General features: G+C 67.2%; 28 protein-coding genes across 38 annotated transcripts; 8 read left to right on the forward strand and 20 right to left on the reverse strand.

Annotated features, from left to right (window-relative positions):
* Window positions 1–8,443: 8,443 nt before the first annotated feature.
* GP6 (glycoprotein VI platelet) lies at window positions 8,444–14,768 on the reverse strand. Its single transcript, XM_037515609.1, has 8 exons — window positions 14,735–14,768; window positions 13,463–13,498; window positions 13,096–13,353; window positions 11,712–11,996; window positions 11,011–11,064; window positions 10,005–10,064; window positions 9,091–9,141; window positions 8,444–8,661 (listed from the first exon to the last, which is right to left on the reverse strand). The coding sequence occupies exons 1-8, from the start codon at window positions 14,766–14,768 to the stop codon at window positions 8,444–8,446; spliced, it is 996 nt and encodes a 331-aa protein (XP_037371506.1).
* Window positions 14,769–22,267: 7,499 nt separating this feature from the next.
* Window positions 22,268–43,566, reverse strand: RDH13 (retinol dehydrogenase 13). 2 transcript variants are annotated; one of them, XM_037517211.2, is made up of 7 exons: window positions 43,553–43,566; window positions 29,291–29,409; window positions 27,759–27,914; window positions 26,849–26,953; window positions 25,523–25,735; window positions 24,477–24,578; window positions 22,268–23,128 (listed from the first exon to the last, which is right to left on the reverse strand). In XM_037517211.2, exons 1-7 carry the CDS (start codon window positions 43,564–43,566, stop codon window positions 22,887–22,889), a joined length of 951 nt encoding a protein of 316 aa, XP_037373108.1. In that variant the 3' UTR covers window positions 22,268–22,886. The 2 variants fall into 2 exon arrangements, with proteins under 2 accessions (XP_037373108.1, XP_037373107.1); XM_037517210.2 differs by lacking the exon at window positions 43,553–43,566 and adding an exon at window positions 31,821–31,885.
* Window positions 41,033–49,506, forward strand: EPS8L1 (EPS8 like 1). Its single transcript, XM_054697386.1, has 20 exons — window positions 41,033–41,086; window positions 41,585–41,654; window positions 42,521–42,561; window positions 42,694–42,752; window positions 43,216–43,377; window positions 43,535–43,684; window positions 44,153–44,235; window positions 44,494–44,746; window positions 44,852–44,978; window positions 45,094–45,182; window positions 45,262–45,336; window positions 45,423–45,571; window positions 46,034–46,175; window positions 46,265–46,293; window positions 48,068–48,200; window positions 48,276–48,407; window positions 48,576–48,657; window positions 48,817–48,991; window positions 49,135–49,267; window positions 49,345–49,506. The coding sequence occupies exons 2-20, from the start codon at window positions 41,620–41,622 to the stop codon at window positions 49,429–49,431; spliced, it is 2,136 nt and encodes a 711-aa protein (XP_054553361.1). The 5' UTR covers window positions 41,033–41,086; window positions 41,585–41,619; the 3' UTR covers window positions 49,432–49,506.
* Window positions 49,507–51,046: 1,540 nt separating this feature from the next.
* On the reverse strand, window positions 51,047–62,986 carry PPP1R12C (protein phosphatase 1 regulatory subunit 12C). 2 transcript variants are annotated; one of them, XM_037517213.2, is made up of 22 exons: window positions 62,660–62,986; window positions 58,919–59,049; window positions 58,730–58,848; window positions 56,546–56,705; window positions 55,690–55,834; window positions 55,536–55,610; window positions 54,879–54,952; window positions 54,671–54,798; window positions 54,492–54,565; window positions 54,221–54,379; window positions 54,079–54,146; window positions 53,601–53,684; window positions 53,342–53,432; window positions 53,045–53,125; window positions 52,906–52,966; window positions 52,683–52,768; window positions 52,556–52,596; window positions 52,384–52,477; window positions 52,180–52,284; window positions 51,938–51,988; window positions 51,744–51,794; window positions 51,047–51,678 (listed from the first exon to the last, which is right to left on the reverse strand). In XM_037517213.2, exons 1-22 carry the CDS (start codon window positions 62,984–62,986, stop codon window positions 51,592–51,594), a joined length of 2,292 nt encoding a protein of 763 aa, XP_037373110.1. In that variant the 3' UTR covers window positions 51,047–51,591. The 2 variants fall into 2 exon arrangements, with proteins under 2 accessions (XP_037373110.1, XP_037373109.1); XM_037517212.2 differs by having other exon boundaries at window positions 52,683–52,771.
* A 906-nt stretch (window positions 62,987–63,892) lies between these two features.
* TNNT1 (troponin T1, slow skeletal type) lies at window positions 63,893–72,180 on the reverse strand. Its single transcript, XM_037518211.2, is given in 14 exon segments — window positions 63,893–63,972; window positions 65,562–65,602; window positions 65,707–65,837; window positions 67,212–67,219; window positions 67,505–67,614; window positions 67,800–67,913; window positions 68,242–68,319; window positions 68,554–68,670; window positions 68,909–68,972; window positions 69,660–69,681; window positions 70,457–70,489; window positions 70,678–70,711; window positions 71,066–71,109; window positions 72,155–72,180. Coding segments are annotated over 13 exon segments (831 nt in total). The 5' UTR covers window positions 71,099–71,109; window positions 72,155–72,180; the 3' UTR covers window positions 63,893–63,926.
* Window positions 72,181–73,152: 972 nt separating this feature from the next.
* On the reverse strand, window positions 73,153–76,344 carry TNNI3 (troponin I3, cardiac type). 3 transcript variants are annotated; one of them, XM_037518212.2, is made up of 7 exons: window positions 75,875–76,344; window positions 75,650–75,662; window positions 74,992–75,033; window positions 74,618–74,749; window positions 74,161–74,250; window positions 73,566–73,742; window positions 73,153–73,350 (listed from the first exon to the last, which is right to left on the reverse strand). In XM_037518212.2, the coding sequence occupies exons 1-7, from the start codon at window positions 75,883–75,885 to the stop codon at window positions 73,255–73,257; spliced, it is 561 nt and encodes a 186-aa protein (XP_037374109.1). In that variant the 5' UTR covers window positions 75,886–76,344; the 3' UTR covers window positions 73,153–73,254. The 3 variants fall into 3 exon arrangements, with proteins under 3 accessions (XP_037374109.1, XP_054553364.1, XP_037374110.1); XM_054697389.1 differs by lacking the exon at window positions 75,650–75,662 and having other exon boundaries at window positions 73,156–73,350; XM_037518213.2 differs by lacking the exons at window positions 75,650–75,662; window positions 75,875–76,344 and adding an exon at window positions 75,109–75,284 and having other exon boundaries at window positions 73,156–73,350.
* Window positions 75,992–80,993, reverse strand: DNAAF3 (dynein axonemal assembly factor 3). The gene is made up of 13 exons (XM_037515610.2): window positions 80,982–80,993; window positions 80,735–80,823; window positions 80,318–80,460; window positions 79,898–79,991; window positions 79,378–79,535; window positions 78,885–79,067; window positions 78,686–78,811; window positions 78,461–78,583; window positions 78,149–78,263; window positions 77,503–77,614; window positions 77,265–77,339; window positions 76,972–77,185; window positions 75,992–76,075 (listed from the first exon to the last, which is right to left on the reverse strand). Exons 2-13 carry the CDS (start codon window positions 80,817–80,819, stop codon window positions 75,992–75,994), a joined length of 1,512 nt encoding a protein of 503 aa, XP_037371507.1. The 5' UTR covers window positions 80,820–80,823; window positions 80,982–80,993.
* A 3,920-nt stretch (window positions 80,994–84,913) lies between these two features.
* On the reverse strand, window positions 84,914–89,776 carry SYT5 (synaptotagmin 5). Its single transcript, XM_037517214.2, has 8 exons — window positions 89,656–89,776; window positions 88,962–89,134; window positions 87,494–87,613; window positions 87,226–87,393; window positions 86,665–86,832; window positions 86,354–86,471; window positions 86,008–86,141; window positions 84,914–85,474 (listed from the first exon to the last, which is right to left on the reverse strand). The coding sequence occupies exons 1-8, from the start codon at window positions 89,732–89,734 to the stop codon at window positions 85,274–85,276; spliced, it is 1,161 nt and encodes a 386-aa protein (XP_037373111.1). The 5' UTR covers window positions 89,735–89,776; the 3' UTR covers window positions 84,914–85,273.
* Window positions 89,777–91,913: 2,137 nt separating this feature from the next.
* On the reverse strand, window positions 91,914–108,668 carry PTPRH (protein tyrosine phosphatase receptor type H). Its single transcript, XM_037515611.2, has 20 exons — window positions 108,577–108,668; window positions 107,732–107,796; window positions 106,957–107,217; window positions 105,331–105,597; window positions 103,923–104,189; window positions 103,041–103,307; window positions 101,633–101,899; window positions 100,750–101,016; window positions 100,198–100,449; window positions 99,674–99,949; window positions 98,738–98,813; window positions 98,599–98,658; window positions 95,089–95,179; window positions 94,719–94,809; window positions 94,457–94,533; window positions 94,245–94,379; window positions 93,886–94,008; window positions 93,579–93,751; window positions 92,116–92,251; window positions 91,914–92,043 (listed from the first exon to the last, which is right to left on the reverse strand). Exons 1-20 carry the CDS (start codon window positions 108,666–108,668, stop codon window positions 91,924–91,926), a joined length of 3,363 nt encoding a protein of 1,120 aa, XP_037371508.2. The 3' UTR covers window positions 91,914–91,923.
* A 3,768-nt stretch (window positions 108,669–112,436) lies between these two features.
* TMEM86B (transmembrane protein 86B) lies at window positions 112,437–114,337 on the reverse strand. Its single transcript, XM_037518215.1, has 3 exons — window positions 113,952–114,337; window positions 113,475–113,715; window positions 112,437–113,038 (listed from the first exon to the last, which is right to left on the reverse strand). Exons 1-3 carry the CDS (start codon window positions 113,994–113,996, stop codon window positions 112,656–112,658), a joined length of 669 nt encoding a protein of 222 aa, XP_037374112.1. The 5' UTR covers window positions 113,997–114,337; the 3' UTR covers window positions 112,437–112,655.
* A 1,701-nt stretch (window positions 114,338–116,038) lies between these two features.
* Window positions 116,039–127,151, reverse strand: PPP6R1 (protein phosphatase 6 regulatory subunit 1). 3 transcript variants are annotated; one of them, XM_037517216.2, is made up of 20 exons: window positions 127,128–127,151; window positions 122,075–122,307; window positions 121,133–121,319; window positions 120,918–121,055; window positions 120,772–120,837; window positions 120,425–120,537; window positions 120,149–120,262; window positions 119,718–119,880; window positions 119,454–119,606; window positions 119,192–119,326; window positions 118,850–118,914; window positions 118,658–118,773; window positions 118,489–118,574; window positions 118,314–118,403; window positions 118,151–118,248; window positions 117,635–117,692; window positions 117,280–117,461; window positions 116,419–116,543; window positions 116,186–116,347; window positions 116,039–116,103 (listed from the first exon to the last, which is right to left on the reverse strand). In XM_037517216.2, exons 2-20 carry the CDS (start codon window positions 122,299–122,301, stop codon window positions 116,078–116,080), a joined length of 2,304 nt encoding a protein of 767 aa, XP_037373113.1. In that variant the 5' UTR covers window positions 122,302–122,307; window positions 127,128–127,151; the 3' UTR covers window positions 116,039–116,077. The 3 variants fall into 3 exon arrangements, with proteins under 3 accessions (XP_037373113.1, XP_037373112.1, XP_037373114.1); XM_037517215.2 differs by lacking the exon at window positions 127,128–127,151 and adding an exon at window positions 126,492–126,657; XM_037517217.1 differs by lacking the exon at window positions 127,128–127,151 and adding an exon at window positions 125,130–125,146.
* Window positions 127,152–130,395: 3,244 nt separating this feature from the next.
* On the reverse strand, window positions 130,396–137,174 carry HSPBP1 (HSPA (Hsp70) binding protein 1). Of its 2 annotated transcripts, none has more exons than XM_037517218.2 (7): window positions 136,807–137,174; window positions 135,319–135,523; window positions 134,665–134,889; window positions 133,274–133,429; window positions 132,996–133,092; window positions 132,787–132,898; window positions 130,396–130,761 (listed from the first exon to the last, which is right to left on the reverse strand). In XM_037517218.2, exons 1-7 carry the CDS (start codon window positions 137,008–137,010, stop codon window positions 130,687–130,689), a joined length of 1,074 nt encoding a protein of 357 aa, XP_037373115.1. In that variant the 5' UTR covers window positions 137,011–137,174; the 3' UTR covers window positions 130,396–130,686. The 2 variants fall into 2 exon arrangements, with proteins under 2 accessions (XP_037373115.1, XP_054553365.1); XM_054697390.1 differs by lacking the exon at window positions 136,807–137,174 and adding an exon at window positions 136,269–136,790.
* A 4,103-nt stretch (window positions 137,175–141,277) lies between these two features.
* Window positions 141,278–155,521, forward strand: BRSK1 (BR serine/threonine kinase 1). 2 transcript variants are annotated; one of them, XM_037517220.2, is made up of 19 exons: window positions 141,278–141,857; window positions 143,196–143,290; window positions 143,386–143,471; window positions 145,258–145,398; window positions 148,403–148,519; window positions 148,599–148,632; window positions 148,717–148,785; window positions 150,616–150,762; window positions 151,068–151,099; window positions 151,402–151,572; window positions 151,779–151,876; window positions 152,046–152,205; window positions 152,314–152,374; window positions 152,727–153,096; window positions 153,446–153,494; window positions 153,579–153,702; window positions 153,871–154,066; window positions 154,193–154,282; window positions 154,626–155,521. In XM_037517220.2, exons 1-19 carry the CDS (start codon window positions 141,722–141,724, stop codon window positions 154,781–154,783), a joined length of 2,334 nt encoding a protein of 777 aa, XP_037373117.1. In that variant the 5' UTR covers window positions 141,278–141,721; the 3' UTR covers window positions 154,784–155,521. The 2 variants fall into 2 exon arrangements, with proteins under 2 accessions (XP_037373117.1, XP_037373116.1); XM_037517219.2 differs by having other exon boundaries at window positions 141,703–141,857; window positions 152,311–152,374; window positions 154,626–154,951.
* Window positions 155,484–159,382, reverse strand: TMEM150B (transmembrane protein 150B). Its single transcript, XM_037515613.1, has 6 exons — window positions 159,227–159,382; window positions 158,859–158,918; window positions 158,715–158,782; window positions 158,443–158,570; window positions 156,325–156,508; window positions 155,484–155,692 (listed from the first exon to the last, which is right to left on the reverse strand). The coding sequence occupies exons 1-6, from the start codon at window positions 159,328–159,330 to the stop codon at window positions 155,484–155,486; spliced, it is 753 nt and encodes a 250-aa protein (XP_037371510.1). The 5' UTR covers window positions 159,331–159,382.
* Window positions 159,383–170,757: 11,375 nt separating this feature from the next.
* Window positions 170,758–174,660, forward strand: KMT5C (lysine methyltransferase 5C). Its single transcript, XM_037518216.2, has 8 exons — window positions 170,758–170,907; window positions 171,047–171,212; window positions 171,466–171,575; window positions 171,856–172,019; window positions 172,122–172,141; window positions 173,117–173,253; window positions 173,334–173,494; window positions 173,580–174,660. The coding sequence occupies exons 1-8, from the start codon at window positions 170,798–170,800 to the stop codon at window positions 174,071–174,073; spliced, it is 1,362 nt and encodes a 453-aa protein (XP_037374113.1). The 5' UTR covers window positions 170,758–170,797; the 3' UTR covers window positions 174,074–174,660.
* A 2,865-nt stretch (window positions 174,661–177,525) lies between these two features.
* Window positions 177,526–178,450, reverse strand: LOC119250479 (cytochrome c oxidase subunit 6B2). 2 transcript variants are annotated; one of them, XM_054697608.1, is made up of 4 exons: window positions 178,355–178,450; window positions 178,134–178,262; window positions 177,763–177,863; window positions 177,526–177,679 (listed from the first exon to the last, which is right to left on the reverse strand). In XM_054697608.1, exons 2-4 carry the CDS (start codon window positions 178,243–178,245, stop codon window positions 177,632–177,634), a joined length of 261 nt encoding a protein of 86 aa, XP_054553583.1. In that variant the 5' UTR covers window positions 178,246–178,262; window positions 178,355–178,450; the 3' UTR covers window positions 177,526–177,631. The 2 variants fall into 2 exon arrangements, with proteins under 2 accessions (XP_054553583.1, XP_037374114.1); XM_037518217.2 differs by having other exon boundaries at window positions 177,527–177,685.
* Window positions 178,451–178,598: 148 nt separating this feature from the next.
* GARIN5B (golgi associated RAB2 interactor family member 5B) lies at window positions 178,599–184,470 on the reverse strand. Its single transcript, XM_054697537.1, has 10 exons — window positions 184,121–184,470; window positions 183,839–183,993; window positions 183,505–183,763; window positions 183,157–183,181; window positions 182,998–183,062; window positions 182,807–182,907; window positions 182,685–182,725; window positions 182,537–182,613; window positions 180,549–182,443; window positions 178,599–178,755 (listed from the first exon to the last, which is right to left on the reverse strand). Exons 1-10 carry the CDS (start codon window positions 184,268–184,270, stop codon window positions 178,677–178,679), a joined length of 2,847 nt encoding a protein of 948 aa, XP_054553512.1. The 5' UTR covers window positions 184,271–184,470; the 3' UTR covers window positions 178,599–178,676.
* A 742-nt stretch (window positions 184,471–185,212) lies between these two features.
* IL11 (interleukin 11) lies at window positions 185,213–192,560 on the reverse strand. The gene is made up of 6 exons (XM_037517221.2): window positions 192,461–192,560; window positions 191,957–192,160; window positions 187,313–187,485; window positions 187,086–187,172; window positions 186,820–186,981; window positions 185,213–186,044 (listed from the first exon to the last, which is right to left on the reverse strand). The coding sequence occupies exons 1-6, from the start codon at window positions 192,558–192,560 to the stop codon at window positions 185,874–185,876; spliced, it is 897 nt and encodes a 298-aa protein (XP_037373118.2). The 3' UTR covers window positions 185,213–185,873.
* Window positions 192,540–193,627, forward strand: TMEM190 (transmembrane protein 190). The gene is made up of 5 exons (XM_037518218.2): window positions 192,540–192,656; window positions 192,748–192,783; window positions 193,019–193,144; window positions 193,218–193,302; window positions 193,368–193,627. The coding sequence occupies exons 1-5, from the start codon at window positions 192,599–192,601 to the stop codon at window positions 193,594–193,596; spliced, it is 534 nt and encodes a 177-aa protein (XP_037374115.1). The 5' UTR covers window positions 192,540–192,598; the 3' UTR covers window positions 193,597–193,627.
* Window positions 193,628–194,392: 765 nt separating this feature from the next.
* On the reverse strand, window positions 194,393–196,726 carry TMEM238 (transmembrane protein 238). Of its 2 annotated transcripts, none has more exons than XR_005126293.2 (2): window positions 194,685–195,432; window positions 194,393–194,583 (listed from the first exon to the last, which is right to left on the reverse strand). XR_005126293.2 is itself a non-coding variant. In XM_037518219.1 (2 exons), exon 1 carries the CDS (start codon window positions 196,724–196,726, stop codon window positions 196,187–196,189), a length of 540 nt encoding a protein of 179 aa, XP_037374116.1. In that variant the 3' UTR covers window positions 194,393–194,583; window positions 196,181–196,186. The 2 variants fall into 2 exon arrangements, 1 of the variants encoding a protein (XP_037374116.1); XM_037518219.1 differs by lacking the exon at window positions 194,685–195,432 and adding an exon at window positions 196,181–196,726.
* Window positions 196,727–197,919: 1,193 nt separating this feature from the next.
* RPL28 (ribosomal protein L28) lies at window positions 197,920–199,476 on the forward strand. Its single transcript, XM_037518220.2, has 5 exons — window positions 197,920–197,949; window positions 198,129–198,217; window positions 198,315–198,438; window positions 199,132–199,250; window positions 199,333–199,476. Exons 2-5 carry the CDS (start codon window positions 198,137–198,139, stop codon window positions 199,420–199,422), a joined length of 414 nt encoding a protein of 137 aa, XP_037374117.1. The 5' UTR covers window positions 197,920–197,949; window positions 198,129–198,136; the 3' UTR covers window positions 199,423–199,476.
* Window positions 199,477–203,814: 4,338 nt separating this feature from the next.
* UBE2S (ubiquitin conjugating enzyme E2 S) lies at window positions 203,815–207,156 on the reverse strand. The gene is made up of 4 exons (XM_037517222.2): window positions 207,077–207,156; window positions 206,428–206,575; window positions 205,539–205,729; window positions 203,815–204,299 (listed from the first exon to the last, which is right to left on the reverse strand). Exons 1-4 carry the CDS (start codon window positions 207,077–207,079, stop codon window positions 203,973–203,975), a joined length of 669 nt encoding a protein of 222 aa, XP_037373119.1. The 5' UTR covers window positions 207,080–207,156; the 3' UTR covers window positions 203,815–203,972.
* Window positions 207,157–211,667: 4,511 nt separating this feature from the next.
* SHISA7 (shisa family member 7) lies at window positions 211,668–216,605 on the reverse strand. The gene is made up of 4 exons (XM_037518221.1): window positions 215,932–216,605; window positions 214,978–215,132; window positions 213,339–213,488; window positions 211,668–212,302 (listed from the first exon to the last, which is right to left on the reverse strand). Exons 1-4 carry the CDS (start codon window positions 216,603–216,605, stop codon window positions 211,668–211,670), a joined length of 1,614 nt encoding a protein of 537 aa, XP_037374118.1.
* Window positions 216,606–220,864: 4,259 nt separating this feature from the next.
* On the reverse strand, window positions 220,865–224,850 carry ISOC2 (isochorismatase domain containing 2). The gene is made up of 6 exons (XM_037518223.2): window positions 224,717–224,850; window positions 222,438–222,578; window positions 222,110–222,319; window positions 221,782–221,852; window positions 221,565–221,682; window positions 220,865–221,128 (listed from the first exon to the last, which is right to left on the reverse strand). The coding sequence occupies exons 2-6, from the start codon at window positions 222,573–222,575 to the stop codon at window positions 221,048–221,050; spliced, it is 618 nt and encodes a 205-aa protein (XP_037374120.2). The 5' UTR covers window positions 222,576–222,578; window positions 224,717–224,850; the 3' UTR covers window positions 220,865–221,047.
* On the reverse strand, window positions 224,173–228,479 carry CUNH19orf85 (chromosome unknown C19orf85 homolog). The gene is made up of 5 exons (XM_037515615.1): window positions 228,252–228,479; window positions 226,300–226,562; window positions 225,139–225,672; window positions 224,717–224,978; window positions 224,173–224,275 (listed from the first exon to the last, which is right to left on the reverse strand). Exons 1-5 carry the CDS (start codon window positions 228,422–228,424, stop codon window positions 224,173–224,175), a joined length of 1,335 nt encoding a protein of 444 aa, XP_037371512.1. The 5' UTR covers window positions 228,425–228,479.
* Window positions 228,480–233,007: 4,528 nt separating this feature from the next.
* ZNF628 (zinc finger protein 628) lies at window positions 233,008–236,906 on the forward strand. Its single transcript, XM_037518224.2, has one exon. The coding sequence runs from the start codon at window positions 233,712–233,714 to the stop codon at window positions 236,802–236,804; it is 3,093 nt and encodes a 1,030-aa protein (XP_037374121.1). The 5' UTR covers window positions 233,008–233,711; the 3' UTR covers window positions 236,805–236,906.
* A 679-nt stretch (window positions 236,907–237,585) lies between these two features.
* Window positions 237,586–238,976, forward strand: NAT14 (N-acetyltransferase 14 (putative)). Its single transcript, XM_037518226.1, has 2 exons — window positions 237,586–237,681; window positions 238,251–238,976. The coding sequence occupies exons 1-2, from the start codon at window positions 237,610–237,612 to the stop codon at window positions 238,797–238,799; spliced, it is 621 nt and encodes a 206-aa protein (XP_037374123.1). The 5' UTR covers window positions 237,586–237,609; the 3' UTR covers window positions 238,800–238,976.
* Window positions 238,977–239,824: 848 nt separating this feature from the next.
* Window positions 239,825–253,998, forward strand: SSC5D (scavenger receptor cysteine rich family member with 5 domains). Its single transcript, XM_037517223.2, has 14 exons — window positions 239,825–239,849; window positions 240,163–240,189; window positions 240,263–240,571; window positions 240,697–240,816; window positions 240,962–241,075; window positions 241,371–241,679; window positions 242,625–242,942; window positions 243,183–243,356; window positions 244,576–244,893; window positions 245,813–246,346; window positions 246,430–246,744; window positions 246,820–246,987; window positions 249,851–250,006; window positions 252,487–253,998. The coding sequence occupies exons 1-14, from the start codon at window positions 239,825–239,827 to the stop codon at window positions 253,845–253,847; spliced, it is 4,248 nt and encodes a 1,415-aa protein (XP_037373120.1). The 3' UTR covers window positions 253,848–253,998.
* The last annotated feature ends 2,933 nt before the right edge of the window (window positions 253,999–256,931 follow it).

Raw genomic sequence — 256,931 nt, forward strand, 5'->3', positions numbered from 1 at the left:
CACCCAAAGAATTGATGTGATATACTATGATTTTTTCAAGGATACTTGATCTGTGAGTCAGAGATTGCTACTATTTTGCAAGACCCCGCAAGAAAAAACTGGTTCCATCTAAGAATTTTTTCTTAGAATCATTTTATAAGAAAGAAATTTTTTATTCTGTTGAACTGTTCCATTTGGATTTAATGATCACCACAATCTTGTGTGGCTTCACTAATCTTTATGATGAATGTACTCTGCTATTGCTTACAAATCTTTAATACTTCCAGCAATCTCAGTCTATGTATCTCCCTAGGAGCTCTGTAACTTCACCTATTTTCATTCAAGTGCACATACCCTGTGGATATTTCATTTGTTATCAACTTCACTAGGGAAGGGAGCAGTTGGTCCTATAGATCAGGACGAAAGGAAATTGTTACTGGAATGATAACCATGAATTAACAACACGTGCAGATAACTAGTGATTTTACTACTTCTTAAAAGTAGAACTACATCCCCTTAAATTTAGCCAATATTATTTGCTGTGCCCATGAACATTCTCTGACAGGTGTGATGAGACCGCACTTCCCGCCTTCATTATTCAGACAGCGAAAGTTGTTTCATGGAATACGTGTTTTAGATGAAAAGGAACAGGTAGGAAATAAAACTATAATGCAAATCTAGACCCATAGCAGGATAGTGGACAGCTGCATGTCTGCAGGAAAAAAATAGTGAATATTTTCTGTGAGGATAGATTGAAATGGGATTGAAGTCCAGCTGGATATTTTTTTTAAGATTGATTTATTTATTTATTTATTTATTTATACAAGAACCAGGGTACAGGCCAGGTTCGCGGGAGGGTGAGAGGATTCACCAGACACAGAGTAGGGAACAGAACAGGCAGACTGACAAAATACACTGCTCAGGGGAGCAGCGGCTGTGACAGGAGAGGTCTGCTGCGCCATGTGGGACCCTTGCCGACCAGCCAGGATCAAACTGGCGCTGCAGAGGCTGTGGACAGCTTCACAGGGCGCTGCTCAACTGCCTGCACCACCAGGCGAGGCCCAAAGTACAGGTGGATTTTACTTGATGCTCCGTAAGTACACATTTCTCTCAAACTGAAAAGAAGTATTTGGATGAGTTTGACAACTTAGACTATTTAGTGATCACAAATTCTATCAATGTTTTGTATATAAATATTGATAATTTTCATATCTCTAATGTGGCATTTCAGAAAAACAAACACCTTGCTAAATACTGTTTGTAACAGATTGAGGTTTGCTCAATGATGACTATGTGATGACTTCTCTAAAACCTTACCAAAATAGGGCCTCCCCTGGTCGCACAGGCGGTTGAGCGCAGTGCTGTGAAACTGTCCACAGCCTCTGCAGGGTCGGTTCGATCCCGGCCGGCCGGCGAGGGTACCACATGGCACTGCAGACCTCTCCTGTCGTGCCTGCTGCTCCCCTCAGCAGTGTATTTAGTCAGTCTGCCTGTTCTGTTCCCCGCTCTGTCTCTGGTGAGTCCTCTCACCCTCCCATGAATCTGGCCTGTACCCCGCTTCTTATATAAATAAAATAAATAAATCTTAAAAAAAAAAAAACCTTACCAAAATGATGTACACAATTCGTGACCTTTTTACTAGACTGAGAAAGATACAACCCTGTGAATCCTAGCGAAAGTTAGGAAGAATAGGCAGCCTCAAGGACAGTGCAGGTGGGGACCTCCGGAGAATTAAGGAAGGCTTCAGAGATAAGGACAACAAGAGGAATGTAACTAATTCCCCTGGAAATAATAAACATCCCAGGACTAAGGTCAACATTGTTACCAAATGCCAGCCTCAGTTTCCCTCAGCCAATAAAGGGAGGCGGAGTTTGGGAAAAGAAGAGTGGTTTAATTTATTGACAAATTAGGAGGGCAACAGACCACCCTTCTGCCCTTTGACAGAGTGCAGGGAAATTCATGCAAGGGGGAGATGAGAAACAGTGGGCGCCTGAGACAGGTGGGCGCCAGCCTGTTTTTCTTCTATAGCTGATGTTTAACCTTCTCTTCCTTAAAATGCAGAGGTGCTCACCTGGGAGACCAAGCCATACAGATAAATATATCTAACAAGGGGAAGATGCAACAAATGGGGAAAGACAAACCTGTTAGATAAGGAATGTAAAGATCCCCTGCTCAGTAGCAGATTAATGAGTGAGACAACCGAGAACTAACCAATCACAAAGAGACTGGTGGAGCTCTAGAATAATGAGGAAAGGAAGGTATATATTCCTTGAGACACGAATGAAGAAATGAAGGTATCACTCTTCTCATTTCCAACTATACTATAAAGCCAGAGTAGTTAAAGCAGCACAGTAATGCAACAAAAACAGAGACACAGACTAATGGAACAGAATTGAGAGCCCAGATAAAAAACCACATGTTCATGGACAAGTAACATACAAGACAGGAGCAAAGTCCATACACTGGAACGAGGAAAGTCTCTCCAATACATGGTGCTGAAAATAGGAACTGCCACAAGTAAAATAAAGAAACTAGACCATTATCTCACACAACACAGGAAAATCAACTCAAAATGGATAACAGACTTGGCTATGAGACCTGAAACCACCCAAAATCAAAACACAAAAAGAATAGGACAGAAAAGAATAAAATTCCTAGGTTCCAAAAACTTGCCCCAAGTTTATAGCGATCCCCAGGGTCAGGCCTGAAGGCACACTGTCATTTTCCATCTCCTCCTAGAGCTCAGATCTTGATGCTGGTAGCAGAGACTCCGAAGTCAACAAGAAAGACAATGGCAGCAACACAGAGAGTTCCACTTTTGTGGAAGTGCAGCCATGGGCTGACTTCTGGGCAGGATCACCAACCCTACGAGGCCAGAAGCATCGTGAATTATTTGGGTGCTAAGACTCCAACGAAGCAACGAGGAAGGAAAACAGCTCTGGGAATAACCAGAGCCATGTCAAGGAGCCGCAGGAACGCCAACATCAGGGTTCTCCATCACGGAGTAGGAGTAACATCTCTACAGTGTCATCATTAATGGCGATCACTCACTTCGGTCACGCATGCACTGCAGGGCCTCAGGTCACCTCCAGCAGGTGCTCAGTAAATGAGATTCCTTTCTCCGTGCCTGAGGAGCCCAACTTCTCGCAACAGGGATTTGCGAGGAAGGAGGTAACATCACTTTAACACATTAGAACAGTCAAGAGCCAACGTGGATAATCTACAAAATGCCGAGTTCCCAGGGGAACGAGTCACTGTGGCTGATGCAGCCCCTAAAATAGGAGGAATCCTCTTGGCACCAAGGGTCATAGAGAAAAGACCTCAAGAGCTCAGGAAAGGGCCCTTCTGGGTCTCAGGTGATCCCCCATGAAGAACTTTGCACCCCCCCGTTGGTGACAGCACCCAGCTACATCTGCTGTGTTTCTCGGGTCAGTCTTTAGTGACACAGAGAGGGTCACTGCTTTCACTACACTGACTGGTAATAATAACCCATTTTGGAAAACCAAAGACTTGCAGCCGGAGTGTGGCAGGCCATGGGGCTCCTGGTCACTCAAGGCTCAGGAAAGCCTGGATTCTACTCGAGAGTCTAAAATTGGCTCATGGGCCTCCCTGGTGGCACAAGGGGTTAAGAAGCAACCTATGAAGCGATCTGCAGCATCTGCAGCCTGTGTTTGATCCCCAGGCGGCCAGGATGCTGCCCACATGGCACAGCAGACCCCTCCTGACTCGCCAGCGGCTCCCCTCAGCAGTGGACTTCAGTCAATCTGCCTGTTCTGTTCCCCGCTCTGTCTCTGGTGAATCGTCACCCCCCATACCACTGGCCTATGGTTCTTCTACGCATAAATAAATCTTTAAAATATAAAAAAATACAAAGTCGCCTCCTAGGCGGGTTACAGGTGTGAAAGCCCCTTCCAGGCTCTGAGCGGCCACCTCGGCTGCGCGACAGGGAAGCGACGCCTCCGCCCTCAGACGTGGGCCCAGGCCCGGCAGGGGCAGCGCCCAGACCCGGGAGGAAAGCAGAGCCCCAGGCCCACGCAGCCCGCTGGTCAGAGCCCGCACCCGGGAGACTGGACGCGGCCCGGCCTCCTGCCGGCTGGGCCCGGGGCGGGCGGGGACGGGCCCCGGGAAAGTGGAAACCCGGGTCCCCAAGCTGCACCGCAGCCCGCGGGGTGGAAACGCACAGGCCCGCGGGGAGGGAGGCCCAGGACGCGCCCGGGCGCCCTCGGGGCCGCAGTCGGGAGCAAACGCCTCGGGCAGCGGCGGGGCCCCGCGCAGGAGGGACCCGGGGCCCTGGTCCCGCCGACCCCAAGATGAACCCCCAAAGCTCCAGTTCTCCACACCCAGCCCGCGCGCTGGGGCCGCCCCGAGCCCTCGCGCCTTCCCTCCCCGGCCTCACCTGCCCGCTCCCCGCCGCCGGCTCCCCAGGTCTAGGGCAGCGGCGCCCCCGCGGGGCTCCTGAGGGACCAGGCTCACCCCAGCCTGAACCTCACCCCGAATAGGGGGCCAGCAGGGCCAGGAGCCGGGCCTGGGCGAGCGCGCGTGCGCGGTAGGGGCGCAGGTGCAGACAGGTGCGCGGGGCGGCGCGGGGCGGGGCGGGGCGGGGCGGGCGGGGCGGGGCGCAAATAAACACTGAGATGCAGGCAAATGTCTCCTCCTACTGTGACCCTACATTATCCTCTAGACATGAAACGGCAAACAAGGTTGCTCGAATTTCTGGGTAAGATTTTTTTTTTTTAAATCATTCTTAAAAATCCCCTTACCTGAAGCTGACATAAAAGCATGACCAGGGGCCATCCTGGGGTGCAGGGGTTCAGCATCGCACTGTGAAGCCATCCGTAGCCTCTGGAGCCCCAGTTCCATCCCCAGCCGGGAAGGCGACCCACAGGACGCCACAGACCTCTCCTGTCTCCCCGCTGCTCCCCTCAGCAGTGGATTTCAGTCAGTCCACCTGTTCTGTTTCCCACTCTGTCTCCGGTGTATCCCCTGACCCCACCCCCGCACCTCTGGCCTGCACCCCAGCTCTTGTATTCATAACTAAATCAATCTGTAAAAAATAAACAAAATAAAATACATCACAACTAAAATGTCATTTACCTGGAGATCCTGAAATGGATCCTATTGCAAACATTAAAAAGCATCTGTTATTGGGCCTCCTTGGTGGCACAGGGGGTTAAGCACCATGCTATGAAGTGATCCGCAGACTGCTGCAAGAGTTCCATCACCTGGCCGGCCAGGGAGCATCCCACACGGTGCAGCAGACCTCTCCTGACTCACCCACTGCTCCCCTCAACAGTGTACTTCAGTCGTTGTGCCTGTTCTGTTCCCCACTCTGTCTCTGGTGAGTCCTCACACTCTCCCGCTGCATCTCTGGCCTGTGCCCCAGCTCTTGTAGGCATAAATAAATCTTTTTTAAAAAGCAGCTGTTATCAAAATACATTATGAGAAAAATGAAGGCTCTCGGCTCTACATATAATGTTTCTCTTTGCACATCATGGTGCAGTACAATACAGTGTGGCCCAGACTTAGACATCCCTGAGTCTGTTCTGTGGTTTAGTGGTTAGGGGTTGGAGTCAGGCCAAGCTGCAGAGACTGAGGGTGCTGTACACCCCTGTTATCGACAGTGAAGAATGAATGAGTAAAAAAAAAAAAAAAAAAACACACCCTACCAAACTGGAATTAAAAACATGTCTCAAATTTAGTTTCCTGCCTTGGAAGAATTGATGGAGGACAAGAGTGAAAAACCTGGAAAGGGGGTGCCCCGAGACCAGAACCTGACTCACACAAGGAGGTGGGGGTAGAGGGAAGTAACATGACCATTAACCCAGTGTAGAAATCGAGGCCCTCAGGTGAGTGCCTTGTCACAAGGCCAAAGGCCCAAGCAGGATGAGATGCTCTAGGGAGTGGAGCACAGGCCTGAGGGGAAAGACAGGGAGATGGGGACTATCCTGGAACCCGAGGACCCTCCTAGTTTTGCCAAGTTCTCCAACATCAGCAACAAACAGGCCATTCCACAAAGGAGGGAGGCCTCCCGAAGAGACTAGGCCCTGGCGAGGGGCAGCCGACCCTCTGCCCACCCCTGACTATTCAGGTGCATAGTCACAGGGGGGTCCTCAGGAAAAGGGGGGGGTTTCCAGGTTTCCTGCCCCACCGAAAAAGGAGGGTGGAGCAGAGCAGGGAGAAGAAGCTGCAGAGGAGACTGAGGGCGGAAGGAAGCAGGACACAGCCAGAAGGAGGCCTGGAGGAGGCACAAGGAGCCGAGAGACACAGGGAGAAACCGCGCCTGCCTTTTGGTCGTGGACTGGGCGACTCAGATGCGGGTGAGACCCGTGGGGAGGGGACCACGGCGGTTTTTGTCTTGATTTTGCTCTTTTCCTCCCAGACTTGTCTGGTTGTTTCTGATGCGTTTCTGTGGGTCCCCGCTGGAAGGTGCTTTAGACTTAGGACAGGCTTTGGGGCCTTGCTCTGGGCCAATCCTGCTTGGATGGACTTTTACCCAAGGAGCAACGGGTGACTTCAGGTGCTGGATTTAGAAACTATGTTCTTTGCCTTCTCTGTATCGTTCACTAACTGTATTAATTAGTTGGATTCTAACTGTATTAAATGTTAATTATTAAATTATTTAATCAATGATTCAATTACTAATAATTATTTAATGGTTAATTATGTAATTATCATTTAATTACTTACTAATTATTATCTAATGATCATTTAATGATCACTTAAATACTTGCTAATTATCATTTAATGATCACTAAATGATCATTTAATTACTTACAAATTATTTAATAATCATGTAATTACTACTATTTAATGATCATTTAATTACTTACTACTTACTATTTACTGATTATTTAATGATAATTTAATTACTTACTAATTATTATTTAATGACCATTAAATGATCATTTAATTACTTACTGAATACTATTTAATGATCATTTAACTACTTACTAATTACTATTTAATGATCATTCAATGATCACTTAATGATGATTTAATTACGTACTAATTGCTATTTAATGACCATTTAATTATTCACTGATTATTATTATTTTTTGAAGATTTATTTATTTATTTACACATGCACTGGGTACAGTCAGAAGCGCGGGAGGGCGAGAGAATTCACCAGAGCCAGAGCGGGGAGCAGAGCAGGCAGAAGGACCGAAGGACACTGCTGAGGGGAGCAGCGGGCGGCAGGAGAGGTCTGCGCGCCATGCGGGACCCTCCTCCGGTGGCCGGGGGCAGCCGGGGATCGAACCGGCGCTGCAGAGGCTGCGGGCAGTTAATCAATATTTAATGATCATTTAATTACTTACTAATCTCTATTTAATGATCATTTAATTACTCCCTAATTACTATTTAATGAGCATTTAATGATCATTTGATTACACGCTAATTACTATTTAATGATGCTTTAATTACTTACTAATTACTCTTTAATGAGCCGAGGGCGGCGGGACGCGCCTGCGTGGCCGTGGAGCGTCAGGGCGCGTGAGCTCAGCCCGGAAACCCACGCCCCGCACTGAAACGCGGGGTCACGCGGACGCTGAGGCCCCGGGGCCGCCGCTCTTGGGAGCCTGGGGGCGCCCCGAAGCCCACGCTGCCGCCCCGCCCCCGCGGAGTCCCCGCGCCCGGCCGGCCGCGCTGGTCAGTCGAGGGCGTGGCCGGCGGGAGCCCCGAGGCCGCCCCGTGCGCGTCGCTCTCGCGCCTGCCCGTCCCCCGCGTCCGGCTCCTCGCCCCGCGCGGCCAGCGCCGTCTCGGACCCGCAGTCTCGCCGGGCGGTCGCTGACTCTGCGCTTTATTGCCCCTCGCCGGGGACCCACGAAGCCACCCCGGGGCGCTGGACGCGCGAGGCCCGCGGGAGCCTGGCGGCGGGCTCGGGGCGGGGGCCGGCCGCGAGCGCCCCGGCCCCGACCGCGGCCTCCCCCAGCCTCCCCGACGCCCCCGACCCGGGCCCTGGCGCCTCCGCTGCGAGGGCTGGACGCGGCCGCGGCGTCGGGGCTGTGCGGGCCTCCCCTGCTCCGGCTCGTCCCCCGGTTCCGTCCAGCCGCGCGGGGCTTAGATGTTCGGCCGAGCGCAGCCCAACCCCGGCCGCGGCCCCCGGCGCCCCCACGGCCCGAGCGCGTCCTTCCCTGGACGCGGGCGCAGGAGGAAGCGCCCGGGGCCGCCTCGGGCGTGGCTGCCCGCGGGTCGCCGCGAGCCGTGCGCCCCCAGCTTTGAGCAGCAAGGAAAGCGTGTCCGACACGGGCCCCCAAGCTCCTATCGCCTGGTGACGCCCCCACCGCGCTGCCCGTCACCAGGGGGCGCTGAGAAGCGTGGGCGCGCGGCTCCTCCTCCAGGGCGCCCTCCTCGATGGCTGCGCCAGCGACGGGCCCTCGCCGAGGATGCCCGAGGCGCGTCCCCAGGGCCGCCGGCGGGCGCGTGCCGCGTGTCCTCGCGGCTGAGGGGCGCCAGGCCCTGAGCCCTAGGGGTGGCCTCCGCGGGGACCCCCGTCCTGGCGGCGGGGGGACTTCTGGGGCTGGGGGAGCGGCGGCAGCGGCCTGTGCACGGCCCGGGCCCGCGCGGGCAGCGTCCTCCGGCTGTACCAGTCCTCGGCCAGCAGCGCCGCCAGGAGCACCAGAAGCGCCGCGCCCAGGCCCATGCGGACCAGGTTGCCCTGCGTGTAGCGCAGCCGGGAGGGACCTGGGGAGGGACCTGGGGAGGATGGAGCCGTGAGGGGAGCCGCGTCTGGCACCGCCCGGCCCATCCGAGCGGCCCCCCTCGTACCCCTGGTCTGCGCCCACCTCCTCTAGGAGGCCCCTCCGCTCCTCGCCAAAGACCCTGGCCAGAGAAACCCAGCTCTGGACGCCTGGTTGGAGCCCTCGAGACTCGGCCCCGCCAAGGGCTGCCCCAGGCTGCTCCGGGCAGTGCCTGTTAACGGGGAATCTCCTTCTCTGACCGCGGAGATCATCTCAGCGCCCCACCGACCTCATCGCCCAGGCCCGAGTCGGGGCTGACCTGCCCCTCCCCTCCTGGCTACACCCCGGGGCCGAGACCACAGAGCTGCAGCTTCTGCAGAGAGGAGTGAGCTCAGGGACCGGAAAGGGGGACCCGCGAGGATCCTTAACTCACCGGTTGGGGCCACGGACCCCTTCGGAGCGACAAGGACACTCCTAGAAGACTCTGGAAATCAGAGAGTGCAAAGGGGTGAGGCCGGCTGCCCCTGTTCCCCCGAAGCAGGGGCCTGGGGTGAATTCTGAGGCCAGGGCGAGTGTGACCCTCCCATCAGGCGTCCAGGCCCTCCCTCCCCCTGCACGGGGCGTGGGCCCCAGGAAAGGACTGACACTCGGGGCGGGGCCGCCGCTGTTGAAGGAGCACAGCGCTCAAGTCACAGGTTGTCGGTGGCCGAGCGTTAGCGTGGGTGCTGAGCTGGGCCCACGGGGCAGCCCCCACGCTGGCGCTTCACCCTCGGCCACAGGGCCCGAGACTCGGGCTGCACGTGGAGACCCAGAGGCTGCAGCACGGAGGGACCCAGACTAGCAAGAGGCCTGCAGACAGGATGAGGCCCCCGGGGGCTGGCAGCACATGGGACACCCCACTGGGGGCCGGACTTTGAAGGGGGGGATGGGGACGAACAGCCCAGGGCCTTAAAGGAAAGCAGAGAAGGTTGGCGAGGGTCCGGGGTCTCCGCCGGGTTGAACTCCCTGAGGGCAGGTGAGGCTTCCTCCAGAGAAAGGGGAACCGCAGCAGGAGGGAGCCCTGGGCGGCCCGTCCGGGCCTGTGCCCACATGGAACACAAGCACCACGCACAGGGAAGCACGGGGCGCACAGCCAAGCCTGAAGACAGGGGCAGTGGCCCCGATGGTCCCCGCCCCACTGTCCTGTGAGGGGCCGCGTTACCCAGAGGGCTCCCCTGGCCCCAGCGCAGGCCACCCCCATCCGCTCTCATCTGCAAGCTACGGGCCTTGCTGGAAAGGGCCAGGCGGCTTTCTTGACCCACGGAAAACTGATCCGGGGTGCCGGGGAGTGCCCAGCCCAATGCGCACCTGTGGCGGAGGCCCTGCTTGTGACAGACATGTTCGGCTTCCTGGAGGCTTCTGGGAGCTCTGAGGAGGAGGAGGAGAAAGTGGATAATGTTGGCCCACCCGGTGGTCTTTGCCCTCCACATCCCTTCTCAGAAACCTGGGCTCCCTGGAGCCTCCACGCCTGTCCAGAAGAGGCAGGTCAGCCCCTTCGTGTGGACGGCTGTCTGTACTGAGGCACACCCAGCGATGCAGCTGCTGGGCCGACGGTGACCCCACCCTGAGGCCTCGGAGCCGCTGGCAGCATCCAGGCAGCAACCACTCTCCGCCCCCACCCGCCCCTGACCTCCTTGAATCCTCACCCACATTGTGGTCGAACTCCCTAAGAGTATGAATCCAGTCACGCTAGAGGGTGTGTTGAATCTCTTGGGATGCGACTCACACCTCAGTTTACACAGCAAGAAGTGAGTCAGCAGATTTCCCTGAGCTGAGAAAGAGCCTCAGCACACAGGAGAGGCCTCCTTGGCCAAGGCCACGACCTTGACCAAGGGCTTCCTAGAGTTTTGATGGGTATGCCAAAGAATTTCCTGAGGCCCTCAGCCTGGAAAATTATGTTGTTGATGGCGGTGGCTGCTTCTGAGGATGTGTTTATGATGGAGCCATATTTGTTCTCTGCCATTTCTCTTCCTGGGAATTCCATTAGAAAAGGGGTAGTACGTGCTGTGTGTGGAATATTATGCAGCCATAAAAAAGGAACAGGCTTGCTGCATGCCGCAACTTGAATGGCGCTTGTGGGCATTATGCTGAGGGCAGGAAGACAATCTCAAAGAGGCCCACACTCGTGGGTCCATTTACAGACAAAATTCCCCAAAATGATAAAATTGACAGGCAGAAATAGGGGATTTTATAAAGCAAGTTTGTGAAAGAGATGGTGAATTAAATGGCGAGATCTAAAGAAAAAAAAGAAATAGGAGGAGGCATCCGTGTATCTTCTACCCCAGATTGGGGGGGGAGCGACTCCAAAACTTACCTGGCACGGAGGCAGGAGAGTCTGTGGGCATCCGGACGGTGGGCACATCAGTAACTGAGGAAGCAGAAAGGAGAGTCTGTGCTGTCCGCTGTGGGCACTGTGGGTTAGCTGAGCAAAGACTATAACATTTCTGTGCCCCAGTTTCCTCATCGGGAAAATGGGTCTGAAGCAGCTCAGTGTCTGGCCCTTGGTGGACGGCAACAGCTCAAGGGCTGATGGGCCGCCTACGGCGATGCCTGCCTGTCCCTTCTCCCGGGTCTCTGTGGCCACACTCTGCCTCTTTCCCGAAGGCAAACCAGCTCTCGTCTTCTAGGAAGTGGGGGAGCCAGGAGCAGCAGGATATGCTTTGGGGAACGAAGTAGACACCCCGTACTGTGGAAGGGGGAGCTGAAGCAGCCAATCCCAGCCCCTCCACCTCCCACCGCCGGCAGCCACCCACCCACGTCCACCCCAGCCCCCACGCTGGCCTTGTCCACACTGGGGGGAGGCAGGCGGCCTCAGAAAGCTGGGGAAGGGCGAGATGGATCCCCCCTGGAGCTTTCAGAAGGAACAGCCCAGGGGACACCCTCACTTTATCCCAAATGCCACCTGTTTGGGCTTCCGGCCTCCAGAACGGAAGGGAGTTGATGGACAAAGCCAGTGAGTTTGTGGGAGCTGAGGCCCACACCAGCCAGCCCCCCCGCCCCGCCCTGCCCCCTCACCTGTGACCACGAGCCGCAGGGGGTCGCTGGGGGCCGACCACAGGTAGGGGCTGGCGCTGGAGAAGCTGTAGCAGCGGTAGGTCCCGCTGTGAGCCGCCGTCACCGTGACGAGGGGGAAGTCGGCCCAGTACCACTTCTCGGGTTTCTGGGCGGCTCTGGGGTCCCCCTCCTTGTACAGAGCAAACCGGTCGAAGCCATATTGGCTGTGACACTGCAGCGTCACGTCCCCTCCGGGGGACACCGCCGGGCTGGGCTTGGCCGAGAGCACAGGCTTGCCATACACGCCTGGGAGAGAGGCTGTCACTGCCAGCGCCCCGGGGGGCCCTTCTCGAGGGCTGGGGCTCTCCGGGGCTCCCCACCCAGGGGACCCACTCTCCGCCACTTGCTCACAGCAGTGGCGGCCGGCCGCACCCTCGCTGCCGCTCAGGGGCTGCATCATCCTGGACACACCCCCATGTCCAGGTCTGGGTCCTCCACTATGAAGCGGGGACAACGGATGGAGATGCTGAGGCAGCTGGAGGCCGGGGTGGGCCCGAGGGAGGGCGGCTCGGGCCCGCAGGGAGGGGCGCTGAGCCGGCGGCGGGGGTGGGGGGCAAGAAGGGAGAGACGGGGAGCAGAGACGGCCTGGGGCGGGGACCCGGGCCCCGGGGATAGGGAAGGGACACTTGAAGAGACAGAGGGGGGCGACCGTGTGGCCTGTGTCTCAACGTGGGTTTTGGTTTCGCTCTCTTCCTCCCTGCCCTGCCCGGCCCGGGCGCCTCCCCTGGGGCCGTAGCCGTGGGCAGGCTTTGGGGCTCAGGAGCACCGCTTTGGGCCGGCCCTGCCCGTCCAGGCAGCCGCCCCCGAGGGGAGGGGTGACCGCGGGTGTCTCCCTGGAAACTACTCTTCTCTCTCTTGCACACTCGCTGCACCCAACTCCTCTTCCACGGAGGCGCTCACGCCCGTGTTTACACGGCGGCCGGCAGGACCCATGTAGAGCAGGCGGATTTGGGGGTCCAGGCCCCCCTCACCCTGCCCACGACCGGCGTAACCTACTTTCAGCTCTCACGCCCCGTGGAGGCAGCCGCTTGGGGGCCTTGCGAGACCACGACAGCGTCAGCTCCATCCCCACAGCCCCACACGTCAGCGGGGGGCCCTGTGTGTGTCGGGAGAGCGAGCGGCCCCCAGCCCGTCAGTGGGGAGGACAGTGCCGGTCAGGGGCGGCTGCCCCCGCGCCTCAGCCCAGGGCCGCGCCCCCCGCTTTTTGGAGGGAGCCTTAACAACCCCCTCCTCACAGGGGAGTGGGGGGTCCACTCAGCCCCGGTGAGGCCGGGGACTTTGGGGGTGCTTCCCGTCTGCAGCCCCCACCGAGCGCCCCGCGGCCACCCCGCCGGCGCCGCGTTACCCGTGGCCACGAGCTCCAGCTGGTCACTGGGCGGGGACCACCGCGAGCCGTCCTGGTAGGAGCAGCGGTAGCGGCCGGCGGCCTCCTGCGTCATGGCGGCCACGGCGAGGACCGCCTGGTCCTTGTAGGTGCTCGAGCGCAGCTTCTCCAGGCGGTACAAGGCCGCGCCCGGGGGGCCCTGGCAGCGGAGCGTCACCGGCTGCCCCAGCGGCACGAGCGGGCTGGGCAGCGCCTGCAGTGAGGGCTTGGGGAGCGCGCCTGCAAGGGACAGGGACGGGCCGGTGGCTTCCCCCTGCGCTGCCCGCGGCCTGCCCAGCCCTCCCTCCACCCTCGGGCGCTGGACAGGGGGAGCCCCACCCCCACTCACCCTCAGGCACCGCGGTCGCCGGCCCCAGACACAGCCCTGGAAAGAAGGAAGGGAGGCGGCTGGCAGCGCGGGGGCCGGGCACGCACCCGCATCCCTCACCCCGGCCCGCGCGGGAGTGAGGGGGACAGGGGGGGCCGCCCGCCCCGCTTCCCCTTCCACCTGAGCTAACTCCTCTCCGGTTAAAAGCCTCTCTCGGGTTGCCAGATAGAGCCCAAAAAGCAGGACTCCCCGTTAAATTTGGATTTCAGAAAAACGGTGACTATTTTTCCGTGCACAGCATGTGCCCGAGAGGGGTGGGTTCAGCTTGTGCGTGCTCTCGCCGCTCACCGGAAATTCAGTTGAAGTGGGCGCCTTGCCTTGTAGCAGGGAACCTCCTTCCTCCACACACACACTCTCTCTCTCGCATGCACACACGCGCGCACGCACACGCACACACGACACGGAGACACGTCCCGCCGGTCAGGAGCGAGCGAGCCAGGGGCACGCCCCATCCCTGCAGCTCAACTGTCCCTCCCGCTGGCCTCCGCGCCCTGCCCCCGAGGGGTCAGCTCCGGAGGAATAACGAAGCACCGCAGATGGGCGGGCAGCCCCCCCTGGGCCCCAGCAGGACAGCCCGAGGCCCCACCGCCGGTCCCTTGGCCGGAGGCCTTCAGCAGGCTCCAGACCTACCAACTGTTTCCACTGTACTGTGCGCAGCGGGCCTCGGCGCGCAGCGGGTGCCTCGCTGCAGCTCGCCGCCGCCGGCCCCCACCACCTCCCCACCGCACGGCCCTGCGCGGGGACAGCCCCGAGACCTGCTCGCCCGGCTGATTGCAAGTCCACGCCGCATGTTGTTGGCAGCACCGGCTCCCAACTCAGCCTGCCCCGTCCCCAGCATCACCCTTCCCCGGCCCGGAGCCTCCTTTGCACCTGTTTCTACACGCACCCCATTCGGTGACACCCCCGAGAGCGCCTGCAGCACCCCTGGGCCCGCATAGCCCGTCCAGCTGTGGCCAGCGGCAGCGGCGCATCTCTGCCCAGAACCACCAGCCATGCCAGCAACTAAGCTAAAATCTGTCCCCATGTCACTGCACCTGCACTTTCCGAAAGGCCGGGGCGGAGGGAGAGCTGAGGGGGGCCCCGCCCGTGACCCAGCCCTAAGCGGGAATCCTCCGAGGAAACCCTGCACCCCCCGGGATTCCGGTTCCCCGCCTCCCTGTCGGGACGCCCTGGCCCCACGGCTCCTGCTGATGTCCGAGGCTACGGTTCTCTGCCCCGTGTGCCAGGACTCACCAAGGCAGAGCAGGGCGGGGAGGGACGGGGACATGGTTCCTCAGCCCGTCCTGAACACTGGGACGAGGAGAAGCACAGGCACTGGGCAGAGACACCGGACATGACAAGCACAAGGCAGGCGCTCACCCCACGCTGCCTCGCAGCCCGGCCTTTCCTGATTGGGGCCCGCTGGGCGGGAACCACATCCCCAGCGGAATGACTTGCACACGAGCTCCGAGGAGCCCCACTATCTCCTGCCACCAGCCCCAAGTCACAGATCTGCCTGCTGGGGGGGGGTGCCCATTCCCAGAGCTCTAAACTCCCTGACAGTCAGCGGGAACACACACATCAAAACTACCAAGTGGGGCCTCCCTGGGGACACAGAGGTTATGTCTCAGCACTATGAAGCTGTTGGCAGCCACTGCAGCCTGAGTTCGATCCTGGCTGACCCACATGGTGCAGCAGACCTCTCCTGTCTCCCCGCTACTCCCCTCAGCAGCATATTCAGTGAATCCACCTGTTCTGCTCCCCACTCTGTCTCTGGTGAGTCCTGTCACCCCCGCACCTTTGGCTTGCACCCCAGTTTTTATATGCATAAATAAATAAAACTAGGGCCTCCCTGGTGGTGCAGGCGGTTGAGCATCACACTGTGAAGCTGTCTGCAGCATATGCAGTGCGGGCTCAATCCCGGCTGGCCAGCAAGAATCCCACATGGCGAAGCAGACCTCTCGCCCGCTGCTCCCCTCAGCAGCATATTTCATCAGTCTGCCCGTTCTGCTCCCCGCTCTGTCTCTGGTGGATCCTCTCACCCTCCCACGCATCTGGCCTGTACTCCAGTTCTTGTATAAAAATAAATCTTTAAAAAATAAATAAACCTAAAAATAACAAAAACTACGGAGATATTTCTTTTCACCTGCAGGATGGCCGGCCCACTGGGACAAACAAGTTCTGGCCCAGCCACACAATGGCGTATTACTGAGCCGTAAAGGGAAGGCCGTTCAGCAGCACTAGTCACACCAGCCAAGGCAGGTGATAACCGGTGCTGTGAGGATGTGGAGAAGTCAGACCCTTCGGGGTTGCTGGTGGCGATGCCATGGCAGCTGTGAGGACAGTATAGTGGTTCCTCAAAAATGAAAGAACCACCTCATGATCAGCAACTCCACCCTGGATACAACCTCAAAAGAATGCAAAGCCGGGACTTCCTCCACCACATGTACATCTGTGCTCACAGCAGCATGACTCAGCATTATTCCAGAGCCCAGACGCACAGACAACTCACTGGCCATTGATGGATGAAACAAACTGAGGTCCAGCCACACAATGGAATATTATACAGCCCTAAAAAGGAATGCCACCCAGGAACACTATTCACAACAGCCAAGGCACATACACAACCCAGATGCGCAGAGGAGTGAATGAAGAAGTGTGGGTGCGCACACTGGATACTACCCAGCTATTAAAGGCCTTGCCGTTTGCAACAGCACAGACGGAACTGGAGATTACGCGCAGCAAAAAAAGTCAGAAAGCCGGACAACTGCTGGCAGTCTCACTCACGTGGAATGTAAATAAAGCAAACAAACTGACCAACATGACAAAATAACCTGTAGACTTTCAGAAAAATATGGTGGTCACCAGAGGGGGCGGGGGATGGGGGGAAGGGGGCCATCCAAGAGGGGTGAACCCTGGTGGTGGGCAGAGCAGTATCGGCACATCCTGAGGTGTGAGGCTGTGCTCCCGAAACTGAGAGAGTGCTGCAAAGTAATGCTAAGTCAATAAAAATTTTGGTTTTTTTTTTTTTTAAAGAGTGAAATTCTAACAGGCCACAACACAGATGGAGCCCGGAAGCAGGACAGCAAGTGCGGAGCCAGGCACAGAAGACCATACGATGCCACTTAGGTGTGCCGGACGGGCGGGGCAGAGACACAAAGCAGAAGGCGGTGCCGGGGCGGGGCGGGGCGGGGGTGAGGAGCTGTCTGATGGGAGAGTTTCTGTCCGGGCGACAAGAACGTCTGGGTACAGGCAGTGGAGACAGCATCCGATATCATGAATTTAATGCCGCTGTGTTGCCCGCTGGTAGGGGGCTCAAATGATTGATGCCACACTGCGCGTTCAGCCAACTCTCTGATGTTCAAATGAAGAACCCCTGGCCTCACCGTCCGTGGCCCCTGGCCCACCGTGGCTGGGAGGAGGCGGCGTCCATGCCTGGGTGCTGAGTGGTCAGTTACCTCAGCCCGGGCACGGCCTCCAAGCTCAACACAGCCAGGAAAGGGCAAAGCTAGTGCAACTGCCTCGGTCACTTTATTATAAAAACAAATTTTTCCCTAGGACCCAGCAGGCAACCACTTGAAACTCACTTCAAAACCAGAGCTGCAGGGAATTCTGCGGTGCTTACTGGCTCAGAACAAAGGGACCTTTGCAGCCCAAGCTTGGGCTTGTGAGGCTGCAGATTGCAAGTGTCTGCAAAGCCTTGTGCCAGATGCGCAGTCACCGGCCATGCCTTGGAGAGCTCACCCGCAGGGCGGATGCAACGAACAAGTCTGTCCCGTTAAAAAAGTGGCCACGTCTCCTCCCTGCAGCCAGGGCTGCCACTGCCCAGCTGGGTCGGCCCATCATGGCCACGGGACCTGTCCTGTGACTGGCCGGACTCGCTCTGTCCCTGCATCAGGAATGTCTTACTTTCTTTTTTTTTTTTTTAAAGATTTATTTATTTATACAAGCACTGGGTACAGTCAGAAGCGCAGGAGGGAGAGAGAATCCACCAGAGCCAGAGCGGGGAGCAGAGCAGGCAGAAGGACCGAAGGACACTGCGGAGGGGAGCAGCGGACGGCAGGCAAGGTCTGTCGCGCCATGTGGGACCCTCGCCCAGCAGCCGGGGATTGAACCGGTGCTGCAGAGGCTGCAGGCAGCTTTGCAACCCAGCACTCAACCGCTGCGCCACCGGGGAGGCCCAGGAATGCCTTACTTTCTTTTTTTTAAAAAAATAATAAATTTTATTTTTATATTCCCCATACAATTGCAACCCCCTTATTTTGACCCCAATCCCTCCCCTCCCCACCCCCCATCATCCATAGAGTGTCTCTGGTTCATAGTTTTTTGTTGATTTTGATTTTCACTTTCTTATAGTTATTCATTTTCCTGGTCCCTTATTTAGGTTTTCTGGATTCCTGCTATGAGTGAGACCCTCCGGTATTTTTCTTTTTCTTTCTGGCTTATTTCGCTGAGCATGATCCCTTCCAGCGCCATCCATGTTGCTGCAAATGGCATGTGCTTATCTTTTTTGAATGCTGAGTAATAAGGAATGCCTTACTTTCAAGGCTGAAACGCACTCCGTGGCATGGGAGGCCTGGCTTGCTCATCCCTTCATCCGCTGATGGACACGTGGGGGGGCTGCACCTCTGGACCTGTGCGATGAATGCTGCCAGAACAGGGTGAGAAACAGCCCGGAAATCCTCTTAGGGTCACCTGCCCGGTTCCCAGGTGACCTGGCAATCCCACTCTGGGGTCCCGACTGAGCCCTCAGCTTCTTACTGCTCTCCGCAGCCGGGCAGGTAAATTCCGTGTCCCCGCGTCCCTGCCTCGGGAGGCCGCGGCTCCTGAGCACCAGGCGCACCTGCTGCTATGAAGATCCTCAGTGCAAGCGCGCCCTCTCCTGGCCACGGACAGGAGCCTCTGGCTAGACGGTGGGTGGGGAGGAGATTGGAGCTAGAGGCTTTTAGTCTTTAGTTTCCTTTTTTCTCGAAATCCCCTCCTTTTTCCCTTCATCACCCAGGGCCCAAGAGGTGCCTCTCGCGACTCTTAACTCTTCTCTCACCAGAAAGCCACTGTCCTGGCTGCAGCGAGGCCTTGCTTTGTCTGGATGGGGATTGTATTTTGTTTTTGGACCACCTGGTGCTGGTTTTAGGGTCGGCGCCTGTCTCCCGTCTTCACAGTTTCTCTCACACTGTCACACCCACGTGGTGAAAGAGTTCCCAGGGGCTGCGGTATGACATGGCCCATCTCCTCCCTGCCCACACTCGAGCCCGAGTGTTCAGGGTGCCGCGGGGGCACTGCCCGGGATGCACCCTCCACTCTGGCGCACCTGGACTTGACTTTACTTCAGTGACAGCCAGCAGGGGTCCCCTGTCGCTTCCATCATTGCCAACTGCTGCCTCGATTTACCCAGAAGCCTCCATTGTTACAGGAGATGGAGCCCATGGGCCCAGAGCCCGTTTCCCAAGCTCAGCCCCTGCACGGCCGCACCCCGGCCTGGTTTCTCCCACCCCAGGGAAGTCTGCGTGTCAGGGGGCAGGCTGCCCTGCTCAGCAGCCCGAAGCTGCTTCACCCCAGCCCAGGCGGATGCTGGGCACCCAGCCCGGTGCGGGAACACCCCCAGGCACACTGCCACCCGCGCTCCCCCGCCCCGACGCGGACCCCGACCACCCACGTCATGGGCGCCTTCCCAGGCAATTTACAGAGCTGAGGAGGAGGTGGAGACCGGAGGACACTCAACACCCCGCAGGGCCCAGGCTGCCCCCGCCCCCACCAAGGGCTCTGGATGCTGGGCTCTCAGTCCCTCGCCTCTGGGCAACCCCGGGGACTGCACCTGAGCCCTGAGGGGCGGTGGCCTTCCCAGGAAACAGCTCCCCTCCTCGCGGCTCAGATGGCGCCTACATGGGCCAAGGGGCCTCAGACCCTAACGTGCAAGAGAATAAAACAAATCTGGATTTTTTTTTTTTTTTTTTTTTTGAGATTTGCTTTAGAGACACTGCAAAGAATGGAGGTTTATGGACAACCTTGAGCTGAGCTCCAAGGTCAGCTGGAGACTAAGAATGCAGAGGAGGGGCTTCCCCAGGAGGCGGGGGTGCACCAACAGATCCAAAGCCCGGCGCCTGAGGCCTCACACCCCCATGAACGAACAATCTCGTGACTCCACAATCTCGTGACTCCGTCAAAGACCTCAGTCAAGTCCATTCTTTGCCCCTAACCCACTTCTCTGACTCTAAAATTTAACTCCCCTATACACAGCCCTGGGCCAAGACCTGTGTGGCCTCATTTCCTTTCTTCACCCGGAGGTATGTTCATCTCCTACCCACCCCCCCAACACGTTTGGGGCCAAGCTGCATCACTGTCGGGGCACGGGGCACGGCCGCTGCGGGGGCTCCTCTGCCTGCAGGGCGTAGCAACCATCCCCGCGGCCTGTGGTGGCCCCCACCCCGAGGGCAGCAGGAAGCACAGGTGCCCCAGCACCCTTCGCGCTCAGCTTGTCGGCCTGCGGCTCCTTCCCAACCTGGGCTTCGTGGCTTTGGGGTTTTCATCTCTTGAGAAACTGGGCTTCCACAGCCACTTCAAAGCCTCGAGGCAGTCAGCGGGGGTGATGTCGACGTGGGGGTTGGGGTTTCTCGGTTTTGTCAGGGAAGCAGATGTTGGGGTGAGCGTCGGTTCCTAGAACCAGCCCCAAGCCACAGGCCCACGTCCACAAAACACACATCCTGTGTGGCCACCCGCCGGGGCTGGGCCCCCACTCCTTTCGATAAACCTCTAGACCCCAAAATGGGCAGGCTCCAGAATGAGACTTTGGATTCTAATTCTTCTTCCTAAGATACCCCCAGTAAAAAAAACAAAAAGTGTGCTGGGGTGTTAGCGACTGAACCCCTCATTTCTGTGACTGCCCCAGCGAGGGAGGGAGGGGGAAGAGACGTGCTAACAGCCGAGGAGTCAGGCTCCGAAATGAGACAGCGGGGAAGGCAGACTGGTGTCCCGCCCCCCCAAAACGCCCACATCCTCATCCCTGACACCACGAATGTGCGACTGTCCGGCCTGGGGATCAGGTGAGCAGACGGGACAGCTGCTATGGGCCGGCGCCCCGGGCGGAGCTGATCCCGGACGCTCAGGGTGGGCTGACGGAACCCGGGGGTCCTGAAACATGACAGGCTCGAGAGAAGTCTCGCGCATTCCAGCCACGCGGTGCCCGCAGGGAGCGGCTTCTCCCCGGAACCTCCAGAGGGAACAGCCGGCTACACCTCGAGTTCAGCCCGCGGAGACCCTACCTGGGGCTGATCTCCAGAGCACTGCGGCAGCAAATCCACCGACGCACCCGAGCGCACAGCCAGGGCTGGGGCCGGCAGCGGGGACACGCCGGGCCCAGCGACGCGGTGACCCGGATGCCAGCCCTGAAGCCAAGTCAAGGAGGGAGTGGCAGGTCTTGTGTCACACTCACCTGCCCACTCCTCAGAGTGGGAAGACGAGGCACCCACAAACCAGAGAAGGCGGGGCACAGACAGTGGGCGCAAAGGCCTCTACCAGGAGGGCGGGCAGAGATGCGTGGAGGAGGGAAGCTCCGTGCCCCTCCCCGGCCAGCTGTGTCCTGATCGTCTCCACCAGAGGGCTGAGTGACGGCCACAGCTACGGGGAGGACAAGACGCTCTCGCGGCCTGCTGGGCGGCCCTGTGGTGCCCTCAGCAAGCGCCTGACCTGGACGCAACCACGAGGACGGGACCACCCAGTGGGGGCAAGATAGGGGCGCTCCCCGAGGAGCCCACTTCACCACACACTCTGCTCCCTTTGCAGGAGACTGGGGAGGGGGCACGATGAGACCCAGGATGAGTCCTGGGTCAGGAAAAAGGGGGTCGCCTTTTGCTGTAAGGACACCGTGGAGGGCAGACAGGAAGCACCTGAAGCGGCTGTGTGACCCCATGTTACTTCCATTTGTAAAAACGTCTCATTTGAAAAGAAAGGTGGTCACTACTGACGAGTGTGTCTGCAGAGATCAGGCCTCGGCCAGTGATGTTTCTTGCCTTGATGGCCGCGCTGTGGCCATGGGAGCCACCCTGGGAGATCCACACACGCCCCAGAGAACCACGGCTCGGAGGGAAGCCCAGACACCACACTGGCACAGCTGCCCCCGACTTGTTTCCCTGCGCCCCACCACGTGAGCACATCCACACGCGCAAGCGGCCATGCGGCGTGGCAGCCGTCTGGCCAGAAGCGGCGGCCTCCACCTCCCCATGGCCTGGTGACGGGTGACCGGCCCGAAGCCAGCATTTCCCACCAGCCGCGGCCTCATAACACCGGACGTCCACACTGCGGCATCACGCCAGAAGCACTGCTCAGAACACACGCCCGCGGACACACGCGTGACGGGATGACGGACAGATGGATGGACGGAAGGACAGACAGGTGGAAGGATGGCTGACAGGATGGACAGATGGAAGGGTAGACAGGAGGACAGACAGATGGACGGACAGACAGACAGGTGGACGGGTGGATGTGGGCAGGACAGACAGACGGGCTGCTGATAAGCACAGGACACCCTGAAGGCAGACAGATCTGTACAGGCAGGACAGAGCCCGGAGAGCGATGCCGTGGCGGGTGGAGGGGAGGCTAGAGGCCCACAGACACAGCACCCAGTGAGGTATGGCAGTCCCTGCGGAGCACAGGTGCGTAGGGCACCCTGACCCGGCCTCCTGGGGGGTGGGCAGGGCTACCCCTTATTTCTAAGAGCAGCTCCCTCACGTCCGGGCACTGCACGCCCCCCCCCACCCAGGGCACCTGCTACCCCCTCCCCCTCTGGGAGCCTCAGTTCTGCCGTGAGATTTCTAGGGTTTCTTACAAATATTAATATTTTTTCACGTTAAAACACTCTTTATCTTGATTACTGAGCTTCCTGGCGCCTGGGCTGAGTGCCGAGCCTGGCGGGAGCACACAGTCCCCATTCATCCAGTGTTCCCTGGAAAGGCGGCAGCCCCCTCCACCTTGGGGCGGCAGCAGAGGACACTCACACCCAGGGCTTCCTAGCAGGACAAGATGCGGTGTTCTGGGGGCTCCCTGCATCTCCTGCCCTGCCAGAGGGGAGCCTGGGAGCTCTGACTAGGCTGCAGGGCCGGTTTCCAGTCTCTGATTTCAGTCCCACAGGGCCTGGAGGAGTCTACCCGCGGCAGGGGTGAGTCAGTCTCTCCCCAGTGACCCTCCCCTACAGGGCAGGCCAGTTCACAAGCCACCGTCCCCAAACCCAGGGAGCATCTCCACTTCTCGAGGTTCCGGGGCAGATTCCGCCGCGGCGTCCGAGCACAGGCTGGCGCAGTGCACCTGCTGCCCATGCCACCTGGAGCCCCAGCCACGGGGCGGCGCCATCAGCACCCCTGGGAGACAGGCCCTGTGCTGCAGGTTCGCTTCGGCCTCCACATCTGCCCCTGGGTCACTTGCGGGCCAGCCGTGCCTCCACAGAGGACGCCCCAGACTCCAAGCCCACCAGGCGGGCGCTTTCAGCCCAAAGCCTCCGGGCTACCTCTTCGTCCTCGGCCTCAGGAGCAGGAGACTTCTCTTTGAATCCATCGAAGTACTTCCCCGAAACACCCTCTAGTTCCTCTGCCACGGCCAGGTATGTGCTAGGCTGGGCGGCCAGCTCGGGGCTCTTGACCAGCAGCCAGAAGATGGGGCCTGCAAGCAGCCCAGAGCATTCAGTGCACACACATTCAGAGAGGAGGGCAGGGGGCGCTCACTGGGACAGGAGGTGCCCCAGAGTCCCACAGAGCACCCCCCAGGCTGAGCCCCCGGGTTCCCTCCACCCAGAGTTCCCTTCCCTGGTCCTGCCCAGCCAAACCCCTCAGGACACTGGGACCAGCCACGAAGCCACCTCCACCAGGAAGTCCCCCCCAGCTTTTCCCAGGTAAATGGAAGCTCTCCCTCCTCCCCATCATGGCTGAGTCCTCACCCTGACCCATCCTGCTTTGAAAAATCCTTTTATTTACTACTTATATCCTGGACACCTAGCACCCACCCACCGTTTTCCAGGATTTAAATACCAGTCACCTATCCATCCTCCTTAAATCTGGACAAGGCCCTTTTTTTTTTTTTTTTTTTTTTTATAATTATTTTTTTTTTTTTAATTTCTTTTTTAACTTCAGGAAGTTCAGTACAATGGACAAGGCCCTTTTAAAGGCAGTCACATCGCATCCTCCCAGGGACTGTGAGGTGTGGACTACCAGCCTCTTTTGTAGATGAGGCGGCCAAGGCTCAGAAAGGAAGAGGTTGTTCCCACTAGCCCAGCCAGCTGGGAGGAAGCTGGTTTGACTTTGAGCACGGCCAGCTCTGTGGCCGCCCCCCAAGCCCCCAGGCACAGGTGCTCATCACTCAAAGCCTGGGCTCTGGTATTGTTTCCTGGAGCTATTCTGAGGCTGCAGGGCCAGGTGAACTGGAGAGGGGCTCCCCCTCAGCCCCAGGACAGCCGGGAGGGGCAAAGCAGAGCCCCAGGCAGTCCCTCATTATGGTGTCAGTTTTAAGAGGGCGGAAGGTGGCCCAGAGAGCAACCCAAACCGGCTGCAATAAAACATGATTTCTGGGTGTAGCTGTGAGGGTGCGACCCAAACAGACTGAGCGGAGGAGATCTGCTCTCCCATGTGCTGGGCCCGGCAATCAGGTGCCGGCGGCGGGAGGAAGCAGGAGCAGGAGGGGCACGCTCACTCCACCTGAGGGGACACCGTCTCCTCCCACCCACCGTCTTAGGTCTTAGGGCCGGAGCAGGGGCGCCAGCATCAGCTCCGCTGGTTCTCGGGCTTTGGGGTTTGGGCTCGAACTACACCACCTGCTTCCCTGGGCCGCCAGCATGCAGAAGCGTCCTAGTCTCCATGAATGCGGGAGCCATTGCTTGGAACCCCCTCTCTGGACACACGCACACTCACACACTGTTGGCTCTGCTCCTCAAGCCCTAATGCCCAAGGGAGGGCCCCAGGCTCCCGGCAGGGAGGGCAGGGGTTTGGCCGAGGTGCTCTGGGCCAGGAGGACTCACCGAGAGTGAAGCTGGAGAAGGCAGAGCTGTGCATGCCGGTGTGCCTGCCCAGCTCTGTCCGGGCCACGCCGGGATGCAGGGCATTCACGGTCACACCTGTGCCTGGGCAGACAATGGGGGTGGGGGGCACCATGCTCATGTCTCACCCAAGCTCCAGGGCACCACGTCCTGTGCTATTTCCCATTCTGAATCCACATGGTGCCCCTGCTCAGAACCTCCGTGTCAGAGCTCCCGTCTGGCGAGGCGGCCGAGTGCAAACCCCTGGAGGACTGGAGAAGCCAGGCCCTGGGCTGCCCTACCCAGGCCCATGGCAGTGGTCAGGGTCTAGACAGGCTCAGTGTCAGCCCAAGGACAGGGAGGCGGGCCCACGCTTATCCTGGCCCTGGAGGACGCCGGGCACAGCCCTGACTGCCCGCTAGAGGCCAGACCAGCCGCCGGGATGAAGCTGACACCAGGGGCCATCGGACACGGTGCTGGGAGCTGCTGGGGGAACCACATCGCCCACCTCCTATGAAGGGGGCCGGAGACCCAGGGACCCGCCAGAAGCAGCCGGTCTAAGAAGCCACAGGCACCGGTTATCCGAGAACTGAGAGAACTGATGACGGGTTTTCAGCCCGAGACAGAGCCAGTTTCCTCGCACTTTCCAGTGCCTCGGGGACCAGTCACGTAGCCAAGAACAGCTCGGCTCTGTGAGCACTAGTCCACTCTCCAACCACTGACCTCACCTTCCTCTTCCGCCCATAAAAAAATTCTGGTTTCTTTGTCCCTCCTGGGGGGCACAATTTAAGTTTCCCACTTGAATCTGTGAACCCCAAGTTACATTCTTCCAGCCCATATAAGAGCACTTGGCGTTTGAAATGGCCCCCTGAATTATTAGGTGAACACCCCCACCCCCACTCGCTGGAAACATAGCCCCAATGTCTCCAGTGGGGCCAAAGGCCCCCTGGGGGTGAGAAGCAGCCGCCATGACAGCCCTGGCGCAGGGCATCAAAGTGCACCCCCGAGGAGGCAGAGTGGGGCATCGGAGTAGGCGGAGGGGGGGTCACCTTGCAGCCGCCGGCTCAGCTCCCTGGTGAACAGCACGACGGCCAGCTTGCTCTGGCAGTAGGCGGCCTTGGTGTCGTACTTGCGCTTCTCCCAGTTCAAGTCCTCAAAGTCCATGTGGCCGGCCACGTGGGCCAGGGAGGAGACATTGATGATCCGCGCCGGGGCCGAGCCTTTCAGCTTGCCCAGGAGCAGGTTGGTCAGAAGGAAGTGACCTGGATGGAGAGAGACAGAGGGGGCCTCTACTCAACCCCGCCCCGCTCCTACGGCCCTGCTGAGGACGCGGCTCCCGCTACCCTCCAGCAGCCGTTCTCCACAGGGGCCGGCGCTGCCCCAGGGGGTGCTGGGCACGGTTTGGGGGCTACGCTGGGCATCACAACTAGAGGGACAAGAGGGGCTACCTCCACCTGTGGGTGAAGGTCAGGGACGCTGCTCGAGGTCCCACAATGCCCGGGCCGGCCCTAACCACCAGCCCCAAACGTCACCCCCGCAATAACCCTGTGACGTCACTTGTCGCCACAAATGCTTTCTTATTTCTTCTTCAGCAGTGGAACAGCTATGCACAAGACCGCCCAGGGAAACACCCCATGCAGCTGCAAATGGCCACATGACCGAGCCCCAGCTAGTGGACACAAGTGACAGCAACGTGCATGACAGGTGGATTTCTACTCAACCCACAAGATCCGCGGGCCCGGCCTCACCATCCCCCCAGAACATGTTAGAGTCCACCCTCCCGTCTCTCAGATGGTGGCCTTATTTGAAGAGAGGGTGCCTTTCTAACCGACTGAAATAGGCTTTATTTACAATCATCTCCCCAGTGTAGCATTATCATTTAGAAATGCATAATGATCGTGTCTCGGGGTCTGTTAAGAGAAAAACAGTAAGTGAACATTTTTTCATGGTAGAGATCACTGAGTGTTATGAAGTTCTTCGGGTCCCACTGGAGACAGGCCCTCAGGGAGGTGAGCGAGGAAATAAGGTCCTTGGGGTGGGCCTTACCCAGCGCCCACTGCCCCGGCACACGATAACAGAGCGCCAGCGTCTTTAAGGGGACAGCTGGCCGGGACACGGAAAGACAGAGACTGAAGGGCAGAGGGGCGGGACTGCAGGGCCGACACAAGACGGCGTCAGAGGGCTCCGTGCGGCCGAAGACCCGTAGACTAAGACTAAGGGTGGACGACAAGACAGAAGGCCAGAAGCTGACGCAGGACCTGTGGGGCCGACGGAGCCTTCCTGCGGTGAATAGGCAATCCCGGTTCCCTGCGTGGGGAGCAGAGAGGTCTCCCCTCCTCCCCAGGCCAACACCACACCCGCGCCCGTGGCCTCACCCAGATAGTTGACACCAAACTGCATCTCGAAGCCGTCCTCGGTGGTCCAGTGAGGGCAGCGCATGACGGCCGCGTTGTTGACCAGGATGTGCACCTGCTCCTCCTCTGGAAGACGGGGACAGACACAGCCGGGCTGAGCGACCAGCGCCACAGGCAGGGTCCACACCTGCACTGGCCACACAGTCACGTCCACACTTCATGCACCGTGTGTACAAAGTGCGAATGCACGCACACATCTTGTGTGATGTGCAGTCCACAGAGCGTTCCAGACAGTACACAGACAACACAGCGGGCGGAACAGCACAGTGAACGCATGGGGACACACACATCATTGGTGCATGGCTGACAGGAGTTTAGATACTGTGTGTAACGTGACTACATCACAGGATACGCATCATGCATGATTGTGCAGTATGTGTAGCACACAGCGTGAACATATGTGTACGGTCTGACCGTACAGTGCATGGAGGTTACACAGAGTACACACACAGTACGCCCCTCCAGCATGCACACTGTGTGTGTTAGAAAGCACAGACAGTATAAACAGAGTCCTGTGGCCGCAGTACAGGTGGAGGCACAGTAGTATCCATACAGAATACTGATTGTGCTGCACAGTCCGTAGTTTATACCAGCCGTGGAAGACCTCACAGTACACCGAACGTGTAGAACAGCAGTGTGCATATCGCATATGGCCACAATATCGTGTGTGTACAGCGTGACTATACCCTGGGGCGTGCACAGTGCAATGTGTGCGGGGTGTGACTGCCCAGTACCCACAGTAGAGACTGCACAGCACAGCTCCCCGCGGGCCACGGCTGGGCCTGAGGGCCACCCGCCAGCCATGCCCCGGCTCCCGGCCTCACCCACCGGTCCTCAGACCCTGCGCCCAGAGCCCCGCCCGAGCGCCCACCTTCGATGATCCTCCTTGCAAACTCTCGGATGGACTTGAGCGAGGCCAGGTCCAGGTGCCTGGCGTTGACGCGGTGATTCAGGGTCTCCCCGCGGATGTGCCTCGCCGCCGCCTCACACTTCTCCAGGTCTCGGCAGGCCAGGATGATGTTGCCCCCTGGAAGCCCGGGCAGCAGGCGTGTAAGAACGTGAACACAAATGAGATCCAGCCCTCAGTGGGCAGATCTCAACATCTCAGGCACGTGGAGGGCAGTGTGCTGCCCACGGGGCCCTGCCTCGATGGCCCTCGGTATGGGGAAGCCTGACCCGTCATCACGCTCTGTGACGGCTACGCCACGACAAGGCCGCCAAGCAGTGCCATCGCCTTTCTCAGGACACGTGCCACCCCTCTGCACTGCGTGAGGACACGCGCCCACGGACACGAACGCGCACGGCAGCGCCACTCACAGCCCAGGGGCGGAAGGGACCCAACCGCCATCGGCGGATGAATGCATAAACCAGACACGGAAAACATGGTCTGCCCACATGGTGGAGTATTACTCGGCCATGAAAAGGAAGGCGGCACTGACCGGGCGTGTCATGGATGAAGCTCTACGACAGTGAAAGAACCCGACACAGACCGTGTCCTGTGTGACCCTAGTTATACAGAATGCCCAGCACAGGCAAATGCACAGAAGGCAAATTACTGGTTCCCTGGGGGAGCTGGGATGTTGGGGGTGATGGCCACACAAAAAATAGGCAGCATTGCAGGGTGAGGAAAATTCTCCGAAACTGAGAGGGGCGATGATTACCAACCCGGCGGGAATCCTGAGCATCGCGAAGGGGACGCCTTAGGTGCTGTGTGACTCTGCTTAATACAGGTGTTGACAAGAGAAACTCAGACAAGTAAGAACAGGGAACAGGACTGCAGGAGGGCGGGAGGGAACAAGGCTGACGGTGGATCCGAGGCTTACCCCACCCACCTCTGGTCCCAGCTGCCTCATATATCGCACCCCTAGGTCGGTCCAAATCAGACTCCCCGGACCCCTGAATGTGTCCATCCTGCCCCGGCAGCCCGGCCTGCAGGATGGGGGGGTCTGCCCAACTTCGTTCTTATCTGGGAAAAGACCGGGGCCCCCTCCCAGAAGGAAATGCCGTGGGTTGTAGGGGCCAGGGACTGGCGTCACAGCCCCCCATGGCCCTGGCCCCAGGGCAGACGGGCAGCTCAGGCCCACACCAGCAGGGACCCTGCCTCCTGGCCCCCAGCCCGACAGGCACACAGAAACTGTCTCCCGCAGCCTTCGCTCCGGCCCACTGACAGCTGCTCTGGGCGCCCAGGGCCCAACCCAGAAGCCTGGCCCCGCGTTCTCCTGCCTCACCCCCCAGACAAAACCCCCCCACACCTCCAAAAGCTCTGTCTGCCCCGGGAGCCCCGGGCTTTGCTCCAGGGCTGGTCCATCCCTGAGGAGCAGACCCAAATCAGACACGCCACAAAAGCCTGACCCAGGCCCAGGGCAGGTTCGGCCCAGCCTCCAACCCACCCACCGGCCTCACCTCTCCTGGCCAGCTCCAGGGCCGTGTGCTTCCCGATGCCCGTGTTGGCGCCCGTCACGATGACCGTCTTCCCGGGGATGGTGGCCTTGCTGGGGCAGGCCCCGCCGGCCACGTAGTCCCTGCAAGGCATAAGGCACCGTCAGCCCCACCTGCCCCGCAGACAACAAAGACCACACCAGGTGTGGCTCCACAGGCGCAGTCCTCGCAGCTGGCGGGGGCACCGGACGTGACCGCGGGCATCTCGCCAGGCCCCACCACACCTCTCCGGGTCTGCTGTGACCACACCACCGGGCTCCACCGCAAGCGTGACTCCGCTCCACAGCTTGGCCTGGCGCGGCCTCTAGGAGACACCGAGGCCAGTGTGTCAGCCACCGGGTCTAGGCAAGGCACCCTTTGCAGCCACACCTGGCTGGTGGCTCCTTCCTCCACTTCCCAAGCCAGCGGCTGGCCCCCAATCTGTCACCCCCGCCCGCGGCCTCCCTCTTCTCCAGAGCCCTGTGATGACACCTCTCGGCTGGAACATGCAGGCCATCGCCCACCCAAGGTCCAGACATCTACCAAGACATGTCATGGCTGAGGACTGGGCCAGCACAGCTGTGGCACCACCGTGCTCCCACAGCACCCACATCCTCGATGCGACATCAGGACAGCCACCCAGTCCATGGGGGACGATGGACACAGGCACCCCCACTCGAGAGAAGGGCAGCGCGGCCATCCAGGCTAATTTTAGCTAAATTATCAAAGAAGAACCTCCCCTCCCCACCGCCCCCAGGGTGTCAGGTATCTTTGGAGCCTCCGGTTTTATCCTGCCAGCTGCCGCACGTTATTTATTTGGGTTCGCTTTGTCAGACCGGAAAGGCAACCACATGAATAAAAATGAAAACGGTCAAAATAAAAACCATGGCCACCTAGGACAAGAATTGTTGATTTCTAGAGCTTTCCCCAAAAGCGAGTTACTATTTAGAGAGCAGGGAAACCGAACAGTAACGAGTCAGAGATTTACAGTCTTGTCTTCCTTCCCTTAACAAATAATAAAAGTACGTGAACACTTGCTGGAACTCTAGCCCACCCGCTAACGAGCTGCTGTGCGAACAGCACTCAGCCCGGTGTCAGTAACCACACACAGAAAAAGAACATCACCACACATCAGGTACTTGGGTACGGGGACCCGAAAGGACAGTGAAAAGGGAAAACATCTCCATTTTTGCAAGAAGTTTTACTGGGCAGGGCTGTTATAGACTATTTGGTGGCTGGGTGTTTGTTTGTTTGTTTTTTTCTTTTTTAAATTGAATTTGAACTAGCCTAGGAGTCAGCAAACTTTTTCGTAAAGGGCCTGGTGGTGAGCCTTTCCAAGCTGGGGTGTTCTCTGTCCCAGCAAATCAACTCTGCCAATAAGGCAGTGAAGCAGCCACAGGAAATTGGACGGGGTTGTGTCTCAATACAATTTCATTTACAAAAGCAGGAAGCCAACCAGATGGGGCCTCCACAGCCACAGTTTGCAGATCCACCAGGATTTCGCTGAGAATTCTGAGCATACCCAGCCTAGGTGAGCTTCCTCCGTGTAAGTCAGGAAGATAATACATGCGAAGATCCAGAATCAAGACAGAGGAAGTGCCTGGGACAGCCCAGCGCATAGTAGGTGCTCAAGAATCACTACTGCCCACCCCCCACCACCCTCCAAGAAGCGCACAGAGGAAGTCAGGGACAGGCCCGCTAAGCCTATGAAAGATAGGACCGGCTTTACCATGACCAAAGACAGGCAAATTTAAAGGAAATAGTGTTCTTTCCCTTTTGATCAAATTTGGAAAGTGGTTCTTTTGTTGTTTTTTTTTTAAGGGGCGGGGCGGGCAGAGTGGGGGGTGATGCTAGAGATGTAAAGACATGAGCAGTTTATTCAGGGACTAACGGGAGAGTCAGGTCCATCTTTCAGGTTGGTGATTTCACCTCAGGCCCCAAACCACAAGCATGTGCATGCCTCCGGGGCCACCTCCAGGCAGTTACCCTAAAGGGCCCGTAGGGTCACTAGGTGCTACCCCTAACTGCAGAAAGAAGCAAACCCACAAGCTGGGCGAGAAGGGCCAGCCTGTAGCCACAACCAGCAGGATGCAGCGGCCTTTCTGTGCATTCGGTATCCTGCCCAGGTTCTCCGCAAAGGGGGCAGGACAAGCGGAGGGAGAGACACAGAAAGACAAACGTCTACGCAGACACCACGGCAGCTCCCACCTTCCACCCACCGGGCTGCACAGTCATTCCCGCGCAGCTCCCAGCGCGTGGGGCGGGATCAACGGGATCTGAATTAATTCAAAGTCCAAAATGCTCACACAGGCCGGAGCCAGGCTCTTCCCGGGGTGACCTTGGCCGTGACCTGCCCTCCCCGAGCCCGGGTGCGCGCCCCGCAGTCCCGCGGCGCGGCTGGCGCGCGAGCGGGGGACCCGGCCGGCGGGTGGGGGGGGGCGCCCCGACTGCCCGCGCCCCCGGGCCGCGGCCCTCCGACCCCCCCACCGCGGCCGCGGGGCCGGCGCCTACTCACTTGAGGAGCACGCCGCCGCCCAGCGCCGTGCCCAGCACGGACAGCGGCAGGAGGTAGCGGCTCATGGCCGGCCCGGCTGCCCGCAGACCCGCCGCCCGCGGCGCCCGGAGCTGGGGGCCCGACCCACGTGCGGGCAGCGCGGAGCCGGGCGCCCGCGGGGCTTCCGGGAATGGGCGGGGCCGGCCGCCGGGGGCGGGGCTGGCCGGGACGGAGCCTATGGGGACGCGCCGCAGCGCTGAGGCGGCTGGGAATGGTAGTTCGCGCCGCGGGGCGGGGCCTTGGCGCGGGGCGGGGCGGGGCCTGCGCGCCCCTGGGTGACGTCACTCCGCTTGGCTCTATAAACCGCCGCGCGCCGAGGGCTCCGCGCTGCAGTGCAGCCTCCCGGCCGCGGCGCTCTCGCCCTCCGGGGCGCCCCCGGCACTGCCTTCTCGTAGACCTTACGGGGGAATCTGAGAATTTCTGTGATCAGAAACAAGGGCCTACTAGCCTGGGGTTCCCAACTCCTTGGGGTCCCCAGGGGGGAGGTCGGGGCCCGGACCCGGGCCCGAGGGAGGAGCTGGCTTGGCCTCTCCGGCCCTGCCCCCGGTAACTCGGCGCGGCAGCGGCCCAGCGAGCCAGCGCCCCTGCCCAGCTCCTTGCTTCTCTCCGGCCGGCCGCGGGAGAGAAGCGGCTCCCTCGACGTGGAGCGGCCCGCCCCGCGCAGCCTCTCTCAGAGTCCCTCAGGCTCGCTGCGCCTCCTTGGGCTCCCGGCCCCCGCGGCGAAGCGGGCTCCTTCGAGCCCCAGCCTGGTCCGCACACCTGCCCCCAGAGACCCGCCTAGTCCACACCCCAAGGCTGCAGGAGTGGGCGGCCCATCTCGGGGCCTGCGCTGCGGCGGAGGGCGCTGGGCAGGGAGGGCGGCTGGCGCCCGGGAAGCCCTCACCATCTCACGTGCCCAAACGACCCACCTCCCCGTTAAATAAACAGCCTCTGTCTTGTGCATCAAAAAATAAAACTCAGTGAGCTGGCGATCCTAGTCCTAGGTGGCCACCAAAAGAAATCCAAGTGCGTTTCCAGAGAAAGGCAAGTTCTGGAGTGATGGAGACCTCTGAGGCAGCTGTAAGGAGGTGCCACACACCCGGGCGGCGTACAGCAATAGAAACGTCTGGCCTCCCAGTCTCAGAGGCTGGGGTCCCCGGTCAGGTGTCCTCAGAGGTGGGGCCCTTCCGAAGCCACCAGGGAGAATCTGTCCCTGCCTCTCCCCTCGCTCCTGGTGGTTTGCTGGCAACCTTTGGGGTTCCTGGGCATGTGGATGCATCACCCTGATCTCTGCCTTCATCTTCACCTGGTGTTCCAGGGTGTGCGGCTCACTACTCCAGCACGACCCCATCCTAACTAATTCCATCCACTCTGCCTTTGTCAAATTCATCAACATGTTCACTTGAAAACAGTGGATTTTATCACACGTAAATGATACTATAACAAAGTTTACTAGACAGAAAAAAAGACCTGGAAAGACTTCTATCATTTCCTTTTGGAGATTATTGGATGCAAATAACTCATCTGACTCGGTGACAAACTCCAGTTTGTCAGCAATGGACACACATACTTGAGAATTCTTATGGAGTGAAGAATGTCTGACTAATCGTTTCCAAATGTCCCAAGAGGCTTTTGAACACTGATTTGACAAAAAATCTGATGTCATGCTTTGTAAACATAGAAAGAAATGTGTTCCCTTTGGTTTCGCAGACTTGCAAAATTTAATGATTGAGATTCTTTTCTTGGAAGGTGCAAGTCTTGTCTCTGCAGTACCCTCAAAACTGAGCTCTGTGTGTCCTCCTGGCCACAGGGCACCCAACGGGAGCCCCACAGCCCAAGGACCAGGGTCTATGATTGGAGACTCTGCCCAGGGCTGAGGGAGACTTCCCACTTGAACGAGGCAGCTGGCAAGAGATGTGGTTGAAAAGAAAATACCCAACCCAAACATTACTACCAGCTACTGTTTACTGAGGACTTGGCATGTGCCAAGTATTTAATCTACACAACAAACCAAAGGGTTTGTTGGGGGAGGTGTAGCTAGTGTGGCTGGGTCTGGGAGACACGTCTCCTTCCTGCGATTCTGGGAGCTCAGGGCTCCAGGTCCACAGCAGGGGCAGAGCGTTGGGCAGGAGAAGGCACACTGGAGGCTGTAGATAGAGAAGTCCAGGCACGGACAGTGCAGATCTTGTTGGGAATCCTGCTCCACCGCTTCTTAAAGGTGTGCTGAGCAGGGACTTCCCCTCTCCCCACTCATAGCAGAAAAGCAGGCATGGGCAATATGCAGACCCACGCGCGTAGCTGTGTCCTGGTAGGACTTTATTTACAAAAACAAGCAGGAGGTCACAGCAGCTAGCAGCCCCTGTCGCTGGGTTTGGGAGGATGACCTGAACTGATTCACCACAAGGACTTACCCCACCCCAAGGTAAAGTGCCAGAACACAGCAGACTGCTCTGGTTGTTGCAGGATGATGCATGCAGCTTCCTCTCTCTGAGCACCTCCCACTTGGTTCCCAGACACACCTGCGGTGCTTAGAATAGCTCTTTGGACTCCAGGCAGACAAAGCATCCTTTAGCACAGTGATGTGCTTAGGAAGCGCTGGTAGGCACTGGGTGCTGTCCCAGGTGCTGAGGCAACACTCGCACAGAGCCCTGGCTTGCAGACCCATCTCTCTCCTCACCCCTGTACGCTGACAGATGAGAACAGGTAAACAGTCTGAAACCCTCCTCTCTGGTCTAGCCACGAGAGTGAAGCCACCTGCATAGGTTTAAAGTCAGAGCGTTTTTATCCTTTTCTGTGAAGGAGTCACCCAGGAACCTGATGTCTGTGGGTAGAACAGTCTTTCAGCCCCCACTGATGACCAAAGAGCCCCTAAAGAAGACTGTAACAGGGGACTCCCCAGTGGTGCAAGGGGTTAAGGCACAGCACTATGAAGCTATCTTCGGCCACTGCAGCACAAGTTTAATCCCCTGGCCAGGGAGCTGACCCACATGGTGCAGCAGACCTCTCCTGACAACCTGCTGCTCCCCTCAGCAGTGGATTTCAGTGGATCCACCTGTTCTGTTCCCCACTCTGCCTCTGGTGAATCAACTCACCTACCCACCCACCCCCGCACCTCTGGCCTACACCCCAGTCCTTGTATGCATAAATAAATAAATCCTTTTTTTAAAGATTTCTTTTTACTTATTAATGCATTCAGGAACTAGGGTATAGGGGGTGAGAGGATTTGCCAGAGACAGGGTGGGGAACAGAACAGGTGGATCCCCTGAAATACACTGCTGAGGGGAGCAATGGGGAGACAGGAGAGGTCTCTGCGCCATGTGACGCACCTCCCTGGCCAGGGACTGAACTCAGGCCATGGGGGTGACAGCGCTGAGCCTAACCCCTGAGCCACCAGGGAGGTCCCAATAAATAAGTCTTTAAAAAGAAGAAGACTTTAGCAACAGGTACCCAGCCTCTGCAGCTCCACAGTGCATTCCTCAGAAGACAGGGAAAAATACCCCCAGGCTTTGCCTTCCTTTGCACATAAACAGCATCAAGCCACCTTTAGGCCAAGATAACTTAGGATATGGAAAGATCTAAACTTGTAAAGGAAAACAAGAAGCCCCTGACCTGAACAATTTCTTCTTAAAAATCAGTGGCTCAAGATTCAGGCGAATCTTGTCAGCGAAACACAAGTGGTCCTCACTTAAGCCGCTAGACTTTGTGACACGGCTATAGTGACTGGAGCAACTGGGTTTTGCTGTTGTTTAAGGACTTGCACTTGGTGAGAGAACCAGGGGGAAAAGAGGAGAAGCAGGAAGGGGCAGAGAGTGAGAAGGAAAGGTGGGTGGCAGGAAGGAAGGAAGAGAGGAAGGAGCTAGAGATTTGCCTGCAGGCACAGGGGAGGCTGGAGGAATGCGTGGGTCTGTTTTAGGGATGTTGCCTGCAGGACATCCCCCGGAGGGAGGAACAGGCATGTGGGGAGAGCAAGTCCAGAGCGAGGGACCCCACTAGAAGAAGGGGGCTTCTGCTTTCCCAGGCCGCCCACCCCCCGCCCACTCTGCTCCAGAGTCTCCGGCCTTCCTGTGTACACACGCCAGGCGCTCCCCCCGGGGCCCTGCGCTGGCCACCACCCCGCAGGTCATCCTCCCCCAAGATCCCCACACCCCACTCCCGCCCTCCTGCAGTCCCCCATCAGTTACGCCCGTCTGCCTGGGTGCCCTCCACCACCCAAACACCCACTGAGTCCCCTGCTTCCTTGTCCTCCACGGCAGTATCCCCACCAGCTGTCTATACAGTGTCCTTCTTAATTTTGTTTTTTTTTTTAAATTTACTTATTTATGCATTCAAGAACTGGGGTACAGGGGTCTCCCCTGTGGCGCAAGGGATTAAGAGGCAACCTACGAAGCTATCCGCAGCCACTGCAGCACGAGTTCGATCCCCGGCCAGGGAGCTCCCCACAGGGCGCAGCAGACCTCTCCTGTCTCCCCGCTGCTCCTCTTAGCAGTGGATTTCAGTCAGTCTGCCTGTTCTGCTCCCCACTCTGTCTCTGGTGACTCCTCTCCCCCACATGCACACCTCTGGCCTGTACCCCAGCTCCTGTATGCATTAAATAAATAAATCTTTTGGAAACTGAACTAAATGTCTTGACCAGATGGAAGGTTGAGGGGAGCCAGGAGCTGGGGCTGGAGGCGGGCGTGTGTCTATGATGTCAGGGCTGCCGCGCCCTCCACCCTCACCCCTCGGCCTTCCCGGCTGGTCCTCCCCCGTCCTGTCTGCTTTCCTCTGGGCTGAGCGCAGAGTCCCGTTTGGAGCCCTGAGGTCTTCTCACACCTCAGTGCCCGCCTTCTCTGCCTCCAGGGCAGATGCCCAGACGCCAGCTAGCAGCTGGGCAAAATGAGAAAAAGCTCCAGTCACTTGCTCCAACCTGGGATCCAGACCTGAATCTGAGTCCCTGCCAGTCACTGCCCCCACGGCCTTGGTGCCAGACTCCTCCAGTTTCAAGAGTCTGACTGCCCTAGATCCCTCCCAGAGAATAAACAGGCTCCCTCCTCCTCCACCGGCCCCAGCCAGGCCGGTTCTTAGGCCCTCCCTCCGCAGCCAGTCCCCACCCCCTCTCCAGGCTGCAGCAGAAACACCCAGGAATGACCTACCGGAAGCCCTGGGCATCAGGTCGCACTACTGGGAGCTTCCATCCTGCCCGCACAACCTCTGCGAGGGCAGCCTGTGTGGAGCTGCCTCTCAGGCTTGGGGCAAGTCCCAGGGATTGGTGTTGTGCTCCCTCTCATTTGTGATTGGCCTGGTCAGCCCCATCACCAGCAGCCTCACCCTTAGGCCCTCCCAGTCAGCCTCTCCGAGACCGGAAACCCGCTCTGCATTCCAGGCTCCTTCGTGGAATTCAGGTCAGGACACAGAAACCACCTCCTCAGGGAGGCCTTCAGGGATGGCACCACCCGCCCCCAGCAGCCACACCTGCAGGCCCCATGTCGTGTCGCTCCATCTCCTCTCCTTTGTTTTATTTCCTCCACCACACTTGCCACCATCTGAAAGTCTTATTCATGCATGTGTGTTACCTGTTTATCTCCACTGTCTCCCCACCACACCCAGTGACACTGACACAAAGGCGAGGGCTTCCTCCAACCAGCGCTTGGAGCCCAGGTGTGCACAAGCATTTGCATAACTTCATGACTACTGGACTTTGCAAATGCCACGCCCACTGCTTAGTGTGTCAGTTCCTGTCCCGGCTTCCTCAACAAACTCCTCTTCATCCTTCAAAACCCCGTCCAGTATCACTTCACCAGGGAAGAACACTTGGCCTCACATACCCACCACAAAGCTGGAATAAGGGCATCCCTTAGAGGCACACATGTCCTGTACAACCTCCATCAGCGTCCCTGTCACCATGACCTGCGAGGGCCAGGAAGCCCATAACCCCAATTAGTCTCTTCCTGAGACCAAACAGCAAAGCACAAAACAGGTCGCTGGAGCTATTTCTTGTATGAATTGTCAAATATGTCAGAAAATATATCTGGCTGAGACCCAGTCTCTCCAACAACCTGCATGCCCCTCATTTCTGGGTGAATCTGACCCCCCCTTGTCTGAGGAATTGAGCACAGATCCTGCAGTTGGGTGGGGTATGCACGGTGAGGAGACCGAGCATAGGGAAGGGGGTGGAGGTGGTTTCACACAAGACGCACCGGGTGTAGGGTCTTAGCCCCACTCGAGCCCCACTGGCGAATTCTGTCTCCTTCAGGGAAAGCCCCCAACCCCGAAAACAGTCACTGCCCCAACAACAAAGCTGTCCCAACTGGACGGAGGCAAGCAGCCCACAGGCCCCAGAGCTCAGCAAGGGGGGCAGGCACCCGGGTGGCGTTTCCTAGGAGACCGGTCTCACACCCCACACCACACCCGCCAGCCCCCGGAGTTTCTAAGACCAGGGTTCCAGCCTCTGCCAGCCTGGAGCCAGGCCAGCAAGGGTGGGGGCCTCTGCTGGAATTTGGGAACCACTTCAATGAAGTGGAGAGAGGGAGGGGCCTCTTTTGCCTCAGGAAGGAGGAAGGAGGCCCTGGGCTCAGAACCAGGGCGGAGGCTCAGGTTTCGGTCAAGTTTCCCAGCGGCCAGAGGGTGGGGTCTGAGGAGCCTGCTCTGGGCCCCTGGCTCCTCCCTAAGGCCTGGGGTTCATAGCAGGCCTCCTCCCGCTGACCCGGGGGTCCAGGCCCTGGCCCCTCTCCCAGACCCGCCCCTCTGACCCCTCCCTGACCTGGCCCCTGCGCACTCAGGCTTGACTGCCCTTCACACAGACGCTGCGTTGTCACGGGCCGCTCCAGCAGCGGAGACGCGGGCTGGCTGGAGGCCCCGAGCGGTCGGCACTGCCCAGCAATACAGAGCTTCTACCTCAGGCGCGAGCATTGCTTTTAGTGGCAAGCGGCTCTTGCCCACTAGCGGACGTGGGAGTAACACGCACAACTGTAGCGCAGGGGCCGGCGCTCACTGTCCCGCGGGTGTTGCACCGTCTTCCCTTGCTTCCGCGCCGCGGCCTGGGACAGAACCGCGACAGGCCCGCGCAGGACTTGGCCCTCGGTCTCTCTGTTCTCTGGCGCTGGGGTGCCAGCCCCTGTCGGTCGCCTCCCAGGGGCTAAGGGGTCTGCCCGTTCCCGCAGACCCCGCCCAGGCCGGGCTGAGCTGGGAGAACACTCGGGCCCTCTCCGGCTGCAGCCCCAGAGCCGGCCAGCCCCAGACGCCCGCTGGCCTGGGCCGTCCCGCAGGCCGGGCTTCGTGGCTCTGTGGCCTGGAAAGACTCCTCCCTTGTCCTCTGGGCCACCTTGGGCGCCAAACTAGTCCTTCAGGTTCCACTTGGCCTCCCCTCCTCCTCCAGGAAGGCGGCCCTGACCCTCTTAGCAGCCGCCCTGCCCACTGCCACGTGAAGGAGAGACCGTCATGCGTGCGGCCGCTGACGCCACCTGCCTCCCCTCCGCCAGGCACACCCGAGAGCGCCCCCCGCCCCTTCCCAGAGTCGAGGCCCTCCAAGCATGTAACAGCCGCGCTGGGGCCAGAGGGACTGAGCCACCGCCAGGGGCACAGCTAGAAGGGGCAGGGCACGCGGTGGCACTCAGCACGCGGGGGCTCAACCCCTCCACCGGCACTCTCTGTGTGGTTGCAGGGGGATCACTGAGCTGTCTGCACCTCCATTTCCTCAGCGGCTGTGGGGATGCTCATGGGAAACACATACACACACACACACCCCAGCATGCGGCCGCACTGAGAGGCAAGGCCGGAACTCACACCGGCCTCCGCCAGCCTGCCGAGCACCAGCGTCTCGTCTTTCCCCCATCCCTGCGTCCCTGTGCTCCGGACAAGCTGCCCTATCTGGGTTCCAGCCTCACTCAGCACCAGGTGCAGCCACCGCGCGTTGCACCAGACAACGAAGCCAAAATGCATGGCGGCACCCATGCTGGGGGCTTGCTAACCCCGCGGTGCCCCTGTGGGCCGTGGACAGAGCCGGGCTGAGCACACGCAGGAGCTGACACTCCGATGGGGGAGCCATGAAACAAGCAAAATGTGCTAGAGGTAGGACCACAGGGAGGCGAGGGAGACGTGAGGATGCCTGTGAGAACAGCAGGTGCAAAGGCCCTGAGGCAGGACAGGTCCAGGAGGTCAGACCAGAAAGGAGGCCCGTGTGCCCTGTGGTCAGAGTGGGGGTGATGGGGGGGGATGCAGGGGTGAGGTCGGAGCGTGCAGTCCTCTGCCTTCTCCAGGAAAGTGGGAGCCACGGAAGGCTCTGGAGTAGCGGAGCGACACGAGCTGACTTAGGTTGCTGTGGACTCACTCCACTGGGCCAAGACTGCGGGGAGGGAGTAAGGGAGCGGGGAGACTAGGTGGGGCCCAGGTGAGGGCCACATGGGAGTAGCGGGGTCACCGACCCTGAGGGGAGGCATGCCCAGTGACTCCCTCTGAGTTCTGAGCTCTGGAGCTGACTCAGCCACTCACTGCATGCAGAATCAGGGGCTTTCTCAAGTCTAGGGGCTCCCCACCTGCGAAACGGAGACTCCAGTGCTGGGCCTGGCTGGGTCTGGGGGCAAATGACATGTCTCGCTGGCTTAGCAAGGGCCTCGAAACGGAAGTTCTCAGAAGGAGAGCTCATGCCTGAAGAGTCTGCTAATTTGGGGTGTTCCTGGAGCCATGCCAGGCCCTGTTCCTGGAGCCATGCCAGGCCCTGGGTGTCTCAGCCAGCATCCTAACAGGGGGCACAGAGAAGAGGGGCCGGGAGGCCTGGGGTTGAGGACATCTGTGTGGACGGCACGCCCGGAGGCAGGAGCACCGTGATACCCCTCTGCAAGGCCCCGACTCCACAGCTCCTGTCCCTTCACAGCTCGTGTCCAACACCGCTCGCCCCACCATGGCTCTCTCTGACCTGAACAGTGGAAACAGACTCCAGTCCCCGGAGGCGTCTGGGGAACCGGAAGGGGCATTTCAGACAGAGCCTTCAAGGCTCTGACATGTCAACAGTGTGACATCAAATCACTGTTATTGTTATTCTCCAATTGCTGGATGGTTCTGGGCTCCCCCACCCCACCCCTGGGTCTCTCAGACAACCCCGCCCAGGGTGCTCCACCCAGGCCGGGCAGTGCCAGGTGAGTGCTCAGGTATGCGGAGGCGGGACAGCCCTGGGAGGGAGGAAGCTGGAAGGAGGCCTCAGTCTGCCAGGGGCAGGGGAGCCGGGAGCAGGGAGCCTGGAGCAGGGCCTCTCACCTGAAGCCTGAGGCGGGCAGGTGAGGAGGGGGGCAGGTGAGGAGAGGGCGAGCCAGGGGGCCTGGCCTGGAGGGGCTGGGGGTGGGACCCTCGTCTGGGAGAGAAGAAGCAGGAGGCTAGACCCCAAGCCACGCACAGGAGAGCTGGGCCCCGAAGCGCTCCGTGCTGGGGTGGTAAGGCTGGCAGACTGCACCCCGAGAGCTAACGGATAAGAGTCTCGGGGCTGAGCCGCAATCAAGACTTCAGTTCTTAGGACAGTCCTGAGCTAACTCCCGCTCCCGGGAAGAGACCGGAGGCTGGATTCCTGGGGACAGGAAGGGAAATGGGGTGCACTCAAGCTAGACACCTTAGTGCTCCCTGAGGGATGTGGGGGGCCAGCATACCAGGAAAGGAGGGGGCTGGACCCTGCTCTGGGGGAGGTGGGGTCGGGGCCTGGGCTCCGGGCCTGGGGGAGGAGGCAGCTCTCCTAAGTCCTGGGCCGGCCCAGTCACCCCTCAGTCAAGGTCTCCCGGCCCCAGGGCATCTTCAGGCGCAGGACACCCCACTGGGCACCATGAGCACCACCACCACCACCACCACCACCGCCGGGTAAGTGCCCCTGCCCCCACAGCCCCTTCCCCACTTGCAGGTGGGTGCTGGGGGCAAGCCTGGGCGGCCGTGCCTGCGGGCCTGAGGTCGGGGCTCAGCCCGGGGCACAGAGCCTCGCTGGCCGCTGGCCACGGGGCTGCGGGTGACCCTGCATGGGAGGTCGGTCCCTCGGTCCTGCTCTGGGAGGCGGGACATCTTGAGGAGCCGGCCGGGGTGCTGCAAGCTCAGGCTTCAGCAAAGAATCTGACGGTCCCGGAAGGGCCGCAGCAGAGCCGGTGCTGACGAGCTGCGGTCAGGCCCGAGGAGCAGGGCCGGCTCCGGGCAGTGGGAGAGGCGCGCAGAGCTGCGCGGGAGGCGGGGGCGAGCTCAGAGGAAACCCAGGGGCAGCAGCGGGAGGCGAGAGCAGGGCTGAGGGGTGCTCCGTGCGAGCCAGAGCTGGTTATCCCCGGGCCCCGGGGACTGGAGACTCCTGAGGGGTGGGGCTGGCGGCCGGGAGAGCCAGAGGGTGGTCTGCAGCAGCCGGCCAGCAGGGGCAGCGGCTGCCCTGGTGACAGTGTGGGGGCCCTCCGCGGGGGCCGCCCCAGCCCCCGGCCAGCGCGCTGGCCCAGAGCCCTGGAGCGGACGCCGCGGGTAACAACTCCCGCCATATAGACGGGGAGTACGGCCCCCACCCAGGGCCTTCGGGGAAGGCAGGCTGTCAGGGCTCCATCCCGGCCTGGGTGACAGTGGGGAGCATCCTCCGCCGCCCGCCGCCTGCCCCCCCCAGGCCCCCGGGGCTCTCCATCACCTCCACCAAAGCGGCTGTGCTGCCGCACCAGAGCTGCCCCCAGTTCTCAGAGCCACTCACCCCTCTTTTCCCTCCATAGCCCAGAAGCCGCCCCCAAACCAAGTGCCAAGTCTATCTATGGTAAGTTTGGGGGGCAAGGGAACCCCAAGCTGAGAAAACTAGGTCTGAGGGACGGGGGGCTGGTCTCCCGGAGCCTGGCCTGAGGCGGGAGGCAGGCCGGGTCACCGGGGTCCACTGCCCTTCCGCCCACAGAGCAGAGAAAACGCTACTCCACGGTGGTGATGGCCGACGTCTCCCAGTACCCGGTCAACGTGAGTGGCCGCTGTCCCCAGGAGAGTGGGGGGCGGGAGGGGGGAGCAGGCAGCAGGACAGGGGGCTGCTGAAAGCAGAACTGGGGAGCTCAGCTTCCTCATCTGCAAGATGGACTCGCCCGGTGGGCCGGGACCTGGGGGCTCTGCCAAGGAGCTTCATTCCTTTCCTTCAGACCCACCCGGGTCTGCACGGCCTGGCCACGGGACAAGCCAGGGGACCAGGTCCAGAGGGACCAGTGAGGGGTGCCAGGTGCCCAGATAAAGACAGAGGCCCTTGGAGAGGCCTCGATGCTATCAGACCTTTCCCTGCCTCGGGAGCCCCCAGTCTCCCCGAGGCGGCCCGCGTGCCAAGAGCGCTACCCACAGAGACGGGGCGCAGGGAAGGCCCCGGAGGCGGCGGCCGAGGGCCTGCACCGCTCGGGGCTCCGGGCGCAGCGGGGACTCACGGCTCGGCCGCCCGCAGCACCTGGTGACCTTCTGCCTGGGCGACGAGGACGGCGTGCACACGCTGGAGGACGCCTCGCGCAAGCTGGCCGTCATGGACCGCCAGGGCCGCGTCTGGGCCCAGGAGATGCTGCTGCGCGTGTCCCCCGGCCACGTCGCGCTGCTGGACCCGCTGTCCAAGGTGCGCACGGCGGGCGGGCGGCGAGGCGCGGGGCGGCCCCAGGGCGCGGGGAGCGGGGGCCCCGCCGGGAAGCAGGAGCCTCCCCTCCCCCGAGCCTGGCCGGGCCCGCGGGCGCCTCTGAGCGGGCGCGGCCGGCCTCAGCCTACCCCGCCCGCAGGAGGAGCTGGAGTCGTACCCGCTGGGCGCCATCGTGCGCTGCGACGCGGTCACGCCGCCCGGCCGGAGCCGCTCGCTGCTGCTGCTCGTGTGCCAGGAGCCCGAGCGCGCGCAGCCCGACGTGCACTTCTTCCAGGGCCTGCGCCTCGGGGTGAGCGCCCGGCTCGCCGGCACCGCGGCCCGGACCCGGGGTCGGGCGGGGCCTGGGCGGGCGGGGCGGGGCCTGCGGCGGGGCGGGGCCAGGGCGGGAGGGGCCTGGGTTACGGGGCTGCTGGAGGGGCGGGGCCCGGGCGGGGGCGGGAGGGGCGGGGCCAGGGCGGGGGCGGGAGGGGCGGGGCCTGGGGTGAAGGGGCTGCTGGAGGGGCGGGGCCGGGGCGGGAGGGGCGGGGGCAGGGCGGGGGGGGGGGAGGGGGGCCTGGGTGACGGGGCTGCTGGAGGGGCGGGGCCGGGCGGGGGCGGGAGGGGCGGGGCCAGGGCGGGGGCGGGAGGGGCGGGGCCTGGGGTGACGGGGCTGCTGGAGGGGCGGGGCCAGGGCGGGAGGGGCGGGGCGGGCTAAGGGCGGGGAGGACCCCCGGCCTCCGCGGGCGCGTGGGGCGTGGCCTGACGGCGTGATTGGCAGGCGGAGCTGATCCGCGAGGACGTCCAGGGGGCCCTGCACAACCACCGCTTCGGCCGCGGGGAGCGCAGGGAGGCGGCGCTCAGGTGAGGCGCCCGGCAGGGCCGGGGCGGGGAGCGGAGCGCGCGGCGGGGCCCCGGCCAGGACCCCTCCGAGCGGAGGCTGAGCCCACGGGCCTGGGGCGGAGCGTCTCTCCGCGCCTCCCAGGGCCCCGCCCGGACCCTCCGGCTCCTGGCGGGCCTCGGCCCCGCTCCGCCCGCGTCCCGTGTGTCGGGTTTAAGCTCCGAGCTTCTCCCGGCCCGGGCTCCGCGGAGGACCAGCCTCAGTTTACCCCCTCGCCCCAGGGCCACGCAGGAGGAGCTGCAGCGCCGCCCCTCGCCCGCCGCCGAGACCCCGCCGCTGCAGCGCCGGCCGTCGGTGCGCGCGGCGATCGGCCCGGCGGACAGGGGCGCGGGCCCCGGGCGGCCGCAGGCGGCGCCCATCCCCGAGGAGCCGCAGAAGCCCCCCGCGGAGGCCGCTGGCGGCGCCGGCCCCGCGTCCCCCGACCTGGGCCCGCGCGGCCCGGACCTGGCCAGTCTGCAGGCGGAGCGGGACGTGGTGAGCCGGGCGGCCGGGGCGCGCGGCCGGGCCGAGGGGCGGGCTCCGGCGGCGGTGCTGGGCGAGGGGGGCCCCGGGCCCACGCGCGCCTCCTCTGCTCCCCAGGACATCCTGAACCACGTGTTCGACGACGTGGAGGACTTCGTGTCGCGGCTGCAGAAGTCGGCAGAGGCGGCCCGCGTGCTGGAGCACCGGGAGCGCGGCCGCAGGCCCCGGCGCCGCGCGTCCGGGGGTGAGGGGCGCCCGAGCGGGGTCCTGAGCGCCCCCTCCCACCCGGGGCACCCCCCACCGGGTGTCCCGCGGCCCTGCCTCACGCCGGTCTGTGTGCCCGCCCCTCCCCTCCACAGAGGGCCTCCTGACGCTGCGGGCCAAGCCGCCCTCCGAGGCCGAGTTCGTCGACGTGCTGCGGAAGATCAAGTACGCCTTCAGCCTGCTGGTGAGGCCGGCGCCGGGGCCGCGGGCGGGCGCCCCACCCGCGCCGCCGGCCGCGCGCCCAGCCTCTCCTCCCCCCGCAGGCCCGGCTGCGCGGCAACATCGCCAACCCCTCCTCGCCCGAGCTGCTGCACTTCCTCTTCGGCCCCCTGCAAATGGTGAGCCGCGCCCCGCCCGCGCGCCGCGCCCCGGCCCGGCCCGGCGCGCGGGACCCGGGTCTGACCGCGGCCGCCCGCCCCGGCAGGTCGTGGACACGTCGGGCGGCCCCGCGCTGGCGAGCGGCGTGCGGCGGCCGCACCTGACGTCCGAGGCCGTGGCGCTGCTCCGCGAGCACGTCACCCCGCGGGAGAGAGCGCTCTGGACCTCGCTGGGGGACTCGTGGACGCGCCCGGGGTGAGCGGGGGCGGGGCGCGGCCGCGGGCGCTGCGGGCCGGCGAGCCGGGACGAGGTCGAGGACGCGCGCGCGGAGAGCGCAGACGGGGCGGGCAGACCCCCGAGCAGGGCGCGCCCCGCGCCAGGCCAGGCGCAGGGCCGGGGCTGGGGAGGGCGCGACCCGGGGCCGGGGAGGCCCCGCGCCCGCGGGGCGGCTGCTTGGAGCGCTGGGGCGCGGCGGGGCCGGGGGCGCGGGCGGGGAGCGAGGCGCCGGCGTGGGGCACGGGGCAGGCGGCGTGGAGCTCCGCGGGGAGGCCGCGCTGGGGGACGCCCGGACGCGGCGGGGCGGGCGGGCTTGGCTGCGGGGCGCGGCTGCAGCGCTGGGGACCGAGGGGTTTAGGCACAGTGAAGACTCGCGAGCCGGCGCCCGCGCTACGTCCGGGCAGACCCGGGTCCCAGCCCCCGCCCGGTTCCCGCGCGCAGGCTGGAGCTGCCCCCCGAGGAGGGAGCCCCGTACAGCCCCGAGTTCTACAGCGGCTGGGCGCCCCCCGCCGCCGACCCGCAGGGCCGCGCCTGGGAGGACCCGGTGGAGAAGCAGCTGCAGCACGAGCGGAGGCGCCGGCAGGTGAGGGGGGCTGAGGTCCGGGGGAGCCGCAGGGTTGTCCCGGACGCGGCCAGCAGCCGGGCCTGACTGGGTGCTCTTACCTCCCGCAGCAAAGCGCCCCCCAGGTCGCTGTCAATGGGTGAGTGTCGGCTGTAGGGCTGGGTAGGTGGGCTACCCGAGGGGCTGTCCCGGGGTCCCCAGCACTGATCTTATCCTCCGTTTTCCTGTCTTTTTCCTGTCTCCGCGGCGCCCCACAGGTGGGTGAGGTGGTGAGGCGCCGGGCCGGGCCGGGAGGGTGGGGAGGAGCAGGGAGGGGGGCGGGGCCCAGACTTCAGGGAGGGCGGAGGGAGCTGCAGGCCCAATTTCCAGGGCCTGCGGGAGGAGAGGGCTGGGGGTGGGTAAAATCTGCGAGGCTGGGTCCCCAAGGGCTGGAAGAAGGCAGCTTGGCTGCCCGGGACCTGGGCAGCTCCCTGCCTGGGCCCCCATGGCAAGAACAGAGCCCTGAGTGTGGGAGGGAAGAGGCTGGGGAGCTGGGCACTTAGGTTTGAGGAAATAACTGGGGCGTGGTGCCCGGCCGGAGACCCAAAGAAGCAGGCCTGGGACTACCAGGGCTGCGGGGAAGTCTTGGGGAGTCAGGTTTCCCCAGCCACTCCCCTTGCTGCCTCTGGGCTCAGTCCCTGCGGGGAGTGTGTAAGGGTCCAAAGGGCTGGGTCTGGGGGCGGCCAAGACTGGGGTCCAAGCTCACAGTTCCACCAAGCAATGGGGGTGCACACTTAGGCGGGGGGAGGAAGGATGAGGGGCCAGGACCCCAAGGTGCTTGCACAAGCAGAGGCAGCCACTGGGGGAAGAAGTAAGCCGAGCAGCAAGACTGACTGGAAGAGAAGGGGGTCTGGTGAGGGCGTGGGCAGAGGGTCTCAGCAGGGACAGCGCACTGGGAGCTGCCGGCCCCACACAGGGGGTGCCGCGGCCCTGAAGACCCCCCCTCTCCCTTGCACAGGTAGGCCTGATCTGGGCTGAGGCCTCTCTTTCTGGGGACAGCGCTCCCTCATCCTCTCCCTCAGCTGCCTGGCCTTGCAGAGCACCCCTCCCTCACTGCTTCTGAACTTTGGGCTTGACACCGCAGCTTCTAACTCCCCTTCTCTGAGCCTGAAGTACTTTGTGGGGAAGATAGGCATGCATATAATCTCCTCCTGGGGGAATGTGCAGTCCGTGAGGTTGCACAGGCCAGTTAAGCACTCGAGGCCACGGCCAAGCTCGCCTCCCACCCAGCGAGCAGTTGCTGGACTGCGGGTCGTGGGGTCGGCCTGCCTGGGGCCAGGCCCACCGTGCCTCCTCTCCGCCCTGTGACCTTGCCATCGCCATGTCACTTGCCATCGCGCCCTCGCAATGTGAATTCCTCACCTGTGAATGGAGACGATCCCCTCGTCTCGGGGGGAAGGGAACAGGGCTCTGGAATCAGTCATGCAATGGACTGTCCCGAGAATCCCACCAGCGACTACATAACAGACCTTGAACGGCGCCTGACACCTAGTAGGTGCTCTCCGTAGGGGCTGGTTTCCCCTGACGGTGGGTTATCGTTATGCACGAGCCCGCACACAGTAGGTGGTCAGTAAACACCAAGCAGGTCTCCAGCCGTGGGATCTTGGGCAAGCGATTTTTACCTCTCCGGGCCCAAAAGTTCTCATCCGCAAAGTGCCGGTGATGCTGGCGTCCTCACCCCGTGCTGCCGCGGGCCAGGCGCCGGGGCGCTCGGTGCGCAGGCGGCTGTGTGGGCTTCTGGTCGCTGTTAACGGTATTAACTGGGGGCCCTCCCTTCACCCCTGCTTGGCTCTAATCCTGCTCACACCATCACCCCGCAAGCCAGAGCACTGGGCCGGCCGCCTTTTTATGGCCAACCCCCCACCTCCCCACAGTCACGATGACCCGGAGTCAGAGGCCGAGGCCCCCGCGGAGCCGGCGCCGGCCGGGAAGTGGGTCCTGTGTAACTACGACTTCCAGGCCCGCAACAGCAGCGAGCTGTCGGTCAAGCATCGGGACGTGCTGGAGGTGAGAGGGGCGGGGGCCGCGGGGCTGGGAGCCGCCTCAGCTGCAGCATGCTGACCCCTTCCTTGCACCTCCCAGGTCCTGGATGACAAACGCAAGTGGTGGAAGGTCCGGGACCAGCAGGGGCAGGAGGGATACGTGCCCTATAACATCCTGGCACCCCACCCGGGGCCCCAGGCAGGCCGCAGCCAAAGCCCTGCCCGCAGCCTGGTGCGTGGGCCCCTCGGCCTGGATGGGGGAGGGTGGGGGCCAGACCCCGCGGGGAGCAGGCGTCCAGGGCAAGGGCGCTGGCAGAGTGGCTAGGGGCTCGGCAGTTTCTGCCCAGAAGGGCGTGGGGCACCTCCCCTCTGACCCAGGGCTGCGCTGCCCCTCCAGGAGAGCAGCACGCCCCCGCCCGCCCCCGCCCGGCCCCACTGGGACAGCTGTGACAGCCTCAACAGCTTGGATCCCGGCGAGAAGGGTGAGCGGTGAGGGCCCCCCACCCCGGGAGCGGCCTGTGTGCCCCATTTCCAGGCAGGGAAGCCGAGGCTCGGCGGCTCGGCGAGAGGACGTGGACTCCGACTCGCGGTGCGCTGCTCTGGGCCTCCCGACCAGCTTCCCTCCGCTTTCCCGCCCGCAGAGAAGTTCTGCCAGATGCTCAGCGTCAACGAGGAGCTGCAGGCGCGCCTGGCCCAGGGCCGCTCGGGGCCCAGCAGGGCCACCCCGGGGCCGCGGGGCCCGGAGCCGCAGCTCAGCCCGCGCTCGGAGGCCTCGGAGGTCCGCGCCTGGCTGCAGGCCAAGGGCTTTAGTTCCGGGTGAGTGGGGGCCCCGCGGCAGCGCCCGCCCCCTTGAGCCGCAGCCGCGGGTGGGGTGGACGCGAGGGCGCGAGGCGTCGGGGGGGGCCGGGAGGACGCGCGGGGACCGGCCGCGAGCCTGACCGCGCCCCCGTGGCCCGCAGCACCGTGGACGCGCTGGGCGTGCTGACCGGCGCGCAGCTCTTCTCGCTGCAGAAGGAGGAGTTTCGGACCGTGAGCCCCGAGGAGGGGGCGCGCGTCTACAGCCAGGTCACCGTGCAGCGCGCGCTGCTGGAGGTGAGCCGGGGGCGCCCCGCGCGGGCGGAGGGGCGGGGGCGCCGGGCCAGGCTGCCGACTGCCGCCCCTCCCTCCAGGACCGAGAGAAGGTGTCAGAGCTGCAGGCCGTGATGGAGAAGCAAAAGAAGAAGGTGGAAGGCGACACGGACATGGAGGTCATCTGAGCCTGCCCCCCCCCAAGGCCGAAGCCCCCGCAGCGCCGCGCGAGCTCGGGTTCTGCGCCTGCCGGCACCCGTGGAAGCGGATCCCTCCCGGGATCGCAGGCCGGTTCAGGCCCTGGTCTTCCCCGCCCGGCGGGTAAACCGGCCCGTCCACGCCAGAGTCTCCCAAGCAAGCGCTCTCGGACGGGCCGGGAGCGGGCCGGGGAGCGGGCCCAGGAGCCCCGTGCGTTGGGACACTGCCCGCCTGTAAACAGCCTCTTCTCAGACCGTCCGCTGCTGTCCTTTGTCCACCCGGCCGGCCCGGGCCCGGGAGCCCCCGCGGCCACAGCCTCTCAGGAGGAAAGGCACCAGCCCTCTCTCCCTCGCCTTTCTCTCTCAATGCTCTCGGCCTCCAGGGCCCCCAGCCGGGCTTCCTTCTGGTCTCCCGGTTACTCCAAAGGGAGCCTCCCCGCGACCCCAAGCCAGTTCCTTGTCCAGAGCCCTCCCCCGCCTCCCCATAAAAGCCTGCATTGGAGGCCAGGTGATTTGGTCCCCAGCGCCTGCCCACCTCACACCCCAGGCCTGCTAGCTCTGCCCTGCTCCAGACATGCCCCAGCCCTTTAACCACCACGATTCTGCTTTTGCCTCTTCTTCTGCCCCAGTGAGTCTCTGCTTGGTGAGCTCCTGCCCCACCTTCCTGCAGACAGCAGGCCAGCATGTCCGCCGGAGCCCGGGCGAGCCAGCCGCGCCTGCGCCCCTTCCCCTCAGCCCCACGCACGGGACACTGCGGCTAAGCCCTCCACGCTCCCCGAATCTGACCCTTTCTCACCATTTTTCACAACCACCCTGGCCCCAGCCACTGGCACCTCCGGCTGGGGTCATGGCCACAGCCCCATTCCTGCCTCTCCTACCCCCTCTGCCCCCCCAAGCCAGCAGGTCGTCAGACCCCGGGTCCCACCACCAGCTGTGCCCTCTCCACCTCAGCCCCCTGCTTCCGCCAGTGGCTGGTGGGCGTCTGCTGCCTCCTCGCGTGGGACACACATCTACCCGGGGGGCCTCTGCACACACTATCACGCAGAAGCTTCTTCCCCCAAATTCCTGTGCTTTCTCCGAGATACCTTCGGGTATCTGGGCCAGCTTTGCACCGGGGACTGTCCCCATCTCCAGCGCAATAACGCACACCCGCCTGCACTCCCGTGCACAACAGCGCGTGTGCACACACACACACCAACACTCCAACTGCTGCTCCGCAGCACCGCCATCTGCTCTCGCGTTATATGCACCTCCTAGCACAGGCCTCGGTCTGGCTCCCCCACTGCTGTCTCACCGGCGGGTGGGCCAGGCCTGCCGGGTCAGGCCATGACCAAGCCCGCGGTCAGTGTCTCAGAACCCGCCCGCCCGCTGCTGTGTGCAGGACGCGCTCACACCGCCGGTGCCGTGCCCCAGTCACAACCGAGCTTGTCGCATGTAGGTCACCCCACGTCTGGCAACTGACCTGAATGTCTCAAAATCACTGATGAGGCCCGAGCTCCTGGGCGTGACAGTCCAGCCCCATTCCCAGGCGGGGTGCCGGCCCAGCCTTCGCTCCCAGCCCCCCTTCCCGCAGCCCCTCCCCGCACAGCGAGCACCACCCCCGGGATGCGGACGCCCGGCTGAGTGGCAACTTCACGACTTTATTTGTGATGCCTGTGCTTTGTCTCGAAAATACTTCTCCCCCTGCCCGGACAGCGGGCGGGAGGGGGCAGCAAAAATAGAAGACATCCTCGCTATTGCACATGGACTATACACAGCCCACCTGGCCAGGCCGGGGGGCTCTTGGCACATTCTCGGATCCCTGTTGGGGAAGGGGGTGACGGTGGCATCACACGTGAGCAGGGACCTCCGGGCGGCCACTCTGGTCCTGGCTACTGGTCCTGGCACTTCTGGTCCTCTGTTCCTTCCTGGTCCGCCTCCAGCCCTGGGCCCCTCGGCGACGTCCCCCTACCTGGCTTGGCCTCCCCACCTCCATCCTGGCCCTAGACGGCCCCGTGGGCGCTGGGGCTCTGCGCCCACCCAGTCTGGAGGTCCCTGGGGAGGTGATGGCTTCTCAGACGCCCGGGAGCCCTGTCACTCGTTGCGCACGCGGGGAGGGGTGCGTGTGGCAGAAGCAGCTGTATAAATACGGTGCGGGGACTGGCTTCGGCGTCACTTGGAGAGCTTGCTGATGACGCGGATCAGCGCCGCGTTCTCATCCTTGAGCCTCTGGTTGTCGGCTCGCAGGTCGGACAGGGCCTGCGGGGGGCAGGGTCAGCACTGGCCCGGAGCGGCATCCGCGGCCCACAGCCCCCGGTGCTTACCTTCAGCTCCTCCTCCAGCTCGGCTGCCTTGCGCTCCAGGGCCCTCCGCTCCTGGAAAACACGGTGTCAGAGGAGGTCAAAGATCAAGTAAGGCTGAGAGGGGTGGGCAAAGGTCAGAGGGCACAGGTCAGTGCAGCCACCTGGGCCTACAGGGCTGGGGACACACCTGCCCCCAGCCAGCAGCCCCTACTCACAAATCGCTCCAGCTCCAGCAGGGCCGGCCTCTCGGCAAAGCGCTCCTGCCTCTGGCCAGGAAAGCAGAAGCACAGGATCAGAGGCTGAGGAGCCCGCCTGGCCCACAGGCCCTGCCCCAGGCCCGGGCCTGGGCACTCAAGCCCCGCCCATGCTCGGGCAGAGCCTGGCAAGACCCGTCCTCCTCCCCACCTGGGGCCGGAGTGGCCATGCCAGACTAGCACCACCGGGGCCCGGGCCTCACCTGCGTGGCCCGTTCCAGCTCCACCTTGAGCTGGGCCAGCTGCAGCGTGGTCTCCGTCAGGGCCTCACGAAGGCGATCATTCTCCACGCGCAGCTCTGCATACAGCTGGGGCACAGGGGGGGGCAGGTCAGCACTGGGCACTGAGGCAGGAAGGGGCAGGCACCAGCCGCGGGACACACCCCGCTATCAGCTGGGGTCACTGACCTCTCTGAAGCCTCCGTCCAGCTCATCCGACTCGGGCTCAGGCTCCGGGTGCAGGTTCCGCTGCTTGCGGGAGGAGGGGCCAGCCTCAGGGGTGCTGGGTGGGGACAGGGCAGAACATCAGGGGCCAGCCCTGTCCCCCAGACAGGCCAAGCCCATCCCTGCTCCACCTTACCTGGATTGCGAGCTGCCGCCGGCCAGCTCCGCCTCTTCCCCCTGTGGGCAGAGCTGGGGTCAGTCGCATGTCAGCAGGGTCTGGGCCACCCACCCCACCTCCACAGCCACCTGCACCCACCCCTCACCTCTGCCAGCCCCCTCCGCTCCTTGCCAGCCTGGCGGTGCTCCCTGGCCTGCAGGCCCGGGCCCTGGCCCTGCCCCTCAGGCATCTCTGCTGGGGGAGAAGCAGGAATCAGCCCCAACACTGGGGAGGTGACCCCATGGCGCTCTCAGGGTCCCCGAGAAAGCAGGAGGAATGCAGTAGGAGGGCAGGGAGGCACAAGGAAGGCCCTCGGGACCAGACCTCACCTCTCTGGGGGGGGCCATCAGAGTTCTCCACCCCAGGGACGTGGGGCCGCTGGGAAGGGTCCTGTGGGAGAGGGAGGGCAGGGCTGTCAGGACCCGGGCGTCAGGAACCCCCACTGCCTGTTCACCTAGCCCCTCTCACCAGGCTTTGCAGGCACTTCTCCGGCTCTGGGGCCTTTCCTGCGACCTTCTCTGCTTCCTTCAGGTCCGTCAGAGTCACACCCTGGCCGGCAGAGGGCGCAGTAAGACGCACAGGCTCAGGGGCAGTCCCCCTCAGACCCAGGGTCCAGGTCCCCCGGCCTCCGCCCTCAGACCCAGAGTCCAGGCCCCCGGCCTCCCCACTCAGACCCGGGGTCCAGGTCCCCGGCCCCCAACTCAGACCCGGGGTCCAGGCCCCCGGCCTCCCCACTCAGACCCGGGGTCTAGGCCTGGCCCACACCTGAGTGGACCTCCGAGACTGGCGCATGAGGCGAGAGCGAGCTTTCCGCTGGGATTCAGACTCCTCATCCCGCACAGGCATCTGGTAGGACCTGGAAGGATCACGGGTCTCGGGCAGGGACCTTGGGCCCCGTCCCCTGCCCGACACCCAGGGGTTGGAGGGTGTGCTGGGACCTTCCGCCGCAGGGGAGCCCGGGCACTTGGGAACGCAGTCTGGGACAGCCAGGGAGAACAGCTGCCCGCCCGGCCGGCCTGCTCACCTCCGCCGATCGCGGGAGTCTGCCGGGGGCGCTGTGGAGGCCGCAGGGACATTTGGCTTCACTGGGGACCCGGGCTCTGGAGTCCTGGAGGGGAGATGGTGACCAACGCCTGTGTGACTCCTTACTGGGCAGCCCTGCCCAAGCTGGCCTTGGGGCAGGCGTGGGGGGCCCGGGTCAAGTGCGCGCAGTGAGGACAGACATGCGCCCTCGAAGCACCCCCTCCCCCTCCCCCCGCCCTTCAGGGCACACAGGCCCGGAGGACTAGTGTATGGACAACAGGAGGTGACGGGAGGGGGAACGTGTGTGGCGGGGTGCAGGGTGCAGGCTGAGAGGGGTGCAGGCTGAGAGGCCGAGGCCGTCTCCTGTGAACTGTAGTTGATGCACCAGCAGGGAAGCTGAAGCAAAGAGCGTGGGGGCAGGGAGCAGACCCCAAGGGCAGGTAGGCCAGGCAGGTCATGCCCAGGCCCTGGGTACTCACAGGGCAGAGGGTTCTGGCACCTTCCGGGAGGGGGTGGGGGTAATTCTGGCAAGACGGGGCTCCCTGGCCTGTGGAAACAGGAGGCGAGGGGAGCGGGCGTGCTCCTGGCGCAGGCAGGACTGGCCCGCCCCACCCCACTCACCTGAGCAGACGTCCCTTCCAGCAGGGAGGAGGAGGCGGAGCGCTGCAGCCCGGCCCCCAGGGCATCCTCGGCCCCGGGCCTGTGTGAGGGGCCCAGGGCACCGGAGCTCCCCGTCTTCCGGAGGCCAAATCGCTGGGATAAGGGGGCCTCTTTGGAAGGCTGCAGGACAAGGGAGCAGGTCTGTGACAAAGGTTCCCTCACGCAGAGGGCAGGGCCCCCCAGAGTGCCCCAGACCATCGCGTCGGCACCGCCTCCCGGGCACCGCACTCACCACTGGGCTCTGAGGACTCGGGGGGGACGGGGAGGAGACTCCGTTGAGGGTTCTGGGTTCCGCAGGGGGCGGCTCTGTGTGTAGGAAGCCGGGGACGGAATAAGCCAGCTGCCTCTGGGGACCAGCCCTCCTCCCCCAGCCCTCCTCTCCAGGTTCAGGAGCTCCAAGCCTGCCCTCACCTGCAGGGCCTTCTTCTCCCTCTTCTTCGTCGCGGATGGGGGGCCCTCCTGCCCCCCCGGGGCGGCGCTCCTTGGACAAGTCCTGGAGGGAGATCTTCTCTCGGCTGCTCAGTCGACACACAGAACTCCTGGGGGAGAGAGGGTATGGGCACAAGCCCGGGCCACGGGCCGCCGCCCACCGCGCCGCCCCGCACCGCACCACCCCTACCTTCGGTGTCTGCTGCTGGGTGGCAGCTGGGGCTCCTGACCCCGGCTCTGGGAGGCTTCCTTCTGGTTCCGCAGCTGCAAGGGGAAGGGGGCTGCTAGGAGAGGCAGGTCCGGGGGGTGCAGGCCCTCCCTTCTGCCCGGCAGAGGCCCTCGGGTAAGCTGCTCTCTCAGCCCTCTTTACACAGAGGTGCCTGCCCTGGCACTCCCGAAGCTCCGGGCAAGGCCCGGCCCCGGGGCCTGTGGAGAAGCTTCCCGACTGCGGGCACTCGCCGCTCACAGTCCACCACGGCATTCCCATGCCCACACAACAGTACCCCCTTCAGATGAGGGAACTGAGCCCAGAGGGGTGAGCGACCTGACACGCCCGCCAGGCAAGGCCAGGGCAGGGCCAGGACGTGGGCCGGGGCCTGAGCCAGGTCTGACCCACCCCCAGCCTCTCCAGCAGCAGGCCCGGCCGGTGGGAGGCCGCCCTGGGGTGACAAGGCCAGGCTGGGACCACTGGACCCTGTCAGTGGCTGGAGCCCCCAGGGGGCCCGTCTCCTCGGCGGCCCAGCTGCAGCCCCCACCACTCTCCGGGAGCCCGGGCCTGGGCTGGCAGCGGGGAGGCGCAGGCGCTGCGGGGGTGGGCGCTAGGGACCTCCGAGGGGCCTGGACTCACGTCCTCCTGCTTCCGGGCCAGCTCCTCCAGCAGGCTCAGCACCTCCTCGTCAGCCAGGTCGCAGGGACGCTGGCCCTGGGGGAGCAGGGAGGACGGACGGTGAGGGGCGTGGGCCTGCCCGGCCCCTCCACCTCTCGGGATGCCCCGGCCCTACCGCGTGCGTCAGCGAGTCCATGCCCCCGCCGTGCTCGGCCAGCAGGCGGCAGGCGTCCTCCACGCCCCAGTGGGCCGCCGCGTGCAAGGGCGTCCAGCCATCCCCGTCCCGGAGCTCGGGGTCGTAGCCGGCCTGCAGGAGCAGCCTGCGCAGGGAGGCTCGGGGTCAAGGGCCAGGCCGGGGTGCGGGCCGAGGGTGGATGTCCGCCAGCCTTGCCGGGTGCTGCCGCAGACGCAGCCCCTGGGCACCGGCGACCCATGGGACCTGGCCAGTAACTACCCCGCCAGCCCCGCCGGGGAAAGGACGACACCGCAGAGGGGCCACCCCGAGAGGGAAAGCGAGTGTCCCAGAGACGACACTGCAGCTCAGCACAGAGCTTCTCATGGGTGGCCATGCGCCCGCAGGGGACACACCAGCGCCCCGGGGCAGGGGCAGCCGGTGCCCCGGGGTCCTGTCTCCTCAGGTGCACGCCCCCCGCCCACCCCCCAGGGCCCAGATCCGGGCGGGGGTGTTGTGCCAGCACCGCAGGCTTCTGCCGTCTGCTCTCGCAACCCCCGGCTTCCGGCTGCCACTCTGGGCTGTTCTCTTAAAAGGGATGGACGGCCGGGCCCCTGCCCTCTCCCAGTGCGGGCCAGCAAGCCCCGCGTGCGGGCATCAGGGGCGTGTGCTGACCAGGCCCCAGGTCAGAAGAGAAAGGCGGCCAGGTCGGGAGCAACCTCACGTCGAGCGGGATGCACCGGGCTGTATCTCGAGGAAGCACACGGCCTCAGCGACAGGTCGGGAGGGACAGGCTGGGTGGTGGGCAGGGCTCAGGGGGCACAAAGAGGGGAGGGGGGCAGGCAGCGAGGCCGCTCACCTCATCACTTCAATGTAGCCCTTGGCGGCGGCCACGTGCAGGGCGGAGGCCCCTGTGCGGGGGTGCCGGGCCTCGGGCATGGCGCCCCCATTCAGCCAGCACTGCGTGTCGTGAAGCAGCAGCTCCTCCTCGGCCCGCTTGGCTGCCTCGACGTCCACGCCTGTGAGGACGGAGGGGTGGGTGGGCCACAGCCCGCGGCCGGAAGTACAGAGCTGGACTGGCCCCCGCGCTCACCCCGGGACTGGAGGACCCAGACTGGCTTGGGGGGTGAGGGGACCCCAGCTGAGCGCCAGGCACCCAGGTTCCAGCGGAGTTTCCCAGGCTCGCCCGGAGCCTCACGTCTGTCGCTAAGCACAAAACCTGCTGGTGGGCAGCCAGTGTGCGCCGACCCCCCGCTACCCGGTGCTCGGCCCCGCGTCTCCCTGCCTGTACTGCCCTCGTGACGCATCACAGCGGAGGCAACTAGCCGAGAGCGGCCCGGCCCTGAGCCCTGGGCACCGGCTTCCTCCCACCCCAGGGCCGCGCGGTGCCGCCACCTGGAGCAAGCGGCTCCCCGAGGCCCACGTCTCCGTCCGCTGGACCCCGCGCTGCACGGGTGGACGCCAGAGGCGAGCCAAGTGCAAGTCCACTCCCGACACAGCCGGCGCCGCGGCCCAGGCTGACCGCGACCTGGCACGTGCCCTGCGTCCCTGGGTGAGCCTGGGACAGGCCCAGAGGTTCTTTTTGTCCTTGTGGCAGATAACGCACGCTTGCCCTTCTGGGCCATTTTCCAGCGTGCAACCCGGTGGCGTGAAGCACGACGCTCGCCCCATCCCCACCGGCAAGGCCAGAAGGGCCCGCACCTCGCAAAGCAGCAGCTCCGCGCCTGACAGCCCCCAAGGCGGGCACCCATCCTCAGGCCGTCAGGTTCCTGCACCGGCTGGCTTCACGCCTAACACCGTCCCCAAGGCCCGGCGCACTGCTGCCCATGAAGACATCCTTCCTCCCCAAGGCCGGCGCCCACCGCCCACCGCACACGGGCCCCGCTGGCCTCCGCCCCCCGCCGCTGAGACCGGGCAGTGAGCCCGGGTGTGCCGGTGCACGGTCAGGGCTGAATGCCGGGCTGGGGGCACAGCCCGCGAGGCGAGGCAGGAAGAGCAGCGAGGCCCCTTGGCCCGTGGCTCCCACAGGCTCCTTGCAGGGCGCGACTCCACCCCATAGGATCGCCCCCGCGCCGCTCTCCAACGGTCCCGGTCGCTGAGCGGCAGTGACCCCGCACCTCCACATCTTGCTCCGGAGGGGCCCCAGCCTTCACCGCGCCCCGCGGAAGGGGACCCGGGCCGTCGGAGAAGCAGCCGGAACGCCCGGCTCCGGGGCGCCTGGTGGCCATTCTCACGCCCAGGGGCTGGGGACTCCAGGTGGACACCCCCAGGCAAGGCCCGCACGCGGCCTTTTAACTACAAAGGGGGAGATGCCCCCACACGGCACCGGCTGGCGACACCCGCCGAGCTCGAGACGGACAGCGGCACAGGCAGACGCACAGACGGCCCGTCCCCGCTGCCGGCCCCCACGACCTCCGACCAAAACCCGAGGGCGCAGACCTGACCCGGAGGGAGCGGTGGGGCGGGGGACACTCCCAGGCAGGGCCGGTGTGGGCGAGGCGAGGGGGCGGGCGGCGGCTGGCGCAGGGGACAGGCGCAGCCAGGCCGGGCGGTGCCAGCAGCAGGGTCACGCCCCACCCAGTTCCGGGACAGCCCGGGCCCCCCAAGCCTGGGGTGTCACCCGGGACCCCCACAGCCCCCAGATCCACAGGCCCCGGCTCACACCCGACCTCCCCACCACAGCCCCAGAGGCGGCGCTGCCCTCGCCTCACTACAGGCGAGGCCGGTCACCCCGCCGCGGGGCTGCACCCTGGAGGCCAGCCTGAGGAGCCCGCCTGTGAGCAGGACACTCGCGCCAAGACCCACGTGGCCCGCCCTCCGCAGGCGCTCCCGCTCTGGGCCCGGCGCCACTCCCGAGCTCTGCCCGGCTGCTGCCGCGCCCCAGCCACCCGGGGGGAGGGGCAGCGCCAACGCCCCATTTCACAGGGGTAAACACCGAGGTACAGAGGGCCGGGGAGCGAGGACGGGAGGGGCTGGCGGCCTGGGCCCCCGCACTGGGCCCCGACTTGGGGAGGCAGCACCCCGCAGCCCTCCCAAGGCCCACCTCGGCGGGCGATCTCCGCCCTCAGCAGCCCCTCCATGGCGTCTGCCTCAGCCAGGTCCAGGGGCAGGTCCCCATCGCTGTTGACCGCGGCGATGTTGGCCCCGTGGCTCAGGAGGTACCTGGGGGCGGGGGAAGGTCAGGGCGGCCGATCCAGCCCCTTCCTCGAGGCGCGCCCCCTCCCCGCCTCACCTGGCGATGTCCAGGTAGCCGCAGGAGGCGGCCACGTGCAGGGGCGTCCAGCCCTCGTTGTCGGCCTGGTTCACGGTGGCGCCCTGCTCCACCAGGAAGCGCACCACCTCCAGGTTCTCGTCGATGCAGGCCTGGGGGGACACGGCCGTCAGCCCCCGCGCCCGGGCACGGTGGGCACGGTGGGCACAGAGCACATGGCGCGCCGGCCGGACGGCAGCCCCAGGGCAAGCGGCCATGACATTCCAGGAAGAAACCCGCGGCCCTGCGACTGGCCCTGCGACAGGCCCTGGACAGCACCGGCCGTCCCGAAGGCCCCTCCAGCCACTGGCCGCTCAAGACACCCTGGCTCGCCAAGGCCCAGGTCAGCCGGTATCGCGGCTCGAAGCCCCGACGGAGAGCCCCTGAGCCCTGCGGGCGCTGGCCACCAAGCACCCCGCAGCGCCGGCAGACACGGGTGGCCCAGGCACCACCGCCAGGGCTTCCAGGGGAGAGGCAGGAGAGACCCAGGCTCCCCTCAGGCTCAGGGGTGCAGGCCCAGCCCCGCCTCTCTCAGACCCAGCAGACACTCCAGGAGCTGACGGTGACTGGCCTGGAGGCCTGAGGGGAGACGGCCGGGCCCCGGCCTGTCCAGGCCTGGCAAAATGAAGGCGGGTGAGGGTCCAGGGCAGGGCAGGACCCTGTGGGGGCAGGGGGCCATGCTGGTGTGACCCAGAGGCCGGCGCGAGGCACAGACCAGGCCCTCCCATGCGCAGGCCCGGCGGAGGCGGCGGCTCCGGGACACGGCCCTCCAGTCGGGGCGCGTGCAAACGCTGAGGGGGCCGAGCAGGCTCTGGAGCGGGGGTCAGGGAGCCCCCAACTCCTTCACCTCTCCAAGCCGCCCATCTGGAGGGGGGAGGAAGCGACGAGGGCCAAGAGCATGAAGTCATGGAAACTCGGGCTGCGAGGGGCCGCACGTGCCCTGGGAACGGGATGAACTCTGGGCTCGTTTATTTCCATCCGGTTGTCCTGGCGACGGGGGAGGGGGGCACGCAGGCAGCAGGCCTTTCCCTTTCAAGGACCTGGCCCGGCACAGGCACCCCTGTGAACGATGCCTGCGGCCTGGGCACCAGGGACCCGCGGAGCCAGGCCCCACCCCTCCTTCAGGCCGGACTCCAGGCCCAGCTCCCTAAGGACCCAGGAGGGCCCCGCCGCCGCTTCAGACCCAGGAGGCGGCCCAGCCCCTCCCGCTCCAGGCCCGGGTCACTGACTCATGGGGCAATTTCAGGCGGGAGGCGGGGGGTACCTGCTGCGAGCACTGCCGCCCGGCCCGAGATCACCGGGGCGGACACCGACGCCCAGGCTCCGGGAAGGCTCAGGGGGAAACCACAGCCCAGGAGTCACCACACCTGGGTGGAGCCACCTGGGGGTGCCCGGGTCTGGCACTTCCTGGGCCCTCGCAGCTGAAACCAGCCAGTCTCAGCAAACTGGCAGGAGCTGGTCACCCACACCTGACACAAGCCCAGCCGCCCCCCCCAACCCCCCCCCCCGCGGGCCTGCACCTCGAGACAGGAGCTCCCCCTCGGAACCACAGGCGCCCTAACCCTTCTGCACCCTGCACAACCCTGCGAAGTGAATTTCTGCCCTAGAGGGCGTCCCCGCCTGCCCCCTCCCCCGCCCCAACACACGTCTGGCAGCCTGACAGCAGGGCAAGGGCCTCACCAGGGGTCCAGGTCAGGCTTGTGCAGAAGAGGCTTGGCCTGGGGAGCAGGACAAGGAACCCCGCAGGCAGCTCCAGAGAGCCAAGAGCACAGCCAGGCTGGGGAGACACCGAGGCCTGAGCCCCTCTCCCGGGGTTGCCAATGACGCTGAGACCCTGTGGGACACAGGCAGTGGGGCCTCCCCTGGGCAGGAGGCAAGTCCCGGGCAGCAGGAGGGCGCCTGCAGGGGACAGGCCTGTGGTGTGGCAACGGACAGGGGTAGAGGAAACCCTGGGACCGGCGAGCAGCCAACTCCCCAAAGGAACACCTGCGCCTCAGGGAGGTCCCACACGCAGCTGAGCCCTGCTGAGGAGGGACCCGCTCATCCTGTGGGTGAGGAAACTGAGGCACAGTGAGCAAAGACTAACTTAACTGGCAGACACAAAGCTCACGCTGACATCAGAACTCAGGACGGACTGTTTTCCCTAAACCGCTCCACTTCCTGAAACCTGAAAAGGGGGTGTTCCCCATAGTACCTCCAAGATGTCCTTTCCAGGGAGCTCTCTAGCTCCATCAGTAACCAAACCCCAGGGGGTCTGGACCAGTATGGGGAGACCTGCCAGGCAGGGAGAGGGGATAGAGCCTTCTGTGGCTGTCCCCTCCTTGGTGGCACTACTGAGGGGAGAGACAAAAGCCAGAGAGACCTCAGGGGCACAGCAGCACTGGAGGCAGCAATCAAAGTGTCCTGGAAGGGCACAGGGTCAACGCTGCAGAGGGAGAGCACCGGCATGTTCTAGAAACCATGAGAAGGGGCAGAAGAGAGTACACAGTCTATAGGAGGAAGCCACACAGGAGGCAGTGTGGGCAACCCAAATCCACACAAGAGGGTATCCAGGCAGAGGGAGTAAGATGGGCTGGAGAGGTGGCCCAGGAAGAGGTGGGTGCTTTGAGAAGGCCCAGAAAAAGGAAGGTGGTACAGGCCCAACCAAGGGACAGGGACAGAGGAGCTGCCCAGAGACCAAAGCGGCCACAAATGAAGGACTCCAGAGGGAGGCAAGAGGTGGTACAGGCCTTAGGGAAGGAAGAGGGGACCAACTGAATTATGAAGGCATGGGGTTGGGCGGGACATGGCCTGAGGTGACCCAGACTCAGAGAGCATCTGCTTCAAAGGAACGAGGTGGACAGAACCTAGAAAGATGTGGCTGGGGAAGGAGACGCATCCTTAGACAGCAACAGATGGCACAGGCCGAGGAGGAGGAGTGAGGAAAGCAAAGGGTGGAACCTGGAAGTCGCGGCATGGAAGGGTCTGGGCCTAGCCAGAGAGGTGGCCCAGGCAGCGACCAGGGAAAAGGAGGCACAGACCCGGGTGAGGAGGCTGCCACTCAGAGCGAGCAGTGCCTGCCTGCAAGGGGAGAAGTGTCACCGGGGGTGAGAAAATAACTGCCGGAAATGGAGGCAGCTTCTGGGCTGGGGAAAGCGGCCCAGGTAAGCGGCGGCCCCTCAGATGGCAGAGAAGAGGTGGCGCCGGCACAGAGAAGGCTGAGGCTGCCTCTCAGCACCAGCAGTGCCTGCCTGCAAGGGGAGAAGTGTCACCAGGGGAGAGAAAGAACTGCCGGAAGTGGAGGCAGCTTCTGGGCTGGGGAAGCGGCCCAGGTAAGCGGCGGCCCCTCAGAGGGCAGAGAAGAGGTGGCGCCGGCACAGAGAAGGCTGAGGCTGCCTCTCAGCACCAGCAGTGCCTGCCTGCAAGGGGAGAAGTGTCACCAGGGGAGAGAAAGAACTGCCGGAAGTGGAGGCACCTTCTGGGCTGGGGAAGCGGCCCAGGTAAGCGGCGGCCCCTCAGAGGGCAGAGAAGGGGTGGCGCCGGCTCAGAGGAGGCTGAGGGCGCCCCGGGCTGGGAAGAGGGCAGGGCGCGGAGGGGCAGCGCCGGGCGACGCCGTCCGAGGGATGGCTGGGGTCGGGGCGCGCGCAGGGGGCGCGGCGGTGCCTGAGGTGGGCGAGGATGCTCGCGGGCCGGGCCGGGCCGGGCCGGGCGGGCGGGCCGGGCCGGGCCGGGCGGGGCGCTGACCTGGTGCAGGGCGCTGATGCCGTCGGCGTTGGTGGAGTCGAGCACCGCGCGGGCGGGCGGCGGGGCGGCGGGGTCGGGGTCGGGCTCGGCGCCGGGGCCCGGCTCGGCCGCGCGCAGCATCAGGCGCGCCTCGTCCAGGTCGCCGCCCGCGCAGGCCGCCAGGAACTCGGCGGCGCGCTCGAAGCGCACGGTGCGGGCGCGGCGCTCCCCGGGGCCCGGCTCGGCGCCCGCCCGCGCCCCCCACTGCCGCAGCTGCTCCCGCCGCCGCTCGCGGGCCGCCGCCGCCGCGGCGCCCGGGCCCGCCCCCGGGCCGTCCTCGCCGGACATCGCGCCGCCCGCCGCCCGCTGAGGCGCGAGCCCCGAGCCGCCGCCCGCCCGCCCGCCCCGGGGGCCGCCGGGAACTGCCGCTCGCCCGGCGCCGCGCCGCCCCGGGCTCTCCCGGCCCCGCCCGGCGCGCACGTCAGCACGTCGCCCCGGGGCGCGCCGGGAAATGGAGTCCGCGGCCCGGAAGGGCGCCCGCCGGGCCGCGGGGCGCGCTGGGAAGTGGAGTCCCTGAGCGGGCGTTGCCATGGCAACGGTCGGCCCTCTCGGGAATCCGGGCACCTCCACGGTCTGCGGCCGGGGCGTCGGAGGAAAACCTCCACAGGAAGGGGAGCCCGGGCCGCGCCCCAGGCCGGAGCTGTGCGGCAGGGCCTGCCTGCCCACCGTCAAGGGGCCTCCGAGCCCTGGAGCTAAACTCAGCCTTCCCCGGCGCCACAGTTTTCTTGTTTTGATTCCGCTGCCTGCTGCCTTCAGCGGGAAGCGACCCCCACGGAGGCGGGGACGGTCCGGTGCTCACCGCCCTGCCCTGTGCCCAGCACTCGGCCGAGCGGACGCGGCCAGGGCCGCCTGGCCACTCTCGCCAGCATCGGCCGCGTTTTGTGCGCGGAGCGCCTGCGGTGGCGCGTGACTGGGGTGGCTCGTGTCTGGGGTTCTCTGGGGCGGGCACCTCGGATGCAGGTCCCGAGCGCTCGTGGCAGCTCCGTGCTCAACTTCGCAGGAGCCGCCAGCTCTCCCCGGAGCGTCTGCCCGGTTCACGCGCCACCGCAAACGCTGGGGCGCCCACCTTGGGGACCCAACCTTGGGCGCCTGGAGCCGGCCGCGCTTTATTAGGAAGGATCAGAGATCGCTGCGGCTGCCTGCGGGGGAACATTTATTTCAAGCCACAAACAGGACAGACGCTCCAGCATCCGCGGCGCCTGGGCGTGAGCCTCGAGACCCCACGTCCTCACTTCCAGCGGCCTCCAACGCGGCCCTTCCCAGCCCCCTTCCGGCTGCAGAAGAAGAGGGGGCTGTAACGGGGGCCCCCAGGGAAAGGGGAGGTTCCAGGGTCCCTGTGCCACCCAGGGAGGGTGTAGCTGAGCAGGGAAGAGAAGTGGGGGGGAGCTGGAGAGAAGCCTGGAGAAGGAAGCAGGATGGGGAACAGGAGGAGCCTGGAGGAGGCACATGGAGCAGAGACGCGTGAAGAAGCTGCACTTGTTTCTTGGCCCCGCACTGGGTGACACAGACGTGGGTGAGACTGCGGGAAGGTGACACTGGCAGCGTTGATCTTGATTTTGAACTTGCTCCTGTTGTCCCAGATGTGCTGGGCCTCCCGCCCCTCTCCTCCCACCTGGAGGGACCTTAGACCTGAGGCAGCTTTCCGGCCTCAGGGGCCTTGCTTTGGGCCAGCCCTGTGTGGCTGGACATTTACCCAACAGGGGACGGGGAACGTCAGGTGTTTGATTTGGAAACTCCACTCTTGCCCTTGTCTGTGTTGTGCCCTAATTGTATTAAATTTCTTTTCCATTAAAGGTCTTACACACTAGAGTATGTTTTGTCTTGATGCAGCAGATAGCAGAACCTATTTAGACTGGGCAGGTTTGGGGGTTCTGGGGTACCCCTCTCCCTGCCCTGTAACAGGAGGGGTCCCCTGACTTCTGAGAAAGGCGGGGCCTCAAGTCAGGAATTCCATCCCCCAAAATAACGCCTTCCTCACCCAGAGGTTGCTATTTAGAGGCCTCACTGGCAGACGGAAGTGGCAGTTTGGGGGTGAGTTCAGATGCTCTTGTGGGTGTTATCAATGTTTAGAGCCCCAGGGTTGGGGGAAGGGAAGAGTGATTGAGAGGGTAACAGGCAAGAAAGGCCACAGTGGGGTGAAAGGCAGACCCTAGATAAAACGGAGCGGTGGGCGGGGAAGAGGGAAGGGGATGCAGAGCAAAAGAACAGAAACCACAGCTGGCCCGAGCAGCTCGGTTCGGGAGTCTCGTCTGCTCTGCAGATCTTTGCTGCCCCAGGCTTGGCGTTCGCGGACGCCTCAGATGCAAAAGTCGAGCCGCAGTGCAGAATCCCCAAATCCGCAGAGCCGACTTTGAGGGATGGAGCACCCCTCATAGGGTAAGTTTGGGGAAATCAAAAGTTCCACGAGGGTTTTCTCCTGCATGGGGCTCGGGTGCCCCAACCCACATGGGTTCAAAGGGCAGGTGCATTCAGAGCTGGCGGCACTGCTGACATCGGCCAGACCCGGCCTCGCTGCGGGGCCTGGGCACTGCAGGGGACCGGCGTCCTTGCAGGGGCTGTTGGCACCTGCCTCATGGGTGGTGTGTGTGTGTGGTGCCCTAACTGTATCTCCTGGGGGCAAATCACCCACCCCCTTTGAGTACAACTGTAGAGGGTCGCAGACACAGACATGGAGACCCCAGGGAAGAGACAGAGAAAAATGGTCAGAGAATGAGGGACAAAGATGGATAAAGAGACAGGTCCCAAGAAAGGGCGAGGGCCTGAGACCGAGAAAGGGTGGGGGGGGGTGGGGAGGGAGCAAGGGAGGGAGAGACCGGGGGCTGCCCAGGAGTGGGGTGCAATGCTGTGGGTCTGGTTCACTTACAACTTCTGGGCATGGCTGATGCGGTTGTATAGCACATTGATCTGTGGAGATGGGAGGACACGCTGGGACATCCTGGGGAACAAGCCAGTACCCCGGCCTGCTCTGTCCCCACTGGGCCTGGGCCTCCAGTGGAGACAAGGCTCACCTCATATTTCTGCTGCTTCATCTTCTCCATCAGGTCAAACTTCTCTGACTCCAGCTGATGGATCCAGTCCAACAGCTCCTGGGCCTTCTCCCTGACAGGGCGCAAGGACTGATATGAAGGGAAGGCAGGCCCTGCCCGTGGCCCAGAGAGGTTGAGGAAACTGCCTGCAGCCACACAGCAAGTCTCTGATTTGGGTGTGATTTCATGATGGCTGCCATTTGGTTAATATCTGAGGGCAAAATACCCTAAATGGGTCCAAGAGAAGGGTTTTTTAATCTCTGCCTATTTCGTCCATGTCCCATATGGAGACTTCACATTTCCTTAAGAGAGATCATGGTTAAGACCAAAGCTTTGGTTCAAACCCCAGCTTCTCTAGTCTCTGGTTTGAGCGTATGGTCGAGCCACTTCCCCTGGGATCCCGATCCCTCTCCAAAAGAAACCTGGAAAATAAAACTGAAAGAGATGGCTGGTGCCCTGCTCAATATCCCTCCTGCCTTTCTTCCTTAGAAGAAACAGAAATGGGGCCTCCCTGGTGGCTCAGGCGGTTGAGCGCAATGCTGTGAAGCTGTCCGCAGCCTCTGCAGCGCCAGTTTGTTCCCCGCAGGCCGCGGAGCAACCCACATGGCGCAGCAGACCTCTCCTGTCTCCCCGCTGCTCCCCTCAGCAGTGTATTTCTTCAGTCTGCCTGTTCTGTTCCCCGCTCTGTCTCTGGTGAATCCTCTCACCCTCCCGTACATCTGGCCTGTACCCCGGTTCTTGTCTAAATAAATCTTAAATAAATAAATAGCATTTAGGTACCTGGAGAGCCTCAAAAAATACCACTGGGTCCAAATCATGAGTGGTATGTGAAGCAGGGGACAGGGACAGAAGAAATGGGGAAGATGAACAGCCACTGCCTGTTATTTTGTGCCAAGTCCTGCAATTGTGTGCCCTGAGGGAGGGCGAGCAGTGACCTCATGCTGGTGGTATGAATGCGGAAGGATTCCTGCCCTGGAAGTGGGCACATGTGAGAACCTGGCCATTTTGCCCCGGAGAGGCAGCCATTAAACAATTACCATCGCCGCTCACCAGACTCCCAGGGACTTTGCTCAAATCCCAGCTCCTCCACGCGCAGGCTGTACAGCCTTGGGAAGCTTACTGAACCTCTCTGAGCCTCACCTCGAATGTGAGGAAGATAATGTGTCTGTCTCACAGGGCTGTTCATTCTCCAAGGGGAGACCACTCTATCGTGGTCTCAGGCGCCTCTCAGAATGTGGGCGTGATTGTCTCATCACTTGCTCGCTTTACCAATGAGGAAAGCGGGGCCCGGAAAGATGAATCAACCCTAAGACCACACAGCTAGTAAGAGGTGAAGTGGCCCCGAGCCCCGAGCACGTGACCTCAGAATTTGAGTTCCACTTCCTATCACTGTCCCGGCATGAGGGGGGAAGGGGGCAGGGAGTCCTACCAGGGAAAGGCTCGCTGGAAAATTCCCTCTAGCCTGTTTGGTGTTGGTTCAGGTGAACAACGGGCCCTTCCCGAGCTCCCTCCGGAATCACTCAGCCTCCGACAGTCCCTGAGGCCTGGGGCTGCCCGCCCAGAGCACCGCCTCTCAGAGTCACAGGTCTCTGCCCCCCCCCCCCCACCAAAGGCCAGCCTGCCTCAGGGACGCATTTCCCAGAGGAGCCACAGGGGTCCGGAGAGGGAGAGACGCTGACCCAGAGTCACACAGCACGGGGTGCACATGGGCTCCTGCCCGCCTAGTCGATCGGGGTGAGGGTCCCCTTAGCTCAGCCCCAGCCCCTCCAGCCCCACCTACCGGAGCTGATCCTCCCCCATGTAGTCGATGTTGAGAGGCTTCTTGCGATCGGACAGGATGCGCAGTTTCATTTCCCGCCCTGTCTGGCGCTTGCCCCGCTTTTGTTCGGCCTAAGGGAGGGAAGGAGCACCCTGACTGGGTGACTGGTCCTCCAGGACTCCCCTGTCAGCCCAGAGCGCTCTGCAGCCCCCTCAGGCCCTCCTGCCCCGCACCTCCTCCCTCAGACTCAGGGGTCCAGGCTCCCAGCTGTGCCCGCCCTGGGAGCCAGACCTCGGGCCTCAGAGACAGAGCTCACCTTGACCAGGTAGCCCCCGAAGTGGGCCCCCATGTTAGACAGAACCTTCTTCTTTTTGGCTTCGTCCTCAGCCCGCTTCTTGGCCTCCTCCTCCTCCTTCCGCATTTTCTCCTCCTGTGGAAGGAAGGGGCTGACTCAGAGGCCTTCCCCACCCCCTCCAGGGCCTGAGAGAGGGGCTGCAATGCGTGACGCAAGGCTACATCCGAGCCCCTTGATCCAGCCGTGCCTGAAGCAGCCTGTGCCCGAGGCTTGTTAGGTATGTGAGCCAACAGAGCTCTCTTTCTGCTGAGCCCGGTTAGTGGGAGTTTTGGACCCGCCCAACAGAAAGCGCCTCGAGTAATCCAGCGCGAGGACTTTGCTGGGACCACAGAGAACGTCGCCCCGCAGGAGAGAGACGTCCATCTGGGAAGCAGCAGGGGGACCCAGGGGAGGGTGCAGTCACCGCTAGCTTAGCCTGGCGCTCCCGCTCCTTCTCTGTTCTGAAGCGCTGCTGCTCGGCTCTCTCCGCTCGGCGCCGCTCCTGGGCAAGGAAGGCAAGTGAGGGGGTGCGGGACCACCACCCCTGCCCTGCACGCTCCCCAAAGTCCATCCACAAGCAGATGAGCCCTTTTGAGTGTGGCCACAGACTGGGCTCCATCGTTCCCCAGAGTCTCAGCCTCGGATCCGCCCGGAGGGGAACCAGCCCCCCACGGCCCAGGGCCCACGCAGGAGCGAGGGGAAGGGCAGAATGCGGGGAGCCACCCCGCACACGCACGATGCGCTCTTTCAGCGCGATCAGCTCCTCCTCCTCCCTCTTCCGCTGCTCGAAGTGCACGTCAATGAGCGTCTGCAGCTCCAGCAGGTCCTTCTCCATGCGCTTGCGGTGGATGTCCTGCCGGACAGAGGGCGCGAGGTACCCGCCTGCCCACCGCCCTGCGCCGGGACGACCGTCAGCGGGGGGCGCCCTTGCAGGCGCGCGGCCTTGGCCCGGGGCAGAGGCGGGCTGTGGTCCAGGGCGCAGCCAGCAGTGGGTGGACAAGCACGGCGGGAGCCTCGGGTGGGCTCTGCACACGCGCTCCCTATGCCATGGGGCTCCTCTTCCCACGAGGGGAGGGAGGTCTGTTACTCACGTCGAAGTCCACGCGCTCCCCTTCTGGGATCTTGGGGGGGATCAGCGGGGCTACCAGGGAGCGGCTGCTTGGAAAGAGAAGAGAGACCGTGCGTGGACCCCGGGGCCACGTCGGGGCCCAGTCACCAGCTGCAGGACTGACAGGCGGGGCGTGAGGTGGGCACTGTCCCCCGCCCTGTACTGGTGCCCGGGAGTGAAGGGGCTCCGCATGTAATGGCGGCATAACATGCTTACGATCTTGTCTGTTTCGCTTTCTAAGATGCAGCTAGAGAAAAATTTAGTTGCACCTGCGAGTCGCCTTTGATTTGTATGCCCGGCCCCTCCTAGCTTGGGGGGGGAACTCCCCAGGAATTCTCCCTGTCTTTGGTTTCAAAGACAGCGTCTTCTCTTGACTTGCCTCCCGCTTCTCTGACTGTGCCAGCTCTGTCCCCTCCGTCTCCCCTGCCCTCAGGAGCCCCTTCCAGTTTGCCCTCAGCTCACGGGACACTCATGACCAACGTCCACGCTGCCCCTCCTGTGCCCCTCAGCCAGCCAAGGCCTCCTCCTCAGGGTGCAGGCACCGCCTCCCCTGGGAAGCCTTCCTTGGCTGCCGGGGGCTGCATCCCTGTTCCCGGTGCTCCCCACGCGGTGAGGAGTTCCCGGGGAATCTTTGCAGCCAGGAGGACTCTGTCCTTGCTCTGCCTCAACCTCCCCTCTCCCTCTCGCCTTTCTGTGCCCACCTCCGGGGGCAGGAGACACACTTAGGATCTCACCTTGGCTTGGGGCGCTCCTCTTCTAGTGGGGGGGACACAAAGAGAAAATTAGTGAGAGTTGGTGGGGTGGGCCTGACACCCCCAGACCTCTGCCCCCAGGAACCCAGTTTCCCCTCCTGTTGCTGTCAGGGAGGGGCTGGGGGAGTTACGGGAAGACTGGAAGTCAGGAGAAGGAGGGTGACACGTGAGATACACATTCAGAGCGGGTGTGGGCACCCCTCCCACTTTTCCAGGAACCCCGGAGTCCAGAGCCTCTGACTCTCCTCCTTCTCTGCACCCAGAAGCCTGCCCTCGTCCATCAACACCTCGCAGTGCAGGGGGTCCCCAAGGCCTCTCTTCATCCAGGCCCCCAGGAGCTGCGTCCCCAGCCTGCGCTCCTTTGGGGACCCGCAAATCCAGACTCCCAGCACAGCCCCTCCTGCAACCCAGGCCCCAACCTTTGAATGTATGGGGGGGTGGATAACAGAGTCGGGGGCGACGAAGGAGGGGCGCGGAGCCTCTCCGCGAACAAGCGACCCTTCCCCGGCCCGGGGGAGGTGCGGGGGGCGGCCCGGGGGAGGTGCGGGGGGCGGCCGGGGGGGGGGGGGGGGGTCGGCCCTTTTGAGGAGGAAGGGATCGGGTTGAGCCGCCGCGGGCGATTCCCTTCGCGGCCACCAGAGGGCGCGCGGGCGCGCGGGGCTTAAAGGACCGGGGGGGGGGGGGCGTGGCCCGAATCCTCGAGGAATGGGCGCCCCGAGGATGCCCGGGTCTTCCCCGCCCGCGAAATCCATCTCGGGAAGCGAAGCAGCCGCGGTTACCTCGCTCTGCCACCGGCTTCGGCTCCTCGGGGGCTGGGAAGGGGGCGGAGGAGAAGCCAGGACGGGGGTTGGGAGGAGAGAGGGGGGCGCGGTGAAAGCAGCTGCGGGGGGGCCTGCGAGCCCCGCCCGGCCCCGCCCGCCCCGGCCCCGGCCCCCACCGCCGCCGGGCCGGGCCCTCGGCCTGCGGGGTCCAGCTCCAGACCTGCGCGGCCCGCACGCACCTTCCTCCTCATACTCCTCCTCCTCCTCCTCCTCCTCGGCAGCCTCCGCCTCTGCAGGGGGAGGAGAAGAGAGAGCGGGCAGGGCGTCTTCGCGGGGGGCGTGGGGACGCGGCGCAGGGTTCAGGCCGGGCGCCCCTCTGGGCCTCAGCTGCCCTGGGGCGCGGGGAGAGGGTCCTGGAGAGGTACTTATGGCTCCACCGGCTCCCGCACCGGGAAGGTCCCGCAACGGCTCCCTTGGCAAAGATCCGCGGGGGTCCCTCGGCCCCTAAGGCCAGCGCGCTGTCCACTCACCTGCCAGCTGCTCCCTGGGGGCGGGGTGGGAAGGAGAGGGCTCTAGGCGCGGGAGGACGCGCGGCCCAGGCCCAGGCCCGGCCCTCCTGGGGGTCACTCACTCATAGTCCTGGTCTTCCGAGTCCGACATCCTGGTGGGGCCTGAGGACCAGGGACAAGGGAGTGGGGAGGGGTGCAGGAGAAGGGGCTGGAGCCCTAAAGGAACCTGGGCACAGGCCGCACCCCACCCCCACCCCCACCCCCAGCTGTCTTCTCGTCTGGCCCCAGCTTTGTGGGAAGCTGACCGGAGCTGGGATTAGGAGGTGTTGGACGGGACAGCAGCCGAGGACAATAGCTGCCCCACTCCCAGGGGCTATTTTGGGGGGATGTCGCAGACAGTGAAAGAGAGAACATCTAAGGAGGGATTTGGGGGGGTGGAGAATTAGCCACACCTGCCACCACCCCCACCCAGCCCAAGCCCTCCCCTCCTCTGTGTGTGGAATCCGTCCACCTGTCTCCCCCCATCGCCTTCTGGCAGCCATGGGCGGGGCGGGGCGGGGGTGGGGCAGGACTTCTCTAGAGCGCTTTTGTCCCCTGACCTCATCCTGACCCCCAAATACTTAGGTCCCCAGTTTCTGAGATTCCCCACATCCCACGGTGCCCAGGTTAAAAGCCCCCCCAAATCCCGGGACCCCAAGTTATGATACCCCGGTTTCAAGGTCCAGCCAGTCCTCACAGATCCTGATTCTAAGCCCCCCCCCCCATTCTGAAATCCAGACCGTGGGCCAGGACAGCCTAGGGTCTTGATACCCAAACTCGGAGGCCCAATTCATTACACCCCGAATGTGAACTGCAAGTTCTAATACCACCCAGGAGACCTAGAGGCTGAGACCTCGGTTCTAAGCACGTGAGCACCCGCGCCCCATCCCGGGTCCTGTTAACCCGAGCCCAGGTTGCCCCCCATTTCTGAGATTCCCACAGACGCGGCCCCCCGAGGTCCTAAGGTGCTACATTCTGAAACTTCCAAATCCTAGCACCCCAGATCCTGTGGACCCCCCATCCTAATACTTTCCCTTCCTTCCGCCACCCTCCAGCCGCAGCGTCCCGACTCGCCTCCCAAACGCACAGACCGTCACTCCCCAGAGTCCCCCTCAGCCTGGCCCCTCCGGCCTCCCCAAGGGCGCCGTCCCGGGAGGGCGGCCGCTACCTGCGGTCGGGTCTGCAGAGGGGCGGCGCGGCGCGGGCGGCGGGGGTCGGAGCCCCGCGCTTATAGCCCCGGGCTCGGCGCCGCCCCCGAGAGGGGAGGGGATCCCCGCTCCCGAGCCCGACCCCGGCGGCGGGGCTGCTCGGCCACGCCCTCCCCACCCCACCGCCTCGGGCCCCGCCTTCGCCGCCGCCCCGGGGGCTCGGGGTGGAGTCCCGGGCTCCGCACACAGTAGGTCTCTAGACAACGCCCGTTGAGCGGAGGGAAGAGGGACCCTCGCCCCCCTTTTCTGGGTGTCCGTCCCTCCCACCTGTCTCATCTCTTGCCATCTGTGGGTGTCGGTCCTGCTGCTCAGACGCCCCGTCTGTCTCTGTCCATCTCCCTGTCTCCCCCTCCCCGCCCCACCCCTTTGTCTGCCGCCAGATTCCGCTCTGGTGACAACAGGCCCTAAAGCTGGGGAGCAGGTGTGCTTGTGGGGGAGACCGCACACCCCCACCTCCAAAGGACAGGGATCCTTCATTGTGCGCCTCCCCCCTCCCATCCAAGCACGACCTGTCCTCTGGGGCGCCAAGGGGACCCCGCTCCTCCGCCCAGCGTCTCCCCCTCCTCCCCCCCACCCTGCTCCGTTTCTGCCCATGTCGGTGGGGCAGGGCGTCTCCGTGCCCCCCCCTTAGTCCCTGCATTCCGTGGGTGTCTCCCTGCAACCCTAACCCTGATCCTCACCCTCTGGCAGGATCCTAGCCTTTGTGTTCCTGTCTCCCTTGGGTCTGACTCTCTCTAGCTCTTTCTGGGGCCCTCTGTGCTTCCCCCTCCTGGGGTCTTGGGGCCTCCGTTTGCGTTTCTCTGCCCTCCGCTTCCCCTTTCTTCGCACCACGGCCCCTCTCTCGGGGCCTCTGGCTCTCCCTGTCTGTGTTCATGGGCCGTGCTGCGGCACCCCTGTGCGCCCCCACCTGGGGCAGGGGAGTGGGGAACATCCCCCGAAGTCTGTGGCTTTGGGGGTGCCGTGCCCTTGACTCTCCTGGTTCTTGTGTACCCAAGTCACCCCCCCTGCCCGCCAAGGAGCAGACGCACACCCGCTCCAGCTCAGAGAGAAGCTTTATTCCTCAGGCCTGGCCGGACCCCTCGAACTTCTTCTTGCGGCCCTCCATGCCGCTCAGCGCGTCGATGTTCTTGCGCCAGTCTCCCACCTCCCGGTTCTCCTGGGGAGCGAGGCCGGGGTCAGGGGCCCCCTGCTCTCCCCTGCCCGGCCCGCCTGCCAGGAGCCTATCAGGTGTGGCTCTGGAAGAGGTCCTGGGCCCCAGCCCTCTCCTCCCGTTTGCCCCAGGCATCTGCGTCCCTCCAGCGCTTCCGCCCTGGGGCTGGCTCCACCGGGCCGGCCCCACCCGAGCACCCCCTCCCGGCCCGCCGCACTCACCTTCTCCGTGTCCTCCTTCTTCACCTGCTTGAGGTTGGCGCGCAGGTCCAGGGACTCCTTGGCCCGGGTCCCCAGCAGCGCCTGCATCATGGCGTCCGCGGAGATGCGCACCCTCCGCAGCGTGGGCCGCTTAAACTTGCCGCGGAGATCCAAGATCTTCTGGGTCAGATCTGCGATCTGGGGTGCCATGGGGGAGGTGGGGACCCCGCCCGCCGCTGCCCCCCTCTCCTGCTCTCCCCTCCGCCCTGCCCTCCTAGCTCTCCCCCGGCCCCTCCAAGACCCTCCTTCGCGAGGGCGCCCACCACCTCGGGACAAACTCCAAACTCCTCATCCCCTAACCGGAACCCTCAGACCTCCCCCACCTCACCTGTGAAGACCACTGCCCCGTGGCGGTTCCTGCCCACACCTGAGCTCGATGGCCACCACCCCAAACACGCTCTGCCAGCCCAGCTCTGGGTTTTGCACTTGCTGCTGGTTCTGCCTGGAACAGCGTTCCTTGGCCAGATCCACCCCCCCCCCAGGTGGCCCTAGAGCCTCAGGACCCTGCCCCCCACCCCAAGTTGCTGCAAGGGGCGCCAGCTGCCGGTTCCCCCACCTCCGAGACGTTCTTGGTGACTTTCGCCTCCACGTCGTATCTCTCCTCGTCCACCTTGTCCACGCGGGCGTGCAGCTGCCGGCACAAGTCCTGGAGAAGGGGTGCCGTGGTGTGGTGGGGAAGACCAGGGACCCAGGCTCCTGGGTCTGAGGGAGGAGGGACGGGGTCTGGGCACTGATCCCAGGGGAGCACATTGGAGCTGGACTCTGGACAAATGCAAAGAAAGGGGTCCAGGAGCCGGGGTGCTAAGAGTCTGAGGAATCAGGGCTGGGGAGCTGGCCTCTGGGTTTGGAGAGGGCAGGGAGGTGTCTGAGCACCTGAGGATAAGGACCGGGATCTTGGGCCGCAAGGTCCTTGGGGGAGGGCGCAGTCGGTGACGACGCCTGAGTCCCAAAGACGCACGACCGCACAGTCGGAGCCCCGGACGGCAGGCCGGGCAGGAGTAGGAGTCCGATACCTGCAGCTCGGCGACGCCCAGCCCGGCCAGCTCCAGAGGCTCGCACCGCGCGCTCAGAGCGCGCCCTTTCTCCCCGCGCCGCTCCTCCGCCTCCCGCTCCAGCTCCTGCTTCGCCACCTGCAGCATCAGGCTCTGCGGAGGGCGCAGTTCATGGGGGGGTGAAGACCGCGGGGCGCCAGGGACACGCGACGCCAGCCGCCTGCGCCTTTCCAGACGGGGTCCCGGGGCTCCCAGAGACGCCCCCCACCCCGGCGGGCGCCCAGAATTCCAAAGCCCCGCCCCCACCCCCGACTGTCCCAGCCCCGCCCACTCGCAGCCAGCGGTCCCGCCCCAGCCTCGAAACCCCGCCCCCCGGGCGCCCGGCCGCCTCTGACCTTCAGCTGCAGCTTCCTTGAGGCGGAGATCTTGGACTTTTTCTGCCGGTGAGAGGGAGCGAGGAGGAGTCAAGGAGGTGGTGGCTCCGGAGGAGCGCGGGAGGCTTTGGAACCCACCCGGTCGGGTCAGGTTCGGCCTGGGCGCCGCTCCAACTCCCGCGCCGCGTCTCCGTGAAGCCACGCCCCTCAGCGCCACCTGCCAATCTGGGCCTCCGGTTCTGACCAGGTTCCGCCCACCCCATCAATCACAGGTCCTGCGGGCAACGAAACTCCGCCCAGAGGCAGCTCTCACCAATCAGAGCCCGGCCCCGTGAGAACCCCGCCCCCGAGGGCCCAGCGGCTGGCCCCGCCCACCACAGAGCCCCGCCCCTTCGAGGGCTCTGGCCCCGCCCTCCTCGCGGGCGCTGGTCCCCCTGCGACCCGACTCCGGACCTGGAGGCCGCGTCCGGGTCGCGCCGTCGGGCGGCCGCGCCCCCGCCTTGGCGAGCGGCTCCGTGGCGCGGCGCGGTGGTCGGCCGACGCACCGGAGCCGGCGCGGGGGAGCGCGGCCTCATCACCACCGGCACCCACCCAGCCCCTCTCCTGGGCGGGCAGCTCCCGCCCCGGGGCCGCCGCGGAGCCCCCCGGCCCCGCCGGTCCGGCCGGCGCCTGCGCTCACCGCTTCTCTGCTCCTGCGGGGAGAGACCGGGAAGGGGTCACTGCGGACGCAGGGCCCCGGCCCCAGCTGCCCCTGCCGCGGGCGCGGGAAGCTGGCCCCTCGCGCTCTCCCCTGACGCCCGCAGCCGGGACCTGTCCCCGCCTCCCATCCCTTCTCAGGCGCGGAGATGGCCCGCCCGCCTCCCGCCGCCCCAGCCTCGGGAGCCCCGTTCCCGGCTGCGCTCACTCGTCCGCCATGCTGGGCCTCGCGCCGGAGAGCTGGGCGGCAGCGAAGGGGGCCGGGGCTCTAGGACCCTCCGCGGGGGGCGTCCTCCGTGACCTTGAAGGTCCTGGGACTCCGGTCTCACCCGGGCTCCTCGAACCTCCCTGGGGACACTGAGATCAAGGGCGAGGACGAGACTAAATATACAGCCGCTGCCTCCTCCCCCTGCCACGAGGGGAGATAAGGGGCGCGTGAGCCAGGACAGGCGCTGCTCCAGCTGGATCACCCCTGCACGCTGGGGACCTGGACATCCGGCCCTGCCCGGCACTGGAGCCCCGGCACCCCGAGTCCTCCCTCCCTCGGAGGGGATGTGGCCGGATCCTCTCACTGACTAGCATCTCAGACGACCGGGCCTTGTCTTCCCCGTCCCATGCCCGCCCCTGGCAGCCGCTGAGCTGTGCGCGTTCTCGGGGGTCCGGACGGGGGGCCCCGCGCCGCCACAGGCAGAAGGGCACTAGCCCGCCTGGGACGCAGAAACCTGGTGTCCGGCGCCTCTCGGCCGCTCCTGCCCCTGCCCCCCGCAGCAGGAGCCCGCCGAGGGCAGGAAAGACACAAGGACGCGCGGAGGAGAACCCAAGCTCTTTACTGCGCGCGGGGTGGCGGCCCCGGGGGACCGCAAGGGGCGCCGGGGGCAGGGGCCACGCAGAGGCCGGGGAGGGGGCTCGGCCGGGTCCGGCGTCTCAGGAGCGGAATTCAGAGCTCCGAGGGGCGGAGTACGGACTCCCAGGGCCGAGTCTGAAACGCTAGCTGCCCCTCTGGGTCTGAGCGAGAATGCGGGGCGCACAGCTGGGGATCGGAGGGGCGGGCTCAGGCCCGGGGACCTGCGTTTAGAAGTCAGATGCGGGGGACTCAGTCCCTGCGGGTCCCTGCAGACTCGCTGGTTTTGGGGCCTGATGCTCTGCAGGCGGGGCCAAAGCCTCGGGGAGCGGAGCCAGAACCTCGCAGGGTGAGGACCGCGGCGTGGGCTGGAGCGGCTCAGGGGGCGGGGCCCGGCCCTCGGGAGGAGGGGCCTCGTGGGCCTCCGGGGGCGGGGCCGAGGCTTCGGGGGGCGGGGCCAGGGCGTCTGGGGGCGGGGCCAGGCCTTCACCGGGCGCAGCGCAGGACTCCGCAGCTGGCACAACTGGGCCCGGAGCGGAGCCCCCAGACTTGCAGAAGCGCAAGAAGGTCTCCGAGGACTTGGCTCCGGGCAGTGGGGCAAACCCAGCTGCCTGCGCGAGCTCCGCCGCCCGGGCGGAGAACTCCTGCAGCTGCTCGGGCCGCAGGTCCACCAGGTACCTGGAACGCAGCGCGGTCGGCGTTAGCGGCCCGGCTCGGCGCCTGCCCGAGGTCCCCGCTCTGCGCGCCGCAGACTCACCGCGCCAACTCCACGACCAGGCGTCCTCCCGGGGCCACGCAGGCCCCGAGCTCGGGGCTCAGAAGATGGACCATCCTGCCAGGAGAGACAGGCGCCTGGGGGCCGCACCCGCTTGCAGCCGAGTCTCAGGGAGGAAGCGGGGGTCTGGGATCTGGGCCTGGGGAGGAGGCCCGGGCCTGGCCCCCGGGGCTGGGGGAGGAGGCCTCGGACGGCCAGTAACTCCTCCGGATCCTCTTACCCACAGGCCACATAAAGAAGCTGGAACCGCCCCTTGTAGCAGCGCTTGTGGTGCAGAGTCTGGGCAGAGCCGAGGGGCAGGAAGCGCACAGCGAAGAGTTCGGGGGCGGCGGCTGCAGGAGAAGACGGCGGAATTAGGCAGACGCAGACCTGGGGCCAGCACTCCTGCCCTGACACCCTCTCCCGCTCTCTCTTGGGCAGATTCCCGGACAAGCGAGGGGCCGTCGGCCTGGCTGACAGACGCCCGTTCACAAACCGGCAGCCGTGACCGGGAGAGGGGAAGGGAGTGAGGGCCCAGGCCGCAGAGGGCGCCCGGAGGGCCGGCAGGCCTGCAGGGTCGCGGGGACCAGGGCGCCGGGTCTCGCCAATGGTGAGCCGGCCCGCACCACGTGGGGAAGTTCTCAGCCACCCGCCTCCCGCGGAATGGATTCCTACCCCGCCACCGCAGTCCCCCGTGCTGGCGGTTTCAGGGTGCGGGAAAGGGAGGGGAACACGGGGGGGGGAGCGCAGGAGAGGGAGGTGTGGCAGCTGTCAGTCCCCACTGGACCTGCAATCCCGGGGCCTGCGCCCAGCGGGGACCGGCCCACCCTCCAGTGGAGGACGAGGTATAATTCACCCTGTCTTGGGGGAGGGCTTGGTCCGCCTACCAGGCTCCGGGCTTCCGTCCAGGGGCGCGGGCACCTGCTGGGGATTGCCCCGGGGGCGGGCGGCCACCTCCTGGAGCAGCCGCGTCACGTTGTGCTGTGTGATCTCGCCTGCAGTCTGGCGGGAGGGGGGCACGTGGCAGGCGCATAGCAGCCCCCACCGGCCGGCTCTCCCACCCAGCGCAGGCGTCCGGAGGCCGGTAGGAGCTGGAGGGTTGGGGAAGCGGGGGGCGGGGCCTCCTGGGTGAGGCGGGGCCGGGGGCGGGGCCTCGCCTACCTGCCCCCTCCCCGCGCCCCGGGGGTCCCCCCTCGCACCTTGACAGGCTGCCCGTTGCTGGTCCGCAGGAGGCTCTCATCATCCGCTTCGATGCCGAAGGCCACGAAGGGCCCCGTGGCGATGTCCCCCCAGTACCCTCGCGCTGCCACGCGCTCCCCTCGCTGGGCAGTCAGGGAGAGAGGCGGCGGGTGAGGACGACGTGGGGACCCCAATTCCTGAACCCCAGGAGAGGAGCGGGGGCCCGGGCAGGGGTGGATACGCACGTGGCTCAGGAGGCGGCCCGACGCCAGGGTGCGGTTGGGCACGTGGTAGGCGCCCGCGTCCCTGAGCTCGAAGGCGACGCCGGTGTCCCTCCAGCGCCGAAACTCGCGCGTGTGGATGACTCGGGCCTGCGGGCGGGAGCCCCTGAAGCTGGCGCGTGGCCCGCGCCCACCCCCGCCCGGCCCGCGCCCGGCGGCTCACCCCGCGCTCGTGCAGCTTCATGTGCAGGTCCCAGTCGCTGACGCCGCGCCGGGCGTCGTAGCGCGAGCCCAGGTAGTGGCGCAGCCGCGAGTCCCAGAGGCGGCTCACGGGGAAGGCCGCGGGGCCCTTCTCCCCGGAGGCCCAGAAGCGGAACACGGCCTCCAGGGCGTCGCGCTCGCGGAACTGCGGCGGCAGAGCCGCGGGGAGAGGCCCGCGCGGGCGGTGAGGGGCGCGTGGCTCCTGCTGCCCCTCCCCGCGCCCCGGGCACCGGCGCAAGGCTCGCGTTTCCCGCTCGAGGAAATCGAGGCGCAAAGAGCAGAAGCCGCCCCCGCCCCGGGCAAACCCCACCGTGGGAGCTGGGGAGCCGGGGTCCCAACCCTCGAGCCCCCACCCCTTTCGTGGCGCCATCGACGCAAACTCTGGCACCGCCTGCTTCCCCCCTTCCCGCCGCCACCCGACCCCAGACGGCGACGGACGGGGCGGGCGGCGGCACCTTGAGGGCACCCAGGCTGAGCCAGGGCAGCTGCTCCGCCAGGCGGTCGGGCTCGGGGACCAGGCGCGCCAGGGCGACGGCCTGGGCGCTCACGAAGGCGGCCACCGCGGGGCGCAGCAGCGCGTTCCCCCACACCTCCAGGAGGGTCTCGCTCCTCTCTGCGGCGCGGGTGGGGTGGGGAGCAGAGAGGTGAGCCCGGAGACGGCCCCGCAAGCTCCCCTCCCATCCCGGTAGCTGGCACATGAAAAATCACAGCCCTCCGAGGCCTCCACTCCCACATTCCCCGCCCTAAAAAAACAAGTCACATACACACGCGTGACAGAGAGAGCGAGGCAGACGGACAGATGGCGGGGACAGCTGAGGTTCTAAAGCTACCAGACAAGTAAGCAAGTGATACATTGGGCACGACGACCCAAAAGCTGAACTGTCCCCTTGCGATGCCAGAACCCCTGGGGCGGGCAGGGAGGTGCCTGGGGGAGATGCCTGGCTGGGGCCAGATGCCTGGGTGCCTGCAACTGACCTTGCAGCCCCATTTTCTCAGGTTCTTCCAGCGCCAGGCTGAAAATTAGCATGTGTCGGGCCACAGCTTCCAGATTATTCTCCAGCACATAGAACTGGAGGGACAGACAGGGCCCAGGCTGAGGACTGTGCCCTGGGGAGACCCAGGAGCAGGAGACTTCACCCCCCTTCCACAGGAGTGCACGGGCCTTCCCCTTCAAAGCCCTGAACCCTCCTCCCCACCGTCACTCAGGACCTGGTTCCGAGGCTCTTTCTCCCATTGGAACCCAAGGGTCCCCAAACCCAGCCTCCTCCTCCCCAGGGCCCAGGAGTCTGGGTGCCCAGCTCCAGACCTAAGAGTCCGGGCCTCCAGGCTCCCTCCTCCTCCAAGGACTCAGGGACCTGGGCTGTCCTCCTCCTGTGACCCCAAACCCCAGCTCACGTTGACCCTCCTGCGGGGCCAGAGGGCCGCCCGGGCCAGGGTCCGCAGCAGGTGCCGCCCATCCACGGAGCCCAGCAGCAGCACGTCTAGCTCGGGGGTCCCGCGCTCGCTGTCCGCCTGAGAGCCTGGGTCCGCAGGAGGACCTGGCAGAGGACAGCCGCCACCTGGTGACCTGCAGGGCCTCTGCGGCCGGCCCAGCGCCAGGGCCGCGACCCGCCAAGGGCTCCAGTCCGGCTGCACTTCCAAAGGGAGCTGCGCCTCTCGGCACCCGGGGCCCGTGGTGCAGGGGGGCCGCCTGGGCTGCCCGCGCGGGGCAGCGCCCCCGCCGTTGGGCCTCAGAGAACGTGAGCGCGCGGCCGGCCGGGCCGTGTGGGCAGCCCCGCGTCGGATGACCGTGGTCCGGAGCGGGGGACTCACTCTCGGCCTGCAGGTCCAGCGCCGGGGACAGGCCCCACCACGACACGGAGCCGAAGCCCGTGCCCGAGCCCGCCGGGGTGGTCATCGCCCTGCGGGACACACATCCTGGGGGTCCCCAAGCCTCGCGTGCGCCGCGCCCGCCCCACTCCCCTCTCACGCCCCGGACTCCACGCCCCCTCCCTCCACCGACACCCCCCGCCCCTCAGCCCCAACTTCATCCTTCCAAGTCTCCCGGGGCGTCCGCTACCTGCCAGTGGGGTGGGTGCTGCGCGGCGGTCCGCACCCCCCCGCGCAACTGCTGCCCAAAGCCCCCGCCCTTTTCGATCGATCAGCCAATGGGAGCACAGGGGCTGGCGCCGCCGAGACCAGCTGACCAATGAGAGCGAGCGCGACCCTGCCACCGGCAACTTTTGGCCAATGGGACTCCGAGGGGACGCACGGGAGGCGGGCTTGTGGACGCGGTTGTCATGCCGACCAAGCGGGGAAGGGGCGGGGCCGGCCGGTCCAAATCTCTGAGGTGGGGGAGACCTGGGCCGACTCAAACGTGGCCGAAGTGGACGGAAATCTCGTGAATCCACATCAGAGGCGGCTGGACTCTGTCGGCCTCCCTGTCCCCTGCCCCGACACCGTGGCCCTGCGACACAGAACTCCCGCCAGGTGGGACCAGCCCCGCATCGGAGGCGGCAGCCCCTGCCCCGGCTTGTTAAAATTCCAAGGAATTTTGTGACCTGGTTGGTACAGCCGTGACTTAAAATTCGAGCTTTTACTAAAATACTAAAATTGCAACCAATTGCTTGGCGTGAAAGAATAACACATGCTCAGAACTCACCGCTTCATGGCTGTGCTCTCATCCATGTCCTTGAGGTTATTTATATTCGTTTTATTTGTCTGAAAGAATTATGATTTTAATGCAATAATTAAAAAATAAAATAAAACGGACAGACTAGGACCAAGGGCCACCTGCCTGTTTTTTGTTAATAAAGTTTTATTGGATCCAAGACCTGGATTAGGGTGAGGCCCAGTTGTCCGAGAGCAGGGTCAAATTTTGTCTTTAATCTTTCAATATTTTGTTCATTGTGGGGTTTGTTTGTTTTAAATTTTTGTTTATTTATGCATATAGGAACTGGGGTGTAGGTCAGAGGTGCAGGTGAGTGACAGGATTCCCCAGAGACAGGGTGGGGAACAGAACAGGCAGACTGACTGAAATCCACTGCTGAGAGGAGCAGCGGGGAGACAGGAGAGGTCTGCTGCACCCTGTGGGTCAGCTCCCTGCCCCGGGATGGAACTCGCGCTGCAGTGGCTTCACTGCCCATAGCTTGATAGCACTGTGTCTTTAACCCTTTGCCACCAGGGAGGCTCTGTTGTTGTTGTTTTTGTTTTCATTAATATATATTTTTAAACTATTGCATTGAAATCGTATTTATCTCGATTACTGGGGTTTGTTTTGCTTGCTTTGCCTTAAATGTTGGGGCCTTTGTGCTGGCCCTAGGATTTCACAATGCTGTGCCAGGATGCCCCTCTTCTCACCTCTGTATTCACTTTGGTAGTTAGAACTCAGGCATGGTGGGGAGGTTTCACCACAGACTTGGGCACACGACACAGCAGGGCCCCAGAAAGTTGGCGAGAGCCAGGGCGGGTAACACGCCAACCCCTCTCTTGCCTCCGTGTCTGTATCTTTTTGTTCCCTCCCTTGAACATCATCCTCATCCTCCCCCCGGAGACGTCCAGTCCATCCTCCCGGCCCCAGATTCCTCTGCATTCTGCTGCTGTCTTCCCGGCAGAGCAGCCACACATGCTGGCCACAGTCCATGCTGTGTCTCCCACTACTCCCACTATTTGGGAGGGCTTCTGGGTGTGACCTTTGGTGTGGACTACATCCTTTCTGACTGGGTAGCCCAAGTCAGGTGACTTAACCTACCTGTGCATTCCACAAGGGCAGACACTCAGGTGAGATGCATCTTGGGGTCACCCCAGCACCATCCCAGAGTATCCAGGAACCTGGGGCCCCTGCCTCCCCTACCCACCATGCTATATGACCTTAGACAATCAGTGGCTTTTCTACACCTTGGTTATCTGCTCTGTAGAATGGGATGGCAGCTAGTGGCTGGCAGGGGTGTGGCAGGTTGCAAGGAGACATATCTGCCCCCGGGGACTGTCCTGGGCCCTGGGAAAGAAGTGAAGGCTGAGGTCAGCAGTCCCTGCAGAACAGGGTGGCCAATCATAGTTCCTCCCCAGCCAGCCCTGTATCTGCAGGATCCCCAAGCCTGGCTTCCTGCCGTGAGGTCAATACCTCTCATCCCTATAACCACCACTGTAGTGGTAGTTCCAGATCTTTCTAGCCAACCCATTAACCAGTCATTCTCCATTTCCCCTTCTCAGGTCTCTGGAAACCATGACTCTTAATGTTCCATCTGAATGGACTTGTCGCTTCTGGACACCTCACAAAAGGCAGTCCCATGTGTGTTGCCTCTGTGTCTGACTTTGCACTCACAGTTATGTCTTCAAAGTCCATCCATGAGGGCCTCCCCGGTGGCGCAGCGGTAGAGCGCTGGGTTGCGAAGCTGCCCGCGGCCTCTGCGGTGCCGGTTCAATCCCCGGCTGCTCCCCGGCCACCAGAGGAGGGTCCCACATGGCGCGCAGACCTCTCCTGCCGCCCGCTGCTCCCCTCAGCAGTGTACTTCGGTCCTTCTGCCTGCTCTGCCCCTCGCTCTGGCTCTGGTGAATTCTCTCACCCTCCCGCGCTTCTGACTATACCCAGTGCATGTATAAACAAAACAAACAAGCAAACAAATAAATAAAGAAAAACATGCCTCTATTAAAAAAAAAAAAAACAAAAAACAAAGTCCATCCATGAATCAGGACTCCATGCTTTTGATGACCGAGTAATATTCCATCGAATTTCCCCTCATCTTTGCAAGGCTTGTTCCTTCTCATCATTCAAATCACAGCCCAAACATATGTCTTCAGGGACCTGTCCCTGACCACCCTTCCTAAATTACCTCAGCCCTTGCTGGTGCTTTCCCAGCACAGGCGCCATTGCCATTTGTAATGGTAGTTACCCCTCAGCAGTCTGCTTTCTTGTGGAGACACTAACTAGGAGCCAAATATTATCCTCTGATTCAGAACAGATCCAATCCCAGGATTTAGAGACATTTCCTGTCTAGGTGCTCCTGAGCAGGCCTCATTAATTCCCTAATGCACAATTTCCTTCGGTGTTAACTGGGACGAATAATCACGTCTGTTTCACGGGGTTACTGTGAGGGTCACCACCAGCAGCTGTAGCAGCAACAGCAATACCACATAGTGCTCTCTTCATAAACACGCCCTCCATTCACTCACCCTTGGAAATCACTGAATTCCATGGGAGTCTTTTTTTCAATCTCATGGATGTGATACTCTGTGCAACTTTTCTGATTCCCCTTTAGCTGCCAGGAAGCTCACAGGCAAGCTTGTGCTCTGCTATTTTCCTTCTCACGTGGGAGTGCGTTTTGCATTTTTACTCACCCTGCTGCTTTAGAGAGCTGTCCTGCCAAGTTTCATGAACTTTTTTCTGCCACCTGAAATGTCGCCTGGGAGGAGATGAGGGAGAAGCTACTGAGGTGACCGCCGTTGGGAGGGCCCGCCGGGGAGGCAGAATTTGCTCAGAGGGAGGTTACACCTGCCTAGCTCTTGTTCTCTCTTCCTGTCTCTGGAAATTTTGTTCCCAGACTTTGCCTAACTACTCTCTTTCCTGGATGAGAATAAGTTCCTTGGAGGCCACGTCTGCGTCATTATTTGGGGGCTGCCAGCACTCAGTAAAAGCTGATGTGGAGATGACCTGGAGGACTGCTGAGTGCTGGAAGGTAGGCAGAGAGGGAGGGAGGGAGGGAGGAAGAGGCAGAGGGTGCGACACATGGGTATGAAAATCTATGTAAACCATGGGCGAGGGAGCTGGCAAGTTCAGGAGTAAGTGGGTGACCCCTCTTGGCCGCGCTGCGAAGTTGCGTAGCCTTCTCGCTCCCTGTTGTTTCAGGGGAGGAAAGGCGTGGGTGAGTGGGGAGAGTGTGGATGAGGAGTGCGTGGGCAGGTGAGTGTCCCTCCATGTGTTTGCGGAAGGCAGCCCTGCCGCGCCCAGGAGATGAGGCTGCCCCCTCCCTCCTTCCCACTCCCCCTAGGAGCACCTGGTCCAGGCCACCAGAGTTGCTGAGTATTTATTTGGTCCCAGGAGCAGTGCGGGAATGACACCGGGCACAGGGGTGGGTGATCCTGGGTAGGAAGAGGGGCGCTGGGTGTCAAGGGGACAGGCCGGGGTCATTGATTGTCAAAGCAGAGGGCGGGACCCAGGCTGGGGGGAGTCTGCTCCCCTGCCCCCAGGGGCCCCTAGGACTTGTGGGCGAGTGTGGTAGGGGAGTTGGCAAATGACCGTGATTGGCATAACAGATGACGGAGGGAGTTGCCAAGTGACCATGATTGGCATGGTGGGGTGAGAAGGCAGGCGTAGAGAGGGGTGAGTGGGGGCGAAGGCTTAAGGAGGGGCAGGGCTTGGCCAGGGGTTGGGGGTCAGGGTGCAGGCGGTGGTCTCACCCGGTCAGGGGGCCGCAGGGAGTGCCACTGGGCGATGGGCCTCCGGGGGTTGGCAAGCATGTCTGCCCAGTGCCGCAGGCCAGCCCCACCGGCCGCCGTGCCCACCGCCACCCGCCCAATGGCCTCGTTCTTGCCCAGCTTGTCGTAGTCCAGCACGGTCAGCTCCACCTGGACCTTCTGGGGTGGGCAGAGGAAGGAAGCAGCAGAGGGGTCCGTGTCACTGCTCAGGAGACTATCTCTCGCTACTAGAGCTTAGGCCCGGCGAGGCCCCTTAAGCCACCTGAGGCCTCAGCCTAGGGGTGGTAGGGGTGGCGGGGTGGGAGGGTGGGGGGGGGGGAAGGACTCGGGTGTCCTCCTAAGCAGGCTGGGCCACCCTTGGAGACCCTGCAGTGGGGGGACGGGCCAGGCTTGGCTAGGCCCTGCTCACAGACAGTTTGGGGGTCTCTGTTTGTAAGCATGGTTACCGGCGGGTGGGGGGGGTGCCCTGATTTCACTTGTGGGCTGTGCAACCTGAACTCCTTTGGGGTGGGGCTGTCCTGGCCTTCCAAGAGGAAACAGACTGAGAACACACCTCAGACCCCAGGACTGGGCTTCTAGGGGCTGCTGAGGCTCGGGAATCTCCCTTTTCCAGCAGCTGGGCTTTCTAGGGGCCAGGCCCGGAGGCTGCTGGGACAGAGGCCAACCTGGCATCGCGGGCGGCCCCAGCTCACCTGGACCTGGTCGCAGGGCACCTCGAAGCTGAAGGCCTCGTTGTAATAGGGGTTCAGAGTGTTCTTCTTGATGGTCGTTTTCTTTTTCCTCATCTTTTTACCGCCCTGCAGCAGGTGAACCTTGACGTACGGGTCTGGGGAGAGGGACGGGGAGTCTTGCCGCGGCCCCCACAGAGCACACGGGGATCCCGTGGGGGACCCCGCGGGTCCTCCTCGCTCCACACCCGAATTGAACCTCTACCCTCCCAAGGGGGCTGCACCGCCCTCTCCGTCAAGCGACACTGGGGGGAAACCCCCGACCTTAGCCGGAGGAACCCCGCCCCCCTTTTCCGTGCTTCCCACACACCCGACAGCCCTGCCACGTCCATCTTCTTGAGGTTCTTCGCCTCCAGGACGATGACGGTGAGCTTCCCGGCCGTGGGGACGTAGCGGAGGGAGAAGCAGATGTCCCCCAGCTTCTCCTGCTGAGGTGGGAGGGGACGGTCACCGCCCGCCCCAGCGCACCCTCCTGCCTCCCTCCCCCGCCCGCCGAGGACTGGCCCGATGGGGCCCCGCCCCCGCACGTGCTGCGCAGGGGCGGGGCTGAGGGCAGGCCTGGGCGCTGATTGGCCGGGGCTGGGGGCGGGCCCAGCCGTGGGCGGGGCCTCGCGTGCTCACCTCCTCCCGCGGGGCCGCCTGCAGCTCCCGCCAGGCCTGCACCGGGCGACCCAGGTCCACGGAGCACATGGGGACCCGCACCTCCCCGATGGCGTCGTTGCGGGAGAAGCGGTCGAAGTCGTACACAGCCATGACGAGCACTCTCCCCCCCAACTCCACGTAAGGGACCTTGGGGTGCGGGGAGAGCGCACAGGTGGAAACCCGAGAGGAAGTGGGACCCAGCGCGTCCAGGCAGAAGGCATCGAGGGGGACGGCGAGGGTCCAAAGGGACAGCTGGGGTCGGGGGAGTCTATGTAACCCAAATAGGGAAGTCCTGGAATCAACGGGAACCCCAACAATTGCCCAAGGACCAAGAGAACAGCCCAAGGGTCATGGTGCCCCAGCTGGACAACCCAGGGGCCAGTGGGACAGTCCCCAGAGCTGGCAACTGCCAGCTGAACTGTGGCAGCCTCCAGGAGAAGCGGAAAGGGGTTGGCCCTCCACGCCCCCCCTCCGCCCCCGCCGTGTTCCAAGGCATAAGTGTTGATGGCGCAGCACAGGGCACGGAGGACAGCAACTCACCTTGAATGCAAAGGTCTCCCCAAAGTGTGGGTTCAGCGTCTGCCTGTGCACCTTGGTCTCGTGCCGCCTCCGCTTGTCTGGCAGCAGGTAGACTCGCACATAGGGGTCAGAGGAGCCACCCAGGTCCAAGGCCACCAGCCCCTCAGCTTTTAAGATGCCCACCATCAGCTGTACAGAAATGGGAGGGTCAGCCCTAGTCTTAGTTTCCCTGTGGAGTCACCTCTAAAAGAGGCTAGACTCCCTGGGATCCCTTCTTCCCCACACCTACCTGGCCACTCTGGAAGTCATAATCCAGTGAGTACTGCAGACGTCCTAGCTCATGCTTCTCTGCCATCGGCTGTCCTAGCCCAGATGGCACCGGCTCCAGCTCCTCCACTTCTGGCTGCACCTTAACAAACCAGGAGCAAGGACAGGTGAGTTTTTCCCCTGATAGTGGAATCCTCCAGACCCAGAAGCCCAGGGAGACTCACAGGTCCCTCAGTTATTCCTGAGCACTTGCGGGTTAAGCAAAGTCTATGTTTGATTACTGATGTCTGCCACAGGCAGGACATAACCATGGCAACACAATGGTGTAGGATAATTGTTGGTGTTTGATTAGTGATGTCTGTGATGGAGGAGGGTAGAGGTGTAATGTACAGGTATTGCTTGTCCAGCCTAGACTAGGAAAACAAGTGCTGGTAGTGTCCCATTGCCTACCGGAAGGAGGCAGGAAATTTCATTTCACAAGCTAATGGATGTATTGGGGTTGTTGACCAAATCTCCATGTTGATTAGTGATCTTGCCACAGCAAAACATGGAGAAATGCCATGTTTATTGCATATGTGACATTCTTACCCAGAACAACAATGTAAGATTTTTTACCCTAAGCCGCCAATTTTCAAAATTTAGTGTGAATGAGAATTCCCCTGAGCAGTGTAGTAAACTGCATTCTCTTAAGAGGTTCTGATTCAGTAGGTCTGCACAGATCCAGAATTTGCTCTTTCACTGCTACTGGCTTAAGGGATGGAAATGGGGGCTGGGATCCCTGGACCCTAAAGAGCATCCCTTATGGGTAATAATTATAAGAGCAATTTGTTGAGAAGGGAGGAGGGGGGAATACTGTTGATAGTTCGAGTATGAACCCGAGGCTCAGAATGGGATAGTGAATTTCTTAGGGTCACACAGCTGGGAAATGTCTTCTCTGAGTTGGAAGCCTAAGATTTCCTGGCTCCCAGATGAATGGCCTCTTTCAACCACGTTTCTTTCACGCTTTCACACTAGCTTCCTCCCTCATCTCCTCGCCCCAAATCTGTTCTCCGCATCCTGACATCCATCTGCCCCTGCTCCTCTGCTACTCCAAACTCTGATGGGGCTCCCCGTTGCCCCAGTTACTGCTGAGCTCCTGATGCAGTTAATTGTGCCTTGGGTACCAGCTCAGAGGCCACCTCCTCTGGGAATCCTTGGATCCACCAGGCAGTCAGATGGCCTCTCTGTGTCCCAAATGTCCACACTGCCTCTGTGTGGCCCAGGCACCCCGCACTGCAAATATCTGTGTGTCTGATTTTCCCACCAGGGAGGAGGGAATTAAGTCTGGTCCACCTTCAGGTCCCCAGGCTCAGTTCAGGGCTGGGCACAGAGGGGAGACTAGTGATTAGGGTGGGTGTAGGAGGCCAGGAAGCCAGGACTGATGTTGCCAGGCCATGGGGAGGAGCAGAGAGGCAGGAAGGGGCAGGGCTGGGGGCTAGGCCGGGTCACACCTTGTCTATGTAATGCCGGCCCAGCTCCTTCACTTCCTGCAGGTGGACCTGGGCTTGGGCTTGGCTCTTCTTGCCCAAACGCCTTCCACAACGCTTCCGGTAGAGGCAGAAGCAGCAGCTCAAGACAAGGAAACTTGAGGCCAGCACGATGGTGGCCAGGGCCCAGGGCGGCACTGCGGAGGGTGAGGAGACAACAGCCATTGAAGCCCTGGGAAGCAATCTGGCAGATTCCATCAGGAGGGCACGTGCAAGCTGGCCTTGTTTCCCCTCCAGCCACTTCCATTTTATTTCTTACCAGTGTTTTTCTTACCACTGATCTCGCCTATAAAGCGATTTGATTGCCTAATCTGGGCTCACACCATCCGGATGTTCTTGTCTACGAGTCCCTGCCTCCCACCTCCACTCTAATTTCTGTTCAGCCCCTAATGCTTTGAGAAGCCCTGCCTCCCCCGAGCCTCAGTTTCCCTATCTTTAAGAGACAGGAGGCCCTTCCATTCCCCAGTCCTGGATCCCATTCTGCTCTACACCCCTGGTATGGTTCTGGGGGGGAGAGGGTGTATTCTTGCAAGCAAGTTTGCATTTCTTGTAGATTTCAGTCCAGGATTCCGAAGATGATCCCAACCGGTTGCAGCACACCAACCCGAGGACACCCGTCTGAACCCCGCCCTGGGACTGGCCAGGGGGTCTTGCTCACCAGGACTGTGGTTGATACGACTTGAGTCAGGAGGCGTGTCGGGCGCTGGAGGCCCCGGGGTTGGAGGCTCCGGAAACATGGCGGCGGGATCTTAGGGTCCTTTCTGTGGAGGCACCCAAGCGCCCTGGCCCCCCGACACCCACCCGGTGTCTCCATTGGAGCCGCCGAACAACAAAGAACTCCAACTCCCATCGGCCCCCTGGGCGTCCGGCCGCCCACGGGTTGGCCAGCCGCCGCGAGGCACGCTGGGGGTTGTAGTTTCAGGCTCCTCGCCACGGAGGGCGGGTCCGGGGTGGACGCGAGGTGGACACCCTCCCTCCGAGGCCCCCGCGGGAATCCCGTGGACGTCTGCTCCCCCGGGGCCGGAGCCGGAAGTGGGCCCGGGCTGGCGTGGGAACCCGCGCACCGGGTTGCCCAGAGCAACGGCTGGCTCCGCTCGGGCGGGGTGGGAGCTACACTGGTTACCCCGGCAACGGCCGGTTGCCACGGCAACGGGCGGGGCTGGCGCACGGAAACCCAGTCCCCACAGAGCAAGCTCGCGCCACCCGGGGGGCCCGAAGCCCAGACCCTGGGCTCCCCCGACCAGCCAGGGTGGGGCGGGGGCGGCCCTCCGTGGGCGCACGGCCGCTCCTGCCCTCTGGCCCGCGGAGCCGAGACTCGGTCCCCTCCCGCTCACCGGGGGGGCCGGCGGGGGGCTCGGCCTGGCGTCTCTCCCGCGCCCCCCGAGCGCGGCCTGACCACCTGCCCCGCGGCGCGCTCGACTCCGAACCCGGGTCTGCCCGGTTTGCGTCCGCCCTCGCCCCTCCGGGGCCTGCCTGCGCTGCCCCCGCGCCTCCCTCCGCCCGGCCCCTCGTCTGGGCGCCGTCTCCTGGGATCCCGCACTCCCTCCCCCTGCCGCCCCCCCTTTGTCGCCACACCTGTCTCTAAAGCCCAGTCTCCCCGCCTCGGGCTCCAGCCTCCCGCTCCCTTTGTTGCTCCCTCCCAGCTTCTCCCGCTGCCAAGACCCCCCAAACCCGGTACCCCCGGGGATGGAAATGCGGGCGAGGCTTAGGGAGGGGGTCCCGGCAGTTCCTACCTGCTCGGTAGCCAGACCGGACCCTCCCCGAGACGCGGTGGAGCCGGCCCCGCCCGGACCCCGCCCCCGCACGCGGGCGGGCGGCGCTGTCCCGGGTGCTGCCCGGGAGCTCGCGGGGCGGGGGCGAGGTGTGTGCGCGCCGGTGTGCGAGCGCGCGCGTGTGCGAGTGTGTCCTGTGCGCGCGCGAGTGTGTGCGAGTGTGAACGTGAGTGCGCCCGTGTGGGCGCGCGCGGGTGTCGGTTCTTTCTGGGTAGGTGGGGGGACCCGCTCCGCGCCTCGTCTGCCCCCAGCCAGGAGCCCCCTGAGCTCCTACCAATACTGATCCCGGCCCCCGCACTGCCAGCCTCGCGGCCCAGCCATCTGGCATCCAGGCCCCCAGCTGGCTACTTCCCACGCTGCCCAAAGGACAGGTGCCAGGATACCGCGCCCCTTTTGGAGACCCAGCTCTCGGCTATCCAAAAGTCAGGCCCGGCATGAAAGTCCCGCATGTCAGCCCTGACACACCCTCCCTTAAGTTCCCTTGCCACCAGCCCAGGGGCCAGCTCCCGGAGCCACGGCCAGTGGCCAGGCCCTCTACCCAGACACCTTCTCGGAGACACTCCAGGGTCCAAACCTACACGTTTCAGGAGCAAAATTGTGGGTCCCTCTAACCTCCCCGGTCAGCTTCATTACCTAAACATTGGGAATCCACCCGGACCCCAATTATTTCCAGATTCAGAATTCCACCGGGGTAAGCATTCCAGCAATTCAAGACAGTGATTTAATAAATTATGGGGTAAAGGAAAAACTATGTACAGGCACTGGGGTGCAGGAAAACCTGGGATTCTAGAAGACTGATTTGGTTTCTGAAGGAAGAGAGAGGCAGAGTCCCGCCTGCCGTGGCTTCTGGGACAGCCAGAATTCCGGAGCCCGGGCGCAATGCAGCCTGTTCCCGGGGCGCCTGAGGTCGGGCCTCCAGCCCCTACTTCAGAGAGCTAGGAAAGCCAAGCTCCGTCCCTTTCCTCCAAGGAAGCCGAGTCTGGGATCCCAGGTCCCCCCCGACGCTGGATGACAGCCCCCTGCCCTTTCCCGAGGAACAGGAAAAGACTGCAGCCTCCTCTTCCCGCAGGCCCGGGCCAGGACCCCGCCCTCAGCTCCGGCAGCCCCCAGAATGCGGGCCTAAGCAGGGGCTGCTGGGGCTGGGCCTCGGGGGCCTAGATGGCGGTTATGTTCTCGTACAGCAGGTTCTCGTAGGTGATCTCCTTCTCGGCCGCGTGCGCGGCTGAGTCTTGCAGAAACTGCAGGATGCACTGGTGCAGGAAGACGTACTGGGCCTGGGGGGAGCCGGTGTGAGGGCCTCCCACCACCCTGCCCCGCCCCACCCCCGTGCCCAGGGAAGCCCTCACCTCTGTCTGCACCATCAGCGGTCGGCTCCCCCTCATTTTCTTCACAAAGTTAAAGGGCCCCACGAGGCCCTCGCCCTCCAGCTGCCGCAGAAGGACGTCCAGGGCGATGAGGGTGCCCGTGCGCCCCACACCAGCACTAGGCGGGAACAGACAGGGTCAGGCGTGGGAGGACCTGGGGGCGCCGGGAATCAGGGTGTCCGGCCGGGTCCGTGGCATCACGTGGAGAGCCCGGCTGAGCCCCGAGAAGCACAGGCCCCAGCACCCGGCTGTCACACAGATCTTGCAACCAGAGCCAGGGCGCGAGACGCGACCGTAGGGCCCAGTCCCGCAGGGCCTCAGCCTCCCTGTCAGTCCCAATAGCGTCTTCTCAAGTGGTCGCAGCCGCAGACACAGCCGCCCGTCACGGAACTCACGGCGGCCTCTCAGGCTGCCAGTAGTTGGGGGTGAGGTTCCACCCAGGGTTTTCACCCCCCAGGCCCCACACTTCTCGAGAGGGAACTGTGAGGACGAGCACCCAGGCCCGCGATCCCCCTCTGCCGGCTGTGGCTTGGATCCCCTCCACCTGCAGCCCCAGGGCAAGTTCCTGGGGCACCGGCCTTTCGGGACAGGACGCCCAGGCAGCTAGGTCCTGGCTTCCCGGTGGCTTCCTGTTGGCCTGATGCACGTCCTAAGGCGACGGCACCAAGGGACGAGAAGGAGCTGACATCACTTGCCCGCAGGGCGGGTGGGAGACGGGCCAGGCAGGTCCCTGGCCAGGCCGGGCGGTGACAGAGGCGGCCCAGCAGCACTTGGAGAGACACCATGTCAGCCTAAAGCTTCCGGCCCGTCCCCGGGGTCCCGCAGCAGCCTCTGTCCTGCCCCAGAGCGTATCCCCCCGCAGTCACGCCCACCCTCCCCTGCCCAGCACAGGTGCTGCTCCGGCGGCGGGGCGGGGCGGGGGGAGCTCCCCCACTCTGGGTGCTCCGGCTGTCTCCCGGGGGCAGACGCTGAGTGGCCGTGGTGTCTGGCTCCCCTCCAGGTTTGGCCCTGTGCTGGGGACACCCTGAGGGGATGGGGCAGGGGCTCAGCAGAGAGCTTCAGGGCACACCCCTCCCGGACATCAGCCAGAAAGGAGCATGGGTTTGACCCAGACTGAGGCTTCCCGGGATCCTCCTCGGGTCTGCATTGGGGGGACATCTTTGTGGAGCCGGAGGGAGCGTCGGAACCCAGCGAGACCGTGGGGGAGGCTCCCCACAGAGCCCCAGTGTCTGCTGCCACGGAGCCCCATTTCCGAGCATGCTGGCATTTCAGGGACACCTCAGGGGAAGCAGCCCGGCGGCCTCTCCCCCCCACACACCCCAGTGCTCCTGGGGCCTCGCCCCTTTCCTGTCCTCCCTCTCACCCCTCGCCCAGCCTCCCCTCAGCTGCTGCGGGGCCCCCTGGGGAGGTGGGACCCAGACACCGCCCAGCCCCGGGGCGCTCACCTGCAGTGCACAATGGGCGGGCCTCCCCCCATGGCCTCCTTCTCATTCTGGTTCAGCCACTCCCGGAGCACCTTCCAGAAGGCCAGCACAGTGTCGGGGGCGTGGGGCACGCCGTGGTCTGGCCAGGTCAGGTAATGGAACTGGCGCACGAACAGCTCCTTCTCCTCCCGCACCTGGGGGGGCGGGCTGGGCTGTCTCCAGCTATTGGGGCACCCCATGGCACATCTCCATGCTGGGGGGGCGGGCGGGACTGGGGGCTCTGGGAGGGGCTTCCTGGAGCGGGGCGGGCAGGGCGGGCGGGGCTTACATGGCGGAGCTGCAGGCTGCGCACTGCCCAGTTGTCCGTCACCTCCTCGCCGGTCAGGGTCACCCGCAGGTCTCCGTGGGTACAGGGCTTGGTGTCGAGGGGCCAGTAGTGCTCGCACTTCACCTGGAGGAGGATGGGTCAGGGAATGGCAGGCCCTGAGCGGCCGCCCCCTCTGCCAGGGGCGCAGGAGGGGATCCCCCATCCGGGGCCGGGCAGAACTGCCGGGCAGCCACGCAGACCCCTTCCCAAGGCCGTGGGCCTCAGCGTCACCCCGCATGTGGATGAGGGGCCCTTGGGGCGGGGAGAGCTGGGGTCCTGCGGGAGGCCAGCCCCTCTGGGTGGGCACCCGGCGTCCTCACCCGCCCGGACTCGATGCAGTTGGTCAGCATAACCAGCGTGCGGCTCTGCTGCTCCCACACCAGGCGCCAGAAGTCACCCACCGTCTGGGGCAGGGGCCCCTGGGTGGCAATGAACTCCTGGGAGCTAGAGAGACCCTGGGGAGGCGACAGATGAAGGGTGACCCCACGGCCAGCTCCTCCTGCCCGCCCCCCAGGGCCCCGCCCCGCCTCACCGGGATGAAGCTGGCGTTGATGTAGTCGGAGCCCGGCTCCCCGGAGACGGGCTTCAGGGCCACCCGCGACCAGTCGTCTAGGGAGAGGGCAGACCGTGAGGACAGGGCCCAGGAGCAGCCTGGGGCGCGGCGGGGACCCAGGACAACAGCCGGGGCATGTGGACTCGAGGGAGGGGGCCTGGGCAGGAGGCCTGTCCTCTGCGGGGCCGGGGCCGGGGCCGGGGCCGGGCGCTGGGACACAGCCGCGGGACTGAGCTCTCACAGGGCAGGACGTTCCTGTAGCGGTTCTTGGCGCTGTTTTCCGGGGCCGAGGCCACCGTCTGCGGCTGGTCCCGCACTACCAGGGCCAATTGCTGCGGTGGAGACAGAGGGGGGCTGAGCTTTCCCCACCGCCCCCTGAGAAACCTCGATGTCCCCTGGCCTTCCCTGGGACGCCCATCTACAGCTCTGGCACCCCAGAATTCTGCAGCACCGGGGGCATCTGGGGAGATTTGGGGGGCAGCAGGGACTGGAGAGGTAGGCCAGAGAGGTGTGTGGGCAGGCGCCTGCTTGGGGCTGACTTCGGGGAGTCACAGGCCAGTGTGCCCGGGCCCCGCAGCAGCTGCTCTGGAGCTCCCGGGCGGCTGCCCCACCTGGTACTCCTCCGCGAAGCCGCAGTTGCTGTCCTTCTCGTTCTCCTTGACGTGGCCCGCGAAGTCGGCGGCGGAGATGTTGGTGAGGAAGCTGGGGGACGGGTAAGGCCTTCAAGCGCCTTGCATCCTGAGCCCACAGGAGGCGAAGGGTCTGGCCTTTGTTTTTACACCCCCAAGACCTATTTACCTCGTGACTGGCTGTTTGGAGCTTTGGACCCCTGCCCCACCAGCCCCTCTCCTGCTCACACGGCCTCTGTCTGCTCCCCAGACTCTCGCTCAGCGCACGCCTGACAGCCCACCCTGGCTGCCACAGATGGCAGCATCCCCTTTCTCGGGGCTGAGTAATACTCCATTGCAGACACGCGGTGCTTCCTTTGTCCACCCATCTGCTGCGGGGCGCAGAGGCTGTTCCTAGGGCGCGGCTATTTGAACTCTGCCGAGGTGAATCTGAGGGCGCGGGGATCTTGTCCAGACACTGATTTCATTTCCTCCGGAGAAAAACCCGGAATGGGCGGCTGGATCCAAAAAGGTGGTTTTGGTTTTTCAATCCACCTCTGGGTATGTACCCGAAAGAACCGAAAGCGGATCTCGGAGAGACATCCGTTCCTCATGGCCATAGCGGTGTTACCCGTGCTGGACAAGATGGCAGCTGCCACGTGTCCACCGGTGGACGGGGGACGAGCAGGCAGCCTGGCCCCAAAAGGAGTATTACTCAGCCTTGAAAACTAGGACACCCCTGGGGAGAAGCTGCCATCCGAGGGTGATGACCCAGCTCCTGGAAGACAGGGCCCCAGCCACGTGGGTGAGCAGGAGGCACAGGAGCCAGCTGGTCCCCCTGTCCTGGCCAGTGCTGGCCCAGGGCGGCGGCAGCCCCAGACAACCTGCTTCCGGGCCAGGATCTGTTTCTCTGTAGTGAAAGTGGATACTGCCTGCTGGGGCCCAGTGACAGGAAGCCCTGCCTGCAGGAGGGGGGGAGGAGAGGAGCAGACAGGGCCACTGCACCGAAGGCCGCTGGGCCGCACCCGCTGGAGCAGTGAGGTGGCGAACGCATGTCGTGTGCATCTTACACAACTGAGCTTTCTTCACCTCGGCGCCCTCCCGCCCCGCGACCGCACAGCTGCCCCCCTTTAGCTTTCTCCTTTTCCTAACAAGCCTGTCCTTTAAAATGCAAAAAATATTAACTCAGAAGAGAAGAAGGTGCTTCTTGTCCGCGGAGCTTCTCCCCTCCTGGGCTCCCTCCCACCCCCCGGCCCCCAGGAACTCGCTGCTCCCTCTTCATGTTCAGGAGTCTCCCGCCCTCGCTCCAGCCCGGAACCGTCTCTGAAGCCCCTCGACTCAGCCCCGGCGTCCACCCAGCCAGCGCCGCGCTCCAGCGGCTGCCTAAACCCACCTGCCCGCCTTCGAGGGCTGTCACAGCCCGGGAGCCCCTCGAGCCCACTCAAGCCGCGCACACCAGTCGGTCCTCGAGCCGCGCGCCCAGCCGGGCCCGTCCACGCCCGAGGAAAGCGCCAGAACAGCGCCCCAGCGGCCAGAGGCCCCGTCCATCCCGGGCCGCCCCGCAGCGCTGGACCCTGCCCTGCGGGCCCCGCCTTCCCGGCAGAGCTGCGGGCTGAGCCTTGACCCGCAGGCTGCTCATGCAAAGCAGCGGCCGCCCTCGCCGCCTTCCGCTGGGCAGTGGCGGATCCACGCTTCCCTTTCCAAAGTCCCGCTGTCTCCCTGGCGTCTTATCTCCCGTTCCAAAGGCCGCCCAGTCCACCCGCACGTGACCGCTCGGCCGCCGGTCCTGCCCACGGCCGCCGCACGCACACCCTCTCCCGGGCTGGCCGCCGTCCCGAGTCTGCCCATCTCGGCACCCACACTTCTCACGGCTCGCCCTGGCCACGGGCCACCCGGCCCCGCGCCTCTGGTGTCCGAGCCCGCGGGCAGCCCATGTCCTCGCGGGCACCGCACGCCCCCCGGGTGCTGGAGGGCCGCCCGCCACCGCACACGCGCAGAGGGCAGCGTCGTGGGAGCAGGCCCCACGCGCCCCACGCGGGGACAGGGCTGGTCAGCGCCGCCGGGAGGGTCCGGACAGGGTGGCGGCAGCGGGAAGCTGGCCGTCGCCTTCCCTCCGGTGGCGCCTGCTCCAGGCCCGCTCAGCGCTTTCCTGGTCCCGCCCCGCCCCGCCCCGGCCCCGGCCCTGGGCCGCGGTGACTGCTGACCCAGACCAGCGGGTGCTGGGCACTGGCCAAGCCCTCCTGACGGCCGGTGGGCCCGCCGAATGCCCCTTCCGCGTCTGGAGCATCTCAAGCATCCAACAGGCATCAACAAGCACCCAAGACGCGCCCCCCGGGATGCCACCCCAGCCCCTCCCCGCGCCCAGCCTTCCCACTCGGCCTCTCAGGGGTCGGGACCCTCCCAGGCGCCAGCCCGTCTCCAGCCGCACGTGTGGACACTCAGACGCCAGCCAGGCTGCCCCGCTGCCCACTCCCTGCCACGCCGCAGGCCGTCTCCTCTCGCGGGCTCTGCTGCCCACGACTCCGCAGGCTGCCGAGGGGGACGCTGCGGGCGGCAAGAGCTGCCCTTTCGGTTCTCCACGACGCTTCCTCCGCCCCTTCCTGCCCGCCTGACTGTCTCGGTCTCTTCCAACCCTCCAACTCCCATCTCGGTCTAAAGCCGAAGCCCAACTCACAACTCCGAGGCCTGGCCGACGGGGCGGCCCCCACCCCCGAGCTCGGCCCCTGCTCCCCGCGGCCCAGGCTCAGCCTCGGACGCCGAGCTCTGCGCGCCTGCTGCCCCGCTGGCCAGGCAGAGGCGTCCTCCCGGGCTCAGCCAGAGCCTCCCAGGAGGGACACCGCGCCCGGCTCCGTGGGGCCGCCGTCCCCAAGACGCTGTCCGCGCCTCCTGCTCGCTGGCCTCACAGCCCTGCTGCCCGTCCACTCCCCGCGGTGGAGGACGCCCCTCGGGGCCAGGCTCTGCCGGCTCACGTCCCTGACCTGCCAGCGCCGGGCTGGGAAAGGCGCTCAGCTGTGATTATGCTGAAGGGGTCCGTGGGTCAGCAGAAGCCCCAGGGCTGAGGGATGAGGCTGAGGCCGTGCCAAGGCCACTTAGGGCGTGGGGACCCCGCAGCGCGGCCTTTGAGCCCTTCTCAAAAGTACTCAGAGAGCGCCTCCCCCGGTGGGGCAGCGGTTGAGCGCGGGGCTGTGAAGCTGCCCACAGCCTCTGCAGCGCTGCCTGTTTGACCCCCGGCCGCCAGGCGAGGTTCCCACATGGCGTGCAGACCTCTCCTGCCGCCCGCTGCTCCCCTCAGCAGTGTGCTTCGGTCCTTCTGCCTGCTCTGCTCCCCGCTCTGGCTCTGGTGAATTCTCTCACCCTCCGCGCTTCTGACTGTGCCCAGTGCTTGTATGAATAAAAAAAAAAATCTTTAAAAAAAAAAAAAAAGTACGCAGAGGGATAGTGGCCTGACCCCGGCCCTCCAGGAGGCAGCACCCACCTGATTCCGTGGATACCCCCCGCGAATCTTGTGCTCACCTGAAGGCCGGGGTCCTGGGAGCCGACCTCGCACTCTTCATGCGCCAGGGAAGGAAGCTCCTGGGAGGGTCAGGGAGAGGCTGGAACCAGGGTCCCATCCTGCCTGCCCACCCCCCAGGATCAGCCGGCCGAGCCTCACCTCCTCTTCAGGAAGAAAACCAGCAGGAACACCAGGAGGAGCAGCAGGACCCCGCAAATGGAGCCCACGATGACCCCTGGGTGGGGGGGGGGTGGTGGCAGAGCCGTGAGCCAAGAAGCCAAGCCCAGCCGGCCTGTCCCCAGCCTGTCCCCGCCTGACCAGCGGCCTGAGGTCTAGGGAGAGCGGGGGGGGGGGGGGAGGGGCATGCGCCCCCAGCTTGGCACCAGCGTTCAGCTCCCAGAGCCCATGGTCCTTGGGTGACATGCCCTGGTCCTCCCCTGTGTGGCCAATCCCGGGGTCCACAGTGAGGGCAGCCCAGGGGGGTCCACACATAGGTCCCTGCGCTCCAGGGCGGGGCCCTGGCACATGGTGGGGGGCCGAGGCCACGCCACACCCTAGGGCTGGCCACACAGCCCAACCCCATCCTCTGCTGGGCGGGAGCTGGCGTTCCTGCGCCCAGCGGCTCTTCCTCTGGGGGTCCTGGCCCAGGGGCCTCCCTACGGGGCTGCTGGGGCTGGCGGCGCTGAGCACTTGGGGCTGGGCCACCGCTCAGGCCCGTCCCGCCCCCGGCCATGGATGGCCTCCAGCATGTCAGCCATGGGCTGGCGGAAGCACCTGGGGCTGGCGTCTGGGGTGGCTCCGATGAGGCCCGGCCCGAGCTGCAACCTGCGTGAGCCCGCGGACTGCGCCGGGACAGGATGGAGCCGCGGAGGCCCAGAGCAGGCGGGACGGGGCCGAGCGCAGACAAGGGGCCGCCGGGGCTGGCCGGAGACCTGGGGCTCAGAGGTGCCAGCGCATGGGGCAGCTGCTTCCACGGGCCAGCGCAGCGGCGCAGCCGGCAGGGCCGCGGCTCCCACAGGCAGCTGGCGCGAGGGCCCTGACGCCTGGGGCGGCCGCGGCGAGTCCGGCGCCGAGAAGACCCGCCCGGCCGCTCACCTGTGCTGTCCGTGTGGCAGGTCACGGCGGCGGACCAGGCCAGCTCCCCGTCCCACACGGTGGCCACGCGGGCCTGGTAGGGGCGCGCGGGCTGCAGCCCCGACACGTCCACGCCTCTCCCGCCGCAGGAGGAGTTGTCCTGGTCCGGGGGCAGGTGCCGCCCGTCCACCTCCAGGCGGAAGGCCTCGAAGCCGCCCAGGGGGCAGGACAAGACCAGCACCACGCCGGAGCCCCAGGGGGTGCTGTCGCAGGAGATGATGTTGGCCGGGGCCGGCGCTGGGGGAACAGGAGGCGTCGGCAGGGCTGGCGGGGTTGGCTGCCGCCCCCACCCCACCAGGGGCCCAGCTCCCGGAGACCAGACACCCATACTCCCTCTTCCAGGCGCCGCGGGGCCAGCAAACTACAACTCCCAGGAGCCCCGGGAGGCTGTGCCCCGCAGCGTGTGGAGCAGGGCCCCGCGGCCTGCTGGAACTTGTAGTCCACTCACGGTCCCCGACCCTGCGAGCAAGCCCTGGCTGGCTCACCCGTGGACGCCTGCAGGATGTGGGGGGCGCCCAGCACGTCGTAGCTCTCAGCGCGCACACTGAAGGCATACGGTGTCCCGGGGGTCAGGCCCTCCACCCTGTACGACAGCTCAGTCGTGTTGTGGTAGTCGAGGGCCCACTGGACAATGTAGTTGTAGCGTGGCCCCGGGGGGCCCTCCGGAGCCTCCCACTGCAGCGTGACCCAGTAGTTGCTCCGAGTCTCGTTCCTCAGCCCTGTGACCTGGTTGGGAGCTGACAAGGGAGGACAGAGGCGCCCTAAGGGACTCACACATGGCCTGCCGCCCGCCAGCGGAGCTCGGGCACAGGGGTGGGCAATAGGAGGCCTGGGCTGCTGACTCAGTTCGGCGGGGGTGGGGGCATGGAGGCTCCGTGGACATGTCCAGTCTCTCCTGGGGTCACCCTGAAGGTCCAGTCCAAGAGGCCTAAGGAGTCACACCCAGACTCCTTCCCTGAGGGGCGTCGGCCATGTGCACCGCCCCCCTAGCCAGGAGACAGGAGGGGAGAGGAGCAGGTGTGGGCTGGGGTCCTCACCTGTGTAATGGGTGATATTCGCTTCGCTGCCGTTCACCCCGTTCTTCTCAGCCCACACGGAAAACTCATACCGGGACACGGGGGCCAGGCCCCCCACTGTGTGATTGGGGTGTGATGTGTTTTGGGTCCCGGCTTTGCCATCCTCTCCAGTCCACTGGACCCAGTAGGTGTAGTTCTGCAGGCCCCGGCCATCGGGGCTGGTCCAGCTGAGGTTGATGGAGGTGGGGGTCTGGGTCACCACACTCAGGTCCCCAACTATGTTGGGGGCTAGAAGTTGGGAAGAAAGACCAGAGTGAGAGGGAGCAGACCGGGAGGCATGCTCCGTGGCCATCTCTGGCCCTGAAATTGCAGCCCGGCCCCACCACCGGTCCAGGAGATGGGGTGAGTGGCCTGGGCCGGGCTCCTGGGCTCTGAGGGACCCTGGCCACAAGGGTCTTGTAAGTGCCGGTTCAGGCTGAGTCGGGGGGCCTGAACGTGGCCCCGTCACCGGCTCTGGGTGCTGACCCTCCCTCTACGCGCTGCATCTGGGCCGCAAGAGTCCAGGACAAGACAAGTCAGGGCTGGGGAGAGTCGGGGGTCCAAGGGGCCACATACTAAGGACCGCATCCCCCAGAGCTCAGTGACTTGCCTTTGCCCAGACTCAGCCCAGGATGCTCAGCCTAGTTATGGTCCAGACACCCGCCCCCAGCTCAGGGGGCCATGGACGAGCCTGGACGTGGGCAGTCTCCCCGGGGTCTCCCTGAAGGTCAGTCCAATGAGGCTGAGGCCCTACTGTGTGCAGATCGAAGAGGACTTAGAAAACCTTCCCCTGATGGGTCTCTGCCATTGCAACCCCCCCAGGGGAGTGAAGAGGAGAGGAGCAGGTGTGGGCTGGGGTCCTCACCTGTGTAATGGGTGATATTCGCTTCGCTGCCGTTCACCCCGTTCTTCTCAGCCCACACGGAAATCTCATACCGGGACGCGGGGCCCAGGCCCTCCACTGTGTGATTGGGGTGTGATGTGTTTTGGGTCCCGGCTTTGCCATCCTCTCCAGCCCACCGGACCCAGTAGGTGTAGTTCTGCCGGCCCTGGTCATCGGGGCTGGTCCAGCTGAGGGTGATGGTGGTGGAGGTCTGGGTCACCACCTTCAGGTCCCCAACTATGTTGGGGGCTAGAAGTTGGGAAGAAAGACCAGAGTCAGAGGGAGCAGGTCAGGAGGACATTCAGTGGCCAGTTTTGGTTCTGAGCCTTCAGCCCAGCCCCAGCACTGCTCCAGGCGATGGGGTGAGTGGGCTGGACCTGAACTCTAATGTGCAGCTGATCACGTGGATTTGCAAAATTCAGGTTCTTCTTTTTTCCCCCCTAAGATTTATTTATTTTTGCTAGAAGAACTGGGGTGCAGGCCAGAGTTGTGGGGGTGAGAGGATTCACCAGAGACAGAGTGGGGAGCAGAACAGGTGGATCCACTGAGATACACTGCTGAGGGGAGCCGCAGGGAGACAGGAGAGGTCTGCTGTGCCAAGTGGGTAGCTCCCTGGCCGGGGATCGAACTCAGGCCACAGTGGCTGGCGACTGCTAAGTGGAGCTGAGACTAACCCCTGCACCACCAGGGAGGCCCAAAATGCAGGTTCTGACAGAGAGCGGCCCTATGACCCGCTCTCGGGATGTGACCCTCCTCCACGCCCCTCACTGTAGTAGCAAGAGTCCAGACTAGCACTTTTCTACGAGGTTCAGCCATGAAGGACACCCTCCCCCAGGTCCAGCTACAGCACCAGCTCTGGGGGTGACGGGTCAGGGAGCCTCAACCCAGCTCCTGGGTTGAGCGCGTGAGCTTAGACCTGATTTACCACCACGGCCCTAACGGTCAGGGCCACAGTCACTGGCGGCGGCCATGGTGGGCTGTGGGGTCTGGGGCAGGGAGCTGGGCGCAGGCGCTGGGCTGTGGTCTGGACATCCCTCAAGGACCAGACAACTCAGGGACTGGGGAGACTTGGGGGCCCAGGGACCACATTCCACAGGACCGCGTCCCACAGAGCTCAGCGACTTGCCTTTGCCCTGTCTCAGCCCAGGATGCTGAGCGTCATCCCCGAATATCACGCTCTAGAACGTTCTCCCCACAAGGTCCTAAGTCAGAGGTGGGTGGCAGGGGCCGTGGACGAGCCTAGACACGGCCAGTCTCTCCTGGGGTCACCCTGAAGGTCAGTCCAAGGGCCCAAAGGAGTCCCACGAGGACACCTTCCCTGTGGGGCGTCTGCCCTGTGCTCCCCCCAGGAGAGAAGAGGAGAGGAGCAGGTGTGGGCTGGGGTCCTCACCTGTGTAATGGGTGATATTCGCTTCGCTGCCGTTCACCCCGTTCTTCTCAGCCCACACGGAAAACTCATACCGGGACACGGGGGCCAGGCCCTCCACTGTGTGACTGGGGTGTGATGTGTTTTGGGTCCCGGCTTTGCCATCCTCTCCAGCCCACCGGACCCAGTAGGTGTAGTTCTGCAGGCCCCGGCCATCGGGGCTGGTCCAGCTGAGGGTGATGGTGGTGGGGGTCTGGGTCACCACACTCAGGTCCCCAACTTTGTTGGGAGCTAGAAGTTGGGAAGAAAGACCAGAGTAGAAGGAGCAGAGCAGGAGGCATGCTCCGTGGCCATCTCTGGCCCTGAACCTTGCAGCCCAGCCCCACCACCGGTCCAGGAGATGGGGTGAGTGGCCTGGGCTGGGCTCCTGGGCTCTGAGGGACCCTGGCCACGAGGGTCTTGTAGGTGCCGGTTCAGGCTGAGTTGGGGAGCCTGAGCTGGCCCTGTCACCGGCTCTGGGTGCTGTCCCTCCCTCTACGCACTGCACCTGGGCAGCAAGAGTCCAGGACAAGACAAGTCAGGGCTGGGGAGAGTCGGGGGTCCAAGGGGCCACATACTAAGGACCGCATCCCCCAGAGCTCAGTGACTTGCCTTTGCCCAGACTCAGCCCAGGATGCTCAGCCTAGTTATGGTCCAGACACCCGCCCCCAGCTCAGGGGGCCATGGACGAGCCTGGACGTGGGCAGTCTCCCCGGGGTCTCCCTGAAGGTCAGTCCAATGAGGCTGAGGCCCTACTGTGTGCAGATCGAAGAGGACTTAGAAAACCTTCCCCTGATGGGTCTCTGCCATTGCAACCCCCCCAGGGGAGTGAAGAGGAGAGGAGCAGGTGTGGGCTGGGGTCCTCACCTGTGTAATGGGTGATATTCGCTTCGCTGCCGTTCACCCCGTTCTTCTCAGCCCACACGGAAATCTCATACCGGGACGCGGGGCCCAGGCCCTCCACTGTGTGATTGGGGTGTGATGTGTTTTGGGTCCCGGCTTTGCCATCCTCTCCAGCCCACCGGACCCAGTAGGTGTAGTTCTGCCGGCCCTGGTCATCGGGGCTGGTCCAGCTGAGGGTGATGGTGGTGGAGGTCTGGGTCACCACCTTCAGGTCCCCAACTATGTTGGGGGCTAGAAGTTGGGAAGAAAGACCAGAGTCAGAGGGAGCAGGTCAGGAGGACATTCAGTGGCCAGTTTTGGTTCTGAGCCTTCAGCCCAGCCCCAGCACTGCTCCAGGCGATGGGGTGAGTGGGCTGGACCTGAACTCTAATGTGCAGCTGATCACGTGGATTTGCAAAATTCAGGTTCTTCTTTTTTCCCCCCTAAGATTTATTTATTTTTGCTAGAAGAACTGGGGTGCAGGCCAGAGTTGTGGGGGTGAGAGGATTCACCAGAGACAGAGTGGGGAGCAGAACAGGTGGATCCACTGAGATACACTGCTGAGGGGAGCCGCAGGGAGACAGGAGAGGTCTGCTGTGCCAAGTGGGTAGCTCCCTGGCCGGGGATCGAACTCAGGCCACAGTGGCTGGCGACTGCTAAGTGGAGCTGAGACTAACCCCTGCACCACCAGGGAGGCCCAAAATGCAGGTTCTGACAGAGAGCGGCCCTATGACCCGCTCTCGGGATGTGACCCTCCTCCACGCCCCTCACTGTAGTAGCAAGAGTCCAGACTAGCACTTTTCTACGAGGTTCAGCCATGAAGGACACCCTCCCCCAGGTCCAGCTACAGCACCAGCTCTGGGGGTGACGGGTCAGGGAGCCTCAACCCAGCTCCTGGGTTGAGCGCGTGAGCTTAGACCTGATTTACCACCACGGCCCTAACGGTCAGGGCCACAGTCACTGGCGGCGGCCATGGTGGGCTGTGGGGTCTGGGGCAGGGAGCTGGGCGCAGGCGCTGGGCTGTGGTCTGGACATCCCTCAAGGACCAGACAACTCAGGGACTGGGGAGACTTGGGGGCCCAGGGACCACATTCCACAGGACCGCGTCCCACAGAGCTCAGCGACTTGCCTTTGCCCTGTCTCAGCCCAGGATGCTGAGCGTCATCCCCGAATATCACGCTCTAGAACGTTCTCCCCACAAGGTCCTAAGTCAGAGGTGGGTGGCAGGGGCCGTGGACGAGCCTAGACACGGCCAGTCTCTCCTGGGGTCACCCTGAAGGTCAGTCCAAGGGCCCAAAGGAGTCCCACGAGGACACCTTCCCTGTGGGGCGTCTGCCCTGTGCTCCCCCCAGGAGAGAAGAGGAGAGGAGCAGGTGTGGGCTGGGGTCCTCACCTGTGTAATGGGTGATATTCGCTTCGCTGCCGTTCACCCCGTTCTTCTCAGCCCACACGGAAAACTCATACCGGGACGCGGGGGCCAGGCCCTCCACTGTGTGACTGGGGTGTGATGTGTTTTGGGTCCCGGCTTTGCCATCCTCTCCAGCCCACCGGACCCAGTAGGTGTAGTTCTGCAGGCCCCGGCCATCGGGGCTGGTCCAGCTGAGGGTGATGGTGGTGGGGGTCTGGGTCACCACACTCAGGTCCCCTACTTTGTTGGGGGCTAGAAATTGGGAAGAAAGACCAGAGTCGGGGGCAGCAGACAGTGGGGACTGTCCTGCCATTTTGGCCCTGACGCCCCCAGTCCCGCCCTCACCCCTGAACCAGGAGATCGGGTGAGAGGGCTGGACCCAAACTCTTATGTGCCACTCTGCCGCGGACCAGCACAGCAGTAGACGGTGAGGCCACCTCAGGGTTGAGAGAAGCGTGCAGGGTGGTCAGGGCGTCGGCGAAAGAAATGACACACAGACACACTTCAAGAGTGAAAATCTGAGTGTCATTTTCTTTGAGTTTGTGACCAGTATATATATGTTTTCCAAAAGCACAGGAATGAATATCAAAGAAATTAGCTTGCTCATGGGCTCAGTCTATCACCATCAGGGAGGTGATCTACCTCCATCAGGGAGGTGATCTACCTCCATCAGGGAGGTGATCTACCTCCATCAGGGAGGTGATCTACCTCCATCAGGGAGGTGATCTACCTCCATCAGGGAGGTGATCTACCTCCCTGATGGTGATAGACTGAGCCCATGAGCAAGCTAATTTCATTGATATTCATTCCTGTGCTTTTGGAAAACATATATATACTGGTCACAAACTCAAAGAAAATTACACTCAGATTTTCACTCTTGAAGTGTGTCTGTGTGTCATTTCTTTCGCCGACACCCTGACCACCCTGCACGCTTCTCTCAACCCTGAGGTGGCCTCACCGTCTACTGCTGTGCTGGTCCGCGGCACCACTCACCACGGGGGACCTTATGCAAGGACAGGCTCCCCCCTGAGGAATGAGGGGGCGCTGAGTGCGCGCTGTCACCAGCTCTGGGTGCTGACCCTCCCTCTACGCACCGCACTGGAGCAGCAAGAGTCCGGCACTTTCCAGCAGAGCTGGAGGACACCCTCCCCCGGGTCCAGCTACAGGCCAGCCCTGCGGGCGACGCGTCGGGGAGCCTCAACCCAGCTCCGGAGCACGTGCGCTGAGACCTGATTTGCCACCGCGGCCGTAACGGGCAGGGCCACAGGCGCTGGCGGCGGCCATGGTGGGCTGTGGGGTCTGGGGCAGGGAGCTGGACGCAGGCGCTGGGCTGTGGTCTGGACGTCCCTCAAGGACCAGACAACTCGGGGCCTAGGGGTGCAGTCGGGAGTCTGAGGAGCCACATTCCAGGCAAGCTAACCCCAGGGGTTTGGCCTCTAATCATCCCTAGTTTCCTACAAGAGCCACCCCTAGCATTAGTGGCATTCTAGCACGTTCTGCACTGACCCTGCCGGTCAGAGCCTAGGGCCCACGGGTGTTCTCCATCATTCCTCGAGTTTGGGTGTCCCTGGGGGGACAGGAGGGGGACACCTGCTGCTGGCGGTGTCTCACCTGTGCTGGCTTCGATGGGTGTCTCCTGGGACCTGTTTTCACCCTGTTCCACCCACACATGAAACTGGTACATGGTCCCAGGCTGCAGCTGGTCGGCGGTGCAGCTGGTGTCCGTCGTGTTCCGCACCTGATCTGTGATGCCCGGTCCACTCCACCGTACCCCGTAGGAGTAGTTCCCGCCCTGGCCGGCGGGGGGGTCCCACCCGAGTGTGATGGACGTGGGGGTCTGCTCCTCCACCCTCAGGTTAGCGGGTTGGAGGTCTGAGCAAGGAAGACGTGCTGGTCAGCTCCCGCCGTCCCCCGCTGCCCCTGGCTGGGGCCCGGAGGACCCCATCAGCCCCTACCCTGGACCACCCAGCCCTCTGGGAACCCCGGAGGCCCCGGGGAGAGAGGACCCGCAGCGCCCTGAGCTCAGGAGAGGTCACTCACCCTGGGCGCAGGTCCAGCAGCACAGGCCCTGGGAGAGGAGCTGGCATGAGAACAGGCCCGGGGAGGGGCCGCGCCCAGGCCAGCTGGCGTCTGCAGCCCCAGTCCGGCTGTGGGGTGGGAGGGTCGGGCATGGCCTCCCCCGGGGCCACCCTCCCTCGGAGGTCTTTCCCCTGTGTGTTGGGGGTGGGGGGCTGGGTGGGGCGGGGATCGCGGGGAGGGAGCTGGGCCTGGAGCCACGGACAAGGCCGAGATAGGACAAGGCCGAGATCAACCAAGAGCTTTCACTTCCTGAAAAACACGCCTGGGAGACTCACCAGGGCGGCAGCACCCAGACTTGGGCGCTCACCCCCTCGTCTGAGGCGGGCTGGGGGGCTGGACTCCAGGGTACGTGGGGGGTCTGGTGGCTGGACCCTGGGGTCCAAGGGAGGAGGCGGGGGTCTGGATGCACAAGTCCGATGGAGGCGTCTGGGGCCTGGACCCCCGCGTTTGAGGAAGGAAGGGTCTGGGGGCCTCTGGGGAGGAGTCTGGGGCTGCATCTTGGCTTTCCCAGCACCCTGTCCTGCTGAGACCGGAGTTTACTCTCTGCTGACCTGGCCGCGCTGAGTCCAGGCGTCAGGCTCCCCAACAGTCCCCGCAGCCCTGAAAGCAGCTCCCTCTTCAGGAATCCTCCCCCCCCAGGCCCAGAGACACCCCCCACCGCCCTCCACCCCCAGTCCCCCTGCTCTGTACCCAGGCCCAGGGGCGGGGCCTCCAGAGCCCTCCCTGAGCCCTGCTGGCCAGGACTGGGCACTCACCAGCAGCACCAGGCTCCCCCAGGCCCTGCGGCCCCCGCCGGCCCCTGTCATGTCTCCAGGCTCTGAGGAGGAACCAGGAGTCCCAGCCCCGGACCTTCCACCTGCTGGACTTTAAACGCAGGCATTTCCCCTTCCAGCCCCATGTGAGGCGCAGGCGGGCGGGGCAGGAGGAGGAAGTGCTGCTCTGGAGAGCTTGCCCCACCCCTCACCTGGGGATCCTGTCCCCAGGCAGGTCCCCTCTCCAACCCCAACTTGACCATGAGGCGCCCCCAGCCAGTGGCCTCTGCCCTGCTGCTGTGGGCTGCAGCTCCAGGCAGAGCCAGGTCACACTGCCTAGCTCTCGGGCCACTGGGCCCGATCAGGCCGGGGTGGACACTGGCCCTCAGCCAGCTCTCACCTGCTCGGCCCCTTGGCCTCCCCCACCTCCCAGTAGTGGGGGGCCGGGGGCGCCTCCTGGTCACTGCCCAGCCAGCTCCTCTGCTCCCCCATCACCACGTAGATCAGAGGTGGCCCGGGTCAGGCAAGGCTGACACCCGCCGGTGGGTGGTGTTTCATCCACACCCGGACATCGCTCCCTGCGGCCTTGACCGGGAAGCTGGGCGTGGTCACGGTCTAGCACAAGGGCAGAGGCCCCGACTGCATGAGAGGACCCAAGAGCTGAGTGGGTGAGCCGGCTCAGCCCCCGCAGCCCCTTCACCCTGGTCAGCCCCAGGCCCCGGCTTGGGCGTCTCACTTGTGAGCCAGGCTGATCTGAAGTATTCTCCCTCACGTTTGATGGGAAAGGCGGGCACCTCTGGGTCGGGCTACACAGTGCGGGTTGGAGGACACTGGCTAGTGTCCCCGAGTGTGGACACAGCCTAGTCAGGCTCAGCGGGCAGGTGGTGCGGGCGCGCCAGATGCCATGCTGAGCAACACACCTGCACGGGCTATCAACACCCCCACCGTTCCGCCCCTTAGATGAACCGCCACGGGCACAAGACCGCAAATCCATACTTTGTCCTTTTTCACGGCTGAGTAATACTCTACGGCAGGATGGCCCTGGTGTGTCGCTTAGGGCCGGGTACAGGCCGACCAGCGCGGCGGCATTCTGCTGGGGTGCAACACCGAGGCCGTTCCACAGGCCCACCTGGGGCAGCCCCGCAACCCGGATGGTGCATCCACTGGGAAGGACCACCTGTATGGCCCATCGCTGACCAGAATGTGCCGACGTGACACGCGACACACAACTGGGTGCAAGTGTTTATGCGATCACGGTTGCCGGGCAGGACGTGTCCACTGTTGGCCGCCACGAGCAGCGCTGCGCAGCAGTCATCGTCCGTCTGGCCGTGCGGTCTCCGTGTCCGTGCGAGCCCGGCACAGGGAGGCACCAATGTCTCCCGGCCTCCGGGGCCTTCCCTGCTTGGGCACTCAGACCCCAGCCCTCGCCCCCGGGCCGGTCAGGACCCCTGCCCCGGCCTAGCGGCCTGTCAGCCCCACACTCCCGCCCCCCTCTCCCCCCGCACCGTCTGCTCCAAGGTGGGCTTTGTCCCACAGGAGGCAGGAACGGGATGTCTGGGGTCTTCAGGAGACACTCAGGCGTCCTCGGAGGCAGAGGGGCCTGGCCTTGGAGAGAGGGAGGACATCGGGACCCGCAGGAGTCTCCGGGTGGAGACGGCGCCGAGCGCTCCGGACCAGGGTGAGGCCCGCCGGTCTCCACAGCTTGGGGTCAGGACACACCTGGGGGCTGCCCACCCGGTCCCCCCGTCCGGCCCGCCGTGCCCTCCACCTCCAGCCGTGGCTGCGATCAGGGCCTGAGCCCAGAGCAGGCAGCACAGGATCCGGCCGAGGGCCGGGGCGAGGCAGAGGGCGGCTGGCCAGGGGCCTGGCCCTCCCGGGGGTCCTCGCCAGCCCGGGGTCGCACCAGGACTGAGTTGACTGAGGATGCCCAGCTGGGCTCAGGGCACTGGGGTGCGGCAGGGACCGCACGGCAGGACGGCGTGTAGGGCTGCAACACTGAGGAACCCCGGCAGTACCCCAGGACTGACAGACGGAGACTGAGGAGGTTATGGGGCCACCCGGGCCGGGGCTCCCTGGGCTGTGGTCTCTGGGGCCGGGTGGGGATGCGGAGATGACAGTGAAGAGGCAGGGGCTCTGGGGCAACAGGAAGTGAGAACCCCAAGTCCCAGGTAGCCTTGACGGGTCCGTGGAGGCGCCGAGGCTCTCACAGCCACACGCACATCCTCAGGGGCCGGGACCCTCGTCAGACCCGGAGACTGCTGGACGCCAGTGCCCAGGACTAGAGGCCAGCAGGCTGGGGTGGGGACACACACCACACCCCACACACCTACACACACCACACCCCACACACATACCACACTCATACACCCCACACACACTGCACACCCCCCTCACATCACACACACCATACATACCACACCCCCCACACACCCCGCACGCCACACACATAGCACACCACACGCACACACCTACACATACCACACACCCCACCCCACACTCACACCCCCACACACCACACACACACACTACACGATTGTGTGACCTGATGAAAGCCAAGGAATTGATCATATTGCAACACACTGCACGTTGTCAGATGATGGAGTTGTAGACCCCAAGCCTGCACCCCAGTTAACTCTGGCTGGGTTGGTTCTGAGGGCCCTCTAGGAGGGAAAAGAGGGATCTCACTTCTTGGAGGAATGTACGGGATAGTGGGGGTCCAGGCGCCCAGCCACCCCCAGACCAGGAGTTCCTAGCATCCCTCCTAAAGTCAGCCCCTCCTGAGTGTCCTGCACAGCTCCTCCATGTCCCCGGGGGGCTCTGGCCACTCACTGGTGCCCCAGGCCCAGTCCCGGGGCCTGGACTCCAGCCCAGTGTCACCCCGTGGCCCCTGGCTGTGTGGGTGTCCTGCTGCCCGTCCTCGGCTTGGGTGAGAGGAGGAAGGGGTGGAGGTTTCAGGGAGAACCTCCCGCTCCGGTGGCCCTGAAGCACGTCATGACACAGAAGTCCCCCCACTGCTCTAGCAGTATCTAAAGCACACCATGGGGCCTCCCTGGTGGCGCAAGGGTTAAGATGCAACCTATGAAGCAATCCGCAACCACTGCAACACCGCAGCATGAGTTCGATTCCTGGCGGGCCACGGAGAAACCCACATGGTGGGACAGACCTCTCCTGCCTCGCCCGCTGCTCCCCTCAGTGGTGTATTTCGTCAGGCTGCCTGTTCTGTCCCCCGCTCTGTCTCTGGTGAATCCTCTCACCTCCTCGCATCTCCGGCCTGTACCCCAGGTCTTGTATAAAAATAAATAAATCATAGGGCCTCCCCAGTTGGCACAGCGGTTGAGCGCTGGGCTGTGAAGCTGCCCACAGCCTCTGCAGCGCCGGTTTGATCCCCGGCTGCTCCCCGGCCACCTGAGGGAGGGTCCCACATGGCGCGCAGACCTCTCCTGCCGCCCGCTGCTCCCCTTAGCAGTGGACTTCGGTCCTTCTGCCTGCTCTGCTCCCCGCTCTGGCTCTGGTGAATTCTCTCACCCACTCGCGCTTCTGATTATACCCAGTGCTTGTATAAATAAATAAATAAAATAAAAAATTTTAAAAATAAATAAATAAATAAATCATTAAAAAAAAAAGAGCCTCTAAAGGCGCATCTTGATGCACGGGTGGGCCAGGGCTTCGACACTGACGGCCTCATGTCCTCGGAGGCAGAACCCGCAGCCCAGAGAAGGAAAGGGCCGCCGCGGCCATGCCACGTCCTCCTCCTCAGAAGCGGCCCCCACCCTTAGCTGCCGCCCCTCCCGGCGCCCGCCGCCCCTCGTGTGCTGGCTTGGGCGTGTCCCAGAGCACGACGCCCGGCCTCGGCCTCAGCCCGTGCGGGCCGCCGTCCACGTTCTCGGCAGATGCCGTCTCCGAGCGGGCGGGCTTCGGCGGGCCGGCGTCCTCAGCAGGCACACACCACGAAGGGGCGGGCTGTGGAGGCGAGGGCAGGGACGCCCGTGGCCCCAGCGCTCCGGGGCCGGAGGGCAGGCAGGCCCCTGCGCGGGCTGGCGAGGGATGGCCCTGCGACACCTGCTCTGGCCTCCGGAGCTGACCCATCTGCCGCCACAGGGCGCGGCCGCCTCTGCTCGGCTGTGAAATGGACACTGCCCCCACGAAGGCCCGGGCAGGACGGCGCTCTCCGGGGCCTGCCGGGCCGGCGGCTGGGGGGCGGGCACACGCGCATCCTCACAGCAGTGCCCCAACCACGAGACGGCGCCTCCACGCCGCCGGCTGTGGGCCCAGACGTGGCGAACCTGCCGAGTGCCGCTGGGAAGACAGCGGGGACACGGACAGTGGGCGGCCCCCAGCCCACTCGCGGAGACGCGTCCTCCCAATGCCCACTTTACTCTTAAACACATGGAGGCAGGGGAGGGGTCACAGAGGCCGGGGGAGGCAGGGGCCCCGTGGAAGGGCCCGAGTCTGGCCGGAAGTGAGGCGTCCAGCCCCCAGTCAGCTGGCCTTGAGCCGGGAGCCCTGGGTGGCGGTCAGGGCGAGGAGGGCCTGGGCGGCATAGTAGGTGCTCATGACCACCAGGCGGGAGTGGGGCAGCGGCCGGACGAAGGTGCTCCAGGCCAGCACGCAGTCTGAGAACGTGAAGAGCAGTGCGCCCCAGCCGGCAATGCCACCCAGGGCCAGGCCACGCCACAGTAGGGTGGCCAGGATCAGCCCGTAGCCGGCCAGGGGCAGCACCATGTCGGGCGACAGCTGCAGCAGCAGCAGGCTGAAGTAGAGCACAGTCACCAGAGCGATGGGCAGCAGCAGGCACAGCTTCAGTGGCGTGAAGCCAAAGTTCCAGATGTAGAACAGGTGGGCCACGGCGAAAGCACCCACACCTGAGGACATGGGGGTGCCCAGTGAGCCCCAAGGTTGCCCCCTTACCTGAGGGCAGCCCTGAGTGCCAGCCCCTGCCATGGCCACCCTCCCCTGCTGTGGGGACTCAGCCGGGACCCCCGCCCCATCCTGGACACTGCCTCGTGAGACCATCTCCCCAGGAGCCTGGGTGATGCCCACCTCAGCTCCTTTTTCCCCTGCCATGGCCACCCTCCCCTGGTGCAGGGTCTCAGCCGAGACACCTGCCCCATCCCACTGCCTTGTGGGGCCACGCCCGTCCCCCTCTCCCCAGGAGCCTGGGCGGCGCCCATCTCGGAGCCTTTGCACCTGCTGGCCCCGCGCCCACGACCGCGCTTCCCCACAGGGCCTGTGTGGGGCCTCCGAAGGCTGCCCGCAGGGGCAGGTGCCTGTGAGGGGGCCCTAAGCCCGGGCCCTCACCGTAGAGGAAGGCGTCAGGCCAGATGAGGCAGGCGTCCCCCACGGCCGAGCACAGGAGGGCCCCCTGCAGGAGTGAGGTGGAGCCGAGGCTGGAGGGCAGGGACCGCAGGAACAGCACCAGGCTCAGCACCGGCAGGCACTTGACCACGGCACTGAAGCAGGACGGCTGGCTCTCGGGGATCCAGAGCAGGAAGTAGATGGCGCAGGACACGACAAAGAGGCTCAGCCACTTGCACGCGGGCTAGGCAGGACAGAGCCTCAGCCTTGGGGTTCCCCCTGCCCCCCTCCACCCCCGCGTCCCAGCGGTTGACCAGCCAGGGCTCGGAGCGGGACTGCAACACCCCCGCCCGGGGACCCCGCCAAGCTGTCCGGTGGGGCCTGCTTGGCCCAGGGCCGGCCTGCAGCCCGCACCCGGCCTCAGGGGACAGGGCAGCTGGGGTTCCCTGGAGCAGGCCCCCGCCCACCCGCAGCCCTCACCTGTGCTGGGAAGCCAGGCTTCCGGAGCTCTCTCCTGGAGTCCATGCTGGCCTGCGACGCCTGGGTGGCCGTCTGTGGGCGCCGCAGCTTTGGGGTGAGGGCAGCGTGTGGTTACACGTTAACCCGAGCAGCGTCCTGTGGACTCTGGGCTGATAACAGGCTGGGGATGCTGCCCCGGCCCTGGGGCGGCCCCGCCTGGCACCAGCTGATAAGGTGCCCATCGGACCCGGGGTCCCACTCCCCAAGCCCTCTACCATGCCTGGGGCCTTGGCTGCAGGGAGGAGGCGAGCCTCAGTGCCCGCCCACTGCCCTGTGCAGCTCCGGGCGCCGGACCCCGTGGGGAGGCCAGTCAGTGGCGGTGGCCCTGCAGAGGCACAGAGAGCCGCCTCCTCCAGGGGCAGAGTCCCTCCCTGGGCTGGGTCAGGAGCGCCACAGGACAGGGACACGGAGGCGTCTGCCCAGCCGCAGCCGGAGAGCAGTGGCGGCTCCTGCCGGCCTGGCACCTCCTCCTCCAGGGCGCGGCTGCCGGGTCATGGCCGGCCACCTACCGCTCCGGGCCGTGGACACAGGGTCCCGTGCACGGCCGGGGAGCAGCCCGTCTGCTTCCCGCTTGTCTGGAAAGCAGGGCCCCGTGGAGCCCAGCGGCTCGTCCGCCGAGGCGGCCCTGGAGGCCTCAGGCCCCCCTGCCCCCGCCCCACCCCCACCCGTGTGTGTGCAGCGAGACACACGGGCTGGAGGACGGGACCCGGAGCTAGACGAGGCCATGCTCCCTCCTCCTGGGCCGCTCCCAGCACCCGCCGGCGTCCAGAAAGCAAGGTCTGAGCCACGGAGTGTCCAACTGTCCCCTTTATTGGTGTTTGTGAGAGACGCTCGCAGACGCTCACGCCGGCGGGGGGCTGGACAAGGGCACTTGGCGGCCGGGCTGGGCCCAGCCCCGGCCCAGGAGGGCCTGTCAGACCCCAGGCCCTGGGAGCTGGGGTCGGCGAGTGCGTGGACCTGGGGTTGTCACGGGGGCCCTGGGAGGGGGACCCCCGGTTCCCAAGGCCGTGCGCAGGGGTGGGGCCTGCAGCCCGGCAGGAGGAGAGTGCAGGGCCGGGCGACGGCTGGGCAAAGGCACGGCCTTGCTGGGCCCAGGGGACGGGAGCCGCGGCCGGGCGCGAGGTGGGCATCCGGCCAAGGGTGGAGCAGGAAGGGGAGTCTGGGGACCCAAAGCAGCCCCCATGGGCGCACCTGCCCACCGCGGCCCGAGTGGCCCAGCTGCCGGCCCCGCGCGCGGATGACACACTTGGGCTGCGCCGCCCCCTCGCGGCCTGTCTTTATTCCCGGAAACACGCTCTGCGTTTCCTCCTCAGTGCAAACGGGGGGCCTGGCTCCCGGGACCAGCCTCCTGGGGACCCAGGGAGGCGTGGACGAGGGATCGGGGCGGCGGGCTCAGGGCCGTGGCAGGATGGCCCTGCCCCCGGGCGGTCCGCGCGCAGCACGAGGCCGGCCACGCCGCCGGGGCCAGGCGATTACCTGGGGACGGGAGAGACCGGGTGAGGGCGGGAGACGGGCGCCGGCATGGCCGCTGGCCTGGGCAGCGAGGGCTAGGGCGGGGTGATGGCCACGTGGCAGCCCCGAGGCCACGCCTGCTCACCTCTGGCTTTGGGGAGGCCCTGGGGGCTCTGGGCTCTTCTCCCCCTCTGTGGCCTGGGGGGGCTGGGGGGCCCCAGAGGCTGGGACAGAGGTAGCAGGAGCTCCGGTTGCACTGTGGGGCAGGGCATGTCAGCAGGCTGGAGCAGAGAGCAGGTGCACCCCAGGGGATCCACCGCCATCCCCACCCCCCACAGGGGCTCCCAGGGAGACCGGCCCCGAAACCTGCCCTCGGGAAGCCCCTCGCCCGACAACGGCCCCTGCCAGCCCCACCGCCTGTCACCTGTCCAAGGAGCTGGGGGTGGAGCCCATCCCTCTGAGGGCAGCTGGGAGGCCCCCAGTGCTGACCGAGGCCTGGCGGGGGGCTGCAGGGAGGAGGTGGGTGAGACGCGGGCATGGCATGGCAGGGCGGGGCGAGTGGGGACGGGGCAGGCGCGCAGGCGGCTCACCAGAGGGCTCCGCTACTTTGCTGCCGTCTGTGGCTTCCTGAGGTGCTAACGGGGGTGCAGGGTCTTGAGGCCTGGGGTTGAGGGGAGGGCGTGCTCAGTGCCGGAGCCAGAGGCCGCTGTCTGAGAGGCCGGGTCGGCCCGCCTGCCCCTCACCTGAGCTGCGGCGCGCCTGCGGCCAGCGGGGGGCAGGGCTCTGAGCAGGGGGTTCCTGGGGCGCAGCCCGGGGCCCAGTGCGGGGGTCCTCCTCCCTGGTGTCTCGGGGGCCAGCTGGGATGTCCACAGGCACGGGCTCAAAGGTGGCTGTCCAGCTGGGGCCTGGGGGGCGGCGGGGTCAGCACACGGGCCGGCAGACAAGCTGGCCAGGCCCCCCGCTCAAGTGCACCCACCGGGAGGCTGAGGGCTGGGGAGAGAGGGGGGCCCGGCCCCTCCAAGGGCTGCTCCAGCGTCGCCGTCCTCTTCGTCCTCCTCGTCCTCCTCGTCCTCCTCCTCGCTGTCGGTGCTGCCCCGGCTCCTGCCCGGAAGCCCCATCAGCCGCAAGGACGGGGTCCCCGCCGCGCCTGGGCGGCCGGGTGCCATGGGCCACCAGGACACGGGAGAGGCTCCCCCACGCCAGGCTGGGGTGCTCTTGCAACCATAGCTGGACAAGGGGGTGCCCAGCGCAACGGGGGGGCCAGACCCCGCCTCCCCGCACACCAGGACCAGCTCAAAGGAGCCAGAGGCCTCACGGAGGCGCTGACGCCCACTCTCGAGGGCAGCTCGTGGGTCGGCGCCACTGCCGCCACTCCGCCGGGCCGGGCCGGGCCGAGCAGCCACGGCTGACCGGGCCACGCCAGGAGGATGGGGCGCCTGTGCCTACCGTGGCGGGGGGCTCCCATCTTTATGCCCGTCCCGTGGGCAGTGAGGGGCTCGCAGGCGGTCAGCCCATCCCTGCGGCCTACGCCACGCCGCCCGCTGCGCCCGGCACAGGCTCCGCCGCGGCGACAGGGACGAGGAAACGTCTGCGGGGCACGGGGCGAGCTCACGCCCCGGACTCGGGAGGGCTGCGCACAGGGCCACCCCACCGCCTTTTCTGAGGACCCTGCGGGCCCCCTGACGAGGGAAATGGGCAGGGGGGGAGGATCCGGGCTCACCTGCCAGGCCGCACCGAAGGCCCCGCCACCCTGGGGGGCACGCACACCCCCGGCCCCGGGGCAGGCTGAGGGCACCCGCCTGCCCTCCCGCCGGGGACAGCACCCGGGGACACTCACCGCGTGCCTGGCGGGCCCAGGCGGGTGCCCCTGGCCAGCGAGCTGCCGTGCCAAGCGCCGTCGTCCCCGTCAGAGTCCCCGGAGCCCGGGCCCCCCTCCTCCTCCTCCTCCTCCTCCTCGTCGTCGTCGTCAAACTGCTGGATGCGGTCCTTGTAGCAGATCTCCAGGAGGCTGGCGTTGGGCTGCGGGTGCGGGCAGGGGGCACTGGGAGGCGGGCGGCGGGCAGGGGGCACAGGGCGGCGGGCAGGGGCAGGCAGGGGGCGCCGGGTGGTGGGTGTGGGCAGGGGGATGCCACATGCGCACAGGGGTGGGCCACGCGCCGGGTGCGGGCAGGGGGGCGCCGGCTGGCACTCACGTTCTCGTCGTCTGCGTTGAGGGAGAAGGTGATGCTGGCCGTCTTGTCGAAGGGCGCGCTGGGAGAGCAGCACAGGGGTGAGGCCCCCTGGCCCGCTGCCCCGTCCCCAGGGCCCCTGGCCATTCCGGGGCCGTGCTTCCAAGCCCACCCACGGGCTCATCCGCGCCCTGGCCGAGGCCGGGCTGGGGAGGGGCTGGTGGGACAGAGCCGGCTGCGGAGCTGTGGACACCCGCCAGGCCCGGGAACGACAGAGGCCGCCTGCCCCTGCCGTCTGGGGGAAGACCCGGGAGGGCAGCTCGCGACCACGATGGTAGCGGGGCTGACGCCGACACGTAGACGACCGCCCGCGAGCAGAGCTCACAGCTCGGACTCCACGGCCTGCACCCGGGGCCCGCCGAGGTGCGCAGCAGCCCCACGTACCTGGCCTGGCCTCGCTCAGCGCCCCTGCTCTGAACACCGCCTGCCCCCCAGAAGAGAAGGCGGGGCTGGGGGAGGGAAGCCGGGCGGGACACTCACTTCACACTCTCCTCCTGCTCTCCAAACTCCTCGTCGTTGAAACCAAAGTGGTCGATGAAAGCTGAGGTCATGCGTTGCATCTGGAAGTCCATGAAGGCCTGCGGGGGACAGCGGTCAGGGGCCAGCGGGCGGGGGTGGCCCCCCAGGTGGCCCGGCACCCCACCTGCTGCAGCACGGCCTCCTCAGGGAAGCTGAACTCCTTGAGCCGGTCGTCCTCGTCGTCGCTGGAGGAGTGCAGGTGGTGGGTGTTCACCTGGCAGGCGGGAGGTGTCAGGGCGCGGGGAGGGGGAAGGGAGATGGGGGGAGGGGGGAGAGGGAGGGAGGGGGACGCCCCTTACCAGGTCCACCATGTTCTTCTTGTTGGTCTCAGCCAGGGGTCCCGACACGAAGGCCTCCCACTGCTCCTGCTGCTCGGCAGGCAGCTCTGCGCACAGAGAGGGGCGGGGTGGGATCGCGCCCAAGAATGCCCGCCCGCCTGCCCGCCCGCCCGCCCGGGGCCCGGCTCACCCTTCAGCAGCTGCGCCAGCTGCTGGGCGTTGGGCCCCTTCTCAGCGCTCTGCGCCAGGGCATTGGCCACGCGCGTCAGGTGGCCCATATAGCCTTTCCGCGGGCCCCCTCCAGACCTGCGGGGCAGAGGCTGAGCTGGACGCCGGCAGTGGCCCGCCTGGCCCGCCCCACCCAGCAGGAAGGGGTGCTCACTGCACGCGCTCATTCTCCTGCCAGGACGTCAGGATGCGCTCCACCAGGCGGCAGTGCTGCAGCAGCTGTGGGCATGGGCAGGGTCTCAGCGGCCAGCCCCCCGGCCCTCCTCCCGCCCTCAGCCAGCCCCCCACCCAGCCCGCGTCCAGGCCTGGGCCCTGCCAGAGGCTCCTCCAGAAGCGTCCTTGTGGGGGCGGCCATCACCCCCCCAGAGCTCTTCCCTGGCCTCCCATTGGGACGCCACTGCTTCCTGGGGTCAGCGTGTCCCACCAGCCCCTGCTTGTCCCCACACTGCTCCCACAGCAACGACCAGCCTCAGGGCCCGTGCCCAGCTGCACTCACATGTTTTATCACGGGGTTCGGAGTGGGCGTCTCCGGGCTGCTGTCGGGAGGGGGCGCCGAGTTCAGCATGGCACTCACACACACCTCCACTTGGGCATGCAAGAAGTTGTTGAACACGTAGTGGAAGAAGAGGTCCTGGGGGACGAGCAGGCTGGCACCAGGAAACCGTGCGCACACCCACGACTCTGGCCACTCCCGCCCTCCCAGCCACGCCATGCCAGCCATGCCCTCCCTGCGGTGCCCCATACCCCACCCCCCGCACCAGCAACGTGTTGGGCACGTCGAGAGCCAGGAGCTCCTGGGTCAGGGCTGCGTCGTTGGCACTCAGGGCGCTGGCCAGCAGTCGGACCACGTGCAGCCGCATGTTGCCCAGTGGGGGGGCCAGGCTGCCCCACGTCGTGTGCAGGGGCTCCAGCTGCAGGCATAGGGGAGGCTCAGTCTGCCCAGGGCTGGCTGCCCCCCCGCCCACCACCCACCCACCTGCCCGCCCCGCCCCACCCGCCCGCCCGCCCGCCCACCCACCCACCTCAGGCGGCTCCAGGAGCAGCTGGTGGAAATGGCTGAGCCGAGGCCGCAGGGCATGCAGGGTGCCCGGGCTGGACACAACACTGTCCAGGGTGGCCTGGGCCAGGAGCTCCAGCTGCCCGTCCACACTGCTGAAGAAGTTGTTCACGGTCACAGACTCGGACCTGCCACGGGGACAAGGCGGTAAGTGAGCCTGTGGCCATGATGTGTGGCTATGGGAGGCAGAGACAGGGTGTCCTTTCGTGGGCCCGAGCAGGCAAGGCTAAGTGAGGTGGTGCAGGCAGAAGCCCCAAGGGGTGAGCAGAGGCCGGCCAGGAAGCACCAGGCAGCCCCTGCCCTCGGCCTCTTCCTGCAGCTGCCAGACAGAACACGCCTCCCCTCCAGGACCACCGGTGTCAGCCCCCAAGGCCTGCGCCCACGCCCCGGTGGCACCTGGGCCTCCTGGGCTCCAGCAGGGTCAGCAGCACCTGCACCCCGCTCACGATGACGGACTGGCTCTGTGTGCCCTCCAGCATGTTGCTCAGCAGCTGCTCCATGGTCTCCTGTCTGGGGGTGGTCAGGCAGGCACGCAGGGGTCAGGGGGAGGCAGGGACAGGGTGGGGCCAGCAGTGGTCAGGCAGCAAGGCGGGGCAAGGCAGTGGGGGGGGGGGCTCGCAGGGCAGGGCCAGGGCTCAGGGAAACGGGTCTGGGCACTGCCCACAAACCCACTTCTCCAGAGTGGCCAGCAGCTGGTCGGGCTCCGGGCTGTCCTGGACCTGGATCATCTGCTCCCGGCTCAGGCGGATGATGTCGCAGAGGGACTGGGAGGCGTTGGAATGTTGCTGGGGGCGGAGAAGGAGCTAAGGACGCCCGTGTGGCTACTGGGCCCTCAGGTCCCCTAAGGGCTGGCAATCTGCCCTGGTCCCTGGAGGCTTCCCAGCTCAGAAGCCCACACCGCCCACCCAGCCCCAGCGGCAAAGCTCAGCCCGCCTGTCAGGCTCTGGGCGGGGCAGGGCGGGGCCTTGGAGGGGAGGGGCTGGGGCGGGGCTCGGGAGGGCCGGGTGGCACCGACTCACAGCCTCGTCTCGGGAAGGGTGGATCTGCTCGATGAGCCGCTGCACGATCTTCTCCTCGTTGAGCCACTGCAGGTGCAAAGGCAGCTCAGCACACGGCCCCGCCCCGGCCTTTCCGTGCCCCGCCCACCCCCCCACCCCGTCCTCACATTGACCACGTCCTGCCTCAGCTGGGGCCGCTCCACGCATGTCAGCAGGCGCAGCAGCAGGTCCATGATGGCTGAGGTGCCGATGTGCTGCAGCAGCAGGTCCACGAAGTCATCCTTCTTCCGCAAGAAGGACACGAGCTGGGGACACGGGGCGTCAGCGGCCCGGGCCAGGTGCCTGCCAGCCCCACCTGCCCACCCGCTTGGATGCCAGGCACCTGGTCGGTCTTGCGGTTGATGAGGATGCCCATGACCTTGCTGAAGAAGCTGGCCAGCAGCGGGTTGAGGCTGCCGCTGCTCTGCAGGAAGCCATAGAGCCGGTTCAGGAGGGCCTCGTCGGCGCCCAGCGCGTCGTTGATCTGGGGCACGTCTGAGGTCAGGATCTCACAGGCCACGCTGGGGTACCTGGGGCCAGGCAGTCACGTCTGGGGGCAGCCAGGGAGGGCGGCGCGGGCTGGCTCAGACCCCCCCACGGCCCCCCTAGGCAGAGCCAGCCACCTGCGGCCCCTCCACTCCCCCACCCTCCCAGACAGCCCACAGCCCTGCCCCGGGCCAGGCGTCCCCAGGGCACAGGCGTCTGGCCACGCTCAGCGGGGAGGGTGAGGCCAGGGACAGCAGTCACGGGGTGGCACGAGGACAGGTGGGCCCGTGCTCGCCCCATGCGGACCTCAGGAGGCGCTGGGACACTGCGGGCCCGAGCGCGTGCAAAGGGCAGACCGGGGGTCCATCCTTCCTACACTCTGTCGGGCCCAAGGTCTCAGGGAAGTACAGCAGGGCACCAGGAGACAGGGGCAGACTGCCGGTCAGCTGCTGGGCCCCCGAATGGCAGGGCAGAGGAGGGGGACACCCGTCCCTGGAGCAGGCCACAGAGGGGAGGGCAGGGACAGAGGCCGCCCAGGACAGACCTGCCCCCGACGGCAGCAACCCAGGCCGAGCAGGGCACTCCCAGAGAACAGGCCAAGGCCAGTGCCCATGTCGTGCTGCAGGGCCCTGGCTGGAGGGTGTGGCGGTCGCGCCTATGGAGACCCCGCAGAGCACCGCGGCGCTCCCTGCGCGGGCTGCACGGGCCCCCTGGTCATCTCAGCCAGAGTCAGCTGGAAAGTGCCAGGAGGCAGCTGCGGGTGCGGCCAGCGTAGGTGGGGGGGCAGGGCGGGGCTCACTTGTAGCGCAGCCTCTCCTCCCCACTGGCCGGGGGCTCCTGCGTGACCCAGGCCACCATGGCCTGCAGGTGTGGCGGCTGCAGCAGGAAGTCCAGCAGCTTGCGGTTGACGACCTTGCACTCCTGCAGCACGTCCTCCTCGTCCAGCAGCTCGGGCAGGCTCAGGTCCTCCCGCTCCAGCAGCGTGTCCAGGTGCGAGCTCGTGTGCAGGTCGAACTTCCAAAACATGGCGCCCTGTGGGCAGGGCCGTCAGCCCAGCCGCCCGCCCCTCCCGGCCCACCCACCCTCCACCAAGACCCGCGGCCGGAGCGGCCCCGGCGACCTACAGAGGGGCCAGCCCGCCCGCCCCTGGCTGGTCCATGGAGGAGCAGTGCGGCAAGCCCCCGGGCCATCCCACAGCCCCATGTCCACCGCCCAGCAGAGACCCTGGCCTGGCCGCCCCGATGTCAGGTCTGTGCCCCCTGCATCCGCCAAGCAGCAGCGCTGCCACGTGCGGCCGGCAGGCGGGCGGGGAAGTGGCTGTGTCTCAGGCTGTGGCCGTTGCCTGGACGCCACAAACACACAACCAAACACACCCGGCCCCTCTCTACGCCCAGCACCGGGACAGGGAAGGGGAAAACCAGGGGGCGGGGGGGGGGGGGGGCGGTGTTCCGGAACAACCTCCCACGAGGGCCCCGAAGGAGCCAGGCGGCTCTGCCCAGCAGGACCGAGACAGCAGCAGGCCCCAGGGAGAGGCAGGCAGGGGACAGGAGACCCTCTCCACCGGCCCCCCCCCCCGTCGAGCCCCTCCCACTGCCAGCTGCTTCCCTGGAGGTGCAGCTGATGCCCTGGACCCCAGGACGCTTTGCACCTGCCACTCCTGCCCCCACCTGCCACCTGGGCGACCACGCGGCTCCGCACAGTCATGGACGCGGCGGTGCCCGCTGGGGATCACTGGGGTGACGCTGCGCTCCAGCCTGCTCCCCCCGGCTCTCACCCGCAATGTGCCCCATCCGCAGGGGCACTGAGGCCACAGGAAACCCAAGGCACCCGCCCCAGGAGACCCAGACCCCAGCAGTGTCCCCGGGGCCAGCCTCGGAGGAGGTCCTGCTGCAAGGAGGCCGAGGAGACCACGGGCCCTGGCCGCCGAGGCCACGGCCACGTGACTGCATTTTGCAGAGGCACCGGAGAGGCGAGCCACAGGGGCGGGGGCCCTCGGGCGGACAGTGGGGGGCGCTGGGGGACCACGGCGGCCGGCCAGCCCGCATATGGGGAAGGGACGCTCTCAGAGCCAAGAGCGCTAAATTCGGCCGCACGCAAGCTTGTCAGCGTCACCTCCGTTGAGAAAGTCCGTTGTGACCAACAGCCCAACGGCCTGCAGGGCTGGGCCCACGCCGGCCACACCGCGCCAGACATGCCGCTGGGCCCCGCGGCCGCCCAGTCCCCCCGCCTGCGCCGCCGAGAACAGGCCCCGGAGCCCCCGCGCCTGCGCGCCCCGCGCTTCCGGCCCGGCCACCCGCGAGGAGGCGCCCGGCCTGCGCGGAAACCGGCCGGCACCCCACACAGGCACCCGGGCGGAGGCCACAGGCCCCCCACCTGCCCAGGTGCGGGCCGGCCGACTTCCCTCCCAGGGCTGGCTTTCCGGAGAAGGGGGTGGGGGTGCCACAGACTGGGGGGTGCTGGGAGGGGGGTGGCTCCCCTACAAGTAAGCGGAAGCTGCGAAGATCCAACTGCACCGAGTGGCGGCAGGGACCGGACAAACATCAGTTCTCAAAGCTCTATGTGCCCCGATGCAGACGCGGGAGAACCGGGGAGAAAGCAGACGGGAAGCTGCCCGCCGCCCCACCCCCGCGCCTCCAGCCCTGCCCGCCGTCCCCACCCCTGCGCCTCCAGCCTCCAGCCCTGCCCGCCATCCCTACTTGGTGGGGGTCACCAGAAGCTCCAGGAACCGGCAGGCGAGGGGGCCTGGTTCGCACTGTGGAACGGGGGACCCGGCCAGGCAGGTGGCCTCCAGCGCCCGGCCCCGAGTGCGCAATGGCACATGGCGGGAGGAGAAGCCGGGCAGGGCAGGGGCGGGCCCGGCAGACTCGCTGACAGGGGGGCAGGCGCCGGCGGAGCTGCCTGCCCGCAGGACGGGCCGGGGCTCAGCCCCTTCGGGCACCGGAGCCTCGCACCCGCGGCCCCCCTTGGCGAGTTTCAGCAAACTCCAAGAAAACGGAAGTGACTGCCACTGGTGCAGCGACCGTTTGAAAGCGTGGCTGGCTGCAAACGGAAGAAGGGGAAACGGGAGGCGAGAAAGGAAGCCATTAAAATGAAAACTACCCCTGGCCGGGCCGGCTCTGCACCACGGCCTCGGGTTTCTGGCTTCGCGCTCTCCCCAGACCAGACACCGGCCACCCCACAGCCACCACCCCTGCCCGGCTCAGACAGGGCCCGGCTGCACCGCCCCGGCCGGCCGCCCTCACCGCTCTGCCCGCCGTCAACGCACGGCCCTCCTGGCCGGCCTGCCCTGGCCCCGAAGCACCAGGAAGCGGAGGCCAAGGGCGCAGAGGCTTCCGGGAGACAAGGCCCCTCGGGCCTGCTGACCACTGCCACTGCAGCCATCTGCGGCCGTAGGCCTAGGCGAGATGGTGGCTGGCAAGTCCCGGGAGGAGAACCTGCCCCCAGCCTCACCCCACCCTCGCAGGGCCCAGTAGGTCGGAGAGCAAGAGACCACCGCCCCGGCCGCCAAGCCAGGTGGGCTCCGCCAAACCTGGAAAGCATAAGCAGCAGCCCCCTGACGGCAGGCCCACGCGGGCCCGCTACACGCCCAGCAGGGCGGACACAGACACCCACTTCGGGAAAAGGGGCCGCTGAAGCAGAGAAGAGGAGGGTCCTGGCACAGGCCACGCGGGAGGGCCTACCAGGATCTTCCCACGCTCAGGAAGGCCTGCGGGTGCCCATCAGGGAACAGAGCCTCCCCTCCAGTCCAGAACCACACTCCCTGGGGGCGCGGCCCGTCTGGCCTGGGGGAAGGGTGGCCAGGAGCAGATCAGACGGGGACAGGCCAAGGATTCCTGAAGGGGCTCAGAACTCACACTTCAGGACCGCGTCCCCGGACCGGTCACGAGGCTAAAGGAAAAGCAGCAGCCGATTTTGAAACAGCCCTTGGCAAAGAGGGAAGGGTGTCTCGGACGACCCCTGTCAAAAGCCTGGGCTCATCTCCCGCCCTGTCCAGACTCCAAGGCCCTTCGAGGGGCACCGCCGAGTCCCTCAAGGCTGTCCCAGCACAGCACTCCCAGCCGATCCATGAAGCCCAGGTTCTGTTTGGGCCCGGAATAAGGACGGGCTCCCCTCCCCCCAGGCGCTGGCCCGGTCACGAGGGGCCGCAGGGAGGCGACTCCACTCAGGAAGTCTCCCGGCTTCTCTCACCTCATCTCCCGCGGCTACCCGCATGGCGCTCCTCCCGCCACACCTGACCTCGCCTCTGCCCTGGCCCGCCGCTCCCTCGAGCTCTCTCCTGCTCCCCAGGCCTGATTAGCTCCCTGGGTCCTTCAGGCTTTGATGCAGACACCACTTCCTCCAGGAAGCCCCCCTGATTGCCTTGGGCCTACTCCCTGCTCCCACAGCTTCTGCCACCAGCTCTGATGCACCTGAGGCTCTGGGTCAGGTCTGGCCTTAGGCCACCTGCCTTCCCCTGGGAACTGACGGCTTCCCAGGGCCCAAGATAAGGCCAGAGAAACTTGTTGAATTAGTGAGAACTGAAGTCCCAAGGAGGAAGGGCGACAGCCGAGATCCTGGCCGCAGAGCCGCGGGGGGACAGCAGGGCCTCCTCTAGAGGGCAGACAGCACACAGCCCACAGGCTCTGCACACCAACAGGGCAGAGCAAACCCAAGTCACAGCCACCCAGCAGCCAGTTGGTCTCTGTGGCCGATGGGTAGATGCTCAGAGCCACAACTGACGCCCGCCCCAGGGCCCACCGGCACGACTGACCAGGCTGGAACGTGCTCTGGCGAGGCCCCTGCACTCCCCACACCAGATGCCAGTAGCATCTCCCCATGACGGCCAAGAATGTCCCTGCTCACGGACAGAAAGTCCAGGCACACAGCGGCCTGGGCTGAGGCCGCAGCCGTCAGCACCCGGGCCCAACGCCACTCCTCAGAGCCTGTCCTGGCGCAGTACCAGCCGCAGGTGGCTGCCAAGCCCGGCCCAGCTACACCCACCCGGGTCTCCTCGCAAGGCCAGGCCCAGGCTGGGCCTGACAGCACAACTTCCTGTCCGGAAAGACCCTGGGCTGCCGGCACAGCCAACGTCTGTGACCTGGGCACAACAGCACAGGCGAGAGCGGAGCGCGCGAGAGGGACCCTCACCCCCGTCAGGCTCCGTGCCTGCACACCAGCCACCCAGCCACCCCAACCGCCCACCGCAGCACACCGCAGTGCAGGAGCCCGCCGGCCACCTTCACGTATCTGCACATGCCGCTCCTGCCGCCAGGAAGGCCCTTCTTCCCACTCTCCATCTGTCAGCGCCCACTCCTCCGCCCCAGCCAGCAGAGCCACCCGCCCAGCCAGTCTCTCCGGTCCTGCCCGAGCACCCTGACTTAGTGCCATCACCACGCCAGCAATTGTGACTGCCTAGCTGGCCTCTGTCACCCCGGGCGGGCCCGCCAGCCCATCTGCCCTCAGCAGGCCGCGCGACGCCGCCTCACAGCAGCAGCTGGGAAGGCCGGGGCACCAGGGCCAGGCCCAGGGGCCCGGGGAGCACGGGGCGCCGCAGGGGAGGAGGGGTGCGGAGTGTTGAGGGGGAAGGAAGGGCCCAGGGAGGCACGAGAGGACGACCCGGGAAGAAGGCTCTTGGGGGCGGTCAGAAGAGTCGGAGCGGGGCAGGGCCCGGGCCGCGGAGGAGCGGGGCGCGGGGAGCCGGAGCTGGAGAAGTTGGTGGGGGCGGCGGGCAGGGGGCAGAGGCGCCCTGGCGGGCAGGGGGCGGGCGGGAGGGCCGGGCGTGAAGGACGGGCGGGCAGGAGGGGCGGACGCGCGGGCCGGCCGCGGGGAGGAGACGAGCCCAGGCCCGCTGGCGGGGCCGGCGGGGCGCTCACCTGCGCGGGGGGGCGGCGGCTCGGCGCACTCGGGGCTCATCGGGGCGCCCCCGCCCCGCCGCCGGCGGCTCCGGCCCGCTCGGGCCCGTCCGTGGGGCGGGGCGGCGGGCGCCCGGGCCGGGGCCGGGGCCGGGCCGGCGGGGCGCGGGGGGCTGGCCGCGGCGGCGGGGCGGGGGGCGGCGCGGCCGCGCGGCGCTCGGCGGGGACGTCGCCGGTGTCCGCGGGGAAGCCGAGGCCGGGGCGCGTCGCCCTCCGCTGGCCGGACACGCGCAGCGGCCGCGCCGCCGAGGACACTCGCTCCGCCGCGCCCTGCGCCAAAGCGGCCGGGCGTCGCGCTGGGCCGTCCGCTCCAGGCCTCGACTCCCGGCTCCGGCCGCCACTATCCCACAATCCCCCGAGCGCAGGGCCGCGGGCGGCCCCGCCCCCTCGCCGCCGTCTCGGGGCGCCTGGGCCCCGCCTGCGCCTGCGCCTGCGCGGCGGCCCGCCGCTCCCCACCCCGCCCGCCGGGAGCTCCGCCGCCGCGGAGGCGCCTGCGCGGCTCGGTGCCAACGGGCTCTCCCCGAATAAACCCGGGCCGCTCACTGCGCAGGCGCGCAGGCGCCCAGGCACCGCGGGCGCGCCTCTCTGCGGCTCCGTTCCGAGACGGCGGAAAGTCTGCTCCGGGATTTCCCCGTCCCGCTCGCTGCCCGCTCGCTGCCCCGAGGACGGCGCTTCCGCCTCCTCCAATCAGACTCCGGCTCCAGGCGCGCCCTCCTGCGCGGTCCAGCTCGCGTTTTCCCTCCCGCCACGGCCAGGCGCCCGGTCCCGCCGCCCGGGTCCCCCCGCCCGCCGGGCGCCACCCCTGCCGCCTGGCGCTGCCCGGAGTGTAGACGGGAGGCTGCGCCGGCCCGCGTCGGTGTCCGCGAGCGTCCCGTCTGGCCCCGAGCCTCAGTTTCCCCAGCTCTCGCGGCCCCTCCCTGGCCCGTGTCGGGAGTGTGTGCACGTCCGGGCCCCACTTTTTCTTGCACCTTTTTGGTGTCGGGGACATTGCAGTGCGCCCCGAGCACGCGTGCTGTGCCTGCTTGGGGCGCAGGGCCGCGGCTGCCCCCGCCCGGGTTAGCTCACGGCAGGAACAGGCGCGCCCCGCCGGGAGGCCTGGTCCCCGCAGCCCCTGTGTGCTCCGTGAGGCCTGGGGTGCTGGTGCCGGTCCAGCTACTGCTGGGAGCCCACAGCTCCCGGGCGGGCCACAGCTGGGGGCTCGCAGGCGGCCAGGGCGCCCGTGTCAGCACAGGGCAAGTGTCAGGGCGCCTGGTTTGCTGCCCCCTTGGGTGGAAGCAGGTCCAGCCACACAGCCGGGCCGGCCGCGGGAAAAGGTACTTGTCTCTTGGCAGTGAGATGGGTAGGGATGAATATTTACCCGACAATTATTTTATTTTACATTTTTAAAAATATTTATGCCACAAGAACTGGGGAACAGGCCAGAGGTGCAGGGGTGAGAGGAGTCCCCAGAGACAGAGTGGGGAGCAGAGCAGGCGGATCCACTGAAATGCACTGCGGAGGGGAGCAGCGGGGAGACAGGAGAGGTCTGCTGCGCCCTGTGGGTCAGCTCCCTGGCCGGGGATTGAACTCACGCTGCAGTGGCTGCGGATAGTTTCATACTGCTGAGACTGAACCCCTGTGCCACCAGGAAGGCCCCTATTTTTTTAATTTTGCATTTTCAAAGGACGGTTTTATTAGGAAGGGGAAAGAAGACGTTTGCGCAGACACAAGCGGGCAGGGGCAAGCTCTTGCAGGACAGTGTAGCACAGGCCTGCTCGTTTCCTGGGGTGTGCGGCCTCACCTTCCCTCCTCAAAGTCTTGTTAGGGGAAAAGAATGTCCTAAAGTAAAGCTAATTCCATACAGGCTTTGTGGACTCCACCCCCACCCCAGGCCAAAGCCAAAGACACTGGGAACTCCACATCCCGTCACCACCCAAGGGAAGGTGGCTGGGACCTGAGGGTGGGGTTCAGCAGCCAGGTTGGTGATATAAAGCCAGACACTGGGCTTTGGGGGGGGTCCCCCATTTTGGCTCTCTACCAGCTCGCAGCGTCCGGCCAGCTCGGAGAGTGCCTTTGGGTTTCCAGGCCGGCGGATCGGGTAGGACGCATGAAAGACTTTATTTCCCTATTTTCTCCCTGAGTTGTACATTTTCCTTATTTCCTTTTCCCTTGTAAATAAACCTTTTATGAACCTTTTGTGTGTCCTGCAGTGGAGTATTAACAAGTCTCTTTTAAGCGCGGGTGAGGACCCACAGCCAGGCAACCCGGCCAATATCGGGGCTGCCCTATAACAGTCTCATTTTAAAACAGCCCCGGGTTCCGGCCGTCCTACAGCTTGGAGCGGTCACTCACTCTGCCTCTGTCCCTGGAGCCCTCTCTCCCTCCACACCAGGATGCACAGCACTTGGCTTGCTCAGCCTCTGCGCAGTAGCTCTTTGAACACTGACGCTCAGAAATTGAGGGGGGGGAGGCTGAAGGGGGTGCAGATTCCGCCACCCGGGACATTCACAAACGTCAGTCTGCAAGAACCTGGGCAGCTGCAGAGCCCCAGCCTGGGTCTGGCCCTGTCCGACCCCCGTCGGTGACGCTCTTGCTGGAGCCCAGCGGCTTCTCAGGGTAGGAAGGGGCCCGTTCCGCGGGCTCTGGGCTTCTCCCCGCTTCCAGGGAGCAGGGGAGGCTCTACTAGACTGGAGGGGCGCCCTGGGCAGCCTCCAGCACCCCCTCGTGGAGCCCTGCCCTCTGCGCCCAGGAGGGGCACGGAGCGCCGCGACACCCCGCGCTCGGAGTCAGCCGGGGGTTCCTGGCCGACCCCGAGCGCGCCACCCCTGCGCTTCTCCTGAGGCTGGGCGGAGGGGAGGGGGCAACCGCGCCGTCTAAACCCCGAGATCCCCGGGGAACCCCACACCGGCGGGGAGGGGCCGGGACACAGGGCGGGGGCCGGCTGGGGAGTCCGCGGGGTGCCCCTGGCCGCGCGCTTGGCCGCGGACGCGCGCGGGCTCGGCTCCGGGTCCGCGCAGGGCGCCGGCAGCGCGGGAGACGCCCCGCAGCCGAGCCCGCGGGGAGCCGGGGACGCGGGCGCCGCCAGGGCGGGCCCTGAATGGCCGGGCCGGCCACGTGACAGCCCGGCCCGCCGGCTCCCGCCCGGGGCGGGCACGTGGGCGCGCGGGGGCCCGGCTGGGGCGCGCAGGCCGGGTGGGGGGTCTGGCCGCCCCGGGGGACGCGCGCGCAGAGGAGACGCAGGGTCCCGGGGAGGCGCAGTCACACTTTATTGTTCCCGGTTCCGCCCCCGCCCGACCCTCCCCAGGAGGCGACAGGGCAGCCGGGAGGGGCGGGGCACCTATCCTGGGAGTGTAGGCAGGGGGCGCGGGGTGCGAGCGCGAGCGCGCGAGAAGTGGGGTCGCGGAGCCTAAGCCTTGGCCAGCCCCTCCAGGGGGCCGGCGGAGGCCAGAGAGGCGTCTGGGCCCGCCGGCCCTCCGGGAGGGGACCTCGGGGTGGGGCTGGCACGGGCCTGGGGTTCCCACAGGGCGGAGGCGCACCGGTTTCACCGGTCCATGCTGTCGTCCGTCGGGCTGGAGAAGCAGGTCTGCAGGAGCTTCTCGCAGAACTCCAGCTCCTCCTGCAAGGGCAGGGGGTGAGCTGAGAGGGCGGAGGCGGCCGTGCCCCTCTCCCAGCAAGCCATGCTCCTCCCTCCCCAAGGCCGCTCCGCCTGCTCACCTTTGGGCCTCCTGTGGCTGGATTCGCCCCTGACCCTGACCCTGACCCTGAGGTCTGCGGTCTTGGGTCTGAACCCACTTGTCTGTCTTCCCGGCAGTCCCCTGGGGCTCTTTCTAACTCCCACACACTCCACCCCACCCCTGACCTAGCTCTGCTTGAAGATCCCCCCTTGGATACAATCTCCTGGGACCCAAGCAGCGCTGGCAGGAAGGCCTGCGTGGGGGCTGCACGGCGCCAAGAGGCCAGAAACCAAAATGACAGAAGGCACAGCAGCGGGAGGACGCAGGGGTATTCCCGCTGGTCCCAGAGATCCAGCTCTTCAGCAGCTTTGAGAAACCAGGCGCTAAACCACCACCTGACAAACAGGCCAAGGGTACAGGGAGCACTGGCGACAGGAGCGGGTGCCAGGGCAGAGCGGGGGCCACAGCAGCTCAGGCCGCCGTGGCAGGGACAGGGTCCGAGCCCGGTGGCAGGCACGGGCACTAGTTCGCGCTGGACAGCAACTGGGGACAGTTGATGCAATGACCCTCCAGTCCTAGCCTTCACCCTTGGCCACCTTCACCCAGCCCGCCCCTCTGGACGCCTGCACGGCAGACACCCACACTTGGGGGCACGTGTAAAGGTGAGTCCTTGGCAGAGCCGGCAGCAGGGAGACACTGACGCCCGTCGAGGGGCAGTCAGTGGGGGGCTGTCCGGCAGCCGCGCACCCTGGGGACAGGAGGGAGAGCAAGGTAAGGAGAGGTGGTGGGGAGAGGCTGACTTTGCACAAAAGGGGGTTCGAATCTTTACGCAAGTTTGCTCGTCTGTCTCCGCGAGGGACCGGGAGAGGTGCTGGGAGACAGGAGCAGGATGGGGGGAGATCACCTCCCCGTTCACCTTCCCGTGCCCCTCACCTCACCACAGACTATTCAGAAACGCTAGAAATTCAACTCTCTGGTGCCCACAGAAAGTCCTGCCAAAGGGGACTGGCAGATACGAGACCAGTCACCTGGCAGGACGCCGTCCGGCTGACAAGCCTGGAAGATTCCCAGGACAGCGCAGAGCCCCGTGGGGAGGCCAGGCGAGAATAGAGGCAGAGGTTAGGGGTGCAAGCACTGGGCAGGGGGCGCCAGGACTGCCAGCCGCTACCCAAAGCCAGAGGGGGACGGCTCTGTCCGGCCGCTTGCACGTGTGCGCACGCCCACCCCGCAGCTGCGTGCCCGTCACCCCGCGAGCCCCAGGCTGCCCCCTCTGCTCCCCCCAAGTCTCCAGCACCCACGGGCCTGGCACGTGACTGACCCCTGAGGGGTGTGTGCGTGGCCGACGGCGCCCGCCGGGCAGAGGGCAGCAGGTGAGTGAGAGATTCGCCGAACCTGACCGGGTGGCGGCATCACTTAGCGCTCAGTAAGCGTCTGAGTGGCTCGTTAGTCGTTTCTCACTCAGCTGTTGCTTGTCTGAGTTACTTGTGCTCTGACAGCCACGCCATCAAGCATCTGAGCATCTGAGGTGCTGCCTGTTGAAACAGCCAGCGCGCCCTCCTCTGGAGGCGGCACTTCTCTGGCCACTTGGTGGCTCTTTCCCATTTGCTATATATCAATCTAGAAATGTTTATTAAGTGAGTGATACGATGAAATAATCACATTAAATAACTTTGATAATTAAATAACTTTGATAATTAAGGCCGCGGCCCAGGGGGCGCTCACACCAGGCCAGGGCTGGGCAGGTGCCCACACTCCGGGGAGACACACCTGCATGGCAGAGGAGGCCACACCCCCACAGCAGCTGCTGCACACCGGGCTGCGACCGCCCACACCAAGTCTCTAGTCTCTCTCGAGTCTAAGGGAGTATCTGGCAGTCTCCCCGCCCCTCAAATGCCACAACCCCTGACCATGGGTGCTTGCCAAGGGGGCGGGGCAGGCCCCGCCATAGGACTCCTGCCCTCCCCTACCTGGTACTCCTCGTGCTGCTGCAGGAGCTGGCAGCGGTGGCGGAGCAGCTCCTCCAGGCCCAGCTCGGGCTCCCGGCACTCCCGCACGCCCTGGGGGAAGTCTGTCACCAGGCTGCGGGGACAGGGGAGCAGGGCCTTTCATCTCCTAGGCTGCACACCTGCACTGCCCTCTCCCCCCAGCAGCGCACTGCACAGACCCGCCCCCGCACCTGCACAGGGCTCCCAGCACGTGCTCGTGGAAGGGGCTATGTTCTGTCCGCACGAGGGCCACCAGCTGCTGCACCATCCCCATGGAGCACAGTGTCCCTGCAGGAAGGGCTCGGGGGTCACAGGAGAGGCCCCTCCCCACCCGGGGTGGCCGATCCACTCCCTCCACTCCCCTCTGCCCCCCTAGAGGAATAATACCCTGGCCCCCTTCCCCCTGGGGGACCATCCCTGGCCCACTCCCTCTTGGGGACCACCTTGGCCCTCAGCCCCACAGCCCTACCTTTGTGTTCGGGGTGGCCCAGCAACAGGTTCTGCAGCAGGAAGGCCGACTTGACCTGGAGCTTCTGCACCTGCTGCTGCATGGCCCGCATCAGCACCGAGAAGCCGTCCAGGCGGAGGAACTGCAGCAGCCCCGCCTCCTGCTCCCGGACCAGGCCTGCGGCAGGGAGGGGCGCACAAGGCTTGAGGCGGGTCGTTGTGACCATCACTATCATCATCGTCGTCACCACCTCCATCACCTCCATGACCACGTCCATCATCCCCATCACCTCCAACACCTCCATCACCATCACCTCCATCATCATCACCTCCATCACCTCCACCACCACCGTCACCTCCACCACCACCCTCACCCCCTCCAGCACCATAGATCTGGGGCCTGCGCTTCCAAGCATAACCTTTCCCGGCGCCTCTCTGCCAGGACGTAACTGACGTGAGCAACTGGGACGTCTCTGCTATGCCTGGCCCCATTCCAACTCGTGGCGCCCCTGGGGACCCAGACCCTGCCTGCTTTTGTGGCCCATGGCCAGGCCTTTCGCTTACCGGTTTTGTATGTGCCTTCCAGATGCTACCTCCTCCGACACGCCTGCCCTCGGTCCTGCCGTTCCCCCCCACCCGTCTCCTCCTAGCAAGCCCCCCGCAAGGTCCCTCCCGTGGCCACCCTGACATGGTCTGTGCCCATTGGGTCAGTCCTCTGCTCCCACTGCAAGCTCCTAAAGCCCATGGTAACGGGAAGGCTTTTGTCCTCATGAGGAGCCTCGGCTGGGCTCCTGGGTGGCGGCTGTGGCCAGCAAGACCACCAGCTGCTAAGCCTGGTGCTTCCAGCCCCCCCACCACTCCTCAGAGGAGGGGGAGGGGCTGGAGGCGGGGTCAGTGATCAACTGTGACCCTTAAGCCCCTCCTGTCAGGGAGCTTCCAAGGTTCTGAAGCAGCACAGGCCGGGAGGGCACCCTGGCTCCGCGGGGATGGAAACACTGTGACCGGGGCCCCCTGCCCTGTGACCCACCCCAGTGCTCCCCTGCACATCCAGCATGGGCTTTGCGATCAGCCTCGAGACCTGGGCAGGCATTTCTGACTCTGTGGGTCACTCAAGGAGGGTCCTGGGGGCCCCAGCTTGTAACCACACCCTCCGAGGTAGGGAAGAGCCAGCCCCGGGAGCGGGCACTGAAGTGGGACTCAGCCCCCAGCATATGGGCCGGCGCCGACTCAGTGAGCATCCCTGTGGGGCTGCAGGACAGTTGGGACTCCTGGGCCCCCCACCTGGCCTGTCGCTGACCGGGACCGTCACTCAGCCATCAAGGGGCTCCGGTTCGGTACCCAGAGGCCCCGCTCTGCACGCAGACCAGCCGGGTCCCCACACCCCTGCCCCCTCCCTGCCGCCCTGGCACTCACAGGAGATGGCGAAGAGGGCCTTGACGCGCACCAAGTCACAGGCGTCCCGGTCCAGCAGCCGTAGCAGCTTGCGCAGGGCGCCGAGGCCCAGCACCTGCTCCTGGATGGCGGCCACGTTCTGGCTGCACGTGCCGATCAGCTGTGCTGCGCGCCACCGCAGCCCTGCTGGTCCCGCCTCCAGGTAGCGGCCCACCAGCAGGTGCATGCCCGACAGCTGGCAGAAGTCTGCACGGGAGGGGCTGTGTCCCGAGCCACTCATGCCATCCCCCACCTGCGGGGAAGCCCATGGCCTGCCCCAGCCCTTCCGCCTCAGGGTCCTGGCACTGCCATTTCCCCTGTCTGGAAGGAACCACCCGCGCCCTCGCTTCCCGTCTCCAGCCAAACGTCACCCCTCAGGGAGCCCTTTCCTGCCACCAGCCCTCATCCACACTTGGGGGACAGTGGACCCGGGCACAACAGCCAGCTTCGGGAGCATGGAGGCGGGCGGCTATGTGGGGCGAGAGAGGGCACCGTCGTGGCTCCTCAGGGCTGGGGGCACAGCAGAAGGGACCCGAGCCAGACTGGGTGGGGAGAGGCCGGAGGCAGGGAGGCCAGGAAGGAGGCCGACTTCTTCCAGAGGCAGGAGGGGAGCCAGCAGGGATGGGGGCCGGGTACCTGCAGCATTGTCCATGTTTTCACACAGGTCCGCCAGCAGCTCCAGGGCGCCCTCGCGCTCCTGCTGGTCGGAGGCCAGCTCGGCCTCGTTGGCAGAGGGGGGCGTGGGCTGGGACAGCACCCGGAGGCAGTGCTTCATCTGCTCGACCTCTTCCCGCTGACCTCGGAAGGCGGCCGACATGGCCTCCTGCAGCCACTGGCGCCTCTGGGGGGGCACAGCGGGTGGGGGAGAAGCAGACCTCCATCAGTTAGGCAACCAGGCGTCACAGTTGTCGATAACGCCATCCGCCCTAACAGCTGACCGCCTTCGATCACGGCAAGTATGGGATATTTTCTGGACACTTAGGGATACAGCCCTGAGCCTGACAGACGCTCCTGCCGGGAGGGGCTCCAGTTCTGGTGGGGGCACACCAACAAAACAGCGTGCTATGGCAGGTGCCTGGGAAAGGTCACAGGGATGGGGTCGGGAGAGCGAGGTGGCACCAGGAGGGTAGGGAGTGAGCTGGGCAGACCCTGGGGCTGCTGGGCAGCCTCCCTGATCTGCACCCGCCAGACACTAGCAGCAAAACCCCCCTCCCCCAGCTGTCACTTGGGTGCGGATGAGTAAGGATGAAAACCAGCAGACTGTTGTTCCCGAGGCCCAGGGGGTGGGGTCATAAGGCCACATGCGAGGGAGCGGAGAATTGGTGACTGGTTTGTTTTTTCTGTGCCAAGCTCTGAGCCAAGCACTCACACGAAGGTGCCGATACCACAGAGCTGGGTAAATCTGGGCGGGAAGCTTCCTCTGTGCCTGTCTCCCACCTTTCTCACTGGAAAGGTCCCGCGACCGACATCAGGGGTACGGGCTAGCACCGCGTGCAGTCTACAGCCACCACCAACTCAACATCAAATAGTAATAAAAACCGCTATTAATCTTCAAAACAAGCCTAGGAGGAATGTGTGATCTTAACTTCACAGATGGGAATCCTCATGTGGCTGAACTGAGGCACTGAAAGGTAAGACCCGGCCAAGGTCACGCGGTCAGCAACCTGCACGACCCGAAGCCGCCTGAGCTCAAGGCCCGTGCTGTCCCCGAGAACCCCGGAGCACTGTGTGGAGGCTGCAGAGCCCTCAATAAGCTGGACCCCCAGAACTACTCTGTGAAGAGCGTTGTCATTATTATCTCATAAAGGAAGAACTTGCGGCTCAGAGTGATGCCGTGGTCAGCCCCGGGTCACACAGCTGGATGACGCTGAATCCAGGTGTGTCAGGCTCTGGAAAGTGCTGCCTTTCATGTGACACGGACGTGTTCTGCCTCCCAGCACAGTGCTGGATGCGGGGACGTGACCTTCGTCTACCTGAACCCCCTCTCGCACCATGGAGCCTCTATGCCTGCCCACCTGGACTCACGCCCCACCCAGAAAAACCCCTGCTCCGATTGCCCAAGTCCCCTGCCGAAGCTACCCTGTCCCACGCACCTCACCGCAGTTTCTGGGGTCCCACGCTTACCTCCTCGCTCATCGGTTCTGGAGGGGGGTCTGGCTCCTCAGAGCCCGCGGTGATGGCCATCTGCAGCAGCCCTTGGAGGTTGCGCGGGGGCGGGGGATTGTCGGAGCCCCCAGTCGAGGAGCCGCCGCCCCCCGACGAGGACCCCTGGGAGGCTGCGGGCAGCGCCAGGGGGAGGCGGCTGCCCCCGGGGCCTTGGTCCGCCATGGGTCGTTTGTGCGGAGGGGAAGGGCGACTGGGAGAAGGTCGCGCGCTGAGGGAGCTCTGCGTCCTGACGGGCCGACTCCAGGGGGTCTGCGAGGAGCGCCTGCTGCTGCTTTGCTCGACCTCGGCGTCCCCCCATGACCCCGAGCCACGCTGCCCACACCCTCCGTAACCCCGGCCCCCTTCCCAAGCTCGGTGCCAGCAGGACCCTTCCCAAAGTCCTAAGCCCCTCCTCCCTCCCTAGCAACAGGCCCCACCCACTTTCCCTAGCAACCGAGCAAACCCCCTCCCTCGTCGCAGCGCCTCGCGTTCCCGTCTCTTGGCAACCCCACACCCTGCTTCCACAGCAACGAGCCCGCCCCTTGGGCTCCTCGAGAACCAGTCTCCTCCTCTCCGAAGACGGCAACCAGAGCGCGACGGGTCTCACCTCCGCGGGCCTCGCGTCGCCGCCGCTAGTAGACACAGAGTCGCCCGCACCTGACGCTACTGGGCGCCGCCATATTGCCAGGAAATGCGCACGGGCTCGCCAGGAAGTTCCCGGCGCGCCCCCCCACGCCTCAGGGCGCTGGTCCGGCACTTAATTCCTTCCCGCCCAGCCCGACGCGGCGCTCGGCCCCGCCTCGCGGGGGGCCTCCGCCCCGGCGCTCGCGCCCTGGGCCCCGCCCCTCGGGTGACGCCCCCCGAGAGCCCCACCCCTGCGCGGAGGCCCCGCCCCCAGGCCTGGCCCCGCCTCGGTTGGATGCCGCCGACATCCATCATCCAGGCCCCTCCACTCCGCCTCGGGCCTCTGAGCCAGGCCCCGCCCACCCCCCCTCAGGCTCCGCCCCTGCCCCGGCCTTTGAGCCGCACTCCGCCAGGCCCCGCCCCCCGCGCCGGCCCCCGCCCCCGCCCCATCGGGTGCGTCGGCCGCTCCCCGTTAGGCCCCGCCCACCCCGCAGCCTCGCCCCCCTGGTGTTTGCTAGTGGTTGGGGTCCCCCACTGTCAGGCTCCTCCCCCTGCTCCTGGACGGCTCTCAGGTGGAGCCCCCGACTCACCTGTGCCTCCTCAAGGCCCACCCTCTGTGGGCCGCCCGCTTGCCCTTTGTCCCTTCCCGGAGCTGCGGGCCTGCCGGGCCTGCCTGCCGGGCACCAACTGTGCTGCCCCTCAGTCAGCAGGATGGCCTGCAGCGGAGGGCCCGGCAGGTGGTGGGGCGTGGAGGGGGCCTTTTTGGGGACGATTTTGCTTTAGGCTGGGCCTAAAGAGACCTGATTCTAATCTTCATAAATGGCCCCCTCCAGGAGACGGCTGTATGCAGCTGGGGTGCACAGGGCTCGGCCTGGGTGTGCAAGCGATATTTGGGGTCAAGATGGATGGCAGAGTGTGTGTGCACGCGCATGCACCGCCGAGGAACCCTGGACCAGTGGTGCCTCATTTTCCCTGTTGCTGCCTTTAGCAAATTGTCAAAAACTTGGTAGCTTAAAACAACACAGATCTATTATCTCATAGTTCTGGATGTTGGGAGCCCAACATGTTCTGTTGGAGCGAAAATCGAAGAGTCACTAGGGCTGTGATGCTCGGGAGCACCAGGGCAGAGCCCACCTCTGCCTGCTTTAGCCCCCAGAGGTGCCCGCATCCCTCGGTCACAAGGTTGCAGCCTCTACTTTTGTCTCCCCTTCTCCTCTCACAGTGACCTCCTTTCTCCCTCCAAAGGACCCTTGGGGTTACATTTCACGTCCAAGGGCCAACCTAGAATTATCTCCCCATCTCAGTCCCTTTAACTGCACCTCCAAAGTCCTTTTTGCCAAATGAGGTAACAAGCAGATGCTGGGAATTGAGAAGTGGATCCCTTCAGGGCCCAAGATTCACCTGCCATACTATGTACCCCTACGTACAAGTCTACCCCTAATACGTGTGTGTGGTTATATGCTACACCAGACGGATACATGCAGTTGACCCTGGACAACGCCAGGGGTAGGGGTGGCCAAAAATCCAGGAGTAAAAACTTAACTACAGCCATCACTTGGTAATCACAGGGGTGTGGTTCTAGACACCCCCAACCTGGGGGTACCGTAATCCACAGATGCTCAAGTCCCTTAGAGTTGGCCCCACAATGTTCAAGAGTCTGTATTTGAGGATTCAGCCAACATCCAAGGATGGCTGAACATGTGAAGGCAGAAGCTACAGATAGAAACAAATCTACATAAAGTGGACCCGTGCAGTTCAAGCCAGTGTTGTCCCAGGGACACCGTATACACTCGGTGTGTTGTTGGATAAGAGAAACGTGAGTAGGGTAAAATATGAAGGTGCCCTAGATGAAAACTGCGGAGTACCCTGTAAAAGCCAGGGCCTTTGCAATGACCTCTACGTCAGCCGATCACCTTATTTCCCGTCCATACGGAGACACTTGAGTGTGCAGGCACACCCTGTAAGTAACTGCAGAGTACCAGGCGTGGACCAGGCATGGGATCACCAGCCTTCTGAGCCCAGTTGGATCTGCCTCCTCCCTCTCGCTCTCACTCCTGCCCAGCCACCCTGGCCCCTTCAATGGTCCTGCCACATGGTAGCCACACTCCTGCCACAGGGCCTTTGCACTTACGCTGCCTCTGCCTGGAAGGCTCTTTGAATTTTATCCATAGGTCAGGCCATCACTTTCCATCAATGGCCTCTGGTTGGTGAAGTTGCTTTTGCACACTGTCTAAAATCATGCCCTGGGCCTCCCCTGGTGGCGCAGAGGTTGAGCGCTGGGTTGCAAAGCTGCCCGCAGCCTCTGCAGCGCCGGTTCGATCCCCGGCTGCTCCCCGGCCACCGGAGGAGGGTCCCACATGGCGCGCAGACCTCTCCTGCCGCCCGCTGCTCCCCTCAGCAGTGTCCTTCGGTCCTTCTGCCTGCTCTGCTCCCCGCTCTGGCTCTGGTGGATTCTCTCACCCTCCCGCGCTTCTGACTGTACCCAGTGCTTGTATAAATAAATAAATCAATCTTAAAAAAAAAAAATCATGCCCCGCCCAAAGAAACATGTCCTGTGTCCTTCCCTGCGACTGTCTCCTCTTTAGCCACAATCATGACTACCTAACACACCATCCATGGGGTCTGTTAATCTATCATCGCCCATGAGCGGGACCTCTGCTGGGCTGGGCTAGGGCTGGACCCTCAACACTCACAACAGAGCCTGGCTCCAGCCGGGCGTTCAGGAAAGCTTCATGGAGTGAAGAAAAGATGTCTTCCTAAACAGGAGACTAAAGGCGACATGTACAGTTCATAGGGGGCTCCAAGATTTAATGCGGGGGGGGGGGGGTGTTGCCAAGCACTTCTGGACGTCTAATACAGGGGAGTCCTGGATTACACCGAGATAACGTGGACACCCAGTGGAGGCTCGCGGGCTCCCCGGGGCTGGACACAAATCCATGGATCACTGTAGTGGGGATGTATGGGGCCCACAGGAAGAGCTGGGGGACCCTATGGTGGACACAGAGAATATGCAGGGGCCAGAAAGAATACACAGCAACCTCAGGGAGTTCTGGAAGGTTCTCTCTAGGAGCATCGAGTGCCCTAGATGGAGATTAGGTTGAAGATGTGCTGCAAATCTGCTCCGGGGAGGCTGTGCATGGCTAGGGGACAGGGTGGTGGGGGCAGGTAAGGAGACCTGGGTGGGCTGGGAGGGTGGGGGTCCTGGGTTGGCAGCTCCAAAAGTTCCTTCCTTCTCTGTGCTTCTGCCTCTCTGTGCCCTTCCTACCTGTCTCCATCTCCCCGGGGCCGCACCTGGCAGCCCACCTGCGTGGGCCCCCCAGCTCTGTCCTCTCCGCAGCTGTCTCCCCGTCTCTCCCCATCTCCCCCCGCCGCCCGCCTCCTCCTCACCTGGTCCCCGCCACCTGTGCCGCGTCCCTCCTGCCCTCCGACCTCCGCCCCCCCCCGCCTCCCCGGGCCCCACTTTCTCGTCTCCCCCCTCCGCCCGTCCCTCTGCTCCTCTCTCTGCCGCCAGCCTCGCGTCTCCCCGGCAGCTCCGGCCGCCCCGTCCTCGCTTCCCAGCTGCGGCTCCCGCGGACGCCGGGCCCGGCCGCGCATCCCGGCCCCGCGGCGGCATCGCGCTCCGGCCCGGGCCCCGCGCCCCTCTCCCCGCGCCCGTGCCCGCAGCCACCCCTGCGCGGCCCCCCGTCTGCCCCCCGCCCCCGCCCCGCCCGCAGCCCTCCCGCCGCGCCCCTCCCGCCCTCCTCCCGCCCCGTCCCCGGCTCGAGGCCCGCCCCTGCCCCCCGCCCCCCTCCGAAAGGGTTAACTTTGGGGAAGGGCCGGAGTCCCCGGATGGTGATGTCAGCGTGCCGGAGAGAAAGGACGAGGTGGCGGGGGGAGGCGGAGAGGAGGAGGAGGCGGAGGAGAGAGGGCGCGTGGGGGGGCGGGGGGGACCTCGGCCTGCAGCATCCGCCGGCCCGCACCTCAGACCCCCCCGGCGGGGGAGGCGCAGGAAGGGGGGGGCCGGCCGGAGACGGGCTGGGGAGGGGGGGCCGCAGCCCCCCCCGGCCAGGCTGACTCCCGGGGCCTGACCCCCCCGGGCCAGCCCCCCCTCCCCCAGCTCCGCGGCCCGCCGACTGGGGGGGCCCAGCCCAGCCCCCTGGGGACCCCCGGAGAGGTGGGGGGCAGCCGGGGGGGCCGGGACGGAGCGGTCGCCGGCCCCCACCGGAGGGACGGGGCGGCCGGCCGCAGGGGGGGCGGCCGGGGGGCCGGTCGTGCCGGGACCAAGGGCACCATGTCGTCCGGGGCCAAGGAGGGGGGTGGGGGCTCTCCCGCCTACCACCTCCCGCACCCACACCCACACCCACCCCAGCACGCCCAATATGTGGGCCCCTATCGGCTGGAGAAGACGCTGGGCAAAGGACAGACAGGTGAGCCGGGCGGGGACGCGGGGCTGAGGGAGGCTCCGACCTCGGAGTCCTGGTCCCTCACAGAGAAGGGACTCGGGGTCCAGATGGCCAGGTCCCCAGGATGGAGCCGCAGGGCTCAGACTCGGGTTGGGGCAGGAGGGGTGGGGCCTGGACGCCAGAGATGCTGGGACTGGGGCCCCGGCCCGAGGCTGGGTGGCCGGGGCGAGGAGGGTGCCGGCCTGCGGCCTCAGCGCCAAGGCCAGGTGGGGAGCCAGGTCCTTGCTGCAGTGCAGCCGCAGGCCGGGGCGAGGTGCCGGGATGGGGGCGCGCCTGCCAGCCGCTCCCTCCGCACTGCCCTCGGGCCTAGGAGGGCTCTGCTGGCGGGTGGGGGGTGTCGGGTCTGCACCACTCCCCGCTCCACCCGCGTGCGGGCTCGGTGCCCCGGCCGTGGAAGGGGGTCGGTCTCCACTGCTGAACAGCCACCAGCGGTGGCATCCTTCCTGCCGGGGGTGCGTGCGGGGCTGGAACGGCACACCGCACCTCCGCGGGGGGTCCGGGAGTGGAGCCGGGTCTCTGGGAAGCTGAGGGCCGGGGTCTGAGGTGGGAGGGGGACAGGTCGGCCCCTAGATCCGCCTGCTGAGCGTGAAGGTGCTGCTGACCCAAATTCCTGACTTAGGGGAAAGGGAGGGCGCGGGCAGAACTCGCGGGTGCAGAGGAGGGCTGGGGGCCTGGAGGCCGGGGTCTGGGGGAGGAGGGGCTGGGGCCTGGAGCCCTGGCCGGTCTGAGGAGGGGGCACAGACCCCCGGTCTGGGGGAGGGGCTGGGCCTGCCTCCTGTGTCTTCTGGGGCTTCCCCGAGCAGCCGTCAGCCACTGTTCTCTCAAAGGGGGACCGAGGGGTCAGGGGTTGGAAGGAGGCGGAGGAGGGTCCGGGAAGGGAGCAAATGTGGGCCGATACTTGCCGGGAGGCCTGGGTCTCCAGAAGACTGAAGCACTAACAATGTAAGAAGCGACGGGCCCAGTCGGGTTTGAAGGAGGCAGACTGGGGCAGACAAAGTATGGAGACGTGAACTTAAGCAGACACACCAGGACCGACAACGGGGTGAGGGGGGTGGGGGGCGTCCAGGGGAGGGCGTGTGGATGGTCGGTCAGGAGCAGGAGCAGGCTCCGCGAGTGGGGAGAGGGCTGTGTCTGGGAGGGAAGGCTGAGGCCTGCAGTTCAGGTCAGGGGGATTCGGGCCCCTGTTCATCAGCCAGCAGGGGAAGGAGGTCGTGAGGTGTGGCAAGGTGGGCATCGCAGCCAGAAGAGGAAGTGTGCTCGGGCACACGCCCCCCCCCCAACTGTTAATCCTACTCCCCCCAGGGCTGGTTAAACTCGGGGTCCACTGCATCACGGGCCAGAAGGTCGCCATCAAGATCGTGAACCGGGAGAAGTTGTCTGAGTCGGTGCTGATGAAGGTAGGGGTGGGGGCCTGCTGGGGTTGGGGGGCGATGGTGGGTGGGGCCACCTGGGGTGGGGCAGGCCATGCTGATGTCGGGCGGCGCACCCCCAGGTGGAGCGGGAGATCGCCATCCTGAAGCTCATCGAACACCCGCACGTCCTCAAGCTCCACGACGTCTACGAGAACAAGAAATATTTGTAGGTATTTATAGACACCCGCCCGCATGCTCCCTCCCCGACTTCCCAGGGCGAGACCTTTCTGGAAACAGGAAATCGAGCTCTCCGGGCTGCAGCACTGCCAGCCCAAGCCCTTCCCCACTGCCGAGGGCCACCCCACAGCGCCCGCGCCGACGGGCCTGATGCTAAGGGTCGGGGCCACCTCGGCATCTGGCAGCCGGGCCTGCCCCGTGAGGGGCACAGAGGCCAAGCCCGCCCCGGCAGGTCCTCGCCCAGGCCCGCTCGCTAAGGGCAGAGCTGAAGCAATGGCCCCGGCAAAGCCAGGCCCAGCAAGGCCTCCCTCTTCCCAGCCCCCCACTCCGGGGCACTGGCAGCCGCCCAACTTAGCCGTGACTGGGTACCCCAACAATGGGCCTCCTTAGGCGTCCTGAGACCGGATCTCAAAGTCGGTTACCCCGGGAAGGGTGGGGGTGGCGGCCAGCTGTCCAGCTCCAGACAATAGGCCTTTGTCCGGACTCTGGTGACCAAGGCACAGCTGGGCTGCGCGGCGGGAGAGGGGACAACCCCCCCACCCCGCCATTCCCGGCCGTGCCCACACCCTCGGTTGCCCGGGCGGGTTCCCCGCGGCCGCGGCCGCGGCCGGCCCGGCGCTCATGGCAGCAGGAGCGCTCTGGTTCCCGGTGCGGCCGGAGGCCCGGGCCCAGCACCCCCGCGGCGGCCCTGGGGTCGCGCCGTCGGGCGCTCAGGAGAGCACGTGCCCCCGGGCCTGCGGGGATGGGCGCGAGGGTCCCGGCGGCGGACGAGCCAGGCGGCCTCGGGCCCCGGGGGCTGATGCAGCGGTTTCTGCAGACTGGTCCCTGCGCTAACGGGCGCCGCCCCCGAGCTAACGGGGACTCCGGTGCCCACCCCGGAGGCTTGTGGGGCTCGACGGCTGGGCCGCGGACCCAGCGTGGCCCTGCACTGCCCGCGACGCCGTAAAAATGGGCGTCTCCGTTCGCCAGCGCTCGTGGCGTTGGCTTGCCCCGACGCTGGCAGAGGGCAGCCGCCAGGCTGGTGGGGTCGGCCGTGCGCTTCCCCACGCTGAGGGGACGCTCTTCCTCCACAGGACGGACGGGAGTTGGATTAGCCCCTCCCAGGGGCTGATGGGACTTGTAGTCCTTACCACCCTGGGGGCTAATGGGGATTTGGGTTTTTCCCCCGCTGTGGCTGGTGGGAATTGTAGTCTTTGCCGCGCCAAGTGCTAATGGGATTTGTAGTTTTCCCATCGCAGCAGTTGCCTGTTTAAGGTTGCACACTGCAAATGGCATGGCCGCAGAATAGGTGGATTTCCATGATCTTCACCCCAGGTCCTAATGGCATTGAAGACTTTGGCTGCCCGGAGGCTGATGGAAAGGGGTCTCTAGTTGCCAGGTCCTATGAGGATCGGCTTGGCTAGCCTCCAGGGGCTGTGGGGACGCCCAAGATGCAGTCTCGAGCCCCGAGTTGTGGCTGGGAGTCTGCTGTGAGGGCTGGGATTCCCGGGCTTTTCTTTCCGGAGACTCGTGCAATTGGAGTCTCCTCCCAGGACTGATGGGAACCGGACCCTCCTCCCCGTTTCCTGGCAGTTGGGGTCCCTGCCAGAGTTCGATGGGGGTCCGTGTCTCCTCCTTCCAGGGACACACGAGCATGGAGATTCTCAGCTTCCACAGGCCAATGGGACCGAGGTCCAGTGTGGGAGTGAGGGTGTTTATGGGGGAGGGAGACCAGACTCTGGCCATCTGCATGCCCCTTCTAGCCCTCTGCCCCCCCCCAACCCCGTGGCCCCCAGGTACCTGGTCCTGGAGCATGTCTCCGGAGGTGAGCTGTTCGACTACCTGGTGAAGAAGGGGAGACTGACCCCCAAGGAGGCCCGGAAGTTCTTCCGCCAGATCGTGTCAGCACTGGACTTCTGCCATAGCTACTCCATCTGGTGAGGGGGCTGGGAGGGCCCACGGGGGCTGTGGGGAGTCAGCCAGGCACAGCCCCCGAGCGAACTCTTTATCCTTTTTTAAAAACGGATGTACCTATAACTCCCTTGCTGCGCCTTGCTCTTCAGAGCGTAAGGTTCAGTAGGCCTCTCCTCTGTGCGCGCATCACTATTGTGGAATTTCAGGGCATTTTCATCACCCAGAATGTCATCCTGCACCCATGAAGTGGTCACTCCCCTTCCTGCCTGCCTGGCGCCTGACGCCCACTGACCTGTTTTCTGTCTCTGGATGTGCCTGTTCTGGCCACATCATGGCGACGGCATCACACGCTCCATGGGCTTTTGTTTTGTTTGCTTGTTTGTTTTTTTAAGATTTATTTATTTATGCATACAAGAACTAGGGTGCAGGCCAGAGGTCTGGGGGGTGAGAGAATTCACCAGAGACAGAGGGGAGGGGGCAGATCTACTGAGATACACTGCTGAGGGAAGCAGCGGGAAGACAGGAAAGGTCTGCTGCACCACGTGGGTCAGCATCCTGGCTGGGAATTGAACTCGTGCAGCACTGTCTGGCTTGATAGTGCTGTGCTTAACCCCTGCGCCACCAGGGAGGCCCTTATCTGACTTTCTGATTCTAGTCACCCAGGTGGGTGCAAAGTGACATCTCGCTGTGGTTTGGACATGCATTTCCCGGATGGCTAATCATGCCAAGCATCTTCCTGTACTTCTCATTCGTTTGTCCATCTTTTTGTAGAAATGTATGTTCACATCCTTTGCCTTTTTTGTCTTTTAAAGGTTCATTCATTTATGCATACAAAAGCTGGGATGTAGGCCAGAGGGGCCAGGGGTGGTGGTGAGAGGACTCACCAGAGACAGAGTGGGGAGCAGAACCGGTGGATCCACTGAAATGCACTGCTGAGGGGAGCAGCGGGGAGACAGGAGAGGTCTGCTGTGCCCTGTGGGTCAGCTCCCTGGCTGGGGATAGAACTCTTACTGCAGTGGCTGCGGACAGCTTCATAGTGCTGAGACTTAACCCCTTGCGCTACCAGGGTGGCCATCCTTTGCCTATTTTTAATTGAATTCTTTGTCTTTTATTATTGAATTCTAAGAATGCTGTATTCTAGGAACAGGAGCTAATTCTAGGAATAACTTCTGAGCGTTACTATTCGGGGAATGAGTCTTATCATAGCCATGTTTTCCAAGTATTTTCTCCCAGTGGGTGACACGCTTCTGCATCTTTATGACATGTCTCTGAAAAGCAAGAGTTTCAAACTTTGATGAACCCATTTCTTGTTTTTTTCTTTTACAGTTCATACTTCTGTCCAACTCAAAGTCACTAAGACTTTCTCCTATGTTTGTGTTTTTAAAAATACTTTTAATTTATTTATGCATATAAGAACTGGGGTCAGGCCAGAGGTCCGGGGGTGGGGGGGAGAGGATTCACCAGAGACAGAGCGGGGAACAGAACAGGCAGACTGAAGAAATACACTGCTGAGGGGAACAGCGGGCGGCAGGAGAGGTCTGCTGTGCCATGTGGGTAGCTCCCTGGCCGGTCGGTGATCAAACTTGTGCTGCAGAGGCTGCTGATAGCTTCAAGTTCGTTTTTGTATATGGCTTGAGGTAAAGGCCAAGGGGCAGTTTGCATTTGATCTTCCCTGTGGAAAGACGATCCTTTCCTGACTTGGTGCTTGCAGTCCTCAAATCAAGATATTAAATGCACTTTTTATGATGAATGAAGGTGCAAAATGGATGCCTTCAGCTCACCTTTCCATCCCTGGGATGGGGCTGGAGGTGGGGTGGAATCAGACTGAGGGGCTCAGCCTTGGGGTAAAGCCTGGTGATAAAAAGGGAGCCCATTAAATCCTCGACACCTCCCGGTTGAGCAGAGGGAGTCAAAATGCTGACGTTGACAACACTGGCCTCCAGGGGGCGATAGTGAATAAACGGAGCCGCGCGTTTGACCCAGTTAAGGCCCCTCCCGCGGAGACGAGGACCCTGGGCACCACCTGCCCTCCACCCGGCCTTAACCCCTAATCTTGAGTACTTTGGGCCCAAGCGTGGGGGTTCTGAGGGCGTGGGGTAGTCGAATTTATTTTTTTTAAGTTCTGGGTTTTTTTTGTTTGTTTGTTTGTTTTTGTTTTTTTTTTGGTGGGACCTTCACTGGAGGCCGGGGAACAATCCGGCGCTGCAGAGGCTGCAGGCAGCCTCGCAGCCCAGCGCTCAACCTCTGCGCCACCAGGGGAGGCCCTAAGTTCAGGGTTTTTTTTTTAAGATTTATGTATTTATGCATAGAAGAGCTGGGGTGCAGGCCAGAGATGTGGGGGGTGAGAGGACTCCCTAGAGACAGAGTGGGGAGCAACAGGCAGACTGACCGAAATCCACTGCCGAGGGGAGCGGGGGGAGACAGGAGAGGTCTGCTGCGCCCTGTGGGTCACTCCCTGGCCGGGGATCAAAGTTGTGCTGCGGTGGCTGTGGACAGCTTTATAGCACTGAGACTAACTCCTGCGCCCCCAGGGAGCCACTGTGTTATTTTTGTTGCAGCAACACTGGTTGACTGTGTGATAGGGGTCCCCTTTCACCCTGCTTCACCTGTATGTGGCCGCAGCACGCGCCCTGAAGCCCCGTGGCCCGCCATCACAGCCCACCGGCCCTGCTTCTGTGAACCCCTCCGCCCTCCCCCGCCTCAGTTCCCCGCGGGGCGCGGAGGGGCCTCGCCTCAGTGTCCCTGTCCCTGGCATCGCGGCCCCTCTGGTGTTCTTACGCGCGTCTGGGAATACCCACTGGCCTGCTCCCCTCCAAAGGCCATGTCCTCTCTGTGGAAATACCTGCGGAGCAGGCACTGCCAGGTCTCCCCCCAGGCCGGCAGGGGAGGGGTGGGGGGGGCTGAAGACAACCCGCTGACCATGGTGCTCGCCCGCGTCCCTTCCGCGCGTCTCTCTACGGTGGGCAGCTTGCTGAGACGGGCAGCCACCAGGAGCAAGGCGAGGCTGAGCCGCCCCTGCCTGTCCAGCCACAGGGACCTGAAGCCCGAGAACCTGCTGCTGGACGAGAAGAACAACATCCGCATCGCCGACTTCGGCATGGCGTCGCTGCAGGTGGGGGACAGCCTGCTGGAGACCAGCTGCGGGTGAGCGGGCCTCCCGCGTGGGGGGGCGCAGGGGGGAGGGCCCGGCAGCGGCCCAGCCTCACCCGCCTCTCTCCCTCAGGTCCCCCCACTACGCGTGTCCAGAGGTGATCAAGGTGAGTGACCCGCACGCGGAGGGCAGGGCAGGGCACGGGGCACATCGCCAGCCAGCGGTGGTCAGGGGCCCTCCTCTCTTCCAGGGAGAGAAGTACGACGGCCGCCGGGCTGACATGTGGAGCTGTGGGGTGATCCTCTTCGCCCTGCTTGTGGTGAGTGCCCCCAGCTCTCCTGCCCTCAGGGACCAGGAAGGTGGGCCCGTTAACCTGCAGACCAAGATCCTGGAGCCTCCTGTGTGCCTGGACTCTCACCCTGTCAGTCACAGACATGAGCTGGTCAGCAGGCCACGGGCAGCCAGGGGCTCTGGAGGGCCTGTCGCAGGGTGTGTCACCAGCCGACTCTGGGGTTCCGCAGCACTGTGGTAGGGAGTGGAAGCAGAGCTGGAGCTGTCAGCGGGTGTCAACCACGGGGCCCCCGAACTTGCCTGCCCCTTGCGGCCTAGGCTCTCCGTCCCTGCAGCTCTGTCACTTGCCTAGATACTCTCCAGCCTTCCTCTCCAGCTCACCAGTCGCCTGTCCAGAGGCCGCCCTGTGGGGGCGCCTCCCCCGGGGAAGCTCCCCTCCCCTTCCCAGTACCACCCACGGTGCCACTGTGTGAGTAGCCAGGCAATTCCTTGAGTGGCACCCCCAACCCTCTATTTCACCAGCTCCTGAGGGCGGGCCTGTGCCCCAAGGCCTGTGTCCTTGCTCTGCGGCTTGTCCAGAGCCCGCACCCAGCAAGCAACCCAGAAGCACCCTGAGCCCCAGGAAACTAGAGGGACTCTGTGCTGCATGCTGCGCACACTAACTCCCGGCAGCTCAGAGGGGCAGCGACTAGCCCCTGGGCACAGCTGCTAAGAAGCAGGCCCTGGACCAGCCTTTGTCCCCGTAACCACGAGGCTCGCGTGACCAGGCGGGATTTGACATCGGGGGAAACAAGGCCAGCCCCTGTAACCTTCATGGCACCCAAGTCACTGGGGAGAACAGCCCTTGAGAGGCTGGCTTGGAAGGTTCCAGACTGAGCTCCTCTGCCGTGGGGATTGAAAACACGGGGCTGGAGCCCACAGGCTCTGCGCCAGCCCCCTCCACCCCCCAAGAGGCGGGCCGTTCCCGCCGGGCCTCAGGCCTTCTCTGCACAGGGGGTGTCCTGCAGACTGGGGTCCCTCAGAACACCTCGCGCCTGCCCGGGCACGAATGGGGTTTACCACTCAAACCACAATCCAGCACACGCTTGGCCGTGTTTGCGACTCTGCTCGCCAGGGGGGACCTGAGTCCCCAGCCTGCTTCTGGGCACCCGAGGACAGGCACAGAGCACGGAGGCCGCTGCCCAGAGTGCCCGGGCCTGCTGAGCTGGGAGACATCAGCCTTTTTTCCCCTTCAGCTTTTTTCCCTTCGGCTTTACCTGCCGCCTCGTAAGCAAGTTTCCTTCCAGCGGCCTGTAAAGCGTCCCCTGTTGTGGGCCCTTCTGTGGGTGGCTTTGCTCTTTGCACGGGGGTGGTGCTGAGGTGCGTGTGGTCCGGGCGGACGCCTGTTTGTGCCTGGAGGAGGAAAATGCAGGCGAGCCCCGCTTGGTGACCTTCCCCGGCTCGGCCCGGGTCCCGGGGCGCCCGCGCAGGGGGGTGCGGGGCTGCCCCTCCAGGCCTGTCCGGCGCTCTGCGGCGCCCAGCAACGAGTTTCCCAGAACTGGCCGGGGCTAAGCGGCCGCGGCGGGCTGGCCTTAGGCCAGCTCCTTCCCCGAGTTGGGGCGCTGCTGGGCACGCGAGTGGGGGAGCCGCGGACGGGGGGCCTGGCAGCCGCACTAGGGCCAGGCGTGTGGGGCGGGGAGGGTCGGGGCTGCGCGGACGCTGGGTCCGGCGAGAGTCGCGTCCTGGAGGCGGCAGCTGCTGGGGACACGGTGCCGGCCGCGGGGGTGGCCAGGCGGCCGCCGGTGAACTGCGGGCGGGGAGGAGCCGTCGGGGGCGCGGCGTCGAGCCCGGGTAAGGCGTCCGGTCTCTTCCCGCCCAGGGGGCGCTGCCCTTCGACGACGACAACCTGCGCCAGCTGCTGGAGAAGGTGAAACGGGGCGTCTTCCACATGCCCCACTTCATCCCTCCAGACTGCCAGAGCCTCCTGAGGGGGATGATCGAAGTGGAGCCCGAGAAGAGGCTGAGCGTGAGTGGCGGGCGCCGGCGGCCCGCGAGGACCCGGGGGCGCGAGCGCGGGGCGGCCGCGAGGACCCGGGCATGGCCAACCTGCCACTGCGCAGGCGCCAGGCGGCCGCGGCCCAGGGGTCGCACTGCGCGTGCGCGGGCTGCGCCTGCACGCCCAGCCACCGCTAGGGGGAGACACCACCCGCCCCGGAGGGGGGAAACGGCGCCTGGGGCTTGGGGACCCCCGTGCCACCCCATCACTTCCACTGCGAGCCCACTGTCTTCATACGGCCTCACTTCTGCTTCTCTATGACCCACTCTTCACAGCTGGAGCAAATTCAGAAACACCCCTGGTACCTGTGAGTGTGGGTGAACTGCACGCGGGGTCCCCAGGGAGGGTCAGGGCCCCCAGGGAGGAAGAGACAGGGCCCCAAATGTCAGTGGTCCCCAAAGCAGGAGACCGGGCTTGGGGGTGGGATGCCGGGGGCCTGGACTTCTGGGTCCTAGGGGAAGAGGAGGGTCCTGTTCTGCTGGAGGAGGGCGGTGGCCTGGACCCTCGGGTCCGAGGTGGGAGGCTGGGGGCCAGACCCCCTGGGCCTCAGAGGGAGGTTCGTTTCGAGTCCAGAAGCCTATTCCCCATAACGTTCCTCGCCCTCCCAAGGGGCGGGAAACACGAGCCAGACCCCTGCCTGGAGCCAGCCCCAGGCCGCCGGGTGGCCATGCGGAGCCTGCCGTCAAATGGGGAGCTGGACCCCGACGTCCTGGAAAGCATGGCTTCCCTGGGCTGCTTCAGGGACCGCGAGCGGCTGCACCGCGAGCTGCGCAGCGAGGAGTGAGTCGTCCCCCGCCCTTGCCCCCCAACGCCCCCCACCCGCCCCCCAAGGCCCGGCCCTGTGCGCGAGCATCCGCAGAACCGCGGGCAGCCGGCAGGGGGCGCACCAGGTGGCCTGAGCCCCAGAGCCCAGCGCCAGGGGAGCCCCGACTGGGGCCCCATCTCTGACTTGGGTCCTGTCCCCCCGACTCGCCCCCCCCACGCAGGGAGAACCAGGAGAAGATGATCTATTACCTGCTTCTGGATCGCAAGGAGCGGTACCCCAGCTGTGAGGACCAGGACCTGCCGCCCCGGAATGACGTCGGTGAGGGGGGCTGGGGCCCCGCGCGACGCCCCCGGGAAGGAAGGGGCGGCCACCCCTTCAGCCCCGCCTCGCGGCGTGACCGCTGTCAGCGCCCTCGGAGCGCCGGGCCCCAGTCCGTCTGGGTGGCCCGCGGCCTCGGCGCGGGTCTGACTGGGGGGCTCTGTCGCAGACCCGCCCCGGAAGCGCGTGGACTCCCCCATGCTGAGCCGGCACGGGAAGCGGCGGCCGGAGCGCAAGTCCATGGAGGTCCTGAGCATCACGGACGCAGGGGGCGGCGGCTCCCCGGTGCCCACGCGCCGGGCCCTGGAGATGGCCCAGCACAGCCAGAGGTGGGCGCCGGCCCCGCCCTCCGGGCGGCTCGGCCAGGGTGACCCGGAAGGGAGTGGACGCGGAAGCCTCGCACCTGATGTTCTTCTTTCCCCTCTTCCTGGAAGCAGGTCCCGCAGTGTCAGTGGGGCCTCCACGGGCCTGTCCTCCAGCCCCCTGAGCAGCCCGCGGGTACGGCCGCCCCGCCCCCGGGGGCCCTGGCGGGGGGGAAGGGGTGATGACTGTGGCCCCGAGGCGGAGCAGTGGCCGCATGGCCTCCTTGTCCCGGGGGCCAGAGACCTAGTCCGCTGGCCAGCTCCGTCCCTTGGGGTTGGCTTTCACAGAGGCCAGCTGAGCACCTTCTGGCGCGGGCCCCGCTGGGCTGACCGCAGTGAGCAGGCGGGAGCCCCGTCCAACAGTGGGCCGGGGCGACGCTCAGACTACAAGTTCCGGCATGCTCGGGGCCAGCCTCCTTGGGGGTGTGCATGTCGGGCTCCCAGAGCCTCCTGGGAGTTGTAGTCCACCCTTTCCCTGTTTTCCGCAGAGTCCGGTCTTTTCCTTCTCACCGGAGCCAGGGACTGGAGACGAGGCTCGGGGCGGGGGCTCCCCAACTTCCAAAACGCAGACGCTGCCTTCTCGGGGCCCCAGGGGTGGGGGCACCTGCGAGCAGCCCCCACCCCCCAGTGCCCGCTCCACGCCTCTGCCCGGTCCTCCAGGCTCCCCACGCTCCTCAGGGGGAACCCCCTTGCACTCGCCCCTGCACACACCCCGGGCTAGCCCTACGGGGACCCCGGGGACAACACCACCCCCCAGCCCCGGCGGCGGCGTCGGGGGAGCCGCCTGGAGGAGTCGTCTCAATTCCATCCGCAACAGCTTCCTGGGTTCCCCGCGCTTTCACCGGCGCAAGATGCAGGGTACGGGGTCTCTGGGACGCGGGTGCGGGGGGACGGGCCGGCCTCTGAACGTGAGCGTGGGAGGGGAGCTAAGGACCTAAGATGTGGGTCCCGAGCTGGGAGAAGAGGCGGGGGTCGTGGGGCGAGGAGGTGGAGCCTGCGGCCCGGGGGAGGAGCCCCTCCGAGCTCCGCCGGCTCGCGCCCCATTGGCTCCTGGCCAGCGGGCCCCACCCCAGGGGGTGTTGCCTGCGGGGGGCGGGGCACCTCCAGAAGGACCGTCCAGGGCCTGCCCCTGGGGCCTGGCTGCTGGGACTGTCCGGCCGCCTGGACGATGGAGGCGCTGACCGGCTCGCTCCTCGCCCCCACCCAGTCCCCACCGCCGAAGAGATGTCCAGTTTGACACCAGAGTCCTCTCCAGAGTGAGTAGCAGGCAGGGTGGGTGGCGGTGGAGGGGGGCCTGCGGCTCCCTTCACCCCTGACCGCGCCACCTCCCTCCCACTCAGGCTGGCCAAACGCTCCTGGTTCGGGAACTTCATCTCCTTGGACAAAGAAGAGCAAATATTCCTCGTGCTAAAGGACAAACCTCTCAGCAGCATCAAAGCGGACATCGTCCACGCCTTCCTGTCGGTGAGGGGCCTGGCCACCCCGCGGCCAGCGCGCGCTCCCTCGCCGGGCCTGCCCTCCTCCGGGGCTCGCGGTGCTGTGGTTTCTGTGGAGAGTTCGCTTGGGTCACGGTGGGGCAGGGAGTGGCCTGAGGCCCTTCCCGGGCCTCACCCGGCCGCTGTCCCCTCTCAGATCCCCAGCCTGAGTCACAGCGTGCTGTCCCAGACCAGCTTCAGGGCCGAGTACAAGGCCAGCGGCGGCCCTTCCGTCTTCCAGAAGCCCGTCCGCTTCCAGGTGGACATCAGCTCCTCCGAGGGCCCGGAGCCCTCCCCCCGGCGGGACGGCGGCGGGGGCGGCATCTACTCCGTCACCTTCACTCTCATCTCGGGTGAGTCTGGCTGCCCCGCAGGGATGTGGGCCCTCAGGCCCCCGAGGGGGTGTGGGAGGCAGGCCTGGGGGCCAGCTGGGCAGGGCCCCGTTCCCGCCTCCCCAGCCGGTCTGTCCGCCCCTCCAGGTCCCAGCCGGCGGTTCAAGCGCGTGGTGGAGACCATCCAGGCGCAGCTGCTGAGCACCCACGACCAGCCATCCGTGCAGGCCCTGGCAGGTGGGGGCTGGCCCTGGAGGACGCACGGGTAGAGGGGGCAGCGCAGGGGCCAGCTGCTGCGGGAGGCGGGGTGCTGGGGGCCGGCCCCTGTTGTCAGCGCCGTGAGCAGGCCCAGGAGGCCTGGCCGCTGGGGGGCATTCTCCATCGCGGGGTTGAGGATAGCGGCACTGGCCCATCGAGGGAGCTGGTGTCCCAGGTCCACCTGCTGGTGCTGGGCTGCCCAGCCTGGCCGAGGGGTGGCCCCAACAACTGCCTCTCCAGGCCTCCAGCCCAGGGATGGGCGCCCCGGCCACCCAGTGTGCGTCCCAGGGGACACTGAGGCCAAACCTCTCCTCCCTCGCAGATGAGAAAAACGGGGCCCAGACCCGGCCTACCGGCACCCCGCCCCGCAGCCTGCAGCCCCCTCCGGGCCGCCCAGACCCCGAGCTGACCAGCTCTCCCCGCCGAGGCCCCCCCAAGGACAAGAAACTCCTGGCCACCAACGGGACCCCTTTGCCCTGACCCCAGGGGGCCAGGGAAGGAGGGGAGCCCCCTCCACCCCCCTTCCCTGCCCCCCCAACTGTGAATCTGTAAATAGGGCCCAAGGAGTATGTAGGGAGGGGGAGACACAAAAAAACCCGGCCTGGCCCTGCAGGGATGGGGCTGGGACCGTGCCCAATGGGGGGTGGTTCTAGGGGATCTGGGGGCGGGGGAGCTGTTTCTATTTTATTTATTGATTAATTTATTATTTTATTTATTGATCACTCTCTGCGGGCGGGGTGGGGGAGGGACGGGGCTGGCTGGGGTGGCTTAGCAGATCCGGACAGACAGGGCGTCTGTCCTCGTGTCGTCCCAAGTCCCCTTCCTGGCCCTCCCCCGGCCCCGCCCCCCACGACCTTCTGTACGGATTTGCTCTCCGGAAGGAATTCTGGTTTCGCGTGATCCTGCCTGCGTCCGTGTCTCTGATTCCGCCGGCGGCAAAAAAATTAATAATAATAATAATAAATAGCCTTGATCAGGGATGCCTGGCTGGCCTTAGCCTCTCCATTCTGGGCGGCCCAGGTTGCAGGGGTGCGGCTGAAGGGCAGGGGCTGGACATCCGCCCCACCAGCACCCCCTGCATTCCGAGTGGGGGCAGACAGCACCCCTAGCTCACCCTGGGGCCATGGGGAGTGCAGCATCGCCCCATCTTCCTTCCTCACCAGCCAGGGCACGGCCCAGGTCAGAGCCCCTCGGACTGCTGGGCCTGCAGGGAGACTGGGGAGGCTGGCGGGGGCCCGAGGCTGGGGGCCGGCTGTAGGATTAGGGCGCAGCCGCCCAGGCCAGTGAAGTCCACGGAGCAGAGGCCGAAGAGGCTGAACAGCAGCGTGGCGACGGCCCACTCGCAGGCGGCAGAGGCGGAGCGCAGCTGGCAGAGGCGCAGGACGACCACTGTGCCAGGTCAAGGGCCACCGCGCAGTCTGAGCCCAGGTGCGCGCCTCATGCTGCCCCCAGCCTAGGGCCTGCCCGCCGCCCGAAGGCACCCCCAGCGGCCCACTCGCCAGCCAGCCACCTTGGCTGTTCCCTCCAAACAGGCGCGGGGTTTCCCAGGGACACCACCTGACTGACGGCTCCCAGACACACAGCTGCCTCCCAGCCAGCCCCGCCCGCCCACTCGGCGCCTGCTCTTCCCCCAGACTGCCTTCTTCCTGGGGACCCACCTCCAGGGCAGCCCCAGCTCGGCCCAGCAGCTCCTGTCTGAGCAGATTTCCAGTCTTAGCCAGCCGGGAACAGAGGGGGCCCCAAAGAACCCCCGTCCTCCCACTGTTTGCAGGCCGCCCACAGGCACGGGTCAGCTCCGTTCCTTACAGCCAGGAACTCACCTGCGCCTGGCAGGTGTGTAAACTGAGGCACGGACACTCGCACCCAGCACCACCCCACCCCCACCGCTGGTAGGAGGCTCCGGAGCCCAGGCACTGGGACCCCAGGGCCAGCACTCACCCACCACCAGCCCTCATCTGGCAGGGAGGCCCAAAGGAAGGGGCGTCCCGTGGCCGCCTGTCCCCAGCCCCGAGGAAGGATACTGGCTACCTCGAGCACTGTGCAGAGGCTGCAGAGGCCCAGGCGGAGCGGCCCGATCCAAGGGGCGCCAGGCTGGGGGGCGCTCCTCGCCCCCCGCAGGATAGCCAGCTGCAGCCAGAAGTAGAGCAAGCCCACAAAGAAGGTCAGGAAGGCCCCGGTCAGGTGGATGGGCCGCTGGTGCTTGTGCTGGGTCAGAAGGGACAGGTGACGGGAGGGTGCCCCACAGACTGGCAGGGCAGGCTGCCACTGCCGCCCCGGCCCGCCCCCACCCTGACTGCCCCCCAGCCCGTCCGGCCACCAGCTCCCATCGCATGCACAGGCGGGCATTTAAACCTCACTGCTGTGGCCTGGCCCCTGGCGGTGCCTGGACATGGGGGTGCAGGGAAGTAGCCGAGTGCCATTCACGACAGCACGGCCGCGGCCCTGGGGCCAGCTGTGTGGAAGCCACCCGTCTGGGCTCCGGTGCCTGCGCCATGACATCCTCACTGCCAGTCACTGCCAGTCGCCCTCGGAGCAAGTGACTCGGCGCGTTATAAACCGCTGCTCGCCAGCCGGGCGCCAGCCGGGCGAGGCGGTGGGCATTTTCCACCGGGGGTAAACACTGGCTCTTGGCAGTTAAGGAAGTCCAAAATAGGGACCTCCCTGGTGGCACAACGAGTTAAGACGCAAGCTATGAAACTATCCACAGCCACTGCAGCATGAGTTAGATCCCTGGCTGGCCAGAGAGAAATCCACATGGCACCGCAGACCTCTCCTGTCTCCCCGCTGCTCCCCTCAGCAGTGGATTTCAGTCAATCTGCCTGTTCTGTCCCCCGCTCTGTCTCTAGTGAATCTTCTCATCCTCCCCCGGACCTCCGGTCTATACACTAGTTCTTGCATGCATAAATAAATAAATCTTTAAAAAAAAAAAAAAGTCCAAAATAGGACAATAGTGGCGACTCACAGATGGACCATGCGCATTCTGTTGCGATTTTAAACTATGCAACTTTGGTGGGGAGAAGGGATGTTGGCGGGGCAAATGCAAGGAAAGGAAGGTCGAGGGCTGTGGGGTAGGGGGGAGTGAGCAGGTCATCTGCACCGGCCAAAGTCTGTACTGACCCCTTGGAGGCGGCCTCTTGTCTGAGCTCTGTGGCCTCCCCGGCCTCTGCCCCTTCTGTGGGAAAGGTGTGGCATCACAGACGTGGCAGTAAGTGAAGGGATAAGAGATAAGAGGACTTCTGCCTCTGTCCGGGTATTCTGCTGCCATGTGCGGCACCTCCCACCTAAAAAGGTGGGATCTGGGCCTCCCTGGGGGTGCAGGGGTTAGGTTTCAGCACTGTGAAGCTGTCCACAGCCTGCGTTGCCTGAGTTGGACCCCACCAGGGAGCTGCAGACCCCTCCTGTCTTGCCCGCTGCTCCCCTCAGCAGTGGATTTCAAACCATCTGCCTGTTCTGCTCCCCACTCTGTCTCTTGGGGATGCCCTCAGCCCCCGCACCTCTGGCCTGCACCCCAGTTCTTGTACGCATAAATAAATCTAAAAAAAAAAGAGAAGGTGGGGTCTAGAGTCTGTGCCTCTGGGGGCCTTTCTCACACCGTGGACTCGGCCAGTCCCACTTGGTCTGACCATGGAGGACCCACCCCGGGTCCGGTGGAGATGGAGGAGCTACTGTTCACAGCGCGACGCTGGGTGCCTCCAGCCCAGCCCCCACCATGCCGCAGACATAGGGCTGTGTGAACCCCACGGTTTCATCATGAAGGGGAGGGGCCCCGTCTCCAGCCCTACAAACAATGACAATTCCATTTACAGCCAAACGGGAAGAATTGGGGCAGGCTGCGCAGCAACCGAGAGAGAGTGACAAGGCAAGGTGGATGCGTAACACCCAATACACTGAGCGACAGAGACTTATGAAAACTAATAAACCAAGGGAGTCTGCAGGGAGAAAGCACCAAAGGGGCGGGAAAGGAGGGCTCAACCTAATTACACAAAGAACAGCCTCCGTGCAGACGGGCCGCCTCAGGAGAAATACAAGTCCCAGTAAGCCTTGCGGGGGCCAGCCCCCAGAACGAGAAGCCTGCGTGCCCGGGGCATGCTGGGAGTTGTAGTTCTGGGCTCTGGCCGCCGGCCCCACCTCCGGCTCACCTGGAAATTGCCGACCACAGAGGTGCCCAGGGCACAGAGAAGCCCCGCACTCAGGGTCACCTGGTTGTGCCACCTTTTCACACCCCAGGCCTGAAGCTGGTGGTAACGGAGAACGCAGACGCAGGCAGCTGGAAGGAGAGGGAAGTGGGGGAACCCGCCCAGCAGGAAGGAGGGGAGGCCGGTGGGTTGGGAGGCCGGGAGGTGCAGGCCGAGCCCCAAGGGGTCTGGGGCCTGGTCTCGGGGTGTTGGGGAGCCGGGCCCGGGATTCTTACCCATGGCGGCTCCGAAGTTGAGCACCTGGCTGAAGAGGCAGCTCTGAGGGGGGTTGTCCCCACATACACTGCAGAAATAAAGGGGTCACCCCCTGGCTTCCCAGCCAGCCGTCACCACCCGCCGCGCCCCTGCGCCATAGCTACCTGATGTAGGGGAAGCCTTCCTCCAGATTCACCGCCCCGCTGCGCACCGCAAGCCCGAAACTGCGGCGGAGACACGGAGCAGCGGGCAGCGTCAGCTTCCCTGTGCCCACTGCGAGCTGGCGTCCACCCTCACATCCCGGGTCCTTCCCCGTCCCTCAGGCCCGGGGTCCAGACCCCAGCCCCAGCCCCTCAGACCCTCACACCAGGGGGCCTAGGGCCCAGCTCACACCTTCCCTTACACCAAGGGGTCCAGGCCCCAGCCCCGGCTCCCCAGACCCAGGGGTCTAAGCCCCCAGCCTCCTCCCTCATACCAGGGTCCAGGCCCCATCCTCCTCCCTTGGGCCGGGGATCTTGCCTGTAATACTCACACGGTCCAAATGCCAGCCATCACCAGGAGGGCCAGGAAGGCGGGCATCAGGGCCAGGTAGGGCCACATGCTGGGTGACTGGGGTGGGAGTGGGACAGGAAGCATTCCCTCTTTCAGGTGAGACCCAGAGAGGCCAGGTGTACCGTGTTGCCTGCTGGGAGACCCTCAATCGGCTCCAGGCAGCAGCGGTGGGTGTGGGCGGAGGGTGGGGATCAGCTCCAGGCAGTTTCCTATCTGTCCTGATCTTCCCGGTCGTGACTGACCTCTGGTCTTTCTGCTGCCTTCCCTCTCCTAGCTGGGCGCGTCCCCACGTCCCCTTCCCTTTCCCTCCACCAGCCTGTCTCTGGGTTCCCAGGCGTGGAGGTGGGGCCACAGTCGAGGCCCAGCCCGGCCTGCCCACCCGTGGTCAGGGCGTCCAGAGTCTGCGGCCCAGTGAGTCTTCCTTATGCTGAGGATTCCGGGGCCCTCTCAGCCGGGGGACAGGCCCCAGCAACTTTTCAAGAAAGATGTGAAAACGTCAGACAAACATTTCTTAGGCCAGAGACCCCACGCTGGCCCTGCCGGAGTGGCTGTGCAAGCTGGAGGGCCAGGCACTGTGATGCAGCCACAAGCACGCAAGGCAGCCAGGGATGGGGCCCCCCGGAAGAGGAAGCCCTCAGGAGGGCCAGTGCTAGCGGTGGGGAAGGCAGGCCTCACGCAGCAGCAGCCGGAAGGAGGGTGTGAGGTTTGCAAGCTGCAGGGAGGCTTCCCTGGGGCCCTGGCCCCCGAAGGTCCAGTGCCCTTGTTACTGGGGTACAGAGGGTGGGATCGTAGGAGAAATGAGCCCAGACTCCAGGCCTGCTCCCCATCCAGGGCTAGAAGTTATTCCGAGGGCGCTGGGAGCCCTGGGAGGTTCTTGAGCAGGGCAGGCTGAGGGGTCCTGGCAGCACAGAGACAGCACAGGGGTCCGCACTGCTCTCAGAATTACGTCCTAGGCCTTGCCAGGGAGTGGGCTCAGGGCACCGCCGCTGGCCAGCACTCGAGGTCCCCTGGGCCAAGCACCTCCCACAGCCCTACAGCCCAGCTCTGCAGGCTGAGCCCCCCTCAGCCCAGCACCCAGGACAAAGCCCTGGCGAGACTGGAACCAGAGGACGGGGTGCCTGAACACTCGGGGCAGGAGGAACCCCCACAGGCTGGGGGCTTCAGACACTCAGGCTGAGGCTCCTGAGGGGCTGGGACACTGCGGTCAGCAAGTGGTCAGGCGCCCTCCGGACGCGGCAGGGGACAAGCCCTAGCATCACCTCGAGCTGGTGGCCCCAGCCTGGGTGCAAGCACCCCGCATTCCGCCACCCCGGCTCTGACAGTGGCCCCCTCGCCGACCTCGGCAATCCACAGCCTCTGCAGCACGAGTTTCATCCCCGGCAGGCCAGGGAGCTACCCACACGGCACAGCAGACCTCTCCCTGACTGGCCCGCCGCTCCCCTCAACAGAGCCCAGAGGAGGGGCGTTCCCGCTCTGTACAGTGGGGTGCGGATAGCGCCTCCCCACGTGCCCAGGCTCCGGAGTCGGCTTCCGGTGGGGATCCCCACCTCTGCGCCTGGAGGGGGGCGCGGGACGTGGCCTTGGCTAGGGACACCTGGTCCCCACTGTGCCGGCCCGGAGCCGCCCCAGGACGCCGCGGCACAGCCCCGGCCCGGCCCAGAAGAGCCCGGCGGAGCAGCCTCGGCCCTCGCTGCCCCGTGGGGACTGCAGGCCCCAGGAGGCGCGGCCAGACGGGCTGGGGCTCCGCGGTTTTGTTCCCCTTCTGCTTTTTAGCAAATCTTGACGGAGGTTCCGCCCCAGCTCCGCAGCCCCCACAGCAGCCCTGCCCCCCCAACCCCCCCCCCACATCCACAGTCCCCCACGCCCCCAGCGCCCCCTCACTGAGCTCCACCCGCAGCCGCAGCCCCCACTCCACGCCCACACTCCCCGCCCCCACCCCCAACACCCCGCCCCGTGCTGCGCCCCAACCCCCAAGGCCTCTCCTCCAGTGCCTCAAGTCTGGTGGGGGCCTGTCAACTGGGGGTTAGAGCCCGCCCACTTGCCGGCGGCCCCCACTCTCCTGAGCCGCACACTCTCCTGGGCACCGGCGGGGCTGGGCGGCGAGGCCCGGCTGTCCCTGGCGAGGTGGTTTTGCGCCCCCGCGCGAGAAGCCCCTTCTGGGCAGCGGCTCCAGCGGGGAGGGCAGCTGCCTGGGAGGCGGACACCTGGGCCTCTGGGCGCTCCCGCCTGTCCGTGGGGCGTGGGCGCGGGTCAGGGGCCTCCAGGGAGCCGCACAAGGACAGGAGAAGTTAGGGGCCTCCCTGGTGGCGCAAGGGGTTAAGCACAGCACTATGAAGCAATCCGCAGCCTCTGCAGCACGAGTTCTATTCTCAGCCGGCCAGGGAGCTACCCACATGGCGCGGCAGACCTCTCCTGACTGGCCCGCTGCTCCCCTCAGCAGCGTGTTTCGTCAGTCTGCCTGTTCTGCTCCCCGCTCTGTCTCTGTTGAGTCCTCTCAACCCCTGCATCTCTGGCCTGTACCCCAGCTCTTGGATGCATAAATAAATACATCTTTTTAAAAAAATGACAGAAGTTAATTGTTCCCATGGTTGGGTCCCCAAGTTTTGTGGATTTCTGGGGAGCCCCGCAGCCCTGAGAGGTTGGCTGCTGCTTGTAGGGCAGACAGCTGGGGCTGGAGAGGGCCTGGTTGTGTCCTGAGCTGGCCAAGGAAGCCAGTGGCATTACAAATGCAGGGGTGCGCTGGGCAGTGATGCCGCAAGAGGTCACAGGACCCGGCCAGGCACAGGTGTGACTCTGCGGGCGGGTGGAGAGCGAAGGGCGCCTCACTGCTGTGCCTGGGGGTGGCGAGGCTCCACCGCTGTGACCTCAGGTGATGTTCTGCAGAGGTTCCCCTTCAACAATGCCATTGAATCAGAAAGTGGGGTACTGGGGCCTCCCTGGTGGTGCAAGTCATACCACTATGAAGCCACTATGGGCCACTATGAAGCTATCAGCAGCCTCTGCAGCACGAGTTCCACTCCCGGCCAGGGAGGTGACCCACATGGCGCAGCAGACCTCTCCTGTCTCCCCGCTGCTCCCCTCAGCAGTGGATTTCACTAGCTCCACCTGTTCTGCTTCCCACTCTGTCTCTAGTGAATCTTCTCACCCCTGCGCCTCTGGCCTGTACCCCAGTTCTTGTATGCATAAATAAATCTTAAAAAAAAGAAAGTGACGTGCTGGTTGGCTGGGCTGAGGGTGGGGGGCAGCAGTGATGATGTTATCACCTCCTTTTGGGAAGTGAAAATGTTGTGGAATAGACAGAGATGCCCGCGGCCAAGGCGCTTGCTGCAGTAAGTGCCGCTGAACGCTACACCCTAACACGGTTCAGGCGGTGAGTTTTACCTCATTTAAAAAAACAAGACACCTGCCCCGCCGTGCCAGGCGCTCCGGGCTTGGTGAGAAGAGCTGCTGCGGCTGTTTGTCTTTGGGTTTTGTGCCCAGTGGCGTGCGAGGCTTCCAGTAATTCTGGCACTTTCCCCAGAGCTTCCCAGGGTGCCCCAGGTCCATGATCGCATCTGTGAACAGCTATGGCTTGGGTCTTTCTGTTGGATTTTTATCTTTATCTTTTTTTTTTAAGATTTATTTATTTATGCATGCAAGAGCTGGGGTGCAGGCCAGAGGTGAGGGGGTGAGAGAATGCAACAGAGGCAGAGCGGGGAGCACAACAGGTGAATCCACTGAAATCCACTGCTGCCGGGAGAAGTGGGGAGACAGGAGGGGTCTGTTGCGCCATGTGGGTGGCTCCCTGGCCGGGGAATGGAACTCACGCTGCAGAGGCTGCGGACAGCTTCAAAGTGCTGTGATTAACCCCTTGCGCCACCAGGGAGGCCCTATTTTTATTTTTCTTGCCTGGCTACACTGGCCGTGTCTCCAGAATGGCGCTGATACACGGGTGAGGACTCGTTCTTTGTTTTATTTATTTATTTTTTCAGAAGAGATCCTCTTGAGGAGACCGGGCTGGGCCAGCAGGGTCGTCCGGGTGCTGGCTGTCTGGGTGCCAGCCCCGCCCTGTCCAGGGAGCTTGGAGGTGCTGGGTCCGTTGTGTAGGTTCCTAGGCAGGTGACGGTTCTGTGGACTGACTCAGGGAAGGTGGGTGCCTGGCTTGCCAGGAGAGGGGGACAGAGGGTTGCAGGATGAAGGGGCACACGGGTGTGTGAGTGGACAGCGGGAGCGGCCCAGACAGACACACAGACGGAGGGACAAGGGCTCTGAGCTCCGTGGGTGAGGTCCAGCCTCAGCAGCCGCCTCTGGCTTCAGAGCCAGCTCCGCCGGCCCTGGAAGAGGCGCAGGGAGGGCGAGGCCTGGGCACTTGAGGGACCCCTCTAATCCTTCCCTGCCCACCCTCCCCTGCAAGCTGGAACCTTCTGCAGCCAGGATTTCTGGGCAGGGGATGGCTGGGCGGGCCGAGGGTTGAGGCTCTCGCAGGCCCCCTGGGAGGTGGCGGCCTGGGTGGTGTGGGTCAGCAGCAGCACTGGGGGTGGGGCACCCCTCTGCAGGCCCCCCACCCCACCCACCACACCCACACCAGTGGTGAGTCAGTGCCGGGTGGGGAGCTGCCAGCGGAGGGCAGCGCTCAGGGAGCGCACAGGACGGGACCGCCCGACGCCCACGTGGGCTCTCCCTGCAACCTCAGCCCCCCCCAGCCAGCTTGGGGGAACAGAAGACACCCCAGCGTCCAGTGCCGCAGGGCCCGTGGAGGGTCTGGCCTGGGGCGCTGGGGTCGGGCCCGAGGCCACGGGGGCCGGCTTAGGGAGCGAGGGCTCGTCTGCAGCGGTCACAGGGCCCCAGGAGGCTGTGCCTGGAGCGGGCGGCGGCCAGCGTGGGCAGAGCCTCCCTGAGAAACTGCACAGGGATGGAAGGACGGACCCAATGAGGACCAGCGCCCTGGAAGGAAGGAACAGCAAACGTTAGCGACTAAACGAGACATGCTGCGCCTGCCGCAGAAACCCCAGTCCTGGGGATGCCCAGGAAAGGCCCAGGGCCGTTGGGGGGTGTGAGTGAGCCCATTCTCCAAATCCTGTTCTGCGGGCTGCACCTCAGCCACCCCACCTCACCTCCGCACGGCCCGGCACCTGGAGCGGGAAGGTGACCTCCCGGGACACGAGCCTCGCCCAGGGCTCCAGGCCCAGCCCACCCGTGAGTGTGGCCCTCAGGGGCACGTGGCTGCTGCAGTCAGTTGGCAGTGGCTCTGGCCTGGGGCTGCAGAGAGCTGTCCCTGGGGTATAATCAGTGGGGTGGGGCGGGGGTGGGGGGGGGGCTGGCTGCTGAATGGCCCCGGAAGGTGACTGTCCCCTTGCCCGAGGCCTCGGTCACCTGTCCAGGGACCTCCCCCGAGGGAGGTCTCATCTCCACCGCCTTAGACACTGACGCTCCCAGGGAGGCATCCAGGCGGCAGCGCCAGGCCTTGGGGAACAGCCGGGGCGGCCACGGCTCTGCGGTAGCCCTGTTCCTCGGCGCTGAGGGGCCTGCGTCCCCCAGGGCCGGCTCATCTTGCAGGCCGGTGGCCCAGGCTGGGTCTGGCATGGGGCCTGGGGCCGGGGACTGGCTGAGGACGACTTGACGAGGTAAGTGTGAGAAGCACGTGTGTCCCTACAGATCTGGTCAGTTAGTGACAGAGGATAGGGAATATCGCCATGTTTTGTCATTGTGATATGATAAATTTTGTCATATCATCCTATTTCTTCATGATATTGTTACATGCTTTTTATCACTGCTGCTTGTGTTTTTGTCATATCGTTATCATGCTTATTTATATTCCCATATTGACAGATTTTCCTTTAAGATTTATTTTTTATTTATACAATAGCTGGGGTACAGGCCAGAGGTGCGGGGGCGGGGGGTGAGAGGATTCACCAGAGACAGAGTGGGGAGCAGAACAGGTAGACAGACCGAAAGCACTGCTGAGGGGAGCAGCGGGCGAGACAAGAGAGGTCTGCTGCACCATGTAGGTATCTCCATGGCTGGTGGGGATTGAACCCACGCTGCAGAGGCTGCAGACAGCTTCACAGCGCTGCGTTCAACCGCCTGTGCCACCAGGGAAGCCACCTTTTCTTTTTTTAATGATTGCTTTTTGTGTAAGATTTTATTTGTGTAAGCATACAAGAGCTGGGGTGTAGGCCAGAGGTGTGGGGGGGGGGTGAGAGGGCTCACCAGAGACAGAGTTGGGAACAGAACAGGCAGATCCACTAAATTCACTGCTGAGGGGAGCAGCGGGGAGACAAGAGAGGTCTGCTGTGCCCTTTGGGTCAGCTCCCTGGCCGGGGATCGAACTCAGGCCACAGTGGCTGCGGCTAGCTTCATAGAGCTGACACCTAACCCCTGCGCCACCAAGGAGGCCGCAGACACAGTCTTAATACACTTGTCCAATTACTTCCTTAGACAAAAACCCTGGAAGTGGAATTGGTGGACCACAGTTATTTGTATGATGAGATCTTTCTGACATCTGAAAAAGAATGCAGTCAGTACAGGCAACTCATGGTTTCCACCCCTGGACTTAACAAATAATCCCAAGCACAACATTGGGGCGGCTTTCCTTACTCCCTCCACCTCCATCCCCACGTACATCCCCTGCCCTCTGTCCTTCCTCTCTCCCTGTCTTCTCTCGAGCCCACACGGGGTTGTTCACTATTACGCCGTGCATCCAATGTGTGTATTTAAACTTCCAGCAGGTGGGCCTCCCTGGTGGCACAGGGGATTGAGCGCCGCGCTGTGGGGCAATCCGCAGCCTCTGCTGCTGCACCTCCCCCTGCAGTGACCTTTAGGGCTAATGGCTTTCGCCACCGTCCCTAGGTCCAGCTGGGCAAGGAACCAGCGCGCAGGGGGAGAACAGCAAACTCCCTGAAGACATAGATAAGACAGAAGCCTGTGGAAAGATAACGACCACCAGGAGCCACTACAGGAATGCTGTCCGCACGGAAACTTATCTCGCCTTCTCAAGACCCACAAACTTCATTCTAATACAACTGTCTCTCTAAAATCTTTTCTCTTTCTCTGTCTAAAAAGGTCATTGGTTTGCCAATTAAAAAAGAACTTACGAAATCTAACAACTAGGCTGATTCAAATGAAATGTTACTAAACTCTGTGTATTAATAGAACTGTTAGCTTAATAATTTCTCTGTTGTATGCTTAGCCTTGTTAGTATTCATCTTAATGATAAAAATATTACATTGTGAAAAGTAAAACTCACCCGTGCTAATTAATAGTAATTTAGTGGTAGTGAGTAGTTTAAACAAAAAGTAATCACATAAAATAAAAAGAAAAATGAATAGCCTAACTACTTAGGACTGCGCCTGGGTCCAGATGTAAATCACCGCCCTGTCAATGATAAGCTAAACCTATAAGCAAGCGGATTTCTTCACTGATGTTCGCCTTTCCTATGCCTTTAGAGAACATATATATACTGGTCACCAACTCAAAGAAAATTACACTCAGATTTTCACTCTCTTGAAGTGTGTCTGTTTGTCATTTCTTTCACCGACGCCCTGACCACCCTGCACGCTTCTCTCAACCCTGAGGCGGCCTCCTCGTCTCCTGCTGTGCTGGTCCTCGGCACTCTGCGGCTCGGGTTCAGTCCCCAGCTGGCCAAGGAGAAACCCACATGGCGGGCCTCCCCAGTGGCGCAGCGGTTGAGCGCTGGGTTCCGAAGCTGCCCGCGGCCTCTGCAGCGCCGGTTCGATCCCGGCTGCTCCCCGCCCACCGGAGGAGGGTCCCACATAGCGCGCAGACCTCTCCTGCTGCCCGCTGCTCCCCTCAGCAGTGTACTTCGGTCCTTCTGCCTGCTCTGCTCCCCGCTCTGGCTCTGGTGAATTCTCTCACCCTCCCGCGTTTCTGACTGTACCCAGTGCTTGTATAAATAAACAAAAATAAATCTTTAAAAAAAAAAAAAAAAAAAAAAAAAAAGAAACCCACATGGCGCGGCCGACCTCTCCTGTCTCACCCGCTGCTCCCCTCAGCAGTGGATTTCAGTAGATCTGCCTGTTCTGTTCCCCGCTCTGTCTCTGGTGAGTCCTCTCACCCCCACACCTCTGGCCTAGACCCCAGCTCTTGTATAAATAAATAAATAAATCTTAAAAAAAGATAATAAACTTCTGGCAGGGCCTCCCTGGTGGCACAGGGGTTGAGTCTCGGCACTGTGAACTACCCCCAACCACTCTGTCTCTGGTGAATCCTCTCACCCCCTGCAGACCTCTCACCCGCACCCTAGCTCTTGTATGCATAAATAAATTTTTAAAATAAATACAAAGAAACAAACTTCCTGCGTTTGACAGTGTAGGTTTCTGGAACTGGTGACACCGCTTGGGGTTCCCGTTTGATGCCCGACGTGCGGGCTGTTCATCCTCTTCACTGTGGGGAGTCCCCACTGGACACGTGGTGCTTCAGGACCCGGCTGGCTTGTGGGAGTGTCAGAGCTGCCACGGCAGCCTGGATGGTAGGGCAGCCCGTCCCGGCTGAGCGGCACCTCCCAGAGCCACTGCCCTGGAGACCAGGCTGAGCCGCACTGGCCTGAGCCCGGGACCGCCGCCTGAGCCCTGGCGCGACGTTCCTCCCATGACAGCCCGGTCCATCTGGGCTTTTCTCATTGAAAGCGTTGCTACCGAGCTCCCTCCTGCTCCGTCCTGCTTATCTCTCTGCTCACATGCAGACAGCTTAGGGACCCTTTGGGGTGTCCTTTCAAGATTCAGGCACACTGATGGGCCCCCCACAGTGAGGCTTTCTGTGGATGCCTCCTGTCTCCCCCGCTGTGGGGACTGCTGCTCTTCCCTCAGGCCCTGTGGTCACTCCCACCAGGGTAGGGGTGTGTGTGTGTGTGTGGAGTGTGTGTGTGGTGTGTGTGGAGTGTGTGTGTGTGGTGTGTGTGTGTGTGTGGAGTGTGTGTGTGTGTGGAGTGTGTGTGTGGGGTGTGTGTGTGTGTGTGTGTCTGTGTTCAGAGCTGGGGTAGTCCCAGTTATGGGGGACCCACATGAACAGGGATGGAGGCGCCCTGGGGGGGGTTAAGGAGGATCCCTCAGAGCAGCACCAGGGTGGTCCTTGCGTGCTGGGCCCAGAGCCGCCAGCCACAGCCCAGGTCCACGGAGCGACTCCGAGCGCCCGCGCATGCCCGGCTCAGGTGCGCCCGGGGTCCCTGTGGTCCCAGGCCATCCAGGACGCCTCCAGGGAGCACCTGCCCCAGCCACCCATTGTCCCCGGCACAGAGGACACAGGACGCCCGGCAGCGGCAAAACAAAGACCGCGGGGCGGGGACTGGGGCGTGATCGCGGCGACTTGCTAATTACATGTGTCTCCAGGCTCCGCGCCGAGGGGGACTCCTCCGGGTGGGGGTGCCCGGGGGAGCGCCCCGCGTGTCCGCGCTGTCCCCGAGGCCCCACTCCCCCCGCCCTGGTTCTTATCGCGGGTGCGCCCCGAATGGAACCGGAGAGTCGGGGGCGAGAAGGGGGTCTGGGAGCGCTGGAGAGTCCTTTGTAGCCCGGCAGGGCAGTCAATAAAGTCCCGTCGCCTTGGCAACCGCAGGCCTCGCGGAGTGGGACCCCGGAGGTGCGCGCGCACCCCGCGCCCGCCCCCGCGGGCTCCCCCGGGGCTGAAGAAAGACGAGAGGGAGGCGAGGCCCCGCGCTGACGGGCGGAGACCTTGGCCAATGGAGGCGCGCGCCGTTCCAGGGCCAGCCAATCACGTGCGGCTTCTGAAGCCCGCGGAGCCCGCTCTTTTCCGCCGGGACCCGCATAACCTGACCCAAACCCGAGCTTCGCCAGGAGCGACGGCGCTTTCCGCCAATGAGGGCTTCGCCTTCGGGCTGTGGGCGGGGCTGCGTCTCCATGGCAGCGGCGGAAGGGCAGCAGTGTGAGCCAATGGCTGCAATCGGCAGCGCTTGACGGCGGGGCGGGCGTGGCGGGGTTCCGCGGGGGCACCGAAGGAGGGGCGGGCGGGGCGGAGGGGCGGGGCGGGGCGGGGCTCGGCCAATGCGAGCGGAGCCAGCTCCGTAGCAACCGGAGAGTGGCGGGAGCTTTGGCCAATGGAAGGCCGCGGTGGCCGTGGCCGGGCGGCCCTGCTGGACAGCCGGGCGGCGCGGCGCCCGCGTCTGACGAGAGCTGGAGGAGGCGGTGGGAGGTGGTGGCGGCGGCGGCGCGGGCGCCGGAGGAGGAGGCGGAGGAGGAGAAGCGGGTGAGGGGCGGCGCGGGGCCCGACCTGAGCCCCCTCTGGCCCCCGCCCCGCGCCGCCTTGCTCCCAGTCGCCCCAGCCCCGACGACCCCGCCCCGGCCAGCCCTCCTCGTGTGCGGCGCCCACGTCTCCCGGCCCTGCCGCGGCCGCGGGCTCCCCGTGCGCCCCGCGCCCCGGGCCCTGCGCGGACCCTCGGGCCGCCCGACCGCTCCGCCCGCGGCCTCAGGCCCTTCGCCTGCACCCTGCGCCCTCGTGGCCTCCGGGCCCTGCACCCCGCGCCCGCCGCCTCCCCTCCCCCCCCGCAGGCCGTCCGGCCCCCCCCCGCCTCCCAGGCCCCCGTGCACCCCACTTCCTCTCCCCCTCGCTGCGCGCGCCTGCCGGATTCCCATGCTCCGCCCGCCCAGCCGCCGCGCCTCGCCGTGGGGACCCTCCCGCCCCCGCGCCCTGCTCGCCGGGCCCCAGTCTCTGGCCTGCCCGCCGCCTCCCGGCCCCGCCCTCTGTCCACCCCGGGCCTCGGCCCTCCCCCGGCCCCTGCTGCGCCCGCCCGCCCGCCCCCGCTCCTGCGGCCCCCCGGGCCTCTTGTTTACCCCACCCCGGCTTGGGGGACCCCTCTCCAGCCGCTCGGGCTCCGATGGCGCTCCAGCTCCCCCTTCCTCGCCGCCCCCCATGCTCTCCCTGAGGACCCTGGTGTGGGCGCCCCAGGCAAGGGCTCGGGCTCTGGTTTTCTCAGTCCCTTCTCCCTGCCCTTTTGTGGCCGGCCCTGCCCTCCCGCGCCGCCCCCGCGTTCCCCGCGCCGCTTTGTCCCCGCCGCCCCCTCGGGATCCTTGGCGAGGGAGCAGGTGCTGGGATCCCTCCCCCAGCCCTCCGACTCCCCGGGGCTGTGGAGAGTGGGGACAGGGAGGGTAGGGAGGGACAGCCCCTCCCTGCTGGGCGCTGGGTCCCTCGACTCCCACCTACGGCTCAGCTGAGCCTTTAGGGTCACCCCAGGCTGCCGACCGACCGGCCTCCCCCGCCAGCGGGGCCAGCAGGGGCGCGTGCGCTGGGCTGGTGCGGGGCGAGGACCTGCGCCTGCCCGCGGCTGGGTGTGCGGCGCGTGCCTGGGCGCCCGTGTGCCCGCAAGCCCGGGCGAGACGCACGCCGCTCCCGGCCCCGGCTTCCCTGCGCGCGGGACCTGTTGCATCCACCTTCCCGCGTGACGCCGCTCTCCCCGGCTCAGGGCCCAGGCGACCTCCTGCTCGACCCCCCACGGGCGGCCCGCGGCTCCCCGCCTGGAGCGAGCCCAGCGGGCACCCCCGCGGGCGCCGGCCCCTGGCCCGCTCGGCGCGCACCCGGCGGGAGACAGCATGGTGCGCGCGGCACCATGGGGCCCGACAGAGTGACCGCCCGGGAGCTGTGCGAGAACGACGACCTGGCCACCAGCCTGGTCCTGGACCCCTACCTTGGCTTCCGCACCCATAAGATGAACGTTAGGTGAGGCGGCGGGCAGGGCGGGACAGGGCCCTGCTTCCAGCCCCCGCGCCTCCCTCAGCTCCGCGGGGTCGGGGGCGGGGCCGGGCAGGCCCAGGGACTAGGCCGAGGCCCCGGGACCCAGGCGTGCCCTCTCCCCCAGCCCCGTGCCCCCCCTGCGGCGACAGCACCACCTGCGCTCAGCGCTGGAAGCCTTCCTGAGGCAGCGGGACCTGGAGGCTGCGTACCGGGCCCTGACGCTGGGAGGCTGGATGGCCCACTACTTCCAGAGCCGGGGCCCGCGGCAGGAGGCTGCCCTCAAGACCCACGTGAGGGAGCCCGCCCTTCCCCTCCCCCGCGTGTCCTCCGTCGGCGCCCTGGGCCGCCTGCGCTCCTGGCCACCGGGACGCAGGAGCGCTGGGGGCCTCCGAGGGGGGCCGGCCTCCACTGGCAGAGGAGGAAGCGGAGGCCCCAGGGGAAGTGCGTTCCCCCAGGCCAGCGGCCGCTGTGCAGAGCAGTGGAGCCCCGGACAGGGGCACTGCCGCCCTGCCCCGACTCCTCACCCGCCCCCTCGCCCCCCAGATCTACCGCTACCTCCGCGCCTTCCTGCCTGAGAGCGGCTTCACCATCCTGCCCTGCACCCGCTACTCCATGGAGACCAACGGCGCCAAGATCGTGTCCACCCGAGCTTGGTATGCGCAGCTGGCCGGGAGGCTCCCTGCGGGGGGACAGGCCCCCTCCCCAGGCCTGGCCGAGACCTGAGGATGAGCCGCAGGGGTGCGGGCGAATGGGGTGGGGTGGGTCGGGCCTCCACGCACCCCGGAGCCCCCTGCCTGCGGCAGGAGGGCTGGGCACTGTGGGGGAGGCCCCGCGGTGTGCTGGAGGCCTTGGGGGGCAGCGCGGGAGGCCGGCGCTGCGGTCCACCTGTGGCGGGTGGGAGGCGGCCTTGCTCAGCGCGGCGCCACCCGGCAGGAAGAAGAACGAGAAGCTGGAGCTGCTGGTGGGCTGCATCGCCGAGCTGCGGGAGGCAGACGAGGGGCTGCTGAGGGCGGGCGAGAACGACTTCAGCATCATGTACTCCACCCGCAAGCGCAGCGCGCAGCTGTGGCTCGGGCCCGCGGCCTTCATCAACCACGGTGGGCGGCGGTGCACGGCGGGCGGGCAGGGCGGGGCGGGCTCCCCCCAGCCTGCGCCCTCACACCAGTCTCTTCTTTCCCCACCCCTCGGCCCGGCTGCAGACTGCAAACCCAACTGCAAGGTGAGCTGGGAACCCCCAGGAGCGGGCAGGGGAGCAGGCGGCGGGGGCATGGGGGGGGCGCTCCTGCCCAACACTCTAAGCAGGGAGGGGGTCTGTGCCCCGGCTGGGGGGAGCGGGACCTTGGCGGTTACAGTCAGCCTGAGCCTGGCTGCCCTCTGCTGGCAACTCCTTCCTCTGGGAACTGAAGTGGGGGGCCAGCGCCAATTTGGGGGCACATGGGGGTGAGCAGCCAGGAGGGCGCCAGCGGGGCAGGTGCACAGCTGGGAGAGCCCATTCTGGCAGCCTCCGGGAGCGCCACAGAGGGTTGGGCTGACAGGCGGGGAAGCTGGGTGCTGCTTCTGTGGGGTGGCCTGGAGCTCCCGAGGGGACATGGCCCCAGGGCCTGGCTGATACCCTGCTGGCAGGGGCCTTGGCTGCCCCCTGCAGGAGCCTGGAGGTGGCCATCCCTGGGCCTCCTGTCGGGTCCGGGCACAGCGCCAAGGGTACTCGCCCCTGTCACTGAGGGGCTGTGTGGGCCAGGGCGATAGCATGCCCCTGTCTGATCCCCTGGGCAGCTTCTGAGGCCCTGTGCCAGCCCCACGGGGGTCCTGCCCCTCCATGGGGAGTGCAGAGGCTGGCCTGGGGCTGGGAGTGGACCCAGGGCCTGGGGGCGGTGTGGGCTTGGCCAGGCAGGGCTGGGCCTCGGTGCCAGGGAGCAAATTGGCAGGGGCTGAGGGGCTGGCTCAGGGTGTTGGGGGGTGGAAGGTGACTGGGGAGCAGTCACTCTGCCCCAGGAGGCAGGGGAGGGTGGTCCTCGGGGAGGCTGGCCTGCAGGGTGGCGCCACCGCCCGGTGCTCCCTGTGTCTCAGCCAGAGCCCCCCCGGCACCGCCTGCCTGCGTCCCTGAGGTGGTTCTGAGTTTCCCCGGAGCAGGGACCAAGCCCTCCCGGGACGGGCCGCGCCTCCCCTCAGGGGTGCTGAGGGGCGCGGCCCCCAGTTTGTGCCCGCAGACGGGAACGCGGCCTGCGTGAAGGTGCTGCGGGACATCGAGCCCGGGGACGAGGTGACGTGCTTCTACGGCGACGGCTTCTTCGGGGAGAAGAACGAGCTCTGCGAGTGCTACACCTGCGAGAGGTGGGCGGGGCAGCGGGCGCGGGGCCTGGGCGCACCGGGGCCCGCCCCTCACCCCCTCACCCCTTCCTGCCTCTCTCCAGGAGAGGGGAGGGCGCCTTCCGGCAGCGCCCCCGGGAGCCCCTGCCGCCGCGGCCCCTGGACAAGTACGAGCTCCGGGAGACCAAGCGGCGGCTGCAGCAGGGCCCGCCGGGCGCCCGGGCCTGCGCCCACCTGGCCGCGCCGCGCTGGGACCCCTTCTGCGGTGAGCTCTGCCCTCAGCCTCTGCCCGCCAGGCCCCTCACAGGCCCCCGGCAGAAGCCCCGCTGACCCGCCCCTTGCCTCCGCAGCCTCCTGCCAGCCCCTGTGCCCGCTGCCCTGCGGCACCCGCCCCGCCGCCTCACCCCTCTGGCTCCAGTGGCGGCCGCAGCCCCAGCTCCGGGGCCGACCCCGGAGGCGCAGACGCCCCCCGCCCAGGCGGGCCCCGCCGCTGCCCGTGCTCCCCGCCGCCCGCGTCTCCCTGCATCGGTGGGGAGGCTGCAGCCCCCACTGCTGCCTGCGGGCGGAAGCCCTGGTGGTCCTGGGCCGGGCCCCCCGCGCCCGCTGGGCCCCCCAGCAGGACTGGCACTGGGCCCGGCGCTACGGGCTGCCCTACGTGGTGCGCGTGGACCTAAGCCGGGTGGCCCCCGCCCCGCCTGCCGCCCCCCCGCCCCTGGGGACCCCGGGCCCACTCCCCCTCCCCAAGCAGGCCCTCGCCTTTGCCCCCTTCTCCCCGCCCAAGCGCCTGCGGCTGGTGGTCAGCCACGGCTCCATAGACCTGGACGTCGGCAGCGACGGGCCCTGACGGCTGCCTGCGGCCTGGGCCCCCCGGAGCAGGGGTCCCTCCGAGACCCCGGCCTGGCTGCCCGGGACGCAGGACCCCAGCAGGAGCGCAGAACTCTGGGAGGGAGCGGACCCCGACCCCAGCACAGCCCTGACCTGGCAGGGGCTTGGTTGGGCCCCCCCAGGGCTCTGACCCCTGACCCTTGTGACTGCTGACCCCTGAGCCATTGCGGCCCTCCCAGCCCCGCCTCAGGACCGGAGACCTCCCCCTCCCCTCCCCCCAGGGAGCAAAGCCATAAGGGGTGGGGGCCGGCACCTCCCCGAAGTCCAGGCCCCAGGATGGGGCGCCCCCGGGGTGCGTTTGCTCTGTCCGAGTGTGGTGGGGGCAAGGTGGGGGTGTCGGGGCCAGTCCCCACCGCCCAGAGCTTGGTGGGTCTCAGGGAGGCCGGTGCAACCTCGTCTTTCTCATGGTGCTATCCCTGGTGCTACTGGGGTGTGGGGGCTCCCTCCCTCTCCCGCACCGGAGTGTGGTGTGTTGGGGGGTCGGAAGCACTTGAACTTTTTATTTTATTAAAACCTTGTCATAAGCAACACCCTGCGAGCTTTTCATTCGGGTTTTGAGGGCTGTCCTTCAGCGGGGTGAGCCCCAGAGCCTCGCCGGGGAGACCAGCCGTGAGGGGAGGGGCGTGGAGGCCAGTCCACCACCCCGCCTCCAGTCGAGCGCCTTTGCTGGGGGCCGCCTGCCTCCCAGTTGGGATAACAGGTCCCGCGGCCTGCCAGGGCCTCGCACAGGGGGACGGGAGTCAGGTGCTGGGGCGGGTCTGCCTGGCCAGGCTCCTGGACCCGCGGTTCCTGGCTCCAGCTCAGCGGCCGCCCTGTCTGAGCCTCCCGGCTGACTGCGGGTGGGGCACCCCATCCAGCGCCACCACACGCCGGACGCTCCCGGTTCGCTGGGCCTGGCCAGCTTTGGGGGGCGCTTGAGGGCAGCGGCCTCCGAGCCCTCCTGCCAACACCAGCCCCGGAAGAGGTGGCCCTGGTGGAGGTGGCCTGGCTGGGCCACCCTGGAGCCCTCAGGAGGGAGGTGCCCGCAGGAGCCGAGTCTCGAGCAGGTGATGCTGCCACCTGAAAGTCCTTTTCCGTTTACATCCGGGGACTGCAGGGTCTAGCTGCTCTGCCAGGGGTCTCCCGCGCGCCCCAAGGCTGACACTGGGGTCCTAGTGCGCGTCCGAGGCCAGGGTGGCCGTGTCTGAAGTCAGGGTGTCTAGACAGACGAGAGCAGCGCCGGGCCTGCGCACTGGCCAGGGCTGCCCCGCGCGTCTCTTGCACGAGCAGCTGTGCCCTGGGCGGAGGTTCTGGTGCTGGTGCCCCTGCTCAGGCTGTGGGCTCTGCCCGCAGGCACCAGCAGGGCCACTGGGCTGTGACACCAAGGCCAGGCACGTGCCCCTGGGGCCAGGCCAGAGCAGCAGGAGCCGCAGGGCTGGAGGGACAGTCCCAGGAGGAGGCCTGGCCGGGCTCCCCTGTGTGGGTCTCTGCTCGGCTGGCCCTGCCTCCCCCGGCAGATAGAGGGCGTCCCAGCCCCGCAGCGTGCGGAAGAGGCAGGGCCTGGGTGGGGCCAGTGGTTGGCGGCCGGCTCAGGCTTGGTAGTGCAGGTGCCCTGGAGGCGCAGCCCAAGGAGGCCTAGTGTCTCCCAGCTCCCGTCACACCAGGGGGCCACGGCCAGAGGGGCAGGCAGCCCGGGGCGAACAGGCAGTTGGAAGCAGGGAACTGCTCAGCCTTCTCAGCCCGCCTAAAAGCCAGGACAGCAGCTCCTGCCCCGCACCCCACTCCCTTGGGGTGCTGATGCTTTCACACCACGCAGGCAGCCCTGGTGTGGATGGGCTCTCCCACTCAGACACCTCACGCCTGGGGAGCAGCCGGGCCAGACCCTGCTCTGCACAGCGCTCCGCCCAGCTCTGGGAGCGCATGCTTCGCGCCTGAAAGGGGTGCAGTACAGTACTGAGGTACAGCACAGAACCAAGCATGCCTGGGGGTGGGGGCTGGCTGGTAAACTCCGGGGATGGGGGGAGACTAGAACATTTCTCAGGCTCAGCCTGATTAGGGATGGCCTGGGCCAAAATGCTGGGGGTGAGGGGAAGAGGAATAGGCAGGAAACGGGGGGAGGAGAGAGGGGCCAGGCAGGCAGAGGTGGCAGTGGGCGGTGGTGTAGGTCTGGTGGGCGGAGGCAGCGGCCGGCTTTCCCTGCTCAGGCATCTGAGGGCAGGAGTGTCAGAAGTCCTGGAAGTGATGGCGGGGAGGATCCCGGCCCAGCAGGGGGAGGAGGGAGGTTGGGAGGGCCTCCTGGTGGTGGCCGGGTGGGGGTGCCTGGTGGGCCCAGCAGGTGGCCCAGCAGCTCAAGTTGCAGGCCAGCCTCCTACTTCAGCCCTCTATGGAGGCACCCCCTGGGGCACCCCAACGGGGACCTGGGCCAGTGTCAGGGCAGAGTCACCCGGGGAGGGCATGTCTGGGGTGACCAGGGCTTGGTGGACGGGTCATGGCAGGTGATGGGAGTGGCGGTAGGCTCAGCCACCCTCCCGCCCCATCTGACGACAGGACTCCGCCCTCCTCATTGACAGCTGGGAAACCTGCAAACTCAGGTCCACACGCCTGTTCAGGGTCACCCAGCACGCTGTAGCCGTTGATATTGCCACCCTTGAACCCCAGCACTGAACAGGGTCTTGCGAGGCTGCTGCAGGTGGAATCTGGGGTGCAGGCAGCTGCATGGGGGCCGCTCTTCCCATGGAGAGCCAGCCTACCTGGATCCGCCCCCGCCGAGGCAGCCCCACTGGGTACTGCCCTCTCCCTCCAGGTCATTCCTCGCCCTTTCCTTGCAGGGAGGCAGTGGGTGGCGTCTAGCCTGGTGACCTGGCAGCTCAGTGAGGGTGGGGCTGGCATGTGGGCAGGGGGCAGCAAAGATGGGCACTCCGGAGTCCAAGAGTCCCATGTGAGGGATGGTCCGGGGAGGAACCAAGAACACCGCCTGGTAGCCAGCAGACGTGCGGGGTCTGGGCGGCCCGTATCATTGAGGGAGGGAGGAGTGTAGAGGGCCCCAGTGGAGGGGCTCACGTGATGGGGACAGTGCAGCCTGGAGAGAGATGGAGTCAGAGGGGGGAGCAAAGTGACCTCAGGGTGGTCAAGTCAACTGGATGGTCTAACAGGGCCCCCCAGGACTGGCGACAAGATGGGCTGGGGCAGCACAGGCAGCCCGGAGGAGCCTGGAGGTGGTCCGGCCCAGGGGAGAAGAGGGGTCTTGGGGGTGGGAGTGGAAAGGCAGAGCACTCCGGAGCCCTCTTGGTGGGCGAGTGTTGGCAACTGGCGAGCCTAGGGTCCCGGGGAGGCGGCGGGGCAGCAGTGAAGGCCCAAGGGGCGCGCTGGTCCCTCCCCATCCCAGTCCCAACGGAGGCGGCCCCAGAATGTAAGCCAGGGACGCGTCTAGGGCGCGGAGGCCTCGCGCGCCAGGCAGCACGCGGGGAAGCCGCTCAGACAGGCTGTATTCGAGGTTCCCCACCGGGGCGGGCCCTGGGCCTTCGAGGACGCGCGCGAGTCAGATTTTGCCCGCGAAGGTCCCTTCCTCGATCTGCTCGGTCCATCGCTGCACCTGGCGGAGGAGGGAGGCCCGGCTCAGCCGGCCGGCCCGCGCCCCGCGCCCCTCGCCCCGCCCGGCCGCGCGCTCACCCAGCTCCGGGGGCACAGCGAGCGGAACACGCGGAAGTAGTACTCGCAGGGCTGCGCGCTCTTCCCGCGCCGGCGCATGTTCTTCACGCAGCGGTGGTAGTCTGCGGGGGCGGGGTCACGCTCGCCCCGCCCCGCCCGCCGGCCCCGCCCCGCCCGGACAGACCCCGCCCACCCGCCCGCCTGGCCCCGCCCCTGCTCGGCCCCCCTCCCCGGAAGACCCCGCCCGCCCGCCTGGCCCCGCCCCTCCGGGTGGCCCCGCCCGTTCTGGCAGGCCCCGCCCCCAGCAACGGTCTGCGCCCCACGAGGCTCCCGGGCACTCCCCCCCCCTCCGGCCTCGCCCAACGGCCCGACCCGCGCCGGCACCGTCTCACCCAGGAAGTTCTGGTAGCAATTGCGGGTCTGGTTCTGGTTGGGGAAGCGGGGGTCGAAGGGCGGCGTTGGAAATCTCCCCTGCGGGGAGTTCTGGGCGTCGCTGTCCAACATCCACGGAGGGGCTGCTCCTGCAGGTGAGCCGAACCCCGTGACACCCGGGGGCGCCCCGGCCCCGGCCGGCACCCCCGAGCCCCACCCTGACCCACCGCCCTGGCCTCACCAGCCGGCTGTCGACTTGTCACCGGGTCGGCTGCTCCAGGGGCTCGGTGGGGGCGCTGCCGGGGTCAGGGGTCCGCGCCCGCGGGAGCCCGCGGAAGACGCGACCCCCCGCCGGATTGGCTGGGACCCCGGGGGCCCAGCCAATGGAAGCGCAGGGCCGCAGGGAACCTTCTGGAACGCGCGCGGGGTGGTGTGGGCCCTCCCTCCGCCTCCAGCCCGAAGCCCCTTCTCGGGGCGCGCACGCAGCACCCAGGCGTCTCGACTCAGGCTTTTAATCTGCGCAGCTGGCCCGCCCCGCCCCCAACATTTAGCCCGTACGTAGCTTAGTCTCCGCCCGAGGCCGCCGCCCCCGGCCTTTCAGCGCCCGTTTCTCGCAGTCCGAGCACGCGGCGCCCTGGGGGCCTGTGGGGACAGGAAAGAGCCAGGGGGTCTGGGCCCGCCCCCTCTGGGGCGGGTCTGGGTCCCCTGCAGGTCTGGAGGGTACCTGGCCGCGCCCCGCTCCTCTGACACTGACACTTGGCGACTGAGGTCGAGACCCGCGTCCTGCTATTCAAGGTCCAGGGTGCCAAGGCTGCAGAGAGAGCCAGAAAAGGCTGGGGGGCTGCCAGCGCAGGAGCCTCAGTGGTCACTAAGCACACCCCAGTGGGGGAGGCTGGCTGTAGGGGGCGCAGCCTGGGCTGGAATCTGGGGCCACGCCTTCCCCAGTCCTGGGGCTTAGGAACTCCAGGAGGCAGGACCAAGAGCCTGAAGCCAAGGGTCCCCTGGACGCCGCCGAAGCAGGGCAGGGGCCGGACCCCGGGTCTGAGGGGGACGAGGATCAAGCCTGAATCTGGGTCCCTCTCAAGCCCCCCTACCCCCCATCTGGACATCTGCGAGCTCTCCGCAGTTCCCGGGAAAGCCCTCACCCCCCCATGTGTGCACATGTGTACACGTGCGTGCGCGTGCAGTGGGGAATCCACACCACAGCGTTGCACGTGGTGACAGCGGAACACATCCAAGCCAGAGACTCACCCCAGGCATTTCCATCATCACCCCGGACAGAGACCCCAGGCCATGAGGCCGTTGCTGCCCCTTCCCCCTCCCCGCCCAGCTCTGCCCGCAGGCCTGCGCGTCCCCCTTCCCTTAGTGCCGTGCGCAGCACGGCGACTCCCTGACTCCCCGCTTTCTCTGCTCCCCGAAGCGTGCTCCACGCGGGCTTGATCCCCCACCACAGGCACCTGCTGATGATCCCAAGGTCCCATCTCTGTCCGGCCCCTTCACCCGCTGCCTCGTCCTCCTCTTTACCTGGCATTCTGGGGGCCGTCTCCCCCACGCCCTCTCCCTCCACCTCTGCCTCTTTGTGCCTTTGGTCCCCCTTTTTCTAGACACTTTGGACTTTGCCTTGGGCTGGAATCTTTGCACCTGCTGGCTGGTGGCCTCCAGTCTCCCAAGTCACCGCAGACTCATCCTGGCCTCCCACCCCATGTCTCAGAATCAGGAAGTCCACAGTGGACTTCCCGGCCCGCTGCTGGCTTCCCGAGGCCACGTCTGCCCAGCGTCCCAGGCCGCAAGCCACGCGGTCACGCTCGAGGACACATCAACAGCCCAGCCCAGAGCCAGCCCGTGGGCTCCGCTGCCAAAGCACCCCCATCCGCCCCTGGCTTCTCCGCACCGCTGTCCACTCTCCTTGGACATCTGGTCCCCCGCCGCACCTCCACTCGCAGTCGTCACCCCCGCAGCGTGCCCGGCCCTTCCGGCTGGGCCCCACCACGCCCCTCCCGCCAAGCCCCAGGCGCAGCCGCTCTGCTCCGCACCCAGCTCGCTCTCAGGCCCGGGCCCCTCCCGGCACCTGCCTCAGGGCCCCTGCGGGGCTGTGCCTCCCCCAGGGAGCTCGCCCCCAGAGGTCCGCACCCATTCCTCCCTCCCCAGTCTCCCCAAGACCCTCCTGCCCCCACCCCTTGCCTGCTAACTGTTCCCCGCAGGACCGCCCTCCGCTGTCCCCCCTGCCTGCAGCACAGCCCCCCACGAACACAGCCACAGTTCTGTGCCAGGTCATCCTTTGCGGCTGGGGGCCCCGCCGAGCCCTGCAGAGCGTGGAGCAGGCTCCCATTGGCCCCCCCTGCCCTAGGTGCGGCCCCAAGGCCCAGAACTCCCAGGGGTGTGGAGGGGGACCCGTGACGCCACCAGGCGGAGCGCAGGCCCCACAGTCTCAGTACCTGGGTGAGAGCAAGCGCGAGAAGGTGTTCAGCTCCTCCACCTGGCCAGTGTCATCCCCCACGTCGCTGATGTCCAAGAGTGATGGCAAGAGAATCTCTGAGGTGGACCCCACTGTGGCTAGGGGGCGCTGGTTCTGTGCCCCCTCCGATTCTGGGGGGGCTCCCTTGTGCTGGGGGGACATCCTCGTCTCCATTTGTGGGGTGGGGCTCAGCACGGTGGGGAACGGGGACACCATGTCCTCCCACCTCAGTGCGGGCAGGGGGATGGGGGCCTCGGAGACCCCGGTCTTGGGGTTGCTGGAGGCCAGCTTGGAGGGGGAGGCCTCTGCAGTCGGCTCCCTCGGCCCCCCAGGTGGGGCATCTGCCGCCTCCGCCGAGGTCCTCCGGGGCCCCCCGGGCCGGGCCTCCGCCTCCGCCGAGGTCCTCCGGGGCCCCCCGGGCCGGTCCACCGCCTCCGCCGAGGTCCTCCGGGGTCCCCCGGGCCGGTCCACCGCCTCCGCCGAGGTCCTCCGGGGCGGGTCAGGCCGGGCCTCCGCCTCCGCCGAGGTCCTCGGGGGCGCCCCGGGCGGGGCCTCCGCCTCCGCAGGCGCCGGTGTGCTCCCCTTCGCCCCGGGGCCCGCGTGCAGGGGCCCCTCGGGCGCCCCTGAAGGCCGGCCCAGCCGGGGGTCCGTCACGTCCAGGGAGGGCGCCAGGGGCACGGTGAGCCAGGAGGGCAGGGCCCCCGGCGGGGGCCTCAGGGCCGCCTCGGCGGAGTTGGCCAGGATCATGAGCTTGGCCAGCGCGAGCCCCTCCGCCGAGAAGGGCCGGCTGTGCGCCTGCACCGGGCCGCCCGCCGCCAGCTCGCGGGTCCGGACCCACTTGTGCTGCTGCCCCAGCCGCGTGGTCCTGAGCCCCGGCGCGTCCAGCACCGTCTCCTCCGTCTTCCTGAGGGTCACGTCCTGCAGCCTCTCCGCGCCCGTCCAGCCGCCCAGGGAGAGCTCGTGGGCCCTGCTGACCACCAGCCTCGTCGAGTCCACCTTGGTCGTGCCGCCGGGCAGCTGCCGGGACGTCTGCTGGGCCCTCACCTCCACCACCTCCGTCTCCTGGGTGCCCACGCGCGCCAGCGGCCCCGGCTGCCCTTCAGCCGCGCGGGGCCCGGGCAGGGCCTCCCCCGAGCCGCTGGGGAGCAGCACCCCCTCGGCGGGGTCCCACGCCACGGGCCGGGCGGCGGCGCCCGCAGCCCTCGGGGGCGGGGCCGGTGGGACCTGAGACTTCCGGCGGCGGGCGGCGGGGGACGCGGCCTTCGGGGGGGCGCCGGGCGCGGGCGGGGCCCTCTGAGACGGGGTGCGCCCGCCGGGGCCCTTGGGGGAGACGGGGCGGGTCTTCCGGGCGGAGGCCGGGGTGGACGGGGCCCCATGGGGGGTGGCCGAGGCCTGGGGCCCCTTCCGGGCTGGGCCGGCTGGGGCCGGGGCCTTCTGGGGGGGCTCCGGGGCCTTGCGGGGTGCCCCCCCGGACAGCTTCCTGGATGGCGCGCGCACGGCCGGGATCTTGTGCGACCGGTCGAGGAGGAAGGGGGCTTTCCGCGAGGAGGGGGGGGCCGGGGGCGCCCTCGGGGGGGGCGGCGGCTTGGGCCTGCGCTGGGCCCCCACAGGCCTGCCCTTCTCCTTGGGTCTGCGGAGGGGGCAGGGCGCGGGCGGGCGCGGGGCGGGCGCGCAGGGGGCCGGGCCCAGGGAGGAGGAGGACAGGGTGCTGGACTCGGGGTCCATGAGGTCTTGGATGTCCTGCTGCCACAGGCGCCGCTCCAGGTGGTCGTAGGAGCCCAGCGGGGAGGCGCTGCGGGTGTCCGGCCGGACGCAGCGCGTGGCCGGCTCCAGCAAGCCCCGCAGGGCGGCCCCGTCGGAGTCGGACGAGCAGGCCTGCGGGCGGGCAGAGGGCTCGGCTAGCCGCGGGGCCTCCCGGGCCGGGCCCGCGCCCGTGCCCGCCCGGGGCGCCGCCCCGCCCCTAGCTGCCTTGGCGGAGGACGGCGAGTTGCTGACGGTGTTGGAGATGATGCTGAAGATGGTCCGGATGGTGATGCTGGGCTTCTCTGCGGAGACAGCGGGTGAGCCCCGGGAGGGGAGGCCGCGCCTGCGAGCGGGCGGAGGGGGCGCCTCTTACCGGAAACGGGGTGCTGAGATTTGTGCAGGTCGGGGTGGGACCTGTGGGCGCGAGAGGGCGGGGCTGTGAGGGCGGCTGCCACCTGCCTCCTGCCCGCCCCCGGGGCCGGGTCCGCCGCCTGCCTCTTGGAGGGCGTCTCCTTGGCGCCGGCCTGCTCCAGCTTGGACCAGAGGAGGGGCTCGGAGTCGCCCACCGCCTGGGACTTGAACCTGCGCTTGAGGGCCTGGCGGTAGGGGCGGGGCGGCAGCGCGGTCAGCGGGTCAGCCCCGAGCCACGCGCCCCAACCCGCGCGGCACATGCCGGCTGGGCTCACCTTGGCCTTCTTCTGCTTCTGAGAGGTCAGCACCGCGTAGGGAAAGGTGGGCTGGACAATCATGACTGAAAGAGAAGCGGCCTGAGACCCAGGGACCCACGCCCCACCCGGAGAGGAGGCCCCCCCCCAGACCCAGGGGGCCTCATGGCCCTAGCTCACCTGAGCGCCTGGTGTGGGCCGGACCCTGTGGACAGGGGAGGGGTGGTCAGCAGGGGCCACTTCCCCCTGTTCCACATGTCCATGGCCCCACTCCAGAGGGGCCCAGCCCCTCCCCCCTCAGGCCCAGGGCTGGCCCAGGCCCCGCCTGCCCCCCCTTCAGGCCTTGGAGTGGGACCCGGCCTCCTCCTCCCCCAGCCTCGGAATCCAGGCCCCCAGCCCCTCCTCCCAAACCCCAAGGAGCCCAGGCCCCAGCCTCTCCAGAGGCCCCTGGACTCGAGGCGCTTGGACCTGGCCTCCTCCGGGTCTGGAGCCAGAGCTGCTCCCACACCACTCTGGGTCAGGCCCCACCTGGAGGCGCCAGGTGGAGGCAGGAGCCTCAGTGCTGGCCAGGCCCAGTGGGGGGGTGTGGGCGGTCCTGGGGACCCAGGTGTTGCTGGGCTGCTGCAGCAGGTCGATGAGACGGATCCAGCGGTTGAACAAGAAGGCCCCCTCGCTGTAGGGGGCGTCCAGCTCCAGGTAGTAGTAGCGGCCGGTGACTAGCCGCAGCTTCAGGCGCCAGGCGGCCAGGTCGTGCACATACAGGCGGGCCAGGTCCAATGGGATCATCCTGGGAGGCGGGAGACGGAGCTGGTAGCAGGAGCTGGGGGAGGGGGGAGGGGCGGAGGTCCGGGGGTGCAGGCACCTGGTGAGGACAACGTTGGGGCCATCCCGGCCCTCGGGGGGCCGCGCAATCAGCAGGATGTCGGGCAGCACCAGGCCTGGCAGGGAGGCGGCCACGCCCATGGTCAGCCGGTTGGCGCCGTGGTGCACATACACGGGGCTCCCTCCATTGGTCACCTGGGGGCCAGGGAGAGGGGCTGGGACCACCCCTTCCTCCTCGGAGCCCAGCGCCCGCTGGGCCCACAGCCCCTCCCCTGCCCAGGACGTGGCCCCCCAGGCCCCCGGGGCGCAGGGCGCTGGGAACCTGCACAAAGTTACTCTCGAACATGGGCAGCGGGCGGAGGGGCAGGTGCTCGCCCTTCTGGAGGGTCTTCTGCAGCTCACCCAGCGTGGGGACCCACTTCGGGGAGCCCTGCTGGGGGTCCACGCGCCTGATGTTCCAGAGCCAATTCATGGCGGAGGCGGGCAGGGTGGGCCGCCCGGGCCTGGAGTCAGGGACCTGGCCCCCCAGAGCCTGCACCCCACCCTGCCCCCCACCGACCCTCAGGCTTCTTGATGTGGCCCCAGGAGTGCAAGGCTTCCTGAGGGTGGAGCCTCGGGCTTGGCCAGGCCCTGCAGGGGACAGCCCTGGCCTGGGGGAGGAGTCTTCAGGGGGGGCTTTGTGACCTCATCGGATACACAGGATGCTTCCTGGGGGCTCTCCCGGGCCCCCTTCTCCACGGGGACGTGCCTGGAGGTCCCGGGTCCAGCTGGGGGGGTGCCCAATGCTGTGACTGGATAGTTCTGACTCATAAGGGGGCCCAACACAGCCCCAAACGGCCGCTGCTGCTTCTCTGGACTCTGAGTGAGACCCTTCCCCCTCCCCTCCCCCCAGAGCTCCCTTGTCCCCCAGAGCCCTGCCTGCAGGCTGCCCCCTTGAGCTGTGAAGAGGGGCCATGCTCTGGGCCAGCTGGGCCAGTGGCAGGACCCCATACTGTGTGCCCCCCCACCGCCGTGTGGCCTTGACCCACAGGCGCCCCCCCAGCCTCAGTCCCCCACCTGTAATGTGGGGGTGTATTGGAGGATCGGGGTGGGAGTCACGCAAGGAAAACCCCACGACGAGGGCACAGTGGGAGCGGGGGACTGGTATTCTGACGTTCTAAAAATAGTGTTTATTATTTTTTTAAAAAGTGTCATGCAAAATACACGGTCACTGTAGAAATTCTGGAAAATACAAGTACAAATAATAAAAACCGCCCACGCTCCCATCCCACCTGCCACCCTGAGGTGGCCCGTGTCTACGTTCTGAGCGTTTTCTTCTGGAGTTACTACTTTAAACACCGGCAGGGCGGGCGGGCAGCCTGCTCTCTCCAGCCAGTGCCCCGGGGCGCTGCGACCTGGCCCAGGGCCCCCCCCTCCCCCCCCGCAGTGCTGGGCTTCCCGTCGCTTCCTGTCTGCGGGTTCAAACCGCCTGGAGCCCGCCGGGAGCTCTGTCCTGTTGTTCGTGGTGGTCCTTCTTCCATGGACTCTTTCTTGGTGCCTGCCAAGTGCTGGGCAGCAGCAGGCTCAGACTCAGCCCGTCAGAGCCGTGTTCTCCCCTCCGCTGCCCTGGGGACCCCAACTGGCAGCCCCCAGGCCCCAGAGAAATCGCCTGAGGTGGCTGAGGAGGACACGTGTAAGCCACCCTCTCCCACCCGGGCTTCTCACTCTGTTTTGTACAAAAAGCCAGGCCTCCTTTTCCCATCCCGCCCCACCCCAACAGAAAGTCGTCATTTAATAAATAATATATATGTTCCTTCGGCTGAGGGGCGCAGGCCAGGGAGACGCTGTGGCTACAGCTCTCAGAGCCCCAAGAGCCCGGGACTCCAGTTCCCGCCCGCTTGGGGCGCCGTGTCCACCTGCCTCCTGCCACCCTTTAAATAAATAAGTATAAATAAGGCACATGCCCCGCCAGGGACTCCTGGAGGGCAGTCACTAGCTAGGGGAAGCTCGCAGGGGTGCTTTCTGGCTGCTGCACCCCCAGTCCCGCAATAAATAAATAAATAAGGTCTGGCTTTGGAGGGGCCGCGGCCAGGTGCTCACAGCCGGGCCCTCAGCAGCAGCAGGCCCCGCACCGCCCAGTCGAGAGTCAGGTGCAGCCCCCCCAGGATGGCGTGGGCCGCCCTGACGCCCCCCCAGGCCGAGGCGGGGGGCGCCAGGGGGGGCGTCGGCGGGTCCGGGGGCGCCTGGGGCAAGGCGAGGCGGGCTGCCTGTCGGGAGAGTGTGGAGGTTAGCAGGAAGGCAAGGCGCACTCGGGGCTGGGGCGGGGTGTTGGGAACTTCAGCTGAAAATGGGTTGGGGGTCCGGGCTACATTCCCAGTGACCCTGGCCCGTGGGACGATAGGGTGTCTGGATAGGGAGTCCTTCGGGATGTGGGGTTCAGGAAATTCAGGCAGGACTTCCGGGTTCAGGGGTCTGGGGATAGGTCTGTAGAACCAGGCGAGATCCTGGGGCCGGGTGAGGGGTGAGGGGTCAGGCCCAGGAGTTCAGGACTGAGGTCTTAGATATGGGGTCTCTAACCACCAAGCTCAGGGACTCAGGAAAAGGCTTGAGGCTCAAGTCTGGGGGGGGTCTCAGACCAGAAGCTGGAATTTGAGGGGCACGTTCTTTGGGGTCAGGCCCAGGAACTGGGGTCTAAAGTCATCTGGTCTCAGGGGCTTGGGTATGGGGTTTGGGGAAGCATCAGGGTCTGGGAACCTCAGACTCTGGAGGTTCAGAGGTTTGGGGTTCAGCATCTAGCATCCCCAAATCTGGGGCCAGAGTCTTCAAGTCCCTTGGAGGTGAGGATTTGTACTCTCCACCGAGGGCTCCCCAGGGAGTCTTGGCAAACAGAGATGGGGTCTGTGAGCCCCAGGGCGAGGGGTTGGACTTTCTGGGCTGGGGCTTGCTGCAGGGGTGGGGGGGTCTCGGGGGCGGAGTCGGGTGGGCTGGGGCTGGGGCTGGGGGCCCGGCAGGCGGGCTGGGCGGCGGGACGGAGATGCATACCAGGAGCTGCAGCCGGCGCAGCAGCCGGTCCAGCCGGGTCTGCAGGGCGCCCAGCTCCGGCTCCAGGGTCCGCAGCGAGGGGCCACCCGCCCGGCGGAGCCACTGCACGTGCCGCAGGTAGGAGAGCAGGTCGGACCGCAGCCGCGTCAGCACCCCGGGGAGCTGGGGGCAGGGCAGTGGGGGCCTGGGCAGTCAGGGACACCCGCACCTGCCCGCCCGCCTGCCGCCTCCCACCCCGCCCCCGGGCTGCCCCCCACCCGCCTCACCTGCAGCGCTCCCAGCGCCCCCGCGCTCATGGCCAAGATGGGCAGGGAGTCCAGGTTGTGGTCTCCGTCAGCCGGGAACTTTTCTCTCTGGGGGGGAGGAGGCCATGAAGGGGACCCTGCCCAGCTGTGGGCGGCGGGGGCGCCCCAACTCCTCCCGCCCTGGCCGCTGTCCCCCGAGCCCAGAAGCCCCGGTCCGCGGTGTCGGCCGGCGCGCCCCGCTCTCCTACCAGCTGGGCAGCCAGCTGCCGCGTGTCCGCCAGGAGCGAGCGGGTCAGGAGCACGGCGCTGTCCAGCTCAGCCCGAGGGTCTGGAGAGGCCCGAGGGGGGCCCGGCGGTGGCCCCGGGGCCGCAGCTCTCTCCGGCCACAGGCTCAGCGCGACCAGGACCAGGCAGCAAACACCTGGGGCGGGGGAAGCCGGGGCTCAGGCAGACGCCCGGGGCCCGAGGCGCGGCGGGGGCTCGCGGGCGGGCGCGGGAAGGCAGCCGGGCTCCGGGGGCGGCCGCGGAGGGCCCGGGGTCGGCCGCGGAGGGCCCGGGGTCGTGGGGGCCGGGGCGGAGCGGCGGGTCGCCGGGCCGGGCGGCCTCCCTCTCCCTCTCCGGCTCTGTCTGCCCCGCCCGTCGGAGCAGACGCGGCCCGGGGCGGGTAGACGGGCCGGGCGTCTCCCGTCCGCCCCCGGACGCCGGAATCTGGGCCCCGGGGCGGGGCAAGAGGGGCGAGGCGCAGGCCAGAACCTGCCCCCTCCCCGGGCCCCGGAGCCCGAGCCGGCCTGGGAGCCGGCGGGGGAGCCGGGGACGGAGCCCGGGCGCGGCCCCTCCCGGGGAGCCCTGCGCTCCGGGGGCGCGGGCCGGCGGGGGCGCGGAGCCGGGGGCGGCGGCGCACCTGGGCAGAGCCGGCCGCCGAGGGGCCCGCGCCGAGCCGCGGCCCGCGCCCATCCCCCCGCCCGCCCCGCCCCCCCGGGCGGCAGCCAATCAGCGCCCCCGGCCGCCCCGCTCCGCCTCACACCCCCGGCCCGCCCCCTGGCCGGCCGGCCGCGGCTGTCGGTCCGTCCGTCCGCGGCTCTGCGGGGTCTGCCCGCGCCCGGGGCGCGCGCCGCCTCCCGCCGCCCGCGGGCCTGGCCCGGCGCCCGGCGCCCTCCGCCCGGCCTCCCTCCGCGCCGCCCGGCCCGCGCCCGCCGGGTCCCGGGCGCCCCGGGCCGCCGCCCGCGGCTCGGCCCCGTCGGGGCGGGCGCTCGGCTGGCGCCGGGCCGGGCGCGCACCTCCTGCCGCCGAGCCGCCGCCCCGCGCCGCGCTCCCGTGTCCCGCCGCTGCCCCGGCGCGGCCGCCCGGTCGGCTCCCACCCCCCGCGGGGTCCCGCGGGGTCCCCGGGCCGGCCACTCACTGTTCATGGCCCCGGCGGGCGGGGGCTCGCGGCGCCGAGGGCGGGGGCCGGGCCCGCAGCCTTCCCTTCGCCGCCCGCGGGGTCAGCCGGGCCGGGCCGCGGGCGGGGAGCATGTGCGTGCGCGCGCCGGGCCGCGCAGTGAGGGCGCGGGGACGCCCGGGGGTTATATAGGGGGCCGGGGCGCGGGCGGGGGGCAGGGGAGCCTGACACATCCTGACTCACCCTCCCTGCCTGCCTTTTCCATTCAGACGGGCCGGCTGCCTCGCCGGGCCCCGCCGCCCGCTCGGAGGAGGGCACGGAAGGAAAAGTTGGAAAAGTTGAAAAGGGAAAGGGGGGTGGTCGGAGAGGGGCCGGTGAGGTCATCGCGTCCCCTCCCTCCACCGCCTCTGCCAGCCACCCGGGCAGCCGCGCTGGCGGGGCTGGGGCCGCGGGCGGGGGTCGGGGAGGGCGGGCGGCGGCGGCCGAGCGGTGGCACCGGGCGGCGCGCGGCGGGCCTGGGGCGCGCGGAGCCCGCGGGGACCCCGGCGGGCAGCGGGCGGGCGGAGGCGGGCAGAGCGAGGTGCCCGCGCGCCCCGCAGAGGCAGAGGCCGGGCGGAGGGTCAGGTGGCACCCGGGAGGCGACGGACCCCCAAGCAGAGCAGGGACAGGTGCAGCGCACGGAGGGGGGCGGCGGCCGAGACACACCCCGTCTCCCGGAGGGGGACCCCGAGGCAGGGTGGCAAGGATGGGCGGCCGAGAGACACTGGCGGCCTCCCTCCCCCCTGCACCCCAGTGCTTGTTCGCAGAAGTAAATACATCTTTAAAAAAACACAAGAACAGAGACAAAGCCAGAGGCAGCCGGGAGCCCCAGCCGGGGATGGGGGGTCTTGGAGCAGGGGGCTGGGGGTGACGGTGGGCGAGAGAGAAGCAGGGGCAAGGAGGGGCCTCGCGCCTGGCTTTGCCCCCTGTGCTGCCTCGGGGGAGCCCTCATCTGCGAAATGGGGTGCTGGTCTCCGAGCCCTCGGGGCACAGGTCAGCACGCGGTCAGCACGGGTCCCGCCGGCCAGGGCTGTCCCGGCTGCTCTCATTGACATGGAGAGAACAAGATGTGGCCCTGGGCGAGACGGGGAGCAGGGGCGGGTGCGGGCACACTTGAGGGGCTCGGCCGGGAGCCCGGGACCCCAGGCTGGGGTGGGGGAGTGCAGACGTGGCAGTGCAAGGGGGGGAGGCACAGGCACGGTCTTGCAGATGGCCCCTGGCTGGGGGGGGGCTGACCCCCCCCGGGGGGCCACGGTAAGCACCTAGGTCCCTGGAGCGCCCCACAGAGGGCTTGGACAAGACGGGGTGCCAATGAGAAGACGAGGGGCCAGCCTTGCAGTGTCTGTCTGCAGACCCGCTCCTGGCCCCCCTGCTGCACGGGAGGGGGCTCTGGGGATGACTGGTGGCCGCTCGGCCCCTCCCCCACCGTGGGGGGCAACAGCCCAGGTTCCCAGGGAGGTGAGGTCACAGCCCCCCTTCATGGTGGGAAATGACCTCATCGCCTCAGGTGAGGGCTCCGCTCCCTCTGGCCTGTCATGGCCACCCCTTGCAGGCCCCCCAGGGGCCTCCCCAGTCCCCGGCCCGCTGGGACCCAGGCCTCTGACCACTGGGTCTCCACCCCTCAGGGGGCCTGTTTCCGGCTGAGTCAGCCTGGGGGGCCCGAGGCTGCGTCAGTGAGGGGAGAACTGACGTAGCCCCCCCACACCGGCCGGGCCAGCCAAGGTGACTCAGGCCACCAGCTTGGGGGATGGACTGGCCTGAGGGGATGGGGGACTGGGCCTGGGGCCAGCCTGAGGGCAACAATAGCCATGGGGGATGGCAGCCCCTTCCACCCATCAGGAACTGGGGGTGTCACCCCCACTCCCTGCTGCAACCGGAGTCCAGACCCCCACCCCTCCGACCCAGGGATCCAGGCCCCCACCCCTCCCCTGACCTGTGGGTCCAGCGCCCCAGTCCCTCCCCCCTCAGACCCGGGATCCAGGCCCCCAGCCCCCTCCCCTCTCACACCCAGGGGTCCAGGCCCCCCTTCTCCTCCCTTGGGCCCTGGCCTCCTCCCCTGACCTGGGGGTCCAGACCTGCAGCCCCTCCCCTCTCAAACCTGGGGGTCCAGGACCCCCACCCCCTCCCCTGAACAGGGGTTCCAGACCCCCAGTCCCCCCCCTTAGACCTGGGGGTCCAGGCCCACGGCTTCCTCCCCTGACCTGTGGGTCCAGTGCCCCAGTCTCTACCCCCTCAGACCCAGGGGTCCAGTCCCCAGCCCCTTCCCTGACCTGGGGGTCCAGGCCCCCACCCTCTCTCCTGACCCTGGAGTCCAGTCCCCAGTACCTCCCCCCTCAGACCCCGAGGTCCAGGCCCCCCACCCCCTCCCCTGACCTGTGGGTCCAGCGCCCCAGTCCCTCCCCCCTCAGACCCAGCTGTGAGGTGTCCAGTCCCTAAACCCTGGTTTCTAGAAAGCAGAGAGCACCAGAATGGAACACGTTTCCACTGTGCAGTTTGCGGAGTGCCACGTGGGGAAGGCCAGGTGCCGGGGTGTGCCCCCTGGGACTGGCAGCGGCAGGTGAGGGAGGCGGGTGGGTGGCGGTCAGGACTAGGGGTGGCTCAGGTCCCGGGGTGTCCCCTGCAGTGGAGAGCCGGACACGGGAGATGAGGGGCCGGGGAGCCAGCACGTCGGAGCCGAGAGGCTGCAGCTCACCGGCGCCGGCGGTGGCCGGGGAGAGGGCTCCGGGCGCCCCCGGGCACGGGGGCGGGCGCCCCGCTCGCAGAGTAGTCACTGGCCTGGGGCGCCGCCGCTGGCATGGGGACCCCAGGGGGTCCTTGCTCATGTGCTGTCCCCCCCGCGAGGTGTGACTGGCCGGGTGTGAGGTCAGCAGGTCCTAGACTGTGTGTGTCCGTCTGTCTGTCCCTGGGGGGTCCTGTCTGGCCTCTGGGGGGTGACGGAGCAGGCAGGCCGCAGAGGCTGCCCAAACCTGTCATTAGCGGTGAGGGCCATGACGGGCCCCCCCAGTGCCCGCCGCCGTCAAGTCCGGGCGGCCCCGCCCCCCACCCCCTCCTTGATCCCGGAGGAATCCCCGGAATTGGGAAGTGGGTCCAGATGATGTTGACACAGGAAACAGTCAGCAGCTGCCTGGCCTCAGCCCCGCGCCCCGCTGACCCCACCTCTGGCCCCCCGCCGAGCCCCTCTGACCCGTGTCATCTCTGACGGAGGCGGCCGCCGGCCGGGCGCTCGGCCCCAGCACATGTTTACGGGAGCCGGGTGGGGCCCGCGGCTGCCCCGCTTCCCGGGGACCGGGGTCTGGACTCCTGGGCAGCCGGGGCCCCGGCCCCCCATCCTGGGACCGGCAGTCCAGGCCCCGGCCCCCCTTGGACCTGGGGTCCTCTTCCCCGGCCCCCTGCCTCTGTGGGGGTGTTGAGGCCCCGCTCCCCGGCCCTCAGATTGGGCGAGGGGACAGACGCCGCCGGAGCGGAGGCTCCTCACCTGCGCGAGGCCAGGGGGGCCCACGGTGCAGCGGCGCCTTCGCCCAGCCTACGCCTGCTGGGCCTCTCGGGCCCCAGCCCGGGGTCCTTCCCCACGTGGGGAAACTGAGGCAGCAGACGTCGCTCCCTTCCCGGGAGTTGCTGTTGCCACCCTGGGCTTCTCCCTGTCGCGGGGCCTCGGGTCCCCAGTCGGGGTCCCGGGGTCCTGGCAGGGGAGGAGGGGACCATGAGCGAGCGGCCTGGGTGTGGCCCCCGGGCCGGCTGGTTGCTAGGGGCCTCCCCAACAATGGCGCTCAGTGAGCCCTCTGTGCCTCGCCCCAGCCTGGTCCTTGGGGGAAGACTCCCCAGCAACTGGGTCTCAGGGCCGCTCCTCAGGCCCCAGGCTGTCCGGGGTGCCCAGCCCTGGGGTTCTCCTGCCGGGAGGAGTCCCCAAGGCCCTTTCCACCTGTCGCTCGGGAAGCATGTTCCAAGCAACCAGGCATGGCCATAACCCCTGCTCCTTCACGGTGGCTCAGGGGCTCCCTAGCAATGGAACTTAGAATCTTGGGGGGCCGGGGGCTGGCGGGCGGGGCCAGACTGGTTGCTGGGGTGATGGCCCTCCCCATCCCTCCCCATAGAGGGCCCTGGGCTCTGGGGAGGCAGCATGGTGGGCTCTGGGGTCCCAGCTTTGGGCCTCTTCCTGCTGATGCAGGGCTCAGTAGGTGAGGGGGCCTGCGGGGGAGTCACGGAGCCGAGGAAGGGGCCTCCTTGGCCTCCATGGAGCTCCCCAACATCACCCGTTTTCTTTCACAGATGGGAATGGGATCCAGGGATTCTTCTATCCATGGAGTGAGCAGTGGACAAAACCCTGGGTCCACGGGACAGGCACTCCAGATTAGACCCTTGGGACCCGGGACAGGGGCGGGGCCTGGACCCTGGGGCTGAGGGAGGGGGTGGGGGCCTGGACTCTGGGTCCCCAGGAGCCAGCACTGGGCGGATGCCCAGGGCCTGCCCCCGGGTCCTGGCACCCCGTGGCCCTGGGCTGGGCCCTGTGAGGAAGTGACCCCCCCCCTGCTGCCTCCAGGCTGCGAGGGAGACGTCTGGGACCGGGAGAGCTGCGGGGGTCAGGCTGCCATTGAGAACCCCAACCTGTGCCTGCGTCTGCGGTGCTGCTACCGGGATGGAGTGTGCTACCACCAGCGGCCGGACGGTGAGCGGCGAGGCGGGCCAGGGGAGGGGGGCCGGGGCCTGGGGTGGCCGGCTGAATCTCGCCCTCCGCGCAGAGAACATGCGGCGGAAGCATATGTGGGCGCTGGGCTGGACGTGCGGCGGCCTCCTCTTCCTGATCTGCAGCATCTGCCTGTTCTGGTGAGTGGGGTCGGCTGGGGCGGCGGGGGCGGGCGGGGGCACGGGCTGACGTGTCTGCCCCCCAGGTGGGCCAAGCGCCGGGACCTGCTGCGCCTGCCCCGGTTCCTGCGGGGCAGGTGCGACCTCTCCAAGACGGTCTCTCTGCTGTCCAAGGACCGGACGCCGAGCGAGAAGAAGACGTCCCTGGGCAGCATGCCCACCTCGCTGACCACGGACGCGCCCCTGGATGCCTCGGGGACCACCGAAGGGGAGGGGACAGAAGGGGGCGAGGAAACGGAGGGGGAGGAGGACTAGGGGCACCCCTGGCGGGCCCCCTCAATACAGATGTAGCATGTAGACGCTTGGCCCCTTTCTGAGACCCTGGGTGGGCGTATGTGGGCATCGGAGGAGCTGGTGGGCCCTGGGGAGGGGGAGGCTGGACTGGGATGAAGGTGGGGTGTGAACTGAGGAGGGGGTCTGGGATGGGGGGGTGGGGAGCGGGAGGACCTGAGCCAGTGGGGCCAGGCTGATGGGGGTGGGGCCGAGAGGGTCCGGATGGGGGGGTTTAGGGTTAAGTGGGTGGTGGTCTGGGCCCCGGGCCTGAGGAGCAGCGGGCTGTGGGGGTCCGGACATGCCCCAGCCCTGGGAGACACCCACCCAGCAGGCCCTGGGCAGGCAGCCCTGGGCCTGAGAGTCCCTGCAGGCTGCCAGTGGGGTCTCCCCCCAGTGCATTTGGCACGCTCCCCATGGCACGCTCCCCCAAGCAACGTGGGTCCCTGCAGCAGCAGGCCTCCCCCAGCAGGCGACTGTTAGGCTCCCCAATGGCCAGGCAGCATCTTCCTGGACATTGTCAGCGCGGCAGACCCACTGCCTGGCCTCTGACCTCCCCACTCCTCCGGGACCTCGGTCTCCGCTGCCCGAGTGCGCGCCCCGGGAAACACCTTGGCAGTCCAGTCTGTCTGTCTGCCTCTCGGAAGACTCCAGGCTCACAGAGAGGCCTGGGTTGATGGGGCTGGAGGCTGGGGCAGCCATCCCCATCTGCGAGGGGCCAGCAGGATGCGGTCCCCGAGAGCAGGGGATGCCTCGCCGGGTGCTGGCCTGGCCCATGGTGCCCGGCACCCCACCCCCGCTGCCCAGCACCAGCCCTCTGCAGACAGACACAACACGAGTGGAGGGGTTGTGAGCAGAGCCATTTATGGGGGGAGGAGGGAGGTGTGGCCAGGTGAGACCAGGTACGGCCAGGTGAGGTTGCGGCAGCTGCACATCTGGGTCCGGTCCTGACAGATGGGGCTTTGGGTCCGTCTGCGGGAGAGAGGGAGGGTCAGCAAGGCTCAGGACCCCTCCCTGACTTGGGGGGGGGGCAGGGGAATGGGGCTCTTTCTCCGGCCCCAGCCCCAACACACCCGCTTGCACACGCGTTCCCTTGACCTCCATCTCCCCATTGGCAGGGCTGCACAGGGGGCTTGCCCTCGCTGGAATCAGGGGTGCAAGAGGGGGGAGAGGCGCAGAAAGAGCGACTGGGGGCACAGGGACCCTGAGACAGACACGCGGAGTGAGGAGCCGGTGAGGAAAGCCCCAGCACAGGACGGGCGTGCTCTGCCTGGCGCTGCCGCCAGCCCACCCGCTCAGCTGTCCGCCCCGCACGTCCCCAAGTCGTCCATCGGGCAGCCGTGGTCACCGACGGAGAGGGGAGCCAGAGCCGGGACCACGGGTCCTTGTGTTAAAGGTCAAGTCCTCTGTCCTCCTGGTGTGTCCCTCCCCATCACGGGCGAGCCCCACGCCGGGGAGGCCTAGCCGAGGCAGGTTTCGGCGACACGTGAGGGCGTCCCGGGGGACTGTCACTGTAGGCGGTCACTTCTGCGTGGCCTGCCCACGCGCCCGGCTGCGGCTGCTCTCCCGAGCACAGAGCGGGGCACCCACGCGCTCACCCTGACGGGGGGCAGTGGTAGCTGGTGGTGGTCCCGCCACGTGGCAGGAAAGCCCCTTCGTCACGGAGACCAGTGTCTCCGGACAGCTGAGTTTAAGGGGAACCCCACGTGAGATGCGGAGCCTGTCTCACGCCCCTCCACGGCGCCTGTTCATGCTCCCAACAGCCAGCCCGTCCTCTCATCCCGTCAGCCCCCAGACCACGCGTCCGTCCAGACACCGCCCCTCACCTGTCCACTACCCTCCCTCCCAACACCCCCTACACTGGCCCGAAACTACCCAGCCAGCAGCCCAGGCACATGCACCCTGTTTGTCCCTCTGGCCACCCAGTACTTCTTCCATCATCTATTCACCCATCTGTTTACCCACCATCGGCCAACAAATCCGCCCCACCTTCCAACCACTCACCTGTCCCCCCATCCATCTATCCACAGCTCCCCTGTCCATCCGTCCACCCACCCACTCACTCCCCTGTCAGTCAGTCCACCCACCCACTCACCTCCCCCCCAGCCACCTTTGGCCACCCGAGCCCACTCTCTGCTAAGCGCACAGGCCCCAGCCCAAGGGCTCCCGGGGGTGCAAGAGACGCTAGCAGCACGCACAGAGCCACAGATGGAGACACCAGCAGTGGCCGGGGAACTCAGACAAGGGGGAGACCCAGAAAAAGCAGCGGGGTCAGAGGTAGGACACCCCAGAAGTTTCCTGGGGGCAGGACAGCCCGCAAGGGCACTGCCCTTGCCGGGCCAGCTGACTCAGCTCCCGCTTCAGGGCTCCTCTCCAGGGGCAGAGTCTAGCCTCTCCCCAGCGGCCGCTGCCCCCGCGGGGCCCGCGGCTCCCCTCCCTGGGCCACCTGGTCCCGCGTCTGTCCCCATTGTGTGTCTCCGTCCAGCGTCCCCGCCTCCCCACTCCCATCTCTCGGGTCTCCTCTCTTCCCTGCCTCGTCCCCCAGGCCGCCTCCCGCCCCGGCCCTCACCGGCGCTCACTCGGGGCCCGCGGCCGCCCCGGTCCCGGCCTCGAGGGTGGCGAGCTGCAGGCGCACGCGGCGGGAGCCGGCGGCCGGCGGCGGGGACACGCGGACGGCGCGGCGCGCCCCGCGGGAGCCGGGCGGGGCGCGCGGGCCGGCGGCCGGGGCGGGCGCGGACCAGCGGCGGGACAGCTTGCGCGCCAGGCGGGCGAGCGCCGAGGGCCGCAGGCCGTAGTCGCGCTCCAGCTCCTGGCGCGAGATCTCGATGTTGCCGGTGTACCAGAGGACCCAGCCCAGCAGGCTCAGGAAGACGAGCAGCGCGCCCGAGTAGATGAGCAGGTCGCCGAAGTCGCGGCCGCGCACCTGCAGCTGCGCGAAGACCCCGGTCAGCAGCGCCGCCATGCCCGCCACGTCCAGCGCCACGGCCAGCAGCAGCGCCACCCGGCAGCGCCCCAGCCCCGACGCCGGCCCCGGCGCGCCCGCGGGCGGGGACGGGGCGCCCGGCGCGGGCCCCTGCGCGGCGCACACCACGGGCAGCACCGGCGCCGCCGCCATGGCCCTGCTCCGCGGCCGCCGGCTGAGGGCGCGTTCCGGGGTGCGGCCGCCGGGGCGGGGTCAGGGGACGGCGCCAGGTACGCCGGGCCCACTGCCTGGGCCCAGCCCGGCTCGAGGGCGCCCCGGGCACGGTGTCCCCGCCGGGATGGCCCCCAGAGGCCGCGCTGGGGGCGGCGGTCGGCTCCCGGAGAAGAGGGGCCCGGACCCCCGCCTTCCGCAGCCTCTCTGGGGGCAGCACGGCGGGCACGCTGGGGCGCTCAGGCGCTGCCTCGCCGGGCCTCACGAGCCCCGCGGGTGGCGCCGGGCCCAGGGCGCCAGGACAGCTCTGCGCGCAGACCCCGGCAGCCGGGGCGCGGGTCCTGCTGGGGTCCCGCCCGGCCTCCGCCCCGCCCCGAAGGGGCCCTCCCTCCAGCTCGGCAGCTTAGACCCGGGGGCAGCGGGGGAAGCGCCCCCCCAGCTCCCGGGACTTAGGGGGGAGCCAGGGGCGCAGCCACGACCCAGACCAGGCCTCCGCCCCGGGAGTTCCCACGCCCAGCCCCAGTCCGGGCGCCTGGGAGGGGCAGGGCCAGGCCGGACGCGAGCCGGGGAGGCCGGCCACGCGGGGGGCGCGCAGGCCGGGCGCGGCCCCCAGGTGGCCCCGACAGCAGAGGGGCAGCGCGCGCGAAGTCCAGCCGGCGGGACTCGGGCGCCGAGGGCGGCGCCCCGGAGGGAACTCGGCGCTTTCCAGGCAACTCTCCTCCGCCGCAGCCCGGCCTGGGCGCGCGTCCGGGGCCCCGCCGCCCTCCCCGAGTCCGAACAGTCCCGTTCACGCTTCCCGGACCTGCCGCGGGTCTCGGGGCCGGGGGGGGGCGGGCGGGGGCGGCGGGGGCGCGGCCCCCCGACGAGCGCGTCCGGAGCTCTCCGAGGACGCGCGAGGGCGCTCCTGGGACGGCCGGGGGGGGCCGGGGGTTCGGGGGGGCCGGGAGGGGGCGCGCAAGTGCCGGGGACACGGGGCGGCGGTCGGAGCCGCGGGCGCCCCCGCGCTCAAGCGCCCCGCGAGCGCTCGCGGGCGGCCGCCGGCGCCCAGGGCCGGCCGCTCGGGGCCCCGGGGGGGCCGCTGCCGGCGGCGGCGGAAGTGCCGGGCGCCCCAGACGCCGCGGCGGGCGGAAGCGGAAGCGCGCGCGGGCATTAAAGGCGGCGCCCCGCCCCCCCGGCCCTTTCCGCCTCCGGCCGCGCGAGAGGAGGTGAGCTCGCCGCGTGGCCCCGGCCCCGGCCCCCGCCGGCCCCCGCCGGCCCCCGCCGGCCCTCCCCCCGCCCCCCCGGCGCCCGCGCGCCCCCCCGGCGCCGCCCCCCGGCGCCCGCGCCCCCGCCCCGGCGCCCCCCCCCGGCGCCCGCCGCGCGTGACAGCCCGCGTGTCCCGCAGCCGCCGCCATGTCCGCGCACCTGCAGTGGATGGTCGTCCGCAACTGCTCCAGCTTCCTCATCAAGAGGAACAAGCAGACCTACAGCACCGTAAGGGGCGCCCCGGCGGGGGGGCGTCGCGGGCGGGGGGGCGCCCCGGGCGGGGGGGGCCCCGGGGGCCCCGGCCTCACCGGCCTCCCCTGCCCAGGAGCCCAACAACCTCAAGGCCCGCAACTCCTTCCGCTACAACGGGCTGATCCACCGCAAGACGGTGGGCGTGGAGCCGGCGGCCGACGGCAAGGGCGTGGTGGTCGTCATGAAGCGCCGAGCCGGTGAGCGCCGCGGCTGGGGGCACCGCCGCCGGCCCGGGAGAGGCTGGGGAGGCCCCCGTCTTCGTGCCAGGCTGCAGAGCTGGGGCCGCTGACCCCCCCTCCCCGTGGACAGCCAGGCCCTGGCCGGCGGGCTCTGAGGCCCCGCGGTGGGGGGCGGCCTTTCCCCCGGGCGGGCAGCCGGGGATGTGAGCAGGACGCCGAGCTGGGGTGGGGGCTTCTGGGGACCTCTCGGGTGCGAGCACTCAGGCTTGACCAGCAGCTTCCTGCAGGAGAAAGGGGTGCCTGGCTTGTAGTCCAGAACACGGTGCGCCCCTCCCTTCCCTCCCCAGTTCCCCCCACAGCTCCTTCCAGCCTCCCTGTTGCCCGGTGTCAGCACTGGAGGCGTGGCTTGGCCATCGGTGACTCTCAGTGACTGCTCACCTGAGGGTCACACTGGAGGGGCAGCCTAGGGGCGCGGGGCTCTCACCCACGGTGGGTGACCCGGCTTCCGGACCCCACTGCCGGGAACCCCCGCCCTGCCAGGCCCGACCCTCACCCCCTTCTGCTGTGAGCGTGGGAAGCCCTCACCACCTTGGGGCAGGGCTGGCCGTCTTGGCCTCGCCCCTGCAGGGCAGGAGGCCGTGCCCTTGTGTCTCGGACCCCCACTGCAGTCCCGACTCCCCCTGACCCCGGGGACCACCCGCCTCCCACCAGGCCAGCGGAAGCCGGCCACCTCCTACGTGCGCACCACCATCAATAAGAACGCGCGGGCCACGCTCAGCAGCATCCGCCACATGATCCGCAAGAACAAGTACCGGCCTGACCTGCGCATGGTGTGTAGGGGGGCGCAGGAGGGGTGGGGCGCGGGGCAGGGCGAGTCCACATGGGGGAGACTGAGCTGCCTCGCCCCCCTAGGCCGCCATCCGCAGGGCCAGCGCCATCCTGCGCAGCCAGAAGCCGGTGATGGTGAAGAGGAAGAGGACCCGCCCCACCAAGAGCTCCTGAGCAGCCCCCCAGCAATAAAGGTGTCCCCTGACTCCACCACCTCGCCTGCGCGCCTCTGTGGTGGCCAGTCGGCCTGACCGGGCTCCCGGCCACTGGGCCGCCCAGGCTGGAGCTCCAGGGTGGGGGGCAGTTCCTAGACTTACCCCCCAGACTGCAACCGGACCCACAGATGAACGGTTCAGAACCCCTGCCGACAGCTGGAGGGGGGCGGAGGGCTGAAGCAAGCCTTACCCAACCCAGGCTGTGTATCCCGGGTCTGCACCCTGGCCTGCGACCCAGGCCCTGTCCTGTCGGGGAGCTTCCAGGTGCACCCCGGCCCCATTCAGGGGGTGGCGTGAAGGAGTCCGCGCAGGCGTGTAGTCTGTCTCCTTGCTCCTGCCCTGGGCGCCCCTCATCCTCGGGGGCTGGGCCACGGATCCAGGGGGCTCCCCTCACCTACATCAGTGCGGGCAGAGTCCTCAGAGCCCTCTGGCGGCTCAGGCCCGCGTCGCCCTTCCCTTCTGCTCCCCTGGCTGGTGGCAGTGCTGCTGCCCCACACCATCCCCTGCCCGTCGCTGTTCTCAGCCCTCTGGAGTCTCCGTGGCCCTGGCCCGCGACAGCCTGTCGGCTCCTTGTGGGAATGGGGTGGATGGACAGTGTCGTATGCACGTTGTCGGCGTGTGTGGGTGAGCGGTGGCCCCAGCCATCATACACTGCTGTGTCACACAACGGGGTGCCCCACGCCCCAGCTGAAGCAGGACGCGCCACTGGGGAGGGCACCACGTCACAGCCCCCGGAGCCTTCTGCAGCTCCCTGGGTGCTTGTCACCTCTCTGGGCTCTGCCCTGTATCCCTCCATGCTGGGGTAAGGGGGGGGTGTCCCAGCGGAACTAAGCTCGGGCCTTGGCGCTAGGCTGGGAGCCATGGCTGGTGTCCTCTCCCCTGTGGGGTCCTATCCCCTCAGGACTGCCCCACCCACCTCGGTTTGCTGCACCCACTGACATCCTCCAGTGTCCCCACATCTGTGCTCAGTCTGCTCATCCTGGAGCCGCAGGGCTGGGGGGTTTGGGGAGCAGCCTAGAGCCTGGCTGCCTGCCTATAGGGGCCCCAGCTGAGCCTCTGAAGCACCTGGCTTGGGGGGGTGTTGGGGGGCTGGCACCTGGGGTGGGAGGAGGCGCTGGCGGGTGTATCCTGGGGAGGTGACTGCGCGGTCAGCCTTCTGAGCTGTGGCCTGTTGGCGAGGACCATGGAAATTGCATAAACCAGGAAAATAACATTGTGGTTTACAAACAAAGGGACCGCAGACTTCCAGACGTCACAGCAGCACCCCCAGGGAGGGGTGGCAGCAGCTCGGCCTGGCAGGGTCCCGGGGGCCACGGCTGCACACCCTGCCTCCCCATGCCTCAGTTTCCCCATAGTCCCACCGTCTGCACCGTGGAGGGTGTTTGGAGGGCGAGTATAGGGCCCGACTACAGCTTGGCCAGGAGCGGTCGCTGAGCCGAGCTCAGGGACTCGGGCACTGGTGGCCGGGCTGCTCACTCGGGGCTGAAGGGGCTCCCACCCGGTCGTCAGGCTCCCTGCCGGCCGGCCCTGTGTCTCCTGGGCGGCTCCCTGGTTAGTGAATGTTGGCTCATGAGCCATCTTGACCGTGTGGGCCCCAGGCATGGCAGCTGCTTCCTGGCGGAGGCTGCATCTGCACCACCCAGAGCTCTTGACAGCACCCCAGGGGAGGGAGTCTGGGGGCGCTGAGGCGCCTTTGTCCAGCCCCACTGCCCCCTCGTGTGGAGTGAAGCCAGCTTCTTGCAAGGCCTGTCCTGGGAAGCGATTGGGGCCTGCAGCGGGGCCACGCACCTCCAAGGCTGCTGGCGCCCTGGGCAAGGGCCCAGGTCGTCTCCTGAGGGTGGGCTCCACGGGACCTCCAACCCGCACTGGCCGTGGCTCTGGGCCTTGGCGCCCCAGCACCTGTAGGTGGGGAAGGGCCTGCCTTGGCTGGTGCCTCTGCACTTGCTGTGGTACCCGTGCCGCCCAACCACCAGGTGCAGGCCAGTGCTCCTGGGGAGCCAAGTGGCCCAGGGGTGCTGGCAGCAGGAGCCCCCCGACCTGGGTGTGTTCACGAGGTCCCATGGCCACAGTCCATAGCAAAGCAGTAGCCATGGGGGAGGGTGTGTACAGCCTGGCCAGGCAGGACCGGGAGTGGCCGGATCCACGGAAGCAAGGTGCCGCTAACAGGCAGGCCGTGTGGGCTCGCCGCTGCGTGGAGTTTTCCAGAAGGGTACGCGGGAGCTTGGTCACTCGGCCCCTGGCAGAGGCTGGGTGTTGGGGAGCCGTTCACGGTGGGCTCTGTCACCTTTGGAAAGAAGACTGGTGAGGTCTGCGCCTTGGGAAGGGGCCCCTGCCAGGGGCCTATCCCTAACCCTTCCTGGTGCCGGTCTACCGGCCCTACTGGCCTTCCAGGCGCATTGCTGTCAGCGCGACCGCCTGCGCAAGGCAGGTTCTACGAGCGGTAGGGCCCAGAGCCGTACGCCTGGCGTCGGAGGTTGGTCTGTGCCAGTCCCTGGCGAGCGGCTTCCTGTTTTTAAAATCCTGAAACAGGGCCTCCCCAGTGGCGCAGGGGGTTGAGCGCCACGCTGTGAAGCTGTCCACAGCCTCTGCAACGCGGGTTCGAGTCCCTGCCGGCCAGGGAGATTACCATGGCGCGGCAGACCTCTCCGTTGCGCCCGCTACTCCCCTCCGCAGTGTTTCTGCCCTGCCCGTTCTGCTCCCTGCTCTGTCTCTGGTGAGTCCTCTTGCCCTCCCGTGCCCCCGGCCTCTCCCCACCCAAGTCTTGTATTAAAAAAAAAAACAAACCCTGCAATAGGGCCAGCAGCAGAGAGGTGCACGAAACGCGCTCATGCTCTGAAAGCAGCAGGCAACCAAGCAGCGTCCCTGGGACCCATGGCCAAGTGGGGGTACAGGGCAGCCCCGCCTGGGCCCCAGGTGCCGACCCCCAGCTCTTGGAAACAGTTGCTTTCAGTTCAGCACCGGTGTGTGCCCTTAGCAGTGCGTCGTTCCTGGTCTGACGGCGTGCGGAGGCGGCTGCCCAGTGAATCCCTCCCGGGGGCCGGGGCGCCTGGCCTTGGTGGTGAACAGCGTCTCTCCCTGGCCGTACAGTGCTCGCTGTGCAGACACGTCACCTCCAATCTCAATTGTGTCTTGTTCATCATTTGCATATGAAAAACGCTGTGAATTTTTGTGATTTTGTAACTCACCACTTGGCTGTTTCTTTACTGCTGCTAATAATTTTTTTTTAATGTGATTTAAAATTTTTTTTTTATGTATACAGGAGCTGGAGTGTAGGCCAGAGGTATGGAGGGTGAGAGGACTCCCCAGAGACAGAGTGGGGAGCAGGACGGCGGTTCCACTGAAACACACTGCTGACGGGAGCAGCGGGGAGACAGGAAAGGCCTGCTGCGCCATGTGGGTAGCATATGGGGGATCAAACTCATGCTGCAGTTGCTGGCAATAGCTTGACAGCGCTGAGGCTCAACACCTGCCCCACCAGGGAAGGCCCTGTACATAAAATTATTTTGGGGTGCAGTCACTGCACGAGACTAGGCAGCAGTGGGCAGAGCAGGTCAGCAGCAGTGTTGGCAGCTGTGGATTGAGATGTGCCCGAGGTGGTCAGGGGTCAACTTAAAATTGCAGGACCTGAAGGTCCCTCCTGGCTGGCCCCTGTCCCCTCCCCCACCTGAGCCTGGTCATCCCACAGGCTTGCCAAGGCCTGCCCGAGCCCAGAGGGTGGGCCGGGGGCACAGGCACCTCTGGGGCGGGGAGCCCACCTGCCAGGTGCCTGCCTTCCAGCCTGGGGCGGGCTGGTCATGGGCACTAAGCTGTCCAGGCCACACACCTACCAGGGCATTGGGGCAGCAGGCTCTGGTTGGCACACCTGGCTGGCACTGCCATCACGGGCCTTCAGCTTGCTTCAAGTCCACTATGTGCACTGACCACACCCCTCACCCACGTCCAACACTGTGTCCCGGCAACCACCAGGTGAGGAGTCAGGCTGCCCACACTTTGGGGCCAAGGGCGAGAAGCCAAGCCGACCCCCTTCTCTAGCTGCCCCTCCCCTCCCCCAGCACATGGCGGGGAGCCCCAGTGACTTCATCACCCCTCAGGCTGGCCTCACTGGCCAGCCAGCGGGTGGAGGGAGCCGCCCCTGCACCCAGTCAAGGGCCCATGAACTGCAGGTAGGGTGCAGGGTTGCGGCACAGGCAGCGACCCCATCCCCACTGTCCAGGGAGCCAGCCGCTGCCCAGCCCAGCCCAGCAGTCGGGAGGTGGGCGTGCCCTGGGGTGACTGGCCTCCCTCCAGGAGCAGGCTCTGCAGGGGTGTGGGGGAACTGCCATGGGGCAGACCGCAGGGTGGAGCACAGGCAGGGGCTCTGGACTGGGGGCCAGTGGGCAAAGGCACAGCAGCTGCTTTTCGACTTTATTTAGAAAAACACATCCAGGCCCCAGTGCCCAAGCCCTCCCCCCAGCCATAATTTAAATAACTTAGAGACAGCGGGGCGGGTGGGCGCAGGATACAGCACCCCTACAGCCGCCGCAGCGCCCGCTTCTTGTCTGTCTTTTTCTTGGCCGCCAGCTTCTTGTCGCGCTCGCCCGCGTGCTTCTTGGCCATGGGGCCCTCGGCCCCTGCCAAGCCGCCGAGGGCCGTGGGGTCGGCGGAGGCGGCGGCCCCGCCGGCTGGGGCCCGGCTGGCCTCTGCTCTGGCACCGCTGGGCCCGCCGGCGCCGCCGTGGATCTCGGTGAGCAGGCGGGCGCGGGCCGCATACTCCTCATAGTTCTCCAGGAGCAAGCGGCCGGCCTCCTCGTTGAGGGCGGACTCGGGGTTCGGGTGGATCAGCAGGCACTTGATGGTCTGCGGGGAGAGTGGATCAGGCTGGGCGCCCACCAAGGGCCCACCAGCCTCGACGCCCTCCCCCCACGCCCAAGGCCCCACAGGCCTGGACGGTGCAGGAGGGACTTGCCCAGGTCACTCGGGAGCCAGGGGACAGCTTAGGAAGCCCCACTCGGGCCTGCTGGGCACCCGTGCTGAGGTGCAACTGGACTCGAGATGTGGTCACAGCTCTGGCCTGCTAGGCCAGGCGTAACTACGAGGCTGGGGCCTGAGGATGCCCAGTGCTCCTCCCCAGCCACTGTTGCTGACCAGCCAACCACAGCTGAGGACATGGGCTGCCCCGGGAAGCGGCCCGACCTCTGGAATGACGCACCCACCTCGGGCGTTTACCTGCAGCCTCACCTCCCCGCGCCTCAATCCCCAGTCCTGCCTGCTACCTGCCCCAAGGGCTTTTTAATGCTATCTTTTTTTTTTTTTTTAAATATAGGCATGTTTCTTCTTCATTTATTTATTTGTTTGTTTGTTTTTTTGTTTATACATGCACTGGGTACAGCCAGAAGCGCGGGAGGGTGAGAGAATTCACCAGAGCCAGAGCAGGGAGCAGAGCAGGCAGAAGGACCGAAGCACACTGCTGAGGGGAGCAGCGGGCGGCAGGAGAGGTCTGCGCGCCATGCGGGACCCTCCTCTGGTGGCCGGGGAGCAGCCGGGGATCGAACCAGCGCCGTCGAGGCCGCTGGCGGCTTCGCAACCCAGCGCTCAACCACTGCGCCACCGGGGAGGCCCCCAAGGGCTTTTTAAACAATCGCTCTTGGAATTTTTTCCCTTAGGCTACGAGAGAAGCAGACATTCCACAGGCCGGGGCGCAGCTGAACCCCAGAGGAACAAGGCTGAGGGCAGTTTCGGCCTCCCCAAGCCAATGGGCAATTAACAACGTGTCCCAGCGACACCAGTGTCCTGACACCCGGGCTGGCAAAGAGTCGATGGAACCATCCTGCAAGCACAGCAGCGCCAGGATCACCATAAGCCAACAAGCGGTGTGCTTCAGAGCAGCGACTTCAACCGTCTCGGAAAACAGTACCTGCCTGAGCAGCCTCAAGCACCCCCACCCGTCAGAGGACCGTCCACTGCCTGACCTCCACCTGCAGCCTGGGTGCATGGCCCAGGCAGGCTAAAAACGTGGGAAGCTGTACTGCTGCCTGGCAGCCCCAGCCACTGCACAGGTTGTCAGGCCCCGGGCGGTGGAGGGGAGGGCCCACTCACCAGCAGCACGTGCCGGATGCCCAGCTCCGCAGTCCAGTCCCTCTTGAGCACATTGACGCAGATCTCACCGTTGGCGCCCACGTTCGGATGGAAGATTTTGGTCAGGAAGTAGCCCTTAGGCGGGGAGGCTGGGAAGTCCTTCCCCAGCAGGAGCTTCATGCGGAACAGGCCCCCAGCATAGGGGGTGCCCTCTGTGGGGAGAGGAGGGTCGGAGGGCTGACTCTGGGGGCTGTCACGGGATGCCCCATCCCTGCCTGCCATGTGGGCTGTGTCACTGAGCACCCACTGGCACCTGCCCTTCTCACCGAGGAACCCAGAAACTATGAGGGCAAAACGATGGTATGCAGCCCACCTCACACCCCTCTCCACTGCCCGCGCAGACCCCGCTGACCTCACGTCAGCTCCTGTGTCCACTCCACCGGGACCAGCTGAAGTCCAACGGGGCTATCTCCCTGCTCTGCTGATGCCAGGAACCAGTGGCCTCACACCCTCCACCCCCACCTCTCCCCGCGCCACAGCAGGCCCTGTCTCCCCACCAGCACACTGACGGCCTCCGGGCTGACCCCAAAGAGCAGGGGCCCATCACCTCAAGGGTCACCCAGCCCCCCAGCCCAGCTCCTGGCTAGCTCCCTCGCCAGCTGGCAGACTGCAGGGTCCCCAATGGGGAACGGGACGGCTGTGCACCGGGCCCAAGGGCGGTCATGCTGCCCCCACCCTGCTAGCCAACATGAAAGTGTCGCAGTCGCCTGGGGCGTCCTGCCCGCAAGCCTGGGGAGGGGGCGTGTCTGGCCTGCCCTCCGCGGGGCACCCCCACCACCCCGCTTGGGCATGGCACTTCCCCTTCCAGCAGGAAGGATGCGGGCACCCAGGGCCCTGCTCGAACACTCACCAGGGCCCTCGATGGTGACCTGCAGATCGGTGAGATCCTCCTCGTTGGGGAAGACCTTGATGCCGTCGGGCGGGTCGGCCGTCAGCGTCGTCACCTCCTTGTACACCAGGCGGATGATGTGGGGGGGCAGGTTCTCCACGTTGGAGTTCTGGGCACAGACAGGGATGGGCGATGAGCAGAGAGGGGGGCCGCCCCAGGCCGAGAGGTGCCCTGGCCGGGGGACACCTGACGCTGCGGCCCCTGCTCGCCCCCACCCCGGTCCCGGCTGCCCCCGGCTCATCTCCCACTGGAAAGGCGGAGACCGCGGGTGCGTGTGGAGGTACCGACGGCTCCGGAGCCTCAGGGACGCCGGCGGGCGCGCAGCCCACCCCGGCCCCCTGCCCGCGTACCCGGGGAAGGCCCCCTCGAGAGCCGGGTCGGCGCGGGGATGGCGGCGGGAAGTTCCTGCCCCGGGAACACCCCCGGGCGGGTCCCGAAGGCCGGCGCCTCGCAGGACCGCCCGCGCCCGCCGCCCGCCCCCAGGGAGGCCGCCGAGCCCACCGGAGCCGCCCCCGGGCGCTCAGGCCGCGGAGCGCGGCTGCCGAGACCCCGCCTCCTCCGCCGCCGGGCCGCCCCCGGCCGCTCCTCCTGGCCAGGCCGCCGCGCTCACCATGACTGCGGCCGGCCGGGGGCGGGCCCCCCGGACCCCTTCCCGCGCTCCTCGGGCCGCCGACCCCTGCCGCCGCGGCCCTGGCGAGGCCCGGGCGACCTCGCTCCGCTCCCCGCAGCTCCGACGCCCGCCGCGCAACCGCGCCCTCCGCTCCGCCCGCCCCGGGTGTCCGGCCGCACTGAGCCGGCGGCGCGCGCATCGCGCCGCTTTTATATGGGCCTGTAGGCCCCGCCTCCCGCCGCCCCGGAGCGCTGCGGCTCGACCCGTGACGTCAGCGCGCACGTTCCTCGGCGTTCGACGCGCCCGTCCCCCCGCCCGGGAGCCGGGGCCGAAGCGGAAAATGGTGAGGAGAAGTACGCGCGGTGGCTCACCCGACGGGGGCGCGCGGGGAGGGAAGACTCCCTCCGGGGAACCCAGGGGCTGAGGACGGGCCGTAGAAAGGAGGAAGCCGCGAGAAGCAACACGACCGCTGATTGGGCCGTTTGAATCCGACGCCGCCACGGCCTGGCGTACGCGCGCGCTCCCTGACGCACAGGAAACCGCGCACGCGACTAACGGTTGGCCCCGCAGCCCGGGCGGGGCGACGGGAGGCGGGACTCGGGGGTGGGGGGGGTAAACGGATGATGGAAGGTGCTCCGGCCAATAGCGACGCGCCGTGGTAGGCTGGGGTCACGAGACTCTCACCGGCCAATCCCTGCTGGGAGGGAGCGCGGGCGGGCGGGATGAAGGGGCGGGAAGGGATTGCCGGGGGGCCAATGGGCGCCCCGTGCAGCGTGAAAGACGCCGCTGGCTGCCAACAAAATGCGTTTGCTTTTGTGTATGCAGATGAGGTGCCGCCAGCGCCCCTTCCTCAGCCGGCGGAGGGGGTGGGCGCCGGGCTCGCTCGAGGCGCCATTTTGTGCCGGGAATGGCCTCTGCCGTGTTCGTCGAGGTTCGAAGACCCCCGAGCGTGACGAAGACTCGGCCGTCTGGCCCCGGCCGGCCTCTGACACTGTAGCCCCGTCCCCGCACGTGGGGGTGACGCCCTGCCCCCCGCCGGCCCCGCCCCCCGCGGAAGCGCCCGGCCCGTGGCCAGCTCCGGCCCGCCTGTGACTGCCCGCCGCCCCCGGCGGCCGCGCCTCCCCCGGGCAGGGAGTCCGGGTCGGGCCGGGCCCGCCCGCCCCGCGGCCTCGTCGTGCGCGTTGCCCCTGAAGCCCCGACGGTGCCGCGCCCGGCCCGATCCGCGCCCTGGACGGCCGCTCTGGCCCGCTGGCCCCGGCCCTTCCCGCCCGCCTCGCGGCGCCGCGCGTGCGGCCTCGGCTTCGGGAACGTGCCGGGAGGGCGAGGGTGGGCCCGGGGAGCCCCGACCCGAGCTGCCGCCCTCCCTGCGGCGCAGGGCGCCCGGAACAGCGTGGGGGCGTCGCGTCGCCCGGCGGGGCAGGTTGTCGTGTCAGCTGCCCGCCCCGCCGTCCCTGCCGTCGGGAAAGTCGGACCCGCTTTCCCGAGGGAGGAGCCCGAGGCCATCTGCCTCCCGCGCGCTCCCGCTGTGGAGGACCCTGGCCCGCATGGCCTGAGACCCGCCCTTTGGGGCGCACACCCGGCAGTGCCCCGGGGACGGGATTTCCTTGGCTTTGCCCCTGTCCTCGCCCAGCCCCGTGCCCCGGCCATGTCCAGTCCACCTAAGTGCTGCCGTCACCGGATCGTCCTCTGCGAGCGCCCAGTACTTGGCCTCTGACTTGCTTCACTGCTTGTTCTTGCAAACTCCCCGTTTTGCTGAAAGGGGGAGGGGTTTCCTTGGCGACGCTGAGTGGCACATCCCCCTTCCCGCTGGGGCACAGGGTCTGCCAGGCAGCCTGCCCTCTCGCAGGGCCCAGGGTGGCCCCTGAAGTGCTACTTCCCCCAGGCGTGAACACGCCTGGGGGCGGGAGTAGTGGGGGCCCGGAGGTTGCTGGGTTGGGCGTGCTTCCTGCTGCCCTGAGGGCAATGCCTGAATGGAGGGACCCCTGCTGCAGCTCCTGCCAACTGTGATCCCCCCGAAACACGCCGAGGACCTAACCTCCAGGAGCTGGGACGTAGCCCTAACTGGAAACAGGGTCTTTGCAGGTGGAGTCCTGGGGTGGGCCCCAATCCCAGTCGCGTGTCCTTGGGAGCAAAGGAGAGAGCCGCCGACAGCTCTAGGCCAGGAGCCGGGGTTGTCACCCCCAGCCAGGCCTCGGGAGCAGCGAGCTCTGGCTGTCCCAGACGCCACCTCTAGGCCGTGGCCACCACAGCCCCACTGCTGGCTCGTAGGGTTTGCCCGGTGTGCGTCCTCAGATGCCGGCTGGACATGCTCCCCTGCCCAAGCCCAGGGCAGGCTTTAGGAGGAAGAACAGGTCATAGGGCCTCACCCCAGCCCAGCTCCTCGCTTGGGGCAGGTGGCTGGGATTGGGGCCTCTGTGCAGCCCCTCAGATGTCCCTCTTGGCCCAGGGGCGCCCCAGGGACACGGAGGGGGGTGCAGAGACCCGTCCCTTCCCCACTGTCACCTTGAGGCCGAGCCAGGAAAACATCTGTTTATTCCAAAAAATACCACAGGCAGCTGGCCTGCTGGCCTCCCAGGGCCTGGCAGCCGGGGGGACGGGTCTCTGCTGGGGCTGCCCGGCTCCCGCACTGCCCTCCCGCGCCAGAGGGCCGTCTCTCGCGCGCTTAAGGGGCAGGAGGACTCGCGTGAGGCCCAGCTCCAGGAGCGGGCGGCCTGGGCCTGGTCTCGCCCTCAGACCTCTCCCCTCTATGGCTTATTTGAGATAAGAGGTCAGGCCCCGGCCAGGCAGCCTGCGCCTAAGTGAGTGGGGAGGGCGTGAGCCTGGAGCCCAGGCCAGGGCAGGGCAGGGGGCGTACAAAAGCTGCAAGGCCCCAGCGCCCCGGGTCGGGGTGGAGGGAGTCGAGTGCCCCAGTGGGGCAGGGTGCAGGGGAGAGGGGTCTGGGGCAGGCGGGTGCTCAAGGGGACCCTGTCGTGGGGAGCCACACTCCACCTGAAGGGCCCCTGGCGGGGTGTCCTGGAGGGCCGGGAGCCCCGAGGCTACAAGCATGGAGGTGAAAGGCCAGCGCTGGGGCCCGGACAGTAGTGGCGCGTCCCCTCGTGTGGTGGGGCGGAGGGGCAGCTGCCTGCCCCAGGCCCCTGACGAGAAGGGGTGAGCAGGTGTGCAATGTGGGGGAAAAAGGGGGGACGGCCCAAAGGGGGGGAGAAGAGGCCCCCCACCCCGCCCTGGAGGCAGGGAGGAGAGCGCGTAGCCCTTTAAGAGTGAGGGGGTGGCCGCCCCCCCGCGACATGGCTATGTACAGAGGGCTTGGGGTCGCGTAGTGCGGTGGTGATGGGGAGCCCCGAGAGGGGCGCCCGGCCGGGCTGTGGCGCTGTGTCCAAGCCAGCGGGGGTTCTGCTCTGTGGCGGGGCAGCGGGTGACCGTGTGGAGCGGCCTCCGGCCTCCGGTCCCCGGGGGCGAGCAGAGGGCAGCGAGCTGCCGGGCCCGGAGGCCGCGCCTGGGGGGCTGGTGCAGGTGCAGGCGGTGGCGTCATCAAGCAGGGCCGGAGCTGGGGTGCACAGCCCCGCTCTACTCCACGGGAGGGGCCTGGCGGGCATGTGCTGGCCTCGGAACAGCTGCAGGTGCGCGGCCTGCGACAGCGACCACCCAGCCTGGCCGGGTCCGGGAGGGCGGGTCGTCCGGGTGAGGTGGGCCGGGAGGCGGTGCCCCCTGGCTCTCGGGACGCGGGAGGGCGGGCTGGAGACATCGTGGCTGAGGTGGGCCTGGCACGCGTGGCTGTGCGTGGGGCGACACCGCGCGGGGGGCTCTGGGCAGTGGTGGCGTCCGGGGTGCTCGTGGATCCCGGTGGGGTGTCCCCGTTGGCCACAGTGGATTCTGGAAGGGGAGGTGCCGCCGGCGGGAGCCCGGACACATGGCAGCGTGGCGGGGCCTGGAAGACGGCGGCGCCGCTGGTCATGGGCGCCCTGGCGCCGCGGAGTCGGGAGGAGGCGACCGCGGGGGCACGGGCTCTGGGGAGGGCCGGGCAGCGGTGCCTCTGCAGGCGGGGGCGCGGGGCCGCAGGCGCAGTGTGGTCACCAGCGGGGACACCCCAGATTCCCCCAGCAGAGGGGACTCTTGACAGGCGGTGACGTCTCCATCAGGGCCACGTGGGGCTCTGCCCACTCAGGAGGCCCGGGGCTGCGGGGGCGGGGGCTGGCCAGGGCACTCCCCAGTCACTTTCCCTGCAGGCCCCGCCGCGGCCAGGGAGATGGCTTCGTGGCAGGCGTCTTCTCGGGTGAGGAGGCGGGAAGGGAGTTCTTTCCGGGGGACCCTGAGGAGGCCCTCGGGGCGAGGTGGCGTCGCGAGCGAGACTGCGGCGTGACGTGGGGAGGGGTCTGTCGCGGGACAGCCCAGGACAGGTGCGGTCACCGTGGCGGGCCACAGGCACCGGGTCCGCGCGGCACGCGCCGGGAGCCCCTTCCTCTGCGGTGACGTCATGGGAAGGAGGCCGCGGGGGAGGGGCGGGGAGGGCGCCCGCCCGCGCCCGCCGGAGGCTCTGTCTGACGGCGACGAGCGCTCGCCCCAGTGGGGCCCTGGGGGCCGCCGGGGGCCGGCCTCAGACAGTCACCTCGTTCTTGCTGGCGGTGCGCAGGTGCTGGGGCAGGTGGTGGCCGGGGATGAACTGCAGCTGCTCCAGCGTGCCCTGGCGCTGGAAGGGCGGCCTGCGGGCCAGCGTGCCCCCGCCACCGGCGTCGGCCATCCAGGCGGGCTGCGGGGAGCCGTGCAGGCCGTGGTGGTGGTGCGCGTGCAGGCCGGGCGGTGGCGGCAGCCCGTGCAGCGGCGTGGGGGGCCCCCCGGGCCCCAGCAGCAGGTTGGAGTGGGAGGCGGCCAGGCCGGCACGCCCGGCGGGCTCGGGGGGCAGCGCAGGGCTGCGCGGGGGCGACAGCAGGTGCTCGCGGCTCTGGCGCAGGGCCTCGGGCGAGGACAGCAGCAGGTGCTCCTGGGACACCAGGCGCGCGCGCGGCAGCGTGAACTCGTAGCGCCCGCGGCCCCCGTCGCCCAGCAGGTGCTCCTGGGACATGACCCGCCGCGGGTTGGGTGCAGGCGCCAGGCCCAGCTCCTCGGGCCCCCCCCAGCCCTCCAGGCGGTAGCCGCCGGTGCCGGGGCGCCGCAGCGCGTGCAGGGGCAGCGTCCCGCGGGGCAGCTCCAGGTGCCGGCGCTTCAGGTACGCCTCGTCCAGGTCCTTCTCCGCTGTGGGAGGGGAGGGCGGAGGGTCACGCGGGCCAGCTGGCCGCCCCTGCCTCCCCCACAGCCCACCCGCCATGCTGCGCCGGAGCGCGTCAGCAGCCTGGGTGAGGACGGCCCATCACAGGTCCCCGGGCCCTGCCCGAGGCGGCGGTGGGCTCCCTGCTGAGGGAAGCGCGGCCCAGCCTGGCTGGGGAGCAGAGCCGCTGCTCTGGGAGGCGCTGTCTCTGCCTTCACGCCAGGCCGGTCTCTGGGCCTGGGGAGAGCCAGCGGCCATGACGCAGGTGAGGGCCCCGCCGGGCCTGGACGGCGGGCAGCAGCAGGGGCCAGCCTGCCGGCTCTTGTCTCAGTGTGTGTTGTCGGAGCAGCCCCAGCAGGGAGACCCGACCCCAGGTGTGTCTAGGTCCCCACCCAAAGGCCTGCGGGGGCCCGGGGCTTGCCCTGCTCTCGGGGTGTGTGGAGAGTCCCCAGCAAGGCGTCTGCGAGCCTGCCTGTAGCTTCACGTCTCCTGGCGAGGGCGTGAAAGCGTCTCTTACTCAGCGGCTCGGTTCAAGCGTCTGAGTGTGGCCCGGCGGCTGGGGAGGGACGTGTCCAGCCAGGGTCACCGGCATGGTTAGGGGGGGCTGTCGCTGCTTGGAGCCCGCGGGAGTCTGTCTGGGCCTCTGCTGGGGTCGGGGGGCACATCCTTTCCTGCTGGGAGTCCCCAGGCCAGGCCGGGCCTCGTGGGGGTCTGTGAGCCCAGGTCCCGGGTCCGCACCCCTGCTCCGTGCCGCGCAGTTGTTCTGTCTGCCCGCGCTGTGGCTCTGCCGCTGTCGCCGCGAGTGCCGCTGACAGCCGGGCCGGGGGCCTGCCCTTGCACTTAAGAGGCAAACTCCAGGTCAGCCCGGGCCAACTCCGTGACCGCGGGACTCTGGGACTTGTTGGACACAGCCCGGGGGAGGAGCGAAGCCTCCGGCCGCCGCTGGGCCACTGTCCACGGTCCTGAACCGAGGCCCTGCCCGGCCCCACCGCCCGCCCGCCCGCTCTCCCTCCGGGGACTCACCCAGCCTCTTGAGCGAGGAGTAGCGGTTGAGCTCAGACTTCACGGCGGCCTCGTAGGACGGCGGCAGGTGTGAGAGGTTGTGGAAGGACCGCGAGCAGGACAGCGTGGAGTAGTGCAGCGAGGGGCTGGGGGGCGGCACGGCCCGCCAGTCTGGGCAGGGACAGGACTGAGGTCAGCCAGCTCCCCCGACCTGGGGGTCCAGCCCCCTGAACCCAGAGGTTCAGGCCGCCGGCCTCCTCCCTTGGAACCGGGGGTCCAGCCCCCAGCCCCCGTGAGGCGTTAGAGACACGTGGCCCCAGCCGGGCAGCGGGGCTCCCTGGTGGGGAGCAGGCAGGGCGGGGCTGCACTCGTGCCCTCTCGCGACCCACGGCAGACGCAGCCGCTTTCCACTTCCGGTGTCCGAATGCGGACACCCCGGCCCTGGGGCGGCTCGCTCAGCCATGAGGACCAGGCTGGCCGGCCTCACCCACCGACCCCCAGGCCCTGGCGCAGGCTCCCGGTGGGGGCCCGTCGTCCACCGGCGCCCGGCCTTCCCCAGCGTGGCGGCGCGGCGCGGTGCTGGGGGCTGCTGACATCCGGGCGCAGGTAGTGGTGCGGGTGGTCTGTGGGAGCGGCAAGGGAGGCGCCTCACCGCCCTGGCCCTCCCGCTGGCCCCGAGGCCTGGTCTCGAGGAGCCCCGGCGCATCTCTGGGCCCCCGTGCTTGGCCCTGCCCGGCCCTGCCCCAGTCCCGCGTCGTCAAAGCAGGCCCGCCGTGCCACCCCTAGCGGGACAGCGTCTGAGCAGAGTGGGCGCTGGAGGCCTGGTGACCTGACGCCTGCTGTCGCCTCCCCCTCCCGCGCCACCGGCCGTCTGGCACCTGGATGAGCAGCCCCGCCCCGCCCCAGGCCCCCTGCTCTTGCTGTGGGGCTCTGCTCATTGCCCTGGTGTTTCCCCCTTTTTTTGCCTGAAGAACTGCTCATCCCTCCAGGACCAGGTTAGTCTGTCTTCCTCACGCTACCCCAGCCCACCTCTGCTGCTCCGCTCCTGACCTCAGCTCAGGCCTTGCACTGTCCCGGACCATCCACCCCCCCCTTCCACCCCCTTGCTGTCTGCTCCCACCCTTCTCTGAACTCCTCCTCGGCTCTGCCTTGCCCTCAGGATGAGCCCTGGGCTCAGCCTCCAGAGGCTTCTGCCGCCCCACCCTCTCCCAGCCCCGGCACGGTCTGCGCCAGCACCCGAGCTCCCCTGCCCTAAGGAAGCCCCCCTCCCGCACCCGGCCCCCCAGCTCTGTGGCTCCCCGTGACCCCCGGGCACCCTCCTCTGCCACGTGCCCGGAGTGCTGCCTCTGTGTCAGCGCTGCCCTCTGAGCGTGGGCGCAGGCTGCGGAGCCCTGGGGCGGGTGCTGCTGCGCTGCCGTCGCGGATGAGGAAACAGGCCACCCATGGGGGGGGGCCTGACGCCCGCGGCACACCAGGGTCATAGGTCTCGGCGTGTCTCTCATGGGCCCCAAATTCTCTAGTCGGGGACTGGGAAGGGCCCCCTGGGTAGCCGCGGCCTCAGAGGCTCACCTGTGTCCACTGGAGGGGGGGAGGTCTGAGTCCCCAGGAGTGCCCCGGGGGGGGGGCTGCAGGGGGGGAGGTCGCCCCGCGATGCACTCACCGAGGTTGGAGGGCTTCACGGTGTTGTAGAGGCTCTTGGGTGTCCTGGGCGGCATGCTGTCCGAGCCCCCGAGCCCTGGGGTCAGGGAGCTGCTCCGCGTCCTGTCGGGCCGGGCCCCAGGCCCTGTCTGATGCCGCAGGATGTCCACCAGAGCCCTGGGGGAGGGGGGTGGGGAACGGTCGGGAGCGGCCGGCTGGGGCGGGGCGGGAACGGGGAGAAGCCAAGACTCTCACTAAGGCTCCCTGTCGGGCGCTGGGCTCTGGCATTTGGCTGCACCCCTTTCTCTCCGCCTGGCTGCTAACAGTGGCCACACGAGTGCGGCTTCCTGAGGGCCCCATCTGCCTTCCTGCGAAGCGCCTTCCCTGAGCAGCGGAGCCCCCGGGGTGCACCCCGCACTTCAGAATCACCCTGATTCCTCTCCCTCTCCCCTTCGTGCCCGAGCGATCTTGCGGTCTCAGGCTCCAAAATAGAGCCCCAACCAGACGGCATCCCGCGCCCCCCTGCAGCCGGCCTCCTGCCCGGCCGGCCCCGCAGCGGCTGCACACAAGGCTCCCGCCCCTGCCGCCTGTCCCTGCGCCCCTGTGCCTGGGCTGCGGCTCCGGGAGCTCAGCTGCCCCCTCCCGGCCTCTGCTGGCGGCCCTGCCCCTCCCAGCCTGGTCTCTGCCTCCCAGCCGCGAGGCTCTGGGGCCTGCGGAGGGAGACCCCGGCGGGCGGCACACAGGGGTGGGGAGGGCCCGGGGGCTCCGGCAGCCGTCCTGGCAGGCGGGGAAGAGCCCTGGCCCAGGGCCCGGCCGGCCGGCTGGGGAGGCAGGTTCATGGGGCGGGGCCAGGCCGCGCGCCAGGCCCTCCCTGCCTCTGCCTCTCCCTCGCCCCGCGCCCGCCCCAGGGCCCGCCCCCCGCCCCGGCCCGGCCCCGCCCCGGGCTCCCTACCCGTCCGCCGGCGCGCTCACACACCTGGGCACGCTGATCTCCCGGGGCGCCCGGGGCGCCCGGGACGCCTTGCTGAAGGCCACCTTGGCGCCGACGCCCACAGCAAGGGCGAAGCTGATGACCCCGCACACCACGTAGGCCGTGCTGCCCCCGGGGCCCTCGCCCCCGCGCCCCCCGGCGCCCCCCGCCCGGCCGCCCTCCAGCCACCCGGCCTGGCCGGGCCCGAGCCCCCCGCCCGCGCCCCCGGCGCCCGCGGCGCCCCCGGCCAGCGGCGGCGGCGTGGTGGCCCAGCGGGGCGTGTCGTAGTTGGAGCAGGAGGCCTGCGCCAGGCGCATGTGGCGGTGCTCGCAGCAGAAGCGGTAGTGGCACGTGCCGCAGCAGAAGCGGTAGGAGCCGGTGCTGCAGTTGAAGGTGGCGTCGTACTGGCCCATCACGTCGTAGTAGCCGTGGCACAGCTCGGCCGGCGGCGGCGCCCGGGCCGCGGCGCCCGCCCCGCCCGCGCCGCCGCTCCGCGTGCCGTTGGCGCCCCCGCCCGCGGCGCCCCCGCCGCCCGCCAGCGCCCCGGTCAGGCGCCGCAGGTGCGCCAGCAGGGCGGGCAGCGGGCCGGGCGCGGCGCCCGTGGCGTTGGACGGGCGCGCCCCGGCCCGGTCGGCGGGGGCCAGGAGCAGGAGGGTCCCGAGCAGCAGGAGGGCCGGCATGGGGCGCGCTGGAGGCCGGCCGGGGCCGCCAGGCTGCGGGAGAGACGAGGCTGCAGCGGGTGGGGGAGGCCGGGCGGGGAAGGCAGGCGGGAGAGGGGGGGAGAGGGGGCGGGAGGGGGGCGGGAGGGGGGGAGCACAGGGAACGGTGGTGGGCGGACCAGGGGCCGGAGGGGGGCCGCGAGGCGGGTGGCACAGCAGCAGCAGGGCATGGGCGGGACGGGGCAGAGGAGACCTCAGGGAGGGGCAGGGTGCAGGGGGAGCGCAGACACGGGTTGGGGGGGCCGTGGGGGCAGGGAGGCCATGACGGAGGACAGGGGTGGGGTGGGGGAGGGGGGAGGGGAGAGAAGCGTGGGGGCGAGAGAGAAACCGGGTTAGGCTTGAGAGCTGGAGCACCAGACCGAGCAGTGGGAGCACCTGGAGCCCCTGACTTTGGGGGTGCGCTCTGCCAGGGCACTCCTGTGCTCTGAGGGGGTCAGGGGCTTTCACACCCCAGGAGGCACACGTCAGGCGCCCAGCTGAGCAGCAGTGCTCAGCCCCCCCCCGGCCGGGATTCCCTGAGCGCTCACACCTCCCCAGTATTTAGGGCCCGCTCCCAGCACACACCCTGGTCTGCAGCGTCTCCATTGCCCGCTGGGCGCGGCGTGGGGGGTGGCCTCCTAGTCTCCCCGCACACACTGGGCCGGCTCTGAGCCCCGTGTGCCTCAGTTTCCCCAGCTGTCAGGTGGGATGGGGTGGCCACCCCTGCTGGTGGGCAGGAGGAACCGGTGGGGGTGGAGAGAGCATGGCAGCGCGGGGTTCCCTGAGATCCCACCCTGCCCAGGGAGGGGTGACTGCCGCAGTTCTGAGCCCAGGGGGCAGGGCTTCCCCCTTTTTCTTCAGAACAGGCCAGCCATGTTTGGGTCAGCTGACCTGCCAGGCCGCCCCACAGAGCAACGGGGCAGTGGGGGGTGGGCTCCCCAGAACCTGCCAGGTGTGACGGGCCTGTACACCGCGCAGCTGGGGTCCCAGTGGCCACCCACGCCTGCCCCCGCCGGAATGGGCATCCAGTGGCGGTGACTGCCCCCCACGTTTGCGGGTGCCCGGGGCCTGTCTCCGGGCTCACTCCAGGGCAGAGGCTGTGTGGAGGCCGGGCCGCCCCACAGAGCCCTCGGGTGCGGCTCAGAGCCAGATGGGGGGAGGGTAAGCGAAGTCCCCGCGGCTGGGGGAGAAAGGGCCGCGGGACACACAGGCCTGCTCCGGGGCCGGCCAGCGGAGGCCAGTCCACGTCCTCCCTCCTTCCCCCTGCCCTAAGAGCCGCGGGGGCCAAGCTGTGACTGTCGAAGCAGGAGACGGGGGACGGTCAGTGGGGCCTCCCGCCTCCGCAGGGGCCGACTCCCCCTCCATTCCAGCTGGGCCCCTGCCCTGGGCCTGGCTCCCCCAGGCCCCCGGGGTGGGTAACGGCCGCTGAATGTGGCCTCCCTGCCCTGGATGCTGGGCCGCTGGGGGCTCCCCGGAAGTCAGCTGGAAACCCTGCCAGCCCCAAGTGGCACACACGTCCCATCCATCAGGGGCCCCAAAAAGAGCCGGTCGAGCGTCCATCCCGATTGGCGACGGTGGGGTCCAGCCCCGGGGAAGACGAGGCTTCGAGCCAGCCTCCGTGGGGAGCGCGGACACGGCAGGGAGGCAGCCATTCCTGCGTGTCCCCGGGGCCAGCCGGGGCAGGGAGCACGGACCCAGGGAGGGCCGCGAGGGGTGGGGTGTCCTTTTGGGGTGATGGCGATGGCCGGCGACATTCTAAATATAACCAGTACCGCTGAGCTGCAGCTTCCAGGCGGTCAAGTGGGCGTTTTTGCGCGTGTTTTACCGCAATGAGAAGCAGGAGCCAGGGGCGAGAGGGCCCAGCCGCCCCCGGCTCAGGACCCCCAGCTGCTGGCCCTGGACAGGCCCCGCGCCCTCCCGCCCCCTCCCTGCTCGACCCCCGCCCGCGAGGCCACGGGTGGCCTCCGTCCCCGGCGCCCAGGGCTCTGCCCGCGCTGGGTCGGGGGCATCCCCGCGCTCCCGGGTTGAGGGGGGCTGGCCAGGGTACTGGCCGCCATTTGCCCAAGTCCCACTCTGGCCCCAGGAGGTGCCGGCAGGAAATCCGGTGCCTTGAACCCTGCCCGCCCCCCAGCAGCGTGGGCTGACGCAGCGCACCCCCTCCCGCCAGTCGCTGGCGTTCAGGAGGGAGCCCCCGCCCCCCCAGACGGGCCCTGCCCTCGGACACCCCCACCCTCCCGACTCCTGGGGGGAGGCCCCGTGACCCTCCGGGGCTCGCGCGTGGCCCTCGGGCCGCACACCGCGTGCTCCCAGCGTGCCCCGCGGCCACAAGCCGCGCCCCGCACCCCCTCGCCCGGGAACGGACTCCCCTCCTCCCGGAGAGGGGTCCCCCCGCCGCCCCCCAGGCCCCAGCTCAGGTGGGCACAGACGCTGGAGGAGGCCCTCGTGGAGGGTCGTGAGCGGCCCTGGTGGTGCCTGGGCTCCTGGGGAGCCCCCAGCCCCCCTGTGCCCCCTCACCCCCAGCTGGGCAGGGCGCGGGCTGGCTGGGCTGAGGGGGTTGTCTCCTGCCAGGGCAGGGGTGACGGCGGAGGGGGGACTCAGGGAGGGGGACATTCTCAGCTGGGGCGCGGCGCGGAGGGGCGCAGTGGCCAGAGGGGGAGCAGCGAGGCGACAGGTCCCGCGCGAGGACGCGGGCTGCGGGGCTCAGACGCCCGGGCCCAGAGCGGCGGGACGCGGGGCGCCGGGGAGACCCAGGGGCCGGACGCCGGGCCGGCAGGGGCCTCCGTGGGGCGGCCGAGGGCGTTCGTGCCCCGCGAGGGGGCCGGGGCAGGGCTCGCGGGGTGCGGAGCAAAGGGCGGGGCCCAGGAGAGTCGGCGGCGGCGGCGTGCGAGGGTGGGGTGTGGAGGGGCGAGGGTGGGGTGCGGAGGGGCGGGCGGCAGGTGGGGGCGGCGGGGGAAGGGGAGGGGGCGGCTGCGGGCCGCGAGCACTCGCGGGGGCGCCCCGAGGGCCGCATCTTCCCGGCCCCCGCCCGCCGCCTGTGCCGCGCGGCTCCCTCCGGTGCCCGCGCCCCCCGCACCCCGCCCCCGGGCGAGGGGTCCCGATCCGCTCCCGCCGGCGCCCGCGGTGCCGCCTGGCCCGGCCGGGGCCGGGGCTCCCGCCAGCCCGGCCCTGCCCCCCTCCTTCCCGCCGGCTCGCCCTCCTCCGCCCCAGGTGTGCCTCCGCCGGCCGCCGCCCCTCCGGTGTCCCCGTCTGCCCGACCCCGCCCGCGCCCCGGGCCCCGCGCGGCCCCGCGCTCCTCGGCCGGCGGGCGGGGCGGGGGGGCGCTGCGGCGGGAGCTGTGTGTTCCCAGCGCAAAATAGACTCCTGTTGCCATGGCGACGCGCGCGCGGCCTCCGAGACGCGAGGATTCAGGATGGGGGTGCAGAGGGGGACACCTGGATCCGGAAGGCGGGGGCCGGGGGCGCCGACGCCTGGCCCCGGGGCTCCTGGGCAGGGGGCACAGGCCGGGACCCCGAGGTCGCTGGGGAAAGGGGCCGGGGCGCCCTGCCGCGGGGCCCGGCCGGCCTCGGGAGGGGCTGGGGTCCGCGGCGGGCGCGGGTCCCCGTGGGGGCGCCTGGCTGGGGCGGGCGCCGCGGGGTCGCCGCCTGCCCGAGCCCGGGGCGGTGGCCAGGGCTGCGAATCTGGAGGGGCTGCGGGGCCCTGCCCGCGCTGGGGGGCCCGTAGCGTCCCGGCTCCCAGACCTGCATGGGGACTGCAGAATTCGGGGTGCTCCATGTGCACCCCGGACTCCTGCGCTTCAGGGGAGCGGCGACCGGGCTCTCCACCCAGCCCCCCGCACGCCGGCCCCCCGCCCCCGGCGCGGCCGCTCACCTGGCTCCGATGCGGGCCCGGGTCGGGCGGCGGCGCGGTCTGCGAGCCCCGCGGGCGCGCCGAGGGCCCCGGCCGGCTGGTCCGCCAGATGCGCCGCTGCCTGCAGATGTGGCCGGGCCGGCGCGCGCCGGCGCCTCTGCCTGCTCGCGGGGCGCCGCGGCGGCACCTCCCCCTCCCCGCGGGCTGGGGACCCCGCTCCCCCGCCCGCAGCCCCCGGTCGCCCCCGGGATGCCCCCCAGCCCAAGAATGGTGCGGTCCACGCCTCATCAATGTTTATTCTGCGAGTGCGGGTCCCGCGCCGTCGGCGACTCCCCCGCCCCGCCGAGCGGCCCGGGCCGGCCCCGCCCCCTCCCGGGCCGGCCAATCGCCGCCCAGCCGCCGGGGCTCATTTGCATTTCCGGGAGCTGCCGCCCAATAAGCAGCCGGAGCCCCGCCCCCTCCCGAGGGGCGGCCCTCCCGCTGGACTGCACCACTCCGGGGACCGCGGGATGGGGGAGTCCCGTCCTGGGGTCCCGGGGCCAGGACCGGCCGCTCTTCCTTGCAGGCAGGTCAGGAGCTCAGCCGAGGAGGGGGTTCTGGCCTTGGAAGAGGCCCAGCAGCCCGCTGTCCGGGGCGGGCTCCTTGATGATCTTCTGGATCTGTGGGGGCCGAGGAGGCGGCGGGACGAGTCAGGGTCCCCGGCCGAGGAGGCTGCGGGGCCAGCGCCCTCGCCTGCCGGGCAGCACGGGCCAGAGCAACTCGCCCCGCCCCGCCGCGCTTCCTGGGGCCACCGCTCTCCCGCGCCCGGCCAGCTCGCGATCACCGGCCCCGTGGTGGCTGCTGGCAGGGTGGGGACCCCGAAGGGTGACGCCGTGTTGGCGGCTTCCTAGTGACCCCTGGGGTCACGCTAAGGCTCCTCCTCCCCGGCGTCCGGAGCCCCCTGCACCGACGCCCGTGCCTCCGCGCTGTCCCGTCCCCCCCCCCCCCCGGAGTGAGCCCCCGCCTCCACCCGCGCAGCCCGGGGGTGCTCTGTGCCTGAGCGGTGGGCGCTGAAGACAGCTGCCACGCGCGCGGGAGGGGGAGGGGGACTGGTACCTCCTTGAACTGGGGGTGGGCAGCGTCCCCCACCAGCTGCAGGATGAGCCCCTCACTGGTGGAGAGGAGGGCGCCACTCTGGCGCATCCTGGACAGAGCCACCAGCCTGTCCACCTGGCTGCGGGGAGGAGAGGGCAGGGTCTCAGCGCCCAGGTGCAGACGCCCCAACCGGATGGGTGCCCTGTTGCGTCTCCCCAGCACCCACAGGGGCTCTCACCTGCGGGAGGAGCAGGCGTCCACCACCACGTGGACCTGCAGTCCCCGTTCCAGGAGGTCCAGGGTGGTGTTCTGGGGGCAGGCAGAGGTCAGGGCCCACCCCCCGGAAAACTGGGGTGCGGGATGTGGGCAAGGGAGGCTCGGATCAGGGTAATGAGGGCCCTGGGATGGGGGTCCTGGGAGCTGAGGGAGGCCCTGGGGAGGGAAGAGGCCCCAGGCCAGGAGGGTCCCAAGGGCTGATGTAGGGTTCTGGGTCAGGAAAGCAGGTCCATTTGAGGATGGGGGTGCCAGGCCGGGGTGGGGCTGCGAGGGGCTGGCCGGGGCCTCACCAGGATGCAGGCCTGGGTCTCGATGCCGCAGAGGAGCACGGAGCGCAGCTGGGGGTGTGCCTCCAGCTCCTGCTGCAGCGGGGGCACCATACTGAAGCAGGTCTTGGGCACCGGCCTCAGGTCCTGGGCCCCCAGCTCGGGCACCGTGTGGCCCAGGCCTTGTGGGTATTGCTCCGTCAGCACGGCAGGCACCCCCAGGAGCCGGGCCACCTGAGTGGAGGGAGGAGGGGGCGCAGAGGCCTGGGATTGAGAGGGGAGCCTGGGCCTGGCCCCGGGGTCTGGGTCTGGGGGCAGAGGCCGGGGTGCCCCTGGTCGGGGCGGGGCTGACCTTGAGCATGCGCGCTGCCACCGACACGATCTGGGGGAAGTAGCAGATGTTGTTGCGGAACTTCTCCTGCATGTCGCACAGGAACAGGATCGAGGATCCGGGGTGGAGTCGGCCCAGGCCAGGCCTCAGGGCCGCCATATCCTGGGTGAGGGCGAGGGGCAGGGCCAGGGGCCAGGCTTGTCCGCACATCCAGGGCCCTGGGCTCAGTGTGGGGCCTCCCCGGTCTGAGCTTTCCGCGTCCTCCCGCCTCCTGGGCTGCTCCTGGCGGGAGTGTCCCTGGGAAGCCTCTCACCCCCGGCCCTCCTCCTTTCTGGAGATGGTGCCCAGTCCCTGCGTTTCTGTGACTGACTCTGCCCCGGTGGTTGCGGCCATGGGTCCCAGGAGCTGGGCTGGGGCACAGCAGTGGTGGCATGGGTCGGGGCCCCTTTGGGGTGAGGTGGTGCTGTGGAGCCAGGTGTGGCGGTGGCACTAAACCAGCGCCCGGCAGCCAGGGTGGCAGCTTTTGGGTCTGATGCGTGACCACAGTTAACAGAAGCAAGGACAGGACTCGGGAGCTACTTGGCAGGGAAGAAGCTGAGACCCAGCCAGCCCCCCGGGGGTCAGGGTCCCTGCTGGGGCCCCGGGATCCGGCTCCCACGTCAAGGGGGCCCCACCGGGATGCACACAGGGGTCCAGCCCAGCTCTGGGCCGCAGCCCTCCCCCTTTGCATGCTCACTCTCTCCTTTACTGGGGCCCCACCCCAGCCAGTGGGAGACTCCCGGGCGCCTTAACACCAGGTGGGAGCACGACCGGGCTTTTCCACAGGCCTCACCCTCCACGGGAGACACTGCCCACGCCCACGGCAGCTTGCCTGGAATCACAGAGCAAGTGCTGGTCAGGACGGGGGCTGTAGCTGTGTGCATCTTCCCTCACACAAAACAAGACCCAGAAAGGGCCAGAAGCTCCCTCGAGTACAAACCCACGGGTTGACAGCATAATTACAGCCGCTGGGTGCTGGGGCTTCCGGGAGCCTGATCTACCTGGGCAGGTGTGTGCATCTCCCTGGGAGGTGAGGGACGGGACACAGCCTGCGATGGACAACCCTCGCTGACTCTTACTCTGGGCCCCCCACCCCAGGCTTCTCCCTGTGCTGACAGAGCCCTGCTGGCCCCCACATCCTGCAAGGCCTGGCCTCAGGGCCTTTGTATGTGCCATTCCCACCACCAGCCGGCTCCTCCACTTAGGGTGTCCACCTTCAGGAGGGAGGGGCAGAACCTAGGGCTCCGGCTGGCAGGCAGCAGCTCCCCAGGGGGCTGGCAGGCGCTGGATTGCAGCACCCCCAGGAGAGCCATGTGACCACTCGGACCTCTGACCCAGAACACCAGCTCCTCTGAGGGCAGCCTGCAGCCACCAAGGCAGGGTGGCCCAAGGTCACTGAAAGTCACTGGGGACAGCACCCACAGTGCCAGGGGCAGAGCTTGCAGGCGTGCCAGCCAGGGCGAGCAGTCCCTTGCTGGCCAGACTCTGTGCCCGCGGCTGCAGCCGGAAGCTCTTGGGGAAACTGGGTGAAAAGTGTCTGAAGATAGCAGAGTGGGGAGCAGAGCAGTGCGTGTGGCGGACACCCCAACCGCGCCGCAGCCCCTACCGGTGTGGCCTGGAGGGTCCGCTCTGGCAGGTGCAGGGGAGCTGCCCTGGGGGGGGCTGGGGGGAGGCCTGGCGGGGGTGGGGGCCAGCGAGGGGACGGGCACCCGGTGGGCTATTCCTGACAGCGAGGGGGCGCACCCGGCGCGCTTTCACCCGAGGTGAGGGCTGCAGGGCCGTCAGACCCGTCAGACCCGGCTGTGCTGAGGGACAGCGACCTGAGGGAGAAGGGGGGCTGGGGGCGCCGCTCCTTGGGGGGATGCTGCCCGCGCAGCGGTGATGGAGATGGGTGTGACCTGCGGTTTGCGCGCACACGTGGCTTCCGGGCTTGAAAGTTTTCCAGCTGTGGAGTGAACGCGGGAGGCCGCGCGGGCCGCTGTGGGCTGGGCTGGTGGGGGCGTGGCCCCGGGGCGGGGGGCACAGAGAAGCCCCCAGGTTTCCCTTGAGACGGGCGGAGTGGGGAGCAGGGGAGGCAGCTATTTGGGGAGATCGGAGCTTGCAGACACGATACTGTGTTGTGTCGGGGGGACGGCGGCTGGACACAACTCGGGGCGCGGCGCGCACGTCGGGGGGCGCCCGGGCCGGGCGGGCGGAAAAGGGGCGCCCCGCGGGAGCTCCCACGGGGCCCCGGGCCCCTGCCCGCGGTGGGGCGGCCTTACCCGGAAGGCGCCGAGTCGGAGCCGGGAGCGACTCTAGGCCAGTGAGGCGTCCGGTCACTCAGCTCACGGCGCCGGGGCTCGGGCCGCGTGTCCTCCGCGGGGGGCCCAGGCCCGGTCACCTTTTCTCCGGGTCGGTCTCGTCCCACCCCCCTGGCCGAGCCGCCCAATCGGCGCTCAGCCGCTCTCGTCCCGCCTACCCGCCCGACCAATCCTCGGGCGCGTCTATCTCGGTCAATCCTGAGGGTGTGATTGGCCTGAGGGCCTGAAGGACAGCACGTCCGACCAATGGGGCAGAGCAGGCGCGAGCGGGCGGCGCGGCTCCGTGAGCTCGGCCGGGGGCGGGGAGCGGGGCGCCGGCGGTCGCGCGGCCCCGCGGCCCCGCGGCCCGGGCCCGGGAAGAGCCGGGGCGCCCAGCGGCTGACCTGCGCGGAGCCTCCCGAGCGAGGAGCCAGAGGACCAGCGGGCAGAGGGCAGCGGGTGCTGGGGGCCCGGGAGGCCCAGGCTCGGCCCGGTCCGCCGAAGGGGCCCGCCGGGCCCGCCCCCGGGGGGCGGACGAGGCCTGGCCTGGCTCCCCCGGGGCGTCTCGCGGGCCGAGGGCTGTGCCCTGCCGGGGCGCATCCGCGCTGCAGGCCCCCTCGCTCCCCGCGGTGGGCTGGCTCCGCCGTCGCCGGCGGGGCGGGACGCTTCCTCCAGGCGCCCTTCCCGGTCCGCGGAACCCTGCGGGGCTGCCCTGCCGGCGCGGACGGCGTCCGCCTGGGTCTCCCCAGGCATCCCCCACGTGCTGGGCCCGTGCAGCTGCGGCCTCCCACTGGGAGCTGCTCCCGGGACGGGGCTGAAGTCACCGTCGCGGTGCGCCCGGGGCACCTGCCACCTGGAAGGCGGGTCTGGCCCCCCGGCGCTGTGGCCACCAGGGGGCGCCAGGAAGGCCCGCCGGGGCCCCCCACCCATGAGAATCCCTGCGCGGGTTCAGCAAAAGCAGGGGAGGGAGCCCCAGCCCGGGCCACGTCCGCCCGACGCCCCTCTGTCCCCCAGAGTCCTGCCTCAGGGCCCCTGCGCGCGCCGGCGCCTCTGCCTGGCACCCTGACCACGGCAGCACCCACGCCTGCCCTTCAAGGGCTGGCCGGGTGGCTCTGCGCGCCTCGCACGCTCTTTCCAAGCCGAGCTGGAGACTCTCGGGGCGCTTTAAACGTGCATTTATTTATCGCCGCCGGCGTGAGCTCCGCGGGGCTGAGTCTTGTCTGCACGGGGAGGTGTGCGCCGGGTCTCTGGGAAGCAGCGATTCCGCGTCAGGCCCGGAGGCGTGGGGTGGGGGGCGGGCCCCCGCAGGAGGCCGAGGTGGGGCGCCGGACCTGGACAAGACCTGTGGGGCGAGGCCCGGGGAGGGAGCGGCCCGCCTCCCCGCGGCTACCAGCAGGGGAGTGGACATGACGGCGGGCTGTCCTGGGGGGCTCTGGGTTGTCTGGGCGCCTGGGTTGGGTTGCGACTGGCATCCTGGGGAGCAGGACCGCAGCCCTCGGGGGTCCCCTGAGCGCCACAGGCGCCTGGCCCCTCCCACCCCCAGCCGGGCCCCCGCCCGTCCCCGCCTCCCAGCGGCCTCCGGCCAGGGGGCGCCGCGGGGAGCGCGATGTCGTCGAAGAGGTCCAGGGGCGAGGCTTCCAGCGCGGCGAGGCTCGGGCCGGGGCCCACGGGAGCCCGCTCGGCGGGGGCCCCAGCACAAGCCACGCCCACGAAGGGGGAGGGCGGGGGCGGGGGTGGTCCCCGGGGCGGCCGTCTCCGGGGGGGCGCCTCCTGGGACAGGATGGAGCGGGCCAGGCTCTGGGTGGCGGCCTCGATCCTGGCAAACTGCCTGCGGAGAGACGAGCACCGCTGGGGCCGCCTTGGGGTTACCGGGACGTCATGGGCGGCCCTGTCCTGGCCCAGACGCGGCCCAGCGCCCCGAGCCGCCGGCTCACGTCCAGAACCGCCCGTGAGACCCAGGGGGAAGGCAGGGCTGCTGGGGTGGTGCCCAGGAGGCCACCGGCGCTTGGCGGTGCCCGGGGTGCCATGGTTCCCCTGCCCCCCCGCCCCGTGCGTGTCTCCCACCATGGGGTGTGCTGGACAGCGCTTGGCCGCGCGGGGCTGCTGATGTGAAACGTCGGGAAGGGGCACATCTCTGGGCCGCGCCCGACGGGAGGGGCAGGCGCGGGAGGGGCAGGCCGTCCCTGCCGGACCTGCCCCCCCCCCCCCCCCCCCCCCCGCGCTCTGGGCTGGTCTTGGAAATGGAGAGTGGGTGAGATGAGGCAGAGGCAGACGGCCGGAGATGGGGAGACACGAAAGAGGCAGAGGTGGGGGCCGGAGGCTGGGAGAAAGGCAGGGGGAGACAGGAACACAGGACAGACGGACAAGCAGCTGGAGGAAGGGGTGCCGCCCTGCCAGCTCTGCACACGAGACAGGGGCTCCCCCAGCTCACGCCCACGGTCTGCATCACAGGGCCCTGACCCCGACAGCTGAGCAGCGGCGCCCGTGGCCAGTGGCCCCCAAACCCGGTGCGCGGCGGAATGCTGGGGGCTGCGAGGACACGGCCGGGAGGTCATGGGTCTGCAGCCTGGGCTGGTGGCCGCGGCTGGCGTTGGGGGAAGGGACACCCCCAGGGTGGGGGCAGGGCTGAGGGACCAGGGTCCCTTTATTCAGATTTGGTCCCAGGCCTTCGAGGGCCGGGCCGGCCAGCAGTGCCTGGCTGGCGGGCAGTGTCCAGGCGGTCACCTGCCGTCTGTGTCATTGCCTCCCCACCCCCCACCCCGCCCCGGCCCCGACATGCGTGTTCCTGTGGCTGCAGCGTGTTCCGTGTGGGTCTGGACCCAGGCCTGGGCGGTGACCATTTTCTAGAGTGTGACCCTGGACAGGCCATCCACCATCTTGGGCCTCCTCGTGACGACGTGAGGACAGAGATGGCCCCTGCGGCTCTGCTGGGGGGGGCCTGACGGGGCCGGGTGGCTTCCTGGCACCACAGCAGCAGCCCTGCCCGATGCCCTGCCAGGTCACACTCCCCGGCGCCTGGCCAGGCCCAGCCCTGTTCAGACGCCCCTCTCCGCCCCTCTCCGGAGCCCGCAGCGCCCCCGCGGAGGCCAGGAGAGCCAGCTACTCAGGATGCTCCCAGCAGCCTGGCCCCACACTCTCGGCCCCCAGGAGCCCCAGAAACCTGTCCCTGCCTCCAGCGCTCCCCGCCCCCTTCACTCCCTGCGCCCGAATCTGCCCTGTCTGTGAACTGGCCTGCTGTGGCTGGCCCGGGTTGCGGGATCCCCCCACATCACACACGGCCTTGGGCTGTGACCTGCAGCCTCGGCACTGCCAGGGCCATCATGCCAGCCAGCTGCCCCTTCCCTGCTGGGGCTCCCTCCCTCCCCCCCACCCCCCCGCCGGGGCTGCCCGGGTCTTGTCAGCTTTGCCCTCACGGGGCTCTGGGCCTGGCACACAGCTGGTGCTCAATAAGTGTACACAGCCCGCTGACCGCCTGTGGGCTCTGTCCAGGGCTGGCCCCACCCTGCAACCCCCTCACCTGCAGAGCTGGTTGTGTAGGAACCTCCGGTGGTTGGGCCTCCGTCGGGGGTGCCGGCCCCTGCGGGGCTGCAGGGCGTGCAGCACACGGGCAGCCGCCCCACTCACAAAGGCACACAGCTCTCCGGGGCTGGGGTCCCGGGCCCTGGGGGCTGCGGGGGCCCCGGGGTGCATGGCTGGATGACCTGGAGTTGCACCCCACTGCGTGAGGAGAGCCAGAGCAGCACACCTAGGGGCCTCAGGCCAGCGCAGCCTCCCGCTCGCTGCCAGGTCCTGCGCCTCCCTCCCCAGAGCACAGGGGACTGGGCTGGAGGGGCAGGTGGTGGGGGGCTGATATAGGAGGAGGAGAGGGTCTGGGAAGGGAGGGGGCTTCCCATGCACCCCGGGGGACCTAATTAGCACATATTTAGACATGGGATAAGGGCCTGGAGGTGGTGCGGGGCTGAGGAAGGCGCCTGGAGATAGCCAATTATTGGACAAAGGCGTCGTCAGGGAGGCTGGGCTGAGTCAACTGCCGATTAGCGCTGGAGGACCCTTAATTGCTGCGGGTGGCGGGGCCGGGTGGCGAGGCTGTGCGGCTGCCAGGGCGGGATGGACGATGGACGCGTGAGCCCATCCAGGCGCACCCACACCTGCCCACCCTGTGCCCCAGCAACCTGCCCGGGTGGGAGGGAGAGGAGAGGCTGGTGCCCGCAGAGGGACAGGCCACCGCACCTGGCCCTGCTGTCCTCACAGCTGCCACTTTCCTGCGTCCGAAGGCCAGGGCGGCCGGGCCTGACCAAAACCCACATAACCGGCCGTGCTCCCTGCGCGGGAGGGAGGCCAGTGGGCGGAGGCCGGGACCCCCTACACTGAGAAGCAGCCCCCAGGTGCTGGGAGTGTGGCATGGTCCTCCTGTCCCAGCCTATCCTGTCCCAGCCGCACACTGGGGACACTCAGTCATTTGGCTGACATTGGCGCGGTGGCCAGCAAGACAAGCCCGGATCTCCTGGCTGCAGTCTGGGAAGGACACCCCGGCTTGAGAGGTGCTGGAAGGGGCAGCTCCGCTGGACAGGCGGCTACAGCCGCTGGAAGGCCCCTCTGGGGAGGCAACAGTGGCCACGGCAGAGGCCACGTGGGGCCTTCCAGCAGAGGGCCCAGGGACAACCAGGGAAGCAGAGGGGCGGGGCCCACAGGGCTTTGCAGGCCAGGTAGGAGTTGGGTTTTCAGGACAGGAGCGGGAATGGGGAGCCAGGGAGGATTTAGGGCTCAGGTCCAGGCAGCCCTTGGGGCTCCACCCAAACCTCTCGGGCAGTGTGGAGTGTGGAGACCCCACCCTTAGGCCGCCAGGACTTGGGGACACTGTGGCGTGGGCCCCGCCTCCACCCTGTTCACGGCTGCCTGTTGCCCAGAGCCAGGGCGTCTTTGTCACCCCAATGTTTTACTGGATAGACGGTGCAGGGGGCAAGCCATCCTGGGTCACGTGTGTCCCAGCCCACCCTGCAAACCCGGCAGCTTCTGAGAAAAGGAACGTCAGGGGTGGGTGCGCCCACCCCCAACACGCTGGCCACACCAACCCCGACCCCCCACTGCCCTGAAGGTGACCACGGACGGTGGCGCGGGCAGTGAGGCTAGGGGTGTCCAGTTGGCAGACACGCCCAGCGGAGGACCCTGGAGGCCTCAGGTGCAGGACGGGCACTGCTCCAGCGATGGCAGGCGGGGTGCAGGCTCCGGCCTCCCCTCTCCTTATTGGCAGGACCCTGGAGGCGGCCCAGCTCTGCCAGCCCCCCACCGGCTGCTGTTTGTCTTCCCTCTGCTTTGCTCTCCCCGCCTGTCACCCCCCTCCACCCCCACCACAGGATGGCGCCTTGTCTGTGGCTGAGCAGCGGTCCAGTGTGTGGTGTGAGGGGTGTTTGTGGTGTAGGAGGGCACAGCAGGTGCTCGGCCCCGAGACGGGAGCTGGGCGCACTGCCCGTCACCCCCACCCCATCCAGGCCCTGGCCCCTGGGTGAAGGGGTCTGGGTGCAGAGCCTCCGCCTCTCTGAGCTGGTGTTTCTGGGTAGCGTGGGGACCCAGAAGCAGGGTACAGGGCACCAGCATGTTTCAACTCCTGGAATGTCCTGCTGGCCCTAGGGTGGCCCCCTCGCCCCCGCCTGCTTCCCTCCCCGGGGCTGGACTCTCGCGGGCTCCCACCCCACCTCCCGGGTGCAGGTCCCGGCAGGGGGTGCCCTGCTCCCGGGGAGCTGCCCGGGCTGCTGACAATGGGCTGAACGGAGCATCGCTGGGACCTGGGGGCTGCGCTCTGGGCGGGGCGCGAGGGTTACAGGTGCGGCGGGGAACCGGCCCCTTCTCCGTGGACGCTTCGCAGGCCTGGCCGGCCAGATCCACGCCCACCCCGCGGGGCCGGCCGCTCGGCTTTGAAATCAGCCTGTCAAAGCTGCTCCAAAGGAGGGGTGCGGGGCGGGGGGAGTCCTCGCTATCTGAGCGCAGACAGGCACGAGGCGGGACCCCGCGCATTCAGCGGCAGAGAAGGGGTGCGGGAGGGGTCGCTGTCGCGGAGCAGAGGGCCTCGCGGGGAGCGTCGCAGGCTGCCGGTGGGTGGGGTCCGGCCGTAGCTGACCACCCCGCGACCCGCAGGGCGCCCGCACGCCCACGGCCACCCCAACGTCACTGGCGCCGGCCGAGACCCCGCCCGACTCGGCGAGCCCCCAAGGCCCAGGCGGGCGCGGGGCCCCGCGGGCGGCTCTGTCCCCCAGCTGAGCAGGCACGGCCGGGACCAGCGCCGACGGCCGCACGCGCGCGGGCACGCGGGGCTCGGGGCGTAGGACTGCGGACTCAGTTTCCCCTTCGGCGAAAGCAGGAGGCGCCCAGCCTGGGCCAGGCGGCCAGACCCGGAGGGAGCACCACCCTAGTGGGCGGGGCGTGCTCGGGCGCGGCGCCGCGCCGCCGGGAGGCGTCTGAGAGGGCGCGATGGAACCGATACTAATAACGGGGAACGCGCGACCCCGCGTCCCCACCCCGTCTCCGGCCGAGCTTGGGGCTCGCAGCTAGAAAACTACAACTCCCAGGATGCCTCGCGCTGGCGGCGGCGGGGAGCGCGAGAGACGACGGCGGCCACTGGGGGCGGGGCCTCGGCGAACGTGGCGTCGTGACGTCCCTAGGGCGACGTCGGGGTTTGTGTGCACGAGAGGCCGCCGATAAAGGTTGGGTGCCTCGCGCCGGGGGCCGTTGGGAGGGAGCGCGCCCCCGCCCCCCTCCCCGGCCCCCACGCCCGCCCCACCACCGCCGGGGTCCCGCCTTCCCGTCGGCCCCGCGGGAAGGCCCTGGGCCTCCCCAGCTCGCTCCCCTGGTCGGGGCCGCAGGTGAGACACCGGAGGGGCGGGGGTCGGGGGAGGGACCGGAGGGCGGAGACGCTGGGGAAACGGCGAGCGTGCAACCGGAAGGGGTGCCTTAAAGGGAAGGATGCTGCTTCACCTCCGACTTGTGTCTGTCGGGCCAGCCCCGCCCTCTTAAAGGGCCAGGAGCTGCGGGGGGGGCGGGGCAGGCTCGGCGTTTCTGCGCTTTCCGCCCCGCCCCCCTCCCCGCCGGGGCTGTCTCGTGGAGGCCGGTGGAGGGGTCCCGCGCACCCCGACTGGCTGCATCCATCCTTGGCTTAGTTCAGCAAGGGGCTTGGGGGTGCGGCTGGAGCATCCTCTTAAAGGGGAAGCGCAGCCCGACGGCGGGTGTGGTCCGTCCGGGACTGGCTGGCGCCGGGTTGACAGGCACGTGCGGCCGTCCGGGGCCGGCGGCCTCTCCCGAGGACTTGCTTCCTCTCCGAAGGGCCTCCCAGCCCGTCCACGGGCGAGGCGCAGCCCTCGCGCGCCTGACATGCGTGTCCTGGGCGCAGGCTGTGCCGCACGCCGTCCTGGGCGCCGGGATGCCACAGTGGACGAGACGCCGCCGGCTTGTGGCGGGCTGGAGCCCAGGGATGCGCTCAGGCCCCCTCCAAGGCCCGGGCCGGCCCCCCGCACAGCGGTGCGGCTCCTGGCCTCCACGGAGCTGAGGCTGGGAAGCCCTGGCCATCACGTTGGTGGGAAGGTGGTAACCCTCGGGGGGCTTGGCTGGCAGGGGGGGCGTGGCAGGGCGCCCCGTGACGCCTGCCTGGAAAGTGTGTGCGGGGGGACATCAGGGAGGGCAAGGCCACGGACTCAGAAGTCTCCAGGGCCCTGTCCCTTCTCCGAGCGGGCTCTGGGGGGAGAGAGAACCGCTGGGAGGGTAAGCGGCCACGGACAGTCCCTTGGCGGGCTGGTGCCTGAGGCAGGCCGGGGGCCTTGGTGAGATGCCCGGCGCTGGTGACGGCGCCGCGGACCCCTTGGTGAAGATTGGCCCTGGGGTGAGAGGAAGGGGAGGCCTGTGGCTTTCGGCCCCAGGAAGAGGGAGCTGTTTCCAGAGACCATCTGGACATGGCTGGGTTGGAGGGCAGGGGGAGCAGGTGGGGCCCGTGGCCTGTGAGGGGTCTTGCATGACCCATGCAGTGGCACCATCTGGCAGGGCTGGGGCCTCAAGGGCAGGTGCCCAGGAGAACTGAGGGGGCCCCTGGGTTATACTATGAAGTCCTGGGGGGCCCAAAGGGATAGGGCACGAGGGGTCAGCAGAGCCCTGGGTTCCTGCATTCGCCTGCTGGGTGGTGAGCAAGAACCAGCACCCAAAAGCTGAGCAGGGCAAGCCAGGAGGGGACTGGGGCTCCCTGCTGGGGCAGGGGTGGGGTGCCAGGGTGGGATTCTCCGCTGGTGGGGGTGGAGGTGGGAGGGCATCTGGTGCCCGGGGTGGAGGGACTGTCTGGGAGGGGCATGTGCAGGACTCTGGAAAGATCAGATACAAAGTTGAGGGAACGTTTGCTGGGGTGGGACTGGCCGGCTGAGTAGGGGGCTGGCAGGGTCAGGCCCGGCCACCTTGGGCTGGCTCCCTCCTTGCAGCAGCCTAGATGTTTCTGTTGCTCAGCAACTGGGACCATGGCAGGGCCTGGGTGCGGGGACCGAGGTCCAGGACTGGGATGCAGCTTTGAGCGGCCTGGAGGAAGCTTGGAACTAAGAAGGGGAAAGTGAGGATGCGGAGCAGCTGGGGGTGCTGATCCACCCGGGACAGACCCCCTGGCGGGGTCCAGGGCTGTGGCCAGGATGCCACGAGGCCTGAGCCTGTGGGGTGGGGAGCAGGGGTGTTGCTGGGCCCCAGCTGCAGTGGAAGTGTTTGAGGTGTGGAGGTTGCATACTGGAGCGGCCCCCACCCATTTTACAAGGGTCCTGCAGGCAGCGCCGGCTGTGCTCAGCGGACCCCGCAGCCGCCTGGGGCCCCAGACAGATGGGCCCAGGGTCCTCAGCCTTCCCTGCAGCCGTAGGCTGCGAGGCGCCCCCGCCTGCCTTAAAGAGCCAGCTGGCAGGCTTGGGGTCCAGGGTGGGGTGGGGGCACCGGCCTTCCCTGACTGTGAACACCCCCCCCAGGTGTGATGGTCGGCTCCCACGCGGACATGGCTCCCGCCTCCACCGCGGAGGGCGCGGGGGACAAGCCGGGCCCCGCGGCCCCCGCTGCCCAGTATGAGTGCGGGGAGTGCGGCAAGTCGTTCCGGTGGTCGTCCAGGCTCCTGCACCACCAGCGCACCCACACCGGGGAGCGGCCCTACAAGTGCCCCGACTGCCCCAAGGCCTTCAAGGGCTCCTCGGCCCTGCTCTACCACCAGCGCGGCCACACGGGCGAGCGGCCCTACCCGTGCCCCGACTGCCCCAAGGCCTTCAAGCGCTCGTCGCTGCTGCAGATCCACCGCAGCGTGCACACGGGCCTGCGCGCCTTCACCTGCGGCCAGTGCGGCCTGGCCTTCAAGTGGTCGTCGCACTACCAGTACCACCTGCGGCAGCACACGGGCGAGCGGCCCTACCCGTGCCCGGACTGCCCCAAGGCCTTCAAGAACTCGTCCAGCCTGCGGCGCCACCGGCACGTGCACACGGGCGAGCGGCCCTACAGCTGCGGCGTGTGCGGCAAGAGCTTCGCGCAGAGCACCAACCTGCGGCAGCACCAGCGCGTGCACACGGGCGAGCGCCCCTTCCGCTGCCCGCTCTGCCCCAAGACCTTCACGCACTCCTCCAACCTGCTGCTGCACCAGCGCACGCACGGCGCCGCGCCCGCCGCCAGCGCTCCCGCCCCGGCGGGGCCCGACGGCGGGGCCGCGGCGGCCGTCCCGGACGCCTACCTGCCGCGGCACCTGCAGCCGCACAGCCCGCCCGCGCCGCCCGCGCCGCCGCCCGTGGTGCCCGAGCTCTTCCTGGCGGCCGCCGAGACCACGGTGGAGCTGGTGTTCCGCTGCGACGGCTGCGAGCTGGGCTTCGGCAGCGAGGAGCTGCTCCTGGAGCACCAGCCCTGCCCCGGGCCCGCCGCGGCGCCCCCGCCCCCCGCCGCGCCCGCGCCGCCGCCCCCGCGCGAGCCGCCCGCGGCCGCCCCGCCCGGCCCCCGGCCCCCGGCCGCGCCCGGCTTCGCCTGCCTGCCGTGCGGGAAGTCCTTCCGGACGGTGGCCGGCCTCTCCCGCCACCAGCACAGCCACGGCGCGGCCGGCGGCCAGGCCTTCCGCTGCGGCAGCTGCGACGGCGCCTTCCCGCAGCTCGCCAGCCTCCTGGCGCACCAGCAGAGCCACGTGGAGGAGGCCGCGGCCGGGCGCCCGCCCCCGCCGGCCGAGGCGGCCGAGGTCACCTGCCCCCAGGAGCCGCCGGCGCCCGCCGCGCCCCCGCCGCCCGCGGCCGCGGCCGAGCGGCCCTACAAGTGCGCCGAGTGCGGCAAGGCCTTCAAGGGCTCGTCGGGGCTGCGCTACCACCTGCGGGACCACACGGGCGAGCGGCCCTACCAGTGCGGCGAGTGCGGCAAGGCCTTCAAGCGCTCCTCGCTGCTGGCCATCCACCAGCGCGTGCACACCGGCCTGCGCGCCTTCACCTGCGGCCAGTGCGGCCTGACCTTCAAGTGGTCGTCGCACTACCAGTACCACCTGCGGCTGCACTCGGGCGAGCGGCCCTACGCCTGCGGCGACTGCGGCAAGGCCTTCCGCAACACCTCGTGCCTGCGGCGCCACCGGCACGTGCACACGGGCGAGCGGCCCCACGCCTGCGGCGTGTGCGGCAAGAGCTTCGCGCAGACCTCCAACCTGCGGCAGCACCAGCGCGTGCACACGGGCGAGCGCCCCTTCCGCTGCCCGCTCTGCCCCAAGACCTTCACGCACTCCTCCAACCTGCTGCTGCACCAGCGCACGCACTCGGCCGAGCGCCCCTTCGCCTGCCCCGTCTGCGGCCGCGGCTTCGTCATGGCCGCCTACCTGCAGCGGCACCTGAGGACGCACGCCCCGGCCGCCCCGGCCCCCGCCGCCGCGCCCCCGCCCCCCGCCCCGCTGGCCGCCGCCCCCGCCCCCACCCAAGACGTGCACGTGCTCCCCCACCTCCAGGCCACGCTCTCCCTCGAGGTGGCCGGCGGTGCAGCCCAGGCCCCGCCCGCTGGCCAGGCCGCTCCCAACTCCCAGACGTTTCTCCTGGTGCAGACGGCGCAGGGGCTCCAGCTCATCCCCAGCAGCGTGCAGCCCCCGCCGCCCCCGCCCGCCGCCCCCCCCAAGCTCATCCTGCTTCCCTCCACCAGCGCGGGGGGAGGGGGCGGCCGGGCTAGGTCGGGCCCGCGGGCCGTGGGGAAAGCCGGCCCAGGGGCTGGAGTGGTCTGGCTGCCGGGGGCCGGGGGGCTGGGGGTGCAGGGAGGGGTCAACGTGGCGGCCAGCGGGGGCGGGCAGAGCCTCATCGTTCTGCAGAATGTGGGGGGTGGGGAGGCGGGGCCGCAGGAAGTGAGTGGGGTCCAGCTGCAGCCCCTCCGGCCTGCCCCGGAAATGACCACAGTCCAGCTGCAGCCGGCCCCGGAAGTGACCACGGTCCAGCTGCAGCCGGCCCCGGAGGTGACCACGGTCCAGCTGCAACCGGCCCCGGAGGTGACCACGGTCCAGCTGCAGCCTGTGGGTGGCCAACTTCCCAGTGCCGGTGGGGGGGCAGTGGCCACCGAGGCCCCCAACTTGCTGGTGGTGCAGAGTGGGGCGGCCGAGGAGCTGCTCGCGGGCCCCGGCCCCGGGGAGGCGGGGGACGGCGAGGCCGGCACCGGCGTGGTCCCCGACGTCCTCTTTGAGACGCTGCAGACGGACGAGGGCTTGCAGAGCGTCCTGGTGCTGAGCGGCGCGGACGGCGAGCAGACCCAGCTCTGCGTGCAGGAGGTGGAGGCCCTGCCCCCCGTGCTGGCCGAGCCGCCCGCCCCCGGCCCCCCGGGGCAGAAGCTGCTCATCATCCGCAGCGCGCCGGCCAGCGAGCTCCTGGACAGCAGCAGCGTGGGGGGCGGCGCGGCCACCCTGCAGCTCCTGGCCCCGCCGCCGGCCGGCTCGGCCGGCGCGTCCGCGGGCCTGCCCGCCGCTCCTGCGTCCCAGATGGTCCAGGTGCTGCCTGCGGGCGCGGCGCCGGGCGGCGTGACCCCCCAGGGGCTCCCCTCCATCCAGATCGTGCAGACCGTGCCCACGGTCCAGCTGGTGCACACGTTTTGAATGCCGCTGGGCCTGGTCCGCCCGGGCGCGGGGAGGGGTCGCGCGTGCTAATAAAGACCGACTCTCCTGCCCTTTGTGCTTTTGTTTTCCTGGGGGGTGGGGGGGTGCGGGGCAACGTCGCTCTTCCTGGCTGGCAGGTGACTGGCGGGGGGCGCCACCTCTATGTGGGCTGCCGCGTGTCCCGAAGGGGTTCCGAGTCACCGTCGGCCCCAGCGGGTGGGTGGGAACGCTCACCCCAAGGTCACAGCGCCGGTGGGGGCCGCGGGGTGGAAACTCGGGAGCTAGCGCGCTCAGGTGCGGGCCCCCCTCCCCTCGAAGGCCGGGGGCGCGCGTGAGAACGGCCCGCGTCCCCCCACCCCCGCCGCGCGCCGGCTGCTTAGCAACGGGGACCGCCCGCCGCGGAGCGCGCCGGCTCCGGGGAAGGCCCGCCCCGCCCGCAGCACCGGCCCCGCCGCGCGCCCTCGCCCCGGGGGCCCCTCCGGCCGGCGCCCCCCCCCGCCAGGAGCTGCGTCACTTCCGCCGGCACCCCGGTCCCGACCCTGTGCCCCCGGCCGCGCAGCCGAGCGGCCCGCAGAGGTGCGCGCGGGGCGGGCGGCGGGGGGCCGCGGGGCGCGCGGGGAGGGCTGCGAGCTGCGGGCGCGCGAGGGGCGGCGGGGCCGAGGTGGCGCTGCCCGCCCCGCCGCACCTGGCCGGGCCGAGCGTGCTCGTGTGGGGGCCGCGCCGGGAGGCGGGGGGCCCGGCCGCTGACCGCTTGCGTCTCCGCCAGGCGCGCCTGCCCCTCGGGGCGCGGGAGCCTGGGGCGGCCATGGCCCCCGGCCACCTGTCGGTGCGGGAGATGAGGGAGGAGGAGAAGCCTCTGGTGCTGGAGATGCTGAAGGTGAGAGCCGGGCGGGGCGCCCGGGGCCTGGGGGCGGCCGGCTTCGGCCTGGACTTCCTGGCCCGGCCCCTCACGCCAGCTCCTTTCCGCCTCCTGGGGGCCAGAAGGGCCCTGACAGGGCGGGGCGTGGGGTCACCCGCACCACCAGCTCCCGGGGAGCTTGTGGTCAGTCGTGGGCTCAGCCCCCGCAGAGCCCACTGTGCCCTTAGCAGACCCTTCCCCGCAAGCCGGCGCCCCAGCCTGGCTGCAGCCCAGGGCCGCGCCGGACCCGACCCCTCCGCGGTCCACTGCGCGCCCACGCTGGCTGGCGTCGCCGCCGGAGCCGGGAGTCCCTAGGCCCGGGCGAACTCCTGTGCAGTCGCTCGCAGGCCTGCCTTCTCGGCTCCCCTGCTCGCCCACCCCGCCCTCCGCCCTCCCTGTGCGCCCCGTCCCGCTCGGAGCCCAGCTGGTGGGCGAGGAGTGCAGCGCCCAGGACAGGGGTGGGCTGGCCCCTGCCTGTCCCCTGCGCGGGTCTGACCACCCGCCGCTGTCCCTGCCTCGCAGGGCCCTGACCACCCTCCCGCCCACAGGCCGGCGTGAAAGACACGGAGAACCGCGTGGCCCTGCACGCCCTGACCCGGCCGCCTGCCCTGCTGCTCCTGGCGGCGGCCAGCAGTGGCCTGCGCTTCGTCCTGGCCTCCTTTGCCCTGGCGCTGCTCCTGCCTGTGTTCCTGGCCGTGGCGGCCATGAAGCTTGGCCTGCGGGCCCGGTGGGGCTCACTGCCCCCACCGGGTGGCCTGGGGGGGCCCTGGGTGGCCGTACGGGGCTCCGGGGACGTGTGTGGGGTCCTGGCCCTGGCCCCGGGCACTAGCGCCGGGGCTGGCGCCCGTGTCACCCGCCTGTCCGTCTCGCGCTGGCACCGCCGCCGGGGCGTGGGCAGGCGGCTTCTGGCTTTCGCTGAAGCCCGGGCTCGGGCCTGGGCGGGGGGCGCGGGGGCGCCAAGGGCCCGGCTGGTGGTCCCAGTGGCCGTGGCCGCCTGGGGCGCGGCGGGGCTGCTGGAGGGCTGCGGCTACCGGGCCGAGGGGGGCTGGGGCTGCCTGGGCTACGCCCTGGTGAGGGAGTTCAGCAAGGACCTGTGACCATGGCTGAGACTACTGCAGCCTGTGGTGCCCACCTGGACCTGCAGCACCCGGTGGGCAGCCCGGCGCAGACCCAGAAGCCCGCGAGAAGCCCCAGGTGACCGCAGAGATGGGCCCCGTGCTGCGGGGAGAGGTGGGCGGCGCAGCCCCGGGTGGGGGCTGGCGACCTGCAGCGGCAGCTACAGAGGCCACCCAGGCGCCGGAGCAGGCCCTGCGACTGCCCGCGGGGGGCCTGGCCGGGCAGGTGAGGGGCCCGGGCCCGCGGCTGTTCTGCACGTCTGTCAATAAAGCCGGGAGCTGCCTCTGCTGTCTCTGATGCCTTTTCCAGCCGGCCTGGCCGCCCAAGGCTCCTCCTTCCCGGGCTGGAGGGCGGGCGGGAATCCTTGGGGGCGCTGGGTGGGGGAGGGGAGTGATGAGCTCACGGCAGCCTGCTCCCTGCCAGCCCTGACTCACACACTCCCCATTACCCAAGTTTTCCGCCTCACAGCTGCCTGGTGCAGGGCAGGGGAGAGGGCCCGCCCCCCCCCCCAGCTCCCAGAGCTCGCCAAGGGCAGGCACCCCCTCGCGTGGGGGCGGAGAGCGGCCGGGGAAGTCCTGCCTGGTGTCTGGCCGCCCGCGCTCTCGGGCCTGCACCGGAGCCCACTCGTGCCAGCCCCCAGCCCACAGCCCCTCCGAGTCCCCTGGGCGACGCCTTCCTGGCTGACGGGAGACGCCGGTGGGGTGGGGTCCCGCCTGCCACCCCCTTGCAGCCGGCCTGTCTTGCCCCTGAGCCTTGCAGCCCGGCAGCCCAGCTCCATGTGGTGTTTGCATCGGACGCCCTCCCCCCTGCCCGCCCGGCACCCCCGCCAGCCCCCGCCTGGCCAGCCCCCCTGTCCCCTGCCGGCTCCTCGCAGCCGCTCTTCCTCCTGGCAGCGTCCAGCCCTGCCTGCTCCTCCCCGGCCCCGGGCTCAGCCGGGCGTCTCCCCTCCTCTGCTGCGGCGTCCCCTCTCTGCCCCGGCCCTGCCCCGGCCCCGGCCTCTGCAGACATGAGGGTCTGGGCCTGCCTCCTCGGTGAGTGACCCGCCCTCCCCGGGGACTCAGGCCCCGGCCCACCCTCGGACCCGCGCGTCCACGCCAGGGCGCAGACTTCCGCCTGCGGGGCTGCCGTCTGACCCCAGCCCCGAGCCCGGGGACCTGCCCTCCCACCCCCACCCCGGCGGGGGTCACGGCCCTCTGCCCTTCCGCTCCTCCCGGCCTGGCCCAGCCCCGGCTGGAGGCCCCGAGCCCTGCCTCCCGCGACGGTTCCCAGGTGTGAGGGCCGAGGTGCTGGGGCCTCCGGGGGAACGGCCCCGCCTGCCCCTCACTGCCCCCCACTCCCTTCCAGCGGCTCTGATGGGGATCCAGGCTGTGGGTAAGTGGCCCCCCGCTGGGAGGGACGCGGCCGGCCGGGAGGCCCGGATGTCACAGCCTCGCCTCGTCCCCAGAGCGGCTGCGCCTGGCCGAGGGCCCCCACGGGTGCGCGGGCCGCCTGGAGGTGTGGCACGCCGGCCGCTGGGGCACCGTGTGTGACGACGGCTGGGACCTGCGCGACGCGGCGGTGGCCTGCCGGGCGCTGGGCTGCGGGGCCGCGCTGGCCGCCCCCGGGGGCGCCTTCTTCGGGGAGGGCGCGGGGCCCGTGTGGCTCAGTGAGCTGGCCTGCCGGGGCCGCGAGGGCCAGCTGGGCCTCTGTCCGCACCGGGGCTGGAAGGCCCACATCTGCTCCCACGAGGAGGACGCCGGCGTGGTCTGCGCAGGTGAGGCCACCCGGCCACGGGGCCCAGGCCTCAGCCCCGGGACGCCGGCCCCAGGCCCCCCAGGGCCCCGCCCTGCCCAGCCCCCAGCCCCACGCCGCCTTCTCCCTGCTCTGGGCCCCCCACAGGTCAGCGTGTGGCCGACTCGAGGGACAGGGACGCGGCCCCTTTGCTCCCGGATGGAGACCCCTGGCTGGGCCTGACGCGGGTGCTGAGCGCCAGCTCCGAGGAGCCCCCTGTCACCCATGGTGAGCCCACCTAGCTGCGCTGCTGCCAGAGGATGGGCAGCTGCCCAGCCCCCACAACCCGGGGTCTCCACCGGTCAGACCGGCCCCTGGCCCCGGGCAGAGGGGAGGGGCGGCTCACCCCCATCCCCACCGTCTCCCCACTCAGCCCCCCGCCTGGCCGGGACGCCCCAGAGCGGCCCCCGGAAGAAGAGCCCCCGGCCCCCCAAGCAGGCCACGTCCACCAGGGCCCCCGTGCTGACGGCTGGAGCCCCCCACCAGGGTAAGCTCCCCCAGACCCTCTCTCTGCAGGCCCGGCTGGGGAGGCTACAGGCCCAGGGCCAGGCAATAGGGCCGCAGCTGGGGGGCGGGCAGCCCTTGGGGTTCAGCCTGGTGCCTCTGCCCCTGCCTGCCCCAGCAGGGGACACGATGTCTGCCCTGGGGTGTTGGATCCCCACCCCTCAGTCCAGGCCCTCGGCCCTCCAGGGCTTCAGCTCCCCACTGTTGGTGGGCGGCAGGGGTGGGGGGTGACCCCACCCAGAGGCCTCGCCCGACTGCGCCGCCCCTCCCTTCCCCAGAGCGGCTGCGCCTGGCCGAGGGCCCCCACGGGTGCGCGGGCCGGCTGGAGGTGTGGCACGCCGGCCGCTGGGGCACCGTGTGTGACGACGGCTGGGACCTGCGCGACGCGGTGGTGGCCTGCCGGGAGCTGGGCTGCGGGGCCGCGCTGGCCGCCCCCGGGGGCGCCAGGTTTGGGCCGGGCGCCGGGCCCGTGTGGATGGATGATGTGGGCTGCGGGGGCGGAGAGCAGGCTCTGCGGGACTGTCCCCGCAGCCCCTGGGGCCGGAGCAACTGTGACCACAGCGAGGATGCGGGGCTGGTCTGCACAGGTACCTGCACCCCGACGGCCCGGGTCTGCCCGTCCACACAGCCCGCCAGCCCCTCCTCTCCTGCCTTTCCTCCCCCCCCTCCCCTGCGTCGGGCCCTGAGGGGCACTGACGGGTGCGGGGCGCAGGGCTGCGACAGGAAGGCCTCAGTGGGTGGGGAGGCCGGCCCAGCTCCGTGTCCCTGCGCTGCGCTGCCGCACAGCCAGTCGGCTTAGAGAGGAAAGACCCCAGGCCCTCGCACAGGGGCCCCACAGACCTCAGTGGGGGTGGTGGGGGGACAGTGGGCTACAGGGGCCCCGCAGACCTCGGGTGGGAGTGGTGGGGGGCAGGGGCTACAGGGATCCCGCAGGGTGGATGCAGGGGCAGAGGCTGCATTGTTGGGGGGAGAGGCCTGCGAGGGCTGGGTGGGGTTGCTGCGTCACCACACCTGTCATCTTCAGGGTACCCCCTTATTCCCAGGTGGGGAGACGCCAGCACGGTGATCTGACCTCTCTGGTCTGTCCTTCCCTCGAGGGCGGTGGCTGGGGTGACTTTGCACCCATGTTGGGGAACAGAGCTGGACGCTGCACTCTCCATAGTGACCTGCTTCTGAGGATGAGGCAGCCTGGGGAGGTGGGCTCCGGGGCTCCTGGCGAGGGGCCTCCCTGAGACAGTGTTGCACCCCAAAACCCACTGGAGGCTGGTCTGTCCCAGTGCTTCTCTACCTGGTGGGGTCCACCTGGACACCTGGGGTGTCATGGGGGCGCACGGCTCCAGTGTCTGGAGTGGTGTCTCATGGAGAACCGCCTGACCGGAGGGCACTGGAGGGCAGCTGGGGGTGGCAGCCAGGAAGTGGCACCGGCACCCCCAGCACCAGAGACATGGCTTCCGGCCACTCTCCCCTCGAGCGCAGACCCCAGAGGCCAGGTCCTCTTTCCCTCATCAAAGCTGGGCCCCTCTGTCCCCCAGGCCCGGCCCCCCAGCTGCGCCTGGCCGATGGCCCCCACGGGTGCGCGGGCCGGCTGGAGGTGTGGCACGCGGGGCGCTGGGGCACCGTGTGTGACGACGGCTGGGACCTGCGCGACGCGGCGGTGGCCTGCCGGGCGCTGGGCTGCGGGGCCGCGCTGGCCGCCCCCGGGGGCGCCTTCTTCGGGGAGGGCGCGGGGCCCGTCCTGCTGGACGATCTTCGGTGCCGGGGAAACGAGTCAGCCTTGCGCTTCTGCCCGGCGAGGCCCTGGGGCCAGCACGACTGCCACCACCGCGAGGACGCGGGCGCCGTGTGTGACGGTGAGGGGCGGGCGTGACGGCGGGGGCGTGGCGTGACGGGAAGGGGCGGGGCGTGACGGGAAGGGGGCGGGGCGTGACGGCGGGGGCGTGGCGTGACGGGAAGGGGCGGGGCGTGACGGGGCGGGGCGGGGCGAGGGCGCTGCCGCGGGGCTCCTGGGCTCCCTGCCGGGCGCGCCCCTCCCTCCCTGTCCACTGCCCCTGCCCCCCGGGCTGGCCCCGCCTGAGCTCCGCGCCCCCCAGGTATGCCTCTCGGGCACGTCCCCCCCACGGCACCCGCCCCGGGCAGCGACAGCTCCGCACCCCGAGAGGCGCCGTCCGAGCCCCCGGCCCCCGCGCTGAGCCCGGCCCCGCCGACGGAGGGCGGCTCGCCCCGGCCCACCCCGGCCGGCCCCTGGGAGCCCGGACCCGAAGCCGGTGAGTCCCGCGGCCGAGCGAACGGCCTTCGCTCCGGGCCCGGCGCCCCCAGGCCTTTCTCCCGCCGCGCGAGGCTGTGTTGGAAGACAGCTGCCCCGACCGCGGGCCGAGGGCGCCCGCCCCGCGCCGCCCGCGCCGCCAGGCCTGTGGCCTCCCGCAGGCGCAGCTGGGCCGCGGGCGCTGGAGCGGCCGGCGGGTCTCCGGCCTGTGTCCTGCAGGCCGCTCCGCTCGGGCCGCCGCCTCGTCCTGCCGCGCCGGGCCCCCGTCCCAGGCCGGCCCTGTCCCCAGGCCGGCGCGCCCGGCTGCCGAGGCCCGGCTCGGCCGGTCGGTCGTCATCGCCTGCAGGGCTGGCCCGGGTTGTCGGGACACCCCCAGCAGGCGTGGGCGTCTGGGGCGGGCGGGCGCCGCCGCTGCCGTCTCTGCAGCACCGGCGGGCGGGCCCGGGGCGCCGCGGGGCTGCTCTCGGGAGCCCGACCGGAGCAGGCCGGGAACAGGGCTGGAGTCCGCAGGGCCCTCGCGGCTGGGCGGCGGCGGCGGCCCTTCGGCCCTGGGAGGGGCGGCGCCGCGCCTGCGTGGCCCCCGAGGCCAGGCCCTGCGCGAGGGAGGCGCGGAGAGCCGGCGGCGGGCGCGGGCCTGAGCCCCTCCTGCGGCCGCCGCGGCCTCTGGACGGCGGCGATGAGGTCGCGGGCCCTGAGACCCGGGCGCCGCGCTCCGCAAGGCCGGCGGCGAGGCCTGGCTGCGCCGTCCGAGCCCCAGTGACCGTGACGTCGGGCTCGGCAGCCCGCGGCCCCGGTGACCGGCCCGCCCACTCGGCGCGGGGGCGGATGTCTGGTCTCCGAGCCCGAGGACGCCCAGCTGGGCGGGGGCGGGGCCGGGCGGGCTGCAGCGCCGGCCGAGGCCGCAGGTTTCTCTTTCGTTGCACTAAATATAGACCAGGCCGCGTAGCCTTTTTCTGGGTATAGCTCAGGGGCGCAAGCACATCCTTCTGCTGGGCGACCGTCACACATGGTGCTTCCAGAGCCTTCCGTCAGCCCAAAGCGAACCCCTCCTCATGCAGCCCCCCAAGACCCCCGACCCTGATTTCTGTCTCTGTGATGTGTACCCCCTCCACGCTCCGGGAGGGCAGCTCTGGGGTTGTCCCCCTGCAGCCTGGGCCTAGCACTGACAGGCAGACCCGCTGATCACACTGCTCAGAACCCCGACTCTGGGTCTCCCCCAGGGTCCCCGCGGCTGCGCCTGGTGGCAGGGCCCAGCAGGTGCGCCGGCCGGCTGGAGGTGTGGCACGCCGGGCGCTGGGGCACTGTGTGTGACGACGCCTGGGACCTGCGGGACGCGGCCGTGGCCTGCCGGGAGCTGGGCTGCGGGGCCGCCCGGCCGCCAGACCCTGCCACTGGCCGCTTTGGCTGGGGCGCTGGGCCCATCTGGCTGGACGATGTGGGGTGTGTGGGCACGGAGGTGGCGCTGTCTGACTGCCCTGCTGCCCCCTGGGGGAAGCACAACTGTGCTCACAACGAGGACGTCGGCGTCACCTGCACTGGTAAGTTGGCCTGGCTTCTTCTGGCTCCAGGAGGGCTTCCTGGAGGAGGGGGCGGGACCTGGCATCGGCACACCCAGTGACAGAGCGCTGGCCTCCTCCGCTGGCCCTGGGCTGGGTGTTTTCCCACGTGACCCCTTCCACCTAGCAAGCCCAGCTCAGTTGCACTTAGTTCACTAGTGAAGAGGTTCAGAGAGGTGGAGTGAGTGGCCCAGAGTCACACAGCAGCTGAGGGGCAGAGCTGGGACTCCTGAGTCTCTGCAGGAGGGGAGCCGCCCCCCATTGCATGGAGGAGGGAGAGAGGGAGGGAAGCCAGCCAAACTAGCTGGCATCATGGCCTTGCTTCTTCCCTGGCGCCCTTACCGAGGGCAGGGGCTGAGCCGGGCACAGGGGCTCCTGAGCCCTGGCGTGCCGGTGGCTGACCTGGGCTGGCTGTCCACCTGGCAGTAGCCAGCCAGAGTCAGTGTAGACCTCGGGAACAAGCACTCTTACCAGGTGGGGCGTTCCGAGGGCTCTTGGCTCCCGCGAGCTAGGGGCTTCTCCCGTCCACCGTGCTCATCAGAGAGTGCTGAGATGGGGTCCCCGCTGGGCCTGCTGCCGAGGCACTGTCCCTCCCCTCCCCCTGGCCACGGGCCACACTTGAGATTTACGGCTGTCAGTTGGGGGTGAGCTGGCTGGCGGGGCCCACGCTGCTGGCAGTAGGTGAGAGCGCGGCCGGGAGGAGAGGGCTTCAGGATGTGGAGAGGGCGGGGCAAGGGCAGGCGGGGTTCAGCCTCAGCATGAAAGTGCCCTGAGGCCTGATGGGCCAGTGTCCCCAGGGCCACTTGGGGCCCGGGCAGAGAACGTGCCAGAGAGAGCGAGCTTGGTGGTTGGCAGGGCCCAGACCGTGTGCCATCTCGCCCGCCTCTCCCCTGCCTTCTAGGGGCCCCTGGCCTGGACTCCATCTCGGACCCCTTCAGCTGGAGCTGGATCCCTGGCCTGGGCAAAGATCTGGACGCCTGGCTCCCCGGGGAGCTGGCCACTAAGCCCTCGGCCAGGCTGACCCCCCGTGTTCCCGAGAGAACCACCAAGGCCCCGGGCAAGACACCCAAGAGTACTAAGAAGTGGGCAACCAAAAATGCCAAGAAGCCAACCTCCCAGCCCCCAGAGACGCCGGTCAGCAGGCATTCTCGGGTCCCCGGCACACTGCGCCCCCTGGAACCCGCCTCCCGGGCCTCCACCAGCGTAAGCACGCAGGCCCCACAGACCACTGTGATGAGGCCCTCCCGGCCCCCCAGGGGCCGCACCCCCAAGACCCGGGCCACGCTGGCCACGCCTGGTGCCCGGGACGGGAGCCCCCAGGCCTCCAGCAAGCAGACCCCCATGGGCTCTGCGGAGCCGGCGACAGAGACCCCTGCAGGCTCGCCAGCGCCACCCAAAGACGCTGCCCCCACGGGGAGCCCCTCCGGGGGGCCAGGTGAGCTGGCACAGGGAACGAAGGGGGGGCGCAGCTGGCCTTCCCCACTCTGCCCACCCCCAACCCGGTGCTGCCACCCGCAGGCCCGTTCCGGGTGCGCCTGGCCGATGGGCCCGACCGGTGCGCGGGCCGGCTGGAGGTGTGGCACGCCGGGCGCTGGGGCACCGTGTGTGATGACGGCTGGGGCCTGCGGGACAGCACCGTGGTCTGCCGGGAGCTGGGCTGCGGCCGCGTCCGGCCCCGGGTGGGCAAAACGCACTACGGCCCGGGGACGGGGCCCATCTGGCTGGACGACGTGCGCTGCACGGGGGCCGAGGCCTTGCTGAGCGACTGCCCCGCCAGGGCGTGGGGGCAGCACAACTGCGACCACGAGGAGGACGTGGGGCTCACCTGCACAGGTGGGGCCCCCCAGGAGGTTGGGTCCAGGGCATCTGCAGCAGGAGCCCTGACGAGAACCTCTGTCCCGCCCCCAGGCTATGCCGATGCCGAGGACTACCCACCCTGGACCTGGGACCCCACCTCGGGGGAGGACCTGGCCAGGGGGACCACGGCTGTGGGGGTGCCTGAGCACGGGCTCCCCACGGGCGGCACTGGCAGCCCCGGGGCCCCCTCCCCAGCAAGCAGGAGCCTTCCAGATACAGGTGAGGGGCATGGCTGGTAGGCGGGGCCTCCCTGCCGGGCCTCCACAAAGACCTAAATGAACTGGGGGTGAGATACCCCAGTAGGCTTTCCTTGGCGCCAAAGGCCTCCCCAAAGCTTCCCTCTTTGGATTTGACGTAAGCTGCTCCCGCACGCGCCTCTGAGGGTCGGACCAGGCCCGGGGACCCTGAACCTGCGCTCCCTGGGCCGACTGGGGCCGCAGAACCGGCCGGGATATGCCAGTCCGGGCCCCTGGATGCAAAGCCCCTCACACAAGTCCCCCTAGGGCCCCGGGCTGCTCTCCCGGCACCGAGCCCCACTCCTGCCTCCATCACCCTGGTCCCCGGGTGTGTGCCCGCCCCCCCAGGCACCATGCACGCCGCTCCCCGCATGCGAGTGCCATGCCACGCGTGAGCATGCCAGGTGGGGGCGAGGGGCGGGCCCCACCGCGCCTCCTGATTGGCTGGCCCGCCCAGCCGAGGCGATAAAAGCCGGTGATGGTGTCCAGCCCTGCCGAGGTGGCTTCCTGGCGGGGCTGGCCTGGCCCTGGCGGGTTGAGCGAAGAGGAGGAGGGGGTCGGGAGGGCCCTGGAAGGGCTGCCCTTTGTGGTGGGGCAGACCCGAGCTGTGCATTAGGGCTCTGATGGCCCAGTTTCCCAAGTGGAAAACAAGCCTGTCAGGGGGCGCGCCCGGGACACTGTCCAGGTCTCGGCTGCAACAGCGCGCTGCCCTAGCCCATGGCACCCCCTGCTGGCAGAGCTGGGCACAGGCGGTCGGACAGCACGTCCCCGCCTGCCGCGGTGGGCCTTACTACAGACCTGGGCGGACTCTTGAGGGGGGACGCCTGGGTGCAGGAGAAAGGCAGCCGGAGCTCTGGTTGCTTGGGGTGGGGGGCGGAGTTCAGGGTCTCTGGAAAGTGCCAAAGGAACTCACGTTCTCAGCGCGACTCCAGCAAGGAGGGCCTGGGTCCGTCCTTGGGCCACGGGGGCAGGCGGGCGCAGACGCGGCCCGCAGGTGACGGGGGTGCACTCGGGGCCTCACGGAGATGCCTTCGCCCACATGGCACCCAGGGGTGCGAGATACGGCCTGGAGTAATTATGCGTGTGAGTTTGGAGCCCACTCCCTGATCCGATGGTAGCTCGGCTGCGCTTGGAACTTGCCGGGTGACCGCAGGTGCCAGCCCCGCCAAGGTGTGCAGTCGTTCAGAAGCGCAGGAACGCCGTCGGGCGCGGTCTTTGCTGCAAATGCCCAATAGCCGCGGGGCCCCAGCCGGGCGAGATTGTCTATATCGGCGCTGTCAGGGCCCTCGCCCCGCCTGCCTCTTAGAGGAGCAAAGGCTGGAAGGGGCGATGCTGGCCGTCCTCAGCGGGCAGGAAGGCAGAGCTCTGTGATTTGGGGTGTGGCTGCGCAAGTTCGGAGGCCAAGATTCGTGGCCAGGGCCTGCTCAGAGGCTGGAGAGTAATGGCGGTGATGATGAAGCCTGGTCACAGAACTCTCCTGTGCCGGGCGGAAGCCTTCATGGTTTAACTTGCCTCCTCCCCGAGAACCTGTGGTTGTATCCGTAACCCATGTCACAGCTAAGGAAACGGAGGTACAGGCAGGTCAGGAGAGTAAGGAATCCCTCACTCCCCCGCCACTGGGAGGGAGCGCGTGGCCTCGCCAAGGAGGAGAGGGCCGTGGGTTTTGAGCCAAATGCTCGAGGGTGGATAAGCGTGCCAGGCAGAGCCGGCAGGGCTGGGCAGGGCTGCCCACAGGGAAGAGGCGCTGCCCGGAACCCAGGGATAGAGAGCCCCGCCTGGCCCAGAGCCTCCACTGCCTCCCAGCTGTGTAACCCCAGGGGGGCACCTGGCCCTCGCTGGCCTTGGCCTTGGCCATCCGCAGCCCACAGCAGCGCCCCCCCCCAGATGGCCAGTGCCTGACAGCGCTGAGGACGCGGAGAGGGGAGAGGCGTCTGTGCGGCGTCACCCGCCACCTGCGGGGACACGCGGCGGAGGCCGGATGCCCTTGGGGCGGGCGCTCTGCGCATGTGCGGCCTGCGCCGAGGGGGCGCGGGGCACCGGGCGCATGCGCGCGGCTCAGGGCCTCGGTAGCGGCCCCGACCCGGAAGTTGTGTAGCGGCCCTCACGGGCCTCACGGGCCTGTGGCCCGGCCCGGGCGCGCGTGGGTACCGGGGAACAGGAGCCGCGGGCGGGTGGGCCGCCCCGCCCCACGCCGCGCCGTCCCCGAGGCTGCCCCGCCCCGAGGTTCCGCTGCCCCCAGGCTGCCCCGGCCCGTCCCGAGGCCGCCCGCTGTGGTGCGCCTGGGCCGCAGCCGCGTGGCGTCTGGGAGTGAGTCTTCAAGGACTCGCGCCCCACAGGAGCTGGGGTACAGACGCGGGTGTGAGGGTGAGACAGTCACCAGAGGCAGAGCGGGGAGCAGAACAGGCAGGTCCACTGAAATCCGCTGCTGGGGGGAGCCGCGGGGAGACAGGAGGGGTCTGCTGCGCCCTGTGGGTAGCTCCCTGGCTGGGGATAGAACTCGAGCTGCAGCGGCTGCGGACAGCTTCATCGTGCTGTTATAGGGCAGCCCCGGTACAAAACGGGGTGCCTGACTGTGGGTCCTCACCTGTGCGCTGGGAAGGACTTATCAATACTCTACTGCAGGCGCACATGAAAGGTTAACAAAGGTTTATCTGGACCCCCAGGGAAGCCCCCGACATTTGTGTTTTATAAGCTAGTTTAGCCACTGTCTGTTTTGGGAGCAGAGAGCATCCCAGCAGAATTGCCAGGGGGCGGCGAGTTCAGGGAGGAGGCTGGGGTGCTGGCCTGGTGGGAGCAGAGCCTGGACCCAGGGGAAGTGAGCTCAGCCCTCCTCCTCCTCTCTCCAGGTGATGCCCGTGGTGATGAGGCCTCCTGGACTTGGGACACACCTTCAGGAGGGCCCGTTGCCAAGGGGACCCCCACGGCAACCGTACCCGGACCCACTCTCACCGCAGGGACCACTGGAAGCCCCTCTGCAGCCCCGAGGGACCATGGGGACACAGGTGAGCACAGGCAGGGGAGAGGGGACCGGGTTTTTCGTGGTTAGGTGGAGCGGTGGACTCCGAATTCCCCACCGGTGACCAGACTTGTACCCCAGAAAGACCCTCTAAAACAAGGGGCTACCTCTGCCAGGGGCCTCCACTGGGGGCACACCAGGTTGTCAGGGCCGAGGCAGGGAAGCGTGGCCCCTGCGGGGTGGAGGCAGGGACGGAGACGTCATCACAGGTCCCACAAGGGGCAAGCGTCTGTCCCCAAGGGTCAGAGGTCGAGAAGCCCTGCCGTGTGCGGGACTGCACAGCTCAGCAACGGGATGGTGGAAAGGCCTGGAAGGGCGGGGCAGGGGCTGGCGGGGGAGGCCCAGCTGCCCAGCTGTGCCCACGTGCACAGATGCTACCAGGAGCCAGAAACTCAGTGGAGGCGTGAGGAGCACAGAACACCGCAGGGGGGCAGCCAGGGAGGGGCCCTTCCACTGGAGGGAGAGAGGGCTTCAGAGCCGTGCAGCGCTGCTTGGAGAAAGTGCACATGATGTAGATGGGGAGCCGGTGGGCTGGCCAGCTTCCCAGGGGGGCCACACGCTGGGCTCCAAGCCAAGGCATGGGTGCAGAACGGTGAAAGGTCAGGGACCGTCCGGCAGCGGGGAGGGTTGGGGCACTTGTGGGATCCTGGCAGGAGCTCAGCAGTGACCGGCTGGGTGCCTGCAACATGGCTCAGCAACATGGCCGCGAAGGGAGACATGGGGCGCAGACGAGCTTTGTGGCGGCGTGTTACCTGCGCAGACATGGACGTGCCCACAGGCTGGCCTGCTTCCTGCCGTGGGGACTCGGAGCCAACCATGCGGGCCTCGCGCATCCGTGGGGTGCCTGCTGCGGGAGACGGGTCAGGAGGGGAACGATGGGTGTGGAGGCAGCGGGGCCCGCTGAGGGCATCCCAGGTGCAAGACCGGCTTGGCCCTCTGTGCATGTGGCGAGCTGGGGTCAGCGCCACCCCAGGTCTCCGAGCCCCTCCCGTGTACAGGGATGCTGATTCCTTCCGTGATGGCCAGAGCCGGCCCCATGTGCGGGGCAGCAAACCAGGAGCCTTAACAGCTTTCTGCGCGTCCCTCTTTGATCCTCCAGCGTCCTCAGGGGCCTGTGGTAGACACATGCCCGTTTCGTGCGTGCACCAAGGTGCCGGCCCCGACAGCAGTGTGCGCAGTCGCGTGAGGCGTTGAGCTGAGTGTCACGCGCCGTCTCCCCGAGTCCCGCTGAGGACGTGCATGGGGTTCGGGGACGCCCGCAGCCTGCCCACGGGCACCGGTGGGGAGGCCAGGAGCCGCAGCCCAGCCCCATGCTAAACCACCCCACCAGCCCTGCAGACAAAGGGCCCGGGGCCGCGCGGAGCCTTCTGGAACTGTGCGGTTCCCTCTGCGAGCCACCAGCGCGGGAGGCTGCTTAGGTTCACATGAATCGAAATAGCAGAGGCGACGCGAAAAGCAGCCAGCAACTCGGTGGGGGCGCGTCCCCCGGCTCGTGGCCGCCTGCGCCTCCCTGGCCGCCCTGGGGCTGAGCAAGGCCCCGCCAGCTCCAGGCTGGTCCCTGTGGCCGAGGAAGCGCTGCTGCTCGTCACCGCCCGCACGTGGGGCCTGAGAGGGCACCGCAGAGGCCCGGGGGCGGGCAGGAGCCGGGTGGGCACCGAGCCCTGAGAGAGCCAGGCCGGCAGTAGCGCCTGCTCCCGTGGCACAGGGGTGGAGGACGGGGGTGGAGGACGCACGCCAGACACCCAGGCGGACTTGGTGTCGGGACCTGCGCCGCGGCAGGGCTGCCCGGGCCCGCGCGCCCCCCCTGGGCTGAGGTGAACTGGGGCTCACTGGGCCTGGGGCCTTGCTTGGCTGGTGGAGACAGAAGCGCGGGTCCTCTGTGCGCTCTTCTAAGGCCCCTGCGCTTGCCCCTTCCCCTCAACCTCCCCACTCTCCCGGCCCCCTCCCTCTCCAGCGCACCCCCTTCTTTCCGCTGCTTGCCTGCCTTCCCACCAACCCTGCGCCCTCCACGTTTCATGCTTGTTCGCCCCACATCCTCCTGCACACTCCGCGCTCTTCAGAGCCCCCCTCCCTCCTCGCGGCCTCCTCCCAGCCCTCCTCCACACCCCTCCTCCCCCCTCCCCCCTCCATCCCGGCCTCCTGCATCCCCCCCACACCCGGCCTCTCCCATCCCCCCCCACCCAGACTCTCCCATCCCCCCTACTCCTCCACCCGGACTCCTCACCTCAGGCCTCCTCCATCCTCCTTCACACATACCCCCTCACGCCCCCTCCCGCCCCGTACCCCTCATCCTCCTCCTCCAGGTGGCGCCTGCGGCCTGCCCACATCCGAGGCGGCGGGAGGCGGGGCGCTCGGGGAGCCGCGAAGTCGGCTGGCGACCCCTGATGTCAGGGGCCCCTGCCTCCCGTTGGCAGCCCGTACTGGAGGCGCCGGGCAGGCTGACCTTGCCTGTGGTCTTTCCTCCAGGTCCTGCGGGGAAACTGAGGCCCGAGCGCCGGCTGCTGCCGCCCACGGCGGGCAGGGCCGCACCCCCCACCCCCTCCCCGGCTCCCTCCACCTCGCCTGGACACCCGGGCCCACCACTGACCTCCGAGCCCGCGCCCCAGCGCATCCCGGCTTCCACAGGGGAGGTGACCTCCGACCCTCCTGGCACGTGGCCCCCCAGCCCTGACCTGGCCTCCTGGATGAACTCCGACCCCGGCTCCACTACCCCAGGCCTTACTTGGGCCACCCCCGAAGCCACCGCTTTAACCCGGGAGCCGTCACCCACCCCACCACCCACCTTGCGCAGAGAACCAACCTCCGGCCACTCTGTACCAGCAGGGGTGACCCGCCTCTCCCCCACCTCAGAGCCGACCCCAGAATCTGACACGGCCCCAGGCTGGGTCGCAGCTCCGCACCCCAACACGGCCCCGGAATCTTTTGGATCCCAGGACCCGGCCACACGCCCTCTCCCCACCACCACCCTTCACTCCAACACGACCTCTCACCACTCAACCCCGCTTCTCCCCACCGCAGCCCCTCCTCCGGCCACAGCCCCGGACCCTGCCATGCCCGCTCACCCCACTGCCACCAGCCCCCCGCTCCCCTCCACCCCGCATCCCCCTGTGACACCGGCAGCCACTGCACCCACTGTGAGCACCGTCCAGGTCCCCTTGGGGACGGACATCCTCGTACCAGCACTGGCCACCGAGCCCGGCCCGCACCCCCAGCTGCCCTCCACGGGGGCCCCTCACCCCTCCACACCCCAGACGTCCAGTCTGGAGCCCTCTCCAGCCTCTGAAGCCAGCCCCTCCAGGCCCTCTCCAGACCCGGGAATGGACCCGCAGGTCCCCGAGGACGTCACACCGCCCAGAAGGCAGAGCTCCAAGCCGAGCCCGCTGCCCCCCCACTCCACCTTGGCCCCCACTGGGGACCCCACCCTCCCCCTCTCCCCGCTGGCTCACCCCTCCTCGGCCCCGCCCTCTCCTGACCCCCCGGCCCCCCTGCCAGCCCCTGAGCCCACAGGCCCCCTCGGCCCGTGTGTGGCCACCGTGCCGCCTGTCCGGGTCATGGCCTGCGAGCCGCCCGCGCTGCTGGAGCTGGTGGCCGCCGTCAGGGACGTGGGCGGCCAGCTGCGGAGGCTGACCCAGGCGTTGGAGCAGGACCAGCAGGAGCGCCGTGCGCTGGGCTTGGGACTGACCCAGTGGGCCGAGGCCGCTCAGGGTCTGGGGCGGCTGGGCGAGGCGGTGATGAGGCTGGCTGCGACAACCTGGCCCCCCAGCACCCCGGCCCCGGCCGCCACCACCCTGGAGGAGGAGGAGCGGCCTCTGAGGGGGGATGTGTGAGGTGGAGGCGCCAAAGCTCAGCCCGTGTCGCCGTGAAGACAAGATGGCCGCGCCGAGGGGGGTGGGCGGTGGGCCCGGGACTTGTAACCCAATGTGACCTCAATAAAAGCTCCCGTGAGCGCCTGGGGCCGGCCCCGCTCACGGGGGGAGTCTTGTGAGTGACGCGGGTGCCGCGCCGGGCTGTGGTGGCGCCACAGAAGAGGGCGGCGGGGAGGGCCGCCGGCCGGCGTTGGGTGTCAGACCAGGGGTCCAGGCCCTGATCCTCCGGAGTCACCCGGGAGGGCCTGAGTTGGCCATAGACGGGGGGCAGGGCAGCACATGCTGGGGTGAGCCGGTAGGCCGGCCGCTCCGGGGGCTGCTCCGGCGACCTGCTGGCCGTGTGTGCCCCCTGGCAGCAGCTGCCCTCACAGACCTGCTGCCCATCCGGCCCTCTCCCTGGCGGAGGACTGGGTCTTGTCCTGGCCACAGCCCTCGGGGGCACGTGCACCCTCTCAGAAAGGGCCCTGTGCCCCGGGTCACACAGCAGGGGCCACTCGGGCGGGGGCGGCCCCTGCTCTGCCCTGGCCTCCAGGTTGGGGCTCCAGCCGGTCCTGTGAGTGGTCTCGCGCGCCCCCTCTGCTTCAGCTGTAAATGGGGGGGGGGGGCAGCGGGGCTGGGAAGCCCCAACTCCTGTGTGGCTCCTTTCTCCCAGGGCAGGGCTTCTCCTCCTCCTGGCCCCGGCGGGAGCCTGCTCAGAGGTCGTAGAGGTCACGGAGCTGGCGCCCCCGCCGCCCTGCAGAGGCCAGCAGGGTCTAGTTACTTGCTGGGGGTTTACTAACGCGGGTCCTGAGAGATGCCCCCCCCCCCAGCCAGGGGGCAGGCGGGGTGCTATGCCAGCTCTCCTGAAGCCCTGCTCTTAGGTCACCGCTGACGGGCAGCTGGGGGCTCCGTGTGTCCTGCCCTCCCTCCGGCAGCGGGGGGTCAGAGGATGTCACCCTGACTGGGAAGCAAAAGGCTGCCTTTCCCACTTGCAGGTGGGAGTAGGTGAACCCCAGCTCAGGTCACACCAGAGGACCCAGCTAGGGCCCAAAACTCCCTGCCCCCTCCGCAGGCAGGGGAGCTGTCGGGCGCTCGGCCCAGCCCCCGCCCGTAGTGGCCTCCTGCCAGCCCCTGGAAGCCGACGCTCAATTATCCGGTCACTCTAGCCCCTTGGCCAGGCAGCTAAGCCCAGACATCTGGCCCCGGGGCCTGAGGCCAGCCTGGGCTGCCGGCCTCCCCCACTCTGGCCGGGGCCCTGGACACCTCCCAGGGACAGCTGAGCCGGTCTGGTGCCCGCCAACTTGCCACAGACCCAGAACGGTGGCTGCAGCCCAGGGAGCGCCACGGGGCCGGGCTGACGTCAACAGAACTCATCCCTCATGTCTCACGGCCCTTCCGCCCCCCGCAAGGAGCAGTGAGGGGCCCATTCCCTGGTCAGGGGTGGGCGGGGACCTCGGCTGTCCCCTCCCAAGGCGGTACTTGGCCAAGTGGAAGTCCCGCAGGGCCAGGCGCGGGCTTGGTTCTCAGGCCGGAGCTGGCTCATGGCCCCTGTGGAGGGTTGGGCCAGGTGCCCACCTACCTGGGGCTTGCTAAGGGTGCGGGGTCCAGCTGCCCCGGACCTAGGTCCGCATCTGATTCTACCAGGACAGGGAGGTGGCCGGGCCCTGGCTCCCGGCGGCTGTTGGGGCCCTGTGGTCGGCTAGGGGCTGCGGAGGCTTCCGAGGCTGCCCCTGCCCCCCTGGAGGCTCCTGCCAGCAGGATGTGAGCTGGGGGCGGGGGCTGGGTGGGGGGCCAGGCAGAAGGAAGACAGGACCAAGAGAGGAGGGGGGCTCTTCTGCTTTTCATGGGGATCCAGCGGTGTGGAGGAGGGACGGGCGCCTGAAGGTCCCGGGAGGTGGCCCTGGAGATGCAGCCCGGGGGCGGGTTTCTGAACAGCCCCATTGAAACGAGGCTTGCCATGAAAGTCACCCTTTTTCAAGTGCGGTTTGTGATCTGTCCAGAGTGTGCAAAGCTCAGCATGCTCTAATGCAGTCCCCTTGGCCTCGCTGACCCTTCTCTGCGATTTGCCTGTTTACTGAGGACATTTCCAAAATGGATCATCACCCGTGACTGGCCTCTTCCCCTTCCAGCACCGCCAACATCCTCGTGTTGCTCTTCTGGGCTTCCTTCCTCTTCGTGGCCGCGTAATATTCCATCTTGCCAACGGGCCACATTCTCTTACTGTCTGGGGGCGGATGGCCGTTGGGTTGGTGCCCTTTGGGGCGTTGTGAACGGTGCTGTGTGACTGCGTGTGAGCACATGTTCCCTTTCTCCATGGGCACACGCCCAGGGGTGGAGTGGCTGGCATGTGGTGATTCCGGGGGCTTGAGGAGCTACTGGGGGCCTCCCCACAGCTGCGCTACTATACCCGCCACCCGGCCCCGGTGCTGCCACTGCCGTGTGTGAAGGCCCCCAGGGAGGGAGGACCACCCTCCACGCCCCAGCACACTCGCTTCCACACTCACCACACACGTCCTCAGACAGACACGGCCCCATGGGCCCACTCCTGCTCACACTCAGACTTAGACCCAGCGTGCTCGCGCACCCTCACGCTCTCCTATGACACACGCACCCCCGCACGTTCTTATTCACACATCCGCACGCGCTTCCTGCCCTCACATTCGCTGCTAGTCATGCTCACGCGCTCATTCTCACCCATTCTCGCACACCCATGCTCAGCAGTGCCCTCACAGCCGCTGTTCACCCTGCCCTCGCCCCACACTCTGCTGCCACACTCGCGCCAGGCCCCTCACTCCCGTCGCCCCACGCAGCCAGCCGACCTGACCTCCTGCGCCCCGCAGCCGCCCAGCATGCTCAGGCCCCGCGCCCGCACCCTTCCTCCTGGGCCCTCTCCTCTGGGGACAGCAGGGCGTGGCCCCAGCAGAGCCGGCTGAGCTGGGGCCTGTCTGTTTGGGCGGGAGGCCGGGGGCAAGCGGGTGGTCTGCTCCGTTGGTGCTGCTCCAGCAACTCGGGCCTAATTAGTGCTCCCGCTGCTGCTCGGCTGCTCGGCTCTCCCCTGGCTCTCCC

The sequence above is a fragment of the Talpa occidentalis genome, unplaced genomic scaffold (assembly GCF_014898055.3).
Source record: "Talpa occidentalis isolate TD23 unplaced genomic scaffold, MPIMG_talOcc4v2.1 talOcc4.17, whole genome shotgun sequence".
NCBI classification, from domain to species: domain Eukaryota; kingdom Metazoa; phylum Chordata; class Mammalia; order Eulipotyphla; family Talpidae; genus Talpa; species Talpa occidentalis.

Coding starts and splice junctions, on each gene's coding strand:
- SSC5D (XM_037517223.2), top strand. CDS start 239,825: ATGAGGGTCTGGGCCTGCCTCCTCG. Junction 242,943..243,182: donor CGCGGGCGCCGTGTGTGACG/GTGAGGGGCGGG, acceptor CGCGCCCCCCAG/GTATGCCTCTCGGGCACGTC. Junction 246,745..246,819: donor CGTGGGGCTCACCTGCACAG/GTGGGGCCCCCC, acceptor TCCCGCCCCCAG/GCTATGCCGATGCCGAGGAC.
- NAT14 (XM_037518226.1), top strand. CDS start 237,610: ATGGCCCCCGGCCACCTGTCGGTGCGGGAGATGAGGGAGGAGGAGAAG. Junction 237,682..238,250: donor TGGTGCTGGAGATGCTGAAG/GTGAGAGCCGGG, acceptor TCCCGCCCACAG/GCCGGCGTGAAAGACACGGA.
- KMT5C (XM_037518216.2), top strand. CDS start 170,798: ATGGGGCCCGACAGAGTGACCGCCCGGGAGCTGTGCGAGAACGACGAC. Junction 173,254..173,333: donor GAGTGCTACACCTGCGAGAG/GTGGGCGGGGCA, acceptor GCCTCTCTCCAG/GAGAGGGGAGGGCGCCTTCC. Junction 173,495..173,579: donor GCGCTGGGACCCCTTCTGCG/GTGAGCTCTGCC, acceptor TTGCCTCCGCAG/CCTCCTGCCAGCCCCTGTGC.
- TMEM238 (XM_037518219.1), bottom strand. CDS start 196,726: ATGGCGGCGGCGCCGGTGCTGCCCGTGGTGTGCGCCGCGCAGGGGCCC.
- PTPRH (XM_037515611.2), bottom strand. CDS start 108,668: ATGGGGGAGCAGAGGAGCTGGCTGGGCAGTGACCAGGAGGCGCCCCCG. Junction 107,797..108,576: donor GAGGCCAAGGGGCCGAGCAG/GTGAGAGCTGGC, acceptor CTTGGACCCCAG/GGTCCAGCCACCAGACCCCC. Junction 107,218..107,731: donor AGCCCGCCTCAGACGAGGGG/GTGAGCGCCCAA, acceptor TTCCTTGCTCAG/ACCTCCAACCCGCTAACCTG.
- ISOC2 (XM_037518223.2), bottom strand. CDS start 222,575: ATGGCGGCCCTGAGGCCTGGCCTGGGCCGACTCCACCCCGGATCCTCG. Junction 221,853..222,109: donor AGACCCAGGCCTGCATCCTG/GTGAGGCCCCGG, acceptor GCCTGCCCCCAG/AACACCACCCTGGACCTCCT. Junction 221,683..221,781: donor GACGCCTGCTCCTCCCGCAG/GTGAGAGCCCCT, acceptor TCCTCCCCGCAG/CCAGGTGGACAGGCTGGTGG.
- TMEM86B (XM_037518215.1), bottom strand. CDS start 113,996: ATGGACTCCAGGAGAGAGCTCCGGAAGCCTGGCTTCCCAGCACAG. Junction 113,716..113,951: donor AGCCTGGCTTCCCAGCACAG/GTGAGGGCTGCG, acceptor TGTCCTGCCTAG/CCCGCGTGCAAGTGGCTGAG. Junction 113,039..113,474: donor GCCTGACGCCTTCCTCTACG/GTGAGGGCCCGG, acceptor CCATGTCCTCAG/GTGTGGGTGCTTTCGCCGTG.
- UBE2S (XM_037517222.2), bottom strand. Junction 205,730..206,427: donor GGTCACCATCGAGGGCCCTG/GTGAGTGTTCGA, acceptor CTCTCCCCACAG/AGGGCACCCCCTATGCTGGG. Junction 204,300..205,538: donor GCATCCGGCACGTGCTGCTG/GTGAGTGGGCCC, acceptor CTCTCCCCGCAG/ACCATCAAGTGCCTGCTGAT.
- EPS8L1 (XM_054697386.1), top strand. CDS start 41,620: ATGAGCACCACCACCACCACCACCACCACCGCCGG. Junction 43,685..44,152: donor TCCAGGGCCTGCGCCTCGGG/GTGAGCGCCCGG, acceptor CGTGATTGGCAG/GCGGAGCTGATCCGCGAGGA. Junction 48,201..48,275: donor AGCATCGGGACGTGCTGGAG/GTGAGAGGGGCG, acceptor TGCACCTCCCAG/GTCCTGGATGACAAACGCAA.
- RDH13 (XM_037517210.2), bottom strand. CDS start 31,885: ATGAGCCGCTACCTCCTGCCGCTGTCCGTGCTGGGCACGGCGCTGGGC. Junction 25,736..26,848: donor GTTTGGTGTCAACTATCTGG/GTGAGGCCACGG, acceptor CTCTCCATCCAG/GTCACTTCCTTCTGACCAAC. Junction 23,129..24,476: donor CTTCTCCAGCTTCACTCTCG/GTGAGTCCTCCT, acceptor GGCTGCTTGCAG/GCCCCATCTTCTGGCTGCTG.
- BRSK1 (XM_037517219.2), top strand. CDS start 141,722: ATGTCGTCCGGGGCCAAGGAGGGGGGTGGGGGCTCTCCCGCCTACCAC. Junction 148,520..148,598: donor CTGCTGGAGACCAGCTGCGG/GTGAGCGGGCCT, acceptor TCTCTCCCTCAG/GTCCCCCCACTACGCGTGTC. Junction 152,206..152,310: donor ATGGCCCAGCACAGCCAGAG/GTGGGCGCCGGC, acceptor TCTTCCTGGAAG/CAGGTCCCGCAGTGTCAGTG.
- TMEM190 (XM_037518218.2), top strand. CDS start 192,599: ATGGTGGGCTCTGGGGTCCCAGCTTTGGGCCTCTTCCTGCTGATGCAG. Junction 192,657..192,747: donor GCTGATGCAGGGCTCAGTAG/GTGAGGGGGCCT, acceptor TTTCTTTCACAG/ATGGGAATGGGATCCAGGGA. Junction 193,303..193,367: donor TGCAGCATCTGCCTGTTCTG/GTGAGTGGGGTC, acceptor TCTGCCCCCCAG/GTGGGCCAAGCGCCGGGACC.
- RPL28 (XM_037518220.2), top strand. CDS start 198,137: ATGTCCGCGCACCTGCAGTGGATGGTCGTCCGCAACTGCTCCAGCTTC. Junction 198,218..198,314: donor ACAAGCAGACCTACAGCACC/GTAAGGGGCGCC, acceptor TCCCCTGCCCAG/GAGCCCAACAACCTCAAGGC. Junction 198,439..199,131: donor CGTCATGAAGCGCCGAGCCG/GTGAGCGCCGCG, acceptor GCCTCCCACCAG/GCCAGCGGAAGCCGGCCACC.
- TNNI3 (XM_037518212.2), bottom strand. Junction 74,750..74,991: donor CAAGGAAGCTGCAGCTGAAG/GTCAGAGGCGGC, acceptor CGCCCTCCGCAG/AGCCTGATGCTGCAGGTGGC. Junction 73,351..73,565: donor AGAAGGAGGACACGGAGAAG/GTGAGTGCGGCG, acceptor CTCGCTCCCCAG/GAGAACCGGGAGGTGGGAGA.
- SYT5 (XM_037517214.2), bottom strand. CDS start 89,734: ATGTTTCCGGAGCCTCCAACCCCGGGGCCTCCAGCGCCCGACACGCCT. Junction 87,614..88,961: donor GCCGGCATTACATAGACAAG/GTGTGACCCGGC, acceptor TGGTTTGTTAAG/GTGCAGCCAGAAGTGGAGGA. Junction 85,475..86,007: donor TGCCCTGCGACCAGGTCCAG/GTGAGCTGGGGC, acceptor TGCCCACCCCAG/AAGGTCCAGGTGGAGCTGAC.
- GARIN5B (XM_054697537.1), bottom strand. CDS start 184,270: ATGAATTGGCTCTGGAACATCAGGCGCGTGGACCCCCAGCAGGGCTCC. Junction 183,764..183,838: donor CCCAACGTTGTCCTCACCAG/GTGCCTGCACCC, acceptor CCCGCCTCCCAG/GATGATCCCATTGGACCTGG. Junction 183,063..183,156: donor GGCCCACACCAGGCGCTCAG/GTGAGCTAGGGC, acceptor CTTCTCTTTCAG/TCATGATTGTCCAGCCCACC.
- HSPBP1 (XM_037517218.2), bottom strand. CDS start 137,010: ATGGCGGACCAAGGCCCCGGGGGCAGCCGCCTCCCCCTGGCGCTGCCC. Junction 133,093..133,273: donor GGGCCACCCCGAACACAAAG/GTAGGGCTGTGG, acceptor CCCTTCCTGCAG/GGACACTGTGCTCCATGGGG. Junction 130,762..132,786: donor AGCAGCACGAGGAGTACCAG/GTAGGGGAGGGC, acceptor CTGCCCTTGCAG/GAGGAGCTGGAGTTCTGCGA.
- SHISA7 (XM_037518221.1), bottom strand. CDS start 216,605: ATGCCGGCCCTCCTGCTGCTCGGGACCCTCCTGCTCCTGGCCCCCGCC. Junction 215,133..215,931: donor CGGGAGATCAGCGTGCCCAG/GTGTGTGAGCGC, acceptor CCCCTCCCCCAG/GGCTCTGGTGGACATCCTGC. Junction 212,303..213,338: donor CTCCTCGCTCAAGAGGCTGG/GTGAGTCCCCGG, acceptor CCCCTCCCACAG/CGGAGAAGGACCTGGACGAG.
- GP6 (XM_037515609.1), bottom strand. CDS start 14,768: ATGTCCCCGTCCCTCCCCGCCCTGCTCTGCCTTG. Junction 10,065..11,010: donor CTCTCCTGCCTCCGTGCCAG/GTAAGTTTTGGA, acceptor CCTCCTCCTCAG/AGCTCCCAGAAGCCTCCAGG. Junction 9,142..10,004: donor AAGCAGGGCCTCCGCCACAG/GTGCGCATTGGG, acceptor TCTGATTTCCAG/AGTCTTCTAGGAGTGTCCTT.
- LOC119250479 (XM_037518217.2), bottom strand. CDS start 178,245: ATGTTGGACAGCGACGCCCAGAACTCCCCGCAGGGGAGATTTCCAACG. Junction 177,864..178,133: donor TTGCTACCAGAACTTCCTGG/GTGAGACGGTGC, acceptor CCGCCCCCGCAG/ACTACCACCGCTGCGTGAAG. Junction 177,686..177,762: donor CGCTGTGCCCCCGGAGCTGG/GTGAGCGCGCGG, acceptor CTCCTCCGCCAG/GTGCAGCGATGGACCGAGCA.
- ZNF628 (XM_037518224.2), top strand. CDS start 233,712: ATGGTCGGCTCCCACGCGGACATGGCTCCCGCCTCCACCGCGGAGGGC.
- CUNH19orf85 (XM_037515615.1), bottom strand. CDS start 228,424: ATGCACCCCGGGGCCCCCGCAGCCCCCAGGGCCCGGGACCCCAGCCCC. Junction 224,979..225,138: donor GCTCGGGAGGCTCCGCGCAG/GTCAGCCGCTGG, acceptor GCTGTCCTTCAG/GCCCTCAGGCCAATCACACC. Junction 224,276..224,716: donor TCCGACTCGGCGCCTTCCGG/GTAAGGCCGCCC, acceptor CTTCTCCCTCAG/GTCGCTGTCCCTCAGCACAG.
- TMEM150B (XM_037515613.1), bottom strand. CDS start 159,330: ATGCTTCCTGTCCCACTCCCACCCCAGTCACCCAGCATGTGGCCCTAC. Junction 158,783..158,858: donor GAAGGCTTCCCCTACATCAG/GTAGCTATGGCG, acceptor TTATTTCTGCAG/TGTATGTGGGGACAACCCCC. Junction 155,693..156,324: donor CACAGTGCTCGAGGTAGCCA/GTATCCTTCCTC, acceptor GACCTGGCACAG/TGGTCGTCCTGCGCCTCTGC.
- DNAAF3 (XM_037515610.2), bottom strand. CDS start 80,819: ATGACCACCCCGGCGGGCTCGGGCACGGGCTTCGGCTCCGTGTCGTGG. Junction 78,584..78,685: donor CGGGCCGCCTCCTGAGCCAC/GTGCGTATCCAC, acceptor CTGACTGCCCAG/CGAGGGGAGCGCGTGGCAGC. Junction 78,264..78,460: donor GCAACGGGCAGCCTGTCAAG/GTGCGAGGGGGG, acceptor CCCTCCCGCCAG/ACTGCAGGCGAGATCACACA.
- PPP6R1 (XM_037517215.2), bottom strand. CDS start 126,551: ATGGAGAGTGGGAAGAAGGGCCTTCCTGGCGGCAGGAGCGGCATGTGC. Junction 122,308..126,491: donor GCATGTGCAGATACGTGAAG/GTGGCCGGCGGG, acceptor CCCTGCCCACAG/GGCGCCATGTTTTGGAAGTT. Junction 119,881..120,148: donor CTGGAGCCCAGGAGGCCCAG/GTGCCACCGGGG, acceptor TCCCCGTGGCAG/GTCCGAGTCTGTGACCGTGA.
- IL11 (XM_037517221.2), bottom strand. CDS start 192,560: ATGGGGAGGGCCATCACCCCAGCAACCAGTCTGGCCCCGCCCGCCAGC. Junction 187,486..191,956: donor GCCCCCCTGGCCTCGCGCAG/GTGAGGAGCCTC, acceptor CCCCCGCCCCAG/GTGTTTGCTGCCTGGTCCTG. Junction 186,045..186,819: donor TGCGCCGGCTGCAGCTCCTG/GTATGCATCTCC, acceptor CTCTCCCGACAG/GCAGCCCGCCTCGCCTTGCC.
- PPP1R12C (XM_037517212.2), bottom strand. CDS start 62,986: ATGTCCGGCGAGGACGGCCCGGGGGCGGGCCCGGGCGCCGCGGCGGCG. Junction 59,050..62,659: donor GCATCAGCGCCCTGCACCAG/GTCAGCGCCCCG, acceptor GTGTCCCCCCAG/GCCTGCATCGACGAGAACCT. Junction 53,433..53,600: donor GACTCCCGCGATCGGCGGAG/GTGAGCAGGCCG, acceptor TGATCCTTCCAG/GTCCTACCAGATGCCTGTGC.